The sequence below is a fragment of the Phalacrocorax carbo genome, chromosome 1 (assembly GCF_963921805.1).
Source record: "Phalacrocorax carbo chromosome 1, bPhaCar2.1, whole genome shotgun sequence".
Taxonomy (NCBI): Eukaryota; Metazoa; Chordata; class Aves; order Suliformes; family Phalacrocoracidae; genus Phalacrocorax; species Phalacrocorax carbo.
In genome coordinates this window covers 86,480,569-86,768,926 of record NC_087513.1, presented here as the reverse complement: position 1 = coordinate 86,768,926, position 288,358 = coordinate 86,480,569, and the positions used below count along the sequence as shown (strand labels likewise).

The following is a 288,358-nucleotide window of genomic DNA, read 5'->3' as shown; positions in this document are numbered from 1 at the left end:
AGATGGACAACACTTAACAGTCGCATATCAATCAGTGTTTGAAAGGCTCATGTTATTCTTAAAATTCCAGCCGAGGTCTGGTAACCACTACAGGGGAGCATGAAAATCAGCTTCATATTTCATAGCGAAGTGTTCTTCCATTCCGGAGAGGGAAGATTAAAATTTGGCTAGAAAAGAGATTCACTTCCTTACAGCTATGTTTTGGAATATCTGCATGTCTCTCTTCCTCTACACAGATCTTCATGCCTGTCTCAATGAGCTTCCCTGCAGGAATATGGGCCCAACTGCACTGATTACTTTGCAGAACTGGGGGTTAGAAATTACAAAGCCACATGCTTTATAATTGCAAACTCACTAACTTATCCCAGTCTCGTTCAATGATCTTCTCCTTCCCAGCAGGGCCCATCTGTCACAATTTCACTAACTCCATGTTTTAATGAGATCCAATTTCACTCTTTGCTTTCAAGTGATTTTATTCTATATCTGTACATTGAAAGAAAAAAAAATGTTTTCTATTAAAAGAAAGTCAGTCATAAATATGTAGAAAACTGAAGGGCCCCTGCATATATCGCCATTTGACATTTTATCATTGCATTGTTGATAGTTCTACAGTATCTTCATTCCATGCTAAAAAAACATTAAAATACATTTGTTTTTAGAAAGAGAAAAAAACATTAAAGAAAGATGGCCATTCAAGTCTAAACTGCCTTAGAACTACAACAAGCTGGTAAGCCAGTCCTCTGGAAGCCTAATCTTCAGGTAAAATGTACTCATTTAGCTCATGCTACTGAATTAGACTCAGTCCATGGACAGTCAGTGAAGAATTCTGCTGTTAAAGTAGAATATACCACTTGATGTAAAAATAACGGCCAGCTCTCCCATTAGCAGCTCCCTTCATTAGCCCAGCCACAGGTCCAGAGAGAAGAACGGCTCTAAACAAACAGAAGCTCTCCCACACTATAGCTATATTACCTTTATACATGGGATCTCCTAGGCTAGCTCAAGCCTGAGTTGAAGGCATCAAGGCAAATTGACCAGACACAGTAGCTGTCATTTCGCATGGTACGCTGTAGACTATATGAGGTTCACGTACCAATACTCCCTTGTTCCAAATGAATCAAAAAAGCCAGATCATGGGCACCATCATCAGCTGCAGTGGGCAAATGCATGACTTTGTTGCATGGATACTATGCTCAGCCAATAAATTCCTGGCATACTGTTGTCTAGCCTGCATTTACCTAGCTAACTGCAAACTGACATGCAGCAGGGAAAGCTGCATTGCTGTGTCCCAAGCATTGTACTCATCCTTGCTACCTTGTGAAGCCATCAGGGTGTCTATCAGGACTGGCAACAGTAAGACAGAGATTTCCCATCCACCTCTGTGTAGGTGGAAAGTCAAGCCAGTGGAACTGCTTTCCATGAAAGATTATATTCATCACCCAAACACAAGGCCTTCTCTTGATTTGTCAGTCTGCCTATTGCACTTTTCAATAATGCCCCCCTTCAGTTATCTAATACTTTCTCCCTCTCCCCCATCATTCCCTCTAAGTTGTCTAAAGCCACCCAGCCCTCAGGTGGCCACCATTCTTCCTTCCCACAGTCTCTGAACTGAGTCTGTAATTACACATACCCAAACATGCAGGCCTTCCCTGCAGAAGCTGCAATGGAAATTTATACAGCAAAGGCCCTACACGGTGTCTCTAAAGTGCCTCTAGTTAGCATCTAGGATATGGTTTATGCACCTTCTAATACCCTCCCCACTCCCACTATATGAGGCTTTCTAGCCAGAAATCCCAGCAGATCCTTGCCTGTATTCCAGCTGTGCTGTGTGAGGCTGAGTGGCCTCCTACTGCTGGTCTGCAATTTCCCAGATGTTTGTAGGTGTGTGTGAGTAGTAGGCCTGAGCTTTTGGATCATACTGCATTTATTAAGGTGTGGATCAACATCATACATACACAATGAATCCAGCATTTCCTGGAAATGCTGGTCAGACTGAATAGCAGACAGATAGTAACTGAGTCCAGTGCATCCTCATGGCATTAGCTCTACTTGACAGGTATCCAGCAACTGTGTGAGGTGTGTGTTTAAAACTATTGTAACTTCCAGACATACACATGCCCAGCTACAACTATGTGGGAGACTTGCAGCCACTTGGACATACTAGATACACTTAAAAATCCTCCAGTTCCAGCAAGTTTGAAATTCTGGATACCGAAACAGAGCTTCTCTGGGGAAATCTCAGCATGTGTCAACAGGTGAGGAAAAAAGGTGTTGCTACTGCTGCCAGTGACCAGTGTTGCCACTGTTGATGGAAATGCCCACAGAGATTAGACTGGGAACTTCCGCTCTACTGTATCTATTATTAAATACCTTCACCATCATTATACATTTTCTTTCTTTTCCCTTCCAGAAACACACAAACACACACATGCATGCACTCTGACAAGTAAGAACACTGAGCCATCTCCCCTCAGGAGGAATGAAGCCAGCTTCATCCCTTCTCTCTCAAGTATGAATAAAAATCTGCTGATCTTACCTGAACGTCTTCAGAGTTCTACAGCTAGTCCCTTCATGCCTCAGAGAGCCTATCCAGCCTCCCTATAAATGCTGTGACAGAAGTTTATGTTCCATCCAATAGTTAAATAACCGCTGGCAGGTTATTGTGTTGTACCCTCACTAGATTTTCACATGCTCCTTCATAGATAGAGGCAGAGACTAAAGCCAGGCTGAAAGATAGCAGCATGAATGCTGTGCTTACTGTTTATGTTTTTCTTTTCACTACCTAAAATTTGCATTTAATAGGACAGGAATGCAATGGAGTCCTTAAAGTGGAAAGCACAAGTCCCAATAAATATGGAAAAAAGAGCTGCAGTTGGGTCACAACAGTCCCATGCAATGCTACAGGCTTGGGGAAGAGTGTCTGGAAAGCTGCCCAGTGGAAAAGGTCCTGGGTGTGTTGGTTAACGGCCAGCTGAACACGAGCCAGCAGTGTGCCCAGGTGGCCAAGAAGCCATCAGCATCCTGACTTGTATCAGGAATAGCGAGGCCAGCAGGACTAAGGAAGAAATCATGCCCCTGTACTCAGCACTGGTGAGGCCACACCTTGAATATGGTGTTCAGTTTTGGGCCCCACAGTACAAAAAGGACATTGAGGTGCTGGAGCACATCCAGAGAAGGGCAATAAAGCTGGTGAAGGGTCTGGAGAACAATCTTATGAGGAGCAGCTGAGGGAACTGGGGCTGTTTATCCTGGAGAAGAGGAGGCTGAGGGGAGACATTATTGCTCTCTACAACTACCTGAAAGGAGGTTGTAGCGAGGTGGGTGTTGGTCTCTTCTCCCAAGTAACAAGCAATAGGATGACAGAAAATGGCCTCAAGTTGCATCAGGGAAGGTTTAGATTGGATACTAGGAAAATTTTCTTCACTGAAAGGGTTGTCAGGCATTGGAACAGGCTTCCTAGGGAAGTGGTTGAGTTTCCATCCCAGGAGCTGTTCAAAAGACATGTAGATGTAGTGCTTAGGGACATGGTTTAGTAGCGGACTTGGCAGTGCTTAAGGGTCTTTTCCAACCTAAATGATTCTATGATTCTAAGATGTTGGATGAAAATTACTAACTTCAGTACAGAAAAAATCAAAATAAAAACAAAGTTGCAAAGTCTCTGGGGTGGCATTGTGTAAATGGTCTGGCAGCTTTAAAAATTATGAGAGATGCTGATGAAACCTTGAAAAAGTTCAGATTCAACCAGCACTTTCTATTGTACATGCAAATCACTAGGGCTAGTAAAACAGATGACAACTGAAAGAATGGCACTGGTTTGGGGAGTATTGGTTGCGTTTTGTGTAGGGAGATAAAGGGGAATATTTTCTTGAAATGCTAATGCAAAGGTAGGAAGAACATTGTTTCCACAGGAAGAAATGATACCCATTTTCTCAGTAAGAGTTCAGAAAAAAAATGAGGAAGCAGGATTTTTTTCCCCACCCACCCTCTTCAGAGTTTTGCTGTTTGTTGTGGTTTCGATTGGGGTATTTTTTTGTTTGTTTTTAAATCAGGACTATTCATTAGTCAGAAAATTTGTGATTCATTAAAGAAGGGAATATCTGAAAGGCCACAAATCAAAATCCCAAAGGCCTTTAAAAGGCACAGATTATGTGATACCAAGCAACCCATTTTAAACTGTTACAGTAAAGACTAGAGAAAATGAAATTGCAAAGGAAATAAACATGCCAAACAATGTCAGCAAGTCAGCAGCTGGCAGGTGTAATAGAAAATGTTCAAATGCCAAGCAAAATCCCAGCAGCTGTAGTGGTGAGTCCAACTAGTTCACAAAGATATACACACAAGGCAGGAAAATAATAGGGTTAAAGACGGAATGACTAGGAATAAGCTTCTCCTGAGCAGGATAGAGGAAGAATGTGCAATTTCTGAGAATACCTGATAGAAACAGGCACAAATGGTTCATACTCTAATGTATAAAACAGACAGAACATCATCAGGGAAAGTGAAAGCAGAAATTGTAATATCTGAAATAAAATTATTTACACACAGAACAAGTTTGAAATGTCAAAGAGTAAAATGCCATGCTGCGGGAGAAATTCCAGGCCTGAGTAACTGGGCAGCATCAATTTGAAGAAAAAGCAAAATGGTGGAATAAGGGTGCAGCAATATACCCAGACAAAATCCCAGGAGGAACACATGTATTTGGCCTAAACTAGGTATATGCAACTACAGAAAATCAACTTCCTTAACAAACCTTATCCAGATCTGAGGCAGCCAGTTGCATCACACAAAGTTGTACTCGCAGGAAAGAGATGCCTCTCAGAGACAAAAGAATAACGTGCAGATTTTTTACAATACTAAAGACTTGTTCTTCTGATGTGTTTGATAGATGTTGCCTCATGAAACTCTTTCATAGTGTGCTCTGTGGCAGTGACATTTCTGTGCAGACACAAAGACTTGTCTGGCTATTTCCAGGCCTGGTTTCTACTTAACACTTGCTCCGACTCTGCCTGCTTTTGCATAGAGGAGCAATTCTGGCAGAAAGCCTGTGGCTAAACTGACACTTTCTCCAACCCATCATTCTCCTATCATTAGGTTTATCAGCTTCTTAATTTATCAGCAACATTTTTATGAGTTTATGACATCCCATGCCCACATCTTCTGCCTCCTTTGTGCTATATTTGACTCAACCTGGGTTGCACCTACATTTCAATGTGCAAGGATGTCTCAGAAATTCATTCTTCAGTGATTAAAATCTTGTAGCATCTCTTTTAAAATTGTTTGGACTAATTTATAGCCATTCATTTTTGCTCAACGGCTATTGTTAAAGTACCAGCATTCACATTCAGGTTTTATTATTTCTTTTTAGGAAGACTTTGAAATTTAGTTTTGGCTGAATTTTTCTCAAAGGCAGAGATACAGAGCTTGCTCATGGATATCCCATAATAAATAATGCAAATATCTGTAATGTGGTGTAGATCTGTGCCTGGTATAGTTCTGCTTATGCTACTTCATGTTTTTTTAATGTATATTTACCTAATTACCAGGAGGTAGAAGAAACGTACTGTTTACATTAGATAGAAGGCTTTTAAGTACAGCTTATAGCACTAAACTTCATCTACATGAAGTGCTGACAGCACATAAATCTTAGATGTTCTCTGACATCAGCTACATTTCATATCCCTCACAGACATTGTTTAACAAATGAAATGTATTAGGAAACTAATTTGACACACTTTAAAAATAATTCTATGGTACACAGGTACATAATAGTCTTGGCATGGACCCTTGGAAGCAAAGGAATGAAAAGTTAGGGGAAGCAACCTACTTCACCTTCCACACCTCTCCCAAAGGCATGTGCATTGTGAAAGTTACCCTCCGAATTAGCAGCTCAGATTCTCACCTCCATTACCTATCTCACCAGTCCACTCTGCCTCCAGGACACGGCACCAAATAGCCACACAGCCCGTCACAGACAATCCTTTAGTCCCACTTCCCTTTTCGTCAGCTCCTTCTTTTCTTAGAAATGTGCTGGCACTGCTGCACTCTTCACTCCCTGACAAGAGGTATGATTAATGACAGTTCTTAAAAACTACAAATGCTTTTTTTGTCAGCATGGCCAACAACTAGCATTTCATATGCTAGCAGCTTCATCAGTCTTCAGGCAGGAAACAAATCATGACACATTCCCCACAGGACAGAATAAATGTTCCACTGTGGGACTTCTTTATCATTACTAAAAGAGAAATGCACCTAAGAAGAAAGCACCCAAGATTCATTTTGAAAAATCCTTCAAAAATTCCCTTTAGTTGGCCTTTGCTCAGTGTTCCAGGACAGAGGTTGTGGGAAGCAGAGAAATATGTGCCTACACTGAGCCCTGTTTTGGAAAAAAAGGAAAAAGGTTGAAAAGTTGACATTAATCAGAAGATATATCATCTACAATATAGTTTCATTGAATCAGTAATGCTTATGTTGGTTAGGCTGCATAAGTGTTTAAATTCTAATCCCTTGTTTGCAATTACCCATAATTGTCTTCTGACAAAAATTTCCCATGCCTGGTTTATTCAGTTGCTGAATTTTCTACTGTTAAGTTTAAGCAAAAACAGTCTCAGCCTTTTTCATCAGGAAAGTGGGGGGAATTCCTGTTTTGTTACAATCTTATCTCCAAAGCGTCTCAAACCTGAACAATGTGTTGAAAAAGAAAAGTTCTGACTTAATTAAGTGACAACACTTTGAAAATATCTTGCTAGACACGTGTAGTCAGGGCATTTTTGCCACAGCCAGGATTTATTCAAGATGGCTTTCCCACCCAAGAAAAGCCAGCTCATGGTTATCAGACCTTCTGTCCTGATTTGCACCAGGTTCCCCTGAGCTACTTGTCTGTGAGCACAGACTATCAGCCAAAGTCTTCCACTCTTTTGCTAAGGAAGTGGGTGTTTTCTTTCAAAAGCACCTGGGGGAAGCTGTGGTCCATTTTACCTATGGTTTTGAGCTAAAGTTATCACAGTGAGAGTCGTCAGGCTCTTCACAATTGCTTACATCATGCATGGAGCTGTAGCACAACACAATCCTGTTGAGCACAAAACCACCTACCAGCATGTTCTTAATCACAGCGCAGCTGCCCAAAAGCAGATTTGAAGGAACCGGCACCATACACCACCTGAGAAGCCCACTGCCAGCTGATGCTCTCACTTCTGAGTAATGAAATGCTCAGTGACAGCTTCTGCTTTGCAAATAGATGCTGGGAGCTGTCATTTAGCCAGTTATTAATCCAGTTAATGTGGGCTCTCTTCTCATTGCACTGTGCAAACTCTTTGATCAGTGTAATGAGGTACTAAATCAACTGCCTTATAAACATCCATATATACTATATCAACATTGTTGTCTTTATCAGTGTAACTTGCTGTCTTCCCAGCACAACTGTTTGAGCTGACTAATTTCCCTAAAAATACGCTGACATTAATTATAATCTTACCCTTCAGGTCTTTCTCAGATAATCCCTTAACCACTTTTCCCTTATTTTACCATGACTGAATCAGGCTAACTAACTTATAATTAGGAGTATCATTCTCATTCTCTTTGAATATTGACAATATATTATAACAGAGAATTGTTTTTCTGGTGTTTTTCCATCATTCCAAGATTTGTTAAAAATTATCAGAGGTGCAGAAATCAATTCAGACTATTATTTTATGACTCTTAGGAGCAAATAATTTGGGCCTGAAGATTTAACAATGTTAGCAGCTGTTACTTAACATGTCAATAATTAGGGATCAGAAATTAGTTCATCAGTCTAATTTGACATACATATATCACACTGCTTTCTTCCAAACATAGTAAAGAAATTATTATTCTGACTTTTCTGCACCATTAGAAGGAGTTTTATCAGCTGCATCTAGCTATGGCCAAACATTTCTGGGTTTGGGGTTTTTTATAATACTACTGCTTTGAAATAACTTGATATTGTCCTTTGACCTTCTAGCCAGAGACCTCCTTTGGCAGTCTTATCAATTTTCCAGGATTTGTGGCTCTTCATTCATCATTCGTCATTCTTATGACCTCTTTCCAATTTTTCCATTTGTTATAAGTTATTTATTTATTTCTAATTGAGGCTTTCCCTTAGCAACTGAAAACGGTATGGCCAACATTCTTTTCTTTGATAGTGACTTTTGGACAGCAAATAAACCCTTCTCAAGAGTTACCATCTTCCATTTACATTGTTCTGCCTGGATATATTTCCACAATGGATTCTGCTTAAAACTTTTTTGAGATTTGATAAATTCAAGCTTTTGAAGCTGTCTGTGTTTGGGACTCTCCTGTGGTTTGCTACACTAAACACAATCAGGCCATGAACACTGGTCTCTTGGTAACCACCAGCTTCCAATTCAGCAAATTTAATCTTTATTTCTTGTAGTGAAGTCCAAAATATTTACCTTATGCTGGTAAGGCTTTTAAGTTATGTAATTGACATTTTACCAACTTTTTTGAAAAAGTGGTTAGGTCACCATCCCTTTGAATGCAGAAGATAGGATTAGATCTCTTTTTAAAATACATTCTTTGATCTAGTTCTGAAAAAACATTATCCAGCCTCTGCACAGGGAGGGTCAGCCTAGGTAGGTAGGGAGGTCCCTTCTGGCCAGAGAGTCTGAAGGTCTCTGAACAAAAAAGGAAACTCTATTGATGTTTAATTGGTAACTGCAAATCTTCTATTTTTTAATATCCCTGTAACAGTGCAGGTTTAAACTCTTCCCATGTGGAAACCTGCTCAGGTGTAACTCATCAATGTAATTACTAGTTTTTTAACCCTTCTAAGATAAAAGGTTTCCCCTTTTCATATTCCTCTTACTCTCTCCTTCCACCCTGCTACCTTAGTTGTATTTTCCTAGACAGTATTAGTTGGCACACTGGTCAATAGGCATTTAGGAACCTTCAATTCTGATTTATCTCTTCTTGCAGGTACAAAGCTATAATACAAGAATGAAAACACACAAGTTAGAACATGAGAAATTCCAATTATACATCAGGTTTTTTGTTTTGGTTTGTTTTGGGCTGCTTTTGCCTTGAGGGTGTTCAGATACTGGAAGAGGTTGCCCAGAGAGGTTAGAGGGCCTCCTTCCCAGGAAGTGAGCAAGACACAGCTGGACATGGCCTTGAGCAATCTGATCTAATTAGACCTACTCTGAGCAGGTAGGTTCCACTAGATGATCCCCAGAGGTCCCTTCCAGCCTAAATTATTCATAGAATCATAGAATCATTAAGGTTGGAAAAGACCCTTAAGATCATCGAGTCCAACTGCTAACCTATCACTGCCAAGTCCACCACTAAACCATATCCTCAAGCACCACGTCTACCCTTCTTTTAAATACCTCCAGGGATGGAGACACAACCACCACCCTGGGCAGCCTGTTCCAATGCTTGACAACCCTTTCAGTAAAGATGTTATTCCTAATATCCAACCTAAACTTCCCCTGGTGCAGCTTGAGGCCATTTCCTCTCGTCCTATCGCTTGTTACTAGGGAGAAGAGACTAACCCCTGCCTCGCTACAACCTCCTTTCAGGTAGCTGTAGAGAGCAATAATGTCTCCCCTCAGCCTCCTCTTCTCCAGGCTAAACAACCCCAATTCCCTCAGCCGCTCCTCATAAGACTTGTGCTCTACACCCTTCACCAACTTCATTGTCCTTCTCTGGACACGCTCCAGCACCTCAATGTCCTTTTTGTAGTGAGGGGCCCAAAACTGAACACAGTACTCGAGGTGCGGCCTCAGCAGTGCCGAGTACAGGAGCACTATCACCTCCCTGGTCCTGCCGGCCACACTATTCCTGATACAAGCCAGGATGCTGTTGGCCTTATTAGCCACCTGGGCACGCTGCTGGCTCATGTTCAGGTGGCTGTCAACCAACACCCCCAGGTCCTTTTCCTCCAGACAGCTCTCCTGCCACTCCTGCCCAAGCCTGTAGCATTGTATGGGGTTGTTGTGACCCAAGTGCAGGACCTGGCACTTAGTCTTGTTGAATCTCATACCATTGGCTCTGGCCCAATGTTCCATCCTGTCCAGGTCCCTCTGTAGGGCCTTCCTGCCCTCCAGCAGATCGACACTTCCACCCAGTTTGGTGTCATCTGCAAACTTACTGAGGGTGTACTCAATCCCCTCATCCAGATCATCAATGAAGATATTTAACAGGACTGGCCCCAACACTGAGCCCTGGGGAACACCATTCGTGACCAGCTGCCAGCTGGATTTGACTCCATTCACTACTACTCTCTGGGCTCAGCCATCCAGCCAGTTTTTAACCCAGTGCAGAGTGCACTTGTCCAAGCCGTGAGCAGCCAGCTTCTCCAGGAGAATGCTGTGGGAGACAGTGTCAAAGGCCTAACTAAAGTCCAAGTAGACAATGTCCACAGCCTTTCCCTCATCCACTAAGCGGGTCACCCTATCATAGAAGGAGACCAGGTTAGTGAGGCAGGACCTCCCTTTCATAAACCCATGCTGGCTGAGCCCAATCCCCTGGGTGTCCCGCATGTGCTGCGTAATGGCATTCAAGATGATCTGCTCCATGACCTTTCCTGGTGCTGAGGTCAGGCTGACAGGCCTGTAGTTCCCCAGATCCTCCTTTCAACCCTTCTTGTAGAGGGGCATCACATTCGCTAGTTTCCAGTTACCTAGGTCCTCCCCGGTTGACCAGGACTGCTGATAAAGGATGGAGAGTGGCTTGGTGAGCTCCTCTGCCAGCTCCCTCGGTATCCTCGGGTGGATCCCATCTGGCCCCATGGACTTGTGAACATCCAGGTGAAGGAGCAGGTCAGTGACTGCCACCTCTTCAACAACTGGGACCTCATTCCGCATAGTATCTCCATCTCCCAGCACAGAGGGGCCTGACAACCCCAAGGATAACCAGTGTGATTATTAAAGACTTAGGCAAAGAAAGCATTAAGTACCTCAGCCTTCTCCTCATCTTTCGTGGCAAAGTTACCTTCCGCATCTAACGAAGGAGGGAGATTCTCCCTGGCCCTCCTTTTGTCACTGATATATTTATAAAACCAGTTTTTGTTATCTTTAATGGCAGCGGCCAGTTTAAGTTCCAGCTGGGCCTTCACCTTCCTAATCTTTTCCCTGCATAACCTCACAACATCCTTGTAGTCCTCCTGAGTCACCTGCCCCCTCTTCCAAAGGCAGTAAGCTCTCCTTTTTGTCTTGAGTTCCAGCCAAAGCTCACTATTCAGCCAATCTGGTCTTCTCCCCCACCTGCTCAACTTACGGCACATGGGGACGGCCTGCTTCTGCACTTTTGAGGCTTCCTTCTTTAATAACATCCAGCCTTCCTGGACTCCTTTGCCCTTCAGGACTGCTTCCCAAGGGACTCTGTTAACCAGACTCCTTAACAATCCAAAGTCTGCCCTTCTAAAGTTCAGGGTAGCGGTTTTGCTGACCCCCTTCCTTACTTCTCCAAGAATCGAAAACCTTATCATGTCATGGTCTCTGAGCCCAAGACAGCCTCTGACCACCACGTCACCCACCAGGCCTTCTCTGTTTGTAAACAGCAGGTCCAGCGGGGCACCTCCCCTGGTTGGCTTGCTTACCGGCTGCGTCAGGAAGTTATCTCCCACACACTCCAGGAACCTCCGAGACTGCTTTCTCTCTGCCGTGTTGTATTTCCAGCAGATATCTCATAAGTTGAAATCTCCCATGAGAACAAGGGCTAGAGATTGTGAGACTTCAGCCAACCGCTTGTAGAGTGCTACTTCTGTCTCCTCATCTTGGTTGGGTGGTCTATAACAGACTCCCACCAGGATATCTGCCTTACTGGCCTTCCCCCTGACCCTTACACATAAGCACTCAACCTTATCATTACCATCGTTGAGTTCTAGTCAGTAAAAACACTCTCTAACATACAAGGCTACCCCTCCACCTCTCCTTCCTTGCCTGTCTCTTCTAAAGAGCTTGTAGCCATCCATTGCAGTGCTCCAGTTGTGTGAGGCATCCCACCATGTTTCCATGATGGCACCCACATCATAGTTTCCCTGGCGCACAGTGGCTTCCAGCTCCTCCTGTTTATTGCCCATGCTGTGTGCATTGATGTAAATGCACTTCAGTTGATCTATTGATCTCTTCTCCAACACAGGCATGCCACCCCTAGGCTCATTCCTAGCAAGCCTGGTTTTATCCCCTCCCCCTTCATATCTAGTTTAAAGCTCTCTCAATGAGGCCTGCTAACTCCTGAGCCAGAATCCTTTTCCCCCTGTGCGACAGGTGAACCCCATCTGTCTCCAGCAGGCCTGGTGCCATGTAAACTGCCCTACGATCAAAAAACCCAAAATTCTATCACTGGCACCAGCCTCTGAGCCACGTGTTAATGAGATGGGACTTCCTATTCCTTTCCGTATGTCTCCCAGCTACCGATGGGATGGAGGAAAACACTACCTGCGCTCCTGATCCTTCAAGTAATCGCCCCAGTTCTCTAAAGTCCCTTTTAATTGTCTTTGCACTTCTCTCAGCTACCTCGTCACTGCTGACCTGAACAACCACTAGTGGATAATAATCAGATGCTTTTACCAGCCTAGGGAGCTTCCTAGTAATGTCTCTTATCCTTGCCCCAGGGAGGCAGCAGACTTCCCTATGGGGTGGGTCCAGTCAGCATATCTGGCCGACTGGACCATATCGTGGTTCTATGATCTACAGGCCTAAACTAAGGTAGTTGTATCTTCCCTGTATAGTCCTACCTCTGAAACTCTGTTTTTCCTCTCTATCCTTCTTAACCACATTGTAAACAGAGGTGTTTACATACATGTCATCAACATCTGTGCAGGTCAATGTCATTGATAAAGTCAGTGAAATTAAAATGTCTTTTTATTAAGGGTGTTCCATTTCTTCAGGTCTTTTCCTCACCAGACTGAAACCCAATGCTTCATAAAAACAAAGTCTTTCAAAACATGTCTTATTTCAAATGTTAGTATGCCATAGTACTGAAGTACTATAATGCAGCTAATTACTTTTTGTAGGATAAAAATAGTACGTAACAGAAATATTCCATTGAAGGAGGTGTTTGAATGGTACTACACATAGGCAGATATATCTGTCTCAGTTAAAGACGTTTTAAGGTTTTCTCTCTAAATTGGGGAGATACAGATTTGATAGGTGGACTGTTTGGTGGATGAGAAATTGGTTGGATGGTTGCACCCAGAGGCTAGTGGTCAGTGGCTCAATGTCCAGATGGAGACCAGTGATGACTGGTGTCCCTCAGGGGTCCATACTGGGACCAGTACTGTTTAACATCTTCATCAATGACTTAGACAACAGGATCGTGTCCACCCTCAGCAAGTTTGCAGATGACACCAAGCGGAGTGGTGCAGCTGACACACCTGAAGGATGGGATATCATCCAGAGAGACCTGGACAAGCTGGAGAGGTGGGCCTGTGAGAACCTCATGAGGTTCAACAAGGCAAAGTGCAAGGTCCTGCACCTGGTTTGGGGCAACCACCAATATCAATACAGGCTGGGGGATGAAGGGATTAAGAGCAGCCCAGCAGAGAAGGACTTGGGGGTACTAGTGGATGAAAAGCTGGACATGAGCCAACAATGTCTGCTTGCAGCCCAGAAGGCCAACCGTATCCTGGGGTGCATCAAAGGAAGCATGGCCAGCAGGTTGAGGGAGGTGATTCTGCCCCTCTGCTCTGCTCTGGTGAGACCCCACCTGGAGTGCTGCATCCAGCTCTGGAGCCCTCAACACAAGGACATGGAACTTTCGGAGAAGGTCCAGAGAAGGGTCACAAAAATGACCCAAGGGCTGGAGCACCTCTCCTATGAGGACAGGCTGAGAGAGTTTGGGTTGTTCAGCCTGGAGAAGAGAAGGCAGCAGGGAGACCTTATTGTAGCCTTTCAGTAATTAAAGGGGGACTATAGGAAGGATGACAGTCTCTTTAGCAAGGCCTCTTGTGACAGGACAAGGGGTAATGGTTTTAAACTAAAGGAGGGTAGATTTAGACTGAATTTAAGGAAAAAAGTTTTTACAATGAGGCTGGTAAAGCGCTGGAACGGGTTGCCCAGAGAGGTTGTAGAGGCCCCATCCCTAGGGACATTCAATGTCAGGTTGGATGGGGCTCTGAGCAACCTGATCTAGTTAAAGACACCCCTGCTCACTGCAGGGGGGTTGGACTAGATGACCTCTAAAGGTCACTTCCAACCTAAACCATTCTATGATTCTATGATTTTATGACCATACCAGTCTTGAACAATACTAGTTTTGGTACATTGCTCCTTCAGGCACACATAAATGAATGCACTGGGCAAGGCAGGTGGAGCCCTATAATGTGTGCAGGGGTTTCTGAGCTTTGAAGAGCTTGCCTTTGCAATATAAATGTAAATCTAGAATGTATAAAAAAATATGTTTGTGGATTATATAATCCTTTTTTGGTACATTCTGGTGGACTAAATATTTCAGAGCATTGCTAATAAAGTCCACAGCTTTTCGCCTGAGTTTGCCAGAATTGTAACGAGATAACAGAAGTACATTAAATAACCTTGAAGAATATTTCAAGATCCATTGGCTCGTATACGTAATGCAATTTCAGGGTGAAGTACTTTGAGTTCTAGGAGTTACAGTAGTGGAGCCTAATGATGAGGGATGACAAAATACACCGGGAACTGCAGTGTGGACCAAATAGATTTTTAGGAGACCATAACTACACAAACAGTCCATCAAACCTCCTGAAGTTATATACAATTAGAAATAACTAGATTTTTTTCATGGTTCATACACTGTTAATATAGTACGCACTCACACACAGATAAATATAAGCATCTAATGTAATGGTCTTAAAAGATAAGGTAAGCAAATGTCTTACATGGAAGTGTATAATGTACTGTGAAGAACGTGGGTACACATCAAGAGGTAGAGACAAATATTTACCAGCAGAGTGACTGTTTTATAACCTTACTGCATTTCTATGTCTGAGAGCATTTTACAAGGATTATTACCTATTAATAAACAAACAAGCTTAGAATTCTTTCATATCCTAATAAAACAGTATTTCCAACTAAGCTAACTAAAATCAAGCAAGATAATGCTCAAAATTAACATTACAACTGGAATAAAGTGAATTAATATATTTTTAAGATATTGTATGAAGTCAACAACTGCACTTCGGATGAACACAAGTGGGTTTCAGATTGAGAAATTACCTATCTGAGCCGTAAAAATGCATAATAACGGTAATATAAAAAACATAGCCTTCTTTCAGTCTCTTTGAGGCAGCTGCTAGACTTATCAAAATTGCTGTTTATTGAGCAACTTATGCAATTTTCCATTATTCAACCTAATTTCTCTCGTTTTGCTCAAAATGGCATAAAACCCTCTGTTTCCCGTTTTGGCAAACTAACACCCTACAAACAGAATTTCCAACCCTCACAATGCAAGATGATTTAAGACAGCAATTTCTACATATGGATGTGTACAAGCTACCATGCACACACTTAATCACAGTTTGTAAAGGCTACAAAAATTACTCACCAGTAGGCAAGCAATTTGTAGGCTTGTTTGCAGAGTCTTGAGCTGTCGCCTGCTTTGGATGAGGCTCGAGACAGCAGTAGTCTGCATCCTGTTGGTCCAAGAGGAAACTACGCGTGCTGCTTACCTTTGTGGATGGGATCCTTATTTCTCCGTAACTCCCCAATGCATTCAGGGATGTCACATCTCACATCTCTGAAATATGCTGTTTCCTCCCATTTTGCCGTCCCTTTTGACTTCTGGGGATTATCTTCAATTTAGCCCCATGTCAAACCCTGAAAATTGAACTCTTGTGCTGGAAGTTTGCATATTGGCATCCTCTTTTAAAGCAATGATAAAAGGGTCTCAAAATATGAAGCTTTCCAGATAAGGAAGACATTATCACACAGCTCTTTTATCAAATCCCATATAGGACAAGAGATGAGTTGATGATCATGCCAGTTTCTCTCATTTCCTCTGGCTGCTTAGTTTCATTGGTGACATAATTCACCAATATTTTCTCTGACTTCTTTGATACTCCCAGTGCACCTGTTGATATGTTGTACTCTCTCCACAATTCTTCAATAATTCTTGGTCCTATTAGCAGCTAAGGGTCAGGGAAATAAAGTAATTTTGTTCACCCTAGCTAGAGGAAGGTTTCCCCTGGGGGATTGTCTGTAGTTCCATTAGTAAGAAATTTAGTTAAGCAAAGAAAAACAGCATTAGCAGGGTATGGCATAGGAGATTATGGAAAGAGAGGTTTAAACACCCAAGCCTTGTTCAAAGGGGCTTATTTATTTCACATTTTTGCTGCTGCCTGCAAACGATGGCTTCAAAGATCAACTAGTTATTCTCAATACTTATTAAAAAAAACAGACAAAAGTGATTGTAACTTGTCAGCTTAACCTTTTATATAATTATTTCTATTTTTCAGCAATTAGTTTGTTTTGTTACATATAAAAAGCAAATAATTTAAGAGCAAAGTCTTCTGTTTCACATCAGTTCTCTTTTGATAACTTTTCGACACAGAGGACTTGCACTGCAGAACAGACTACAATCATATTCTTCCATTTTCAGCCAGTTTTTATCTTTTATTAGGAGGATGCCAGAATCTCTTATGCTCTGGGAGGACTTGAGTTTAAAAGGACATGCTCTCTGCTCCAGTCTCAAATGTCATAATTCTTTCAGTTAGCACAATATAGAAAGAGTGAGTGCGTCTATAGGATGCATGGGCAGGAGCACTTCAGTACATCAGCATGTATACAGGGTTAAGTGTTTGTAAGCTCATTACCTGAATTTAAATTTGATATATTTAATTCCCTTGTATGTTACCACCACTTCCACATCAAAGACTCACATTTTGTTTAAACAAGTTGCTAAACCAGAAGCCATGAGAAAGAAATCCTCTCCAAATGCACTGGATACTTTAATCTTCATCTCACGAACTCAGGCATTGTATAGTAAATAAACCTTGCTCCCAGTTTAACTGGAACATCCTGTAGGACACAGCCAATTAAATAGTGTTAAAGGCTGAAGTTTAAATGTAGTTTCCCCTGCCCCATAATAGCAACTGCTTCTTTCTCTGAATCAAAACTAAAACAGGGTGTGCCTGAGAGTTCTAATGCAGGTCTCATTCTTGGGCAACTGTTAGGACTTTCCGAAATGGGCCCTGGGACCAGCAGAATTTTAAATCTCAGTCTTTTCTGAGGGCTACAGCATTTTGCCAGGCCCCACTGGCCATTGCTCCTAAAAACTGCAGTAAGTGCCTTCTATAAGATTTCCTTTAATCACCAGAAGTTCTTGCCATACTATGAGATGAGAAGGTGTAGGATGTATTTTCGGTAGGCATTGGTAATCCCCAGCGACCGAAGACCTAACCAAAAGCAATGCAGGAGCTGCCCCTGGCAGAGGAGGGAGAAAATCTGTCCAGTTAGGGCCAAATCCTCCAAAGTTTCTCAGTACTTAAGATGGCTCCTGAGCTGAATTTAATGCATCCAAACACAGAATGACAAACATGAAAGCCCCTTCTCAGCCATTACTTAAGCTAAATTCTATAGGCCTTCAGGGTTTCAGGTTTCCAGGTGACAAAACTTGAGATGCTTTGAGAGGGTTTACTAATTCAGGTCCTAGGCAAGACCCAGTCCCAGCCAAGACCCAGGTGAAAGCCTTTCCTCTCTTTGTCTTGTTTGATGGACTTTGACATAGTTGTTTGTCTCAGAACATATTTATTGAGTCAGCCTCTGCAGAGAATTGGATTGCACGCTCTTATTCCTTTTGAAATATGGTTCGGATGATGTCTCTCTCTGCCTATTAGATTGGGCTATTTTTACAGCTGCTTACTGGTTAGAGCCCTCATGCAGAGGTAGAGAGAGTGCAGGCCAATTCCCAGTCTTGCCTGTGGGATGTCTGTATGCTTCCACCTCTCACATTATGGAATAGCACTGTAGACAGCTATTCCCTGGTAGATGGCAATTCTCAACTTCTCCTGAACCTGTGAAGTAGGAAGAGGGAATATTGCTTTAGCTGTAGATGAGAGCACTCTCACAGCAGGCGTCATCCTTGGTCTTCTCAGCCCCAAGCCACCACAGAATTTGGCATAATAATATTAATGCGATACTCTTAATACAGTCCTGGGAGAAGCAATATGAATCTAGAGCTCCCATGTGTCCAATGAAGCACTAGAAAATGGAGGGCATTCTGCTCCTTCTCCTTCTCTGACCCAGAGACTTTGTAATTCTTCTGTGCAAAGTGGAACCGGTTCAGAAGTGATTCAGCCCTACTCGAGGACTGCCTTTAGCTTGGTACATAGAGAAGTCCTGCAGTGTGAAAAAGTAAGTCAGAATTTTCTCATGAGGACCATGAACCTGGGCCTCCTGTGTCCTGAGTGAGTGGCCTGGCTCCTAAAGAAGAGAAACAGGATTTGCCTGCACTCTTCTGATAGAGTGATGCATCCTTCTTTTTAAAAGGAGGTGATGAAGGTGCCTATTAGCAGAAGGAGCTTCTAGACAGTGAAGCCTGAGGGAAAGCAGGTACCTATTAGCACAGAATAAGAAAGCCACATCCTAGAGAGTGGTCAGACTGAAGATGTATTTGTGCTGTTTTTTCCCATAAGGTGGCTCCCTCCTCACTATGCTAATTGTCAAAATTTCCGTTCTGAGGCACTGCATTCTCCCCACGAGCTGTGCAAACTCTGCTGTTTAGCATCTCTTGTTTTCTGTATGCGGGCATGCAAAGCCTTCATTACAATAGCAGTCTTGCTGTAGCCAGGATAGTCTAAGTGAAGCAAGATCTGTAGAGAGATTATGTTTTCCATTGGAGCAACTCAAATAACAGGAAAAAGAAAGCAGGCTGCCAGGCCTTTTTCAAGCATTTTCAAGCTCTTCCTGTTTTTTCTATCAATATTTGGATCTAATAAAAGATATTTCTCTGTCTACAAAACTTGTCTTATCCATTTATGGCAAAGTATGTATTACCACCTTTTCTAGATTTTAAGATTTGTCCCATATGAGCCATTTGGGGAATACTCTATGCCTGGGTTCTTTTCATTTGTCTGAATGAGCTGTGACTGAGGCAGTATAAGCAATAGAGTTTAGTTTCTCAATCTTTTTGTACTTTGTACCCTCAGGCCACTTAGCAGAGGTTTTGGTCTTAGTGGTACCCAGAGACTCTAAAGGGACTGTGCTGAAAATATTTCATAAGCATACTACAGAGTCTCCAGATACCTCCTAACAATACCTTGGGTAATTCCCTGTTTTTTACTGTAACATACCTCTGTCAGGAGTTCATCTTACTTTTAAATCAGTCAAGCATCATTTCTGCATCAACATTTAATATTCTGTGGCTAATGAAGAATGTCTTTAAGCCTTTAACAGAAAACTGAGATACTGCACAGGGCAGAGGGGTTTCTTTCACCATAAACTGGGTTGTTCTCTTTGCCACAGTTGCCATCACCCTGGATTTGGGCTGCTCGCGATTTCTCACCTGCCTCCCTGGCGGCTACTTCAGCCTTAGGCAATGGATCACACAGTTCCCCTGGAAGCTTTCTGGGTTCCCAAGGAAGGCAGCACTTACTTGCAGGCCACATAATTTCCTAGGGCACTAAGATCCCTGCCTTCCACACGTCCTTTACCTCCCTCCCAGTAAAACCCAAGACTAGCTTCCTGAGAAAACCTCTCAACAGCCTCACATGATTCAGTACACCAGATTTGCTTACCTTTGACCGTTTTATCTGATACTTTTCCCACTCTGGCAAGTATCTACAAAAATCTGCCTACCATAAGTAAAATCTGCTTATAACACTAAGCTGGTAAGTAGTACCTATGTGTACGATAATCAAGATTTCAGCCATCCGCACTTTGGCCCTCTGGGGATGCAGTCTGAGCTGCTCACAGCATTCGCACCTATGTTGTGGGTGGCAGGCATATGTCCACATATGCTTCAGTTAATCTCTTGCACATCATCTTGTCATAATGTAAGTGTCTTGCAGCATCACAAGCAGCTCCATGTTGGCAAATGCACCCCTGCTGCACAGGTGTGAATTTCAGCAAGGCTCTGTGCAGTCTATAGCATCCTGTCCTTGCTGTTACATGTCTCCAGGGGAAGCCTCTACAGAGCTGGAATCTAGGCTGCAAGGAAGCATCCTTCCAGATACTTGTCAGCTTTTAGGTTTGTGCTGTATTAGAAATATATACAATGTTTACTGTGACCTATTTCAACAAAGAATGTGTTTGCTCTTTTTATGTATGCTAACTTGGAGATCTATTTTCAATCCTTACTTTGTATTTTCATATTGTTTCTCCAATTTCAAGGTTTTTCTTTCAGCAACAGACATAAAAGTGGCTGAACAGTTGCTGAAAATTCACTTTTAAACCTGGGCTTTCAAGTTCAGATGGTCTTTCTGAATAATTGCTTACCTTTGGTTCATTATTTACTATCAAGTATTTTTTTTTCCCCCTAGAACTCTTAGAGGATGGTCTCACTAACCTCATCTTAAAAACCTTCTTATCTGCTGCTAACTCCTAATTCTATTCTACAAAATCCCTGCCTCTTTGTGGTCTTCTTATGTAATTTTTACGTGATTCAATTAAACCCTGATCTAGTTTCTCTTTCCTTGCCTACACACTGTCTCTGTCTTGCTCCAAACCTTTTAGATTCTCTTCTGATTTAGCCACATTGGTTTCCTATTTCAGATGCCGCTCAACAAGTTTATAAGAGAGAATCACAGGCAATACCTTGCAAACTAAGATATCAGCATCAAATATCTGTTATTATCAGTAATAGTATAGGCAAATCTAACATATAAATGCACAGCAAAACTTTCACCATGAGCAAGGAACCAAATCCCACCACATCAAAAGTTACTCAGGCTCATACAAAAGGCACTACCTCCTCATCCAATGGCAACCAGCCCGGCTGACTGGTGATTTGACTTAGATGAAAACTGAACTCAATAAAATTGTGTGACATTCAGTATAAATGTGAGACACTGTAGGCAGAAAAACAAAGAATATTCAGCATTTCCAATTTGATTACTTCCAGTACAATGTTTAGGTCTTATCCATCAATACTTTTGGTAACATCTTAGAGTGGGGGGAAGATACTCCATCATCTGTGAAAAGTCTATGCATCTCTCCTGTTTTTATTGTTAACAACAAGACTAAGTTGCAGGCAAGTAAAAAAACTGAAGCCTGTAAAAGCTCCTAAGTTTTCTATTTTGCAGAACATGTTTCGAAAACACTTAAATTAGATCCAATTAGTTTTTAATCAATCTAGTTGAAGAAATTATTCTTTTGGCTGCTTTCACAGGAAACTTGAGTTAAAAGCAAATTATAGCTTTCTGATTACTACAGACTGGAGAAAAAACTTCCCCTTTTTCACTCATAGCAGCTTACTTCTCCATTTTTAATCAGAGCTGTGGAGTAGTTTGTCCTGGGCAAAGACAGACATGTGTAGAGAAACCAATTTGGAATTAATTTCTAGTAATGTTTAATAGTTAATAGATACAGGATGGATTTTTCTCCACAGACAGCTCCTTTTTGAATGCCTTGTACAGAGTGTGGTTCAGACAAAGACAACTCAGGTGTGAATAGTGTTTGATCTATGGCTGGCAAGCACAACTGCAGTCATTAAGCTGGGCTTTTATGAGGCTCACTGCATGCTCGTAAGCCAACTTAAAACAAATCTTAATGGATGATAAAGTTGCAGGTTTTACTAAGCTGGTGGAATCAAAATGAGGTTACAGGAGAAATCAGATTCCATGTAAACAAATTGACAGTACAGGAAAACGAAGTTATCAGTTTATCAAAGAATATCAAACACATAAGCACAACTTCTTTACTCAGTCATATAGAAAAATCAATTAGAACACAACAAGCGTGGCAGCTGTGGTAAAGGTATAGACTTACATTTCTCTAATTTCCCATAAATGTTATGGAATCAGTCCTGATATCACCATTGTTATATAACAATCCATTCAGCTGTATTTTTATTGTGTCATCAGATCTTAAATTAACTTGGTGACTTTCAGCAGCAGAGTATTGGGGAAGGACAGACAGTTTTGTCTAGTCTCATTGGAGAAAATTCAGCCCTTGCCCACAAATCTATTTCCCATTCTATTAATATAAGGCCTATTTAAGCAGACAAAAGTAAATGGAATTTGCCAGCCATGAAAACTAAGCCTATTCAAAGAGGGTTATTTCCTTCAGGCAAAATCCAAGCAAAGGTTTTCTTGAAGACCAGGGTACACAGCAGTTCAGGGACACTGTGAATAACACTGACTTGTGAGAGAGTTAAATGTGCTTTGAAAGAAGGGGAATTTCAACTTAAAATGAGGAAGTTTATTTTGGACAGAGAGTGCTTGCTGTAAGAAGCACATAAGGATTTGTGATAGGAAAGAGGTTATTTTCTGTGATCTGAGCTTTCTGCATATGGTGGAGGACAGGCACTGAGGACAGAGGAAAGAATGAACATTTCTGTTGTCAAGATCCAGACTGGAGTATTTTGCTGCCTCTGAGACAGGAAGCCTGGAGAAAAAAATAAGGTACTCCCTAGTATTGTAATAATGCTTTCAATTGAATGGTTTTGCTTTTTTTATTTGTCTGATAATGATCTGAGCAGTTACTGAGCCACGCCTTTACAATGCTCCTATAAACAACTAGGAGCATACATTTTTAAAAATGCAATTGCTATTAGTAAAGTGACTCCACAGCTGCTAATTGTACCAGCTTCACACACATCCCTTATTCCCTGGAGCAAGTTGACCAATCTATAGCAGAATGAGCCAGGACCCATTCTATAGTGGCATCAGCACAATTATTTCCTGAATTCCTGGAGCAGGACATTTATACTCAGGAACTGGGTAAAAGAACCAAAGTGGATCTGCAGGGCATTTTCTGATTATGCATGTTATAAAGATGGTGGTCTTAATTTACACCAGTAGGTAGAAGAATCAGGTCCCTTCTTCTAAACTGCTGTAATTCTGGTGGTTGAAGAGAGGGAGCCAAAACCAAAAGGCAAAACCTCTTCCTTTAGCTTTGTAAATCAGTTAATGTGCCATGAGAAACACTGAGAAAATCAGTATGTGTCCCCAGAGTGATTTCTGCACTAGAACTGAGAGCAGGAGGGCTTGGCTCATTTAACTGCACTTCTGAATATCATATCTTAATTTAATAATTGAGATCAATTTTTCACAAGAAAAAGTAGCTCCTGATAAGTGACCCTCCTCTTTAAGAAGCAGTATGAGGTTTGTGTCACATGCCCAGCTGGTTTTGAAAGACACTTATTGAAAATAAAGAATGTGGACTAAACATATATAGTATGGCTGCTAATCCTTGTTAGGTGTGTTTGGGTATAGATTTGGAATCAACCACAGATTCACCCTTTTGTGGACAGTACATATCTTGCCATCAGACGTGCCCTGTAAACTGCTATTTGAGGTTAAGCCTGTACTGCATTGTGTAGCCATGCTGCCATTTCCAGGCAGTGTCCTGTGCAGAAGTGGGAGGCTCAGAAGAGGGACAACCTGGGAGTGGGCATTTGAATTCCCTCTTTTGTACAATGACTCTTGAGGAAACTCCAGCAGATGACTGATCTGTTAATCAGCTGGCATCCCTAAATTGCCACCTGTGTGGGAACAGGGGTACGCTGCTTCTCTGTTTCATTGCAAAGTCAAACAGGTTAGAGTGATCTGCTGAGAAGTGAATCTGGCAATCGCTACTTCCCAGCTGACAAGTTTGCTTGACTAACCTTGAGGCAAGCATGAGGGCTGGGGAAGGAGGACAGACATCACCTGATGTGGTACCTGTGATGCAGATGTGGTTCAACCAGCTTGCCAATTCCGTGGCCAGGTGTAGTTTAGAGTGTGGAAAATATGTCAACATGACCTGTCCTTTAGGTGGAACTCAGAATAAACACCACAGCTAATCCCCACAAATGTCTCATTCTGGTTAATGACATTCTTCCCCTCTGAATTTCCCCCGCAGTTTCACTTGCGTGGAGTACATGTTCCTGTCCTATCATTTGTGCTGCAGGACTGTGCATCGTTAGGCAGTCGCTGTGCTCTCTTTCAGAGATACCTGCCTTTTAGCTGTGGATGAAGAATCCTGCTTGCAGAGGCAGTGGAATGCTCCATGATCTTTGGACCAAAGGTATTATTTAAATAATTGGTGATGTATAATTGTTATTAAAAGAGGATTTTCTGAATTTTAGAGCAAAGCGATCCCAGAATGACAGTCCTAGTTCTCCTGAAGATGTTAGATATAATAAAAAGACGTTACTGAAAGAGGGGATGGTGGGAAGGAATACAAAATGCATTCAGAAATCAAAAATTAAGGAGACAGAGGGGGTTTCTTCATGTAATAACAACGTAATTAAACAACAAGCCCAGAATTTTTAAATGTAACTTGGAGTAAAATATTGTTCTAAAAAAATGAGCAATAGAAAAAGTTTAGCAATTGATTAAATCAGTTCCCCTTCCTAACTGGAGAAGCACATAGAAAACACAAGTGGCCTGGGTAGTGGTATGTTTTTAAAATGTGTCCCTTGTTGCATATTTGTGTGGTTGTATGGCTTAGTATTTGGGTGGAGGGCATCCTAGAATTCTCTGACCTTGCCACGTTAAGGGAATTTTCTTAAGTTGTGATTTCCTTTGATAACACTTGTTCAAATCAACCTGTGTTTACAACATGGGAAAAGGCTGGTAAATGTATTTTTAGCAGAATTTCATTTAAAACTCTCTAGGATAGCTTTCAGGTCAGGAGTGGAAAGTCTTAGTCACAGATGTCCTGTCTCCAGGAGGCTGACAGCACTGCTCAGGGAGCTATTCAGTGTTGCACAGGGTGGAAATTTTAGCAAAATTCCCTACACCAGAAAAGTCAAAAGAGTAGGTTATTAGTTCAGTGGCCAGTTTTGTTTTTAGTTCATTGTGAAACATGGGGGAGGAGAGTCTTCCCATAGAAGATATGTACCCGATGTAAGAAAATAAACTAATTACATGTAAGAATGTGTAAGAAAGGAACATTTTGAAAGGAACTGAAGGGCAGTGAAGGAACTTAGGAGACAAAGAGCACAGATTTGACAGTGTCTTTCAAAAGGTGATGACTACATCCAAAAATGAAAACAGGAAAAAAGAGAGCAAATGAAAACCCAGGCAAGCATACCAGATAAAAAGCTCTTGTTTACTCCAAGACCTTCACACTTCACTGTGCGTATTGGGTTTTCACATGCTGGATTCACATGCTGGATTGGGAGGAATGAGACACAGAAAGCACAAGCCAATCTCAAAATAAGTTGCACAGGGCTTCCTGGCAATTGCCCTCAAAAGTAAAGGAAGTGATGTTGCCTTTTTTTTCCTGAATACCGATCTTAGAGTTCTTCAGGGAAGGAATCGCCCTGTATTCAGCCAAGGGGGAACTGTCTCATGACTCTTCTCAGACTGGTTTGGGCCAAACCAAAGCAGGCATGAATAGGGCCAGTAAAGTGCATTTACTCATATGGTTTCTTCTCCTTTCAGTGATTGGACTGCAGAGATAGTAAATAAAGGGTTGAGTGTGACTACTGACTGGATACTGACATCCTTTCAATTAATATACTTCTCCATTTTTCATCTCTGTCATCCACACATGATTTGTAATTGTGAGTCATGGGGACATCTCCAGAAATGGATGACAAAGCCCCAAAAGGCGAGAAAGACACCTCACATAGTCCTAGCCTTATTTAGCAAGGGAAAACGGTTACCTCCCCATGGACTGACCTCCCATAATTCTGGATGTCAGAGATAATTTTTAAGCCCTGGGTCTTCAAACCACTCCAATATCATCAGTTATCACTGTCATAATGAAAAAGTGCCATTTCCACAGCTGGATGCTGCCAGCATGTGAACAGAAAAACTGCACAAACACACACAGACCCACAATGCTCCGAAGTGGGGCAGAGTGCTCATGAACTGGGTCATGGCCACGAAGAGGGCAGTTTGGTCTGCACGATTTGCCAGCAGTGGGCTGTACACTGAAGCAAAGTCTATCTTTCCTCTCTTACCTGTTCCCCTTTGACTGCTAAACAATTCTGGGACATAACCAGAATTTCAGTGGCCTGCAGATAAAAAAAAGAACTGAGCACAGAATTTGTATTGAATATGCCAAAGAAATGGTGTAAATAGCCAACACAGAGACTGTGTAATTCTCCTTCCTCCCCTCAGACTTCTGGACATGGCCTCCAAGGATTTGCATTTGCTGGTTAAAGGCATCTTGTAAAAAAGGGAAAGAGAAGCTGCTTGCAGCACTGAAGTTTTAGTGGCCCGATTAATGATTCAGCAACTCTCTATAAAACATCTCACGTAAGAGAAGCAGCTTGCCATACTCAATTACCTCCCCCAGTAGGGAATGTGGGTGTACACCCCTCTGCAGACTCACAGGATGCTTCTTCATGCAGCCATCCCCAGCAACATGCCTTCTCCTGGAAGACTGCAGCCAGGAAACCATGTAGGATCTTTGAGACTTCTGTCCTCACAGATCCAAATCCAACCCATAAAGAAAGGCAAGCAGTGTTATCTGGTATTTTTGCCTCGGTTTTATTTCTCTCTCTCACTCTTACTTTCAGTTCCGGTTTTGGTCTTTGCTGCTGAGGCAGTCAATGCAAAACATGCCTAGCTATTGCAGTACAATCTCACTATTTCACTTATGTTTCCAGTTGCTAAATGGTTTTAATTTCTCCTCTTACAAACCCGCACTGGATCAAAAAAATAAGGCTATCTTTTGGTTTTTTTACTTGACTGGAAGAAAAAATTCTTATTCACAGGAGGGATATATGACTGCTGAGAAGGGGTTTCTGTAGTTTTTGGTGGCTTGGCACGGGCAATTTTATTTAGGCAATCAGTTGTGTGGTTTAATTCAGTGGGGCCCAGCCTAGGAGGAAAACCCCTTGTTCACCATGTAGTAGGGTGGGAGAAGCAGAAAGCGAATGACCTCTACAACTATGGAGTCTCCACAAGCCCTCCCTCCTCTTCTGCTACAACAGGTGGATCACAAAGAAAATTATCTATATCCTCTAAGACATTTGGACTTCTTTCTTCCCTTTCCTAAGAAAAGGCAGGATGAATCTGATCTGGAAAAAACATCTATCACAGTTCTGTGTGTTACAATACACACACAAAAAACACATCAGTGGACTGAGGGGAATTCTGTATCAAACAGAAGAGACTTTTGCTCCCAAAGACCTGGAGTAAAGGCAAAGACCCAAGTGTACCAGCTTAAAATAAAACATGACAAAAAATGGGAAACCATCAGAAAGCTGTACTAGTAGTCAGGACAGCAGACAGCAATCTTACTGGTTTAAAAATAGTATGAGAGCTGAAGAGCTCTGAAGAGCTTTTACATCTGCTCCAATAAAATTTGGAGCTGTTTAAAAGAGGAGAGTGAAGGACCTTGGCAGGGGTGGTGTGGAGGCTTCTCAAAATATATGGAAAAGGCACAGGAAAAACACAAAGGTGCTGCTAAAATGCAAAACAGCAACCTCAGGCCAGTCAGATGCAGGTGTTATTCTCTCACCAGTGGGAAATGGGAATGTCATGGGAATTACATTTGGGTGTTCACCAGGATTATAAACCCTTGTACCACATGAACCCAAGCAGCCATAGAAGTGTTTTGCTTATGAGATGAGTCATACAGTTTCTTCTCTTTTTTTCTGAACAGATACCAGTTTTTCTTGAACATAAATTATGTGCTGTTTAGCCTCAACTCTTTAAACCATATAGGATTTCTCTCAGTTATCTTTTACTGTTTTGAAGGATAGGTTCCTGTTACAAAACTGAAGGTCACACACTTCATCACACACTTCTGGTAGCTGACGACATCATGCCATCTCCCCCACCTCCTCCTTCTGTGTCACCCTCTCCTCCCCCTCTACTTTCAATTCCCCCATCTTCTTCCCCACAGTGCTGGGCCAAGCATGCTCCCCATTCCTCTTTCCTCCGCACTAGACTTTTTGGGTATTCATCCTGTCCTGTGCACCCCGGGGGCTCTGTGTTCTTCCCATGGCATACCCTGTCTGCAGTACTCTTGTGCCACATTACCTCCTCTGTAAACCAGACATCTGTCATGGCTTGCTTCTTGTTGCTAAAGGCTGTGAAGCACACAGAAGTCCTTGCACCAGTCCATGGGAAAAGGTGAGATTAACTTTCTCAATCATCTCTCTTGCACTCAAACTACTTCTTGTTTTACCACTTCTTTGGGAGTACTGGAGAAGGTACTGGAGAAGTTACTGGAGCGTTTTCAACCTCTAACATATTTCTTTCACTCTTCCTTCTCACAGCGTCATGGAGGTCTGCATATTCTTCCTTTATGCTATGATACTTCTCCCAGGTAAACGGCTCATTTTTTAATTGTAAAAACTGTTTTGATTATTTGTGTCCTGCTGTGTGATACTTTCTCATCCACTAAGAATCTCATTCCTGAGCAGTAATTAATAATTTCTGTTGAGCAATCAAGGTCATATAGCCTATGTGACATGTATTTAAATTGTGTGTAGGGACTCTATAAAATATGTAGTAAGTACTTTCTCTCTTCAACTTTATATCTTTACATTACACTTATTTTATGTTGCTCTTAAATTTTCGATTTAAATCTATCTTTAAAATGTGTGTATATCACCTCTGTATATTACAGAGAAGAGCAGTATTAAATTGCAAACTGACAGTTTGATATGGGACAACTGGAGTTTTAGGCAGCTGCAAAGATCATTTTGCAGTCTGGTGCTCTGGAAGAGCAGTCAAATCTTTGCGCCAGGAGAGACTGTAAATCTCCTCCTCCTTTTGAACACAGCAGAGGTGTTTGTATCTTCTGGGACAGAGGACTGCATTTCTCATTCCAATAAAAGACAGTCCTCCCGGCCCATCGCCACCCATAATAATGGATACATGCACTGATGAAAGCAGGAGAAAAATCATCCCTTGTGTAATACAGTTCATGCTTTCTTTGCATGAAGGCGTAATTGTGTTTATTGACACAGATCAGCAACAGAACAGTTAAACCTGACATTTAATCTGTCATTAAACTCTAGATTAATTACAGAACAGTTAAATCTGACATTTAATTTGTCATTAAATTTTAGATTAATTCTTCAGTGAGACTGAAAGTGTTCACCTATTTCTGACTGTCTGGTCACCAACATTTACCACACAGCATGCACTGCACATTTTCTTCAAAACTGCAATGCCGTGTTATTTTATTAGGAGAATGAACTCAACTTTTTAAAAAGAAATTGTGCAACTATCTCCTTTGTGGAAGACTCTTGTTAAACTCAGGATACTACCTACAAGAATGGTTTGGACCTTTTCCCTGCAGATAAGTCTTCTAAAATACAGACACCTGCAACCTCTGTGTCGTAGGCCTTCCTTGGAAAGTAAAATATAGGAAGAAAAATAAGAAACAGTTTTATGACTGAACTCCACAAGACTAAGTGAGTCAGTTTGAAGAACTATGTGTCCTGGCATACCTAGTGGGAGAATTTGTGTCTAAAGGCTGATGTTCTTATTGCTATTGTTGTTAAGTATTGCCTCTGTGAGCGCAAATACTTGGTATTCTTTTGTAGCTGATGGAAACCTTAATTTCTTCTCTCTCTTTGTTTAAGGTATTGCTGCCAGTGTGCATCAAGTGAAGTCATTTCTCAATCACACTGCATACCTATCCTGCTATTTTCCAAACTCTCAGGAAATTGAAATAAAGGATTTAAGAGTTTTTTGGCAAAAAGACTCTGTGGAAGTGGTGCATGAAGTATACCATGGCCAAGAAAAACATGATAACCTTAGTCCTAAATACATAAATCGCACCAAGATGGATATAGACAAATGGACCTTGCAATTGTTAAATGCAGGAATTGTGGACGAGGGACATTATACATGTATTATACAGCAGAAAGATAAAGGATCATCAAAGGTCATACACACATCTGAGTGCTTACTGCACATCATTGGTAAGTAATCTCCTCTAACTGTCATCTGGTTGGAGAGTTCTGGGGGGTTTTCTGCCACTTTGTTTAGTCCAGAAATGTGTGGTGCTGTCCCCAAGCCACTGAAGATGTACCTGCACTGGAGCAGAATTTCTAAAGATGGATAAGAGCATTCTCCATAGAAAATCCTCAGCTCTGAATGGAAAGTGCTCATATGGAAGCAATCAGAAGTAGAAGAAAATAAGGCAATAATTTGCTCAATATTGCATCATTCCTATTCCCACCCTGTCATACTTTATAGTGAAAACCGTTTTGCCTTCTTCCTCTTGTCTCCTGCAAGTTTTATGGCTTTTAGGACTCTGGAAAATATACTTCTTTATTTGCATCTGATGCACTACCTTCTATTAAAACTAGCAGTAGTTATCATCATTGGTGGTAAATTACAATTGAAACAACAAGATTTCTGCAAACACCCAGCTACTTTATGATCATATAAATCACAAGGAAAATAAAGAAAAGAGCAACTCACAAGTCAAAGATTAGAAGTTCATATGTTCAGCTAAAGAAAGACTGAAAATACCTCTGAAGGAAAAAACACATGTGTTGATGATATTCAATCTGGTTTCTTGCAGGTTATCAGAGGAAAAGGCAGCAAATCTTTTAACAGGGAAAGGGAAGTGAGGAAACAATCTTTTCCTAATATTTTCTAATATTTTTATTAATTCCCAGTATATTTTCCTAATGTTTTTCTATTTTAAACTGTTCTGTTAGTAATGCTTTGTCCATATGCCTGTGTTCTCTCTTCCATTATGATAATGCTAGTCATTAATAATAACAGCTTCTAACTTCCACTGGTGTTTTCAGGCTTCAGCATACTGCTTCAAAAGAGAACAGGCCATGTGTAACAGCAGCCAAAAATGAAGTACCAGGATGTCTGAGCCTATTTAGCTTTGTGCTACCAGCAAGTGTTCCCTGGATCCACAGAAAGAAAACCTAGATTGATAATCTTGATACTCCCAAAATCTACTTGATAAGTATTTTCAGAGAAGTTTTAGAACTCAGATACTCATAATGTGCACTCAGTATCAAGGCCTCCAATTTAAGAGATGTTTAGCATCAACTGTTCAGTTGTTTTAAGCAGTTAAATCAGTTATCAGCTTAGCCAACATCTGAGCAACATGCTATTGAAGTCTCATACTTAGGCAATAAAACTCTCCTAGATCTTTTAAGGTTTAACTTAGGAAGACTGTTTTAAACTATGTGCTGCTGTGTTCCAAATGGCTCTCTGTTCCATAAGCTCCCAAAGGAAGGAGCAGTATAAAATCATATTTTTAAAAAAATCATAATATAATCAGAAGAAAAATACAAATGCTGACATGTACCTGTGCTTACCTACTGTTTCTTAATTAGAATCTCATATCATACATAGAGGGTTTTTTGTAGTATGGTGTGTCACACTTAAAATGTACATAGGAAAGATTGAGTGCTGTACAAGAATGATAGGGCATTTACACAAAGCTATCTAGATCACTTGGTGACTAAGCCCATTCAGAAATACTGAAGTACCTTCTAATACAGTTTATATGTGTTATTTATATGTATTACAATAGGACAATATATAAATAGATATACTTGTATTATATGTATTGTGTACAGACAGGATGATTTATATAAGAATGATGAACACAGATCCTTCTCCAGAAAGAACAGAGGGCTTCACAACAGAAAGCTTTGGCTCTTAAAACAGCAAGGTAGGGACCATGGGGCCAAACAGCTTAACTTGAAATTCTGCTGCTATAACATCTCTAGTGCTTCCTTTGGATGGATCAATAAGGGAAGTAGGTGAGACTAGGGAAGCTATTTCAAAATATGTGCTGTTCAAACTCTTGTGAATGAAACTGATGTCAGAATAGAGACTTAACAGTTTGAGTCCTCATTCTAAAGGGGATGTTGAAAAAGTTAAAAGCATGAAGAAAAGCTCTACTAGAGTTATCCAAAGGCTGGAAAAAAATACAGTCCAACTAGAGCCATTAAAACATCAGTCTGATTACTTTATAATACAGAAGACTCAGAAGAGTCTTGTTTTCAGATTGTGGGAACCTGAAATACACATAGAACTTTAGATATTTTAAAAAATGGCTAATTAATTCAGTGAAGATATAAAAACAATCAGTGGCTGGAAGCAAGTGAGAAGTAAGGCACATTGTCAGTTTAGAATATAGAACAAAACCAGATAGAGTGATTAAGCCAATGAGAAAAATATTAAGGGCTTGATGGATTACTGTCTCTTGAGGTATTTAAATCTAAGCCCGTAGCCTTTTTGGAAGTAATGTTATCTTTAAATACAAAAGACTTCCTGAAACATGTTTTTCTGTTGACAGTCCAAAGCTCACATATACGTAGCCCACATTCTGCATGCAACCAACATCACTTTTCAGTAAATTGAGGTTCCAGAAGCCATAAAACAGAAGTGCTTTGATCAGGGTATATTCCACTATTTCCACTTGTTTACTGTCAGTAAGATTGAAACTCTTAAATCACTTGGAAGATGTGGCAAGTTTCACAGCCATAGATTTCATTTCTGCCCTCCCTATAAAATGCCAAGGAGAGAATAAATACTGCAGACCAAAAGCTGGAGTGAGCAGTCAGCTAAGCAAGTCATATCTTGAGGACAAAGTGGAAGCTTGAGCTCTCCTGAGGCACAACTTAACTAAATTTTGGGGTATAAAAAAGGTGGGGCTTTTTTCCATTTTGAATTCACAGCCAGGGACTCTCTTGGGGATTTAAGTGACTAAGCAAATCCTACTCTCTGTGTGTTGGGATAGAGCAAATAAAAGCAACATCATATTTCTTCATCCATCCATATTAAGAATTCACTAGGGCAAGGATTAGAGCCTGGATCCAACACATGGAGTGTGTGTGCAAAAGAGCTAGACCCTCTTAGGCTTGTATTTTTCTAAGAATCCTTTCCCCCTTCTCCAATACTTCTCCATATTGTTTTTACTCTTATTGGCACTAAAATAATGAAGCATTTTCGGTGAAGTCTTGAGTCTGTTTCTTGGGGTTTTTTTGTTTGTTTTTTACCTTGATGTATGCCAGTGTGCAGTCAGTATTATGCCTACATTCTCCCCTTCTCCTTTTCCATTATAGTCTACTATTTCTACTATAATCTTTTAACCAAACAAATCCTGGTTGAGAATATTTGGGAGACTATTTAACAGAGAGTATTTGTTAAAAGCTTGCATTTATCATTCATATTTTATGTTTAAATAATTCTTTCCAATCCTGTTTCACTAACTATTTCTTGACGGGGAAACTTGACTTCTTAAAGCAACAGGTCTGGTTTTCATTGACTGAGATGAGTATCCAATGACACAAAGTAAAAAACTTGTACTGTAGTCACTTCCACATAAAAAGCCGAGCTAAGGGAGGCCTACCATAAAGTTGAGTGAATTACTGCAAAATGTTTACTCATAATACTGATAGACACCAAGGATATTTCTACTTATGACAGCACTGGACCTCCAACCTACCCCATGTGAAGTCCCTCAGATTATGTCTTTCTCTACATTTCACAGTTATAAGTTTGTGGTGTTCCCCTTACCTAATCAAGAGGTCAAGAGTAGGCAGCACTGTGTCCCATTCCCATTTTGTGCTTAAGCACTGACCTGCAAGCAGGCCAGGTTTGATTATTTTGAGGTGTCAATGGATCAAAAGGAGGTGGGAGAGACAGAGGTCCATTGTCTAGCTGATCAAACTTATGCTTTTGAAATACCTTGAGGACAAGGAGCAGCAGGTCTATATGTACACCAAAACCATAACAAACCCTTCTTGGGACTCCCATTGTTTTCCTAAGAAAATTGTTTAGACTTGCTTCTGCCTCAAAATCTTAAATAATTGGCAGGAACTGTCATGAGATGTGGTATGTCTGACTCATAATGCTTTCTCTTTGGTCTATTTCAGCCAACTATAGTCAACCTGAGATAGCAAGGCTGCACACTGGGGAACTAAAGCCCAACGAATACTTGAATCTTTCCTGTTCTTCCAGCGGAGGTTATCCAGAGCCCAAGCAGATGATTTGGCTAATTTCACAGGAAAACACAACAACGAGGCTTATGTCTCAAATGAATGTTTCACAGGATGCTGTAACAAAGCTGTACAATGTTACTAGCAAGCTGAATATCCCAGTTACTACGAACACTCTCACTAATATTAGCTGCTTGCTTCACCTTGGAGAGCATCTGGGGAGCCTTGTCTCAGTGCCGCTAGCCATAGGTGAGTCTCCATTTGCCCGTTCCAATTTTCGCATGGGTAGGAGCAAAGCACGTTGCAGTAGAGCTGATCACAGATAGCAGCATAGTCAAGGCAGGGAATAAAACTGAAGTAGCAGTAGGGGCTGGTTACAAGGGCTGTATGTTCTCCATCCTGTTCACCAACAGCCACGGCCACCAAATTCCCACTCCTTTCATATGGGAAGTCTTATTAGAGCCAGGAGAGGGCACAGAGAAGGAAGGTTACTGCTACACAATCCAGAACACAGCCCTGTTCATCCCCTCCCTAGATGCTGCTGCAGTAGCAACAAAGCAACCTGGATGCCTGGATTAGGCAGCAACCAGTATCTGGAGGTGACAGCTGTTAAAAGAGCTTGCCACTTCACAGAATCAGAGAACTGTTGAGGTTGGAACAGGCATCTGGAGATCATATAGTTCAACTGCTCTGCGCAAAGCAGGGTCAATAGGTAGTGCAAGACCTTACCCAGTTGACTTCTAAATATCTCCCACAACCTCTCAGCAAACTGTTCCAGTGTGTGACCACCCTGACAGTAAAAATTTTTTTTTCTGATGTCTAAGTGCTGAGCTGCTATTCTTAATGACTCCTTACAGAAATGTAGAAGGCTAAAAAGAATAGTCCCTTGGACCAGATTTGGCTCACAAACTGCCAAATAGACTGTGCTGAGTTTAAGTGTAAAGGCCATGAAACTTTGACTAGTCTTAGAGGCACTCCTGGTGGTTTTCATATCATTTGGCAGAATGAAGTGTGCATCCCAAAATGACTATTTGGGGATTTTTTTTCTTCTGAGATTGCGTCTTTTTTTTAGATACCTCTTGCAAGAAGCAGCTGGGGACCTGAGTTCCAATTAGACTTTAAAGACTTTACTGCTGGATTATGTCAGGGTTCCACATGACTGATCCTTTCTTTAAACTGAAGCTGTACTTTATTTACCTCCTGGGACAGGAAAACCTTTGATATACTTTTATTCATAAGCTATGGCACAAGCACATCAAAATAAAGACAATTCCCATTTTGGTCACAAGTTTGTTTGGCTTGCCCATGTCTCCATTAGACAACATTGAAGATGGAGAGCTGTGCTTCAACTGACAGAACAGGGAGCCAAGAGGGAACGGTAACATTGCAGGAAAGCCTACTAGGGTAGTACAGGCATGCACCTTACTACTGCAGATGTAAAAGAAGCTTGCCACTCATTCTGAAAAAAGTTCCACAGTGCAGTTTTCTTCATATAAATTTAGCTAAAGGGTTAAGTCATCAATGTTAGATATGGCAAACTGCCTCTGATGTCCTTACATTCTGGGATTTTTAAATGATACTAAAATGCAATACAGAAGTCTTCTGAGGTTTGCACAGCTCTACACGTTGCTCGTGAATGTTAACATGGATATATTAGCTATAGTGCTGCATCCTCCTCTTCCCTATTCAATGCTTCTTCTTTCCTCCCTGGCTTTATGAAAGTAGCCACCTGATAAGCAGTGATGGTGGGTAAGAAGCTAAGAACTCCACATAAACAAAAATTTTGTTTGGCAGTAACTGACGCTCTATCAGTTGCTAACCCTAGCACCCAGAATCTCAAAAACACAATAACCAGAAATAAGGGGAAACTCCTTTGCATTCCCTACTATTTTCACATCCCTTACAGCATTTCATTAGGCTTTGAACATCATTTCCAACAGACACCAAGTAGTAACATATCTCAGGCTCTTCAAACTTGCACAGTAGCACAGAGTAGCATTAGCACAATAGCTGCCTCATAGGCTCTTGTATTAATTAAGTTGCTGATCTCTCACATGTTACCCAAACTTCAGAAAGAGTACTTTGCCCTGCTGTTGCTGAAGTGGCCATTAAGACCTGGGAGTTTTGCTAGTTATTGGAAATAGAAATAAAGCAATTTCTGCACCCCTTCTTAGAGTTCCCCACCCTCAGAGAAAAAGGACTTAAACCTCCACCTCCAACTCCCAAAGCTGGCATTCTATATTAAACTATTCTCTGATACCCCCCCTAAACTGCTCAAATCGCCCCCCGCGACAGCCCTCGCACAAGCTCTAACACAACAAACAAAGTAAGCAACAGGCCCCATCCAGCAACCACAAACATTCCTGCCCCACAAGAATAAAACATTGCCACCCCACCAAAATCCAACTGAACCAAAATCAGCCCCCCACCGTCCACAGTAATTACTCCCAACTTCCAACCCTCAGCAAGACCACCAATAACAGCTCCAACTACAACCACCAAAATAAATCCACTACCATACCCCAAAACCTGCCAATCCCCTCAAGCCTCAGGAAACGGATCAGCAGCCAAAGATACAGAATATACAAAAACCACCAACATCCCACCAACAGCAATGTGGATAGTGACTTACTGACACTATTAAAGCACCGTAAAAGCAAAGGATGCTGAGGGCCTTTCCCTAAACTTCTAATTCACATAACTTTGGGATAGATTATTTAAGCTAATTGTCACCAAATTAAATATTTGCTGTGTGTATCTATCTCCTCTGTTTTCTTATTTAGAGATACAGAGGGAAGAAATGGAGCAAGCGAAGATAAATTTCTTTGGCCCACTTATAGCTGTGATTGTACTGATCACATTTCTTCTGGGTTTGGTGATATTGAAGAAGAACAGAAATATCTCATCTACCAACCAGAGTAAGTTATTACTTCCAATTAAGCTATACCACCCCTCAAGTCACAGGCTTTGCTCTTTGTAATCATCCCTTTACCTACATTCAGGCCACTGTCAGAAAGTTAGGTTTCACGCTGGACTTAAGCTAAACTTCCTTGGACAATCTAGTTCCTGCAAAAACTTTGTCCATCCAGCAGCAAGTCAAAACATTTATCCTCTGTCTTGTCCTAGGATCCACTTCTCCCTCTTCTTTGTGCTCTGTGAGACTGCCATGGCACCAGCTTACCTCTTTTTCCTGCAGTTTAATCCTTTTTTTTTCTGGGTTTGAGTGGGGTTTTTTTGGTAGATTTAGCTCCTAAAGTCATTGAACTCTATAAGTCCTCCTTGTCCATCACCATTTATAAGAAAGGTGGAGCTGGGGGTGGGATGAGATGTCAGGTGCAAGTATCTCCGTCATCAGAGAGCTGAAGGATCAAGGCATTGTTCCACCACATGGCACAACACTGGACTAGAAGAATCATCTTGTATTAGGAACAGAATTCAATCTTTGCATTGCATTTCTCTAGTTTGTTCCAAGACTGGGTCTCAGCGGTCCAAGGTGTATTCTGCACTGAAAGGATCCTGATGCTGACATCAGAATCTATCATTCCTTGTAGCAACAGGGAAACACATTCCTCGCAGTCAGTCCTGTTTCCTTAGACAGCCAAGGGTCTTGAGCCCCACCTCATTCTTTCTCTGAATCCTAAGATAACTGGACATTTACTATCAACTCTTTTTCAACTCTTATTTCTCATGTTCCTGTAAATCACATATTCATCTATTTTAGGTGTCAGTCTAGCAGTCTAGAAGCTTTCCAGCTTGAAACTGAGGCCATCAGCCAGACTGCTGACTGGGAACCACCTCTGCACATAGCAAGGCCTGAGGTCCCATACTCTTAGATGCTCTGCCAGCACAAGAATCCTCCCCAGATATCCTGCAGAACAACATGCAACATTTTTGTCTGATGGCTGAAATCCACTGTCCAGTGTTCTCTGCTTTTATTTTTGCTCCAGAATGGTAGTAAATGTGATACTTTGCCTGTCTACATGGCTGTCTTTTTGCTGTACCTTGCAGTACACACTGTGACATTGTAAAATCCTGAGTCAATGAAGAAAGCAGAGCTACAAGGGTTATAGAAGGGAATGTCTCAGAAATTGAAAGAGTTAGTCCACAATCTGTGAATCATAACCATCCCTGGAAACGTGACCAGAGACAGGCTATTAATCGTGAGCCACAAATGCTTTCAGCAGAGCCAGTGTGGCTTTGTACCTGTAACTTTCTTGTAAAGGTCCACAGCAGAAAGAGGAACTTCAGGGCACTTGCCCACCTTCTGAGAAAAGCTGTGCAATCCCTATCAGGTATCTGAAACTAGAAATCACCTGGAGGAAAGACTTGCTTTAAACATAATTTCTGGTTGACTTAACGTGGTTTTTTTTACTACCATCTGAGCTTAATATGACTAGACAATTATTACCTCCCATTTTGTTCCTCTGTATTCTGACTGGATGCTATACTAGTTGTTCAGGTGGATGCAGGGACAGAAAATGAAAGCATGATGTATCACTTGTGTGTATAAATCGAAATATACAGAATTAAGCTAAGCAGATAATGAAAAAATATTGTATAAGTAGGTCACATTCCAGTTTGGTTGACTGCCTTCTCCCTTTCTTAATTTTGCTTCAAACCTTGAAAATAGAGCAATCCGTATGCTATGGTATGCTCAGCTGTAGAATTAGTTTTACCTTTCAGAAAATTTTCTCCATTTCACTCAAAATGTGCCAGTTCTTCAATATTGAACACTCTCTGCACTTTATATTCTTCAACAGCATTGACATCTTTCAGGAGGAAGAATGCAGCAGAATTAAGACAAAGTTCTTCTGAGGTCTTGATTGTGTTTGTAGGTCTGACATTTTTAGCAAGAGCAGGGACATTAGCATCACAAACTCAAGACAAATTTCAGCTCAGAGTTGCAGTCTGGGGACATAAATTCTCTATGATTTCTGCTGGGTACAAATATTCTTTTCTGTTAAATGATGTTGTGAGTCACTAGATTCCACCTCCATTTTTTCTCCATTTTCAAGTACATGAGAGAATGTGTGTGTCCTTTTGAGTTAGCTAAACCATTTCGGAGTCAGTTTATTAAGCTATTACACTAACATTCCAAATATTTTCAGTCAGATTAATATCATTCAAATGTTATTAAAAGTTAAAGGTTTTATTTTTAATGTAAAAGTTTATATTTGCTAGCAAACTTATTTAATGACTTATTAAAATACATGTCTTTTTCTGTGTTGGTGTTTTATTCTCTTGCCATTAAAGCAGTATATTGGGGAATACCAACATTTGGTGTTCTTAGGGAAGAAACACTCCCAGAATTATTTCTTGGAAGCAAATTAATAAAAACAATATTGCTGCAGTGACCAAGAATGGCACAACTGAAGGTTTCATGTGTTCATTCATGGAGCTGGATTTATGTGCACAACTCTGTGTATGCATACCTCCTTGGTTTATTGACCTATACACCTCAAAGTGTACATACAAAATTCCAGTCTGAAAATTTGGCCTTCTGATTCTATGCTGCAGGTTGTCAAATACATCACAGGTGGGTCACAATCTTCTCTAAATCTTGATTAACATTTGGTTCCTTAAATAAAGCATGGGTTAAACTATCAGGTATACTAAATCAGGTAGACATCAGCTAGATTTATGTGGTCTCTTGCTTTTCTTAAACACATGCTGTAATTCAGTTAATTTTTTCAACATTTTTCCTTTCCACTCAAGTCATCCACCTCAAATACTCACCCACATTGAGGTAATCAGAACAATAGCTAAACCCTACTTTGCTCCTACCCAAACAACAAGCCTTGTGGGTCTTTTGTCTTCCACATAACTAGATTCTCACATGTACACACACACTCTTGAACTCTCAGTCTCAGAACTCTCTTACTAGTCCCTAAATCCCTATGTGCTGTTTATCTGGTCAGCTTTATGCACTGAGGAAAAAAAAACATTACTACTTTTCATGTTTGTCTCTAGAAAAAAAATAACAACTAGTTTGTCCACAATGGGTAAGGTATCTGGAAATCCTATGCTAGAACTCCAGAGTTCTTCTCTAGCACATTCACTTAGCACAAAAAAAAAAAAAATTCCTAGCCCTTGGAAATTAATCAGTTTTTGCAACAAGTCTTAGTACCTCTGAGGGGGCTTTTCACCCCAATCCACTGTCTACTATCACTATCAGCAGCTGTAGCTAGTAGAAGTAGTCACATGGTGGGTTAGATTTATCTTTCCACAGCTCCCTTCCATCCTTAATTTGTTCCTAATCAGTGAATTCTTTGTTTTCCTGCCTTGCCATCCCTCTACTTTAGGCTGCCAACCTCCTTCTATTACCTCATCAAGTTCTCTACTTTTTCTTTTCTTGCTCTTAAAATCAACTCTAATTCCCTCCTGCAATTAAAGACAGGTAAGGTGACAAAAAGCAGATGGGCTCCAGGGAAAAATCTTAGTTTGTATCTGTCTGTGCAAATGCATTAATCCTCTCCGCTAGCAAATGTAATGAGCACAGTAGCAAGGCACACGAAAAGCATAGCTGATGTGCCAGCACTTTTGTCCTCCATATGAATACATTCAGATTTCCAGGCTATCTTCTCACCCACTTTGTAGTTTTTTCTTTGACAGCATGCTTTCAGTCATTTAGTGACTCTATAAACATAGCAAGCAAACAAATGAGCATACATCCGCTACATACCATGGCATATAACAGCTTAACTTAAAAACACCATTCCTTTATTTTTAGACGTAACATTACAAATTTCAGAAAATGCTAACAAAGAAATGGAAACGGTGTGTTAACATAGTATCCAATGCCCTAAGGTAAAATCCTGTCATCAGACTTGAAAGATTGTTGTGACAGATTGTTTCAGGTTCACTGATTAACCAGCACTGAATCACAAAATGGTTGAGGTTGGAATGGACCTAGGGAGATTGGCTAGTTCAACACCCCTGCTCAAGCAGGGTCACCTGGAGCAAGGTGCCCAGGTCCATGTCCAGACAGCCTGTGAATACCTCCAAGGAGGGAAACTCCATGATGTCTCTGGGCAACCTGCTCCAGGGCTCAGTCACCCTTCACAGTAAAATAAAGTTTCCTTATGTTCAGAGGGAACCTCCTGGGTGTCAGTTTGTGCCCATTGCCTCTGGGCCTGTCATTGTGCTACACTGAAAAGAGCCTGACTCGGTCTTTCTTGCATCCTCCCCAGGCATTTATTCACATTGATGAGATCTCCCTGAGGCTTCTATTCTCCAGGCTGAACAGTGCCAGCTCACTCAGCCTTTCCTCAGAACGTGGGATGCTCCGGTCCCATAATCATCTTTGTGGTGCTTCACTGGACTCTCTCCAGTATGTTGATATCTCTCTTGTACTGGGGAGCCCAGAACTGGACACAGGACTCCAGGTGGGGCCTCACCAGTGCTAAGTAGAGGGGAAGGATCACCTCTCAGCCTGCTGGCAATGCTTTCCCTGATGCAGCCCAGATATTGTTGGCTGCCTTTGCCACGAGGGCGCACTGCTGCCTCATCTTCAAGTTGTCCACCAGGCCATTCACGTCCCTTTCTGCAAAGCTGTTTTCCTGATGGTTTGCCCCAGCCTCTACTGGTGCACGGGATTATTCCTCCCAAGGTGCAGGACTTTGAATTTCCCTGTGCTGAGGTTCCTCTCTACCCATTTCTCCAGCCTCTTGAGATCCCTCTGGATGGCAGCACAACCCTCTGGTGTGCCACCCTTCCCAGTTTTTTATCATCTTTAAACTTGCTAAGGGTACACTTGCTCCCATCATCCAGGACACTAGTGAAGAGGAAAGTCAGTTAGTTTTATTGCAGATTTCTTAATGTCAGCCAGCACTACTGCAACAAGCAATACTCTCCTGTGGTTAACAGGCAAGGGGACAGTGAAGTGTTGCATTTCCAGAATATTCCACGGTCACTTCTGAGGGGATTGCCATTAACAAACCATCTCATGGCAAACGTCCCTTAGTGGGCTTTTTCCTCTTCAGGTGAATTATTTGCTACTGGAGGTTACATTTGACAACAGAAATATGGCAATTCTATTAAAGAAATCTAGTTCTTGTGTGTACTACCTCTAAGTTTTGGTTTCAAATTATCTTTCTCCCTCCTTTCCAAACTCAGAAGGAAAAAAGAAAAAAAAAATGGCTATTAAATACTTATCTACACTGGATGAAATGCTGGGCCGTCAAAATTAATAACTGGTCTCTCTTCACTTTCCCATCTTCAGCACTGGAAGGGCCATAATAGTGGGGCAGGGAAGGGTCTATAGAAGATGTTTTCTGATCTCAGGCTGGCTACCAGAAGGTTCTCAATAGAAAAAATAAAATTAGGCAGGAAAGCTGGTGAAAGAAAAGAAAGGGGGGAGAAGAAATGAAGGAGGGCTGAGGAAGTGTAAGGAAGAGTGACATGCCAGGCTGGATTGCAACAGGAAATGCACATGCATCAAGTAGAGAGCCTAGGCACAACCCCCTGCTTCACAGATCCCACAAAATAATAGGTTCTGGCAGCTGTCTGCCATTGCCAATAGCGAGGACAGCTTCTGCACAGAAGTCCTGAAATCCCGAATATTCTCACAGTTCTTGACTTGCCACGCCCCCTTACATACTTGTGAATTTTACGGCAGATATGCAAGATCAAGTTTTCCTGCACTTGTGTGGTGTGGGCTTGATGCTGAGACCTGCATACACAAACTCATTAAAATTATGCCTAGCCACCCATTCCTAATAAGCAGCGCTTATTATTTCAGAAGGGCATAGAAATGGGAAAAAAATGGAAAGATGATGTGAGAACAGCTCAAATTGCAGTTACATACATGCATGGACAGCTGTGAACTATGTATATTGCCCACCCTCTTCTGAAACACAGAAGTTAAATCAAAAGCATAACTAGTTTGTTTCGGAATAATATCCTAAAGCTTTCCTTAGCCTAATTCTATTGCTGTTAGCAAGAGAAACTTCTCCGTTTTCAGAATGTTCAAAACTCAGAACCTCTCTACCACCTCAATAACTTCTTCTTACACCCTTTTTCATCTTTTCCCTCCCTCTGTCCTACAAGTATTACAGAATCCACAGTCTGAGAGAGACTTTTCTCACGGGTCTTAGGACGCACAATACAGCTTTCACTTGCCTTTCAGTTTGCCAGAACTGCAGTCTGTTTCACAGCTGAGAGGGCTAATGCAGTCACTGCGGGTATGAGAATGGGACTATGACAGAAAAGCAGAGGAGAGATTACTTCTTTACCTTGCACTATTAGATGCATTACTGTATCCAGATCCATAAGTCATATTTCAAAAAAGATGTTAAAATATCAGAAATAGAAAAGAAGCGATAAAAAGTGACTAAGGCTCTAGAATGCAAGTTTACAATGTGAAGTTTATGGAGTTCAACCTATGCAGACGATTAAAAAAATGGATGGATAAAGGACCTGATGCATCTGTCTGGCATTCCAACACTTAGAATGACCAGTTAGACAAGGAAGATGTGAGAGAACCTTCCTGCTGAGTGACTCTTGTACCGGGGAGCCCAGAACTGGAGACAGTACTACAGGTGTGGCCTCACCAGTGCTGAGTAGAGAGGAAGAACCACATCCCATAACCTGCTAGCAACACTCCTAATGCAGCCCAGGATACCATTAGCCTCTTTGCCACAAGGACATGTTGCTAGCTAATGTTCAGCTTGGTGTCCACCAGGACCCCCAGATCTTTTTCTGCAAAGCTGCTTTCCAGCTTGTCAGCTCCCAGCACATGCTGCTGCATGGAAAGGAGACAAGGAAGTTGAGTTAAAAGAGGCAGAGCAAGCAGGTTTCTGGAATATATCTGAAAGAGCCAGCATATAATAAGGGTTTGTACTGTGGAAAAAAAAGGGACCAATTTAAAAAAAATATATATTAGAGGAAGAAAAATTATGACACCTAGCAAGAGACTCGATGTGGGAAGAAAAGCCAAGACAAACCCAAGGAAAGAAAAGATGCTCAGTAGCATATTCCCTCATCACTAGATAGCTTCTTGACAGAATTATCAGTGGTCACAGCTTCCACTACTCAAGTTGCCTATGGCAACAAAGCATGTGAATGAAGTAGAAATCAAGCTTTTCCTATCAGATCAGACATCCAGGAGAGAAGGACTCTGAACCTCTGAGATCTTCCTTCTTCAGATATTTTCTTTCTATGTCTGGGATACAAGATCCACTCTGTAACTACTGTGTGGAGAGTGTCTCAGATAGCGTTTGGTGAGATTGGATTTGCTGAAACTGGCAGAATTATGCTGTGATGGATAACTACAGATCATATGGCTAGTCATCTTTGTCCAGATATATTGGAAAAGATGATTTTAAATAATGAACATCTCAGTAACAACCAATTCCTTCTTCTGCTTTAAGTCAACCACATTTAAAACTAATCAATATACTTAAAGGCAAAGGTATTGCTTAACATCTTTTAAATCATAGAGGAGTGGGTTAGAAGTGCTCAGGAGTGAAAACTAGATTGCAGACCTATGCCTTTATAGAAATTCAGTTAGACTGTAAGCACTAGGAAGGCTTTTTTAAATTGGGTCAGTGGCTAAGTTCTTCAATATTATGCACACACCCAGAGCAGAAAATGTATAAAAACAACTGCAGTACAGGAACAGAGTAGGCTTTATCCAGCAAAATACCTAAATGCTCTATCAGCATAACACACTGATACATCGAAATCCAGCTTCCCCTAAAGTAATGCAAAACAGCTGTTTGATTCCCAGAAACCAGAGTTAGGAACCATAGCACATACTTATCTTCTCATGTCAGTTTTTACAACTCCTTCGCTTCTTCTCATTGGCAAAAACTGAGCAGAAAACCGGATTCAGGGTTATCACATCCTGGACATTCATCTGCAGGGGAGTTTCGGGAGGCTGACTGTGACTAGCCCCTCTAAAACCCAACACGAACACCCGCAGGAAAAACGTAGTCATGTCTTACAATGACGGTCCCTAGTCAGGCCACCGGACTTGGCTCTTTATTTCCTCTTTCTTCTTTGCTTTCCCGAAAAGCTTCCTCCCGCCCATCAAGCCTCCCTGAAGCAGGGAGCGCCTAGAGGTGACCCGAGCTACGACCTACGGCCTTTGTTCACGGAAAGGCCGCCGGTGCTCACCGGCTGCACTGACACCCCGCTACCCTTTCGATGCCACAACGTTCTTCCGCCCTCGCCGCTCGCGCCCCGGCGGCCGTTGGGCGGCGGTGCCATGCGCGCGCCTCGCCTGCCCCCTGGCGGCTCCCCTCGCCTCACGACGAAGCGATGTCGGGAGGTCCTCGGTGCCCCCCCCCCCGCTCCAAAAGGGGTCGGCTCTGAGGCAGGACTGAGGTGCTCGGGGCTTCCTACAGTCAGGTCTTGAAAACCTCCAAGGATGGAAACTGCACAGCTTCGCTCGGGGGGGGAGACTTGGTCTACTGCTTGACTGTCCTCACAGAGAAGAAGTTTTTCCTTACGCCCAGCCTGAAGCGCTCTTCTTTCAGTTTCTGGCTGTCATCTCTCATCCTCCCACCACGCACTGCTGTGAACAGCTTGGCTCCAACTTCTCAACAGCCTCCTCATAGGTGTTGGAAAGATGCAATTCGGTATCACTTCTCTGGGCCAAACAAAGCGAGCCCCCCACAGCCTCACAGTGCAAGTGCTCCAGGCCCATCACCACCTGGGGGTCTCCCACCGAACTTGCCCCAATTTATTCACATCTTTCTTGCGCTGGGGAGCCCAGAATTGGACACGCTATTTAGACGTGGTTTAAGAGTGCTGAGTAAAAAGGGGTAGCGTTGCTCCCCTCACCTGATCACGCTGCTGTCTGTGCAGCCCCGGATACCATCAGCCTTGTTTGCTGCCAGGGTGCTCTCCTATCACGAGTTACATGGATAGAAACCATCTTGCCAGGCCTTTCTCTGTACTGATGGCATAGATTTGTCTTTTCCCCAGTGGCAGCTAGCACTTTTGGAGATGCGGTATTGAGAATACATGCATTCACTCTGCCACTCTTTAATGTTGCATTGTGGTTTTCTTGTGGTTTTTTCTCCTCTTCTCAGGCCTGGCTCATGACCAATCCCACAAGTCTAGCCCACTCTCAACAAATTCTTTGCAATTTGTTCTGCTCATGTTTTGGGAACTTTTCATGTGAAACTAGAAGGTACTCAGAAGACAAAGAAAAAAAGGAAAATTATTCACATGAACAGATCTGTAAGGCAGTCTGGGAAAAAAAGAAGCCATGTTACAACACAATTGAGGTTTATAAAAGAGGGGGAATGAATTATAAGGTGTGTTTGAAAGTGAAAAGGTTTTCAGACAACTGAATGCAACAGGGAGAATGGAATTCATACAGACAGATGAGAATCTGGATGATAACACATCAGAGACAGGGACAGAGACTCTCTAAGGGGAGAAGTTCTTTTTTCATGAAACTTTTAAACCCTGCAGGTGAGAACTGCAGTTGACAGCAAGCAGTTTTCCTCTCAGGGAAAATGTTAATAATTTAAAGTATACATTTACTCTTAAAAGGGAAATTATGAAAAAAAGTGTTTGTAAAAACAGGAAAAAAATTTGGTCAAAGCAATTATTTTCAACAGTGTCAGTACTATAAAATCCAAACAAAATAAGGATCAGAATGAGAACATATGAAATATTAAAATAATCCTTTTGAGTTTTAATTATTTGCCCAGCCAGCCCAACTTCTAAAGACAATTTTTGCAAAATGTTTTTAGCATTTTCAAGAGGAATGAAAAAACTCTTAAAATTTTCTTTTTAGTACCTAAAGGCTTCTCTGCACTGAATTTTCTTTATGGGCTGATTTCAACTGATGTAAAGAAAAACACTGGGAAATTGACAGTTTTGGTTAGATAGATTCCACTATTTAACATGTGTCATTAGACACATATCAATATATGTACAGTGTTTTTTAAGCTACATAGTACAGTACAACTCCATTGTGTATACTCTTCTTCGTCAGCTGTATTCCCTGAATTTTTAATTGGTGTGAATAAGTACAATTTCAAAAATAAATAACAATATTAAAAGAATGTAATTAAGTAATACTGCTAAGAGCAAGAAGAAAAGGCCCTCTGAAGAGTCTTCATGTGGTAGAACTGTGAAAAAACAGGAAGTGTAGTACTAAATCCTTTCAGTTCGCAGTAGCAGTCCATACAGTAGAGTATCAGCCATCTGAAACATGAAAATCCATTCTCCTATGTGCCTCTATGACAATTTCCAAGCATTTAGGTAGGTTGACTAGGCACCCATAGGGGAAGGCTCCAGCATCACTTTTATTATATATGCATAATGACTTCCACTGTGCAATGTGGAGTAGTACTGATAAAAGTGTGAAGCTGGGTAGGGGTGTCAAAGTGACATTTTGTGAAGCACTCCTTTGCCACATTCCCTGGTGACCCCAACATCTTAAGGAAAGATAGTGTTATCATGTCCTTATGGCACTATCCAAGGCAGCAAGCAAAGGAGACGTAAGGCTCTGTCAGAATGAAGCAAGTATTCCTGTAATTATGGATTTTTAGTAGCCAACTTTTGCTTTCCCTGCGCATTTTAGAAGGTAAACTGGAGAGCAAGTGGGACTTAAAGTCTTGGATAGATTATCATAATTATTTATTGGCTTCATATAAAAATGTTACTTACCTGTTACTGATCTTCTCTGAGACACTTTGTGTACATTCCTACTCTGGCTCTACAAGCAATACTAACTGAAGTTTTTGCCTTGGCAATATTTGAAAAGTACTTTAAAATGCCACTCCTTTTGCTTCCCTTTCTCCCTCTTACATGTGCAGGGGGAAAAAAAAAGAATAGGGAATGCCCCACCCTTCCAGTCCTGGCAGCATCTCTGCATGTTCCAAGAATACAAAATATTCTGGAAGAAAGCCATCAATATCACTTGAGCTGTTGCAGCTGATACCTTGATTGTAGAAGGAGCATCTCTTTTCTACCTTTCACTGTACGTGTCTGAACAATTTGAAGTAAAAGAATAGTCTCTGTGCTGATCTTGCTAGCCCTTAGGTCTCTCTGGCTCAGAAACAAAAGTCATTTGACCCTCCATGGACTTAGCCCTGCTATTATGAGAAGAAAATGTTGCCTGAAAGCCAAATTGCACAAGAAGCTTCAAAAACATATGCAGGAAAAACATTCAGAAAAGTAAATTTCCTGATTCAAGTGCACTCCTTAAATAACATCTAATAAGTATGTCAACAAATACGGTATATTGGATGGCAGGCAACTGAAATGGGTCTTTGCCTTCCTAGCTCTTCCAGGTGATGTAAATACAACCAAAACAGTGTTTATGCGAAATGATGAAGAAGACAGCAGATCACCACAGGCTTACGTCATTTCTCCACAAAGATTCTGAGAGGGAAAAAACCCTGAGATCCTCTATAGCTCCTGATGAAAAAATTTCTAAGCATTAGTTAGGTAAATCTAGATCTTGGTCCGTTAGGACCTTCACAGTAGCTCAGTGAGAGAAAATCAGGGAAAAAACCCATTCCTTAGTATATTACAACAATACTGCTACTGAATGCATACTCAGCATTCAGTAAGAAGATCCATTGCTTTTATTTTAAGCCAGTAGTCCAGTATAGCTGGTAGAAATGTAGTGTCAGGGAAAAGCAAGTTAGATTTTACACACAGTAGAGAATGCAGATTGTTCTGACATGTTTGTCCAGTGGTATTCTCCCAATGATTAACAAAATGTCTATTACTAAAGAGGAACAAGCTTACTCTATTCCTCATTCTGAGAGCTGGAAGCGGCTGATGTGAGTAAGCAGCTGAGTGATAAAGCCTCTCTTAACTGATCTTAAGATCTGTAAGAAGAGGTAAAATTCTGAAACTTTGTACCAGAAAATATAACAGTCCCTGGAACCAATCCTGCATGAACAATGCTGAGAACTAGTAGAAACGTCACAGCTTCATCCCTTATCTTTCTGAGAAGTACACATAGACCAGCATCAGGAGGAGAACTTACCTGTGTGAATTTGCATATTTGGAGATGTGGACATTTCATGCTTCTTTGCACGGGAAAGAGTAAAGATGTTTGCCTGAAGTTCCATTCTGTTCAGAAACTTCTGCAGCAGAGTGCTAGGTAGAACTTACTTTCAATGAAAGAGAAATCTGGTTTCCCTGTTAGTTGTCCAGCCTACTGTATAATTAAACACCTTGTGCAACGTATGATAAGGCAAAAAGTATTAAGATGCATTGGGGGGGGGATTTTTTCTAAACTAAATAAAATTTCTTGATCCACAGACCAAAGGAGGAATCTGCCACCTTTAAATCCTAGAAAAAAAGAATTACAGGGTCCTCTACAATATCCCTGGCAAGAGTAAAAACCAAGTCACTGGTGTGGTGGACCCTTAACAACTCCTCTCCTGTAGCCTAACCCCAACATGAGAGAACTGAGATCTGGCCCAGAGTTATCTCCTACTGCTTTTCCAGGAGACTCTGCTATGGAAACACATCCCAAGAATGACCCTGCAATGGTGTCTCAGCCGTAAGAAAACACACCTGAGAGATTAAGTTACTTTCAGTGAGGGAGCCACATGAATGCCTAATTCTGTATGTGTCATATTCATGCTATATAAGAACAGCTCACTACTGAAATATCTGAGATGGACCATGGCAATTGTTTAACAATGCCTACAGACAAATAGTTTGAAGGAAATTAGAAGGATGTCTGACTAGCTTAAAATTTCAAGGAGCTTATTTCCTGCATTTGAAAGTAGATAGGAAAAAATTTAAATGGTTGTTGCCTTTAGCTGCAATCTGATTCATAATCTGGCAGAAATTAAACCTTTCAGCAACAGGCAAAGCCTGAAACTGAAACAATGGAGCTAAACAACTCCAAAGAAGAGGAAACACTTAGGAAATTAACTTTAAGGGAAGGCATCTGTGAAGGTCCTGGTGTCTTTGTAGCACTGAGGTTTATGTCAGGGCAGATACAGAAAATGGCATGGGACCTATCTAGTCATTTGGGTGCTTGATTTGTCAGCATCACTATAATATGCAAGCAACTCCCAAGGGAAGTAGACAAGTACTGTCATGCTGTGCTAGCTATAGGAGAACTAAAGCATGGAGTTAAGCAATTTTGCTAAAGCCATACAGGAAGGCTTTGAAAGAGCAAGGTACAGAACCTGATCTCCTGAGAATCACTCCACTGTCTGATCCACAAGGACATTCTTCCTTGTTGTGCCAACTGATCAACAACTGGTATCAGTCACTGCAGACCACTTTTCCAACAGGAAACCCACATTCTGGGCTTTGCTTGAACCAGGTTAAAAAAGGATGTAGATGTTTCTGAATGGCAAATGAATAACAAGCAGGTTTAGAATCTGGGCAGACTTTGATCTGCAAGGGAGAAAGAGCACAACGGAGGAAACAAGTCAAGTCAAAGGCTTGAAAGCAGCACTTTGGCAAATGTGGATTAAAGAAAGTATTGGTTTATTGGATTAAGTATCCTATATTATTGTCAGAATATGCTTGTGTACTATCTAGAGCAAATATCCCTGCTTGTCATCCATCCAAACAAGTATACTTAATCCTTTATTAATAACTGCATCTCTTAATCCAGCCGTTGCCATTTCCATGGCTCCTGGATCCTAGACCATTGTATGTGTGCAGTCAGTACACAGCAGTGTTAATAGAGTTTCCATAGTAATCCTTCTGTAGTTGCTCACTTCTGAGACACCTAAGGAAATGCATTGCATCATCAGTACGGCGCAGATATGGCTAGTGGGAAGTGCCAGGAAACTGTCAGTAGGCAGTAGGGACCAGCTTACTAACCTGATCAGGAACTTTTGAACTTTACCATGCTGGGGACAATATAGAAATAGACAGATTGCCTTGTAAATAATTTCTTGTCTCATTTGCAGCCACCGGGAACATGCTTCCCTGCGTGCGTATCTGTGCAGCTAATTGATACCTCCAGTAATTCCAGACCCTGTCAAAAAAAACCCTTCATGTTATCATCTCCTCATCTTACATTGTCAGGCCTCCTACTCAGGATGCCTGCATCAGCACCTTTTTCCTGTGCTGGTCTTGCTGACCTGTACCTTTTGAGAGCTCTTGATAAAAAGCTAGTTACCACCAGGTGATGATATGTTTGTTACTGACAAGCAGCATGTGCTCCCAAGCCCCCATGTGAGGAATTTTGCATTGCTCTTAAACACAGTCCTTCTTAAAACCTGTAATGGATTTTCTGAAGTAACATTGTCCATTAGGAAAAGCTAATTCTTTGAAACCAGCCCTGCTAGGGAGAAAGAGCAGCTTTGTATAAATTGACTCAGTAGACATCTGCAAAAAAAATTATGTGGTTATGATATCTGAATTTAATGTTTTCAAAATGAAGCCTTCTTTTTCAACTGGAAAAACTTTTTGTTTCCAATATTTATGTTTTAAAAGATTTAAAATATTCAGAAGCTCAAATGGAAAAAGTGGGTTTCAAAACCAGCGTAACAATATTTTAAATCTCCCTATCATTTTTTTCCTCACAGATTATTTCCCACAGAATTTCCATTCACTGTGTTTTACAAGCTTAGAGTCTTTCTTCCACTTCAAAATCAGACCTTCACAGAAACAAAAGACTGCTTGAGACTCCTCTGTAAAATTTCTGTATTTTTTTCACATCACTGATGCCTATCCAGATATTGCAAATCAGACAGTCTTCTAAAGTGGTTCTTATTAGGGCCTTTGCCAACAACTTTGCCTATTTTCCAAACATCTGTTTGTGTTTAGTGTGGTTCATTTAAAATCACAGACATTGGCAAAATGAATACATTCCATCATGCCCTTTCCTGTAGATCACTGTGGTACTCTAGGTGTTATTCAGACTTTCTAGATCAAAGAATCAACCACTTCATATTTCAGTTCCAGGGGCTGAAATACTGCAAGAACAACCTGATCTATCTGTACAGACTGTGCTATTTCTAGTTTCACTCCTGGCTAATGAGGGCAAGTGAAGAGCATAAAATTGAAGCATAAATTGAATTTTAACTTTGAGCATGGATGTTTAATAGATTGGACAAAACATGCCTGGCATTGCTGTTGTCAAGCTCTGTATCCAGTAAATAACTTCTTTTATACTGACTGCATCAGTACTGCGATGTACAGGGTCCCAGGTGGAGATCTGATACTTCGGGCTCCAGGAGTCAGTCACAGCCTGCAGTAAAGCTAAGATTTAAACAGCGTTGCTGCGTTGACTAACTGCATGTGCTTCCATATGTGCCCTCTTACAAAGGGGGACAGAGTAGAGGTATACATGCATAAAACTTGTTGCAAATGTCGTTCATTCATTAGAATACAAGACTGAGTGTTGACTATCTCACCTCTAAAATGGGAATAATAATATTTCCTTGCCTGGGTAGGCATCAGTCTCCCCTTTGGTAAATCACAGGTATTTCATTACAAAGTCACATTTTGGTGGTCTTTTTGGCTATAGGAAGGGTTAGTCAGTTAATAATTGCTCTACTAACAAAGTATTTGGCCCTTTTAAAAAGTAAATCCTTGATGCTGTAAGAACAAAGTCCACAGAGAAAGGAACAGTCTCTACTGTTGCCAGCCCTTACTTTCTGATTGTGTGACTTGACTTTGCACCTCAACTCTCCGCACATTAGTGTCCCTGATTGTTAGATAAGCTAATGGTCCCCCAAGCTACAAAAACACTTTAGCATCCCTAGACAAAAGGCACTGTGGAAGCACAAAAGAACTGTTTACATGAGTTAAAAAATAACTTTTAACCTTTGATCTTGAAGATCTATTTCACCTGTGCACCATATGCTCAAAGGCCTGACAGCTTCAGCTTCACCTTTTTCCTGTAGATGCACTCTTTGACTTCACAGCCCTTATGCTTTTAGCTTGATGGCATCCAAGATGTTTCTTAGCAATCATATTCTGCCAGCAACACACACTGTTTGCTCCTTGAGATCTGGGAAATTTGCTGCATTCCTCTCTTTTCCACACTGTTCTTTGGAGAAGTTAACCTCTGAAGAAACCCAAGCAAACAAACAAGAAATCCCACAAGCATAAGGGATTTGCAGCATGTTGAAAATGCATAGGGGTGGAAAAACAACTCTGTAGTTGTCAGCTGAACCTGATCCAAACAATCTGATCAAAGATGATAACTTGACTTTGTTTTCTGCAAAAAGACCTTTGTTTATACATTGGGTACACAATAAGGGGAAGCCATTAGCAAAATTAAAGTAGCTGGCCTGGAATAAGAAATATGATGTCTAGAAGAGAAGAACAGCAGCCTGCAGAAGAAATTCAATGTTCATAGGGTGACAAAGGAGATGGTATGGAATGTGGAAGGTTTACTTCTGGGCAGATATTTTTGAACTGATATCTTGCCTCTAATATTTGATTTAGGGAATGTTGTGGGGCAATGAAAGGGGCAGGGGTAGGAACAGAGATGGCCACAAACATCTTATATGTGCATCTGTATGGTGATCGTGTTGAAAGATCTAAAAAAAAAAAAAGGAGACTGGTCACAAAGAGAATGAAAACGTGAGAAAGATAGGAGACCAAGCAGCAACCTCACACTGAAAACTGTGAATTGAGTCACTTGAAAGTACAGGACAAGGAGAGGAAACGGCAGATTTTTTTGCCTGCTCTCCTCATATCTGCCTTTCCTGTCTAGCAATCAACTCACAATCACATACCCCAGCACTTCCTCACTCATGACTTGATCTCATATCCCAATGCATTCAACACTCCTCTCCATCTCTTTCTCCCTCCCTGGTCCCAACCTTACATAAGGCACATAAGAACAGCCATCCTCAGCTGTAGTAAAGGTCCACTTAAGAAGGTAGCATAGCCCCTCTGTAGGCCAGTACCAAATGCTGAGGGAAGGAGTATAACAACGGCCCAAATGTGGTTCAGTTCTCTCCCAGGTTCTAGAAATCCACCAGTTCAAGTCCTCCCCACAAGCCAGAACAGTCCTGGTGGAACTTTCTTTCAGGAGACTGTCAAATCCCATTTTGAACCCATTCATACTTTTGGCCCTTGTCACTGAACTCCACAATCTATGTGGAAAATATAGTCCATCCTTTTGTTTGTTCAACACTTCTCAATACCACTTCACTTGCCTCCCAATCCACTTTCTGTATTATGAGAAATGGCAAATTCCTTTTTTTGCCTTTTCCAGATCACTCATGATTTTGCAGACCTCTGTCATAACAAACCTCAGCTGACTCATCTCCAGACTGAACAGCCTACGTAGTGTCTCCCTGTACATAAGCCATTCCTATCCACTGATTATTCTTACTCCTTTAACTTGTGACTCTTCTGGTTCTAGTATATCCTGTTTTCAGTGGGAAAGACCAGAGCTGAGGACAGTGTTCCAGTTATGGACATGTCAGGGTTTTAGTCTTCCCATGGCATCTCCAAGTCTACTGAATTTACCAAGAAGCAGAAAGGCAAACAGCTGGTAACTGAATTGCAACCATTTGTAATCAGTCTAAGTCCTCTTGTACTACACAAGTACTTCTAAAAAACAAAGAACAAAATAAACAACATTAGCAACCACCAAAAAAAATTATAAAAGTCCAATCACTGCAAAACAACAACACTTTTGCCACGACCCAAAACAAACCGGCAGCAGAAAAATAAGTTTGAAAAATGTTACTAACACCAAGCTACAGTGGCAAATGTTGCCTTCTGCCTTACAAGATGATGGATGATTATTTTATTTCAAACTCCAAGCAAAATAAATTGGATTCTGGGAAAGTTAAAAAATTAATAGCTACAATACTTTCTGGGGGTGGCAAGTGCTACATAGAAAAGCAAACAATACAAAGCAAGTGTAATGACTAAAAGAGAAGGCAAATGGTGAAAGCAGTAAGTATGACGACTACTGGTGGAGGACTCTGGAATTATAAACATGAAAAAGGTAGAAAACTAATATTAAGACTCTGGAATACTATGTGAGATATCATCTCTGAGTACTGTCATTCTGTCATCCTAGATTAGAAAACTGTGAAGTGATGATACTGATTGTTGAACCTTTGTTATAACAAATAAGTTATGTTTAAAGTGCTTCCTGTAGTTTCAGAGTTGAAAATGTGCAATGAGTTGAGTAACTAGATTCTAATTGCACTTATATCAATCCTTCCGCAAATTCCTAGGAATCTGAGGTGAGCATTGAAAGGCAAAAACTTGAATTAATGTCTGACTGAAACTTGATTATACCAAGAGTAGGGGCCTTTCAACCTGAGGAGTGACTTCAGTTTACAAAAGCATTTTGAGAACCCCTAAGCAAGGGCTAGCCGTTTGGAAGAATCATCCTCAGACTAATTAACGTTTTCTGAGTTATTTCTCAGAATAGTTTCAGGAACCTTCAAGGAATGGAGGCATTCTTTTGGGCCACTTTTTATAGCTATTTCTCCTACTTCAGGCAGGTCCCCTTTCCGTTCCCATCTAGCCTCCTTAGTTGTGATGATACCAATGATTGTGGGGCTGTACAGGGAACAGGACAAAATGAAAAACACGTATTTTTAATTTTGATTCTTTAATCAGATCGATTCCCCAATTTCCTGCCCATCTCCACAGTCAACCACACACAACAAAGAGGGGCAAATGATTGTTTGGGGCCAAGGGAGGCAAGTAGGAATTTCTTAACCTTGTGGCACTGCTAGGAGGATTTTCTTCGAGCCATAACTTCAGACACAGACAAGTGCTATACAATATTCACCTGTGTATCTTGTTAGGCCCTTCCTTTCTGCTAAAAATCTAGAACTATCAGTGTCATGGTAACAGGTCCATTAGTTTTATTTCAGTAGTGACCTACTTGTTGAATCAGCTACCAGGCAGAAGAGTGGATGTAGCCATGGAATTATCTGGTTAGTTAAACTGGCCATTCACTGCCAGATAATGAGGTAAACAAGATCGTACCAAGATTTGTTATAGACAATTAGACCAAGTCACAGCTGGTAAGGTGGAGAAATTATTTTCAAATACTCAGTACTAAAGGCCTATGTAATAAATCACTCCCTGTTTGTTTGCAAAGTTACTCATTCTTGTAACTATCTGAAACTAATTTCTGCAATACTGAATATGGATATTAATTCAAGTAAGCTGATTCCTATTTGCATAGGAGAGGCATTACTTAACGAAGTGTCTTCGGAGCAAAGAACTTTCCAAGAAGCAAAATACTTCCTTAATTGAAACATTTTGTCATAGAAACTATTAAGACTGATATAGAAAAAGAACGTAGTAGGATATACAGCTAAACATAACATCTCGTCTTCCCTTGCCCTTCAAACATGATGTCAATATTGACTGATAACTGAGCATTTAAAAGCCACCAGAAAATTCTCATTGTCTGTTAAAGCCTGAAGACTCACTCTGCACAAGAAGTATGTTCTAAGGCATATATGTGAAAAAAGTATAAGACAAAAAGTAGGTGCAATACGATAGCAACATTTAGAATTACTTTTTATGTTTTTAAAAGGAAACAGAATGTACTTTCTGATGTACATTGTAGATATATCATCTCATTAGCAGTTGTGACACAGAAGACAAGAGGAGATTAATTTCCTTTCTTTAATGACTAGATTTATTCAGTAATGGCTGAACAGTATGTGTGACCATTTCACAGGAAAGCAGAGGTGGTTAATGAGAGCTTCATTAAGACTGATGATCAAACAATACTGTAATAAAGGCATAAATTCAGAGGCTGGGATGTTATAAAGACAGGAGAAAGCATTGTGAACATGTAGTCTGACCTCTTCTGTAACAGAGACTGTTGGATTTGGAATTAATGTCCTGACTATTAAAAAAGACAGTTTTGAATGGAAAAGATTTCCATTGCAGTAGATTGTACCAGAAATTGTTGGTAACTGATGACAGCTATTTGTCAGCAATATTACAAAATCTACTTGATTTCAAGTTTGAATTTGCTTAAATTCAAATTCAAATAAATGCCTCTTGCCCTGCTAGGTGTCTGGGTGTAAACACAAGCAAATGGTTGTTTGTCCATTTCTGAGGAGCTAAGGGCTTACTCATCTCTTTTTGTCTAGCTTGGAACACGAAACAGGTAGAGTTATCTACTTTTTGCTTTACTGCCGTATAACTATCTTTGGCTTTGAAACTGAAGAGCTCCTATTACCACTTCGCCCTGCCTGCCACGTTGATACTTGATGGCTGTGATAAACTCACACCTTCACCTTCCTTTTCATAAACTAAACACATCTGTGTCTTTCAAATTTTCACTGAGTTATTTTTTCCAAATCTTTAATAATTCTAACATCCTTTTTCTTGCTCATCTTCAGTTTTAAGACCATCTGTCTTAAAGTGAGAACACTTGCACTTGATACGCCATTCCATCTGTTGCCACAGCAGTGCAAATCAGAGGCAGAAGATCTCCAGTTTATAAATCAACACTTTTCTGTGCAGCATTGTTCAGGTGAACCTGGTGCTCATCTACACGTCCATTGAGATGTCCAACTGCTTTCATAGATGTTGAGGACTAAGCCATAGTGAATACATGCACAAGTGTCAATATGTGTGGATTTCTCATCACAAATAACCCAACAGCAGCTGAAGAGATTAGATTGTTATGAATCATAGAATCATTAAGGTTGGAAAAGACCTCTAAGATCATCAAGTCCAACCGTCAACCCAACACCACCATGCCTCCTACACCATGTGCCAAAGTGCCACGTCTACACATTTTTTGAACACCTCCAGGGATGGTGACTCCACCACCTCTCTGAGCAGCCTGTTCCAATGCCAGACCACTCTTGCAGTAAAGACATTTTTCCTAATATCCAATCTAAACCTCCCCTGATGCAACCTGGGAGGAGAGACCTCACTACAACCTCCTTTCAGGTAGTTGTAGAGAGCAATAAGGTCTCCCTTCAGCCTCCTCTTCTCCAGACTAAACAACCCCAGTTCCCTCAGCTGCTCCTCATAAGACTTGTTCTCCAGACCCTTCATCAGCTTTGTTGCCCTTCTCTGGACGCAGCAACTCAATGTCCTTCTTGTACTGAGGGGCCCAAGAATGAGTAGAAGTGCTGAGGTAAGACTGATGGCATTTTGTGTGAATCTAAAAAGATTCTAAAAAGAAACTACACTCATCCTGTTTTTAAGATTTTTTTTTCATCCAAATTTTAAGGACCTGACTGAAATATCTTGGTTAAGAGCAAAATTGCCCCATGCTGCCTTTATACTCTGCAGAGACAGACACCTCCAGGGGGCTGTTCAGATCTTTTGATGGGGCCTTATATTTTCACTCACTTTCTGTTAAGTGTTATAATAGTAAGTATCCCAAAGGATCTGCATTGCAGATCACTGCTTGGCACTGGCAATTCTTCATCTATTGTTATTAAAGAACAACAGGAGACAGCAAGTAATTTGTAGAAAGGCAGATCCCTGTGATTTAAATGGAAGAGTGCATTAGCATTTAGCCTTTACTACAGTAAAAGCTTTCACTTACAAAGGCTGTAGGGAAAAGTAGCTATTAACCTTCATCATCATGAATAATTAACCGTGACAGCATCTGAATCTAAGATTCATCTCTCACTTAATGTTTGTCCAGACAGATAATACCTGAACTGACCAAAACCAAACACAAAACCCACACCACACCCAGTAAATCTGTCAATATCTGCTCATGCCTGCAACTGCATGAAACAGAATTGACTCTTTAAATAAATCACATTTTAAAATTATTTTTAGTGTGTGAGCTAATTAAGATCACTCTGTTCCTAGAAGGCTGCTTATCATTCGAAGTGTAAATTCTCTAGATGTGCTACAACTTTGGGACAGATCATATGTGCAACTCAGAAGTGGAATAGATATGACAAGAGAAAGGAGCTGAGAGAAGAACCCGGAAAAGCAAGCATATGTGCATATGACAAGAAATCTGGCTAAAATGCAGCACTTCTGTGACATGATCTCTTAATAGAATTGCAGCAGGAGATCAGAAAGGACAGGAGCTAAGGGGCTGTGGGAAACATGAGGGAAGATCAAGAGGCTTCCCAAGAGTAAATGAACACTTAAGGTTCAGTTTTGACCTTGAAATTTTTGAATACATACATACAGGTCATCCAAAAGCGCTTCTAAATGGGTGTGTGTGGGTGTGTGTGTGTAATGTGAGGAAATATTCTTAAGCTATCCAGTTGTAACTTCAAAGTCTTCCGATTTCAATGTAGTTCTGTGTTTCTTTTTAATCCTATGGTAAAACTTTTGCTTAGGTTGTCAGTGCTGAAGGGACATTTGGAAGCCTCCTTTTTGGTCAGATTTGATGGTCCTTCATCCCAACACTTCGCTTACACTAACTGCAGACTAACACAAAGAGAGTAACATTTATGGACCTGCAGACTTAATAATCACTACTGCCTCAGGCAGATGCGCTGCTTCTGTGCTTCAGTCTGAGGGAAAACGACAGGGCAGTGTGCACAAGGTTTTTCTGTAGCTCTCCTGAACCAAACTTCTGAACCAAACTTCAGAAATACAGAGAAGAAATAAAGGTGTGAAAATATGGGAAGACAGTGAGAGAACTAAGATAACTGATATCAGAAGGGGGGAGCGGGGGGGAACACAACAATGATCCTGACTGTGGAAAGAAGATCAGAGAATATAGGAGGAGCCTGACTAGAAAAAGCAGACAGCCAGACCCTAGTAAATTTTGCCTTCAGTTCAGTTATTGTGCTAACACTGAAAAGCTGCATCCTCAGTGGCCTGTTTTTTCACACTAATTGTCTCTTTTCATCTGTGAGCAAAGGGAGATACTGTTCACCACAGCTTTTTTAATAGTTGTTAACAGGCTCTGGAGCTGAAATGTGGAAAGCAAATCCAGTCTCTCAGAATTATTGTTTGAAGCTGGCAGCCTTCTGGTGCAGATATCACTACATCCATTTTGACTGGCTCACAACTGGAAAGTTTTCTTTGCAATCATAAAATGTGGACACGAACTGTTGTTTTATCCATGGCTAGCTCCTGAAGCACAAGATGACTCTGTCATGAGGGAAAATAGCCAGCTCACTAAGCTGCCTCAAGTAGGCCAAATGTGACCTATAGATCAAACAAATGCAAGGACTAAATACTACGCAAAGGAGCTACAATAGCTATAAATAACATTTTAAACTGAAAATTCATTGCTGAAAAGTTATAGAAAAATAGGATTTTAAGAAGAGTGTGCTTGGCTGTGATTAATAGAAGGGCAATGTTCTCTGTGTGCTTCTGCTTTGATACTCAGCAAATACCTTGGAACTTTTGTTTTGGTTTTTCATACTCCCCAGGGCAGGATATTCCAGGGTTGCTCAACAAATAACTGCTCAAATGATATTGCTTAGGCTGCTTGTATCTGCCAGAGTAGCCCTGCCCAGCTGCACAGATCCTTTTAAAAAAGCTAAGGAGGGAAAAGAAACTCTAAAGGATAACCAAATTAGTGCCTATGCCTGAAAAAGGAATACGAGAACAAAGAAGATTAAGAGGGAAAGGAGTAAAGAAAAGGTGAGAATGGACATGACCAGCTATTTACAGACCTGTACACAAGGAACACAGACCCTCACCAAGAAAGTAGAATATTTCAAAATTAGTTTGGAGGTGGTCCTGGAAAATGTACATGCAGAACAATTCTGCAACGGCAGCAGGGGGGATGGACTGGATGTGAACTTACCGGGTCTCTTCCATCTCCAGTTTCTATGAAAACAGTCACCATTCTTTAGCAATATGATAAATATTTAAAAAAATCATAGATACAAACTAAATAAAACATATTAAATAACAAGTTCAGCCAATTTAATCATGACTTTTCAACTTTTTAATCCAAGACAGCAGGGAGGAAGAAGGAACAGGCTTGAGATTTTTAGTCCTCTTTGTTTAAGGCTAATTCACATAGGACACACCTTCATGAGACTTGTTCAATAACATTTGTGGAGCTGGGCTGGAGTTGTTGTTGGATTGTCCTCAGTCCACAGGGCTGCTGGTTATATCCAATGCACACTGAGTGCTGTCTCTCTCTAGCAGCCTTTAATTCAGGTTTTGCCTGGTTTATGTTTCACTCCTAGCTGGACCAGTAGATTTCATTTTGGGTAGTGTAATACCAGTCTAGTCCTTTCAGCATTTAGTCACTGAAAGCTGATTCCTTTCTTCATTCCTGCACTGACCAAAACAACATCAACTGCCCTCCAAGAGCAAATCTGCTCCCCTGTAAGGGATCCATGTGTTGCAGATACACAGACTTCATGGTCCCCAGCAGGAGAAGAATTTTTGGCTTGAAAAATGTAGAACTCATTATTTGAGCACGTGGTGTATCCATAAAGTCTAGCTGCAGCAAAGGGACTTGTGTTCCATGGGACAGCCACTAGACAGTGATAGAGCCACATCTACACGGCCAAAGTATGTCAGCTTCACGCCCCTGTAATAGCCCCAGCCCCTCTCTAGCATTTCGTTCACAGCCTAACAGCTCAAATTTTCTCTGAATACCAGTCAAAACTCAGCTTACATATGTTTCTTCTGAGTACTCATCATTCAGTCTCAGCAGAGAGGAAGGCTTGAATAAAGCCTTTTCTCCTATACAAGCCAAAGATGAGGAACATTCTGGGGTAGATGGAGCCAGGGATATGCCTTCCTGTGGTGCTCAGCTTGTCCAATGAAAAGAAGTCCTCAGCCTTCTGGGTTGTCAGTCTTCAAACTACCAGTCTAATTTCTTTTATTAGCAATAAAAGTAGTTTAAGAAGTTGAGGCAGACATAGTCATTCTCCCGGTCACTTCCCTGAACTTATGTAACAGTACAAAAAAAACGGAGAGCCTGATTTAGGCTTTATCAGTATAATTCTCTTCAGCACATCAGGCCTTGGAAACAAGAGTCAGCCGTCAGTAACCTGGTGCAAATCTGGGCTTCAGCTTCCCAGGCAACTGGCCCAAGCCACTTGCATCCACACCCCTTGTATTAAGCGTACCTGTGGCAAGCACCAGCTCCATCCTCAGAAAGCTTTGTCAGAATTAACAGAAGACTTTCCAGTTATCCCATCTCACTTTGCATCTTGCCATCTAAACTTTACACCTTCTTCCTGACCCCAACCACATGCACACCCTGGACAAGGGACACAGATAGGCTGGAAGAGGCTAACTTGCAGGAGCAGCAAGCCTGTCCTAGCACCAATCCATCCTCCTGACTAGGGCCAAGTGAATCAGGCAGCTTTCCAAGCCCTTTTGGAGAGCTGCCTGACTGCTGCACTTCAGAGCTGGAAGAGTTCTCTTTGGGAGGTCACCTACATCTTTGTCCAGATGATGGACAAAGTTGTCCCTCTGCAGAGTTTCTGCAGGAAAATGCTTCTGTGGGGTTGTTTTGTCCTTCATACCTAGAGGGGACCGGGAGTGGGTGAAGAAAATGCCTCCATACAAGGAGGAACCTTCAGTACTCTGCCTTATAACTGACACCTGCCCTGTTCACATCAACAGATGACCTCACCCCTCCCCATGCCTTTGTGAGACTCCATCACCTCAAAGCATCTGCACTTTCCCTACTCTGGCTACTCACTAGGAAATTAACTTGGAGTGGAGAAAGTCATCCACACAGACAGCATAAGGTGGGTGCGCAACGCCATCCAACAGAGCTGTTATTCCTGACTAGGAATCATCAGAAGCATCATCAAAAGAATCCACAGCCTAACATAACTTGTCCAACTGTGCCTTTAAGAACAGTCCATGAGACCCTGTTTGCATGCATTGTGCACAATAAGATGCGTTACATGTATAAAACCTCAGTAGGTCCAGCTGACTACAGATGCCACTCCAAACAATGGTCTTCTCCAGGAGTCCTTCCTAGCAGTTGCTCACCTCTCTCCCAACCTGCTTTTGTCTCTGAGTTACTAAGATGCCTGGGCATCTGATGATATACAGTTGGAAACCTACCAACCCTGCAATCAAACAAAACCCTTGCAAGAGGAAAGTAGCTGGTTCTGAGGGTCCTTCTGTCCTTCTGAACTCTCTCCTTGTTCTGTGAGACACCCCTTGTTGCTCCCTGAAGAATCTCCCCACTGACACCGTAGGTGTCTCTCCATCACAAGGGACCTGTTGCAACACCCTTGCTTGGCAATACTGCCTTTGATCCTTTGAGCTCAAACCCTGAAGGCCTCAGCGCAGTAGGGGTGACTACACTACCCTGGAAACTAGAGGAGTCTCTTGTGCTTCAGCACTTCTTTACCCTTAGGTCTGCTGTTCCAGCTCTGCCCTTCCTGGCTTCTCCTTGTTTAACTGCTTGTTGTATTTCCAGGAAATAATCAAAGGTGATTTTGACTTGTAGTTTTAAAGGAACAAACAGCTGCATGTTCTCTGCAGTTCTGTGTATTCCTTTCCTTTTTACTCTTACATGTGCCTCTGAAGTAGAAGAGATCCTCAGTATTTGTTGGTTTGCTTCTTTCACAGGCACTGGATCACTGAGCCATTAATGCTGTCCAGTATTAAAATAAATAGGGAATTAAATAATAAAAGTAATATATTTGGCTTTTACTTGTTATTTTTATGCCATATTTTAAGCATATGTTGCATATGCTTTTACTTGTTATTTTTATGCTGTATTTTAAGCATATGTTGCATATGGCAGAGGGGAGCTGGGATATAAGGACTAGCTCCCAAATCAAGTCACTACTGAAGCTGGGTTGGACCCAAAGTCTCTACTAAAAATGGTAGCTTCATCTGCAAAGAGGGTGACAGAGTGAAAAACGCAATCAACTGTCATTAGCACAGGACTCAGAACGTTAGTGTTTCCCTGGTGTAAGGAACTCACTCTTTCTTCCCACCTAATTCAAAATAAAATGAGGCCATGTGAAACAAAATGAAGGATAGCACGGGTTTCAAAAGGACAGCATGGCTAATTCTTCCTCTGGATTGCTCTGTGGCTACTTGCTAAGTGAGACATGGGTTCAAATCTGAATAGACACAGGAGGAGCTGAGCCTCCTATATCCTGGCTGAGCTCTCCAGACATTGGGATTTGAGGGTGCCCTGACAAAGTGCATTCTGGTATGGTCTGCTTGAACTCCAGAGCTGAGAGACAGGAAGAATGTCTGCCGCATTGCTCAGGCTTATGTACAAGGGCCCTGAAGGGATAAAACTTTCTCCCATTTCTATCCATGGAAAGGATTTTGCTCTCCTGCTACTATCATGATGAAAGAAGCAATCACTAAGTGATGAAATGGTATGTAACGGGGAACTACAATACTAAGAGAAACCAAAAAATAAAATGTTCTGTTACATTGTTTCCTATTTGATACGACCATGCCTCAAATACTGGACCACACCAAACCTACGGCATAAATTCCACTGTTGGCTAAGGGGGGTAGAGCTGCAATGAATACAGCAACATCTGACTTGCAGATTTTGTGCAAGAAGTTTGGAAAGGTACCACAATCTGACATCTGACCCGGATCATTTCCCATTTTAAAGGTTTTGTTTTCTTCCATCTTTTCTGTCTCTGCCTCGTAACTATAGCTAGGTGATTACTTAAAATAACTGACTTCCTCTTCTCCAATTTCTTGACAACCAGAGAATAGCCTTTTAAAAGTTTTTCGTTTTGTTGCCATGCTACAGCGTAGTCCTGAAAAACCTGACTCCAAATACTTGGTGTACAAAGAAATCTCTACTGTTTCTTCAAACAAGAGTTTATTTTGGTTTGGGTTTCAAAACATGAACACTTCTGACTGCTGCAGGGAAGTGTTAGGTTTGCTTGGGTCCCTAAATGTGCATTTAGTTTAACCTTAATGGAGGATTCTCTGAATTTCTGGTTCTTTTATCTGGAACCATCTCCCATTAAGCGCAATTGAGAATTAAGGAAGCTATCCATTCACCTTTGCACTGAGTAGTTTGGGTTTTTGGTTTTGGGTTTTGGTTTTGTTTTGGTTTTGTTTTGTTTTGTTTTAATCTGGAAAGTATTTGCAGTCATTTCAGTATGATTATGCAATTATTCTGTAAAAACTATCATAAGGATGACGATCTATTTCTTAAAAAGTTAGTATCCTGCAGTAGAAGTGGGCAAATCAATATAATTATTTCTCAAAATGAACTTCATCCTAATACATGAAACACTATTTGAGGACCTCGGTGACTTTAAATTGGTCAGTAATTCTGCTAGCACACGAACTAGTCATTTCCTGAAGTTAGGCCTGATGGATCTCCTTCAGAAGTAAAGGTCTTTCTCATGTCTTCAGGGTGAAAAATACAATACACTTTTAATATATTCTAAGTGCCACTTTCACCAGTATGCTGCAACTCTAACAGTATTTTTGCTGTTAGTATTTGGGAAAATGAAAACTGGACTCTGAGGACAGGTCCAGACCACTAGTGTTGGGCTGCAGAATGGCACCAGAATCTGGGTACAGGGCTACATGCTACTTTTCCTTAAAAAAGCATTTTATGAGGTTAAAAGATTTCCAATATAAACTGTGTAATGATCCCAAAAGACAGTGTTGCTCTCAACCAATGCTGACAGGTCTTCTGTTGTGAAAAGCGGCATAATAATGTACGCGCTAGCAATTAATGATGAAAACATTTAGTTCTCTGCATTTCAATTCTTAAGATCCAAATAAACCGGTGAGTGTAGCAAACCCGGAGCTGTGTGTATCCGCACAACCACAAAATGGTTTAACTGTACAGAGGGAGCTGAGGGTTTCCTGCTTCAGCAGATACAGGTCTGGTATCTTTAGTGCACGGGGTTCGGGTACCAGGGGACAGCGTAAAACAGGCGGCCACAATTTTTCGCTGCACACTGGAAGAAGACCCCAGCCTTGAAAAGAAAAGTGAGCAGAGCAAAGCTTTTTTGTTGTTGTTTTTTTGGTTCTCCCCCGACAGCAGTGTCCCGCTGCAGGGTTAAGACCTCGGGTGCCAAGCTGCCGAGTGCCGCTGCCCAGGGGAACCGCAAGCGCCAGGCAGCAGCGCTCGCAGCGCGGCCGTACCCCCGTGCCGCGCCGCCGCGCAGCGCACCGCAGCCTGGCCCGGCGGCTGCACACAGGTTCACGAAGAGGCATCCGTTTTTTTCCCCGCACCTCCCGGGCGCTATGGGTGACGCCCTGCCCGGGGAGTCCGTGCCCGGCAGCAGAGGGCCCGGGCCGCTACCTGCGGGGGCGGCGCGGAGCGGAGCGGGGCGCGCCCGGGCGGGTCCCCGCGGTCGTCGCCGCCGCCGCCGCCCGCCCCGCCTTGCGCGGCCCCTGGGAGCGGGCCCGGGTGCCGGAGGCGGCGGGGAGGGCTGGGACGGGGCCCTGGCCAGGGGTTTCTCTCTCTCTCCCCCCCACCCCCTCCTCCTCTCGCCGCCGGTTCCCGTGAGGCTGCAAGTGCCGCCGCGGCAGCTGGGGGGCCGGCGGGGGATGCTGCCGCCGCCCTGCCCAGTGCTGGACTAAGGGCAGGAGCTGGTGGCGGCAGGAGCAGCCCCGGCGGCGGGACGAGGTGAGCGGGGCGCGAGCCCGCGGGGCAGGTGGGTGCGCGCCCGGGAGCGGGAGCGGGGCCGGGGCGGGCAGTGCTCCCGCCGGGGCCAGCCCGCCCGCGCTGGGGGCTGGGGGCGCACGGGGAAGGGACGGGGCGCAGCCTGCGGGGTGTGCACGGGCGGCGAAGCGGGAGGGCAGAGAGGCCGCAGCGCAGCGGACTTTGGGGGCGCAGAAACCCAGAGGAGGAGAGCCCCCGGCTAGGCGGGGTGGGGGGGGCCAAGCCGAAGGTGATGGAGAGCGAGGGGCACTTCAGGCTGAGCCCGGCCGGCCATGCCGGATGCAGACGTAATTCCACGGAGGGACCCCTTCGCCTCCCCTCCCCAAATCTTGGGCAGGTGGCTTCTAATCTATGCAGGATGAGGGAAAATGAGAAGTTCGTAGAGCTCTGAGGTGTTTTCTCTCGCCGAAGTTATCTAGAAATAATATTGAAGGGAAGAACAGTAATTCGTAACAAAACTTTAAAGAGCAACAGGTTGTTTTACTGAGACCCGACGCGCTGGGAAAAAAATCACCTCAAGCGGTCCTGGTAGAAAATGGCTAATAGCAGTATTGTGCGATCCTATTTCTAACACAACTAGAAGTTTTAGGAGCTCCTAACACTACTCAAAACAAATATCACCGTATATCTGAAGAGAGATTTTGAACTAATGAATCTGTCCTTAAAATCTTGATTTTGACTTCTGTGGATACATGATAGAACCCTTAGAATTTCTTTGATATGTTTAATTGTGTTTCCCTTTTTACTGGTGTTTTTCCTACTTGACGCGGGTGGTCTATTATGCACAGCCCTCCTGTCTCTGTCAGGCTCTGCTTCCCCAACCCATCTCTGCGTGCCCTCCTGCGCAGTCTGGTGCAAACTACAATTAACCCCGCTGGACACCCCAGGCTGGACTCCGAGGAGTCGGGTCGGGGAGGTAATGGGCCAGTAGTCCTACATGTCCCAGCCATGCCCGGGGCCGTGGTCATGTGGGGCGGGGCGGGTGGGGGGGAAGCAGCTTTGCAGGCTTTTCCTGATTTCCCCTTGCAGATAGCATCTCTATCAAAGTCGGGAGTTTTTTGCGTCCTACTCGAGTTTCACCAGCTGGTGTAAATGCAAACAGGATGTGCTGGGAGGGGCAAGGTCAGGGGAGTATTAGTGAGGCGTTGCTAAGGCTATTTCCCAGGCAATGTAACATCCCTGGTAGTGCTTATGCTAATTGTAGAAATTAGACCCCTTAACTCATGTTCTTGATTTAGGCTGGGGCTGGGCAACTGTGGACTCTTTTCTCTTTCTGTCCTACCCTTCTTGCCTCACCAAGCTGCAGGACTAAGCTTTCCTTTCAATGAGAAATACAAGTGCCAGCCCCAGGGACAGGGTGCAGTTCTGTCCCCTGTGCCTTCCCTGGGGTCTGCTCATTGATCCCAGTGTTGTGAAGTCTGGCTCCATACATCTCTTCTGGTTGTAAGAGTGGAAAAAAAATTGTAGGGTGATTATTAGGAATATTTTTGCTGAGGTTTAGTGCACGGTGGTATGCCATTCAGATAAAACACTGTTTCAGTAACTAGCTTACATTTAATTATTTTAATTGAAGTTGATGAAAAGTAGATAGTTTTAAAGCAGATTGATTATGGCAGGTTGGTGATGAGCAGGCAGACAGAGCATCCAAAAGTAATTTCTTTTATTCTAGAACATGACATGGCTGATGTTTGGTGTCATCTCTAAAATTATTAGGGTGATCCCAATTCTGTGCCCAAGTATGTGTCAAATCTCACCACAGTATTTGACATCAAATTATCCTACCTGCAACCTCTCAAAGAGACTAGTGATGGAGTGGGTGGCATGCAGAATTTTGACATTATTCTCAAAGAAGCAATAGAGTGATATTGACAGAGAAGGTTGTACAGTTACCTCCTGTGCTAAACTTTATGGCTCATTGAAAGAATTCAGATCCCAGGTCTATCAGTCTAACACCCTTTGTGCCATTCTCAGACCTCAGTACTTGATATTTGATGAGCTTGTTAGAATGATCTTTCAAAATATAAGCAAAAATGCCAAATGAGACAGTAGCTTTTCAGTCAGCTCCTATTTCATCTGCATGTTGGTTGCAAACTGTTGCAAGTACTGTTGGTTGCAAACAACCTCTTCTGCATAAGTTGATAGGCTTTCTCAGTCACTTATTAACTGTAAGAGTGAGGAATGCTTTACCTGCACTAATTTGTGCCAATGATTGTAAGAACATTATTGACACTCAGGTAGACTGAGGGGGGCATTGACAGAGTTGTAGCTTTAGTACCAAAATCTTCTCTTCTGATGTATCAGGGCTAATTCTGTATGACCACATTTTTTCTTCAGCTGAGAAAGTTAGGATAGCTGAACTGCTCTGCTCACAAAATATGAGAGATTGTAATCTCTTCATGTGGACATGAAACACTGCTGAATGCAACATGATCTAGTGACTTAATTGTAAAGACAATTCCAGAACCTGTTCTGGGCTTGGACACTGACCTCAGGCAAAACATTTTCTTTCAGTTACCCTGTTTCAAAAGTGGGGATAAGAACTATGCCTCACAAGGTCTTGTTAGAAAGGTCTTGTTTAGAAACAGGCTTTTCTAAAGCACACTGGAATTTCCATGCAAAAAGCTCTGTATTGTTGTAAGGTATGGTTACCATATGGGAACAGACAGAGCAGAGGGCTTCACAAGTTTCTGATCCTTTTTGCCGCCATTTTCAGGGGGTTCAGCTGACTATTGTGGTGCATAAGGTCAGACAACTGCTTCTCTCTTCTGCAGTCTTCAGGTGGACCTTATAAATAGATTGCCTGTGCCTGAAACTAGCTTTACTGATCTAAATCCATTTCGGAGTTGGAGGGAAAACTTCATGATACTGAACTTGATAATTTCTGTTTATTAATAGGTAGATTGGGGCCCTTGGGGCTGGCATATTAACCTGTCTCTGCCTACAGTGCCTGGCAGTGGGACAGAGACTACTCGGCACTGAATACTTTGGTGGACAAGACGCTGAACACCTGGGTGAGTGTCTGATACGGGTATGGCTGTTAGTAAGTGCCTGGAGTCTCATTTTTGTCCCTTGAAAAACATGTGTGTGGTGGGTGGGGGTTTAAACACAGCTGTGACATTGCAGATATAGATATGCAATATTCTGTTGTGCAGAAAGTGAGGGCCATTGTGCTCTGTCCTAAGTCTGGAGATAGATTTGAACCATTGCTCCTCGGGATTTGTCAGAGTGCAAGTACTCATGGTAAATGGTGGCACTTTGTGTGCTAACAGTGGCCATTCCAACACATTGCAGAGGGAATGGGAATTTGTGATGACACATACAAAGAGAAGAAAAAGAAGACAGAGGAAAAAAAGAAGGATGGGGAAGGAAAAAGAGACAGGAGCAAGGGTGGCAATAATCCTAGCAAAGGGAACATTTTCCAGTAAGCAGTTCTGAATGTGATGTAAAAAATAACAACTGAAAGTTTTATTTTACTACACAGAGCCCAAATTCTTCCTTTGATCTCTGTACAAGCTTCCTTTTGGCATCTGTGGGAGATCAGTGGAGAGAGGGGAGTGCGTAGTCTTGAATTTATGATGCAGCCTGTGGACAGTCATGAAATGGAATTCAGACCTCTCCAAACACATATCCATGAGTCAGGCAGAAAGGTACACTCATGGTCCTGAAATAAATGATAAAAATTGGTCTGTTAACTTACCTATTATTTTGGTTGTGAGATATCTGAATACTCTGTTCATTCTAGCTAAACTGTTGGCATCTATTTAAAAAAAATTAACTCAGTGTCCATGCTACTGTCTACAGCAATTCCTTGATACACTTGATTTGCGTAATAGTTTACACAAATACACTATTTTTGAGATTTTTACCAGTATTCAGCATCTAAAAACAGTTATTTCAGCTTAATAAGTTAGGAACACATTAAGTGACCTCTACTGAGTAACAATAAATTCTCTACAACACTGTCTTAAATTATGGAATCAGTTTAGTAAAGTTTGCTAATTATACTTACTATTTGAAAATAGCAATATTTGAGCTTCAAAAGATAGATAACAGATGCACCAACCTCTCTGAGCAAACCAAATACACAAGAATTCATAGAACTTAGGATGGCTGATTTCAAGATTTTTTTCAGGTGTTCATCATGAATAATCAACATATAGGCCTATTCATTTACAGAAAGCTTGCTTTATCTTGAAAGACTTCAACATCTGATGCTTCTGTTCACCTATTGCGCTGCTGCTATACTTGGACACTTGGTATCTGGAATTCAAACACCGGGAAAACAGGGACTTTGGGTTCCTTTACATACATCTTATGAGAAACAAGATTTAGGAGCAACCCAAAGCAAAGTCTAACATTAAAACGTCACTGTAAATCATCTCTGCTGTAAGAAGCTCTGCCCGCTTTCTGCCTTCAGTCAGCAAGACTGCTCAGAGCTGTCTGCTGGGTTTTGCAATCAGTAAGGCTGCTGACCTGTTCCTGTTACCATCACTTGTCTCCACTTAGGAGGGCATCTCATAAACTGAAATAGTGGTCTACTGCAAACGTAAAAGAGAGCTGGTCCCTGCCATAAAGTGCTGAAGTTGTTCTCAGGCAGAGAGAACAACTATTTCCTGTCATTATCTCCTCAAGGCGGAACTTAACAGATGGAGTCCTTTTCTCCAAGAAGTACCATCTAACCTGTATTTTCTGCTGTCTGTTCTCTGTGCTTTCTTTTTACCTTGTAACCTTAATCTTCTTGAAATGGGGACATTAATTCCCCATTCCTGTTTTTCCACCCTCTGGCTCACCAATTGCCTGGGACCATTAATTAAGCATTTGAGAGTTTCTTTGAGAACTGTTTAGCACCATTGAAGACGAGCTGTGAGAGAAATGTAATATTATGGGGAGATTTCCTCCAGCCCCATTACTCCTGGCTCCTCTAGTACCAATTGGAAACATCAGGAGGGGATGAGGATGGGAGCATACTGACTGTTTCAGTGAGTGTGTAACAGATCTGTGTCTCTCATACTGGCTGTTAGTGTCAAAGTGTTCAGCAAACTCAGGAGCTCTACAGGACCATCCCCTCATGGCTGTGTTCACACAGTTCATTGCACAAAACTCTCTGCAGATGCAAGGCAGAAAGGGAAGCTGAGGTCTGGTGGTGACGGGGTTCCTCAGTGAAGTCACAGATTAGGGACTGAGGTAGTGGATGGGTTGTTCATCCAGTCCTCTACTTAAATTCTTCTTTGAGAAGCCTGAGCTGATCTAGAGCTTGCAGACAGTGTTGTTGGCACCCTTTCCTCTTCCCAGAATGGTTCAGGTACTTTTGAAATACACAGTGAGTGCCATTTCAGGTGCTCTGCTGCCTGGCTCCCAGCCGCAGTGCCCCAGAAGGGCAAGGATCTTTTGTAGGTCCAACATCAGGTCTGCCAGATCAGTGCAGTTATTTCTGATATTCTAGCAAGGCACAGCATAGGCAGATTTAAAAGTCTACACTAGCACCTCAATAGTTGCTGCTTGTGGCAGGGTTTGCTTCCTGATTCTCCTCTCCGTCCACCTTTCACCTCATTGCTGTCTTTGGCACACACAGTGCACGTTTCTACTCAGTTCTCTGGCACTACTTGAAACCCTGTTGTGGGAAGCCATGGCTGAATGGGTCCACATGTACCACACTCAGTCTGCTATGGTGGCTGCTTTCAAGATTACCTATCTGTATCTGTTTTTAAATATTTTGAACATATCGTAATTGGTACCCATTAGGAACTCTGACTAACCCTGAGCAAGCCAGCTCTCCAAGCCAGATTGCAACAGCAATCCTGTTTTCAGATCTTTCTCTTTGTTTACATTTTTGAACATGTTTTACATTTAGCCTCTGAGGAGGAATTTAACAAAGCTGTACCTCTTCTACACAAAATAGTACAGTCTACACCATGCAGTGTTGCAGCTGTTCAGATGCCATTCTTTCTACACAAGTGTTTTGGAAGTATTTTGAATTGTGGAGGTAGTTCCTTCCAGGAGGCTTTGTACTAGAAAGACAACAGTCTACTCAAAGGAAAACTAATCTACACCACATTTAAGTCCCACAGGTATTTTATGTCTTCTGCATAGCCATATATTTTGCAAGACTGTCATATTCTTGCATGGATGATAAAATGTAAAATCTTGCTGGTGAGTTTCCTCCATTCAGTGGCCTTCAGACTAGGGAGAATGCACAGATTTATAAACGGAGCTGTAATCCTAAATCTTCTGCTGCCTGTATTTATTATTTCAGGGAACCTGCCTACAGTTCTTATTTTACCTTAGGGATGCAATTGTCATTCTACTGGTTTTTGTATTAGAGATTGAATCCAGTTAGCAAATAACAAACTAAGTATAAAAGTTTGGTTTCTAAACAACAGAAATAGGTTACACCTGTTGCACCACAATCCCCTTTAAATATATTACTCCATATGATACCCTTGTCTAATGCATTGTAATGAGGATACATCAACAGTGGTGTGTGACTGTATATATGAATGTATAAGCATGAATTCTTGACATGATTTAGACTTCTGTCTTTAACAAACATACTGATAGCAGATTATGCTTCTTTTACTTCCCAGGAGAGTCTTAGGTTGAGTAACTGTAGCAGCTAGCTAAGGTAAAACTACTGCTGCTTCCATTTCTTGGGAAGTGGTGTTTGCACAGTTAATGCTCTCTGATGTCTCATGTCCATTTTCACTGGTGTTTGCATACCTAAGCCTTTGAAAGCAGCAGTCAAACACAAAGCTCTTCTTAATCCTAAGGAGAAGCCTTTACCCTCCCTCCTCCTCAATTAGACCACGTACTTTGAACATGCTGCCTGAGAGCTTTCAGTTGAGAGCTTTGAGCAGTGTCTATGAAGTGGTGCAGGAAGCAGAGTGTCAGCATGCTGGCTTGCAGGGATGCGATCTCAACCCTCCAGGCTTAGGCAGCAGCTGGATGACACTTTTGAGGGTGGAAAAATCTCTGTGCCTAAAGTGGGTGATGAATATCTCAAGAACCTTCAAGGACCTGAGCTTTAGTTCCTCAGTGTCAATAACTGCAACCCCTTCCTCCTCTGGAGTGTCTGCAACATTTACTGTATTTGTTTCACTCTACTTAAGCATTGAAGTTTTGGTTCAGAGCCATGAGAACTAGAAGTGTTTAGTTTTAACTGAAAACTGAGGTTCAAATGAAACCATGTGGTCCCTGATCACCAAAGTCATAGGCACATTCTTCCTGAGTTTGTGCTCTAACCATGGATGCACCAGTAACTCTGTGGCTGGAATCTCACATAGGCAGGATCTGTCACCATGTATTGGAAATAGCCAGAATGGAGCAGAATAAATTTTTGGGAGTTGTTTTGCTGTAGTTATTTTCATTGCTTTCATAGGGTTTATTTCAGTTTTCAGTTGGGGCAATGAAGTGTTCTATGAAGGAAGAGCAACAAAAATTGGACACAAGGCACTCTTAATGGGAAGGAGTTCACTACAACCAGAAATATCCATATGTACTGGTCAGTGTCACAGGTGAACAATGCAGAGAGAAGTGCGGTGGTTCCCCTTGTTGTTGGACTTCTTGTGTGCAGTGATAGGGCTGAAGGTACTCGGGTGGGGGCCTGGATCTAGCCATTTTTCAGTACTTGTCAAACTAGAATTTCTGTAGCTGAAGTAGGACGTGTCTGACATTGTATCACCAGCACCGGACAAGGTAGTTGGCAGCAGACTGTGATGAGAGATGCTGCAGCGGTAGCACTGAAACCAGCAGTAGTGAGAGGGTCTGGAGCAGCTGTGGGGACCTGACAGAGGCAGTAGAGGGGTGGGAGTTGAAGTAGGCACAGCACTGGCACTGTCCACGCTCTTACAGACCTGCCTAAGTGAAGTGTGGAAAGAACATTATCCTTTGCGTGGCTGTTGGAGTCAACAGGGTCAACAAGGTGAAACAAGGGACTGCAAGGCTGAGTGCTTCCTATTTGTTATTTGTAGGAGGATGACGTGCTTTTCATAGATAATTCTTGGTTCCTTTCTCCCCTAATAAACTATTCCTTGCTTTGTACATCAACATATTATTTGTAGAAATAGACTTACTGCCTGTTAGTGACACTGAGGCATAGTAATTTCCATGATTCTAGGTGGGGACTATTACCGGTGATAGCTGCATTTGATGGTATTTTCTAAGAGCTTTTAGGCTGGTGACAGTGCCTGGCAAACAACACCAGAGATCCCAAGACAGCATATACACAGCCATAGTTTGGGTGTTGACATACTGTCCTCCTGTGAGAAGAGCCTATCGACAAAGATTATTATTAGAGGAACAGATTATTTTAATGCCACTATATCAAAATACTAGAAATAATTTATTCTGAAATGACTGCTTTTTCCTGAAAGTTTTATAGTTTTGCCAAACTATCTTTCCTGTAAGTAATGCCATGATATTGTTAGAGTTTGCAGTTTTTAAAGTGAATTCTTATTCCAGGAGGTGATTTGTAGTAGTCCCATTTTCTTATTCCACATGTCTGTCACCATATTTATCAAGGTGATAGCTGCAGTTGCTAAAGACTAAAACAAATCTTGGGCATTATGGTTTCTATTAACATTGCAAAACCAGCAAAGCTGACACTACGATTTGTATTGTCTCTCTCCGTGTGCATTGCATAGAGAATTACTGACTTGTAACTGAGAATTGTTGACGGTTGTGCCAAAAACCGGAGGATACGGAAGAGTGTAGGTGACACTGAGGGCGCAGTTTGTTCTGGTGACTTTTTGTTGCTGTTAGCGATTTGCGAACTGGCAGGTAAGTTTGGAGGGATAGCCGTTAAAAACAATAAGATATTGTAAATTATAAAGAATATACTTGCATGCAACACATGGAGTATTAAGATTTTGGTTTTATAGGCACTTTTAATAGCCCTACATATATATGGCCTTGTTTGAAAGCTCTGCTTGTGGTAAATCATGGCACATTGAAGTAGCTGTCTCAGAAATAAGAAAGGTTGACTTGATTGGGCCAGGATTTGAACATACAATTCCAGACAGTAAAAACAGCTTGGCATCCAGATACTGTCTTTCATCCAAAGATCTAAAAGAGCTTTTAAAAATGTCTAATTACAGCATAATGAGTTCCCGTTTTGTATCAATGATTATCAAAGTAGAAAAAATACAGAACTACCATTTTCAGGTTCAGGTTTCTATTGTTGGGTACTTACATTCATATTATACCTCATGTTATTGACCTAAATATGTTTTAGATGGCAACTTGCATTCAAGTTTGAAAATGATCTGATTTCCAGGCCCAAGGATGAAAAGGGGGAATTTTTGATGAGCATATAAAACATTTAAAAGCCTAAATTATTTTGTTTCCCACTGGGATTTCTGCTCTTAAATTTCTTTTTGGCTTTTGCTAATTTGTCTCTGACTTCAGCCTGCAGTTGCCAGCTAACATACCTCTATGATGCTTACACTAATATTATGCAACCTTCTTCAGAAGCAAAGCAACTACAAAAATTATTCAGGGAACATTACAGGACAATAACTAGGAAGGAAAAAGAAGTCATAATTCTTAGCTAAGCATGTAATGCAGCACTGCTGGTGTGTACCTAACAATGCACATTTCCTCCTAAATGAAGTATTTTTAGGTGACCAAGAGTCCACATCCTCTTGGGGAACAGGATTATGAGATATATATGTCTTAATTAAGGGAACACAGTTTCACTAATACAGCTGGCAGTGGGGTTAGATAATTAATGGCCCTAATTTTTTCCTTTTGATAATGTGGACTGACAGAAATTGAACATGAACACAGTGACCTACAGGATCTCTCTTGTTTTGTCTATATACTTTCTTCAGTTTAAATTTTAAGTGTTCTTATGTTAATTTTATGTCAAGTTTCATCCAAAAAGGTCATGCAGTATGGTTTTTAAATTCAGATGCTCCTAAAATCCAGAGACCTATTTCCTTGGTACCAGCTAACTCCCTTAACGTTTACTGTAGCTGGGGAAAATACCTGTGGATATTAAAGTTCACTTTTTCCCCAATGGTCCTCAGTTATCAAAACCCCTGTTAGAGCCACAGGCAAGTGGGTGATACATAGAGTGGTCCTGTAGCTACCCAGTGGTACGTGGGGCTGGGGCTGGCTTCCCTGTTTGTTACTGGATTTGGGCAACTGCAAAGATGGCATAAAGCTGTTTTTGTTTCACCTTCTCTGGTCTTATGCCAAGAAGAGCTTGGAGAATCTTGTACAGCAACATTTACTTACGGGTAATTGTTCATAGCAGCACATAGTCCCTTCTCAGTTAAATGCTTAAACTATGGGTTGTAAGAGATGCCTAGATTCATTGCTTTCTGCTATCTTTATTTTTTTATTAGTAAAGTAATAAAATCCTTATCACCATGATTGTGTAAATCTTAAAGAAGCAAAACATAAATCCCTCTTCCACCGCTTATTTAGTTTGTAAAGCTCACTGCAGTCCTGACATCTTTTTAACACAGTACATGCATTACTGTATTATAACCATGTAAACACGATAACACGTTTACAGTGCAACTTAAATGGTTTAGAGCAATAATTACACATAAAAAAATATATATTTCCTCACTCTGCACAAAATCCATAACTATATCAAATGGCAAACCTTATCCCAACTCTTACTCACTATACCTCTATTTTTCCTAAATGCCTGAAGATACAGAAAGATCTTGAGGTTCCTCTGCTGATTGTTAAATGAGCTGTCCTACATACATGATCTTCTTGGACCATTTCTTCAGAAATATTGTGCATGCTCCAAGACTCTACATTGATATATATAAAATTACAATAACAGCTGCCTGACACAATATTATTCTAGGAATACTGCATGACTGTGTAAATAAAGATTGCATGATAATGCAAATCTCAGCTAGTTGAAAAATCAAAAGGTCATTCTCATTCATTCTATACTGAGATGAAAAATTAAAGAATGGGTGAATAGAGCAGTACAAATTTGAGCTCCTGATGTGGAGCTGAGCTAGTTAATTCTTCAGTTCAGTTCTAGTTAATGTGCTGTCATGGCTGAAGTTATTTCAGCTCATTTAAACAAAATAGCAAAATAATCATGCAGGTTCAGCTGTGATTTGAGGAGAAGCTCCTGCTCCCTGGTTACAGGATGATTTGATCATGCATAAGTAATCAGATAATTACCAATTGAATATAGGTAAAATTGACAGCAGGTTCTGAAATTTTAATTAACTTTACATATATTTTAATATTTGTTCAGAAATTTGTGTCAGGAATTAATTTCCTTTGCAGTTCTTCACTACTCCGGAGTCTTAAATTATTACTAGTTTAGAAATTAGAAAATGCGTATACAACTATTGGATCCTTTTAAGGTCAGACGATACCAAGAGAAAGAAACTTTGTTAAAAGTTATTTGTCTGAAGAACTATTCTGCACTCACAAACTAGAACAGACTTTGGTTCAAACTTTGTCCCTACCTGCCTTTTGAGAATTTCAGGTACTATGAATGTTGTAGCTACCTGATATTAAGAAGAAAAAAAAAAGTGCACTTAAAATATTTGTACATATAATAATCAAATGAACGCATTAATATGAGTTTATCTCACAATTTAGAGATTATGCTAATTGGCACAGCAAAAGTTAATCCCATAACAGGGTTTGAATCCTGTTTTCAAAAGTGACTTCAGGTCAGGCTTTTCAAGTCATTGGTGAATTTATGCTCTTCAATGAGAAAAGCAACATTTAATTTTTCTTATTCTAACTCATCTATCTGACTCTCAGTCTAACTGCCTGTCTGATTCTCAATCCTGAAGTATAGATTTCCTACTGAGTATATTAAAGTCCTGGCAAAAGATTTGCAGAAAACAGAAAAATGGGGAGCCACATAGATTACCATGGAGTAAGATGGTAAGAAAAGGGACTGGGACACTCCTCTCACATGAAATTCATGCTGTATCCTCTTTTAATCCACCTCCTGGCTTCTGATAGTGTGCATTTTTCTCACACTGCCCCTAAATTTCCTATTGTCACACCTTTCCCACTTGGGTTAGTTTGATTCAGTCCTCCTGCTGCGTAGTCCGACCAGTGGCAGCGCATGTTTGAGCTCTGCAGGTGAGAGAGGTGTTCTTCAGCCTAAATTAAAAGACCTGCTTCTGAGGCCTAAGCCAGGGGTCTCAAGCAGTCTGCCAGCTCGTGTGGGTGTGTTCACAAACAAAACGGCAGGTTCCTGTGGTTCTGTGTGAATAGAGAGGACAGAGACTGGGGATGTTTTGGGTGATTGTGCTCTGAAGGAGAAAGGAGGGTGGGATTTGCAGAGAAAGTGATTTATTTAAATCAAATCATGGAAGCACATAAAAGTTGTACTGGGAAAGGTTGTTTTTCAAATATACAGTACAATTTTGGGTCAAAAAGAGGAAGACCCATTTCATAACTAAATGACCGTAACCTAATGTGTAGGTGTATCACCTGGTGCATAGGATGGCCAAGTTCTAGCCTTTCAGCCAGATCGGGACCAAGTAGACCTGGCTGGACCCCAGAAATTGTGTCGAAGCACCCACCTCACCAATGGCACAGGCAGCCCTGAGCAACATTTCTGACATTTCTTGCTTAAAACTGGGAAAGGTCTTGTAGTTCTTCTGATGTGGAATGGAAAATATATCTTAAGTTCTGACAGCATTCACTACATGAGGAAGATTTTTTTGACATAGCTTCATTATAGTGGTGGCTGATATGTGCCTGTGAACCTCTGAATCACACCTACGTGGTAAAGAAATACCTCTTGGACAGATGTAAGCCGAATTTCAGCAAGACTTAGGTTCTCAAGAGTCAGATTTTTAAACTTAAACAATACTTAAACACTTGATTAGGAGCGTACTGGGCCTTTCTAATGTGCCTAATCACCTAGCTCTTACTGGCTTCAGTTCCCAAGCCTAAGGACCCACGTCTGAATGTCCACTGAGATGGCAAGTGACTGTGGTGTGTAATAAAGTATTAGTATTTCTTTGATTAAACTCTAGTCCAATACGTTCTCTCTCACTGAATCTCCAATTCTTAGTTTTAGTTGTTAATTTCTTCATTTCCTATTGTTACCAATTGTGTAGACATGGCACTTCAGGGCATGGTTTAGGAGGAATGGTGGTGTTGGGTTGACGGTTGGACTTGATGATCCTAGAGGTCTTTTCCAATCTTAATGATTGTATTATTCTATTATTTTAGCTGTCTATTCATAATTGTGTTTTGCTGGAGGTATATTAGAAATAGGTCTATGTAGAAGACATTTTGGCTCAGGGAGAGCCGTACTAATTACAATGATTGATCCATTTCAATATGTGACAAATGCACAATAAGTGGTGCTTAAAGAAATGCCTGTCTCAAGGCCTGAACTTCTTAAGGTGATGGACCTGTTCAACCATACTGATTTGGAACCCATGTCCTTGCAAATATGAGTCATGAATTTTTTCCCTAAACACTGTGTTGTTTTAAAGCTGCAGGTAAAGACTACTTTGCTTATTTTTACTGAGCTGACATGATGCAAACTGCATTCAACATGTCTTGATCCCAGAAGACACAGCATAGGTGATAGTTTTACTAGCGAGGCCAAAGCCAGAACTGCAGATTGCCAGACAGACAAAGACATGGTGCTGGTTTTACGTGATTCTAAATACATAAATACATGAAATACCTGAATATAAATATACATTTATAAACTATAAATTCAGAAATATTAATCATACAAATATATAAATAAGAACACTGATGGTATGTGATTCATATTTCATGATAGAAGATATGATGACAAACACATGTGGTAAGGCCAACGGAATTAAAAATAGCTCATCTTTGAAATAGGAAGAACAGCTGAACTCAGGTTTCTGGATTTCAGCAGAGCATTCCTTATTTTTTGTCTCCTAAGTACAGTTTGAACATTGTCTCTTCCTGATAGTCTTAACATGTGCACAGTAATATGTTTGGGGACACTTACCGAACTCTATCCTTCAGTTGGGATAGACAGAAAATCAGTATGAGTTTTTAAAAACACCCTGGATATGTATGTCAATTGGTGGAAAAATTAAGCAGCAGAGAAAATTTACCCGCACAAGAGCGTAGCAGGCTTGCAAAAATTATTTTTTTAAAAAGTGATGATGAATAGTCATAACAGTAAGAATATTCATTGCTAACGATGACATGTATTGCTAGAAATATGAGGTCCTTTTGCCTCAGTGCTTAAACAACTTATAACTGTTGGAGATGAAGGTGAGACCTGAGGTGGGAGGTTAATTATCTCGACTCAGTGTATCTTGTACTGAAATGACCAGAGATTATTTCTGCTGGAGAGAGAATCCCAGCAAGTTATGTAGAGGTGTGGATCCTTTTTTTTTTTTCCTTTGTATCTGCACATAAATTTTGGTACTCTTACCAGGATGCTGATAATCAAAATAACATGCTCTTATAATATTCCCCTCTTACTAACCTCTCTCTAAAAGAAGTAATAGAAATCTTTTCTGTCTCTCCCAAAAGACCTTTGCTGGCTTCCTCTAAACTCTGAAGACACTTTCTCTCCCTTGATACTGGTGTTCCAGACAGAGCTATTAGTGCTGAGCCTCCAGACACAGAAATTGAATTTACAGGCTCAATGTTTTAAGGCTTCGAAGAGCTGAAGGGATTGAGAGAGACTGGCATGAAATAATACTCTTTTCCCAATTTCACTTTTGGGAAATGAAATAAACATTTACAAATAAAATAATGAAAGCATTTTTTAAAATTAGGTGTATAAGCATTAGCTGTTCATTATATTCTCCCACTTGCAAATTGTAGTGAAGAGCCATTTGTCTTCCAAGAGTGTGGTGGCAAATCTTAATTTAATGTTTGTTAGGAAGTCTTGGATCCTTGGAGAGAAGTTATGAGAGGAATATACAGTATCGTTATCATAATTTTATATATAATAATATTTGGTTCTTTTATTTTACTGAGGAACAATGATTCAGTCTCAACATCCTCTATCCTCCACAGAAAAGGTCAAAGCTAATTGTAATCTATTTACTGGCTAGGGAAGCAGAGATTTCTTTTGCTGCATTGAACATCACACAAGACTTAAATGACAGCAAGAAATGAAGCTGGCAAGAAATAAGGTGAGCACTCGAAATCTTACCAACGTAGTTGTATTTGTTTACTGGAGTGCTTCCTACTACTGTTTTCTTAGCAATGTTTTTGTTGCTAATGGGTTGATCTCAGAAAGAGGTTACAAATGCTAATGTCAGTTTTGTGCTCTCCTTGATTCCTTGCAGAAGGACTAATGGGGGGGTGCGTTGTTTTGTTTGAAATTGTCTCCTTCAACTTTGCAAATAGCAAGAGAGACGAATATGCTCTCTTCTGAAATTTTAGGAGCAGTCTGCCTTGATATTTTATAATTTGAAAAGGTGACTGCTTTAGCAAGGCTGTTTAACAATGTTATCAGACATAATTGAGTGAAACAAAAAAAAAACCCAGGTTGAACAACTTGATTAAAATTTGCTGCTCCCAGTCACTTTCTAACTGTTTGTTGCCCTGACCGTTGTGGTGGTACTTTTTGACTGCCTGTCTGGGATTTTCATAGAGTTTTCTATTTACAAAAACCCAGATTTGCTTAAGTGCATTTCTGTGGTACCCCTTAAGTCTGTCTTTTCAGTAGTGGGAAGGGAGACAATATGACCATTTGTTCCACTGATAGATTAATTTTAAGAGTATTCCCTTTCACTTTGTATCGTATTAGCTCCTTTAGCTGGCTACAGATCTGGTCGACATGGGCTTAGCAAGGGTGCATTTTGAGTATTGAATCTGTACAGTCAAAAAGAGGAGAAAATAGGCTACTGCTTTAGTGAGAAACCTCAGGAGGGTTTGAGAATGAGTTTTCAGGTGCAGCATTTGCATTACCTGTTGTAAATGTGGGTAGCTCTCATAGAAGTGAGCTATCAGTGAAATGACCTCTTGCTCATCTGTATTTAATCTCCTTTTGAGGCTTTGTCTTTGCTCTATTCAGTTTGTAAATCAAAACAAAGTATCACACCATTGCTAACACTGCAGGTTTAGCCTGCTATCTGAACATCAAGCCAGGCTTGTTCTGCTTCACTACAGTAGCACCCACAGGAAAAGGACTCTGGATCTGGAACTTATCAGGGTTTTTTGTTTATGTTTGAGACAAGTATACATATGACCTAGACTTCAACTTTTACTGTGCTGACGCTATAGGAAACACTTCCCTTGTCAATAAGTTGATATGCCAATACCAGAAATAGTTACACCAGTTATAACCAGTGGCAATGTTTTTAGCTGTTTTTCTGGTAATTTTTTTAGATGCTCTAAAAGGACAGCATAAAAAGCTGAAACATGACAGCTCTGCTGAGAAGTGAGTTAATTCCTCAACAAAGTTGTGGAATTTTTTTGTTCTGCAAAAATCTGCAGCAGAATTCAGTGTCACATTGTTCTTATTTTGTGACAGTGACACATGTGTAGCACACTCTATACACGTTGGCTTTCAAAAATGAAGCATGAAACTTGTGTTATGCCCCACGGAGCTTGCAGTAGAACTGCCGTGAGACATGCAACATCACATATGCTTTTCCTTTACCCAAATACTATGCATGTCTTTTGCCCCACATTTACTCAGAAGAAACAAGCCTCTTCAAGTCATGCAGTGATTGCATCCCCTGAAGAAATATTTCTTATTTTTTAAAGATCTTGTAAATCTATCAGATCTCTGGGTTTAAGTTTGTTATTTGCATCTCCCTGTGCAAGTCTAGGGAGCTAAGAAGAGAAAACAGTGAGCTAGCTGCACTTGGGATTCTCGCCAGTGTTTGTGGGATGGAAAATTCCTTCCTAATTCCATATCTGACTTTAAATTTGACCCTCAGCGTGTGAGCAAGATAGACCAACACACGCACTTCAGAAAAAAAAAGAGCCTTTGTGTCCTAACAGGACACTGGTGCAACTTTGCCAGCGTCCCAGTCTAGCTGCTGCCAATCAGTGAAGCTTTGTCTTCCTTCAAGCATCCTAGAGTGTGCGGGTAAATTGGGCATCAGAAAAAAGAACAGTCCTCTCCCTCCTGCAGGCTATCAACACAAGCCTTGAAACATGAGATTTGCTTATAGAGTTCATCTCAATGCAGAGCTACCAGAAAGATGAGTATGTTGAATACAATACAGAAAACCACTGGTCCACGGGAGAGTTGCAGTTTTGTATATTCCAACATTAGAGATCATTTATACATTAAAAACTGTCTTCTCCACTGCTAGCTTTTGTGTTCTTCACAGTTTTTAACAAACACAATTTCATTATACTATCTGCAGTTTCAAAAATATTGAACAGGTTCAGAATGAGATTGATCTCTGAGTCATGTCTTTAGAAATTACTCCACTCATTGATATCATCCCTTTAACAAAATCTTTGAGATCTCTCCATAAACTAGTTTTGCATATCTCTATTAATTGCAGTTTTTAAATTTGTATGGTCATATGCCTTGGAGAAGTCCACATTGTACTCTGTACAGTTGCCTTTATCAGGTCAGCATATCATAAAAAGAATAGTGGGGTTTTTTGACGAGATGGTTCACATTAATTGCATTTTTTGCCTGTTGATCATTAGAAAGAATGCTGACTTTACTGATTTCATTACTTTATGCAAACTGATATTGGGGTACGGTGCCTATAATTTACTGAGCCTTCCTTCTTTAGTAGTTATTTAATACCTAGATACAGTTGCGGTTCTCTGACCCTTTGGAATTTTCCCAGTTTCCATGAGTTGTTCAGTATCAACACCAGTGGTTCGGAGAACTCCTCATTGAGTTTATGTAAGACTCCAGGCCTGTTGATTTGAAAACATTTAATTTTAGCAGATCTCGTCTCACATCTCCTTTTATTACCTACAGTGAATTTTGTTGTGCTGACGTAATATGGGATGATACATTCTCCAGCCTCATTCCAAGGACAAAACAATGTGCGAAGGGCAAAATGTTTATTGGGTATTTCCGCCTCTTTTTGATTGTCATTTACAGTTTTATCACCCGCATCTAGCAATGGGCTCGTGGCCAGTATCAAGCTTTTACTAACATTTATAAAAATATCTTTTTTGCCTTTCTACCTCTGTTAACTATTAATTTCCCTCATAAGTTCCCTGCATATTGTATCTTAGAAATTGTTATTAATGTTTACTTTCCCCTCTCTTTTATGCTGTGAATAGGTGATTTTTAGTATGTTTTACTGCCATCTTTTATCCCAGACAGTTTCTGTTTAGTATAAATATTTTTGTGCTTAGAAGTGCATTTTTTGCTTATGATTAGATAGGCTTAACACTTTATTTTACATTTCCCATTTGATTTTACACTACCAGTCAATTGGAGTGACAGTTGTTCTTAACTTTCAAAGTTTTTCCAGTTTAAAGCTCCAAGCCTGCATTTTAGAACCAGTCTTGTCTCACTGATCAATGCCACATTCTGCTTGCATATTGTAATTGTAACCACATCACCAGTATTGGTACTTTGGCAATTGCCAGTTCAAGGCGAGCACTTAAAACTTCTAGTCCATCAGAAATAAGACTGTGGCTGAGCTGTTCGAGCTTCCACAGGGAAACTTATATGTTACCACTAGAGCCCCAGGAAATGTAACCATCCTTTTGTTACTGGCCACTTGACAGGTACAGCATATACTCATCACAAGAGCATATTGCCCGTGACACAGTTTATTTCAAGTTAGGAAGGAAATTGGAAAAAGAAGCAGGCGGGAAATGTGAGGAAAAGCTCACTAGGAACAATTCCAGTGAGATTCCCAAAGGAAGCATGAGGGGTTGCCTGAAAATCCCTGGGTTTTTTTCCTTCCCACTGGCTGCTCGTTCTTGCTCCATGCTGTTTGCCACCTGTTCTGTTGTGCTAGTGGAAATATTTATAGGGCTGTGCTGTAAATAAAAGCACCAAAAATCCATCAAATTTTTAAAATGTGACCAGTGAAGATGTGTTCTGATTTACAGCAGGGCTCCCTGGAAGTTGTAAACTTGGAATTCTTGGAAGTTGTAATACTAGACAGAACAAAGCACAGGACAGTATATTTTGTACCGGTCCCTAGGGCAGAGAGGTAAAATGGATATAGGCTGTCCTTACACAGTGGCAAGTATAGCTTTCATGCTCACTTTTGTTACTTCAATACTGTATGAGCAGTCATGGCTCCTGCTTAAGAAGGCTCCACTCTGAGACATTATAGGGCTCCCCAGGAGAAAAGTAAATCAGTTATACACCTAGGGTCTTTTTGGGGATGATGAAAGCCCATGAAAAAGAACCATTAGAAGGGAAGGCTGTCCTTTCCACTCTAAAGTACACTTTGTGTTTATCTTTTGGTGAAGGGGAATCTGGTTCATCCCCTGGTCTTGCAGTCATGTTGTTGATGGAGAACAGATCCCTAAATCAAGAGGTTCCTCACCTTTTGAAACTTAAAAATGGTCTCTCTTGCCTCTCTCCAGTTTATTTTTTCTGAGATTTCTCAGGTGCAGAGGTAGCATTTCCTTCTTTGGGGGCTTTATAGGCTGCCAGGAAAAGTTACAGGAGTGGCTCAAGAGAAAGCAGGATGGTTTTCTTTTCATAGGGTGCAAAATTCCTCCCAGGAGAGGGGAAAGTATGGCTAAGAAATGTTGAACGAACATTTGGTTGATGTCACAAGCTGGGGAAAGGCTCCTTCCATTCCTGTGCCTGGAATAGTGGCTCTTGTCACTCACATTTTCTTGTTTCCCCTCCCACATAGCTAACAAAAACACCCATTAACTCTGACCCTACTGAGAACCATGTGAGGATGGAGTAAAGCCCTGTCGACAGGGGGCTGAGTCCTGTGGAAGACGTTACTGGAGGTGAAACATGCATCCAAGTCTAGCCATCTCCTGACATTTGCTCATTTGTGACATTAATCCTGACAGCAGTGCAACCAGACAGCATAATACCCTGTCATAAACACATACACACGTAAATATCTAGTCAAGATAGAAAATGTGGTGGGTTTTTTTCTTTTCTATACTTTTCTTTTCTTTTTCCACTTGCTTAAATAAGCACAGCAGAGCTGGTTTTTATCACGCTCCTGCTCCTGCATTTTTCCAACCCAATTAGGCCATTACCAGGGCTAAATGAGGCATGGAGCCTCCAAAAGTCACACCGTCGTCCCGGAGATGAAGTGCATATAGCTGCAGAGTTGGCAGGCAGGCAAGGTGGCTGGGGCTCACCGGAGTGTGACCCCATGTGTTTTTCTGTTCCAGAAAGATCACCTTCAGAAAGGAGTGGGGGGAAAGTAAATAAAAAAAAATTATTTTTAAAAGCACCGTGTTAACGACGGGTTGCAATGTTGTGGTCAAATAATGCAGCTGTGTGTCTTAGGGATGCATGGAGGAAGTGGGTGGCTGCAGTCTCTTCTGATTTCTGGCCAGCATGGCAAAAAGGGCTGTGAAGACCATGAAAGCCTTCATGTATCTTCCATTGGTTCTGATTTTAGTTTTTTGCTCACTGGTCAAGAGCTCCCTGCCTGCTGCAGCCTGCCCCCAGGTCTGTAGTGCTCCTGGGTGATCCCACTCTGCTGTGGGACAACTGGTACTCCAGCAGCCAGGCTCCCTTTCCAGCTGAGGGCCTTCAAGTAATTCGTACCATGCCAGCTTTTGCAATAAGGCAGGGTGCTCTTCAACTCTTTCCATGACACAACACCCGTATTTGCCTCTGTTCCCAAGCTGCTGGGATCTCTGTGCTGGATATAGAAACGATGCAGAAGAAGTGGTCATCTGTCGTGCCCTGAAGCTCTGGCAGCTCTCGCTGATGGTTCTGAAATTATGAACTGGGAAAAAATATGTCGCAAGTGTCTTAAACAAGGGGAGAAAAAAGGCTCTATGTAGAAAGGAAAAGAATACTAAGCCTAGCAACTAGGCTCATCAAAGACAAGCGTGGGATCTCCTGCTTTATTTCAGAGAGGAGCTCTGCCAGAAAGGATGTTAATTTTCTGTCATATACTGTTTTAAGCACATAAGTTTTTGTGTCCTGAAATAAAATCGACATGTGCACTTTTAATTTTGTACAATGAAATGAATGGATGAAGTCCTTTGCTCTAAATACAGATTATTTTAGAAGCTGAATGGCTTTCCTTGTCCCTACCTTCACCTCAGTTCTGCCGCCTTTACTCACACCGAGCAATACGTTAGATACGAGCTAAATTGTATGAAACTCCTCGCAGAATATGGTAGTAGAATCAGATACAATACTGAACTCACCAGATAAAACTGGAAGTGAGAAATACAATTCCTAGGCTTCTTCTCATTTTAAAAAGTGATAATAGATCTGTTGAAACAAATGTAGTCAAAAGAAGCCCGCACTTGAGCATTATTGGGCATCATCTTCTGGATCTAGTTGCAGCAGTCTGAGGTGTGATTCTTATATCAGCATGCTCTTCACCTGGGCATTCTCCCCAGCAAGAACCATGCTCCTGATTCGCTTCAGTGCCAAATCTAGCCAATTTGGTTAATCTCATCTTCACAGCAGTTTGAGCTAAACTGCCAGAATTTGCAGGAAACAGCTAAGATGAATGCTCAAGATCTATTTTGATGACCCTCTGGAGCTCCTGATGACCTCCAATAGTGGTGCAACAAAGTCACAGGTGAGTTTGGGGTATCTTAGGTGGTTGTATCAACTGGGGAGAGTGACAGGGAATTTCCAATAGGGGAATATCACTCAGGGATATATATTTTGTTCACAGGAATGCATGTGTCTCAGATGTGGAAAGAAATGATCTTGAAAAAAGATTAAGGTGTTCTTTTATTCTAGGGCCGACTTTTAGGAAATGAGGGCTGTTTTTCACAAAACTATTTGCTTAGGACATTAACCAACTGCTAACTAGTGGAGTTAGAAATGTTCCTTGTAAGACACTAATGCTATAATTGTCTAACAACATTTTTGACATAGGTATCACTGGCTAGAGGCAGGTTCTTATACCAAATGGACTGCTGATTTGAATCTGGATGGCAATTTCCACCATCCTCATACATTACAGGACAGAAAACACACGTCTGTAGGGTTCAAAATGGATCCTGTAAAGAATCTAAGTGGGATTATTGAAAAAAATTCTACATTTGTCCTCCCTACCTTTTACAAATAATCATGGAAAGTTTGCTTCCTACAAACTTGTAAATTACATGGTGCATCCCTGAATAGGGCAGGTGGAGCAATAGGAGAGCTACGCTGGGTGCTTGCACATTGCTGCTTTGATATTGCTACTTGCCAGTACTGGCTGTGTGTCATGGGTCTGTGGTATCATCTTACTGATATCTTTAGCAGGGAAATGCAGCCCCACAAGCCCAGCCAGCATTTCTTAGGTGAATAATATAAATAATCATAACTGATAAACAAGTCCTTGCATATCGCATTAATCTTCCTGTACATTGCAGAGGCAGATAAGGGTCACTGTTCCTATTCAGGGGTCAGTGTATAGCAGCATACAGTATTATATTGCACCTGCTGCTCCCTTCCCCGAAAGACATGCTGGCACAAGCCAGTTCTGCAAGGAAGAATCAGCAAAACCTGCTTTCTTTCCCCATAATGCTAGAGTGGGACATGTGCCTGTCTGTGCTAGTTACCGCCTGCATTTCTACTCTTGATTTTCTTCTCTGCCTTCCACTCACCTATGTTTAGTGATGTTATGGGTTCAGTAGAACAGCTGACCTTTCTAGAGTCCAACATTTCTGATAAGCTTACTGAGACTCCCTTTACATTGAACCTATTTTCCTTTTCTGGGGAGCCTATTCACCCCTGCCTTCTCTAACAGGAAGAAGTTACACATAGTATACAAGCAAAAGAAATACAAAAATAAGAAAGAATGTTTTGGTATTAGAATGAAAGGAGGAGCAAGAAGAAGGCTGGAAAAGATACAATAATTACTCCATTCAGAAAATCATAAAGCAGAGAAAATAAGCAATGGGAAAATAGGGGGAAAAAAAGACAGCCTGGGACAGCAGAGAGCTAGCAATGTAAGAGAAAGGGTAGAAAAAAAGACCACAAAAATCCATAAGGATTTATTAATAAATCGTGCTGGACTTAATGTAAAAATAAACCGTCCAACACAAAGAAAGTGTTTATTTGTTTTTAATAATAGTATAAATGAGAATGGAACAGCCAGACAGGGGCTACTTCAGTCTCTGATTCAGCAAACTGCTAAAGTACATGCTAAGCTTTTAGAATCTACTAAATTTCGTTAAAGTCAAGTCTCACTGAAGTTGAGCACATACTTAAGTGTTTTTTCTGAATTGGATTTGTGTTGAAATTGGCTCAGAATTACAGTTGTCCTTATTGTTTGGTTCACTGAGGATTCTGCAGGGAAAAAATGGGATCAAATAAAGTGTTTTGCTTCAGATGCAAGGGTTTTAAAAATCAAATAAAATTAAAGGAAATTTCTAAGCAAAATATGATTTTCCCTTGTAAGCAATTTGACAAAGTTGAATTGGAAAAGTTCAGCTGTCAAATCTGTATTTTATTTTACTTTTTTACTACAGAAAAGCCTGAATCAGCCTTGATTCAGCTGATATTCAGTTTGACATCTATTGACATGGATGAAGCATAATATCAATACATTTCTGAAATTGTTTCTAGCCACTATTACAAGTTGGAAAGCCAAATCCCAGATAAAGAAAAAGTGATTGGCATAAGGCTGCCCAGCCAGGCATGAGAAAGAAGCAGGTATCCTGTCAAGGATCCTTCCCCATGCCAGCTCTAGGAGAATATCACTTTCAACAAAACCATACCAAGTTGTTACCAGAAATCTGTTATCCTAGTTTATTTAAAAGCTGTACTTCACAGACAGATTGACTTTTCTAGTGGCTTGCACCTTATACCAATGCATCACAGAAGGTTTTGCAAAGAATTTTGCTGATACAACCCAGATTCTTCTTCTCATGTTTATTTAAATGATCTGAGCTTATTTGCTCCTGCTATTTTGTAAAGGAATGATCAAAAGCTGGTTGATTAACTCAGAGGAATACAGAAAGATAATTATACTTTTCCTTATTCTAGTGTTCTTATTCTGTTACTTCATGTTCCCTGACCTTTGGGCTTGCTAGCCAGCGAATCTTATACTGGCCGGTCAGAAAGTGTGACATCTCTTTTGAATAACACTGCACTAAATTGTATGATTTTAACTACTTACAAATGACATTACTTTGGCATCTCCCCCCCACTCCCCCATTCTTCCCTGCCTCAGGATGTAGCACAGAAAGAAAACAGTTTAAAATGGCCTGATCCTGGTGACCAGTCTTTCTACCTATTATTTTCTAAACAGAGGAGAGACAAAAATTAAAGACAAATGTAGGGTATAGAGCATCCAGGAGTTGATAACAAGCATAGTTCCTTCTTATTCTTTCCTAGACAGACTAGAGCAGCACAGTTTCATAAATTATGTTCTTGCATTGGCATTTATCGGTATGCTAAAATTGAGCTGAAGCCCCTTTCCATTTGCTTGTAGACAAGTGCATCTTAAAAAAATGCCCTGATGCAAAGAGCATAACATAACCATATTGTTTTACGGGCATGCCTAGCAAGGAAGAAGGACTGTTCTAGGAGGATTGAGCCCTCTTGTCAACCCCAGAGATGTCTCTTGTGGGAGAGGAAGAAGACTGACTAGGAGCTGGGAAGGATGGAGAAACTTCCTAGTTACCTAGGGTTGTTCTGCAGAGCAGTGGTGGACTTTATTTCTGTGGCCTGTGAACACCGCAGCCATTAACACTCTGTATCTTGTAAGGCCAGCCCCAGAAAAACTATTAATCCTGCAAATTAGGAATTAAGAGCAATTAAGTTGGGTGACACTTGCTGTCAAAGCTTCTGCATTGGAAAGGCTTGTTTGATATGCAAGAATGTATATATAATATGCAGGAATGTAAGGTACCCTGAAAGGCACACAGGTTGAATGCCTGGCTGTTTCACTTGCAGGCAAAAGTCCGAACTAAACAAATTTTGCAAACAACATCCCAGTGCCATATGCACCATCCTACAAGGATGTAGTGTCTTCATTCTGCAGAGCATCCCACAGGCTTTCTTTCTCCATCTGTCCAGGAGCGTCTAGACACTTCCCAGAAATATAGGCTGGGGTAAAATGGCTGTCACTGGAATGCACGCTCATTAACATGGTTGGTGGGACTTTCCTTAGAAATAAGGAAAGTTAGGGAAATGAATTCCATATAAATCACCTCCTATTTTATTGCAACTCTTAAGGGTCCTAATCTCCCCTGGACATGAAGACAAAAATCATTGAAACTATCAAGGAGCCTTAGGCTGGTATTATATCTAAGGCACCTTTTCACCCATTTTAAACAACTGATAAGATGGTAGGCTTTTAACAGGAGGGGTAGGAAACAACCAAGTTAGTAAACCATGACACAGCAAGAGAAGGTCAGTGTAGAGAGGCAAAACAGGACAGCTTTAAAATGTAGACCAGATGGATTCCTTGGTACCTATATTCTCTAAATCTGAGATTGCTCAAGCGTCTGATGCAGCTCCCAACATACATGAGGGTAGTTAATAACTGGTTGGTTTATGGTGACTTCCTAAAAGGCTGCAGATGGACTGCTGTGCCTCTGGAACTCCCTGGGACTTGGAAATCGCTCCAAGCCCTGCTGTTCTGCCATGGCTCCTGTGCAGGTGCTGTAGCTCCTTAGCATTTCTTAGAAGTTCATTAAGCAATCTAATGAATTTGTCACATGTTGTTTCTTGTCTAGTCATTTCGCAGTGAGTGCTGGGGGTGCAGCAGAATGCTTTGCTTGGTAGGATGCCTTGATAACCTCATGCATTTCAGTACTCCCTTTTATGTATACACATATGCACTTTTGCTGTACGTGTACTGAACAAGGCACAGGAGTGGAAAGCTGAGAAGTTGAGGAATTGTCTTATTCCCGTCTGGTATTTGTTTCAGAGCTTTGTGATAAGTCTTGCAGGAGTGAGCTTTAGCTTTTATTGCAGAAAACTCTTACCCTTCAGAGCAATAAACACAGTCATGCCTATAAGGCCCCTAGAGCTGCTTCTCAGGCTAGTTTACAGCCACGCCTGTGTAGAAATGGCTCCAAAGACATAGGTCACCCTCCATACAGATTTCCACCAAGCACTTGCTACTCAGAAACCACTTACAGCCCTGTGTCTGCTGACACGTCCCTGTGTCTGCTAATGGTGTTTGCTGAGTGCATTCAATGAGTCTCTAAGGTATTTTCTATTACCACTTCTATTTCTGTTTTTTGCTTCTCATCGTCAGCAAACAGAATTATCTCCACAAAGGGATATCAGTTCGCATGGTCCAAATCAAACTGATCAGGGATTTTGAACATTATACTGATGCAAGTTGCTTGAAAAGTGTTATGTGAATCCCAAAGTCAGGTACAGTCCTGATGGGAAGGTGGTTGCTATAAAGTCATGCAATCCCAGCTACATTGCTTGGTATGTGATCACGTGCACTTTATGAGCCAGTGCTGAAGTGGGAGAGAGATCAGAGGCGTCATAATCCCACATTAAATCCACACATGGTAAATGCTGCCTGTGGGCAGGTTTGGCGTTTTACTGCGTTGTGCAAGAGCCAGGAGCTGATGCTCTTTTGACTGCTGTTGCTGCCATCAAATCTGAGATTCCTTGAAACAAAGTGTTCTGGTTACTCCTGGCTCCTTTTTCCATATCTGCAGCTCACCAGAGGCTTGGACATCAGCCTCAAACCGTTTAGGCTTCCTTGTTCTCAAGTTGCTGTGTTGAGCAGAGTTATCAGCAGTGATACCCTAGGCATATTTCTGCCACTCAGGTATTTCGTAGTGCTAAACATGGATCAGGGTGTGACTCCACACTCTTTTGAGGTAGGTTCTTTATTATTTGGACACCAGAACATGATCATAGGAGTAAAGAAAAACTAATGATATGACTGCTACATGAAAATAATGTTATAGGGTTGTAAATTCTAGAAACTTAAATGGTAACTCACTGATGAACTTAACAATGTTGGCCATATCAGCTGTAGCAGAATTAAATGTGATACAATTGCCTGGTTTACTTTTTTTTTTTTTATGTTTAGTTTCTCTTGGAGAATTGAGACTGTTACTCTAGAACAAGTGCTTAGGTTTTCATGGCCAACTTAAACATGTTCTTAGGCCTACTTTTACTTCTGCAGGATATTCCTCCCAGTGCTAAGAATACGGCTTTCTTCATTTAAACTGGCCAGGTCTTGTTATTTATGAACTTCAGCAGCTTCTTCAGTACCATGGCTGATTCGAATGCAGTATTTTTGGCGTCCTCCTAGCTTTTCCAATACCAAGTGTGACTGTAATGTATCTTTTTTTTAACATATATTTTCTGTAGTGTAATAGGATATTAGCATCCTGATTCCTGCCAGCAAAATTTCATCTATAACAGATAACACCCCATTAAGCGAATAGCAGGTCATGGAAATAATATCCTGGAGATCCTGTGCTGATGGTCTTGATGATTTTGTAAAGTCTCATTCTCAGTAAAACCTCTAGCATTCACGTTTTGTATTTAATTCAAAACCAAGTGTTTGGGTAGTGTTTTTAAAACAGGGTCATTATTCTAGATCTGAATTTTGCTCTGTGCTCCTCTTGTCTCTGAACTTTTCAAACTTTTCCAAGGATGAGGTTCCATTTCCCTATCATGCTATTTGTTCAGACAAAAATCTCTCTATTTGGGGGAATGTGGTGTGTAAGAATTGTCTATTTCGGCATTGGCAGTAAGTGCTTTATAGTAACTTTCAATAAACGTTTGCCTTCTTTAAAGACAGAACAGTTTAATTCCACAGACAAAGTTCAAACACAGCTCCTCCACCTGAGCATGCCAGCAGTCTGTTTTTGATTGCTGCTTTGATGCACTCATCCCTCATTTTGACCACAGAGGTGCAAGAAGGCTGAGCTAAGGCCTGCTCTGGTGACATATGTGAACAATTTACTTTTTCACGTATTGTCATGGTACCTCAGCACTAGAAGTCTTGTCTGGTCTCCGAACTATGAAGACTTGTGTCCTGTGTCCGTTGACCACTTCACAGAAGTGCCCTCCTTTAGCTGTTTTGAACAATGAGATTGCACACAAAGTTGACCACATATATTCTCTCTGATTTCTCTTCTACCTGAACCTCTTCCTTATCTGTTGAGGGCCAGTGTGTTGCCCATGGCTTCAACCTTACCATGAGCTAACCATATATGCCTTGCATTAATAAGATAATTTCAAGGTACAGCAGGATATCTGCTGAGGAGTTTCTGTCACTTTAGCAAATTACAGCTATCTGTTAAAGTGAGGCTTAATGAATCTCAGAGTTAAAAGCCACAAAAAACCTAAAAAATGTTCTGGCACCTGCATTATACAAGGTATAGCTCTCCAGCCAGTAATTATTTTATCAGATGCACAGCTCCAGACTGAACTATGCTGGACCTTCTAGAAAGGTATAGAGACCTTAAAACTTCAACAAGCAAAAGCTGAAAAGAGGGAGTGCTCGAGCATTTTCTGACAAAGCAGAATTTAATCAGAAAACAGTGATCTGTCAAAAGCAAGAAGCTCTGTGGAAGCCTCCCGGTGGGGCAGCGCTTTGCTGAAATGCATCTAGAGTTCCCACAAGCTTTTGCTTCATGCCCAACAGGTTCCAAGAGGTGGATGAGCAGCTTGGCTCTTCCAAACCACCCAGCATCGCAGCTTTGGTTTTAAAGAAAATATGCCAGGAACAGCACTACTTTTGCTGAGCTGTTCTTGGGCCTTAGCTCAAGGGTCCCTTGAGACCCTTTCCAACCCAGCTATTATATGAACAGCTGCTGTATGAAGTTGCGGTTAGTTACTATTTGATTAAGAAGTGCTTCATAAGTAATATATGCCTTGAGTGTGCAGTTCAGATTCTTTTCACCCAAAGATTTATGGAACATTTCTGGCTTTTCTGCATGATATAGTCTGACAACATTTGACTAGCAAAATGGTACTGATTGTTGCAAGCCCTTCAAATACCCATGACTGTACCCTAGGTACCTTCTGTCCCCCCTCAGGTACTGTTTCTGCCATGACAATAGTGGCATGATATCTCCCCCTCTTCCTGGAACTTTAAGTTTCTCCGCTGAAGTTTAGGTGAGATAGCTGCTACTTTGGTTCTCACTTCCAAGATAATTAAAATCAAAATATCTGATAGCTACAAAACAGAGCGGAAAGAAAAATTAAATAATATTTTAAAAAAGGGGGGGGATTAAAAATAGGGCCGTGTCAAAAAAATTGAAATGACAATACTTTTTAAATATATTTTTCTTGCAAAAGAATCCTTATGGAATTGTATTTGCTGACTATATTTACAGGGAATAGGTGTTCTGCATTGAAGAGCTTATAATCAAAGAATTTATACACTAATACTAAATAACATTTTAAATGTAAAAATACTTGCAAAGGAAAAAAAATAGCAATGGATTCCAAGCTTCCTTCTTAATTCAGTTCTTGTTAATTTAATCTTTTTAATTTATTAGCTGAAATCTGCAGGACCACAGTAATTTGTTCTATTAGTGGTACAATTTCCACCGATATTTTGCTAAGTTTTATGTCTTCAGGCATGCGTTAGCAAGTAATTCAATAAGGAAGAGGCTCATAATCTTAATCCAATTAAAGAAAAAAGAACTGAAGGAAGATTTGCCACAACAAAAGATGAGACTAGAGGATATTGGCTTGGGGTACTAGCAGTAAGCTAATTACTGTTCATCAGGAAATCAGTATCCTCAAATGTTTTCAACCTCAGGTGTAGAGAGCACTTGAAAGCAATTGGGAGACCTGTGTCTCCTGTTATATGAGCTTGAGATACTTGGTTTCCCAGCTATAGTTGGTAAAGTATCGATCGTTGTAAATTTTGACACCAAGATTGACAAGGAGTTGGACATACACTTAGTTTTGCTTTTTCTGGATATCATTTTGTGCCAGTGCTTCTTTGGGTGTTTATCCCTCAATTTGATGCCTCAGGGATGTGTTTTATATATACACAGCCCATCATGTTCATAGGCAGCACCTCTGATACTAGTTTAATTCTGTGCCCTGTCCCTGAGAATAGCTAGTTCCAAATTATTCAGGGGGTTACCAAGTATTACCCTATACCATGAATGAATAACTTGGTTTTCATTGTCTAATCCCTTGTCCTGCTCTTGAATGACATCTTGGAGTACTGAGTGCTGTAAATGCTGTTCTAAAATGAACCCTATTTACTAGTTTAGATCTTTCAACTTTGCCTACTGTGAGAAAAAAAAGAAATAAGAATGTGAATTTACTCTTTCTACACTTAATACTTCAGCCACGTACTGTCTGGTGGCAAAGAGTCATTCCTAAATATTCAATAGCATTAGCTAAACCCCTCCATAGCATCCCAGCAAACTAAATTACATTGTCTATCTGTTCATGATGAAAGGGGTTTCATAAACCAAGAACCCAGAAGGTAAAAGAAAGCCTTATTAAAGGAAAAGCAGAAAAATAGAGTAATAAGTCAGTAGGCTCTGGTCTCGAGCTCACCCTCTTCCCACAGCAGATGGGGAAGTCACTGATCCTGTCCCGCCTCAGCTAAGTCCTATGCACAGCTCCCTGCCCAGGCACAGGGGACCCCATTGGCCACCCTGGCCACTTGGGGGTTGGACTGCTGGCCACCTCCACCTCTGCCCTGAAGGATCACGCAGTCCCCCAGGTCTCTTTGCCAGCAGGGGAAGAGGCAGGGAGTATGCCCTAGGCTAAATAGCAGTAGTCAGACCATCCTACCTCTTTGCAGCCGCTCTTCAGAAATTACTGCTCCCTTCTTCAAATGTCTTGCCTCTAAGTACTCAGTCTGCAAGGCCCCACCTGTGCTGGCCCTCATCTCAGTACACTGTACCAGCTTTCTTTCCATCTGTTTTTTTTTTCCACTACTGAAGAAATGAAAATTCATACCCCTCTTCCTCTTGTTTCCCTTATCCTAGGACTCTTCCCTGTTCTCCTGGAAGGCTACATTGCTGGTTGTGGTGACTCCCCAGCCCAGGAGTGACCCCAGGCGTACTCTTGGTCTGGGCCCAGCATGTTTTGTCCATGTCTTACCAGATGTGATTAGCAGCATTTTATTCACGCTATCCTCAGACCTGGTGGTATGTGAACGAGAATGTTCTGCCCTAGCACAACAGCTATGCCAGTGATGCCAGCTCCCCTGTACCCCCTCGCTCTCTAGCAGATGCAGACAGGGGCTCCCCACAGAAAGTGGCCTCTGGCCAAAGCTCCAGGTTGCTCTTCTTTCCCTTTGCCCACAGGTGTCAGCCATTACTTCTTTCCTGTCACATCAGGCTCTATGTACTCTTTATAACTTCAGATTTTTTATTCTCTTCCCTTTCTTTCGTATCATTTCCTAAATTAAACAGTGCCAACCTTTCTAACCCTGAAATCTCTCCTGGACGCACAACTTCTTTGCTGGCTTTCTGAGCTATATGCTACACTGGGACAGGGGTATCTGAGCCAACACTATCTGCAGGCATATTTAAATTGACTTTAATAATACTGCTGCATTACTTCCCTGTTTCTAATCTCAGTTTGCAACCCAGGAGAGCATTTTACTTATTTTTGGCTGCTATTTCTTACAGAGTAAGGGTCCCTATTGAACTGTCTAGAAGAGGGCCCAAATTTGGCCTGTTGTTATTGGTTTTCTTGTGACTGCTTATTCTGGAACATGCACAGAAGCTAATCAAAATGAGTATAAAAAAATTTTGTTCAACTCATAGTTGCTTCTAAGAACAGAAGCTCCCAGCATAGCTTTTGGTGCCTATGCCAGACAGAAATCGAGGTTAAGTGGGAGATACATCTACCCAGATAGATAAATGAAGCAGGCAAGGAGGGAAGTGCAGGCAGCTGCACCAAAGGCACCCTGTTCTGCTCGGATGTGTCACTCACACTGGGACTGGCTGGAGCAGACCTCATGTGGTGGACCTCACTTGTCAGCCTCAGTCTCTCACAGATCATTTGCAGGCTCCAGAGCAAATCATGAGGGCCCTACCCACTCTTGGATGTGGTCAAAGAGCAGACTGCTAAACAGATGAAGTGGTTCAGCTGGGGACCAGACCACTCTTTTTTTCTCAGGGACCCTATTCTATTAATTCACCCAGTGTTGGGATGTTGCCCTTGAAAAGATGGCAGCAAGGAACAGACTGACAATAGCAGAACAGTTTGACTACATATCTCTTTGCTGCCTGATCTGAGCAGTGCTTGGAAAAAAGGGCAGGCAGAGTAGCAGCAAGGATGCTCTGGCCACAGTTATCCATGTAGGTGGAAACTTTCCTAAGGGCTCCTCTCACGTGGGCAGGGAGTGGGCTGCAAGCAGATGCATGCTATACTTGACTTCCCCATCTGCAATAAACTTGATGTGCTTCTGAAGCACTGAGCTTGCTGCACATTTACCAGCTGTCTGGCTGTATGCACAGGAAGGCTAGCTATGTGTCAAGGCAGTGGGTCATGGTGTAAAGCCCTCTTCTGCAGCAGGCAGACCACATGTCTTTCTTCCTGCCACAAGACCAGAAACCCATTCTGTAGATGATTGTAGATATTTCCTCGGGGCATCAGATAGCAGGAGGGCTTTATGAACCAGGATGGAGTGGAAAGAATCTGCAGCTGACTGCAATGATTGCTTGCCTTTCAATAGTTCATCCATAGGACCTGGCAGGCTTAGCCTCAGCCAGGAGGAGAGAGAGAACATCAGCCTAGAAAATGTCTGATATGCTTTTTCATATCTTTTTTGAATCCATAAGTGGTGGGAGGAATATGACCTTTCCCTACCTGAAACATGGCAAAGCGTTTCCTTCCTTTTTCTATTGGGTACCAAAGAAGCAACAGCCACCGTCCATCTGCCAGGGGAAATTCAAACCCAAAACCTCAAGGACAGTTTTCCACATGCTCACTTGTTGCACTGCTCTGTCACCTCCTAGTCCTGGCTCTGGTTAAAGTTCTGTCATCCTGCTGTCAAAGGGCCACATGCCAATACCAGAGGTTTGTCAGTAAAAGGTACCAGTCAGATGTTAAGAGAACACACTCACAAGCGATAGACAATATTGCAACCTGGCTAGAGCAGTGTGACATAACTCCAGTTGCTTGCCAGAGGAATGTCCCAAAGTGTTTTCTGACTGCCAGTGCCAGCAGTAGCTGGACGTTTCATGTCCATGTTTCAGATTTTGAGCATAGTGTTGAAATCCCTACTTAGCAGTAGCAATCTAGCAGTCAAATTTGTCAAAATGGGAGTTTCTGACTTTCGATTGAGTCATTTGGATGCTGTGAACATGAAATACCTATTTTTTCATATGAAAACCAGTATGTTCCTACAAAATCTTTCAGTGTGACTCCACATTTCCTGGTACAAAATTGTTTGCCTAGACATATTTTGTTCTCTAAGCAAAGATTTGACTGCCCTTGCCAATAAAAGTGTGCTTGTTCAAGTTGGGACCAAAGAACAGTTTAGAGCTGTCTAAGTGTGTTGGCTGCAGAGGCACAAGAATGATGTGAGCTTTGTCTCTCTCCTCCCATTGCCTGCTGCATCTGGACCTTCATTTTAACAAAAAAGTGTGAAATATTTCCAAGTGATTGCTGGTCACACAGCATGCATAATCATTAGGGCTGGCTACTAGAAGAACCCCCATGATCACAGAGTTTCCCTGCAATAGCTCTTTTTTTGACCTAGGCGGAGGTCAAATCTGTCTAAGTACATTTAGTGCATAATAAGTAATCCTCATAAAATGGTTCTCATCACTTGAAAGCTCTTGATGACTTACTTCAGAAAATAACTGTGTTCAGGATTAGCAACGTATGCCTAGCTTCTATTCTGAATTTGCCTAACTTCAGATTTTTACTACTAGCTTTTAGACCTATTCCAGATAGGCTGAAGAGCTGTTTGATATGATTTTTTTGTGCTACCTCCTTCCTCATAGCCATTTTCATATGCCATAATTGAGTTAGTTCTTCATTTGGAAGGCCTGTAGATGTGCTGCAGAGAAAATGTATTGACCAAAGAGAAGCTGCAATATTTCTCAGCCCCAGGATGCAGGCTTCAAAGCTTGACAGCTAAGCTTGCAATGATCACCGAACCTTTCAAGCCTTCATGATTCAAGAAGTACCATGATTTCAAATGCTTCCCTGGAAGTCATCCTCACTTTGAATGTGAAAGAAGCCTTTCTTGTGGCCTTGCTTCATTTTTAGCAAGAATAAGGTCAAACCAGTGAGTTAAGAATGATCAAGGCAAAGGAGGGAATAGACTGACACCAAAAGATTACCATAGTTCTTTTCTTAAGAGGAAGGTTTGGTTTGTACTCCATTTGATGCTTCCTTATTCCCCACTTGCCCATCCAAGTCCCTCAGTGTGCTCTGTTCATGGAGGTCTGATCACAAGTTTTAGAGGGTCCTCTGTGACCAGAGCCATGCAGAACCATAGGAAGATGGTGGGAAGACACCTGCCTCACACGTGTGATAGAGAATTAGTCATCCAAGAGAATCCATGGCACTTGTTTGAGGAGGTGTGGCACTGGGTTCTCTGACTACTGCGTCAAAAGTTGGTATGTGCCCTGCACACGTTGTTAAGTGGGGGTGACCACAGGGGCATACTAAGAAGTTGGTGGGACAATGCAGAACCACCATGCTAGTGTGGGGTCCTGATGTGTAGCTGGGATCACTTGTCATGTCTTTCTTTTGCAGTTCTCAGAGATGGGCTCTCCATAATGCTTTGGTTATGAAGAAAGAAGGACTCCTGAATTGTTTTGCAATGGAGAAGACAGAGGGAGAAACACCAGCACTGTGGCTGCTGCCCTGTTGCTTACCTCCCTGCAGACATGTGTCCCAAATCCTCTCTTTGCTGTAGCAAGGAAAGGAAAAGCTTTGACATTACGACATCTGCTTTCTTACATCACCTTTTCCAATTTTGCATCCCCTAACCCCCTGGAGAAAAGAGGAACAATGACTTTATATAGTTGCTGCTTGATTCTTTTGCTATTTACCTGGAACACAGCTGCCTATGGGCCAAACCAACGGGCACAGAAGAAGGGAGACATTATTCTCGGAGGATTGTTCCCCATTCACTTTGGAGTGGCTGCTAAAGACCAGGATCTAAAATCAAGACCAGAATCAGTGGAGTGTATAAGGTAAGCCACGAAAAGAAAAAAAAATTATTTGGTGGGAGAGTCTTGCCCTTTTTTGGCTACAAGTGATATGCCGTACGCTGCGTAAATACAGTCTGCAATCTGATGCTTGTAGCGGCAATGGGAAAGTATGGTGTAAATAATAGACTAAAACAGGCATGTAAAGACTGGAAGTGCATATGTTAACCAGTAACATAAATAATATTTAGACAGTGAAAGAGGACAATCCTTTTATTTCCCAAAGCTGCCAAAACATTAATCTATCTGGCCATTCACAGTGGATATTTGAATAGTATCTGAAAATTAGCTTTCCTAGCAGAAGGATGGAAAATAATCCATAGTGCCCCTAAGTTCATTTAATTACAGTCATGCATAGCAAAACGGCTTAGAAATAAAATTTGGGGTTTTTTTCCAGTCCTGCCTCTCATCTTCTAAGACTTTACAAAAAGTTTAATTGCCTGAACAAGTGAATAGGTGAAAGTGAGATAGGTCACTGCTTTTGAAAAATCCCACCGAACACACAGATGTCTCTTCAGAACCTTTACAAAGTCCCAGACATGAACTCCCTACCTAGGCTTTCCTCACCCCAATAGTCATTTTCTTCTGTGTAAGCAGTGCATATAGGTTTTGTCTTAAGTCTTTGGCATGTAACCCCGTAGGGAGAAAGCCACGTGAAAACAAAGTATCTTATTAGTAAAGTGTAGCCATTTTTATGATGAAATGTGAGGAATTTTTAACCTTACAACCTTGCACATAATACATATAAAGTGTGCAGAAACTGATTGCAAGTGAAATGTCATATAAACAAAATATAAGAAATTGATGTGGAATTTTGTCACGACCATGCATGGGAAAACACTTCAGTGTTACAGGAGCTCTTCTGTAATCATATGTGAAAAACTGTATATCTGGAATTATTTGGACCTCTGATCCTAGACTGAGGATCTAGTACAGTTTTGTTGCAGATGGTAATGAAAAATGGCTGACAGCATTCCTGCTATGCTTACAGATTCCAGGTGTGGCTTCCTGCTGAGACACTGAGCAGGACACATCCATCTAGGTTATGAGATCATCCCCAGATGGTCTTATAGCGAGCACACAGAAAGAAGTGTAATTAAGCAGGATTTCTTTTCGCTTCTTCCGTGCGTGCATAAGAAAGTCATGAACTAAATGTATGTAAATGTCCACCTCATGGAGCAAGAAGCTCTGCCAGATTTTCAGCATTTTTTTCTCTCCCAGATGCAGCATTTTAAAAGTGGAACACTGAAAAGTGATGGATGTTTTCAGCTCTGTGGTCTTTGTCACCTGCCCTAGGTGCCAGGCAGGACAGTGCAGATATTTGCAGCTGAACATAGCTTTCATTTCTGTCAGCACTGTGTCAGCCTCAGTGACTCCCTTGACATGGTCACATTATTAAAACAGATCACAGGAGAATGTTCCCCCTCAAGTACTACAAGCATGTGGTTGCCAAAAGATTTGTTAATGAGGTAGCACTGCCAACAACAGGCAAATCCTGAAAAGCCAGACCAGTTGTTTTAAGGACACTACGTGAGATCCTTCTGGGTAGCATTTGATGTGCTAAAAGGCATCCTCCGCCTGAAATTTGCCTGGATAAAATCTCTGTTCCTCTTATCCCTGCATCAAGAAGTTGCAGGTGAAAAAGAGAGGACTTGACTGAAGAGGTGTTTGTGCCGCTTTGCTGCACTCCCTTAAGGAGCTGGATAAATTGTGAGTTGATAGCATAATGCATGGAGAAAACATATTCAACGAAAGGCACAGATCTAGCTGCAGAGGTAGTAGCAACTACAATAGAAACAAGAGGATGATTGGACCAGAGGTGACTGGAAGCTCCTTCATTGCACATGTCTTTACCAGAAAATGTCCATTTCCAGGAAAGGTTTAATTCAAAAAGATTGGGTTGGGAAGACTTTTTGAGACTGGTCATTAGATTTTCTTAATGAATATAATTAATCCATGGGACAGTTTATGTGCTATGGTGTTTTCCTTATTACTGGTACATGTTAAATTGAGAGCAGATACTTTTCCTGAAACTATTTTTCTATTTTAAGCAGAATTTAAGTCAGAAAATTCCTCTGACTGGACTTATACAGAGATCTCATAACACAGCCATAGTGGGCCTTGTCGGTTTTGGGCTCTGTGATTAGGTCGTAGCTTGGGGCAGGGCTGTGCATGCTGATTCTAAGAGCCCAATACATTCTTCAAGTCATGAGCTAGAGTCTTTCATATCACATTTGTGTTTCCTCAGTTCTGGGCAGGTGGCTAGTCTGGAATGAGTGAACTCATATTTTCTTGGAAGAAGGGAAAAAAAAGATAGGGTCTAGTTTTTTTCCAAAGTAAAATCTCCCCAGTATTGTAGTGTCAAAAACTTTTATAGGGTGGGAAATCTACTAGAAGACCATAAGCATGGCTGTACCTGGTTAAACCAAAGGTGCTAAATCAGTTCCACACCTTTGACTGCCCTTTTTGCCTTTCTCTGAGCCTTCTTCAGTGCTGCTGTGTCTTTTTAAAGCTGAGGCAAATCAGTTTTATATCTTTTTTAGATGGCTGTGTACAGCTTTTAATCTCTTTATTAGGTAGGAAAATGTGTCTCTTACCACCTAAGAAAATTAGACCCAGGTCAGTCTAGGAGTATGTGGGCATCCTCTCTCTCTTTCCTCATAGTCCTGCATTTGGTGGCAACAGCAACAAGTCAAAGCTCCTTGCTTTGAGACCTAAGGGTCCCACTGAAACCCTGTGGGTGGTTTGCCCCTGTTTCTTCTGGAGTTCTGTATCAAACAATTTAAGATAATGTGGCTTTCCTTCCTTTTGAGGACTGTTCAACCTGGTCTCTGCTGTTTGGACATTTAGGTTGGATATTAGGAAAAACTTCTTCACTGAAAGGGTTGTCAGGCATTGGAAGAGGCTGCCCAGAGAGGTGGTGGAGTCTCCATCCCTGGAGGTATTTAAAAGAAGGGTAGATGTGGTGCTTGAGGATATGGTTTAGTGGTGGACTTGGCAGTGATAGGTTAGCGGTTGGACTCGATGATCTTAAGGGTCTTTTCCAACCTTGATGATTCTATAGTTCTATGATTCTATGACATCTTCCCACACATTGAGCTGTGTTCAATGCCTATGCTCCCAAACAGGGCTTCTCAAAATGGGTGGGACAGTTTTCTCTCCACTTTTTCAGTTTTCATGCTCTTCATACTCTTGTGGCACGGCAGCAGCTCAGCATACGTACTGGCCTGAACCTACTGTGCATACCTTGCACATGATTATTTGGAAAACTACATACATCACTCAGCAGCAAAAGGAAAAGAGAAAAGTAACAATCTGTTCTCTGGGGGTTTTTTGTGCTGATTCTACTGAAAATTCATCTTCATGCATTAAGCGCTGAGTTGTAGAGTCCAAAGTGAAAACTTACGCGTGATTTTGCCACACCACATTCAGATAGGAGTATGGAAAATGAGAGCCATTTTGTTTCCTGTGTTTTGGAAATACTTACATGGCTTATTGTCTAAGCAATCAAGGTTCCCACATTTGATATAAATGCACCTTCTATCTTAGTATGCCTCAAGTGCTGTTGCAGCAACTTTCCTTACAACATTTGCTGATGCATATCTGATGTGTGCAGTGGAGGCAGAGGCTGAGCACAACACAAGCAGTCCCTGACCCCCATTCCCTGTCAGCATCCACACAGGCCTATTCATAGCCTGATTTCTCTGACCTGTCTTGATTTCAGGTAGATTAGCAGTAGTGATGGTGGTGGCATCGTTAGTATTATTGCTAGCATTATTGCACAGATAGGTGGTACCCATGGATTCCTCTTACTGTAATGAACTGTTTGCAGTGAGGACATATCTTTACTGAGCTGAGATACAGTGTTGCCAATATGGTGTCACTAGGTCATCATTTTTAATGCATATTCCCTGTATCCTGATCAGCAATCTACCCAAGGTCCCACACTGTGACACAAAGCTGTCAGTCTGTGAAACCGTGGTGAGACATCGTCCCCATGTCATAGTGCAGGACTTCGTAGAGCATGGCTCTGGGATACTTTAGCTCACTGAGTCTGTGTGTCTGTCTGAGAGAACAGGGAATTTTAATTCTGCCCCTTGGGGATGCATTTGCTAATCCTGCTGCAGAACTGAATGCATAACATGGTATTTAGAACTTCCTCCCAAATTATTTTCTTTTCCTCTTTCTTTTCCACCCATCTTCTGAATTTTAACTTTTTAAAATTTTATTTTATTTGGTCTGCATAATTCCCCTTACCCTTAGCCCTAACTTCTGAGGGTAGTAAGCAACTCATTTTACCTACTGACTACAGGAATCCAACAAATGACTGAAGGCCTCCCCTTTGCATAGCTTAGTAATAGCAGTGGTAGTAGCAGCAATAACATGTAATTAATGTACTGGAAATCTCCAGAGGACAGAGAAATTAGTATGTGCATACAGCCACTAGAGAAAGAGGAGTACTCTGGTGTGAGCCAAGAGCCATAGCAGGCTTTGCCACCATCCTTGAATAAAAGTACCTGTTGGATGTGGGGGGGGTAAATGAAAGCTGTATTTGCAGCTTTCACATTACTTTCTCCTCCTTTTCCTTCATATTATATTGCTTTAGTTTAGTGCCTTGCAAGTTTTGATAAATGAAGGTCATGAATTCACAGGCAGCTGTGAATTATTCCTTTATGGAGGCCAACAGGGGTCAGGACTAATTTCCCTACTGGATCCAGACAGTAAGCACGGTTCAAACAAAACCAGAGAAACAAACATGCAAAAAAGCGGATGGAACTATGGGGAGCTAAAACTATGCAGTGAGCTTATGTCCCTTAACTTACATACCCTTGCTTTGTAACATTGACTGAAACATTTAAGCCATCCTGAGCACCCCTTGACAGACACATTTATACCAACTAGAAAGAAACCTGAGGGAATCAGTGAGATCTTGCAAGTTTGCTCTCTAGCAAACTGGCGGCTGCAAAGATAATCTGTCCGTTGCAGATGTGACAATTAAAATGAGGATTTGTGGAGGAATTGTTTTTAATTTCTCTTTCCCCATTTGTGCTCCTGCCTAGGAACAGGAAGATCAGTGGGCTGTGTACTCTGACAGGTGGGAGAACAGGCATCAGAGGAGGAATATTTAAAGAACTGAGTGTAAATAAAAATTCCTCTCTACACCCTCAGGCACTGAATTATTTACATTAAACTCTCATTTAGAGCTTAATGACCACTTTTCATAGCACCACATCTCAGAAATGTTAAAATACAAGACCACTAATGTACCTGTGAAGTAATATGGCAGAAAATAAGTTTTGGAGGCTGCTTATTTTCTACCAAGAAAATATCGGTGGCTATTTAAAGCTTCTGGAAAACTAATGAAAAGTTTGCTTCTGTTAGCAAATCCTTTGCAGTTTCTTTATGGAGATTACCAGTCAAATTTCTGCATGGTTGACAGAACATTACAGTCACTAGTCGTATTAGTCACAGCAGCAGCATAGCACAGGAGGTCAGCTGCATCGGTGTAACCTGCTGCCAGGTTCAAAGGCTGCTCTTACCCATCACTCATGTACACACCAAGCCAAGAGGAACCTATCTGCAGCCCCTTGCTGGGTCTTACTGTACAATGGGAGAGAATTTATCCACAAAATTTTTCTTCACCAGGACAGAAGGAATCATGAAATTTTGCTTCATTTAGACCAGTTTATGGCACTGCCTTCATCTGACTATATCTGTGTTACAATACTGATACAACACAGTATCAGTTAACAAAATTAGACCTTGTCTGAAGCTCTATCAGGTATTAGAGAAGACAGAGCAAGGTGTGTTTGCCTCCGTCCCATGTGATTCTCTTCTCCTCATCTGCTGATGCTCCTATTAGGAGAGATGCAACTGAAGAGAACTGCAGGTCTCCTGCCCAGGCTAGTTTGAGGTAAATTATCAACGATGTTTTGGAGTCTAACTGCCAGAAAACAATCCCTGCCCTCCTTTCCAATACAAACTCAAGTACCTGAAGTACAGGCCTTATCCTGCAAATAAACATTCATCAGGAGCATATGTCAGAAAGGAAAATAAAAGCAATTGTGCATCATGGGCTTGAGTCTGCATCTACTGAATGAAATGGCAAATGTTCTCCGAAGTCAAGGGGAAGACAGTCCAGTTCTCACTGCTTTTGAAGATACCAGCATGCTGCATTTAAAAATAATTAAGCCAAATTGCTGTCAAGTAGGCAAAATAATTCCGTGTCATACTCCACCTGCATAATTTAATGTGATCAGCCTTAAATTTACTTTTACACATACTTGAATGTGTGAAGCTTTTCACAGTGGTATAGTGGTACCTTTGAACTTCCCAGCTTCTCAGTAGTCTTCCCTTTTAACATAGAAAATGCCTTCAGATTTTTCTCTTTTACATGAGGAGCCTGAATATAGTTCCTTGCTTCAAATCCTATTTCCATTTTAATTAAAAATATCTGTAAACACATTTAGTTTTTTAAAAAGAAGTGTCACAAAACCCCTCCTTGCTGTCACTCATCCCAGTGAGCATTACTGACCATGTGAGGTGGCGTGTTGTGCCCAGCACATCTTTTTTCTGCACACACCATTCACTGCCTATTTTACTCTGAGACTTGTCCTTTCATTTCAGAGCTCTCCCATTGCATCTCACTCCTTAATGGTTTGGAACTAGAGCAAAAAATATTCTAAATGACCAAATTACTTCTAACTGTAACACACACTCACCTGTTCTAAAGGGTGTCCATTTTCTTAAGGGTGATCTTAAAATAGCTACCTGTCCCTTTGATCATAAATTATAACTAAGGATTTTTATTAGCCTCAAACTTTTTGACCTGAAGAGATTTGTACAGAAAGCATATTGTCTGGTCTTCGAGGTACAGCCTCAGAGCAGAACCTCATTTGGAAGTTGGCCAAAGATGTCTGGAGCAGGTGGAATGAAGCTGAATAAATGAAGTTTTTAAGACTTAAAGATAAACCTTAGATGTGATATCTTTAGGACTTGTGATCCCAGATAAATCAGATAAAACTGCTAGAATGGAAGGAATGTGGTATGTTCATTCAGCTTTAAAGAAATTTGACATATCTAACATCAACTTTGGAAGCAAATAATTTAATCCAGCAAGTAAAAAATGTTCAGGCCATATATCTCATAAATTGGAAGTTCATGATTTCATGAAGCTTATCTTTAGAAACCTTAACCATGGCAGCTTCACAGGCACACAACCAGTGGCTTTCGCAGCTTTACAAGAGAAAACACAGGAGGCAAAATTTGAGAATAGCATATATCAGTACAACTTTCTTCCTGCTGCTTTCCACAAAGAAGCTTTTTTTCAATAAGTCACTTGCCCTGCATCAGCTTCTTTCTCTGCCAGCTCATGTGATGCTCTAAACAAGGACTCCCAGGTCCTGCAGCGCACTCTTGCCACCACTCCCCAGCTCTGGGTTAGCTCCATGCACAGTGAAGAGATAGCCACAAAACCCAGCTGCTCGATTTTAGAGAACAGAGGAGGCTTTGAAAAACAGTTTTGATTTCACAGGCCAGCTCTGATGGCATCTTCTGAGCTCATCTCTAAAGCAAATGTATGAGAGCATTATAATAAAGAGAAAAGTTATTCCTTTAATGGAAACACTGAAGTATCTAATTAACAAGTTAGGAAGCTAGGATTTACATTTATAGCATGTCTCTGTTCTCTGGTATAAACAGGTTGGCTGTGCCCTCTCACATTGTGAAGTGTGTGCTGTGAGGCCAAATTTCCCTGAGCAAAACTACCAGGCACCTTTGCATCCAGGGGCAAACCAGTGCAGTGTCTCAGCTCACTCTGCCGGCCTAAAGCCACAAGGAGCTGACACACTGAGCATCCCTGAGCCCAAGTCCCTGACAGCATTGCGCTAAGCACAGGCTTTGCAGACACTGCCATCTGCATTCAGAAACATGTCAGAGGAGCCTGGGAGGTAACCTGGTAGGTGTATCTTTGTGTCAGAGGATTTGCTCAGGAATCATGAGATCCAGATTTAGGGTACCGAACAGAAGGGACAGGCCAGAGCCAATACCCCAAGCATGCTCTCTTTCAACTTTCCCAGACTTTAGAGGACTTAGAAAAGTTCACCTCATCCTCACAACCTCTGAAGACAGCTCCCAAACTGAAGAGCTGAAAACCAGAACAAAACCTCATGGCATATGCACGCTTCTTCTGTAACCACAGAACACAAAAGCAAAACTTTTCTAATTTAGTAGGATGCAAGAAATCACATAAGTTGCTTTTGCCTTTTGTATCTAGAATTCTTCACTCTGTCTTTGTCGCAGTCCTGGTCTCCTCTCCTCTGTTTTCCTCCTTCTCACTCTATTTCATTTTCATTTTTTCTCCCCCAGGTATAATTTCCGAGGCTTCCGCTGGCTCCAGGCTATGATCTTTGCCATAGAAGAAATAAACAGTAGCCCAACTCTCCTTCCCAACATGACCCTAGGATACAGGATATTTGACACTTGCAATACAGTCTCTAAAGCCCTCGAAGCTACACTGAGTTTTGTGGCACAGAACAAGATAGACTCCTTGAACCTGGATGAATTCTGCAACTGCTCAGAACATATCCCTTCCACCATTGCAGTCGTCGGGGCAACCGGCTCTGGCATCTCTACCGCCGTGGCCAATCTGCTGGGACTCTTCTACATACCTCAGGTTTGCTTTCACTTCTCTTGTTTAGGTACAGCTGGGGGTATTGCTGTTTGGAGAGGATCTTTAAGTACATTTTAGAACCAGGACAGGAAACTGCACTGCTGCCTTACATGCTCCATCTCTGTTTCAAACAAAGGAAGGTTTACAAATCCAGTGGCCCTAGCTGTACAAATACATCGTTGGAGGTCTGAGGGGCAACACAATGATAAGAAGCACTGGCTTTTAAAGTGGGACAACAGTTTACATGAAAGAAAGCAGTCTACTTCTCTCCAAACTTATTATGTCAAATCAAGCCAAGTATTTTTTTTAGTCAGGGATACAAGTCTTCAGGCTCACATTTGCCAGAAATGTATTTGGGCCAGTACGGGTATGTGCAGTGGCTGCGCCAGCTTCTCCATCCCAATCTCTGCCAATGTATCCTAAGTGCATACCAGAAGGCCTCAAGGGGAATTCAGCCTCCCGGGCTTGTTTAATCTTTGTCATTTCCAAGACAACCTCAAGAAGTGAAAAAAATAAAAATGTGGTGGTTTTCTTACAGTAGAAATATGTCTTGCTAGCAATTTGCAATCCCCAAAAACAAAGGTTACCAAGCAGCCAGCAACAACATTCAGCCAACAGCAACTTAGTCTAGGATGACTAGTCTTCTAGAGTGGTTTCATAGAATCATAGAATCATTAAAGTTGGAAAAGACCTCTAATATCATCAAGTCCAACCATCAACCCAACACCACCATGCCTCCTAAACCATGTGCCAAAGTGCCACGTCTACACATTTTTTGAACACCTCCAGGGATGGTGACTCCACCACCTCTCTGAGCAGCCTGTTCCAACACCTGACCACTCTTGCAGTAAAGGCATTTTTCCTAATATCCAATCTAAACCTCCCCTGATGCAGCTTGAGGCCATTTCTTCTCGTCCTATTGCTAGTTACTTGGGAGGAGGGACAAACACCCATCTCACTACAACCTCCTTTCAGGTAGTTGTAGAGAGCATATGTCTCCCCTCAGCCTCCTCTTCTCCAGACTAAACAAGCCCAGATCCCTCAGCTGCTCTTCATGAGACTTGTTCCCCAGACCCTTCACTAGCTTTGTTGCCCTTCTCTGGATGTGCTCCAGCACCTCAATGTCCTTCTTGTACTGAGGGGCCCAAAACTGAACACCATATTCAAGGTGTGGCCTCACCAGTGCTGAGTACAGGGGGATGATCGCTTCCTTAGTCCTGCTGGCCACACTATTCCTGATACAAGCCAGGATGATATTGGCCCTTTTGGCCACCTGGGCACACTGCTGGCTTGTATTCAGCCAGCTGTCAACCAACACCCCCAGGTCCTTTTCCGCTGAGCAGCTCTCCAGGCACTCTTCCCCAAGCCTGTAGCATTACATGGCTACCCTCAAGCAGATTGACACTTCCAACCAGCTTGGTGTCATCTGCAAACTTACTGAGGGTGCACTCAGTCCCCTCATCCAGATCATTGATAAAGATAGTAAACAAGACTGGCCCCAAAACTGAGCCCTGGGGAACCCTGCTCATGACTGGCCACCAACTGGATTTCGCTTCATTCACCACAATTCTCTTGGCTTTGCCATCCAGCCAGTTTTTTTACTCAGCGAAGGCTCCACCTGTTCAAGCCAGGAGTCTCCAGCTTCTCTAGGAGGATGCTGTGGGAGACGGTGTCAAAGGCTGTATTAAATCCAGGTAGATAACATCCACAGCCTTTCCCTCATCCACTAGGTGGGTCACCTGGTCATAGATCAGGTTGGTCAGGCAGGACCTGCCTTTCACGCACCCATGCTGGCTGGGCCTGATCCCCTGGTTGTCCTGCACATGCCTGGTGGGATCATTCAAGGTGTATCGCTCTATAATCTTCCCTGGTACCAAGGTCAAGCTGACAGGCCTGTAGTTCCCTGGATCCTCCTTCTAGCCCTTCTTGTAGATGGTTGTTGCTCTTGATTTTAGACTTCCACACTGAAGACAACTTTGGAAAAAGTGCTTGGCCTTATCCATTTATGTGTTGCCTTGTATAGCCTAACATTTCCAATATCTCTTCTAAAATGAATACACGTGCCAGAGCTCACAGGAGTCCTTGTAACAAGATTGTGTCACACTGCACTCCATCTGTCCGGTAAGGATATATCTTTATTTCAGCCAGGGCTCCAATTCCCATGTGCATCACAAATGAAGAAGGAAGGATTCTTGTCTGCCTGGTGCACAGTAATATATCTTGTCTATTTAATGTTATCAGTCTGACTCTCTCACGGGAGTCTGAAAAAATGGACATTTGGTCTCTGAGCAGGGCAAAAATGATTTAAGCTAAGACCAATATATGCTATCTAGGTATTGCTCAGAGTAGTTTTGGAAGGTGACATGTAATAAACACTGTGATGGCATTTTAAGGCATACTGTTAATTTATGCATCGCATTACCAGGTGAACAAGGGCAGCTGAGAAGGGTTGGTGGGTTGGACTGAACATAAGAGATGTTTGCAGTTCTCAGACTTCCCCTTTGAACAGCGAATGGCATTTGTGCTACGAGGCAGTAGTCTTATCTAGAGGTTGCTGAAATGGGTAGATGTCAGGACATTCAGTTCTGGAAGGAAGTCTCAGCCTTGAAGTATGACAGTATGACAACTGAAAGCAGGCTTTTAAACTGGGAGTTGTTGGGCAGTATTAGAATATGCATTATTGCTGCCATTTATAGCAAGGCCATAAGCAAATCCATGCTTCATAGACCCTGCATTTCAGCACAAGCTGGAGGTATATTTTACAATTAAGGTAAGGCTTATTTCTCATTTTGTTGACATAGAAATTGAAAATGTAATGACTCCAGGTTTCTTTGTCAATATCTCACCTCAGTGTACCCTTATTGCCCATGTGGAAGTGGGGTACCTTGCCTGTTCCCCTGGCACTAGGTTTTAGGGGATGAGAGCAGTACTGGGCAGGAGCATGTCCGGGGGAGAATATAACTCTGTGAAAGGAGGATTTGCTCCTGTGGCCCTTGAAACTGCACTAGGACACCTCTTTTTCTTTCTTCTTGCAGAAACGTTAAATGCCAGAGTTTAAGGAGGAGTTAAGGTTTTCTGTAAATTTCGACTTTGTACAAAATGAGCTGTTTATAGAAAACTTTTTTAAAGTGAGAGTCAGTCCTAAAGAGTTCAGATACTAATCCCAAAATGCAAAGATAAGTGAGCTTTAAAAGTTCTCCAGATCTTTAAATTATTCTTTTCTGGGTTTTACGGTTTTCTTCCTACCTGTAGAAAATCCAAATTATATCTTAAGAGCATATGTCACCTGTTCCGATTAGAAAAAACAAGTATTTCTTGATAGCTTTAGAAAAGGGAATAAAATCCCATTTTAACTGTAAAACACGGTAGCTCATGGAGCGTGGAATGCCTACTGGCTGCTTTGCTGATTCTGGCCAGCAATCAGGAAATACTGCTAAGGTAGTATTGACCAGCATTACCTTAACACTCCACAGGGTCAAGGCGACTGATATACATCACATGCTTCTTACTTCAATGGGAAGGGATTGTATACAACATACCCATGGTGCCTGATGGAGCCTGTTTAAGGATGGGGACAGAAATGAGAGGCAAGGAGAGACAGACTGCTTTTCAGAGTAGGTCTAGGATGGCAATACCAGCCTGCTGCTCATGTCTGGTTCAGGACAGAGGAAGCCTGCATTTTGTCTGAATTATGTGTATTGCCCTTGTTTATCTGAAAGATGCATTCTTTTTATTTCTGGATTTGGCAGGAAACACAGCAAGGTGCATGTAGGCCACTGGTGGCTCACCTCTTTGCCATTCCTCCAAGCTAGTGTCAGTGTCTCTCTCCTTCAGATCCTTGACCTTACAGGTGGACACAAGCTTGCTCCAGTCTCTTGGGTCCAAGCAGCTGCTCTTGTATGTGTGCCTCTGTAAGACAGTCACAGCTACAAGAACATACAGGCTCTCAGATTGGTTCATGTACAACCACAGGCTACAAGAACGTGGCTGCCATTGTGGTGCTTAACTCTCTCTTCATCCCCTCCAAGGCTACACAGGTTGGCAGTGGTGCTAAGTAAATGTAGGTAATTCATTCCCAGGCAGTTCACTTCATGGTGTTTTGCTTGTTCACTGTTCTCTCACAGGTCAGCTATGCCTCATCCAGTCGTCTCTTGAGCAATAAGAACCAGTTCAAGTCCTTCCTTCGCACAATCCCCAATGATGAGCATCAGGCCACAGCAATGGCAGACATCATTGAGTACTTTCGCTGGAACTGGGTGGGAACAATTGCAGCCGACGATGACTATGGCCGGCCAGGGATTGAAAAGTTTCGGGAGGAGGCAGAGGAGAGAGACATCTGCATTGATTTTAGTGAGCTCATCTCCCAATACTCGGATGAAGAGGAGATCCAGCAGGTGGTGGAAGTCATCCAGAACTCCACAGCAAGGGTGATCGTTGTTTTCTCCAGTGGCCCGGACCTGGAGCCCCTCATCAAAGAAATCGTCAGGCGAAATATCACCGGCAAGATCTGGCTGGCGAGTGAGGCCTGGGCCAGCTCTTCCCTGATAGCCATGCCAGAGTTCTTCCGTGTCATCGGCAGCACCATTGGGTTTGCACTGAAGGCAGGACAGATCCCAGGCTTTCGTGAGTTCCTGCAGAAGGTGCATCCCAAGAAGTCCACCAACAACGGCTTTGCCAAGGAGTTTTGGGAGGAGACATTTAACTGCTATCTCCCTGATGGGTCCAAAAATTCTCCAGCTTCAACTTCCTTTCACAAGGGCCATGAAGAGGGGCTGGGAGCTGGAAATGGAACAGCTGCCTTCCGACCTCCATGCACAGGGGATGAGAACATCACCAGTGTGGAGACACCATATATGGACTACACTCACTTGCGGATATCCTATAATGTGTATTTGGCAGTATATTCCATTGCCCATGCCTTGCAGGATATATATACCTGTACCCCTGGGAAAGGACTCTTCACTAATGGATCTTGTGCAGACATTAAGAAAGTTGAGGCATGGCAGGTAAGTTCTTCATTTTTGTGCCTGTGCAATATACTTGCAGAAAAAAGGCAAGCTGTCCTAGAGTTTTTAGGGGGCCTTTCATAATCCTGGGTCTCAGACACAGTGTAAAACTCCTGGAGTGTAGCATATCACTGCATTCAAGTTAGGTGCATGCTCCCACCCCACAGGGAATGTAAGGTAAGTTGTGTTAGGTTTGCCTGCAGTGAAAGGGGCTTAAACTAAGTTAAATTTTCTTGCATTTGCTATGGGCCAAAAGTGCACACATAGACAATTATCACAGCCTGGCTGACGCAAGGTAACTTGATCATATATTGAGCCCTTACATAAACAAGAGGGCCTGGAGAGAGCACATGAACAAGGAAAACAGTTTTTAGACTTCATTTTCTTTGGCAAGCTCTGTGTCTTTTGCAATCCCACAGCAATTTTCCATACAGGCTCTATTTTTTTTCCATAGTTTTAAGCTTATATAGGATCAAAGTAAAGCAGGTTGAGTAATGGAGGAAAATAACATGTGGATGTTGGGCAAATAATAGATAACTGCTTTGATTTTTTGGTGATATTTGTGAACCAATAAAACAATCCTAACAACTTAGTCACATTTACCCATTCACTTGATGCATCCTGCCCACCAGCGTATGGATGGTATTCTGACATTTGTCTTCTGATCCTTTATGAATACTCTATACCTTACCATCTGTTTGATTGTGCTATCCAATATGACATTCAGTATGTGTTTTTAATATCTACTGCATTTTTAAATAACAGGATTAGCTTGTAAGGCTATCAGATGAAGATATGCCAAATATATGTCAAATTCCGTTTGCCCCGTTCTGGTCATCACAGAAAACTTGGGCTCAAACATGCCTGAAATCAGAACGACGTGGGTGAATCTAAGGAGGATCACATCCCTGTTTGCATGTGTAATTTCCTTTATTTGGGATGGTCTGACCAAAATAAAGGCTATTCATGCCACAAACTTTGCAAATGTTGGGTCAGCATTTGCATGCGGGAACTGCAGTTTGGCTCCTGTCTAGTCTCAGTCAACTGAAAAACATCAGTCAGATCAAAGTAAAAGGCTTTGTCTTGGCATTTGTGGGAAACCTGCACAGCTCTAGGTGCCTGATTTGGGTTTACCAAAGCCACTTTACTCAGAGTTGATGAGTGCAGGGTTTGACCCTGGTTTAGGGGAATCCTGTGATTGCTGGCTCTCTCTGAGGTTTCTGTCTTTCAAAGCTATTCTGTTTTTCAGGAGCGTACTGGCAGAGGTGGGCAAGTCACAGACAGATTTAGCTTTCACTGTGTCAGTAAAAATGATCCAGAATAAATACATTTTTAATTCATTCCCTTATGCCTTGTCAACTTGGAAAGTAAAGCAGGATGTTCATACCACAGCTAAATAAAATAACGTGGTGTTTTTTGAGGATTCTACAATTGGGAAGAATGTCCTTTCATTTCTGTGTTGCTTGTCTGGTGCTAAAAGATGGCTGTATCAAAATGTAAAACATCCTGCTTATCTAGGCTTTTGGGTATGCATAGTTGCCTTAAAGGAAGGAATCAGTGTCAAGAAAGAGCATGTGAGGGATAACAGGACTGGGTAGGAATATCCATGCTACAAAGAAATAGGCTATATTTGAAATGACCACCGTTACGTGGTGTTGGCTGTCAAGCATATTTGATATGTGTGCATTTTTTCACTTCATTTCAAAATCAAACACATGAATAGCAGGCAAATGCCAAGTTTGTGTGCACACCTACTTCATATCAGGCATTGCAGCTCATTACCCTTGAGAAGCTTTCCTCAGCCCCAGGGGTAATGAGTTCACCTCATAAACGTGCATCTTCCAGCATCTCCAGAAGGTGGTTTTCTGACAACCAGACAGAAGAAAACCTTTCTACTAAAATCAGTCTCATTTGCAGCAGTACTTCTGCTGGTGGTCAGGGCCTGCTCCCTCTTCTCACAATCGGCTCAAGGGTTTCTTGATAGGAAGTGACCTGAGAGAGCAAGGACAGTGCTAGGAAGCCTCCACGCCTGAGACTGGAGGCAGCAGACACTAATAGTGTCTGCAGTCAATGATCAGGTGGTGTGTGGGAGAGATAAGGCAAATGCAGCGCACTCATAGCTCCATTAGCCTGAGCTTCTGTCCAGAGCAGCCCTTGCCAGTGGGGTTGGTGGCGGGAAGGATAAATGGTGTGTTCCACAATTTAATTATGGACCATTTAATTTTGTTTCCTTTCAGTGGCATTATCCCATTAACACATATTATTTATTTGTTGCCTGCTAATTGTTAATTTTATGTACTCAGGATATAAATTTTGGGGGGAACTGGTTTATATAATTTGTGGAGGGTGCATTGTGTGTGTCCTTATGTAAAAACAGCATTTTTATCTCAGTGATCAGTTCATTTGAACTGGACAGCAGGAAGCCTAGCACAGAATTACTGTGAGTTGGTTAAACTGGGTGCAACTTTCCTATTAAGAATTTAACAGCTACTGTTTAAGACAGATCTAAGTGTGTTTCAGCATGGGGAAATTGGATTTTTCTGTCTCCCAAGCTGAAATATCAAATACTAACAACTTTCTCCTCTACTTATTTACAGCTACTTGTTTAAGAAACTGCTTACTCATTTTTTCCACCTGAGTTGGTGGTCTGTGACAGACCCTGTCCATAAACCCAGTCTTGCTTCCTTTTGTTTTACCAACGCCTCTGAAGCTGGCAGTGGGCACCTCCACTAGAGGCAGGATGGGTCAGCCCAAGCTCGCAGGCTGCCATGGCACATGTGGAGGTGTGGGCACAAGCAGAGCTGGCGAGCAGGCAGGGCAGCTTCCAGGCAGGAGCTGTGCCACTCACTCCACACACACAGCTGCCTGCAGGGTTCATAGTCCTGTGTCCGAAAATGGGAAAACTTGCCCTTCTCTACAGAAAATTACAGACTTTAATAGGATGTTTGTGCTGCCCTTTTTCTGAGAAATGTATATATATGCTGGCAGCTGCCATATTTTAAGAAGCTACCTTGCTGCAACGCAGAAGATAAGCCAAGTGCACACCTTTGCATGATGCCTGCAAAGAGCAGATAATATTCTCTGCACGTGCCATTGTCGTGTCATGGACAATATTGATCAAGATCAGATTAATTACTTCTTTTTGCAGTGTTTTGTTTAGGTAACAAGAAGGTGCAGGGCAATCCAGAACAAAATGTCTAAGAAATTCCTGTCACATTTGGAAAACGCAACATTTTACACAAAGCAGTAAGGATTAAAGTTCATGACTGCAAACAGTACAACAGAAAGAATCTTCCTAAAGGACTCTGTCACCTCTGATTATCAGATGCCCATTCTCTTTCACTGATGGGCTGTCCTTTTTTTAGGAAACTGTATTCAGTATGGCTAATTCTGTGTGTTGCTCGGGTTGATGGACTTGCCTGTCCCACTCCCCCAAATACAGGCTCTCCTATAAGCTACAGGATAGCAGTGGGAAGGTATGGCAAGAGGTGGGATATGGGCTCAGGACTCCTGTACTGATGCTGCCTCTTTGTCAAAATTGCCTGCATCTTTGGCCTGTTTCTCCACAAGAGCTCAAACAGTCCACTTTTGAAGCCCTTTTTTTCTTAGTATCTTACTTGATAAGATTTCCCAGGCCCCTCAAGTTCCTTCATTTTCTTGGTCTGTGCTCACATGGCTACTCCCATGGTCACTTCTAACAGCAAGTCCATCTGTTCTTTTTTCAGTTCCCCTCTGAGCAAAGATTTAGAACCCCTTGGGGCATTTACAGGAGCCTCTCTGGTATCTCTCTTATTTCAAACAGTGGATGGTCCTACAAAAAATAAGAGGAAAATGAGTACGGGATCCTAATCTGTCCTTCAGAGCAAATATTTATTAGTTCATATTCTTTCTGTGTGAGAAGAGGAAAACCCTGTCTTTTCCTCAGACATAGATCACTCCGTGTTTTGGCCCGTTCATTTGGCAGCTGATGGGTTTCTCTTTCTGTCTCACAGTAAAAGCACCATGGTTAAATGGGGAGGTTGGGCTCCTGTGGATTTGAGAAAGCAAAGGTTTGTAGTCACAGGGTCATGGAGCAGAGCATCCTTTGGTGGACTGCCAGACAGTTTTCAGGTTGTGGTTACACTAGAGGCCATGAACTTTGGCAGGTTCATGAGTGAAAAGTGAGATAGCTCTTCTAGGCCTCAAGGCAAAGCATGCTGCACAGGCTGAAAAATGTGCTGTCCTAAAGATTAGCAGGTTAAAGATACACTCATGTAAATTATTCTATGCCAAGAAATCTGATTGATCTCAGGCTTAGGGAAAAGCTGCCATATGCTGTTCCACAAAATAAAAGCAAATGCAAATTGGCTTCACCTAGCAACACCTGAAGTCTTTTATTACACCTGTGCACCTCCCAGCCAATAGTTCCTTCCTCTGTGCTGTTGATATGCATGATGAAGAGGTAAAAATGGATTGGTGCCTTCTCCAACTTTACATTTAGCTATGTCTGGGTGGCTGGAAATTGATTCTGCAAGGCTTTAAAGAAGTGAATGATGCCTTAGCTGACATATGTCTCTCCAGACCTCTGAGCCTAAGGCCTTATCTAATCAATTTTATGTCCATTGAACTATATAGGGCTGTGTGAATAATTAAAATGGTGTATGGAAAACAGCTGCTTTGTGGTATAAAGAATGAAACAGTATTAGAACAGGTATTAACTGAGGCTGGCGTGAAAATCAGTCATTAAGGAGAACTGCAATGAAGACAGAGGAAGGTGCTGAATATCAGGCAATTGCAAAACCTCACCTAGTCTCCATTACAAATGCACTGGAGATATATTTGTTATGAACAGAAAGCAAGTGTGCCTTTTCTTGCTGGAGATCGAATTGAGAGGCAGACAGTTTGAGCCACACACAGAAATGTGTGGGTCAATAGAGCAAACACAGCTATTTTCCCAGAAGGGCAATAACAGATGACTGCTTATTCATCAGTTTGGAGATAACAACTTGCCATCACCTGAGAACATCACTTGTGAGTTCTTAACTAAGCAGTCAGTAAATGGAGTATTATTTAGATGTCTCTGCAACTCAAAGGAGAAAGACTTAACTGGACCTTTCTAAAGCAGGGGTCAGGCCTGTAACATCACCAGTAGAAAATATACAGGGAAACTATTGCCCTGACAGGGTTGCTAAAAGAAGAGTGAATGAACCGCATGAAGCAAATGCACAACCTCTATGTTGTGAAGTAAGGAGTTGTGGTTATTAATTACTTGGCAGAGAATGGCTGAAATTCTTCTGGACTGGGGTAGTACACACTGCCTGATGACAAAAAATGCAGTATTCCTGCTCACCCCCAAACATGTTGAATTTTTCATAAAAGTCATTTTTTAATATAGCCACTTATATGCTGCATTACAACAAAAGCTGTATTTGAAAAGAAGCATTTTCTAATATTTATGAAGCTCATTTGTACCTTTGTCACTTGGGGGAAAGAAGTTGGTTTTTCAGCCTATGTTGAACCTGGGAATTTTAGGGAAGGCTCCATGAGATGCTCCTATAATGTCTCTGTAGCAACTTCCGATAATAATTATCCCTTGAATTACCAAGACATCAGTATCTTTTGCTAAGACACAGCATGTCTTTGTTACACAAAAGTATGTGAAGTTACTTCTAGGACTGACTTTTCCTCATGCTACTCACAAATGGAGCTGGTGACAAAGGGCACCTTGAGAAACCCCTAAAGGCACTCAGAAAGTGAGGTGAGGAATCAGTGCATTTATCAAAAATTCAGTTTCATGTTGTAATCATTCCTCTGACTTGGCTGATTTCTATTTATCCCAAGGTAGGGTTGAAGCTAACTTCAGAGGCATGATAATCATAGCACAGTATGTTATTTCTTGTCTTTCTGAGTGGTTAGCCATCTTCACAGATGCTTTACCTAACCAGCCCCATAGTTTTATCCCCAAAGTGAACTTTCATGCACTATGAAGGACTGGTGTTCCACAGAGTGGGTGAAGTTTGGAGGAAGAACAAATTACCTCTTATGGCATATAAAGGAACCTTTTGCCTTGTAGAATTAGAAGAGTGATCTCCCCACTGGAGCAGAAGCAATACTTTGCTCAGAAAGGACTTTTACCTCTGTCTCTGAGAGGAATTGCATGAAGGATGTATAGGAACTCTAGAAATCAAAGCGATTTCTTTGTTGACTGAGACTTATATTGATAAAGGAAATGGAAAAAACAGTTTTAAGCTAGTAGACAAGTGGAATGTGTGCCCAACCACAGCTGCAGTGAATCCACTGGGACTTTAGCTGACCATTGATGGGACCTGTAACTGCTTGCAACAGATGCCCTTTCTAAATGTCAGAAATGGTTGTGTGAATTCAGTCAACTCAGTGTGAATACCAGAAACTTTAGGATTACTTTTTTGTTTGGTTGTTGTTTTTTTTTAATGGACAGTAGTTCTTGAATAGATTATAAATAACCATAGAACTCAGGTTTGATGAATGACCATTGCTGTTAAAAGAAATGACACCAAGTATGCACTATTAGTTGTCATTCTAACAGGGAGAGGTGATTTAGTCAAGCATTGAAGTAATTAATCCTATAGTTCTAAAAAAGAAAGAACTTACAGTGGGAAGCGGTGACTTCCTCCTGGTCTAGAGACAGGCATGGTTCTTCAAATCAATATCAGCAGTGTTCTGTGCAGGATGCAATTTCAGACACTAGAAGGCTGTGCTGCCACGCAACAAGACCTGGACAGGCTGGAGAGCTGGGCCGAGGGGGAACCTCATGAAATTCAACAAGAACAAGTACAAGGTCCTGCACCTGGGGAGGAACAACCCCATGCACCAGGACAGGTTGGGGACTGAACTACTGGAAAGCAGCTCTGCTGAGAAGGACCTGGGGATTGCTGGTGGACAGCAAGATGACCCTGAGCCAGCAATGTGCTCTTGTGGTCAAGAAGGCCAACAATATCCTGGGTTTCATTAAAAGGAATGTGGCCAGCAGATCAAGAGAGGTTATCCTCCCCCTCTGCTCTGCCCTAGTGAGACCATATTTGGAGTACTGTGTCCAGTTTTGGGCCCCCGAGTTTAAGAAGGACGTGGAACTGCTTGAGCAAGTTCAGCAGAGAGCTACTAAGATGATCAGGGGACTGGAGCATCTCCCCTATGAGAAAAGGCTGAGAGGCTTGGGTTTGTTTAGCCTGGAGAAGACTGAGGGGGGATATCATCAATACCTATAAATATCTAAAGGGTGGGTGTCAGGATGATGGGACTAGGCCCTTTTCAATAGTGCCCAATGACAGGACAAGGGGCAATGGGCATAAGTTGGAACACAGGAAGTTCCACCTCAATATGAGAAAAAACTTCTTTCCTGTGAGGGTGACAGAGCAGGGAACAGGCTGCCCAGGGAGGCTGTGGAGTCTCCTTCCCTGGAGACATTCAAAACCTGTCTCGATGGGTTCCTGTGCCCCCTGCTCTAGGTGTACCTGCTCAAGCAGGGGGGTTGGACAAGATGATCTCCAGAGGTCCCTTCCAACCCCTACCATTCTGTGATTCTGTGATTCTGTTGGGACTTTGAAGAGATTGATCCATAAAGGGCTGTTACAAGAAAGCGCCAGCAAATGGATGCAGACACACACATATACAGACTCGCTCTCTGCACATCTGGGTAGAGGCAGCATTAAACACTTCCCCGAAAAGACATTTCAATCAGGTTTTGATTATGTTAGACATTAAATTTGAATTATGCTACTTGAAAACACTGAGCTTACAGGATAACCATATTATTGCTCTATTATTTACTTTAATGATTGGACAATTCCTTATATATTATTTAGTATTAAATTTAAGTTTAAATTAATAAAAAGAGCCCTATCTTAGGCTTTTAGATACTACATCATAACAATTATTGTGCAGTACAATGACATCCCAAGAGCATTAAAGCATTGTTTGCTCAGTCAGGACTTCTGCCAATAGATTCTACACTGTTAAGTGTGCACAGCACCCTGGGCCATTGTATCCAATGGATTTTTTCATCTTATATTTGTTACAAGTGAAAAACAAAGCAACTATGGCATCAAGCCTAAACTAGGTGGCCATGATGGTTCTTTCATATCATGGCTCTAGGTAAAGACAGCAGCATACAGACTACAGTACAAAATCCCATCTAACAACACTGACAATTAGCTCTCACTGTACCTGTACCGTTGCCTCTGTCTGTCCACAGACCATCTTTCTTCTCAAAATCTTAACAGGAACCTAAAAAATGTTCGAATGGAGTCACTTGCCACAGGATCATGCAGTTTGAAAGCCTTTGTATAATAAACTATGTAAATGTACGTCATGTTCAAGAAAGTAATTTTGATCCATCTAAGGAATGTAATGCCTAGGTATTTCACTTCTGATGGGCTTTGGTTGCCAGTCAAACTTGTGTTTAGCAGGATTTATTTTCCCCAAAGACATGCTGACTAGCAGACCTTTTCTTTATTAGTATAATCCATGGTAGGTTACATCTCTTGTCACAGATCGTGTCTTATTTGTAGTCGGGATTTAAATGACCTTTAGTTTCATTGGTCCTTACTTGATCTTGCTCTATTACATTTAAAAGTTCAGACGAAGTACTTGTAATTTTTCTCAATATGGTATTTATGCACATTGATCAAATTATTCCTCGGTCTTATCTTGATAATTTAAACAGAGTGGGTTTTAGTCAGAAGATTTGTTTTCTGCTTTATTTCTGTGTCTTGTCTATTTACTCATCCTTCTTTTTGGCATATATTCAGTATTGCTCTAAGTCTCGGCACAGCCAGACAGTGAAAAAAAATCCCACATTTACATACCCTTATTACCTCCCCATTTATTTGTGTACAAGTTACATTAGCTGCCCTTGCCACAGCATGCAATGGAAAGGTCACATTAAGTTGCCAGTAATACTTTGCAGGATGTGGTACCTGTTCTGCGTCTGTGGCTGGAATTTGTTGTGCCTTGATGCATAAGGCAGAATGTCACTGTATTAAACACAGATGTGAGAGCACTATCTGGGGGAGTGCTTTGTCTTTATTATTATTTACCATTATGTTAATCCATGCATTTTCTGCAAATTTTCCCAGCAGCACTGTTGTATTTGCTGCCAGAGTATTGATGAACATATTGGGTAACAGTGAGTTGTTTGCTGAGGCTGGAGGAATTCCCCATGAACTAATAACTGTCTCTGTTGATACCTGTTTTTACAAATCTGTTGGGCAATTTTTGACCCATGAATGGATGCTTTACATCAGATATTTCACTTCTAAAGGGGTATGTTTGTCAACGAAACCTGGATTTAACAAGATCTGTATTCCTCAAAGCTTTATTAGCTGGCAGCAGTTGTGTTTCTGTCGTATAATTTTGTATTAATTTATCCTCAACCCAGTTTTTCCTGGGATTGATGTCAGGCTAACCAGCCATTCATTACAGAGGACATCCCTCTGCCTTTTATGATATTGTCATTTCTTTGCCCATCAGAGGCTGACTCTGGAGTGGCCCACTGAGCAGAAATATAAGACTTTAAGAGGGGTTAGCTCTGATTCATGCCCTGAGCAGACTGACATGTAAGGAAACTTAAGGCACACTGTTGGGAGTGCATTACACTTACATGCGTGCCAAAACATGGATTGGGACTGCTGTGAAATATTATATAGCATATTGACTTTGTCATTCAAAGCCACTGGCATTTTTATGCGTATATCATAAACCTATTGTATTAGCGCTCTTTTTATTGCTTGTGGAGTGCTGTGATGAACTGTCAGGTTCTGTCAGCCTTTTAGATCCAATTTAAATTGCTCAGGCTGTTCTCTAATTTCTTTTTAAGGACCTTCTACCTCTGTTAATGCAACATTATGGCTCCAAAACAAGTGCCCCTGGGATAAGAATGTCCAGGGTTTTTTTCTGATAGCAAGGGTAATAACATATCATTCATTTAGCTTTCCTGCTCCTCGTTAGCTGTCTCTTTAGCTTTCCATCCTTTTTAGCTGTCCCTTACAACCTTATGTCATGAGGGTCTGGCATACATGACACCTTTCCATTTTAATATGTTCAAGAAATATCTTAGTATGTTGCCTGGTGTTTTTTTTCCTTTTTGTTCTCCAGGTTTTTTAATGTTCTACTTTCCGTTAATATAATACTTATGTTTCACAGCCTTGTTTGAATGGTCTGTGTTGGTTTAGTGCTTTTAGAGCACACCATAATAAATACTTCTGTTTGAGCTTTATTTGTATGATGAGGATAGCAACATACCATTACCCCTTAATTAATGAGCTTTTATTTTAATGAACACAGCCAAAAATTCTGAACTGATAATAGGTTTATCAGATATGCAGATGAGGTACTGCTATCCAGTCCTTTGCTCTAGCTTAACATGGATTTTCTCCATTCTGTTGGGTACAGAGACCTCTGACATCACTGACATATGTTTGTACATCACTGGGGCAGAGACTAGTCAGAAGCCTGCCTGATTTTCTATAGCATTATATTCCACGTCTAGGGATTCTCCACAGACATTGTTTTTCATTTTGCTACCATGATTTTTGTCCTGTTTACTAGGAACTGCATTAACGTACACGGTGTTTGTAAGGAAGGGAGACATGCTGTCATTCCAGCCATTTTTCTCCAGAAGAAATCTACTGCAGTCAGTAGATCAGATTAAGTCTGTTTGGGATGGCACTGGACTGGGACTGAGGCCACTCCAGATGCCTTAACTCTGGAAGTTACTTGTAAGAAGGATTCTTTTGGAGTCTAGGGAGCTAATAGTACAGTATCATACTTTGGGCCATACAAATGCATTGGGGTACCATCATACAGTTGGATCTCATTTTAAAACGGAGAAAGGAGAAAATGTTAGAGGAAAAAACCCTTTTGTCATCTCTCTTCATCCCTGGAGTTAGTCAGACTCACTAACTGGTGTTAATTGAAACAGCACTGTCCAAACAAGAATTTTTACAGACTCAAAATAGTTTCCCCTTTTTCCCATAAAAAAAAAGTAATCACAATTAAAAATGGAACTGTGACTTGAAGGTCACATTTTTAAGTTTGACTTCCAAAAACATATTTGCACTGAATTTCAGTTGACTGGATTTCACTTGATGTTTTCCTATGTAAATCTTTGGTTTCAGAAAATCCTATAGTTGAGATGTATGCAGAGGATGTTCCCACTCTATTTCCTCATGTATCATGTGGATCCAGTCAAGGCCAAGCACATGAAAACTTGCTTGCTATATTTCCCAGTCATGTCACACTTAGCAAAATCATTATCCTTTACCATAGCACACATAAGTGATGCGTTTGTTAGCTATCAGCTTTGCATTAAGGAGTACTAGCTCAGGACTTGCATTCAATAGACAAGTGCACTTAGAACATCAGGTGTGCACATGGCCAGCAGGAGTTTTGGAGAACCTTCAGGAAACAAAATATCCTGGTCCCATCCATACTGTATCCCGTGACCTCCTAACCAATAGTTAAATCAGTTGGGAAACCAGCCATGCGATGCCAAAATACCATAAGATCATTTCTTGATTCCTTTGGGAACCTTTGTGACTCAGCAGACAGATCTTTCTGAAGCATTTTAGACCCAGTTTTGTAATGGCATTCAGACATCCACAAATACCAGTAAATACCTAATGGGATTTTCTAAAGTAGCTCAGTTTGGCCTGACTTGTGCAGCCTCTGTTGCAAAATCCACTAGGCTTGTGTTTTTGCGTTCCTTCTGGACATCCTGGTAAACACAGGACTGTAGTAAATCTGACACTAAATCGGGTTAGTTCCATTTTATATCAAGTCCCATTTTGAAATGTGTGCCTTTGACATTTTTTGTTTAAGTGACTTGCTCCTACTGTTGTAGCAGCTATTAATTTGTCACTTCTGTCACCTTTCACTCAAGAAAGCATCAAAGCTGCTGCAGTTTTGAATCAGCAAAGCAGTGTCCTTTGGTTGCTGGCTAGAAAACCACATAAGCTAACCCGTCAAGCCCAGTTACAGGCAGTCCAACCAGTCCTTGTCGTAAGAAACTCTAGGCTTCATCGTTTTCCAGGCAGACTGAGCGCTCACAGCAGATCATGAGACAAAGGAAGCACCAAGCATCTTCCACTGAACAGCAAGTGAGGTGTTTCCAACACAGTCTGAGTTTCTCCCTCTCCCAGTTTCTGCAAATTCCTGTTAAAGGGCCTGCTTCTCTCTCACAAAGGAAAAACATAATGTATGCCTGGGTGCCCACGACAGCACCACTGCTGCCCCTCCTCAAGCAGAGGGCACTGGTCAGTGGAAGAGGGGGAGAGATCAATCTCTCAGCTGCCTCATATCCATGATGGAAGCAGAACCAAACCAAACAAATTATCAGTTAAAATATACCAATCAGCACATACTGTCATGGCAGCTTGATGTCCTGTACTTCTCTGGAGACCTGAATTGCAGGGGTCTCTGCTTCTGTGAGAATACGTCACCTCTTTCCCCCAAATCACTACATATGTCATAAACAGTTAAATAATCCTGCACTTTCATATTTCTGCAAATGGAAGTCAGACTGGCTGTTTAAGAGCTATTATCACTACCTTTGGACCTCTCTAATCTTCCTTTAATTTTATTCTTCTTTTCTGATCAAGTGACTAGAACTAACTGCATTTTCCAGGGGAAACTGTGCTATCAATGTACGTATTGACACCATGTTTTCAGTGTCATTTTCTTTCTTACTTTCATATCCTAATATTTTGTTTGCTCTTTCAACTGCATAATGCACAGAGTGTTTTTACTGAGCTGCCTACAATAATGAATGAGTCTCTGTCTTGAGTGGTTACTTAATTTAGTTTCCAATAAATACTATGAATAGCTTAAATTATTACTTCTACATATGGCACACTGTATTTGTCACACACATTTAGCCTTCACTCATGCTGTCCGTTGACCTATCTAGCTTTACGAGGATGTCATTCAGTGCCTATCAAAGCAAAAGAACTTTGAAAACTCTTGAGTTATTCTCAGCCTTTGTACAGCTATTTCTGAGTCTTGAACTGAACTCTTTCTTTCACCCTGTTTTTGAAGTCCCTGGTGGATCTAGCATTTCACCAGCATTTCGCCAGAGATGGGATGTCCACCCATCTGGGTGCAATTCATGTTCTCCTGCCTCAGGTTTCTGGAAGCAGGTATTACTGAGTCAAGGGACTAGGGCCAGCACCTTCCTGCCTGCTAGGTCCTTTGTGTCAGAACTGGTCAATACTGAGATGACAGCACTGCCTTTAGGGGAGCGTAAGAGTTGGCCCTTATAAAAAAAAACAGGCAGAACAAGATAATCCAAAGTAGAGAATGCAGTAGGAATTAAACATTGATATAGACAGTAAAAATTAAGAGCTTTGCTAGCATGTAAATAAAGATTGACACATAGATAGATGGAAACAAAAGGAAGAAAGAAAACCCCTATTGCTTCAGGGAACATTTAAAGTATTTTACAAGTGGCTCTTTCAGAGCTGGCATGGGCGTATGTCCTCCTGATACTTGAACACTGACAGAGCCAAATCCTGTACGCCATGACCACTGGGCTAATGTGATAGCTGAGCTCTCAAGTCCTTACGCCTATTACAGCATTATGAAAGTATCTTCTCTGGGTGCTTGATTAGGAATCTGAAACAAGAGGGGAGAACGAGCTCTCTGCAATTCAGAATGAAAGGGAGGACTTGCCATCTTCAGTAGTCACCAGCTTTTCATCTTCACATTGAGCAGTAAAGTGGAATTGTTTGCTGCTCTCAGGATGGGCACCCTACCAAAGCAAAGAGAAAAACATTTGGTACCCATCAGTCCAGAACTGTTTTACAGGCCTGGATATAGCTAGGTACACAGAAATTAAAACTCAGTGTGGGAAAATATGTTTTAACTGTCAAGACAGGATTCCTTGCAACCGCATGTTAGGAGGGGGAATCATTTGTCTTTTATGGGGACAGACGCCTCTAATGTGACCAGGTTCGTGTGCAGGACCATTTGACCTAGTGAGGAAACGTGTTAGAAAGACACTGCAGAAGGAAGTCAAGGATATTAAACACTGGCTGGTACATGGATTCTAGTTAAGGACCTGTCACTGTTGAGACAGAGTAAACAACAACCCATAGTAGATCTGGATACTGACATTTATTTAAGAACTAACAAGACTAGAGCTTTTAACCTGCTTTTTATCTTGTTCACTTTTCCCGCTTTTGTTTAGCCCAGCTGCTATCAAAATGTGCAACCAGTACATACTGCTTGCAGCTAGCAAGTAGCAAGCCTGTGCTCCAGAGTACAGAAGTTCAGTTTTGGACATTCATGCACGCACAGAATTACCTGCAGCCTAACGGCTTTTACAATGTAGGTGGGGTTTTTCACCTACCACCGACCCTAATACTATTGACACAAAGTAAGCATCTATTCTAGATCAAGAAAAGGTGAAGGAAGGCAAAGGAAGTTGGCAAGGCAAAACAAACATTGAGTGGTGTTTATTAAAAGCGAGACAGCATCCTTCAAATAGCTGACTTATGTCCAGTGAGTAAAATTGAAAGGATCATAAGCTCTGGCAGGTTAAATGTAAAAATAAAATAAGGCAGGCCAAAAACCTGAACAGGGAACAGGCTGCAAGTGGGTAAAAGCTCATAAATCCTGAAACTTTTCAGCAGTGGGTATGTCTGCTGAGCCACAGATTATCACTGCCAAAGACAAGGTAAGGCCATGGCAGAAAAGTGTGTTCTTTATGGACAAACTTGAGAAGGTTTCTGGGTTTATTTATTTATAGGGGACTGGTAGAGGATCTGTCTGATGTTGAAGTGACTGTAGAAGAAGCTATGGGACACAAGAGCAAAACAATCCTTAATACTTTGGTGCGAGTGAATGATGCTCACCCAGGAGCTCTGCCAGAGCTCACAGATGAGGTAGCTGAAGTGCTGGTTATGGTGGCCAATGCTTTGCTTAAAACAGTCTTGGGCCCTGAGGCCTAGAAAGTTGACAGATGTGACATCAATTCTTTAAAAGGTTTCTGGAGGAGGTCCAAGGAACTAGCAAAGCCTGACTAAGCCCATTATTGGAAACTGTAGTTTAAAAAAAAAAAAGGAAAGATATAATATAGTAAGGAGGAGTCATCACGGCTTTTGTAAAGAGAAGCTCTACCTCACAAACCTCCTGAAGTTCTTTGAAGACATCAGCATGTGTCAGATAAGGGAGATCCTCTTCATAGGGTATGCTCAGGCTTCTAAAAGTCTTCCAGTAGTCTGTCACCAGTCTCAGTTCTTGCATGGATAAACAGTTGGTTGAAAGATGATATAAATATCAGAGGATATAAATAAATGGTCAGTTCTGACTAATCACAAATGAGATCTTCAAGCTTGAACAGGTCCTTGGGTGGCTCTGAGTAGCAGTCAAAGAAGCAAATACACTGTTAGGAACAGTCACCCTGGAAAAGGGACAGAGAGGAACACAGAGTGCCCTCAGGCCAATTTATTAACCCCTGGTGCATCTCACTTCAATGTCATGTGCCGGTGTCAGAATGGATGAAGCAGACTGGGAAAGTTTGGAGACAGGTCAATGGAACAGCTTCTGTACAAGAAGCAGCAAAGTCAGATAGGGCTCATCGGCCTGGGAAAGAGGTAGCTGAACAGAGATCTGACACAGGTTTGTAAAATCCTGCGGGGCATGGAAAAGGTGACTAGTAAATGACAGTTCTTTGCCTCTTCCAACATAAGCACAAAGGGCATCAAAAGAGATTAGTAGCTGCTCTGTTCCGAGAGGCTAGAAGAGGTGCTTTTCTCATAAAGTATAGATCTCCTTGCTGTAGGAGACTGTGGATGTGAAAAGTCTGCACAGGGGCAGAACACAAATGTGCAACATCATGGAAGAAGTATCCACTGTGGGTTATCAAATACAAAGACCTTTGGCCCAGGAAGCCACTGAGCTGCAAAATGTGTGAGAGTATTCTGGGGAAGTATCACATCCCCTTCTACTCTTGTGTAGGCATTTGCTGTTGGCCACAGTCAGAAACAGGTCCTGGGGAGATGGGCTGCTGTTCTGACCTAATACAACTGTATTTATGTTATGGTTTTATGATCCTTCCATAAGAGTGGAAACCACATGACCCAGAACATCTAAGCTGGATAAAGCATAGGATGCTATGTGGCTGGGAATGGCCTTACCAGGAATAATGGGAGGGTAAAATAGAGAGCAGCTTCCAAGCCCTTTCTGATAATAGGTATTTTAATTAAAAGGCATTGCAATTCAACGTGGAGCCTGTGACAGAGGAGAACAAAGAAGGAGGAATTACAGAAAGAAGTATCTGAAGACAGCAGCTTGCAAAATTCTCTCCCCACAGGCTTCCACCAGCTGCCAACAGTGTATTAAAGCCGTGAGGTCAACCACGCACCCCTGACACATGCTCTTGCCCTCGCTGAAGCAGGGTCTTTTAAGTCTTTGTGGCTTGGGTCCTGGGTATTTATGTTTCTATCTTTAGTTACAAAACACAGTGACACATTTTTAACTGTAAAGCCTTTAGCTAATCATTGATAGACCGGTGCCTATAAAAGACTGATGCAGTTATTCAGAGTCTACAACTTCCTCTTCTAAAGTTTAGTGCTTCTATATTTCTTGGCTCTTTAAACTGTATTTTCATCCTGTAGAGAGCAGAACTTGTATGATATACAGATAACATCCTGTTATTTTCTTACCATCTAAAACGGGAACACATCCTAGCAGTCATTCAGTTACCATTTCACAAGCTGCCCCTCAGAAATTTAGACTTGAAGGCAAACTTTGATATTTTCTGGAAAGAGAAAACGGGGTTTGTTACCCCTGCTGCCCCTCCATTTGGGATTTTAAATAAGGAATGTGTCTTTCCTGCATGAACTGTATATTCAAGGACTGTATTGCAGCCAGTCGGAGGAGATGATTGTCCTGCACTACTCTGTGCTGGTGCGGCCTCACCTCAAGAACTGTGTGCAGTTTTGGGCGCCACAGTACATTATGGATATAAAACTACTGGAGAGTGTCCAGAGGAGGGCCATGAAGTTGGTGAAGGGCTTAGAGGAGAAACCGTACTGGGAGCAGCTAAAGTCACTTGGTTTGTTCAGCCTGGAGAAGAGGAGACTGAGGGGAGACCTCATTGCGGTCCACAGCTTCCTCACAAGGGGAGGAGGAGGGGCATGTGCTGATCTCTTCTCTCTGGTGACTAACAATAGGTCCTGAGGGAATGGCAGGAAGATGTGTCAGGGGAGGTTTAGGTTGAATATTAGGAAAAGGTTCTTCACGCAGAGGGTGGTGGAGCACAGGAACAGGCTTCCCAGGGAGGTAGTCACAGCACCAAGCCTGACGATATTCAAGAAGCAGTTGGACAACGCCCTCAGATATGGTGTAAATTTGGGGTTGTCCTGTACAGGGACAGGAATTGGACTTGATGATCCTTGTGGGTCCCTTCCAACTCAGGACATGCTATGATTCTATGATTCTATGAACTGATACATCTGGGCTCTCCTGCTCCCCAGCTATGGCTGCATAGCTGAAGCTGCTATTCTGTGCCTGGGGAAAGACAATATTAGGTGCAGATCAGTGCTTTTATATGAATATTTACCTGCCAGATAGAGATATCAGCTCATAGATGAAATGGTTTATTAACTGAATCCTCAGGTGTAGTGCATGCGTGAGACCAAGGAAAACATGCTGCTAAACTAACCCTACAACCAGTAGCCAGGGGTATGTATTACTTCCTAAGAAGCCTAAAGTCAGAAAATAAGGCAAAGGAATAGACTAATTGAGATGAATGTTATGAAATTAAATTTTAAAAAATTGCATCCAGGGAATCCAGAAGTTTCTCCACCGTTCATCTCGCTGACCGTAAGACCAGCCAGCCTCCTGCTGCTGCTGCAGGCCAGGAGAGGCAGAACTTGAACTGAAGAATCTTCAGTATGGCTCTTGCAAGATTGTCTCCTAATGCAGGTAGTAACTAATCAAGAAGTGCAAGGTCTGCACCTCCTGCCTATACAGATAAAAGTCAACCCAGCAGTGACACCCAGTCAGGATATCCTAGTGTCTGTCATTCAGCAGAGTGCTGCAGTGCTGCACGAGAGTGCGATATTGAGTTAGAGTGAGGGCAAACAAGGCATTCATCTCAACATAATGACACGAATCTGATCTGGATGTCAAAGCTGCAGGTGTCACCCTGTGGTAGGTGCTAGAGCCTGCAGAGGAACATGGGTTCCCTCTTGGGACCTACACTGCTGATGGACAAGGTTCCTGCTAACATGTCCAAGATTGCAATCCCACAGCAGATGAGGCCAAATTGAGTTGATGCAGTACAGACATCACTGTGGATCTGCAGACCCTGTCACCCGTGCTGACCTCAGAGCTGCTTCTGCTCTGTTCTCGCTGTTCCCTGATGGAGCTGGGCAAGTAGCATCTTCCTGGGTTGCCCTCAGAGCTGAGGGGGAGGAGAGGAGAGCAGTCTCCTCTTTTCTTCCCTACAGCAGGCAATGCCCTGGCTCTCCACAGCAAAGTGCCAGAGCACAGCACCTTCTTTTGCCATGTCCATCAGTGGGTGAGGTCTTCCAAGGACAGGTTCTGGGTTTTCAGTGAGATCGTTTCAGCTGCACACCTTATGGGGAACCTGTTCTACAGAGGAGAGCCAGCAGAGGTGAGAAAGATAGAAAAAACTCCCACCTCTGCCATCTCACCCATTACTCAAAGGCTGAATACTGTGGCAGTATTTTTTATGTACTTCCATCAACATCACACAAAGCTGAAAAGGTATTGCCAGCCATGTCCTGCGTAGTGCTACTATGATTTTTCCAGACTCTCTCAGGCTGGCATTGATATAGGCAGTGAGAGGAGGATGTCTCTGTAGCTCTGGGGATTTTTAACTTGAGATAGGAGGATCCCAAAGGGAAACAGAAAAATGAGACAATTTAGCAAAACTGACAGGAATTAATGAAGTGATTCTGTTGCCCTGTCCCTGTGTTTCCAGGTGAAAAGGATTCAAAAGTATATTGTCTGTTTTATGTCTGTGGGGTGAGTAGGGCTCTGCCTGTCCAGACAAACTGATTTCATTTTGGTTTTTCTTACATTTTGCCATCCAGGATTGCATGTTTGGGCACTCGCAGGTGAAAGAGAGAGGACTGGGCTTACAAGCTATCACAGGTGCTAGAACCACAGCAGCAATGATGCTGCAGTGGTCTAGGGACAGCTGACAGCCAGGTGCCCTCAGAGTCACCTCAGTTTTCTGTAGATGAGCTCTACAGAGAGACTAACTAAGAACATCCATTAAATGAGGAGAAAAAAAAACTTGATAAGTGCACAAACCAGCAACTAACTTTTGAAGAAAAATATAATGTGGTGTTGCCAGTATCATCTTTATTTCATGCTGCAGTTTCTTTGGTCTACCTGTCAGGCCATCTAAACTGTGAATTTTTCAACTGCAGTTGTCTCTGGTATTAACTGCTCTTGTCCACAGCATATGACAGTTTAAGGCATGAGGTGAAAATGACAGGGCTCAACACATGAGGACAGACAGAATGTGATTACTTGAAACTATGCAGCCAGGAGACAGGAAGCAAAAAAAAAAAAGCGGTATGAATTCTACAGGCCTGCCATATGGTGAACAAGCTTGATTTGCTGCTTTTTACTGAAGTGCATTGGCCTTGGGGTTTTTCAATCAAAAGCCAAGTTTGAACTGTTTTTCAAGCATTCCTGTTTCTGAATGATTGATCATTCAGAGATGAGCAATACCAAGTGAGAGCATTTTTGCAGAGTGCTTGCAAGAGCAAGGTGAGAGTGATGCGTGGGTGACTGAAACACTTCAGTGGCTGCTGCCACTTCTGTACCCCTGAAGAAGAGCTGTGGGCTTGCAGACGTGGCTGGAAGGGACCAAAGAGGAATGCTAAAAGGCTGATGGGGTAGTAGCTGATAAGCAGTGTGTTACAGATGACTGCCATCCACCCTGAGGGCCATGTTACCTTGTGCTGTCTACAAGGTTTGTACAGGCTTTGTGTGTGTGCGTGTGAGGTCTATGACAGAAAGCCTGCTACTACTGCAGTTAAGTGATTTCTAGGAGATTAAGGACTGTAGTAAAGTGATTATTTCCAGTTTTGTCCCCGTAACAGATGTGTGCTCCATTAGGGTTGCGACACGCAGACATTCACAGTCTCTCTCTCTCTCTCTCTAGGTTCTCAAGCATCTGCGCCACTTAAACTTCACCAATAACATGGGGGAACAAGTGGATTTTGATGAGTTTGGGGACCTGGTAGGGAATTACTCAATAATCAATTGGCATCTCTCTCCGGAGGATGGCTCAGTTGTCTTTGAGGAGGTTGGACACTACAATGTTTATGCCAAGAAAGGGGAGAGACTCTTTATCAATGAAAACAAGATCCTGTGGAGTGGATTCTCTAAGGAGGTAAGAGCTTAAATTCTCACAGTAATGTTACCCAAGTTTCTGCAAGCTGAAATTTGAACTAACCCTGCACAATCCTGTATTATTGCTTCATGTCTCACTAAAAGATGTATACATGGTGTCTGCTGTAGTCTTTTACACCCATGCTACAGAATTCTGGAAATAACAAGGCAGCTGCTTCTTCCCTCCTATACATTTGATAAGCCTGGGTATTAATGGTTTAAATAATGCCTTTTTTTCTGGCCCAAGTAGATAGCTTGGAATTTTGCAATGCTGTTTCCACAGGATTAGAAATTCATTACCCAAATCTGGTTGTTGACTAAGTCAAGCTTTCTGAGCTCAGTAGTTTCATTGCTGAAAATAGCCACCTCTTCTGCTCTCAGTATCTCTATCAAGAAGGATCTCTTCTGCTTCTAGTTAAATTCGCAGCTATTTCTGCTGGTTTTACGCTCCAAGTCCCAGAGCCTTCCACACACCCTTGCCTTGCAAACCAAACAGAACAACCCCTGTCACTTACCAGGTTAACCTGGACATGGTGCTAAAATAGTGGGAGATGCCAGTGCCTGCTACCTTTTTTTAATCTACCAGAAGGTTCTTGTGCGGTCTCAGAAGTATGTGATGTAGCCACTGACTTTAGTCAGGCCTAAGTCCTGCTCCATTTTCTTGCATATGTTAGATCTTCTCCGCATAACTGTATCATCACTAGCAGCCAGGGCTATGTCTCCCCCACATGATGGGAACACGGGACAGGGATCTCTGGACAAGAGCCCCGTGAGCTGCTGTCATAGCTGGCAGCATCCCCCTCCAGCCTAGACAGAAAACCTGGCTCCCAGAGGGGGTACTGAGCGGGTGTCTGGCTTGTGGCCTGGGAGGTGATACAGGAAGAGTTAGCTTGGAAATGTTGCTGCTGCAGGCTGTGCTGCAATGTTTAGACATGTTAAATGAGCACCTGATTAATGAACAAGACAATTCACTTCCAAGTGATTATTCACATTGGCCAACAGACCAGGTAACTGCTTCTGCAGTAGCTACACTTGCCTAATATACTTATACCATCAGTTAAGCCTTATCTTTACTCCATATACCCCAGTTTCACTTATGGTTTAGATCCAGAGCTCTCTGAAGGAGGCATGGGCCAGGCAGAGCATGCTGCAGCAGAAATACTGAGCTCAGGCTTTTCTAAGCCCAGCTGGAAACTCTGAGCCCAACTACAAGGCGAATTAAAAACCCCTGGTATTCTAACACCTTCTTCTGTTCATTCCAAATGCCACTGACACCTCTTCCAACAGGCAGGGTTTTTATTTTATCTTAAACTGAGTAATTATGTTCTCTTGGTCTGAAATCCTCCAACAGTGCAATATTTATCTTCATTCTCTGTCCTAAACTGTTAAAAATGTAACTGGATGTTGCAAAGTGTCATGCCAGGGCATGTAAATTGTGTGCCAGTGGAGGGGTGTGTAACGTCTGTCTGTTGCAGCTTTTTTTCCAGTTTATAGAGTTTGAATTTCTTCCAGATAAAAGGCACTGCTCAAAAAGAGTAGCCAGTACTTCACTCATTGAAGTCTTCTATCACCCTGTCACCCTCAAAAAGATTAAATTTAATTAATTTTAACACAGGAACTTCAGCATTGGCCAGACTTGCAAAAGAACAAGTTAAAGAGTAGGTAAGACAGATAGATTCATTTTGGCAGAACTTGATGAAATTCCCCACAGAATACTTAAGAAGGCAGCCAAAGCAATCTCAAAAGTACTAGCAATTCATCTTTGAGAAATGTGGAGGATTGGTGATGTCTCAAAGGGCTAGAGGAGGGTAATCATAATACCTGTTTTTAAAAGCAGATATAGGAGAGCCAAGGGAATTACACACAATTGAGCTGAGCTTCAGTAACCTAAAAGACTTGATAAAAAAATATTAAACAGTTTATAAACACTTAGAGGATAATAAACTGATAAGAAAAGACAATGTGGATTTGTCAAGGTGAAATAATGCCAAACCAGTTTCATTTTCTTCCTTGGAAGCTCAATCAGTTTAGTAGATAATGGGGAAGCAGTGCATGACGTCAGCTGAGCCCTTGATTCAGCCCTGTTCAAAATCCTCAGGGACAGCCTAGGGAGAGTTGGTCTAGACTGATGAAGTCCTCTCGGTGGGTGCACAACCTGCGGAAAGACTGTCCCAAGAAATAGGTATTAACAGCACACTGTTATGAACAGCAATAGGTATTAACAGCAAAGAGCGCCTCAAGTGGGGAGCTGCAGGGATTTGCCCTGGATATGTGTCTGTCCAATGAATTATGCAGTCCTGATTAACAGCTTAGAAACAGGGTTCCCAAACTGTGCTGCAGCTGTCCTTCAGAGTGGTAGGCAACCGCAACTGCTCTGAGCTGCAGGTGAATCCCAGAATTACAAAATGGGCATCTCCACACAGGAGTTGCCACTACAGAGGGCTTGCATAGTCCGTGACTGAGATCAATGCCTGCGCACAGGCAATTGCCAAACCACATCCCGGACTCGCTGCCTAACACAGCTCCTCACACAGGAGTTTCCTGGAGATCAGCACTCAGACTTGGCAACAGGGAAGGGTTCAGACAGGATTTAGATCCTACAGTGAGGGACGGGGAAGAAGGGGATGGAGGTTCATTCCTTTCCACATAGCAGCAAACCTCCAAAAAGGTGAATGGAGGCTTCCAATTAGAGCAGCCCTTAGGTATGTACAGATCACGGCACTTTGGTGGCAGTGGAAAGCGTAGGCTTAACTCCTCTGAGCTGAGAAAGCCATGTTCTGTGTCAGCTCTCTGTCCTTAATTTAGCTGGGAAAAGGTGAGCTCAACCTCAGGCTGTGCTTCTGTGTAAAAATGGCCCAGATTCCACTTATTGTGCTGAACGCCCTGTTATCAGTGTGCATTAAGCATGTGGTGAGCATGCTTGTGCAACCACTTGCTGCTGGTATATGACCATGCCCAGGTGGACTCACATCCAGCATAAATACACAGCCAGCAGGTGCCATAGCTCGTCATTTGCAGCAGCAGAAGTCTGGAAGCCTAAGTAACCTTTCTGATGGAAGTTCAGGAACATCAGGAATGATCTGTGGGCTTTACAGGTCCCTTCCATGGATTTAGACATGGAGGACCTAAGGTGTACTTCATGTGGAGGTGTCCTTTTTTGGATCTTCATATAGCTGCTGATTTGCATCTTTAGATGCTCAGTGTTCTAAAAAGAGGACCTTCCTCTCCTTCATATGAACACTCCTCTTGTTTAGTTAATTTACATTTTATGTTTCTGGGTTGGAGAGGCTCTTCAGAAGGACAGGAGGAAGTGGGCTTCAAGGAACTCTTATAATTCCTATAAATCATTAGAAGTCAATATGCAACATATGGGATTGGGGATCAGCAGTCATAGCCCATCATCTCCAAGACTGACTCAAATTCCTGCCAGTAGAGATTGATTGTCTTTTCTTTCAACCATCTAATGATTCTTTTCTGGTACATGTATCATGGGTCACATACAAATTCACAGTGCCGACACACAGTAGAGATTGCAGAGATCTGCTGATCCTCTCTACCATCCCCTGAAGTGATCCTTCAAACAAATATCACTGTAGTAGGTTGGAAAGAATGATTGTACAAGATGTGTCTGTTCTGTGGAAAGAATAAGTGAGCCTCTGAGGCTCTCCAACCAGCATGCTAATCAAGGAACAAAACCCTTGGGGACTAAGCCCAAGGTCCTGCTGTAGGAGGGCTGTACATGGGGCGCTGTCACCATGAACCCTCCTTGGGCTCTTTTCTTGCAGGTGCCTTTCTCTAACTGCAGCAGGGACTGCCTCCCGGGCACCAGGAAGGGCATTATTGAGGGAGAGCCCACCTGTTGCTTCGAGTGCGTGGACTGCCCCGACGGAGAGTACAGTGATGAAACAGGTAATACCCACAGAGCTGCTTTGGGGTTTGCAGAGGACCATGCAAGCCCTCTGGGCACCATCTGCAGCCATGCTGAAGTCGCTTCCCTGCAGTGCTGAGCTGGAGGCTTCTCTGCCATGAGGCTTCACAGAAAGTCTGGAGGGACTTCTGAAAAGCTTACAGAAGTTGAGTACTGTGGTTCTCAGGTCTTGACTTCTGCTAAGTCTGCTTGTCCCTTCTGCTCTGAGTTAGGAAAATTAAGCCAGAGAGCTTGAAAAAGGACTTGCATATAAGAAGCCTCTCAGGCAGCCACATGCAAACTCCCTTGCACTGTAGCAATAGCTTTTGTTCCTCTAAAAGCCTGGAGGAAGGAGACACTCCCTTCCCTAATCCTAAATTCTGTAGTTACCTGTCTGCTTTTCCTCCTGTTGTCAGGGTTTTACTTCATGCTTTACAAAGAAATAAAGTCCATTCCATCCCTGACTTCACAAGCAGAGAGGAATATTTCCCTTTATGGGGTCACCAACCACAGCTTCTGTTGATGACTGGCACTGCAAGAGACCAGAATCTCTGGGTCCTGTCAAACACCCAGTGACATCTTTTTTGTTGGTTTCAGTGGGAGCTTGGATAAAGCGGCCCAGGTTCTGCAGTGAAGGGGAAAAGATAACCTCAGTTTTAGAGTTGGTTGAAAAATTATGGATTTCCAACACCGTTAGTGCTTCCTCAGTGTTGGGCATCCCCAGGATAATGAAGGCAAGTAAACACTTTCAGAACAGCAGTATCCAGAACACTGCAGAGCGCACAGGATCTCCTCACACCCCCTCTGGCAGCACTGGTCCCAGCACATGCTGCAGACCTTGCCTGAGATGAAAACATCAGTAAGCTGCTTGCAAGACTGAACAAGTGTACTCCTTTGGGAGATTCTAATTTGCATCCTATCAGACAGGAATGATGATTTTTTTAGCATGAACATATAGTACTACAGGATGTTTGGGAGCAGCGCTGTTGAATTAAACAGAAGCCATTCTGGTCATATGGGTCTTTTGGTGTTTTTTCACAGGATTTTGGGAGCTGGCACTGGTGTGCTGGTGAAATTTGTGGGGCTGAGGGAGCAACTGCCTTCTTACTCCACCGTTTAGTTTCCTGCTGCAATTCTAGCTGACAGTAATGGTCTTTATTTACTGTGCTTGCCAGTTTTATAGGTGCAGAGCGCGGTTTTACAACCAGTCTTACCCAGCTGAGACAGCAATGCTACTAAAGGAGACAATCTGTCATGTCCTCTCCCAGCTGTTTGCTCCCACCCTGTGTCTGGGAGCAGTGCCTGTACCCGTGCAACCAGGAAGCGAGTTGGATCAGGCTCTTGCAAGGTTGAGTGTCCAGCTACAATGAGAACCTGCATGACCTATAGTGCTAACACAAAGGAGGGGGCAGGAATAATCAGCCTTGGGGAAGGAGGGAGATCTGGTTTACTCCCTTCAGTGGCAACACATTCTCTAAGTCAGCTCAAGATAACCGTGAAGGCACTTTGTTAGGATGCAGTCCTAAATAGCTACTCCGTCTCTTGTAAGGGTGGTTGAATTCCCTGCTACGTGAAGTTCATTCTGCCTTGCCTGCAGTTTGCAATAGGCTTCCAGGTAAAAGGCAGAAGCTGAATGGATGTCAATGACATGACATGTGGCGATGGGAGCTTCTGACCAAGCTTTGCATCTAGTGCAAGTTTTTCACATGAACAGCTTAGGTGAGGCAACCAGTCATTAGGAGAGCAGTTATCATATCAGGCTCCTCCCTCCCTCCCTCCCATATCAGGAAGGAACAGACACTCCCTCTAACCACTCCCGCAGAATGAGAGAGCTTGAAATCCTCTGCCCTTGTTAGCTGGACATTCCTGCCTTTCTCATTGGCATCAGCCTGTGCTCTGGGAGCTATGATCTGAGACTCTGCCCATGCTCAGGTGCAAAGCTCAGAGGGAGGTTGCTGCTAAAGGGGTTTTCTGAGTGTTTGTTCCCAGAACTCACTGCAGCCCATTGCTATCCCACTGGAATTCCAAAAGCTGAGGTAGTTTATGACTGGCAACTCACTGCTCTCAACCCCCTTCCACTGCCATCAAGGGAATCATGACCCTCCCCACTGAAGCACAAGACCCATTTGGGTTGAAGAAGAAGAGCAGAAGCAGCAGGCCCTTGCCTTTTGATCATGGCAGCTATTAGAGACATATGTTGCCATTCCAATAGGTACAACTAGTTTTATGTAGAGGGAAGAGATGGAGGCATCAGTTTTCCCTTTGCAGGTATCAGTGGGATGCTTGGCTGGGTGTGGGGAGAGGGATATCGTTAAGACACATCTTCCCCTGATGTTCCAACATGAAATGAGAGTGTGCTGGGAGTCAAGGGCATTGCCTGCCTTCAGGGAAGAGCAATTTAAACACTTCTAAGACTCACCTCTGTGGAATATGAAATAGGCTTTCTAAGCACTTAAGGAGGCTAGCATGTTTCTAATTGTCTGTGTTACAGAGACAGGCAGGATGTTTCAAATTACGATAAAAGTGAGAGGTACGAAGACAGACAGTAGACGATAAAAATGAAGGAACAAGAAAGAGAGAGGGACAGAGCCTACATAACAGCTGACAGCATTCAAAGTTTGCAAAGTTTTGCCAGGAAATGGATTCCAAAAACATAAGTGCAGGGGCAGGAGTATTTTTAAGCTGGAAATAAGCACGCTTTGTGTTTTGCTATATATCCCGTGGGAGGTTGGTTGTTTTAGTGTAAAACACTCTTAGACACCAACATATGATTCTGGTAATCTGCAGGCACCTGAAGGGAATACCCCATGTATTTAAGGTGAAGGCTGTTGCGTAGCTGCCATGTATGTCATTCCACATTTCAGCCTCTCCCTCCCCCTGTCACTTCTTTTTCAGATGCAAGTGCCTGTGACAAGTGCCCTGAGGATTACTGGTCCAATGAGAACCACACATCGTGCATTCCCAAGCAGATCGAGTTTCTGTCCTGGACAGAACCCTTTGGGATTGCTCTGACTCTCTTTGCTGTGCTGGGAATTTTCCTGACTTCTTTTGTCCTGGGAGTTTTCACCAAATTTCGCAACACACCCATCGTCAAGGCCACAAACCGGGAACTGTCCTACCTCCTCCTCTTCTCCTTGCTTTGCTGCTTCTCCAGCTCATTGTTCTTCATTGGTGAGCCTCAGAACTGGACTTGCCGTCTGCGGCAGCCAGCTTTTGGCATCAGCTTTGTCCTATGCATCTCTTGCATCCTGGTGAAAACGAACCGTGTCCTTCTCGTCTTTGAGGCAAAGATCCCCACGAGTCTCCACCGAAAGTGGTGGGGCCTCAACCTCCAGTTCCTCTTGGTCTTCTTGTGCACATTTGTGCAGATTGTCATCTGTGTGATTTGGCTCTACACAGCCCCTCCATCCAGTTACCGAAACCATGAACTGGAGGATGAGATTATTTTCATCACCTGCCACGAAGGCTCCCTGATGGCCCTTGGCTTCCTCATTGGCTACACCTGCCTCCTGGCAGCCATCTGCTTCTTCTTTGCCTTCAAGTCTCGAAAGCTACCTGAGAACTTTAACGAGGCCAAGTTCATCACCTTCAGCATGCTGATCTTCTTCATCGTCTGGATCTCCTTTATCCCTGCTTACGCTAGCACATATGGCAAGTTTGTCTCTGCCGTGGAGGTGATTGCAATACTGGCTGCGAGCTTTGGGCTCCTGGCCTGCATCTTCTTCAACAAAGTCTACATCATCCTCTTCAAGCCCTCCCGCAACACAATCGAGGAGGTGCGCTGTAGTACAGCTGCCCACGCTTTCAAGGTGGCTGCCAGGGCCACGCTGAGACGGAGCAATGTGTCGCGCAAGCGCTCCAACAGCCTGGGGGGCTCCACCGGCTCCACGCCTTCCTCCTCCATCAGCAGCAAGAGCAACCATGAAGACCCTTTTCCCCTACCTGCCTCTGCCGAGCGGCAGCGCCAGCAGCAGCGTGGCTGCAAGCAAAAAGTCAGCTTTGGGAGCGGCACAGTCACCCTGTCGCTGAGCTTTGAGGAGCCTCAGAAGAACGCCATGGCTAACAGGAATGCCAAGCGCAGGAACTCCCTGGAGGCCCAGAACAGTGACGACAGCCTGATGCGGCACCGGGCCCTGCTTCCCCTGCAGAACAGCGAGTCCCTCAGTGCTGAGCCTGGCTTTCAGGCAGCTTCCAGCCCGGAGACCAGCTCACAGGAGTCAGTGGTGGGAGACACCAAAGAAGAGGTACCAAGCCCTGAGGCAGAGCCTTCCCTGCCATCAGCTAACTCCCGAAATTTTATAGGCACTGGAGGTGGCTCTGTCACAGAGAACACAGTACATTCCTAACAAAAGAAGATCGTGAAAAGCACACCAGCCCCCAAGAGGAACTTGCTCACCTCTTGCTTCTGAATGGGAAAGACAACAAAGATGCACTCCTGTGACACAGTCCCACCACACCTTACTCTTAGCGCCAGCAGGGTAACAGATGTGCCTCCAGAGGAAGGACTGTGTCTGGGGAGCCTTGGACTGAATTTGTGTTTGCTTTATCAAAACCAGGACATCTCAGAAGGACAAGTGAAGATTGCCTCTGGTGGGGCTTAAGCAGAAGTCTGCATGCTGCCTTGCCTCCGTAAGCTTTTCCTGCCAGACTGCAACTCAGCTGACTGTGGGAGGCACTAGGCAATTCCACTATACTCTGCTTTTACATCTATGTATAATATTCCTCTTTCCCACTATGTATAATACTCCCTCTTTATCCAGTATATGTGATTTGTAACCATGTGCATCAGGACTCTCAGCTCTACAAAAGCAAGGTACACGGTTTCACTTGGGTAAAGCATGGTTGTGGGGAAAATAAAAAAGCCCCCAACATCCTGCATGCTATGTACAGCCAAGGGTGTGAACATGTAAAGTATTTAATGAGACAGAGCGCCCTGCTATTTATATTTAGTAATGTCCCAATCTCTCCTTTCTGCCCAGCAGGAAATATTGGACAATACTCTTCATAGACTCCGTTGCACTAGACCAAGCTACTAGGTTCCTACTGGTTTCTTCCAGCTGAGGTAGCTTTACCTCCAGCCTGCCTGCTTTGGTGGAGGGGCAGAACAGCTTGTAAATCCCCCCCGGAGAACGTTGCGAGAGCACAAAGAGATGTATCCATGATTGATTATGTCGCTAGTAGTTGTATGCTTAACGAAGTGTTGCTGCTGTAATATTCCACATGGCATACATGGCTAACCCTTTCACACCATAGTCAGTGTTGTGCTTTGCCATATTAATCTGCCTCACACCTACACAGAGCATTGCGCTAGTCGTGACGATAGTGGTGGGCCTGATACAAAGCAAGTGAAACAAGGTGAAATGGAGGAGTTAGGGATGGAGAAATAGCCCCTAAATGTGTTAATATGATTGCAGGAGTGGGTGAATATCGGAAGTGTGTGTGCTGGTAGCTGACTGGATGAGGAAAACACACAGGCCCGGGCTCTGAGACATGCACCCAGACAAAGGGATAAATTAGCTATGTTTTGGCTCCTACAGGCCACCTACTAGGTTATCTCCCTCCAGGCCCATCTTGAAGAGACGGCACCTAACACAGGAAGGGCACAGTGCACCTTAAGAGAAACAGTAAGGACTTCGGCAAAGAGCGTAGCACAACTTCATTACTCTTGACACTTGTCCCACTCCCCCAGAAGCAGACATAAGTGCTCCTGGTTTTGCAAGGTATGCCTGGTTCCTCTCTATTCACGCTGGCAAGGTTGGAAATAAGAGAGTTGCCAGAAGAGACATTTATTGCAGCCTGATAAGAGAAAAAGCACCCCTCGACAGCCAGGCAGGATGGGGTAGGGTTAGGTTGCAGAACTTATTTCCCTCTTCCCAGATCCCGTGTGCAGGAACAAGCGTCTGACGTGAAGACGTTGGTACCCTCCCTCATCAGATAAGAAGGTAGTCTAGGCCACTGTGGAAAGGCAGACAGGCCTGCAGCTTAGTGCGAGCAGAGACGAAAGGGCCATGTGAATGCACTGGGGAAAATAGCACAATTCTGTTTTTACTGTTTTTGCTTGTTTGTTCTTTTGCCAGGGCAGGCAAATAAAATTTACAGGTGACATTACTGCATAAAAACTTTGTTTTGCCACCTCCACTTGTTGCTGACAAGGAAGAGGAGTTTTGGCTTAGAAGAGCACAGTGGAAGTCCAGACATCAAGGAGCATGCTACTAAGACAATTTATTTTAACCCTTTTGTTGATCTGTTACATTCACCTCAGAGTGGGCTCAAATTTTAATTACAACATATAAGAACCAATCCAACTTTAACCATAAGGCCTCCAAATCACAATATTAGACTAAAGCTATTGCACAGCTGGTTAAAAGGGAAAAAAAGTTTGAAAACACAAATCCCTGTGGCCATAGTTTTGGAAACCACATTGCACCCCTGCTCACTGCTTCCGAAAAAATAAGTGCCTTCCCCAGCCTGCTGACGGTGGCGTCTAGGCTTAATTTAGGGTACAAAATTGAGACCTGTGGTCTCCTGAGTCTAAATGCACAAACGGAGATGGGCACTAGGTGGCGGAAGAGACTTTAAAAAAGTACTTCGGTATGGCCCGCACTCCTAAAAATTTCAGTAGCCAAATAATTTTAGTGCTAGTAAGTCATTCCTACGGGCCAAAACCAGTACAGTAGTCCCTGAATAGAAGCTGACAGCATTGAAAGCATAGAAGTGCTTAATGAATGACATTAAAATGACACAGGATACAAACCAAAGGCACTGCACAAATACAGGCAACATGAGAAACAGAAAGTCACTACTGGCTGCCTTGTTTGGAGAACAATGTTCACTGGCTATGCACACAGTGCATAATGTTGACATTTGGGTGTTTTTCATTCTTTGGGTGGTTTTCATTCTTTAGGTGTTTTTCGTTCTTTACATCTGCTTGAAAGGAATTTGTACCCTGGCACACAATGAGGCTCCAACAGCTGCCACAATTTTGTAGCAACAGACCAACAGTGCTCGACTTGCTAGGGAACCCCCATCCACCCTCACTGCACACATACCCTGAGCTCCAAGCCTCGAGCTCCACACGCTGTGTGAGAGCTGCTGTTGCAGCCTATTCTAGTGACACACGCACGCTAGAAACAAGGAAGTTCAGCAAAAAAAGGACCCCTTTTATGAAGGTGATTTGCAACCAAACCTTTTATCCCATGCACAGAGGAGGGTATATATTCTCATCCTGCCAAGTCCAGGAGAAGAGACAGTTTGCTCAGGCACCTGTCCGAAAGCCTATCTGTGTGTCACACAAGACGATACTGATGAAGGCAAGTTGGGTAACATCCTTCTGTTGAAAGCTCAAGCCTGAGAATCTGCACCAGCATGTCCCACCAGAGGCTGCCCACATGAATGGCTGCCCCACACCCCTCAAAAACCTACTGGACACTCTTTGCCAATGGGATGTTTCCTGAACCATCTGGTGGAGAAGCAACAGCAGTGGGGACAGAAGCAAAGAGCATATGAACTGTGTGGTGGGATTTCCCTTGGCAAACTTGGCTGATGGGCAGGGAACTGTACCAGTGACGAGCCTGATCCTTCACCCCCGCTCTGCTCACAAACCCAGCAGAGCATTTATTTGCATTTATTTGCTCCCCACAGAGGACAGAGATGATAACCAGGGGAAAGAAATCCTTCTTCCCCATTCTGTTTCATGCTTCTCACCACAGCCTCCCTACCAGTGGAGGAAGTCTATTCAGTATGCAATACCAAGTGCTGTTAAATTTAGGATTATATTTACCAAATTTACCAAGGGATGCTGGAAAGCACGGGGACGAAGGTGGGTTTTTGTTGTTGTTTTTCCAAGGAATCTGGATGTTTAAACTGGGGGGGAAATTTAGCTAAAGACCTGAACATTCAAACTTGAGCCTCACCAGGGGCTTTTCTCAAAGGCTGGATGATTCACCACAGCCTTTGGTTTGCTGGCTGAGGAAGAACAAAACCAGCCTGGGGGAGGGAACAATGAACACAGTGACCGAGTGATGGGAATAGCGATGGGGACGGAAACTTTCCACACTGCTCAAGTGAACATGTCATGTAAGTGATGGCTGCTGGAAAACATGACGCTCTGGAAAAGAAAAAAGCTGCCACTCAGGGCAGCCCTGTCCTCATGCAGGCCTCTCACAGAGGCGGCACCTGCCGAGGACAGGCTGCAGATCTTCTGTGGGTCATCCTGCAGGCAGCTTTTATTGCAACCCTTGCTTTTAGCTTTTTAGGCGGCGAGCAGACTACGGGACAGGCAGGTTTCTGCCACGCCCGGAGACAGCTGGTCCCACTGTCCTGTACTAAAATTTCCCCGTCCGAGACCCGTCCCTGGGCCGGTTGCTGCCTTTGCGCCGGGAGCGGAGCACCCCCGCCTCACAGCTCGTAAAACCCAAACGCAGATTTGAGGCCCTGGGCTGGGCCCGGGCCCGGGCCCAGCACCGCCCCCGCCCCGCCCCGCCGGCAGGCCCGGCCCTGCGTGAGGGGGAGGACGGGAGCGGTGGGGAGGGGAGGGCAACGGAGTAGAACGGAGAGCAACGGGTGCCACCATGTTGTGCGGGGGTACCTCGGAGGCCCGCCCCGCCACCGAGGAGACGCAGAAGATCGCGGATGAGGTGAGGGCGCGGCGCTGCGCCGGGGCGAGCCCCGGGAGGGACTCCCTGAGCCCGGGAGGGGCCTGGCGGCGGGCGCTACCGCGCCCGGGGCGGGGCGGCCCGGCGGGTCTTCCCGGTACCCGACGCTTCTCCCGCTGGGCCCGGCGGTGCTCTGGGCCTGCTGGTGGTGCTGGCGGCCCCCGGCCCTCCCTGTGGGCCGGCCTGTGCGGGGACGCACCGCAGGCTCGGGGCTGGGGGCCCGGAAGCGTTTGGCCGTTGTTCCGCACAGCTGAGCGCCGAGACGCCCTTTCCTCTGCCCTCAGTCTAAAAGCAGGAGGGCTGGCAAACTGTGGGGGCGTAGCGAGCGGTCGCTGGCCCTCTGCAGCCCTCCCTGTGTCTTCTTGGCCTTGTGAAGTTTTATTGACTTACAGGCAGAGCAGGTTCGGTGTTTTAAGAGGGCGTTTTAGAGGGATTTAGAGAGGAACACAACGTCGAGTACTCAGGGAGAGCCACAGCTCTGTGTGTGGTGTGCTACCTACCATCCCTGCTCTAAAAGGTCAGTTTTCTTGAGCCTGAGGAAGGAGCTCAAGAGGTTCTTGCAAAGTCTCAAGAGGTTCTTACAAAGTCTGAATCTCGTAGCTGCTTCTGTTTCTGTTTGTTGAAGGAATAAGTAAGAAAACTTCTCTGCTGCTTCTGCAACTCTAACCACTGCCAGCTCGAAATCCTGATGCTACTTCAAGTAATTTATATTGTGCCAAGTGACAGGCCAAGGGGCAATGGGCACAAGTTGGAACACAGGAAGTTCCGCCTTAACATGAGGAAAAATTTCTTTACTGTGAGGGTGACAGAGCAGTGGAACAGGCTGCCTGGGGAGGTTGTGGTGTCTACTTATGTGGAAATATTCAAAACCTGCCTGGATGTGTTCCTGTGCCCCCTGCTCTAGGTGTGCCTGCTCAAGCAGAGGGGTTGGACAAGATGATCTCCAGGGATCCCTTCCAACCCCTACCATTCTGTGATTCTGAAATTACTTCCCATGTTAATGGAGCATATGCTTTTGTTGTAAAAATACCCATGTACAACTAAGTCCTTTCAAAGCATGCGGTCTTGTTTCAGTCATGGAGACTCAAGTTCCTCTTGCTTTTTGGCTTTATCAGCTAGGGTGTGTCAAACCAGTGAAGAGAGAGGAGGGACAAGCTCCAGCTTCTTATGCTCTTTGTCATTATCCGGATTTGTGCCCCAGGCTGCAGCAGTTTCTAAACGCACACAGGGCACCCAAAGGCACAACAGTCATTGAAATTAAAGTTTAGCTTGTAGAATCTGATGATTTTGCATTTTAAAAAAAAAAAGTGCATCTCCTGAGCACTAACCTGAGTCTGCAGTAATGAGTACATTATTGAGATTTGCTGAGGGAGTCACAATTATTGTTTTGACCTAAAAAGGCTTATATGTCGCGTTAAAGATGGGTATGCCATTAATGTTGCACATGAACTGAAAACTGGATTTGTTTAAAATCCTGAATTTCCATTCTGTGGCAGGCTGCAGTGGTTTGGTAGTCCAAATATAAGATGAAGAATAAAACCAAAACCCATTTGGATTCAGACAGGAATGGAATTAACCAAAAATCTGGCATTTTCATTTAAATCACCTAAGTATTTCAAAATTTGTCCAGCTTCTTCTGACTGCCAGCTTAAATTACTTTATTTAATGAAATATGCATGGTAAAACCCCAAACTGAAATTTGCTCACACAGTCATGTCCATATCTGGGCTACAGATTGTGAAGGAAACATTAGTTTTCTTAAATCAAGGTAGACTTCTGAAATTAGTTCGCTGAAAATCAAATTTTTGTGGAGATTTGTTAGAGCCTGCCAGTTTGCTTGCCATAAATGCATTTCCTGTTCCTGCTTTTCCAGTTCTTGCCTCTATTGTATTGTTTCGCAAGAATCCCGTTGATGGCCAAACATCGCTTAGATTCGTGGGCCCTGGCAAGTACTGCTGCTCGCAGAGAGCAGGTACAATGTGAGACAGAGCAGGACAGCTTCACTCCGACAGTATACCTGGCTTAAGAGTCCCATAGGAACTGCCTCTCCATGGCAAGGATTTCCATATAGGCCTGTTCAACCCTTGGCTCCTCATGGGCAACTGTGCAGAGGTTAGTCAGGGTGATTTTGAACCATCTGTTTTTTAGTAACTGCTCTGGGAGTAAGCAAACAGGCCATGCAGAACAGTAAAGAGCATGACAATTTTCAACCCTGTGATTGAATCACAGGTTGTTTTGGTGTGAACAGACTGCACCTCCTGTGAGCACGGGGTCAGCAGCCCCTCGCTGCTCGCGGCTTCGTCCAGTCAGGTCTTGAAAACCTCTGAGGATGGAAACACCACAGTTTCTCTGGGCAGCCTGCTGTACTGCGGGAGTGTCATCAGGGGAAATGTTTTTCCTGATATCCAGTCTGAACTGCCAATTTCAGTTCATGACCATTGGGTCTCATTCTTCTGCCCCTAAGTAAAGGGCCCGGCTTCTTGTAAGTACCGGAAAGCTTTCCTCAAAATCTTCTCTTCTGCCAGCTGAGCAAGTTCATTTTCTTCCTCTCCTCTCCTCACAGCACAAGTGCTCCAGCCATCTGTCCTCATGGTGGCCCTCTGCTGAGCTCCCAACAGTTTACTGACATCTTTCCGGTACTGGGGGCCCAAAACTGGACACAATGTTCCTACTGTGCTCTAACAAGTGCCAAGTAAAGGGCCGTAATCGCTTGCCTCTGTCTTCTGGCCAGGCTCCTGCTGATGCAGCCCAGGATGCTGTTACCTTCGTTACCACCAGGGCACGGTGCTGGCTTTTGTTTAGTGCACCACCCACCAGGACCCCCAGAACTAGACCACGATCATGAACTAGCAGGGTGGGCTGATAGCAGGTCTTTCAGAGAGTATTTCTCTCTCTGGGCTCTCCCTCCCCATACTGAATCAGGATGCCCAGTTGTCACATGCTCTGGTGAGTCACTGCCATGATAACACCCTGACAAGCTTGCAGCCGCATGTGAACCTGAGCTGTCAGCAGTCACAGAGCTGAGTGTTCAGCTTTCTGCTAGTAATACAAAATATGCTGAGCCGGGGTGATTTTGAGACCTAAGAAACCAACCTGGCACAGGTTTGCTAAAGGAGCACGTGACAGGATGGGGTCAGTGGGATGCTTGTGTCCACCCTCTCCCCTGCTTCTTAAAATCTGTAATAGTAGCTCTAGTGATGAAAACTGACACCACTTGCTCCATCCTCTTGACTCGGGGGAAGGGGAGGAGGGAGGACTGAATCACTGTGCTTTCTGGGGCTGTGCCCTTCCTCGCATCCTGGAATGCAAAGTTGTTGGCTGCGCTTTGATTTCCATATGGGAGAAAATACGCGTAGAAAAGCATCCAAACATCATTATCTTCTGACGTACCGTTCATAGCCCGAGGAATTGTAGAGGTGTTACCTCTGAAAGATGATGTGCAGTATGGTCAGGGCTCCCAGGGACAAGACGGTCACTGATGAGCTGTCTTGGAAAGGCGCCAGAGTTTGGTCCTGTACCTTCTCAGTGCTGGACAGGTGGGAGAACATGCCCTGTTGCAGGAATTGTTTCTGTTCCTGCTTCACTCTAGAACACCTGAGCAAGGGCAAACTGGCACTTGTTTTCCCCCAAGGAAGCACGTGGAACTCAGGCAGGAGAGCAAATATATTTATTCCCCTTGAATTTAGGAAGAAGGGGAAGCACACCATATAGCTGGGAAGAGAAAATCTACTCATTGCTGGTACTGTTGCACTGGGAGTGGAGGGAGGGTGACATAATGAGCTGAGCGGGGGTGATTTTGAGACCTAAGAACCACCTTGTACAGTGCCTAGGAATGCTAAAGGAGCACGGGACAGGTCAGGGTAAGGCCAGCAGGAGGTAAGGCCTGGGTAGAACTGCGCTTGCAGCAAGGACTCCCAAGGCTAATTCATATTACTCTTGTGAACAAAGCCTGCTTTTTACGATATAGCCATGACGTTCTAGAGAGCCAAAGCATGGGAAAGAAGAGCTGCAACTCATCTGAGCTCATGCCTCCCCACAGGGTATTGGGCAAGTTATTCTGACTCCCTTGAGCACTGGTTTTGCACGCTGGAAACTGGGATGATATCTCAAAGGGCTTTTTGGTTCTGTCTTAGCTACACAGGACAGGAAGGGAAGCTGAGACATCAACAGGGCAAATCATTTGTCAGAATAAATCTTCTAGAATACCCATGCAGTTCTCTGTTGGAGGCTCCAGACTTGGTGTCAGTCTGTGACAACTGAATCACACCTCTGACTTGGCTTTGCTGCCTGTCTAGATTTCTGGTCTTGCTTTAACACAAAACATTATTCATTTTAATCTTTTAAAAACTTGGAAAAGCAGGAACTTTGTGTCTGGGAATTGAGCAGCAGTGACCTGGCGGGTACAGAGGCACGCTCATAGTGTGGGCCTGAAGTCCTAAGTACTTGAATCTTGCATCAGTCTTAAATAACCTATTGTTTGCTTAAGGTGAAGCCTCAGCTAGAAGAAAAAGAAGGGAAAACATTTGATGTCTTCACTGCAGTGGAGTTTAAAACTCAGGTGGTTGCTGGAACAAACTACTTCATCAAGGTAGAGGACACTGGGCAATGGGATTTTTTTTTCTTTTTAATTAATATATAATATTTGGAAGGGTGTTTTTTTTCTTTACTTACCCACAGAGAGATGCTTATGATTACAACCTAAGAAAAAAATACCTGGGCATTAAAAAAAAAAATCCACCCCCACCTCCCAGCTCACCTCTGTGACTGTCTTAAATGGAGATAAGAGTACTTCCCCATTTTCATTACTTCTACTTTTCAGTTATTTTGTGAAACTTGGTTTTGGGGATAACCACACATCTGTGATGCTGAGCACTAACATTGCATTAGGTGAAGTCCAGCTGCGTAATGACGCAGTGCAGCATCAAACCTGCACTGACTCATCCTGTAGCGATGCCACGCACAAAACCAAGCAACTGTGATCAAAGCACGGAAGCGCTGCTTGTGCCAGATAAGATTTTTAGAGCGTTTTGCGTGTAGTCGCTTCTATGCAACTCCGATTCCGTACCCGTCTATTTGCTATCTCAGGCACAGGGAGGATTAACAAGCATGGTAGGACGAGGTGGTATTTCCACAAAGTCGGGACTCACGGTCTGGTTTAAAACAAGACCACACACCTGAGGTGATGGTTTTTCTTACCACCTCTCTGCTTCTCCGTCCTCCAAACACACCAATCTACACCATCCCTCCTGCTGAAGGCTGCTGTTACTCTGTGGAACTCACTGGTTTTCATGCTTTGCAGGTCCATGTTGGCAATGATGAGTTCATTCACCTGCGGGTGTTCAGAAGTCTTCCTCATGAGAATAAGCCGCTGAGTCTCCACAGTTACCAGAGCAGCAAGACTAAGCACGATGAACTGGCTTATTTCTAGCAAGCTTATGTTGTGCATTTCCTTAAGGCTTCTTATGTGCATTTTCTGTAGGCTGCAAAACGTTGATTCCTGTGCCAACAGCGGAGAAAAGGAAGTGTCTGTTGTTAACCTTAATGCTGGAGAAAAACAGTTGCTTTTATGCCACTCCCTTCCTGTGCAATATCTAAATTTTAGAGTCACGTGGCTCTGCTTTCACCTACGCTAATGCAAACCCAAGTAGCTGCGCTGGCTTCAGTGCAACTTGACCAGAACACTGTGGCTGAGTCCTGTTTGTGGACTGCCCTGGCCTGGAAACTGAAAGGAGATTGGCACTCATGTATTTGCAGGAAGGACCAAGAGGAAAACCTGAATCTTTGCTGTGCTGTTTTGCAGCTGTGAGTATATCTGTAGATTTAAATTGTACTATGTATTTTATTGGCAACGACCTGAGGAGAGACTTGAGCTGAAGCGATTCTGAAAGCGAGAGAAAGAGGGGAGTGATGGTCTTTTGAAACATTCCCATGTTTATCCTTTTGCAGCAGTAGGCTATAACGTCCAGTAGAGGGTGTATGAGTTTAAAAAAAAATCAACAGAAAAAACAAAACCAACCAACCAACCAACCAAACAAAAAAAAAGATAAAAGAACAACTTGCTTATTTTCTCAGTCCTAGGGAAAAGTCCTGGAAAGGAACTTGAGCCGGACAAGCATTTCTGCATTGTTAACAATAAATATTTCTCTTGAGTGGAGGTGGCGTGTTTGACTGGTGTTTCACTGTTCTCTTTACTGGTTTTCAATATTGGTTATGTTGCTCAGAGTTTTATTCCATGAGTGTTCTTCATTATCCAGATAACCTTATGTTTATTTTGTATTTTAATTAGAAATACTTTACATTAATCTGGTGAGGGACAAGAAGAGCTTCTGCAGGTATGTCAGCAGCAAAAGGAACGCTTAGGAAGGCGTGGGCCCTCTGTGCTCAGTGGAGCAGGGGACCTGCTGACAGAGGACACAGAAATAGCTGAGGCACTCAATGCTGCCTCTGTCTGGGCCATTAGTGGCAGGACTTGCCTTCAGGAATTCCAGGTCCCAAAGAGGAGTGGGAAAGGCTGGAGAAAGGAAGACTTCCTTCAGCAGAGCTGGACCAGGTTAGGGGAAGACTAACTCAAACTGGATTTAGACAATGCCTTGTTTCATTAATTTGGGAGTGGGGCAGGGGTTGCTGCACTCTGAACTGAGAGGAAACGGCCCGCTTCTGCCTGACGCTGCTGCATGTCCTTGGCCACAGACCCAAGAAACAGCAAGCAGCTTTGAGAGCAGAGGGGATGGCAAACTTACACACGTTATTGGGCTTTTTTGTTGCAGGTGTGCTCTGTGTGAACGTGTAACCAGCATTGCTTAGAAGGAATCTGTTCTGTTTCCTGATTATTGGGGTGGGGGAGTATAAACTCTGCAAAACCCTGCTTTTGCTTTTATCAACCCAAAGAGTGCCCCCCACACACACGCACCCCCCAATATGAAATAAAGGCAGGACGTACCGCTGGCTTATTATGGCCCGTCCTCCCGCTCCTTCAAGGAGCTCATTCCTGCCTCCCCACCCTGGTCCCATACGGTGAAGCTGCACTTAAAAGGGGGGCGGACACAGCTTGGCTTCTCCATTGCCCTGTGCCAGAAACCAGCTGTCTGACTTTCTGAGGAGTGGGCAAGACCCCGTATCTAACGCGCTTAAAGCAAACCCAAGAAGCCACATGCTGAAGTACGTAGCCTCTTATGCCTGAAGCATACTCAGGAGGCCCACGTTTTGTCTTCAGAGGATGCCTGACTCTTTTGGAAAGAGGAGCTGAAAAGGGTGTGCTCCGTCTTGCACCTATAGTACCTCAGGTGGGAGGAACAGCCTTGAATAGTATTTCAGACCTACATGAGCTTTAGCCATGCAGCAGACCTAGAGATGACACACAGTAGATTAACAAATAGCTTTCAAAACTTATTTTATTTTCATGCATTTCCTGATGACACAGGCAGAACCCACATGCGACTTGGCAGAAGTGAGGCACCATTCCTCATTGTGTCTAGAAGTAGACCAGAGGATCGTCTTTGGTTTTGCCGGTTTGATAACCATCAAGCCTGGGACTTTCATGCTTATAAGGAAGGCTCTGAAACACCCTTAGGTGGACGTAGTCGGCATCGGCAACTTGGACCTGGAAACCAAAACAGCGGGAAAGTGAGGATCCTGGGTTCAGAGCAGGTTCAAACAAAAGGATGCTCTTTACGTACTTGGATGAATCTCTTTGCTCAGGACCTTAATTTTAGGTCTATTGCCATTTTTACTACAACAGCTCTTAACCCAAGTCTGGATAGTAACTGGTGGCAGAAGCTGTCTACACCGTAATATAAACCTTCAGACTCACATAAACGGAAAATGAGTAGGACTGCTTGGGTGTGGAAGCACCAGAAGGTACAAGAGGAGAAAGGATGCCATCAAAACTTATGTAGGTCATCAAGAGTCATGATTTTCTGAGGCTTGCATTTTATCTCTGATAATAAGAGGAGATCCTGTGACACGGGTAAACTTTTTTTTTCATATTGAAATGTCAAAACTTGAAATATGTTTGGAAGTCCAAATCTGCATGCTGCGGTTTTTATGAAGAGAGCACTTCTGAATGGTGGGCTGGTGTTACAATGGATTAAAAGAAAATTAGGATTTTGCGCAGCATATAGAGTATAACAAAACAATCTTGAAGTTGGAGAGTTGAAATGTTTGCTTTGTAAAAAGATGCTGCAAGTAAATGAATGATTCTTACATTTTCTCCATAAAAACACCTGCCTTCTGTCAATCTGATATCAACATTTCCTAAGGGAGCAGTTGGGCAATGTTAGAAACTCATACATTGTACAAGAATCACCTGTGTACCAATGAATAATCAGGAATATTCATGTATCGTGAATAATAATTCAAAAAAATGATGCTTTAATTGAGGAAATAGGTAGCCTGTCAGTACCTGGCGCCCACAGAGCAGAAATAACTGTTAAGAGTGTATTTTAAGGAAGATCCTGGGAAAGAAGGTGGTTTGGCAGCACCTGTCCTCCCTGGGATTAACTAAATACGAGAAGCGTGGAGCAAATGCTCATAATGTCCCTCTGCAGAATAACTATCCCCCAAACCCTACCTGCCCATTTCTTTAATAAAAAGACTCTGACCCTTGTCAAGGGAGCGTATCCTACCAGGCATACGTCTGCACACACACGGCGTTAAGATAGAGCAGTCACATGCAATGTTGGCTCTACTTCCAGAAAGCCAGCCTGCCGTTAAGCAATGCTTTCCGGCCTTCACTTGCAAAATACGCTCAGCAATTTCTTATGCGTTACTTCACAGAAAGCTGCTCAATCCATGGGTAAGATTTTCTAGTAGAGGATGAACGGTGCTATCAGAGGGCTCCAAGTTAAGCATTACTAATCCTTCCTCCACAAAAGAAAGGGGTTTTTGAAAATATAGAAAGAACTAGCAGGCGAGCTGTACCTTTGCAGCACGTGACACGGGACCAAAACATCAACACGCACGCTTGCATGCAAAACTAGTCAGCTGGTGTATGAGGTGCTTCCATTACTTTTTTTTTTTTTTTTAAATTAAATTAAATTCACTCTAACTCTCCATCAGATCCTCAGGCTGACTTCAAATTCATCATAACAAACACAGTTGGAGGACACAGAGGCAATAGGAAAGCTGCTTTGCCTTGAAAGGAAACAGGAGAGAGCAGAGTTATGACTAGTTTAAATAATTTGAGCTGATAAGGCAGTCTATAGTCTTGAAGTGAGATGATCCCAAGAAACTTACCATTCACATCTGAAGAAGCACAGTGCATGTTTTGTAAGTTTTTTTATTCCTGTAGTGCCAAACAGAGGAATTTTAGAAGCCTCTGGAGATAGCCCCTAACTCTGTCAGTCACGTCAGATGGTTTTCTACTACATTTGCTTCTCTGTCTTGCTATAAGCCACTATGCAAGTCACCTATACTGTTTAACGGCAAAGCATCCCCTCCTATAATACATACAAACCTTAATAAAGTAGTTTATCCCAGCAACCACCTGCGTCTTAAATATTATGGCTTTAAAGATCCCATATGTCCTGTTCACCTTATTTTCCAATTCCGCCTTCACCTGGAAAAAGAAAGGGAAAAATGGTTGGCAGGTTCATACTTAGGCTTTTCTTGCACAACTACCACTCCAGTTTTCATCCTTTCAAACAATCGCCCTCAATGAAATGAACCCAGAACCCCCAAAATAATTCTGTTTACACCAGGACCTCCAGCCCTCTTTCCTAGCATTGCCTCCTCCAGCATTCTTCAAAATCCTGTCAGAATTAGACTTCCTAGCTGATTTCCCCCTGCCCCAAAAGCTGTCCAGCTAACTGCCTCCCGCTCGGTACAGGGAAACTGCTACCTGCTGCCCTTTAAGTTCTTTGTCAACGTAGCTAGGTACCAAGCCATGCTCCCTAGCAGGGTACACCCTGTGTGAACTGCACCGTTACACAGCGGTGCAAGTCAGCCCCCCTCGCCAGGAACACCTGCGCCCACGCCAGTCAGCCTGGGAGGCTGCGGACCCCTGCTGTGTTTCACAGCCTCAGACGTGCACTCCATCTGTTTAATGTTCTTCTTTAGGGGCTTGCAATAAACAGGGTTATCTGAGAGTACCAAGACAACCACCTGATCAAGTAGTTCCTGAAAGTTATTCTAGTGCTTGTGGAAGCCCTGCAGATCAAGCTGTGATTTACATCAGATATGTCCTTAAACATCTAGGAGTGGGCAAAATACAAACAGCTGTAATAGTTACAGTGGTCCAGGACTAAACTATGTTTGTCCATCTCCCAAACTGGAAGTACGACCTTTGGACTGTCAGCCAGAAATCAATCCCAGACCTGCATAAACATCATTAGTCCTTTACTACGTAGCAGCTGCAGATATTGTCGTTCCAGAAGAAACAATGCTCTGTGCTGACAGCATTTATGCTCACACCTCAGACAGATGTGTTTATACACAGTACCCAGTTTAAGCCCTGTAGATTTCAAATACGCACAGTTCAGACATCTACAGCCTTTTTACATACATATTAAGCAAAAAAAAAAAAAAGAAAAGGGGGCAACAGTTTCTCCAGAAACACACAAAGTGTAGGGCAAGTTTTAAGTTCACCAGCAATCGCAGTGGTACTGTCAGAGGTCAAATATTTGTATAATTACTAGGCTGAAAGAGGAGTGGGGTAGCAGGGGAGGCAGCTGTGAGCAGCAGTGAAAGGCCGGCCCGGTGTCTGAGGCATCATGAGCTATGTACCAGGGTAACAGTGTTTTACTACAGTCCTTTGCACCTGATGATACAAACTCCCTCGAGAACGGCAGCTGCACCGACTGTCACCTGAAAACTGACTTCTGTTACCTAGGAAGCACAAACAGTATTTTGCACGCTGGGTAACAGCCCCTCCTCTGCACGTGGCACCCATGCCGATGGCCACGCAGGGCAGAGGCATTCCCAAAGTCGGGCAGGGGAGCGCAGTGTGACTCGGCAGCCTGCTCGGGCAGCCCCTGAGAGGAGCCAGCAGCACGTCAGCACTCCTCACCACCCACCTGCTGCTTCTATCCCAGGGAACCAGCAGCTATACTTTCAACTCAGGAGCTGCTAATTCTAGCAAACCAGGGAAACTTCAATTACCAAACCCTTTCAGCTGTCTGGGGGCTCCTAGCATGCTCCTAAGCAGCATCTTTTGGTAGATATTATTCAGAACAAAACAAAGCCCGTTCTCTCCCATTTTACCATCTGCCACAACATTCCCCATTTGTTATTTACGGACAGAGCCTTCAGTAAAATCAGGCAGGCGGACAGCTCCTTAATCCTCAGATGGAGAAAGATATCGTTCCTAAGCTCTTATCTATCAGCTCCTTAAACCCAAAACATTCCTCCGTTTTAGGCAACAGCCGTAAAACAAGGAGACCGAATATATAACATTCCCCAGCTCACTAAGGATTAGACTAGACACCAGGCACAGGTGTAGGTAAGTAATCATGTAATCCCAAGAGCAGATAGACCATGGCCATCCCAAAGTCCGCAGATGCTCTTCACAACTTCACTCAAACCAGATGACTTGCTTCTCTGCTTAGCAGAGTGTAAAATCCCACAGAATTGCATCATTAAAGGGCGACACCGTTACATGGCTGGAAGCAGGGCAGGATTGCCCCAGTGTAAGGTTTGTATCCACAAGAATTTTTCCCTTAGCGAACTATACCAAAGCCTCTACAGCGGAGTGTGTTCTTTTTCCAAGGAAAAGGACCAGGGAGAGCTCTCTCTCCTGTGCTCAGCACAAGGCAAAAATTTCACCTTGCAGAAAACAAAGAGCAAAGAGTAAATTGTTTTCGTTTTCCAGAAGTTACTGAGAATGGAAGAATACTAAACATGAAGAATGTGAACGCCTCCCTGAGTTAGCCAGGCCAGCATGGGGGAAGTGAACGCGTGGCTCTGCCCAACACAGAGTGTAAAAACTAAACAACGAGCAAAAGAATTTTGAAGAGAATAGTGGGCTTCAGCTAGCTTCAATCCCTCCTGGCGACTCCGGATGCCCAGTGTCGTGACGTGAGCATATTACAGAGAGCAGTAGTGGAGATCACACCGGTATTGTGATTGAACTGTGTATTGGATTGCTGTATTTTGCTAAGAGTAACTTACTTCTGTAGTGTGTCACCAGTACATTTGTATCACTCTGCTAAATCAGAAACCTCGTGCAACATCACATATCTTCAAGTAAGTAAAGCTGGTATTAAATATTATACCCTCCACACGTGGAGAATCTAAAAGAACCTGGTCAGAGTACTGGACTCTTGACACCAGCCTACACAACCTATTTACAGAGCTCTCCTGGTAGCCTGCCCCTCCACATGCACAGCCCAGGTCACCTTAGTCTGATTTCATCACTGCATGGTCTTAGCCTGCAAGGTTGCGGGAGATGTGGAATGGTGCTGACGCAAACTCTGTCCTCTGCGGCACAGCAAAGGAGGGAGGTGGGAGCCCCGCACGCACAGGCATCTGCAGCAGTATTGGCCAACATGTCCAGCCCCACTACTTCCTGGTTTTGTTTCCTCAAGGAGGAAGTAAGTTATGCTTTGTGCAGTTGCCAAAGGGGGAAGAGTTCATCTTTCAGGACTGGGAGGGTGAAGGACCTTTCCCATGCTGTGGTGTTTCTGTCCCGCTCCTCAGGGTGCACTTCATACTCTCTTTTAAGAGTTCGGCACTGCAGGGCATTAGAGGATCTGCAGAGGTGGTGTTCATACAGCTGCTTCTAGGACAGGCCCGCTGCCTGCAACCAACCACCACGGCAACTGGGCTCATCCTGCCTGCCTTGCGCCAAGCCCACCTTGCCCCACTGGCTCACCAGCAGCCCCTGCATCACACCTGTGACTCCAGAAAACACTAGACACCAGCAGACAACATGCCATTTATCCATAGCCTTGTCCTGTATCTCTCTTTTCTTCAGTGGATACCACCACATGGTTTGTCCTACCCAAGTCCTTCAGTGAGGAATTAATTCTACCAGGTACAGTCTTCTCCCTTCAAATATACCACCTTTAATTTCAAACAAGCAACCTCAGCTCTGGCACAGTAGAGCTTGCCTTTGAACCACACGCAAACGTTAACTGAAGGTAGCCAGTACTATGCCTGGCTGTGGACAAGGATGAGGCAGAGAAAAGGAGGTTTGTCTCGATCTTACCGGTACGCTGCCTGTGCAGAATGCTGAGAAAATACTTACTGGCAATCAAGAGGATTCCCATTTTCAGCACTAGCTTCTTCAGTTGAAACACTGGTTCAGTATCACCACCTGGTTTCCCAGCCTTTGCACAGGCTTCAGGGCTCAGACCTTTGCACACAGAGACTTTGGCTTTCAATAGGTTGCAACTCACCTCATCAGCAATACCCTGGACTTCTGGAGTAGCAGGCTGGGCCTCAGTTAAGCCCCCAGGCACCATAGTGGCAACTAACTTCTCTAAAATGATGTGTGGTTCTGAAGAAGGAACTTCAGCGCAGTCTGAGCAGCGTCACCAGGTATCGCATATATATACACACATATACATGTGTCATGGAATCACATGACTTGTAACATACAGAGCCTACCTTTATTGAGCTGGAGAAAGATAAATGGGGGGAAAAGGGGAAAGCAATGTAAAGCACCGATAGTGTTAAGAGTAAATGTGAAAAGCACTTATCTGCTTTAACTTATCTGTTAGGTTATCTTAACTGTATATAGCTCCACATCAATAAGAAAAGCAAACAACACCCTCCAGCCACCCACATCTTAAGACAGTTGGTTTGGCCTGGAACTAGAACCTCTCGCCTCTCCACTCATGTGCAGATGACTAGTCTGTGCACATAGGCAACTAAAGTCACACCCACTGTTTCCCAACACCATTCAAGATAAAAAGAAAAGCAAGCATTAATTTCCCGGGTGCAATCCCATTCAACCTGTATTGACTCAGTATCCTTCCAAGCGGTAAACAGAAGCAGACTGCATTTTACTTTCGGTGACTTTACTTCCCTCTGCCTGGCTAAAAAGGTGCCATGGAAAACACCAGAACCAGAAGGGGAAAAAATTAAATCCTAGGTTCAGGTAAGTACTCTAAATAAATTATTTCTGCTTATCTCCTACCAAACCTATAGCTGCATTCACGCAATCACGATAGCAACCGAATATGCAGTACCATTTACATTTTTATCAAAACTCTAGTGCCAATTTCCTGGAAGACAAAGCACAATCTCTCTCACTGCAGCAGTCGTGTGTGGACAATAGCTGTTCTCATTTCAGGATACTTATACTTCATACACCGCTGAAATATGTAACATACAGACTATATAGTCAGAAGCATTCATTTGGTAGTTACAGTCACAGACACATGACACAGTCACATTCGTTACTATATACGAATGTACAAAGTTCAAAACACATGCAACCTACTGAGGAAAGGCTAGCAACTGTTAGCAGGCCTACCTGGTAAGGGAGAGCTAACGCTTCAAGATCACAGAAAAACTACTTCCCTTTGGTATTCCTGCCACCCCCCTTCTCCAGCAAATGGGAAGAATGTTGTTCTAGAGCTAGGACCAGAGGAGTTAGCAACAGACCAGACAATTTTTAGTCCCTAAGGGTGGGTACACGGGAGGGGGTGAAATGAGAATATGTGCTGCACGCAGGCAACGTTCTCTTATGAGGACAGGCTGAGAGAGTTGGGGTTGTTCAGCCTGGAGAAGAGAAGGCGGCAGGGAGACCTTACTGTGGCCTTTCAGTACTTAATGGGGGACTAGAGGAAGGATGGGGACAGTCTCTTTAGCAAGGCCTCTTGTGACAGGACAAGGGGTAATGGTTTGAAGCTAAAGGTGGGTAGGTTTAGACTGGATATAAGGAAAAAAATTTTTACTATGAGGGTGGTGAAACACTGGAACAGGTTGCCCAGAGAGGTTGTGGAGGCCCCATCCCTGGAAACATTCACGGTCAGGCTAAACAGGGCTCTGAGCAATCGGAGCTAGTTGAAGGTGTCCCTGCTCACTGCAGGGGGGGTTGGACTAGATGACCTCTAAAGGTCCCTTCCAACCCAACCCATTCTACGATTCTATGAATCGGCATTTATGCTGGAATCTGCTAGAAACAAGCTCGTTCAAGGCCGCGGCAATAGTGACTCTATAGCACAGACTTGCCAGTTTCCTAATCAGCCTACTGAGTCTTCACAGATAAGTGATGCAACAGACTGTAAACCAGTACTTCATATCTAACTTCAAGGCCTGTTCTTGGAAAAAAGGACCCGAGACTGAGAAACTGGGGCTGTTAATGGCCCTAAACTCAACAGTCTCTAGGTCACGGTAAGAGCATGTTACCCCTAAGGATGTTACAGAATTTCCCGACCTTGAGCAGCAATGTTATAGGAGTAGATGAAAGGCATTTGAGGAGAAGCACGTTGTCCTGAGACAACATCTTTCTGAACAAAGAGAAAAATGTTCCTAGTTCTTAGGAATAAAGGGGACTGGAGGAGCTAAAGCTGGAAGTCTGCCTTTTTCTCCAAATTCACCACTCCAGATGAAGGGTTTCTCACAGCCCAATTTATGGAGTTAATGACAATTCAAGCTGATGAGCTAAAATTCCTTCTTTTGCACAAGACCCTGCTGATTCACGCAAATGCTGATCATCTTCCACTGTGTTGCCACCATGCATCTTATTCACACAGCCCAGCAGATGAGCTAATAACTGGAAGAGCCAGCTTCCCTTACTGGGGCCAGAAGCCACAGAATGCGTCCAACAATCATGCAGCACCAGTGCTAAACCAGGACGTTTTATAAACTTCTCCACTCACCAGGATGCAGATCTCACTAACTCCCTTGGGAAGGGATGTTGATAAGATCCCCACGGCAACACTACACGTCTGGAGAACCCTTGATTCCGATTAGTAAGAAATATACTAAGCACAAAGACTTGGAAGGTCAATTTACAATCTTGGGAAACCTCTAGGTGTGAAACTAAAGACATTAATGTTGTGTGGAAATCATTCATTGGGCCCCCTATTTCTGGCTTTGCTCATTTTTGTCTTCAGAGCGTAAGAACTTGCCCCCTCGCCCCAGAATGCACAGAGTTGTGCAGAAGGGAAGGAAAGTCAAGCCGAAGCAAGGAAGCAAGCTGACACTAAAGTTTACACAGGCAAATCAGCCTGTTTTCTTTCCATGGGAGTGCTAATGGCCTTCCCAAAAGCCAGTGGTACTTCTACCATTGGGATGCAGTACTTATCCTGCCCACATAGTTCATTCAATCACTTTGGAATGCTGACGTTTCACAGACCTGCTATCAAAGATGATCAGTGGCAATGGACTATCCTAGGCAACCCTCATCTACACCTCTCTCTGTTAAGCTTTGAATGTAATGGATCAGCATTTAGAACACTGCCTTGAAAAGAACAGCCGTCCCCACTGCATCTCTTGCGCAACATCAACAAGCTAGGGAGTGTCTCCATTTTAGCACTGGAGACACGTTTGATATTGCATACCATTCCGGCCTACAGTCACCGTTTGCACAGGTGGCAATTTCTCTTCACGTAACTGTTAACTTGGAGAATCTGTGCTGGGGGAACAGCACTAGCATTCTTTATAGTTTTAAAGCTGAGTGTAACATCTTGCACTAGGTACTACTCCAATAATGAAGAAACAAATCTTTACAGCTTGTAGGCTACTACTTTCTGGTCCTGTATAAGCAGTTTTAAGAAGCAGAAGCTACAGTCAGTAAAAACACCAGTACAGTAACAAAACAAAGCAAATAAACAAAAACCCCAAACCCCAGGGTTATGTATTTGTGAGTTATTTTTAAACCAGAAATTAAGCCACCTCTGCAGAAATGATTGTGAAAGTTAAGTCACCAGGTCGGGCTTCTGGTTTTGCAGTGACAAGGCATGTAATTGTGACAGGATGAAACGACAGATGGTCTGCACCAAATTTTAAGAGCTGCCAAATGAAAGCAGCCCTCCATCTACCAATTGAAGACCTACTCGTCATCGTGACAGTAACAACAGCCTTGACTTTTAATGTGCTGGTCTGCAAAGGTTTCCCCTACTGCTACCCACCCTGATTTCAAAAGATTTGACACTGTACATCAACTAGGATTAATAGAAGCCTGAACTTCAGCAGCACAAAGCGAGCATATCCCTGCGTATGCTGAGCCTATGGTACCAGTAAAGAGCCTCTTCCCCTCAGTCTGCTTCACGACAACCAAACTCTATCCTTAAAACTTCTGTAAAGAAGTTACCTGTTTCGTCAGTCTTGAGTGCCTACAGGCTGCACTAGGCAACAGCGACGAGCATCGGAAAAAAAACACCTCCTTCTGTTTCACAGAAGGAAATAAGAAGCACACGCTTGAGAGGACTTTCCAAGGAGCCGGGATCTGCCCACCTATATTCACCATCTCCAAGCAATGGGAAAGCCCCACTGGAGGGGAAGCTGCCTGCAGGAGATCTAGACTCTGGGCAGGGGCATCAGTCACGCTTTTTGCTTGAGTGCCTTTACCTGCAGAAATAAAGTTGGGACCAGGAAAAGAATGAAATCCTGGTATTTGTGGGATCCATTATTTGATTCACATATGACATCAAGCAGCCCAGTAACTCTGCGACTACCTTGATGGTGAAGTTGAAGCAGGATTCAGTCGCAGACCAGGCATGATCCTGGAATGGACAGGGGTCACTAGACACAGAGATTTTACCTGCCTTTGCTTAGTATGGCCCACAGCTCATACCAACGCCATTTGCATACCACCACAAAACATCCCACTTCACAGGCAGACCTTAAGTACTCAAAAAACAGCAAAGCCTTTTTCTCCTTCCACGTGCACCAAAGCGTGGCATGCAATTCCAGTTACTCACCTTCATGGTCCACTAAATTCAACAGCGAGATTCAAACAGCCTCTGATGCATGTGATTTGCCATGTTCTGTAAGAGATATCCCTCTGTCCCCAGAGCAAACTGAATAGAGTAATTCAACTTCTTGGTGCAACCCTCTGTATACAAGCTGAAAACACCTGAAGAAGGGATGTTTGGGACTCAGAAGTCCTCTTATGGTATCAGTTTTCCATTACAGGTTGGTATAGATCTACTTGTTTGGCCTTATAGTCAAATGAAAAAAATAGTGCTACGTTGGTGTTGGGTTTGTTTTGTTGGGGTTTTTCGTTTGTTTGTTTGTTTGTTTTTATATCTACACAGTTTCCTCATACCAAATGCTAAGCTGGGCTACCACAAAAACAAAACAAAAAAAATCTGCTTTTGTATCACAGCCATTTCACAGATCATTTTTCACAGCATCGGCTTAAGTGAAGTTTTCCTGCAACAGCTGAGCAAACATCTGGATGGATAGAAGGGGACAGTGATTAATTCTCATTAGTTTCTACAGAAATACAAGACAAGCTTACATTTCAAGAGTATTGGTGCCAACTCTCTACATGCTGGCAGAAGTTTCTAGCCTACAACTGGCTTAAAAGGAGAATTTGTCCCCGCCGCTGTAGATCCAAGCCCTGGAGAGAACAAATATTTTAGACACCTATATTAGAGGTCAGCATTAGAGCACCAACTTTGAAATCAAAACTAACCGTTCTCAACATCTCATTAGCGGACCATCTCCTGTGGAAATTACGTTACTGGCGATTCAGCCCACAGTACTGAGCAGTACTTGATTGCCACATTGAGGACAAACAATTATAAGAATCTAACAGTTGAAGAACAAACACGTTTTCTGCTTTCAGAGTTGCAGGAAAACAATGAGGATACTTCAAGAGTGAGACAAGCATTCCAACTGGAGTAAAGTTCTGCTTAGAGCAGTTGCAGTACCTCGGGGAATAAAAGGGGGAAAATGAAGTTTGAACATTAGGATTTACACCCTCAGAGACTTAAAATATATTTCTGCCTCATTCTCACAGAAAAGTGAGGCTAAACGTCTCTGCTGCCTAAAAATAAAGGCCACCAAGTAGTTTGAGTCTCTACTGGACAAACAACTATAAAACAGATGATGCTGCACAGATTTTTGACAGCTTTCAGCAACACAGGCACATTCCTCCATTTACTTCCCACCTCCCATACATGCACAGCTTTTAAGGATGTGAGACTATATAGTAATTTCATTGCTGTAACTGAAAGTGTTTGCAAGATGGGGCCTGTATTTTTAAGGCTCTGTTCAAGTTCAATGATTCTCAAAGACATATTACTAAGTAATAAAAACAGCTGGCAACAAAGCAGACCTCGTCAGCCACTTAGAGTTACCAAAAAATAAAGGTAGAATTGCAGCAATATTTCCTCATACTTATCTGCTTTAAAGGCTGTGTTACTGCAGGGGCGTTGCATTTAAAGCTTTCTAAATACAACACTAAGGCCAGACTCAACAGGATCAGGTGCGCACAGCTATTTCCCGGTTCAAATGCAATACACCTATAGGATTAGTTTTAAAGGTTCAGAAAGCGGGACAAGATAGGGTCACTGGGTAGTTAACTGTCTCAGTCCCAAATGAGATATATCTTCATCTCCAACCCAAAGTGGTTTTCATCGTCACCACGTTCCCCATTTAAAGGAAAAATCCAGCACTTGGTAACAGAGACCAAAGGACAGTATGCCACAGATGCTGCCTGTCAGCACTGCGGGAACAATGGCAAACCTGTATCCATGTGCAACTCTGAACCAGTGCTGCTAGTGTTGAGTAGTTCCGAACAATGCTGGTAGCTTCTTACTTTCAGGGACGCTCAACCTACGCTTGCTGATCATTCTGCAGTCTTTATTTCCTTTCAGACTTTAGTAGATTATTTGCACTAACACAGCACGTTCCTTCATAGTTTGGCAAGCGCCAGTTCAGGGGGAGCCCCGTCCTCCCTGCTCAGAGGTGTTCTTCCCCCCCCCCCCCCCAGGACTGCTGAAGCTGTAGAAGTTCAAGAAAGATGCCAGTTTCGCATTCCATTTGAAAATTATTTTAATACTATAAAACTCATTTGTTCACATATTTTGTACAAAAGACGAGTGGTTTTCTCTCAATTACAGGAGAATCATTTCAACCTTGAGATTTCAGCTAAGTAGGTCCAAAACAAAACAAGACTGGGTTCTATTGGTTCTGGAGGGTCCCAATACAGCTCACCCAAGGTCTCTTTCCAGTTTGGCTCTCATGGTTATGGACCACCTTGATGGAAAATACCCCACATTATTGACTCTTCGGAGGCTTGTAGTGAATTCGGCAACGCTCGTTAAATACCTGAGACACCAAAACAGAAGAGCAAAAGCGAATCAGCCCTCATCCGGGAGAGGACAAGAATGTCAGAGCTAGTTCAGACAACTATCTCTTCACGTAGCACCCACCTCAAGCTGCCCAGCCCTGCTGTACCAATAAATGGTACTTACCAAGGCATCTGTCTCCATTCACCTTCTCTCCTGGCTTTAGTGAATCCAAAGTTTGCTGCCTGATCCTGAAGGACTACACAGCACTAAAAGTGTTCTCCCTCAGGTAAGGCAGGTTTATAATCCTGGCAGTCTGTTATCCTCAAAGATGACGATGCCTGCCTTTTTTTTCCCCCTTTTTATTAAAGGAAGAGGGAAATTACCAGTGAAAGGCTCCTGACCAGCTGTGTTCTGTTAAGTTCAATCTGGCATTCAAATTTGGATGCTGTACTCTTCTCTTCCCTGAGCAAATGCATTTGTGACGGGTAAAAAGACGTGCAAGGGCTCTTGGAAGCCACGCTCACACGGTTAGTTATCTGACTGCAGGTGCTGACGCTGCCAGCCCTCCTACTGCAAAGGGCACATGCCTCTTGCCTCGTTCACCTCTGGCACCTTCACCGGGTAAAATTTAGCACAGAGAGCTAGAGACTGAAGATCGTGTTCATTTAGCTTGAACTGCAGGCCTTGTCAAGCAGACTGCTTACCCTACGGAGGGCCAATAAACGTGACTATTTAAAGTAAGGCAGTCTGAATCAGAAGCACAGCACACAGGCTCACACCAAAGTTACAGGGGCTCTTTGCAAGCGATTTAGTTATTTATCATTTTGGCTCCAAGCTTTGCCCAGCGCGTGTCCTGAACAGTGACACGAGCACCACCTAGCACCAAGCTGAGGCACTGGCGGTTATTAGTTCCCCCACCAGCACTCCTGCGAGAGCACGTTTTGCCAAGCTGTCCAGAGACTTTTCAGATCCAACTGCTTGTGATCTTCGGGATGTCGAGTTTTGTGAACTCTCCCATTGGCTTCACATGCAGAGTGAGTGGTCTTGAAATTTTAGGGAAGGTATGCGTCATATTTATATAACTACATTCTTTTAAACTGTATCTTCCTAGAATCATCCACTTCTACAGCTGGTCTCCTTATTCAGAGTTCAGAACCTACGGCAACTTCAGCAAAAGTGAAGTTTGCAGCATGCGTTAGTTTTAGCATTGATTCTTAACAATTTTTGAGTCATTTTCAACTTATTTTCAGATATAATTTACTTTAAGAAACAGACACGTATTAGAAGCTGCTCCATACTGCAGAAAACAAAAGTTGTGGGACAGATTCTTTCACACACAGACAACCTGCTGCCCCACTACAATACCACAGGCAATGGGCACCTCTGGAAGAGTTAAGAGTATGTAAATGTCTGAGATCAGATAAGTGATAGAAGGAAACCGTTAAGAGCCCCAAATGGTTCCCGTTCAGAAACATTTTAACACTAAGCAAACTGCACCATTTTTGTCCACTGCCTGTCAAAAACATTTTAAGGACGTATTTGTCTTAAAGGGTACGGGAAATGCACTCTAAAATACTGTAAGGGTCTCTCGCATCAAGCAACACATCAGAAAAATAGCATCTTCCAACTTGCTATCACGGAAACTTTTGAAACAGCCTTTAACAGTAACTCTGCAGCCTATGGGAGGAGGATGAATCCTGCAGTCTTACTAATACCACCTCCTACCTTTAGGATCGTTGACCCACAGATCTCAGTGCGTTGCTCAGGCCAACTAACTCCATTGGTCTACCTGTGAAGTTCTCGACTCATTTTTCAGACAAGAACAACAGTGCCTGAGAAGCCTTAACATCCATGTTATGATGCAGAAGTTTGAGTTTGCTGTCTTTTACATTTTAACACAAAGCACTCCCAACGATAAACTCCAGGTAAACTGGAGGTGCTGTACAGAGACTAATGCAAGTGTCTCGTTTTAGAAGTCAATCCCTTGTTTGGTATCAGCCAAACAAAATTCCACCGCATGCGTTTCTATAAAGCATCCTCTTTCTGTATGCCACTATTGCTATAGCTACCCAGAGTAAGTGTTTGAAAACAACTTTCTGTCTCCTAATCAGATTTTTCCTAATCAGCTTTCAGTTGGTTAGGGTTAATGTAAACACGCAAGCGTACTTTCCAACTAAAAGTCTGCAACAGTAGCAGAGAGTGGAGGCTCTCACCTGCCAAACGAGAACCACTTCCATGTAACAAATTGCATTCAGTCCACAGCTATGACTGGGTCTATCAAATTCCTTCAGTGAAATATTTTTACGGGCAGCTAAATGAGACATTTACGCCTATATTGAGATGGAAGCAGCAGCAGAGCTGCAGATAAAACCCAGAAATACTTTTATCTTCAAGCCCTACTTTAAACACTAGCAGGCTAAGAAACCTCACTATTTATAAAAGAAATGTTCTCCATCTTCTGGAAAAATTGGACATTTCTATCACTAGCAGAAGCTTAGTGCAGATACAGGAAATCACAGAATCATTAAGGTTGGAAAAGACCTCTAGGATCCTCACGTCCAACCGTCAACCCAACACTAACTACCAAGTCTCCTAAACCATGCCCTGAAGTGCACCAGGGTTAATTTCAGTGCTAGCTCTGGGCTTCAGAATGGAGATAGTGTGGGGTGGGTCTTCCCCCCACCCCTTTTAAATTAAACTGACAGAAGACTTGCCATAAAATGTTTGCCACTGGTAGGCTGCAGCATGTTGTTAAGGCTGTGGCCTTGCTTAGTCATATCTGAGCCAGCTTTAAATTAGTTCAGCTCAAGGGCATGATCGGCTTTTTCAGCCAGTACTGACAGCAAAGCATACCTGGAAAAACATGGAGATGCCCATCTAATCAGCCTGCACTGAGCTGTACTGTGGTGACTAGACCTCCAAGAATACAAAAGCTGTATTGCATTTATGCTGGTGCAATCTAGAGGACTAAAATCCTGAAGCAGAGATTAAAAAGGGAGCTGTAGCTAGTACTGGCTATTTGCAAAAAAAATCCTTTTTGCATTTAGAGAGGGTAAGAGGTTCTCCATACAGTGTTGAAAGCTCTGAAAAACGACAGCAAATGAGAAGAGGATGCTAGACGTGAAATGCTGCAGTGACAGAATACAGCCACCTCAGAATTCAAGCTCAGTGTTAAGATCACTTTATAACAAGCGTCTGCGCCATCAATCCGGAGGGTGAGCTGCCCCCTCTATTGACGCAGGAGAGCAACGGCAGGCCTGCCCTTTGCAGCAGGGAGCATCAGTCCAGGCCTACAGAAGCTCCATCAGCAAAAGGTTCGGTTTCTACGGCCCCATCCTCCCCGGCCTCTGCTTGCTCAGAAGCGAGATCAGTACCAAACACAGCCAAATTTGAGAGACTCAGCCCTCCAACACCGTTAGAGGCCCAGCAAAGGTTTTCAGACAAGCCACCACAGAAAAGTCTACAAAGTCCTTAGCCACTGGGCAAGGTGGAGAAAGGGAACTACTCAGGGAGTCCTCCACAAGCCCTTTCTCCCCGCTAAATCAGACACCTTTCTTTTCTTTGCAGTGCAACTGAAAAACTTTGATCTCTGCACCCAGAGCTGGGAAAATGACTGATCTGAAATGACCTGAAACATTTCCCCCAGCACTGCCCTCCCCTCACCTATTTCTGGTTAACCTGCCTCATAAGGCACCAGTCCCACACCTCCATGCCAGGACTGTCTGTTGGGACAGAACATCATTTTAAATGACTGAGTACCTTCCAGCTTCTGTCGTTTACCACTTCTTCAACATTCAGCTCCGACTGCATCAATTTCAACTGCAGAAAGTAACAGATAAAGAGGTTATTGTCAATCAGGCCTCCCTGCAGCCTTTGATATTTACTACCACTACAACTTTCTAGATCACAAACCCCGTATCAGGTGCGCATCCCCTCTGATGGTGCAAACTGAAGGGCACGATGTGAAATCATCCTAGAAGTCTGGCCCTTCCAATACTCGGGGCAGACTGAAGCCTGCAGGGTACAGTGACAGCAGACTTGCAGTGCAAGACTGGCGGAAGTAGCTCCTGATATCCAGTCTGAACTGCCAATTTCAGTTCATGACCATTGGGTCTCATTCTTCTGCCCCTCAGTAAAGGGCCCGGCTTCTTGTAAGTACCGGAAAGCTTTCCTCAAAATCTTCTCTTCTGCCAGCTGAGCAAGTTCATTTTCTTCCTCTCCTCTCCTCACAGCACAAGTGCTCCAGCCATCTGTCCTCATGGTGGCCCTCTGCTGAGCTCCCAACAGTTTACTGACATCTTTCCGGTACTGGGGGCCCAAAACTGGACACAATGTTCCTACTGTGCTCTAACAAGTGCCAAGTAAAGGGCCGTAATCGCTTGCCTCTGTCTTCTGGCCAGGCTCCTGCTGATGCAGCCCAGGATGCTGTTACCTTCGTTACCACCAGGGCACGGTGCTGGCTTTTGTTTAGTGCACCACCCACCAGGACCCCCAGAACTAGACCACGATCATGAACTAGCAGGGTGGGCTGATAGCAGGTCTTTCAGAGAGTATTTCTCTCTCTGGGCTCTCCCTCCCCATACTGAATCAGGATGCCCAGTTGTCACATGCTCTGGTGAGTCACTGCCATGATAACACCCTGACAAGCTTGCAGCCGCATGTGAACCTGAGCTGTCAGCAGTCACAGAGCTGAGTGTTCAGCTTTCTGCTAGTAATACAAAATATGCTGAGCCGGGGTGATTTTGAGACCTAAGAAACCAACCTGGCACAGGTTTGCTAAAGGAGCACGTGACAGGATGGGGTCAGTGGGATGCTTGTGTCCACCCTCTCCCCTGCTTCTTAAAATCTGTAATAGTAGCTCTAGTGATGAAAACTGACACCACTTGCTCCATCCTCTTGACTCGGGGGAAGGGGAGGAGGGAGGACTGAATCACTGTGCTTTCTGGGGCTGTGCCCTTCCTCGCATCCTGGAATGCAAAGTTGTTGGCTGCGCTTTGATTTCCATATGGGAGAAAATACGCGTAGAAAAGCATCCAAACATCATTATCTTCTGACGTACCGTTCATAGCCTGAGGAATTGTAGAGGTGTTACCTCTGAAAGATGATGTGCAGTATGGTCAGGGCTCCCAGGGACAAGACGGTCACTGATGAGCTGTCTTGGAAAGGCGCCAGAGTTTGGTCCTGTACCTTCTCAGTGCTGGACAGGTGGGAGAACATGCCCTGTTGCAGGAATTGTTTCTGTTCCTGCTTCACTCTAGAACACCTGAGCAAGGGCAAACTGGCACTTGTTTTCCCCCAAGGAAGCACGTGGAACTCAGGCAGGAGAGCAAATATATTTATTCCCCTTGAATTTAGGAAGAAGGGGAAGCACACCATATAGCTGGGAAGAGAAAATCTACTCATTGCTGGTACTGTTGCACTGGGAGTGGAGGGAGGGTGACATAATGAGCTGAGCGGGGGTGATTTTGAGACCTAAGAACCACCTTGTACAGTGCCTAGGAATGCTAAAGGAGCACGGGACAGGTCAGGGTAAGGCCAGCAGGAGGTAAGGCCTGGGTAGAACTGCGCTTGCAGCAAGGACTCCCAAGGCTAATTCATATTACTCTTGTGAACAAAGCCTGCTTTTTACCATATAGCCATGACGTTCTAGAGAGCCAAAGCATGGGAAAGAAGAGCTGCAACTCATCTGAGCTCATGCCTCCCCACAGGGTATTGGGCAAGTTATTCTGACTCCCTTGAGCACTGGTTTTGCACGCTGGAAACTGGGATGATATCTCAAAGGGCTTTTTGGTTCTGTCTTAGCTACACAGGACAGGAAGGGAAGCTGAGACATCAACAGGGCAAATCATTTGTCAGAATAAATCTTCTAGAATACCCATGCAGTTCTCTGTTGGAGGCTCCAGACTTGGTGTCAGTCTGTGACAACTGAATCACACCTCTGACTTGGCTTTGCTGCCTGTCTAGATTTCTGGTCTTGCTTTAACACAAAACATTATTCATTTTAATCTTTTAAAAACTTGGAAAAGCAGGAACTCTGTGTCTGGGAATTGAGCAGCAGTGACCTGGCGGGTACAGAGGCACGCTCATAGTGTGGGCCTGAAGTCCTAAGTACTTGAATCTTGCATCAGTCTTAAATAACCTATTGTTTGCTTAAGGTGAAGCCTCAGCTAGAAGAAAAAGAAGGGAAAACATTTGATGTCTTCACTGCAGTGGAGTTTAAAACTCAGGTGGTTGCTGGAACAAACTACTTCATCAAGGTAGAGGACACTGGGCAATGGGATTTTTTTTTCTTTTTAATTAATATATAATATTTGGAAGGGTGTTTTTTTTCTTTACTTACCCACAGAGAGATGCTTATGATTACAACCTAAGAAAAAAAAACCTGGACATTAAAAAAAAAATCCACCCCCACCTCCCAGCTCATCTCTGTGACTGTCTTAAATGGAGATAAGAGTACTTCCCCATTTTCATTACTTCTACTTTTCAGTTATTTTGTGAAACTTGGTTTTGGGGATAACCACACATCTGTGATGCTGAGCACTAACATTGCATTAGGTGAAGTCCAGCTGCGTAATGACGCAGTGCAGCATCAAACCTGCACTGACTCATCCTGTAGCGATGCCACGCACAAAACCAAGCAACTGTGATCAAAGCACGGAAGCGCTGCTTGTGCCAGATAAGATTTTTAGAGCGTTTTGCGTGTAGTCGCTTCTATGCAACTCCGATTCCGTACCCGTCTATTCGCTATCTCAGGCACAAGGAGGATTAACAAGCATGGTAGGACGAGGTGGTATTTCCACAAAGTTGGGACTCACGGTCTGGTTTAAAACAAGACCACACACCTGAGGTGATGGTTTTTCTTACCACCTCTCTGCTTCTCCGTCCTCCAAACACACCAATCTACACCATCCCTCCTGCTGAAGGCTGCTGTTACTCTGTGGAACTCACTGGTTTTCATGCTTTGCAGGTCCATGTTGGCAATGATGAGTTCATTCACCTGCGGGTGTTCAGAAGTCTTCCTCATGAGAATAAGCCGCTGAGTCTCCACAGTTACCAGAGCAGCAAGACTAAGCACGATGAACTGGCTTATTTCTAGCAAGCTTATGTTGTGCATTTCCTTAAGGCTTCTTATGTGCATTTTCTGTAGGCTGCAAAACGTTGATTCCTGTGCCAACAGCGGAGAAAAGGAAGTGTCTGTTGTTAACCTTAATGCTGGAGAAAAACAGTTGCTTTTATGCCACTCCCTTCCTGTGCAATATCTAAATTTTAGAGTCACGTGGCTCTGCTTTCACCTACGCTAATGCAAACCCAAGTAGCTGCGCTGGCTTCAGTGCAACTTGACCAGAACACTGTGGCTGAGTCCTGTTTGTGGACTGCCCTGGCCTGGAAACTGAAAGGAGATTGGCACTCATGTATTTGCAGGAAGGACCAAGAGGAAAACCTGAATCTTTGCTGTGCTGTTTTGCAGCTGTGAGTATATCTGTAGATTTAAATTGTACTATGTATTTTATTGGCAACGACCTGAGGAGAGACTTGAGCTGAAGCGATTCTGAAAGCAAGAGAAAGAGGGGAGTGATGGTCTTTTGAAACATTCCCATGTTTATCCTTTTGCAGCAGTAGGCTATAACGTCCAGTAGAGGGTGTATGAGTTTAAAAAAAAAATCAACAGAAAAAACAAAACCAACCAACCAACCAAACAAACAAAAAAAAGATAAAAGAACAACTTGCTTATTTTCTCAGTCCTAGGGAAAAGTCCTGGAAAGGAACTTGAGCCGGACAAGCATTTCTGCATTGTTAACAATAAATATTTCTCTTGAGTGGAGGTGGCGTGTTTGACTGGTGTTTCACTGTTCTCTTTACTGGTTTTCAATATTGGTTATGTTGCTCAGAGTTTTATTCCATGAGTGTTCTTCATTATCCAGATAACCTTATGTTTATTTTGTATTTTAATTAGAAATACTTTACATTAATCTGGTGAGGGACAAGAAGAGCTTCTGCAGGTATGTCAGCAGCAAAAGGAACGCTTAGGAAGGCGTGGGCCCTCTGTGCTCAGTGGAGCAGGGGACCTGCTGACAGAGGACACAGAAATAGCTGAGGCACTCAATGCTGCCTCTGTCTGGGCCATTAGTGGCAGGACTTGCCTTCAGGAATTCCAGGTCCCAAAGAGGAGTGGGAAAGGCTGGAGAAAGGAAGACTTCCTTCAGCAGAGCTGGACCAGGTTAGGGGAAGACTAACTCAAACTGGATTTAGACAATGCCTTGTTTCATTAATTTGGGAGTGGGGCAGGGGTTGCTGCACTCTGAACTGAGAGGAAACGGCCCGCTTCTGCCTGACGCTGCTGCATGTCCTTGGCCACAGACCCAAGAAACAGCAAGCAGCTTTGAGAGCAGAGGGGATGGCAAACTTACACACGTTATTGGGCTTTTTTGTTGCAGGTGTGCTCTGTGTGAACGTGTAACCAGCATTGCTTAGAAGGAATCTGTTCTGTTTCCTGATTATTGGGGTGGGGGAGTATAAACTCTGCAAAACCCTGCTTTTGCTTTTATCAACCCAAAGAGTGCCCCCCACACACACGCACCCCCCAATATGAAATAGAGGCAGGACGTACCTCTGGCTTATTATGGCCCGTCCTCCCGCTCCTTCAAGGAGCTCATTCCTGCCTCCCCACCCTGGTCCCATACGGTGAAGCTGCACTTAAAAGGGGGGCGGACACAGCTTGGCTTCTCCATTGCCCTGTGCCAGAAACCAGCTGTCTGACTTTCTGAGGAGTGGGCAAGACCCTGTATCTAACGCGCTTAAAGCAAACCCAAGAAGCCACATGCTGAAGTACGTAGCCTGTTATGCCTGAAGCATACTCAGGAGGCCCACGTTTTGTCTTCAGAGGATGCCTGACTCTTTTGGAAAGAGGAGCTGAAAAGGGTGTGCTCCGTCTTGCACCTATAGTACCTCAGGTGGGAGAAACAGCCTTGAATAGTATTTCAGACCTACATGAGCTTTAGCCATGCAGCAGACCTAGAGATGACACACAGTAGATTAACAAATAGCTTTCAAAACTTATTTTATTTTCATGCATTTCCTGATGACACAGGCAGAACCCACATGCGACTTGGCAGAAGTGAGGCACCATTCCTCATTGTGTCTAGAAGTAGACCAGAGGATCGTCTTTGGTTTTGCCGGTTTGATAACCATCAAGCCTGGGACTTTCATGCTTATAAGGAAGGCTCTGAAACACCCTTAGGTGGACATAGTCGGCATCGGCAACTTGGACCTGGAAACCAAAACAGCGGGAAAGTGAGGATCCTGGGTTCAGAGCAGGTTCAAACAAAAGGATGCTCTTTACGTACTTGGATGAATCTCTTTGCTCAGGACCTTAATTTTAGGTCTATTGCCATTTTTACTACAACAGCTCTTAACCCAAGTCTGGATAGTAACTGGTGGCAGAAGCTGTCTACACCGTAATATAAACCTTCAGACTCACATAAACAGAAAATGAGTAGGACTGCTTGGGTGTGGAAGCACCAGAAGGTACAAGAGGAGAAAGGATGCCATCAAAACTTATGTAGGTCATCAAGAGTCATGATTTTCTGAGGCTTGCATTTTATCTCTGATAATAAGAGGAGATCCTGTGACACGGGTAAACTTTTTTTTTCATATTGAAATGTCAAAACTTGAAATATGTTTGGAAGTCCAAATCTGCATGCTGCGGTTTTTATGAAGAGAGCACTTCTAAATGGTGGGCTGGTGTTACGATGGATTAAAAGAAAATTAGGATTTTGCGCAGCATATAGAGTATAACAAAACAATCTTGAAGTTGGAGAGTTGAAATGTTTGCTTTGTAAAAAGATGCTGCAAGTAAATGAATGATTCTTACGTTTTCTCCATAAAAACACCTGCCTTCTGTCAATCTGATATCAACATTTGCTAAGGGAGCAGTTGGGCAATGTTAGAAACTCATACATTGTACAAGAATCACCTGTGTACCAATGAATAATCAGGAATATTCATGTATCGTGAATAATAATTCAAAAAAATGATGCTTTAATTGAGGAAATAGGTAGCCTGTCAGTACCTGGCGCCCACAGAGCAGAAATAACTGTTAAGAGTGTATTTTAAGGAAGATCCTGGGAAAGAAGGTGGTTTGGCAGCACCTGTCCTCCCTGGGATTAACTAAATACGAGAAGCGTGGAGCAAATGCTCATAATGTCCCTCTGCAGAATAACTATCCCCCAAACCCTACCTGCCCATTTCTTTAATAAAAAGATTCTGACCCTTGTCAAGGGAGCGTATCCTACCAGGCATACGTCTGCACACACACGGCGTTAAGATAGAGCAGTCACATGCAATGTTGGCTCTACTTCCAGAAAGCCAGCCTGCCGTTAAGCAATGCTTTCCGGCCTTCACTTGCAAAATACGCTCAGCAATTTCTTATGCGTTACTTCACAGAAAGCTGCTCAATCCATGGGTAAGATTTTCTAGTAGAGGATGAACGGTGCTATCAGAGGGCTCCAAGTTAAGCATTACTAATCCTTCCTCCACAAAAGAAAGGGGTTTTTGAAAACATAGAAAGAACTAGCAGGCGAGCTGTACCTTTGCAGCACGTGACACGGGACCAAAACATCAACACGCACGCTTGCATGCAAAACTAGTCAGCTGGTGTATGAGGTGCTTCCATTACTTTTTTTTTTTTTTTTTTAATTAAATTAAATTCACTCTAACTCTCCATCAGATCCTCAGGCTGACTTCAAATTCATCATAACAAACACAGTTGGAGGACACAGAGGCAATAGGAAAGCTGCTTTGCCTTGAAAGGAAACAGGAGAGAGCAGAGTTATGACTAGTTTAAATAATTTGAGCTGATAAGGCAGTCTATAGTCTTGAAGTGAGATGATCCCAAGAAACTTACCATTCACATCTGAAGAAGCACAGTGCATGTTTTGTAAGTTTTTTTATTCCTGTAGTGCCAAACAGAGGAATTTTAGAAGCCTCTGGAGATAGCCCCTAACTCTGTCAGTCACGTCAGATGGTTTTCTACTACATTTGCTTCTCTGTCTTGCTATAAGCCACTATGCAAGTCACCTATACTGTTTAACGGCAAAGCATCCCCTCCTATAATACATACAAACCTTAATAAAGTAGTTTATCCCAGCAACCACCTGCGTCTTAAATATTATGGCTTTAAAGATCCCATATGTCCTGTTCACCTTATTTTCCAATTCCGCCTTCACCTGGAAAAAGAAAGGGAAAAATGGTTGGCAGGTTCATACTTAGGCTTTTCTTGCACAACTACCACTCCAGTTTTCATCCTTTCAAACAATCGCCCTCAATGAAATGAACCCAGAACCCCCAAAATAATTCTGTTTACACCAGGACCTCCAGCCCTCTTTCCTAGCATTGCCTCCTCCAGCATTCTTCAAAATCCTGTCAGAATTAGACTTCCTAGCTGATTTCCCCCTGCCCCAAAAGCTGTCCAGCTAACTGCCTCCCGCTCGGTACAGGGAAACTGCTACCTGCTGCCCTTTAAGTTCTTTGTCAACGTAGCTAGGTACCAAGCCATGCTCCCTAGCAGGGTACACCCTGTGTCAACTGCACCGTTACACAGCGGTGCAAGTCAGCCCCCCTCGCCAGGAACACCTGCGCCCACGCCAGTCAGCCTGGGAGGCTGCGGACCCCTGCTGTGTTTCACAGCCTCAGACGTGCACTCCATCTGTTTAATGTTCTTCTTTAGGGGCTTGCAATAAACAGGGTTATCTGAGAGTACCAAGACAACCACCTGATCAAGTAGTTCCTGAAAGTTATTCTAGTGCTTGTGGAAGCCCTGCAGATCAAGCTGTGATTTACATCAGATATGTCCTTAAACATCTAGGAGTGGGCAAAATACAAACAGCTGTAATAGTTACAGTGGTCCAGGACTAAACTATGTTTGTCCATCTCCCAAACTGGAAGTACGACCTTTGGACTGTCAGCCAGAAATCAATCCCAGACCTGCATAAACATCATTAGTCCTTTACTACGTAGCAGCTGCAGATATTGTCGTTCCAGAAGAAACAATGCTCTGTGCTGACAGCATTTATGCTCACACCTCAGACAGATGTGTTTATACACAGTACCCAGTTTAAGCCCTGTAGATTTCAAATACGCACAGTTCAGACATCTACAGCCTTTTTACATACATATTAAGCAAAAAAAAAAAAAAAAAAAAAGGGGGCAACAGTTTCTCCAGAAACACACAAAGCGTAGGGCAAGTTTTAAGTTCACCAGCAATCGCAGTGGTACTGTCAGAGGTCAAATATTTGTATAATTACTAGGCTGAAAGAGGAGTGGGGTAGCAGGGGAGGCAGCTGTGAGCAGCAGTGAAAGGCCGGCCCGGTGTCTGAGGCATCATGAGCTATGTACCAGGGTAACAGTGTTTTACTACAGTCCTTTGCACCTGATGATACAAACTCCCTCGAGAACGGCAGCTGCACCGACTGTCACCTGAAAACTGACTTCTGTTACCTAGGAAGCACAAACAGTATTTTGCACGCTGGGTAACAGCCCCTCCTCTGCACGTGGCACCCATGCCGATGGCCACGCAGGGCAGAGGCATTCCCAAAGTCGGGCAGGGGAGCGCAGTGTCACTCGGCAGCCTGCTCGGGCAGCCCCTGAGAGGAGCCAGCAGCACGTCAGCACTCCTCACCACCCACCTGCTGCTTCTATCCCAGGGAACCAGCAGCTATACTTTCAACTCAGGAGCTGCTAATTCTAGCAAACCAGGGAAACTTCAATTACCAAACCCTTTCAGCTGTCTGGGGGCTCCTAGCATGCTCCTAAGCAGCATCTTTTGGTAGATATTATTCAGAACAAAACAAAGCCCGTTCTCTCCCATTTTACCATCTGCCACAACATTCCCCATTTGTTATTTACGGACAGAGCCTTCAGTAAAATCAGGCAGGCGGACCGCTCCTTAATCCTCAGATGGAGAAAGATATCGTTCCTAAGCTCTTATCTAACAGCTCCTTAAACCCAAAACATTCCTCCGTTTTAGGCAACAGCCGTAAAACAAGGAGACCGAATATATAACATTCCCCAGCTCACTAAGGATTAGACTAGACACCAGGCACAGGTGTAGGTAAGTAATCATGTAATCCCAAGAGCAGATAGACCATGGCCATCCCAAAGTCCGCAGATGCTCTTCACAACTTCACTCAAACCAGATGACTTGCTTCTCTGCTTAGCAGAGTGTAAAATCCCACAGAATTGCATCATTAAAGGGCGACACCGTTACATGGCTGGAAGCAGGGCAGGATTGCCCCAGTGTAAGGTTTGTATCCACAAGAATTTTTCCCTTAGCGAACTATACCAAAGCCTCTACAGCGGAGTGTGTTCTTTTTCCAAGGAAAAGGACCAGGGAGAGCTCTCTCTCCTGTGCTCAGCACAAGGCAAAAATTTCACCTTGCAGAAAACAAAGAGCAAAGAGTAAATTGTTTTCGTTTTCCAGAAGTTACTGAGAATGGAAGAATACTAAACATGAAGAATGTGAACGCCTCCCTGAGTTAGCCAGGCCAGCACGGGGGAAGTGAACGCGTGGCTCTGCCCAACACAGAGTGTAAAAACTAAACAACGAGCAAAAGAATTTTGAAGAGAATAGTGGGCTTCAGCTAGCTTCAATCCCTCCTGGCGACTCCGGATGCCCAGTGTCGTGACGTGAGCATATTACAGAGAGCAGTAGTGGAGATCACACCGGTATTGTGATTGAACTGTGTATTGGATTGCTGTATTTTGCTAAGAGTAACTTACTTCTGTAGTGTGTCACCAGTACATTTGTATCACTCTGCTAAATCAGAAACCTCGTGCAACATCACATATCTTCAAGTAAGTAAAGCTGGTATTAAATATTATACCCTCCACACGTGGAGAATCTAAAAGAACCTGGTCAGAGTACTGGACTCTTGACACCAGCCTACACAACCTATTTACAGAGCTCTCCTGGTAGCCTGCCCCTCCACATGCACAGCCCAGGTCACCTTAGTCTGATTTCATCACTGCATGGTCTTAGCCTGCAAGGTTGCGGGAGATGTGGAATGGTGCTGACGCAAACTCTGTCCTCTGCGGCACAGCAAAGGAGGGAGGTGGGAGCCCCGCACGCACAGGCATCTGCAGCAGTATTGGCCAACATGTCCAGCCCCACTACTTCCTGGTTTTGTTTCCTCAAGGAGGAAGTAAGTTATGCTTTGTGCAGTTGCCAAAGGGGGAAGAGTTCATCTTTCAGGACTGGGAGGGTGAAGGACCTTTCCCATGCTGTGGTGTTTCTGTCCCGCTCCTCAGGGTGCACTTCATACTCTCTTTTAAGAGTTCGGCACTGCAGGGCATTAGAGGATCTGCAGAGGCGGTGTTCATACAGCTGCTTCTAGGACAGGCCCGCTGCCTGCAACCAACCACCACGGCAACTGGGCTCATCCTGCCTGCCTTGCGCCAAGCCCACCTTGCCCCACTGGCTCACCAGCAGCCCCTGCATCACACCTGTGACTCCAGAAAACACTAGACACCAGCAGACAACATGCCATTTATCCATAGCCTTGTCCTGTATCTCTCTTTTCTTCAGTGGATACCACCACATGGTTTGTCCTACCCAAGTCCTTCAGTGAGGAATTAATTCTACCAGGTACAGTCTTCTCCCTTCAAATATACCACCTTTAATTTCAAACAAGCAACCTCAGCTCTGGCACAGTAGAGCTTGCCTTTGAACCACACGCAAACGTTAACTGAAGGTAGCCAGTACTATGCCTGGCTGTGGACAAGGATGAGGCAGAGAAAAGGAGGTTTGTCTCGATCTTACCGGTACGCTGCCTGTGCAGAATGCTGAGAAAATACTTACTGGCAATCAAGAGGATTCCCATTTTCAGCACTAGCTTCTTCAGTTGAAACACTGGTTCAGTATCACCACCTGGTTTCCCAGCCTTTGCACAGGCTTCAGGGCTCAGACCTTTGCACACAGAGACTTTGGCTTTCAATAGATTGCAACTCACCTCATCAGCAATACCCTGGACTTCTGGAGTAGCAGGCTGGGCCTCAGTTAAGCCCCCAGGCACCATAGTGGCAACTAACTTCTCTAAAATGATGTGTGGTTCTGAAGAAGGAACTTCAGCGCAGTCTGAGCAGCGTCACCAGGTATCGCATATATATACACACATATACATGTGTCATGGAATCACATGACTTGTAACATACAGAGCCTACCTTTATTGAGCTGGAGAAAGATAAATGGGGGGAAAAGGGGAAAGCAATGTAAAGCACCGATAGTGTTAAGAGTAAATGTGAAAAGCACTTATCTGCTTTAACTTATCTGTTAGGTTATCTTAACTGTATATAGCTCCACATCAATAAGAAAAGCAAACAACACCCTCCAGCCACCCACATCTTAAGACAGTTGGTTTGGCCTGGAACTAGAACCTCTCGCCTCTCCACTCATGTGCAGATGACTAGTCTGTGCACATAGGCAACTAAAGTCACACCCACTGTTTCCCAACACCATTCAAGATAAAAAGAAAAGCAAGCATTAATTTCCCGGGTGCAATCCCATTCAACCTGTATTGACTCAGTATCCTTCCAAGCGGTAAACAGAAGCAGACTGCATTTTACTTTCGGTGACTTTACTTCCCTCTGCCTGGCTAAAAAGGTGCCATGGAAAACACCAGAACCAGAAGGGGAAAAAATTAAATCCTAGGTTCAGGTAAGTACTCTAAATAAGTTATTTCTGCTTATTTCCTACCAAACCTATAGCTGCATTCACGCAATCACGATAGCAACCGAATATGCAGTACCATTTACATTTTTATCAAAACTCTAGTGCCAATTTCCTGGAAGACAAAGCACAATCTCTCTCACTGCAGCAGTCGTGTGTGGACAATAGCTGTTCTCATTTCAGGATACTTATACTTCATACACCGCTGAAATATGTAACATACAGACTATATAGTCAGAAGCATTCATTTGGTAGTTACAGTCACAGACACATGACACAGTCACATTCGTTACTATATACGAATGTACAAAGTTCAAAACACATGCAACCTACTGAGGAAAGGCTAGCAACTGTTAGCAGGCCTACCTGGTAAGGGAGAGCTAACGCTTCAAGATCACAGAAAAACTACTTCCCTTTGGTATTCCTGCCACCCCCCTTCTCCAGCAAATGGGAAGAATGTTGTTCTAGAGCTAGGACCAGAGGAGTTAGCAACAGACCAGACAATTTTTAGTCCCTAAGGGTGGGTACACGGGAGGGGGTGAAATGAGAATATGTGCTGCACGCAGGCAACGTTCTCTTATGAGGACAGGCTGAGAGAGTTGGGGTTGTTCAGCCTGGAGAAGAGAAGGCGGCAGGGAGACCTTACTGCGGCCTTTCAGTACTTAATGGGGGACTAGAGGAAGGATGGGGACAGTCTCTTTAGCAAGGCCTCTTGTGACAGGACAAGGGGTAATGGTTTGAAGCTAAAGGTGGGTAGGTTTAGACTGGATATAAGGAAAAAAATTTTTACTATGAGGGTGGTGAAACACTGGAACAGGTTGCCCAGAGAGGTTGTGGAGGCCCCATCCCTGGAAACATTCACGGTCAGGCTAAACAGGGCTCTGAGCAATCGGAGCTAGTTGAAGGTGTCCCTGCTCACTGCAGGGGGGGTTGGACTAGATGACCTCTAAAGGTCCCTTCCAACCCAACCCATTCTACGATTCTATGAATCGGCATTTATGCTGGAATCTGCTAGAAACAAGCTCGTTCAAGGCCGCGGCAATAGTGACTCTATAGCACAGACTTGCCAGTTTCCTAATCAGCCTACTGAGTCTTCACAGATAAGTGATGCAACAGACTGTAAACCAGTACTTCATATCTAACTTCAAGGCCTGTTCTTGGAAAAAAGGACCCGAGACTGAGAAACTGGGGCTGTTAATGGCCCTAAACTCAACAGTCTCTAGGTCACGGTAAGAGCATGTTACCCCTAAGGATGTTACAGAATTTCCCGACCTTGAGCAGCAATGTTATAGGAGTAGATGAAAGGCATTTGAGGAGAAGCACGTTGTCCTGAGACAACATCTTTCTGAACAAAGAGAAAAATGTTCCTAGTTCTTAGGAATAAAGGGGACTGGAGGAGCTAAAGCTGGAAGTCTGCCTTTTTCTCCAAATTCACCACTCCAGATGAAGGGTTTCTCACAGCCCAATTTATGGAGTTAATGACAATTCAAGCTGATGAGCTAAAATTCCTTCTTTTGCACAAGACCCTGCTGATTCACGCAAATGCTGATCATCTTCCACTGTGTTGCCACCATGCATCTTATTCACACAGCCCAGCAGATGAGCTAATAACTGGAAGAGCCAGCTTCCCTTACTGGGGCCAGAAGCCACAGAATGCGTCCAACAATCATGCAGCACCAGTGCTAAACCAGGACGTTTTATAAACTTCTCCACTCACCAGGATGCAGATCTCACTAACTCCCTTGGGAAGGGATGTTGATAAGATCCCCACGGCAACACTACACGTCTGGAGAACCCTTGATTCCGATTAGTAAGAAATATACTAAGCACAAAGACTTGGAAGGTCAATTTACTATCTTGGGAAACCTCTAGGTGTGAAACTAAAGACATTAATGTTGTGTGGAAATCATTCATTGGGCCCCCTATTTCTGGCTTTGCTCATTTTTGTCTTCAGAGCGTAAGAACTTGCCCCCTCGCCCCAGAATGCACAGAGTTGTGCAGAAGGGAAGGAAAGTCAAGCCGAAGCAAGGAAGCAAGCTGACACTAAAGTTTACACAGGCAAATCAGCCTGTTTTCTTTCCATGGGAGTGCTAATGGCCTTCCCAAAAGCCAGTGGTACTTCTACCATTGGGATGCAGTACTCATCCTGCCCACATAGTTCATTCAATCACTTTGGAATGCTGACGTTTCACAGACCTGCTATCAAAGATGATCAGTGGCAATGGACTATCCTAGGCAACCCTCATCTACACCTCTCTCTGTTAAGCTTTGAATGTAATGGATCAGCATTTAGAACACTGCCTTGAAAAGAACAGCCGTCCCCACTGCATCTCTTGCGCAACATCAACAAGCTAGGGAGTGTCTCCATTTTAGCACTGGAGACACGTTTGATATTGCATACCATTCCGGCCTACAGTCACCGTTTGCACAGGTGGCAATTTCTCTTCACGTAACTGTTAACTTGGAGAATCTGTGCTGGGGGAACAGCACTAGCATTCTTTATAGTTTTAAAGCTGAGTGTAACATCTTGCACTAGGTACTACTCCAATAATGAAGAAACAAATCTTTACAGCTTGTAGGCTACTACTTTCTGGTCCTGTATAAGCAGTTTTAAGAAGCAGAAGCTACAGTCAGTAAAAACACCAGTACAGTAACAAAACAAAGCAAATAAACAAAAACCCCAAACCCCAGGGTTATGTATTTGTGAGTTATTTTTAAACCAGAAATTAAGCCACCTCTGCAGAAATGATTGTGAAAGTTAAGTCACCAGGTCGGGCTTCTGGTTTTGCAGTGACAAGGCATGTAATTGTGACAGGATGAAACGACAGATGGTCTGCACCAAATTTTAAGAGCTGCCAAATGAAAGCAGCCCTCCATCTACCAATTGAAGACCTACTCGTCATCGTGACAGTAACAACAGCCTTGACTTTTAATGTGCTGGTCTGCAAAGGTTTCCCCTACTGCTACCCACCCTGATTTCAAAAGATTTGACACTGTACATCAACTAGGATTAATAGAAGCCTGAACTTCAGCAGCACAAAGCGAGCATATCCCTGCGTATGCTGAGCCTATGGTACCAGTAAAGAGCCTCTTCCCCTCAGTCTGCTTCACGACAACCAAACTCTATCCTTAAAACTTCTGTAAAGAAGTTACCTGTTTCGTCAGTCTTGAGTGCCTACAGGCTGCACTAGGCAACAGCGACGAGCATCGGAAAAAAAACACCTCCTTCTGTTTCACAGAAGGAAATAAGAAGCACACGCTTGAGAGGACTTTCCAAGGAGCCGGGATCTGCCCACCTATATTCACCATCTCCAAGCAATGGGAAAGCCCCACTGGAGGGGAAGCTACCTGCAGGAGATCTAGACTCTGGGCAGGGGCATCAGTCACGCTTTTTGCTTGAGTGCCTTTACCTGCAGAAATAAAGTTGGGACCAGGAAAAGAATGAAATCCTGGTATTTGTGGGATCCATTATTTGATTCACATATGACATCAAGCAGCCCAGTAACTCTGCGACTACCTTGATGGTGAAGTTGAAGCAGGATTCAGTCACAGACCAGGCATGATCCTGGAATGGACAGGGGTCACTAGACACAGAGATTTTACCTGCCTTTGCTTAGTATGGCCCACAGCTCATACCAACGCCATTTGCATACCACCACAAAACATCCCACTTCACAGGCAGACCTTAAGTACTCAAAAAACAGCAAAGCCTTTTTCTCCTTCCACGTGCCCCAAAGCGTGGCATGCAATTCCAGTTACTCACCTTCATGGTCCACTAAATTCAACAGCGAGATTCAAACAGCCTCTGATGCATGTGATTTGCCATGTTCTGTAAGAGATATCCCTCTGTCCCCAGAGCAAACTGAATAGAGTAATTCAACTTCTTGGTGCAACCCTCTGTATACAAGCTGAAAACACCTGAAGAAGGGATGTTTGGGACTCAGAAGTCCTCTTATGGTATCAGTTTTCCATTACAGGTTGGTATAGATCTACTTGTTTGGCCTTATAGTCAAATGAAAAAAATAGTGCTATGTTGGTGTTGGGTTTGTTTTGTTGGGGTTTTTCGTTTGTTTGTTTGTTTGTTTTTATATATACACAGTTTCCTCATACCAAATGCTAAGCTGGGCTACCACAAAAACAAAACAAAAAAAATCTGCTTTTGTATCACAGCCATTTCACAGATCATTTTTCACAGCATCGGCTTAAGTGAAGTTTTCCTGCAACAGCTGAGCAAACATCTGGATGGATAGAAGGGGACAGTGATTAATTCTCATTAGTTTCTACAGAAATACAAGACAAGCTTACATTTCAAGAGTATTGGTGCCACCTCTCTACATGCTGGCAGAAGTTTCTAGCCTACAACTGGCTTAAAAGGAGAATTTGTCCCCGCCGCTGTAGATCCAAGCCCTGGAGAGAACAAATATTTTAGACACCTATATTAGAGGTCAGCATTAGAGCACCAACTTTGAAATCAAAACTAACCGTTCTCAACATCTCATTAGCGGACCATCTCCTGTGGAAATTACGTTACTGGCGATTCAGCCCACAGTACTGAGCAGTACTTGATTGCCACGTTGAGGACAAACAATTATAAGAATCTAACAGTTGAAGAACAAACACGTTTTCTGCTTTCAGAGTTGCAGGAAAACAATGAGGATACTTCAAGAGTGAGACAAGCATTCCAACTGGAGTAAAGTTCTGCTTAGAGCAGTTGCAGTACCTCGGGGAATAAAAGGGGGAAAATGAAGTTTGAACATTAGGATTTACACCCTCAGAGACTTAAAATATATTTCTGCCTCATTCTCACAGAAAAGTGAGGCTAAACGTCTCTGCTGCCTAAAAATAAAGGCCACCAAGTAGTTTGAGTCTCTACTGGACAAACAACTATAAAACAGATGATGCTGCACAGATTTTTGACAGCTTTCAGCAACACAGGCACATTCCTCCATTTACTTCCCACCTCCCATACATGCACAGCTTTTAAGGATGTGAGACTATATAGTAATTTCATTGCTGTAACTGAAAGTGTTTGCAAGATGGGGCCTGTATTTTTAAGGCTCTGTTCAAGTTCAATGATTCTCAAAGACATATTACTAAGTAATAAAAACAGCTGGCAACAAAGCAGACCTCGTCAGCCACTTAGAGTTACCAAAAAATAAAGGTAGAATTGCAGCAATATTTCCTCATACTTATCTGCTTTAAAGGCTGTGTTACTGCAGGGGCGTTGCATTTAAAGCTTTCTAAATACAACACTAAGGCCAGACTCAACAGGATCAGGTGCGCACAGCTATTTCCCGGTTCAAATGCAATACACCTATAGGATTAGTTTTAAAGGTTCAGAAAGCGGGACAAGATAGGGTCACTGGGTAGTTAACTGTCTCAGTCCCAAATGAGATATATCTTCATCTCCAACCCAAAGTGGTTTTCATCGTCACCACGTTCCCCATTTAAAGGAAAAATCCAGCACTTGGTAACAGAGACCAAAGGACAGTATGCCACAGATGCTGCCTGTCAGCACTGCGGGAACAATGGCAAACCTGTATCCATGTGCAACTCTGAACCAGTGCTGCTAGTGTTGAGTAGTTCCGAACAATGCTGGTAGCTTCTTACTTTCAGGGACGCTCAACCTACGCTTGCTGATCATTCTGCAGTCTTTATTTCCTTTCAGACTTTAGTAGATTATTTGCACTAACACAGCACGTTCCTTCATAGTTTGGCAAGCGCCAGTTCAGGGGGAGCCCCGTCCTCCCTGCTCAGAGGTGTTCTTCCCCCCCCCCCCCCCAGGACTGCTGAAGCTGTAGAAGTTCAAGAAAGATGCCAGTTTCGCATTCCATTTGAAAATTATTTTAATACTATAAAACTCATTTGTTCACATATTTTGTACAAAAGACGAGTGGTTTTCTCTCAATTACAGGAGAATCATTTCAACCTTGAGATTTCAGCTAAGTAGGTCCAAAACAAAACAAGACTGGGTTCTATTGGTTCTGGAGGGTCCCAATACAGCTCACCCAAGGTCTCTTTCCAGTTTGGCTCTCATGGTTATGGACCACCTTGATGGAAAATACCCCACATTATTGACTCTTCGGAGGCTTGTAGTGAATTCGGCAACGCTCGTTAAATACCTGAGACACCAAAACAGAAGAGCAAAAGCGAATCAGCCCTCATCCGGGAGAGGACAAGAATGTCAGAGCTAGTTCAGACAACTATCTCTTCACGTAGCACCCACCTCAAGCTGCCCAGCCCTGCTGTACCAATAAATGGTACTTACCAAGGCATCTGTCTCCATTCACCTTCTCTCCTGGCTTTAGTGAATCCAAAGTTTGCTGCCTGATCCTGAAGGACTACACAGCACTAAAAGTGTTCTCCCTCAGGTAAGGCAGGTTTATAATCCTGGCAGTCTGTTATCCTCAAAGATGACGATGCCTGCCTTTTTTTTCCCCCTTTTTATTAAAGGAAGAGGGAAATTACCAGTGAAAGGCTCCTGACCAGCTGTGTTCTGTTAAGTTCAATCTGGCATTCAAATTTGGATGCTGTACTCTTCTCTTCCCTGAGCAAATGCATTTGTGACGGGTAAAAAGACGTGCAAGGGCTCTTGGAAGCCACGCTCACACGGTTAGTTGTCTGACTGCAGGTGCTGACGCTGCCAGCCCTCCTACTGCAAAGGGCACATGCCTCTTGCCTCGTTCACCTCTGGCACCTTCACCGGGTAAAATTTAGCACAGAGAGCTAGAGACTGAAGATCGTGTTCATTTAGCTTGAACTGCAGGCCTTGTCAAGCAGACTGCTTACCCTACGGAGGGCCAATAAACGTGACTATTTAAAGTAAGGCAGTCTGAATCAGAAGCACAGCACACAGGCTCACACCAAAGTTACAGGGGCTCTTTGCAAGCGATTTAGTTATTTATCATTTTGGCTCCAAGCTTTGCCCAGCGCGTGTCCTGAACAGTGACACGAGCACCACCTAGCACCAAGCTGAGGCACTGGCGGTTATTAGTTCCCCCACCAGCACTCCTGCGAGAGCACGTTTTGCCAAGCTGTCCAGAGACTTTTCAGATCCAACTGCTTGTGATCTTCGGGATGTCGAGTTTTGTGAACTCTCCCATTGGCTTCACATGCAGAGTGAGTGGTCTTGAAATTTTAGGGAAGGTATGCGTCATATTTATATAACTACATTCTTTTAAACGGTATCTTCCTAGAATCATCCACTTCTACAGCTGGTCTCCTTATTCAGAGTTCAGAACCTACGGCAACTTCAGCAAAAGTGAAGTTTGCAGCATGCGTTAGTTTTAGCATTGATTCTTAACAATTTTTGAGTCATTTTCAACTTATTTTCAGATATAATTTACTTTAAGAAACAGACACGTATTAGAAGCTGCTCCATACTGCAGAAAACAAAAGTTGTGGGACAGATTCTTTCACACACAGACAACCTGCTGCCCCACTACAATACCACAGGCAATGGGCACCTCTGGAAGAGTTAAGAGTATGTAAATGTCTGAGATCAGATAAGTGATAGAAGGAAACCGTTAAGAGCCCCAAATGGTTCCCGTTCAGAAACATTTTAACACTAAGCAAACTGCACCATTTTTGTCCACTGCCTGTCAAAAACATTTTAAGGACGTATTTGTCTTAAAGGGTACGGGAAATGCACTCTAAAATACTGTAAGGGTCTCTCGCATCAAGCAACACATCAGAAAAATAGCATCTTCCAACTTGCTATCACGGAAACTTTTGAAACAGCCTTTAACAGTAACTCTGCAGCCTATGGGAGGAGGATGAATCCTGCAGTCTTACTAATACCACCTCCTACCTTTAGGATCGTTGACCCACAGATCTCAGTGCGTTGCTCAGGCCAACTAACTCCATTGGTCTACCTGTGAAGTTCTCGACTCATTTTTCAGACAAGAACAACAGTGCCTGAGAAGCCTTAACATCCATGTTATGATGCAGAAGTTTGAGTTTGCTGTCTTTTACATTTTAACACAAAGCACTCCCAACGATAAACTCCAGGTAAACTGGAGGTGCTGTACAGAGACTAATGCAAGTGTCTCGTTTTAGAAGTCAATCCCTTGTTTGGTATCAGCCAAACAAAATTCCACCGCATGCGTTTCTATAAAGCATCCTCTTTCTGTATGCCACTATTGCTATAGCTACCCAGAGTAAGTGTTTGAAAACAACTTTCTGTCTCCTAATCAGATTTTTCCTAATCAGCTTTCAGTTGGTTAGGGTTAATGTAAACACGCAAGCGTACTTTCCAACTAAAAGTCTGCAACAGTAGCAGAGAGTGGAGGCTCTCACCTGCCAAACGAGAACCACTTCCATGTAACAAATTGCATTCAGTCCACAGCTATGACTGGGTCTATCAAATTCCTTCAGTGAAATATTTTTACGGGCAGCTAAATGAGACATTTACGCCTATATTGAGATGGAAGCAGCAGCAGAGCTGCAGATAAAACCCAGAAATACTTTTATCTTCAAGCCCTACTTTAAACACTAGCAGGCTAAGAAACCTCACTATTTATAAAAGAAATGTTCTCCATCTTCTGGAAAAATTGGACATTTCTATCACTAGCAGAAGCTTAGTGCAGATACAGGAAATCACAGAATCATTAAGGTTGGAAAAGACCTCTAGGATCCTCACGTCCAACCGTCAACCCAACACTAACTACCAAGTCTCCTAAACCATGCCCTGAAGTGCACCAGGGTTAATTTCAGTGCTAGCTCTGGGCTTCAGAATGGAGATAGTGTGGGGTGGGTCTTCCCCCCACCCCTTTTAAATTAAACTGACAGAAGACTTGCCATAAAATGTTTGCCACTGGTAGGCTGCAGCATGTTGTTAAGGCTGTGGCCTTGCTTAGTCATATCTGAGCCAGCTTTAAATTAGTTCAGCTCAAGGGCATGATCGGCTTTTTCAGCCAGTACTGACAGCAAAGCATACCTGGAAAAACATGGAGATGCCCATCTAATCAGCCTGCACTGAGCTGTACTGTGGTGACTAGACCTCCAAGAATACAAAAGCTGTATTGCATTTATGCTGGTGCAATCTAGAGGACTAAAATCCTGAAGCAGAGATTAAAAAGGGAGCTGTAGCTAGTACTGGCTATTTGCAAAAAAAATCCTTTTTGCATTTAGAGAGGGTAAGAGGTTCTCCATACAGTGTTGAAAGCTCTGAAAAACGACAGCAAATGAGAAGAGGATGCTAGACGTGAAATGCTGCAGTGACAGAATACAGCCACCTCAGAATTCAAGCTCAGTGTTAAGATCACTTTATAACAAGCGTCTGCGCCATCAATCCGGAGGGTGAGCTGCCCCCTCTATTGACGCAGGAGAGCAACGGCAGGCCTGCCCTTTGCAGCAGGGAGCATCAGTCCAGGCCTACAGAAGCTCCATCAGCAAAAGGTTCGGTTTCTACGGCCCCATCCTCCCCGGCCTCTGCTTGCTCAGAAGCGAGATCAGTACCAAACACAGCCAAATTTGAGAGACTCAGCCCTCCAACACCGTTAGAGGCCCAGCAAAGGTTTTCAGACAAGCCACCACAGAAAAGTCTACAAAGTCCTTAGCCACTGGGCAAGGTGGAGAAAGGGAACTACTCAGGGAGTCCTCCACAAGCCCTTTCTCCCCGCTAAATCAGACACCTTTCTTTTCTTTGCAGTGCAACTGAAAAACTTTGATCTCTGCACCCAGAGCTGGGAAAATGACTGATCTGAAATGACCTGAAACATTTCCCCCAGCACTGCCCTCCCCTCACCTATTTCTGGTTAACCTGCCTCATAAGGCACCAGTCCCACACCTCCATGCCAGGACTGTCTGTTGGGACAGAACATCATTTTAAATGACTGAGTACCTTCCAGCTTCTGTCGTTTACCACTTCTTCAACATTCAGCTCCGACTGCATCAATTTCAACTGCAGAAAGTAACAGATAAAGAGGTTATTGTCAATCAGGCCTCCCTGCAGCCTTTGATATTTACTACCACTACAACCTTCTAGATCACAAACCCCGTATCAGGTGAGCATCCCCTCTGATGGTGCAAACTGAAGGGCACGATGTGAAATCATCCTAGAAGTCTGGCCCTTCCAATACTCGGGGCAGACTGAAGTCTGCAGGGTACAGTGACAGCAGACTTGCAGTGCAAGACTGGCAGAAGTAGCTCCTAATTACTAATGCTCTATTGATAAATATTGCCCATCAAGATTTGTTAGCAATTAACTGATTAATGTTAAGCACATCACAGACAAAAATAACTATGCCTAATTCAAGCATTCGGGAGGGGAATGCCAGTGCCGGGGTTAGCTCTGTAGCCTTACTTGTCATTCTTCCACACATACATTATTTGAGTCATACAGAGAGCTGGCAGCAAAGATAGGACTGAACACGCAGATCTTAGATTCTGGATTTAGAATTAATATCATAAAGGAATCCCCTCCGCTTCCTTTGCCATCTAGTCTGTGCACTGACCAAAAAAAGGGTCTACAAGAGCAGATCACGTATGTTCATGCTATCTGAACCAGTTAATATGTTATGTGATCACAGTAGGACAGATCACATTTACACAGATGCAAAAGCTCTAGCAAGAAGTACCACAATACGCAGTTCTTGAACCCTCACTCAACCCATGAGAAATCTAAGAATCTCTTTGGTTTTAACCTATTAGAATCTCCCAAGAGGCACATGTGACAGTTGCATTCAGGTGGCCTGTGGTAATTTGACTCTGCCACAAGGCCCTGAAGCAACAGTAGGAGATACAAGAACCATCCTAAATGTAGGCAAAAATGGCAGATGCATTTTTGTTGGAGTCTTTAACACAACAGACTAAGGATCAGAGTTTATCCATTTTAAATACATGGTTCCAACTGGAGAGCTGGTGAACAAGTGCAAGCTAAGCAAGCAATCCCATCAAAAACCTTCCAAGTAAGATGTCCAGACACACTCAGCTAATACAGTTGTTGGATAAACTTTTACCTACTCAATAGGAGCCCAAACTGTTTGAAGTAACTATCTAGCATCAACAGGGTGACTAGATGACCAGGATCAGTCTCTGTAAAATAACAGCTCAGATGATCTTTAGCAGTTCAAAGAAACATTTTTCCTGCTGGAGGATGTGAATAGGTTTACAATCATTTGGACTGTCACATTAATTGCCCTTGACACCAAGCCTAAGCAAAAGTACTATTTTAGACTTTTCCTTAGAGTTGCAGACCTCAACAGCAATACCGTGTTAATCAACACAGCTATGCAGAGAGTTTTGTTGTTGTTGTTTTTAAAATGTACTCTGACATTAATAAGCCTTACTAATTTGATTGATAATGCTAATATTCATTAGGCTTTATGTTTAGGATTTCCAGAATTTATTTAGTTGGATATTTTACAACACTTCATTCAAGTAAACCAAGATGGTAACAAATTAATACAATAATCAAATGATGTTTTAATATAAGTGGACTAAAAGAACTGGCTGACACTACTCCAAGTTTTCTTACTCAATGATCCAGAAGTAATAATTTTGGATAAAGTCATCCAATTTGTACCATTAGCAGGATGGAAGAAACACAAATAACAAGAGAAAACAGACCTGTACTGCAACCAACTGAATATATATTTGAAATGCATAATCTTGAATGTAGAATGTGTTCTCTCAAGATATCTTATCTGAGTTCTCGAAAAAAACACAACTCTCACAGAGAACAAAAAAAATGAGGCAGGGGGTGACACCTCATAAAGTACAAGTGCAAATTTGAGGTCATCTCATCAAAAGATTTCTGGGCTGTTCCCAAATAATGGATTGGTATTAACATTTGAAATCACTTCCAATTATTAAACATTATCATTGTGATCCTCCTAGTGAGTGATACGCTTTGGGCTCAGTAAGTAAACAATTTGAAGAGTTGGCTCTGCAAACAAGATTTGTAGAAAACACTAAGCAACCATTCAGGTTTTCCAAATTAATATGGATGCTTCTTAGTGGTTCTGTAAGTGAGGCTTTAAGAACGAAACCACTTGCCTGCCACCTGGTTCTTTAAATCTGAGCTCATGACAGAGCACTTCCCTGAAGAGCACACGAACAAACAGTTCGCTCAGTGCCTCGGAAAAAATCAGATGCTTGGGTTCAAATCATTTCCTCAGGAGGCCTTTTAACTACAACTGCATCAGCATTCAACTGCCCTTTGAAACAGGTGCTACAACAGGCTGCTCCTCTTGGAAGTACAGGGGCAAGTGGATTTTGAGGAAGTTTAGCACTGCAAAAGCAAAATTCAGGACCGATCCCTTCAAGCCTTATGGGACTGCAGCAGGGAAAGCTGTACCCATGACGCAGGATCCTATACAGGACACTGTATATATATATGATGGTGGGATGTCTGGCTGTTACGAGAAGAACTCGCTGTTACACTGGGAACTCAAAAGCACCGGTTAAGACAGTCCTCAACAGAGGAAGGCTCATTAAACTGATGAACACAACAGACATGCCTAGCCAGTGTATGCAAAAAAGGCAATAAGCAAGCAGTCTTATTTGGTATCTGCTGCAAGCTTGTGATGTGGAAAATAATGTAAAGTGAACACAAGCCACACAGAGCAGGTCCAGAAGAGGAATCAATGGAACAGTTCACATCCCTGCTAATCTCCACTCCTAGAGCTACACATGCAGTATCATTTCCCTACAAAGGAGGCCCTGGAACGGGGGCAAAAACTTCAGTGGGGTTCCCTTCCCCACTTCCAATGCTCAGTCTAGATCACCTCTGTTCACCTCTGGTGAAGTACACTTTCCATCCAGAGTCCAGAAGGTTGAGAGGGTGTTTGCTCGTTTAAATTCCTTATGCAAACCCAGAAGTTGCTCTCACACCATCACAAGGTATCCAAAAAATTAATCCAAGAAATATTAAACAACAAAAAAGTTTGTTAAGTGGAATTCAGGGTTGCCTGGCAGCTCCTTGTAGAGGACAGAAGCTCCAATCAACACACCAAGTAAGAAAGATTCTTCTCAGTGTGATGATGAAAAGGGACAGCTTTAAGGCTGCATAGCTCTGTGGTGTTACAAAAGCCATATTTCATTATCTTCTGGTGTTTGCATCTTGGCAGCCATACTTGCTGTTTGCAGATATACTAGTTTTACAAGATCTCGAAATGGCAAAATAAACCTTCAAGGCATTTTGAAAGGACCAAGCAAGCCACAAGTACGTTGTACACTAAGTGGTGCTAGCCAGTGAAGGTTAGAGTCCACCGTGGGGAAGCACACATTTTTCTACAGCATTTGTGCAATGGGATCCCAGAAAATGCTCCACTTGTAGGATAAAAGCAGCTCTGTCTTGTGGGCTAAAGGAAAATGGTTCTCACAAACCCAGCCAAGGAGAACATTCGAAAAGACTGCCTGAGCCAGGATCCACTTCAGGTTCTCTCCATCACACTGGTCCTTCCATTTGGGAAAGATACCCTCTTCTCCCTCCCTAAGCGATGTCTGAAAATTCCACCACTCACCTTTGTCTGCTCTTTTCTGAGTTGCTTTAATAATGCTATGTCATCCTGGGCCTTTTCCCTCTCTTCTCTGAGAGTTTTCACTACACTGGAAGTCTGAGCAATGCAGTTTTTGATGATTCTCTCTCTGCTGGTGTGAGCATCCATCAACTACGTGGGGAGAGAAAGAAAGTCACAACAACTAGTTCAGCAGAGATCAAAAGCCTCCGAATTACAAGTTTAAGAGAGACTTTCCAAGGTCAAGGCTTTGCTGTGCCTATAGAGATCCCTTTGACTCCATAATCCACATGTTGGAAGCAACTCTGCTTTGAGCACCAGCTACCAACTTGATCAAAAGCCAAAGATACACACGAGCAGGAGTCCTGCAAAGTAGTGCAAAAGCACGCTAGCACCCACTTTTAAAAGAAGCGGACAGGGCTAATGCCATCCTCTGAATCCGAATGTACACCCTGACAGGTCGGTACTGCAGAACAAGTAAGTTCCCCGGGTGGTTTGAAACTGAAGTAGCGTTACATGCGCGCGGCCTTTGCTGCGCGGAACATGCCGGTTACGTATGCGTAAGGTATATATACCAAGGCACAGTTCCTTAGGAACTGAGGATGATCTACTGGCCACTGCACGCAATAAAACATCAGGAAGTGAGCTGAAAGTCGAAGGAGTGCACACTCACAGACTGGTACAGCTCTTTACATGTCTGGCCGGCATCAATTTTCCCCACAAAGGAAGCTGTTGGAATCGTAGTGTTTAATTCGTGGACGATCCTGTCATCGATCGTCCTCATCACCCTCAGCAACTCCTGTGTTAAAAGTAAAATAAAATAAAAACCTTTGCTTATGTCTCTGAGAAAAGTGTACCGAAAAAAAAACTGTAAATATTTTAATAGAAAATTAAATATATTGGTTACAAGCAGCAAAGAAAAAAAAAAAAATAGAAACTCCACCAAATGAACCATTTCCACAGGTTGGCTTGCTGCAAACCAAGCAGCCTCCTTAGCAGCAAAGGCCGGGGACGGAACAGGTCAGAGCTGAGCTGCGACCAGCCCCCGCAGCCCCTCCTCAAGACACCCCCCGGGAGAGCCGCTGCCCGAAGCCCCGGCCCCGTCCGTTAACGCTTCCAGGCGGGAAACCGGGCGCGACCTGCAGCAAAAGCAAAAACCGCCGATAAAAGCCACCTTTTTTTGGGAGGACAAGGTGTTTCAGAAGCGCCAGGCAGCGCCATCTCAGCCAAGCTGGACTCTGCTCACGCCGCGGGGGATACGCGGGGTATTCCTCGCTTCGTTAAACAACGTGAAGGCTCCCACGGAGCTCCCTCCGCCCACGGAGGCTCCCACGCCGCGGGCTCCCCCTCCTGGGAAGGGACCCCGGCAGGGGGATCCCACCCCGCCCGGCTCCCCGCCGGAGGGCGCCGCGTTCCCGCCGCGGGGGGCGAAAGGAAGGCCGGACCCCGCCGCCGCCGCATCCCGACCGTTGCGGGGAGGGGTGACCTCGCCGCCCCCCCCCCGCCCCAGGGCACGCGCTCCCTCGGGGCCGCGCGGCGTTGCTACGAGACGGCGGGAGCGCGCCGGGCGGCGGCGCGGGGAGGCGGTAGGAGCGGGCCCCCATCACCACCACTTTCGGGCTTCCCCCCTGTCCTCGCCACCCCACGCCAGTTACCTGGAACTCGGCGAAGTCCTCGCAGCTGGCCGCTCCGCTGGGCGCCGCCATACTGGAAAGGCAGAGGGCGGCGGCGGCGGCCAATCCAGCGGGGAGGCGGGATGACGCGCGGGGCGGGGCGGGGGGGGGAGGCGCGCGGCCGCGGGCGGCGCCTGGCGGTGGGGTGTCCGTCCGTCATTCCCCACCCCCCACCCCGGGCATCCCACCGGCGGCTCTGGGGCGTCCTCCGGGGAGGGCTCCGGCGGCCCCCTCCCCACCCTCCCAGAGGCCGTCCCGGGAGGCAGCGCGGCGGTCCCGGCCCCGGCGCGGTTCCGCCGCGCCCCTCCAACCCCGGGGCGGGGCGGGGCGGGGCGGGGCGGGGCGGGGCGCCGGCCCAGCGGTGACATTGAGGGGCCCGCGCCAGGCAGGGCGGAGGCTGCGCCATGTGGGCCCGCGCCGGTGAGTGACTGCCCTGGGCCGGGGCGCGGGGCCGCCGGCCGACCTCTGCCGGGGCCGCCGGTGGCGGTTCGCCCCCTCCCCTGTGAGGCAGCGGCGGGGGAAGCGGTGCGGCCAGCCCCGGGGCGGCCTCCCGGGAGGTGCGGGGGGTGCGGAGCGGGGCTGAGGTGAAGCGTTACCGTCCGTGCCTGATGGGCCGCGGCGCTTGGAGCTTGGCGGCCTCCACGCGGACTTGAGAAAAAAACCCAAAGGAATGGATTTGTGCCTTTTGGGGTTGGGGGGGGGGGGGGAAGCTGTCGCCTCTAAATAAATATAAATTCGGGGTTTTCTTTGGAGCTGGAATGTATTATGCTTAGAAAATAAAGGGCTACTGTTTCTCATGGGAGAGACCCGTTCAGCCAGCATAAAGAAAAAACCTCAATTTCTGTTTTTAAAAGTGCTCTTTTGCCTTTCAAAGGTTTCCCACCCCCCGAATTTTCTCATTGTATTAATTAGAAGCTCATTCTTGAGAGTATGTACATATATAAAAGTATATATACGAGTATATACATATGTAAGTATATATATAAGTATATATACTTATATAAGTATATATGAGGTGCCCTCAGTACTGCAAGATTCTGCTCTTTTCTTGACTCTGTCAAGTCTGTGACTTAATTTTTTTGTGACTAACTTTTGGGATGTGACAAGATTGGTAGGATGCTGGTGTGCTTTCCTTGAAAAAGCAGTGTCTGAAGTATATCTGAAGCATGCGAATAGATAAATTCCTTGAAATTGTGATGTGCGTTTTGTGTTAAAAATTGCTGTAGGCTGTAGGTAGTTGTGTGTTCCTATTTTTCTGCATAAGGTTAATGGGCAAGCTCCAGTCACAGCTTATAGAGTCAAGCTTTAATTTCTTTGGTAGACCTTGCTACAATCTAAATCCCATGTTCCTTGCATAGTATTAGATTTGTACCTATTGTTTTTCTTTCTTTTTTTCTTTTGTGTTTTAAAAAATAAATTCCATTTAAAAGCTAGAAATTTCCAATTCTCGTTTTAAAAAAAATCTATTTAAAAGCTAGTATTCTCACTTTCTGCTATGCTGAATTAGGTTTGGGCCCTTTGCTTCATCTGTTTTCTCTTCCAGATGGGGCAGTTAAACTGCTGGGAAGAAATATTCCCTCAGTTCTGAGGATGACTAAAGGAACGGATCTGAAGACAAGCAGAAGGCTTTGCATTAAACCCCAGGAAGAAAGTCAACTTCAGCCAAGAAGTAAGAGTTTCTGATAATGATCATGCTGTGTTTCATGCCACAAAATATTTAGATATCCAGGCTGTAATCTTCTGCACAGGAATTTAGTTGACAGAGATGCTAATATCCCTGGTTTTGTGACGGGGAATTCTAAGCATTAAATTTAGTAATAAAATCTCATTTTTTAACAAAGCCAGGGGTTGATATTTCTTCTTGTGACAATTAGTACAGCTTTCACTTTGTAGCAGGTCACTAGCATCTTATCTGACGTGCAGTCCTACATTGAGGCTCTTCAGGGGTGCTCTAGAACTGACTGTTCAACACCAATGTAAACTATCAACGTTTCGGAACATCATACAAGCTAAAATACTTTTGCAGTTTTTTGTAGTACAGCCAGCTCCAGATGCTCATAAAATTGAAGGTGCCCTGCAGGAGAGAGTCAGTCTGCGTCGTTGGCTTATTTCATGTTTAAGGATGGAGGTGTTCAGGTACAGCTCAGGCCATGAAACGTTTTTTCACTGTGTATGGGATAGTTATGATGCCCTCATCAGGCTCCCTGTATCATCAGGTTCCCTTCACGGCCGACTGATACTGGATAAAAGGAGCATACAGATGTGAAGCATTTTGCACGCTTCTGTGTTAAAAACATAACACAGCTGTCCTGGGTAGGACCAAAGGTCTCCTTAATGGTGTCCTCGTTCCTGTAGTGGTTGGTAAAGGAGGTCCCTTACATTTTTGTGAAGACTAATAGGAATGATGACCAATACCAAGGATATAAGGAAGAGTGTAGAAACAGGACAAACATAGTGTTTCTCCCTAGACTGCTGACCCAGAGGTGGCATCTTTGTGTTTAATGGTCCTCACTGGATTTTCATAAATTTGCACAGTCTCTTGAAGCTGCATGTATTTTTAGCATCTGCATCCTCTGTGAAGGAATTCTGTACCTGAAACATGCTGTGAGAAAACAAGTACAGTCTTATATTTGTTTTTGAACCTGGTGCGTGCTATTTGCAATTTGATGTTCCTTTATTCAATACCCCTTCCAAAACATTAGATTCATTAGAATCCACACTCCCGATGAACGTCACCTATGATTCTGGTGCCCTCTGTTGTGCTGAAGAGAGCTTCAGTTGCTGCTTTTCCAAACTAAAGGTCTCAGGCTATGATATTGTTTCTTACATGGTGGCCATTCCATACCTGTGGTTGTCCTTACCAATTTTCTCTGTACCCGTTCTATTTCAGCTGTTTCAGAGATGAGGGATCAGTATTTCACATGCTTTTAAAAAATGCTGGAGTCGTGGTTTTACACAAAGGCATAACGCTTTTGAGCTGGTCTGTGTTCCTATTCGTTGCTAGCAATGCTGTTTCCGACTATTACTGAACACTTTGCCAAAAACTCTGTGAAACCTCAAGGACTTACACCTCAGCAGGAATGGTTAGGTTAGAGTCTGTCTTCTGCATGTGAACTGGAATTGCTTCCTGTTTGTATACATGGGGTTTCACTGGCCATCTCATAGACTCAGGATTCTGAAGCCCTGCGGCTCTTTGCGCTTAGCCCTCTTCTTCATTGTTTCTGAATAACGTAGTGTTGTCAGCGAACTGTCTATCCACCCTACTTCCTAGATAATTCATGAATCCATGAGGCAGCAGAGCCATACAGGATACTTCCCATTGTTGGGTTCGTGGTTTTTGTTTTGCTTTTTTCCTTTAAAAAGGAGATGGGAGGTGGGAAAGCTGTTTATCTTTGCAGTTTATTTACTAGATCATAATGGTATGTTATGAATGGAAACCTTCCCATATGGCATTCTGAATGCTTTTTTATAAGGAGTTTGAAGGACTGAGCTGAAAATTAAGGGTGTGATCTTTGCCTGTGGTCATCCATTTGATTATACCTCCAGAGAAGATCAAATCTTACACTCCCTGGAAAAGTTAACATTCTGTCATGCAATGGTGTGGCATATGGGCTTTTCTGTAGCAGTTCCATTTGATTTATTTTACTTTTTTAAACTAGTTTAAATGTAATAGGAAAATTATAATATCACAGCAAGCTTAATATCACAGGAAGCTGAAATGCTGGAGAAGGTTCCGCAAATCCAGAGGTACAAATATAGAGGTCTTGGGCAAGATTCGGCTTTCCTTACATGGCCTCAGTTTAATCCATATTTACAGGTTTGTTAATCTGACTGCAATATACCTTTTGTTCCCTAACCAGCTCTAGCGATGACACTTCTACATACTTCAAGCAATTCTGCATTGCTCGCCCTAACTGGTTTCATTACAGATGTGCAATTTGTATTCTTTGACAGTTTGGTTGGATTGTTTCTTGTTTTGGGCTGGTTTTGGGGTTGTTTTTTTTTGGGGGGGGGGGGGGGGGGGGGATTGGTTTTGTTTGTTTGTGTGCTTGCTTGTTTGGGGGTTTTGGTTTGTTTTTTTTTTCTAGGTCGGTCTCATTTGAGGGTGCCTGGACACAAGCCTACAGACTGGGAGAAAAGATTTTTGTTGTGGGCAGGCCATTTCAAAAAAGCAGAGGATATACCAGAGACTGTCTCGTAAGTGCCAGTTTGGAAGCTGTAAAAGAGACATTGTCTATGCAGGAATAAGTTACTTGAATGTAACTCTAGAGTAACTTTTCTTAAATGGAATGGGTTTTCACAGCTAAAAAATCTTACGCTGCTGTGTTTGGTGGTGTTTGTAGACAAGCTGACCTGAGCAATTCTGTATTGCTGAGATAATATATTCCTTTTGATTTTTTTTGAAGGGATAACCAGCATCTATCAGTTGTTTCATTAGAAAAACATCAAGAATCGGTTAATTTTGACTCTTTCTCCGAATCAAAAGCTTTTTGCAAATATTAGTGTGAGTTTTTTTCTTGTGTTCTTTCTTTATATGTCAGTCTTACATTGTGTGAAACACTGATATAGCTATAAATCAGAAACTCATTTAAAGTATTTATTAAGAAATATCTGGAGGGCATGGGCCAACTTTCTCTACTCATGGAATTTAAACTAACAAAGAGTGGAAAGGCTCGCTAACAAAAAAAATATATAGGCAAAATTTCCCTGTTCCTGCTGGATTCCAAATGTTAATGCTTCGCCCTTTGTGAAGAGCAGAAAATAAAACTGGACATTCTAGTTTGCCTATCTAAAGGCAAACAAAAGGCAATTATTAGTTTAAAAAACATTCCTGGTAGTAGTTTGGTTATCTTTTCAAATATGCTTGTAATGCTTTTAAATTTAAATAAATACATATATTTAAAAGATACAGGAAATCTTGTACTACTTGGGCAAGCAAACTATGTAGCTGCCCTCTAAAGATAGTCTATTTGTTATGTATCACAATGGATATATAGTTAAAAATTAGTTCTTCGATTTTGTATGGAATAATTTTTCTTAAAATCACATTTGAAATACGTAAAGGTGTAAATTATGAAAACTTAGAAAATTGTCAGTTCATGTATTTTTGCATACCAAACACTTGTTATGAGTGTTTTTAAGAAAACAGAGTTAGCAGAGGGATTGAAGCCATTTTTAATGGTTTATTGAAACCAACTTCTGATAAATGGTGACCATTTTTGCAAGTTGCGTAAGGAAATCTTGTTTTTATTTAGGCAAATAGTTCAGCCAAAGCTGAGAAGACTATTTAGAGCTATGAAAGCACAAAAGCTTGCTTTCCTGTTCTAAGCTGAATTAAGAGTGGGTTGTAAGGGCCTGTGATGTAACTCAGTAATCTTAGAAGATGTGGTGATCAGAAGTAACTTACTTATTAAACAGATGTTCATCGTAGCCACTGAATTGATTTAAAATGCAAATTGGTTCCTCTTGCATAATTCTAACACGTCCAAGGTACTTAAAAAATTAACTAATAAAGTCTTTTAAATCCTGCTCCTGTGCATTTCAGCTTAATTACAGCCTGCGCCCAAGTTGTTCATCGCAGATCATTAGCAAAAACAAATAACCTGGAAGCAAAATTTAACTATTAGTTTCATGGTAGGTGAACATGTTCCCTCTGATCAGAAATCCTATGCTCAGATCAATACTCTGAAACAGTGATCAAATCACTCTTGCACTCCTCTTCAAAATCAAGAACAAAACTCTCTTCAGTTCTCTGGTCCTATGCAATTTACCACATTGAACTACTGTGGATCCTTCAGTATCTTTTTTCCTCCAAGTATAAGGGTCAAAATGTGGTTAAAAAGATTCCATAGTCACTCATGTTTGCATGCAGTGATAATTTCCCAGTTCCATTAAATCCACCATCCATGTTAGTTTTGGGGTATAATTACTTAGTTTGATGCATTTCTTCTTTCATCACATGATGTTGATGCTTTTCTAGTCATCTGTAATTTTATAATATGCCAAATTCAATCAGTGAGACTATTATATCTCCTTGAGAAGGGACTCAACTGCTCTGAATTCTGCAGAGAGTTAAATATATAGGGTATAGGTCTTTGGTTATTGTGGAAAGCACATCTAAAAGCGTTGTTTCATTGGCCCCTCTTGCATCAGTATCTCTAATACAAACTTTAAATTTGCTCTGAGATATCACTTCAGAGTTTAACCCCAACTTAAAATAAATGGCTTTTTGTTTTAACTCATCGCATGTACAGCTGGAAGGACACAGTGATGCTCGTGTGGAAGATTTCTGGTTTTTAAAAGATAACTATGTTAAGTAACAGGTTTCCCAAAGGAGTCGTATAGTTACTGGTGTGGCTAGATAAGCCTCCTAAAATAAAAAATTAAACTGAAAAAAAAAAAAAAAGATTTAAAGTTCTCTGTCCAAAGCTGATATTGGAAAGCTTACACGCATCGATACCTCCTTAGTTTCTTAGGAAAATAGATTTCCCTCCTGCTAGAGTAAATAGTCTTAAGGTAGTGGTAACCACTGGACTTTTACCAAGTCCTATTCAGATCTTCTGGGGACTACTACATTCAGGAGCCAGTGTGTAAGCTACAGCACTATCAAATCCTGTAGTAGAGGATTATCAGTAAAGGCATCCCTCTGCTTCTCCTGTTCTTCCCATAGCGAATGTACATATTTACATACTGCAGCCTTCCTCCTCTACATTCCAGGCAAGTGGTCTAGAAAGACAGCATTCTCCCTTAACAATTAAATAACCAAGAGCTAAAAATGTTGGGTTTGTTTCCAACTTTGGGAGGAACTCCTTTGTGACCAAGTACATCCCAAGGTAGCTCTGGATCAGCCTTTCCCATTCTTGTAAAACCTTTTTGTGAAAAGAGCCGAGTACTGTTAGCATTATAACAGATGACATAGATTGCATGCCTGGAGAAATCAAACAATTAGCCAAATGGTTTATCTGGGTCTCTGATAGAGTCTGTTCTTTTATTATTCTTGAGGATTGAAACAATAAGAGCAGCAAAGACCACACTGCGTGTGAAGTTCAGCTATGTAATGATTGTTTTGACAATATTGGGATGCATAGTCATGGTGATTAGAGGGAAGCAGGTAAGCACAGGTTTTTGGCTGGTAAGTGCAAATCAGTCTTCTAACTCCTCGGTTCCTCCTACAGATTGTTAGTACTGGTTTGGTTTGGTTGGTTTGGTGAGGTTGGTTTGGTTTTTTTTTTTTTCATTTTATCACTGAGCAAAAATTTGGGTCCTCCTAGTTCCCTGGAAGTGACTGTCATTGATAAATTTCCAAGTCAGAAAAGGGTGGTGGCACTGTTAGACTGTATATGCTTCCTTTAAACGGACAAAAAATAGTCTTTTTTTCTCAGTGCAATAATTAATTTTAGTTTGTGCTGTTTTAACTCTAATTTTGCTGAAGGGCTGCAAAAGTTTGAAAGGAATGAGCACCTTCTGTTGTGAGGATCGGGTAGGCAGGTAAATGCTTCCTGGGCCAATGTGGTCCCTTCAGTTCACTGTATGGACCTACTACAAGCGCCTCCACATGCTGCAACACTCATAGAATCAATATAATGGCAAGAACAAGTGATTGTTTCTTCAAAAACAGATGAGAATTATCAAAGTCTTTTTAAACAGTGGGGAGATAGATGGTCAGTAATAATTGTGCCCTTTAATTGCATTAGAAAATAGTCTTCCTTTAGTGTGGATGGAACAACTTTCCTCAAATTACTATTGTTTGTTGAATTGAAAAACTACTTCATAGAAGAGCTCCCACATCCTGTAGATGCTGACTATCCTTCATTTGCACAGAATTTGACATGGTATCAAAGGAGACCAGCGTATGGCAGCACTAGGTCTGACTTCATTTGCATCATACGGAGTGAGGAAGTGTAGAGTTTCAGATTCCAAATGCATCAAAGGCTAGTCATACCTTAATTTTACTTGTTTTTTAACACAGTTGGTGAACTATTAACTTTGTGGTATTTCTGTAAAGAAGCAAGGAACATTCGTTGTGAAGCCAAGCTAAAGCCTCTCAGCAGCATTAGTCTCAAAGTCAAGGAATATGAATATCATCTGTGCAGCTTACTGTCATGTTGCTTTTGATAAAAAGCATGGTGGTAACAGAAACGCAGTCCACTCCATTCTTTTAAGGATGACTAGAAGCAGAAAACTTGAGCTTAAAGCTCTGACATGGGTAGAACCTTGTTTGCATGCTGCCTTTCTCTGAGCAGTTTGTCCGATGACAATGTTCAGATCTGTCTACAGACTACTAAGTGCTGTAGAGAAACCTTAAAACTAGTAACAGTCTCAACCCCAGCATAGTGAACTACTGATGGGTCAAGTGATGTTTCTACTTGTCAGCATTCCCCTATCAAAATGAAAAGGATGCAGCACTCAGACAAAACAGTGGAAAGGTTTTTCCCTGGCTTTAGCAGAAGAGATCAATCACTGACAATTCCCAGAGCATTTTCCTCTTATGAATGCAAACACCAGAAAGAGAGGACAGCTGCTTTGGGACCCTTGTCTTCACAACAGTGGGAATCTATTAAGTTTAACTTCGATTTGTTTCCAGTACTGACTTTTGAAAACCAGATATTATTATTAAATACTGACCAGAAGCACAGAATACAGCTGCTAGTACCTTAACAAAAAGGTTACATGTATTCCCAGAGAAGTAATGAGTTTAAGCCAAGGTAGTCTAAAGGCTTTAATGCCAGGAAGAGAGAAGGTTAAAATAAAACATCTGTAGATTTTATTCTCTGGGAATAAATTGAACATTTTTCTTACATGGAAATTAAACCATGCCTTGAGTAAGGATAGGCCAGCTATTTTGTAAATTATTGATTCAGGTTTAATCTCTGTGGTACCTTAGGTAATACTTTCTGCTCTTGCTTTGTCATCATACTGTAGGCTGTAAAAAGGCATGAATCTCTTACAAGCATGAACTTGGAGAAGAAAGCTCAATGGAGAGAGGAAGCTACTCAGAGTACATCTGCTAAACCTTAGAGGAGGAGACAGAGAGACCAAGGACTGGGGAAGAAAAGCTGATGTCCTTTCCAGCACTGGAAGGAGAATGTAATCACATCTGTCCTGTATGTGTGTTCTGTACTCTTATGTTCAAGGAAGAATGAATACATTATCCTGTAATCATTAAAAACCTGTTTTCTTTTCCTAACAACCTCTCCTTTCCTCCAAACTGTCGTCTTCACAGTTAGTGAAACAGGACAAGTGAGCAAACTATGGACAGAAGAGTTGTCTCCCACATGTGCTATGCACAAGACCATCGTTTATAAGACTGCAGGAGCTGTACCTGCATTTGTGGTACCAGTCTCCTTTATGGAGCCTTATGCTTGCTCTTACCACTTCCAAGAAGGTAACTGGAACACAAAAGGACAGCCCATTTGGTTTCCACTTGTACAAACAAAATACCTTTGGGCAGTAATCCGCTACAACTATTTCATGTCCCTTCAGGAAGAATGGTGCTGTGCTATATGTATTCTAGGCAGCCTGTAATAATATAGAATATTCCATATACTCCTCTTTTGTAAGAGAGAACAGTTATTAGGGGAGTCCTTGCGTCAGGAATAATTGTGTGACCTGCATTAACATCATGAAAATAATCTTAAGTTATTGGAAAGTTTGCTTACCTGTTTGAGGTCCAATATATTCTCGCTGCATTTAAGTAAGTGAAGGGTTACTTTTTGTGAAGTACTGCTGCCTTTTGATAAAAACAGAAGGGGGAGTGATAGTGAAGTGGCATTCCAGAGAGCCAGTGTTGCAAATGACAACCTAATGGTTTTTACACCAGAGCTGGTAGTGAGATGAGAGAATGTCCAAGCCAAGGGCATAGAGATGAGTATTTTGAGGAGTACTGAGCAACAGCTTCAACCTATACTATCAGATTTACTGTTTAGAGGTACGTGAGTATGAGAAAGTCAGTCAGGCATTCCTGTTCTCTGCTGCTGAGCTCTTTTTTCCAAACCTCATTGGGATTTGCATTTTTCCCCCCTTTAAGCTGGCATCTGTGCTTTCCTGATCCTGGCTCACTTAAAGATCATCTGTCTCAAGTTTTAGAAGCAGCAGACCCAGTAATACCTGCAAAGAGCAACTCCCAAAAGTTCTATTTCTGGCATTCATCCCAGAAGAGCCACATACTGTTCATGCTGAACAGCCTGCCGCAACTGGAAACCAAACCAGTATTTTCCCTCCTCCTTTCAGTTCTTTTGGAAGGAAATGTAGACTGGGACCATCAGGACCATCTGAAACTGTTGCTTCCCAGGACTGCCTGCTAACTGGCCACCGGGGACACCACAAAGGCAGATGCGTTTGACAGATTTAGTTTATGAACTTCCTGATAATGGGAGGCAGACTTTTTTTTTTAAAATCTTTTCCTGATTATCTTTCTTGTACTACTAAAAACTAGCGCTACTGCTGGAAAAAATTAAAAGCCCTACCAAAAAATTCAGGGTAAATCTTGTCTTTATACCTGGAAAAGAGGAGCAATAAGATATCTAGTGCAGTCTTCTCTAGTACTTTGTCCTTTCCTCTAGAGCTAGAAAATAACTGCTGTGGTCCACCTTTTTAGAAACTGCATTTCTGGGGACCACTTGTAATGACAAGGTGTATCCAATTAAACAAGCTGTGCAGTCATTCCACCAGAGAAGCTATGAACTTCAGATGATGCCATGACCTGTTATCACATTCGTTGAAAGGCAATTATCACAAGTATGATGTCAATCAAACAGAGCAGGCTTCCACAGATTTAAGCACTGAACGGAAGTCATGCTTAATTCCACTGCAGGTATGTCAACAGACCTTTCATGACAGCTCCGGTTCTTTGCCACACTAGTAAGCACGCAGGTGGAAACCAAAAAAACTTCCCAGATTGTGTGCCTGTGTGCATTTATGTATTAAATGAGACCAAAAAGGAGAACATGCGCTTCAGACAGTATTTCAGGTTACCATGAAGAGAAACTTGTGATTTATGCTTTTTGATGGCAGAGCTTAAAAACCATGTATCTCTCAAAAATATCCCCCTTTCAGTAAGCACCAAGTGCACTCTATGAACAGAACTGGCAGATACCTCATCTAGGTTTGGAAATAAAACTACTTGGGCTCATCTAGCTGGTAAAGCATTTCAAATAAAAGTATGTAAAATAACTATTAGAAAGCAACACTCCAGAGCGGCAATGGTCACCAGTTTTTCATTTTACTTAACCTTCCATAATTTGAGTTTACTCAAAAATTGAACAGTGGTCCAGTGGTTTGACAGAAGCTCCATGTAGAAGTTCTTCCTTCTACCACTCTGGTACCTCTACCATTTCAGGATCTACCATAAAACCTGTGCATTACTGTGCACATTTGTGTTCTTTTTCAGCTTCCATATCCGTTCCAGAGTCTCAGACAACAGCCTGAGCCACTGGGCTTTGTGCTGTCTCCAGCTTGCTCGTAAACACTCTTAAGTAGCTGAATACTAGAAAAATTATATAAATCTTTCTCAGGCAGGCAATGAAAGAAACCACCTCTTTCCTAGTGTGATGGCTTCCAAGAAAGCACTTCTAAACACTGCCAATAGTTTAAAAAACCAGCACGTTTCTGGCCTAAGCAGCCAGTCTAGCCAACTGGAGAACTTAATACACCTGTTATCACCCAATTAGCTTGTAGCTTTAGCCCACACCCTTTTAACAGTGCCTGATGGAGAAGAACACACTAAGTCCTTAAATCAGGTTTTAATTTTCTTTCTCCCCTTTGGCTTGGTCTACAACACCATTCATGTTTATTCAAAAAAGTCAAATTATCAATCCTTTAACACATGCCATATTGCTGTACCTGTTCCAGAGGCAACATTGCTCCCAGTGCAATCATCAATCTGACAACTCGAACGCTGCCTCAGAAAAGCATGCAAGAGTCCCATGGACATGGCCATCGCAGTACATTAAGAGGTCCTGTTTATCTTCCTACTAAGACTCAGGCATCTGAAGAAAGACCTTCATGTCTACTGCCTAAGATTGGCACGGGAAAGTACTAATGATGTGTTGTGCCAATCCCAGAAGCAAAGAAATCACATAGACAGATATGGGTCATTACTTAAAGCTGGCACAGAGAGAAAATAGCTGTTCTGGAAATCCTCAGGGAAGAAGAGAGGTGCATCACCAGGAGCACTGTCACATTTAGGACTGGGTGGTGGGATTTGGTTCTTAACAGTCTCAGTGCTGATAGTTACAGAAATGCAGGTTCAAGAACATTTCTGTAATGCCCAGTTTAGACATTGTTAAAACCTTAGCCTAGTAGTTTCAACTTATTACTGATGCTGCAAGAAGAACTCTGAGATTGCTAGTTCTCATTGATCTTTTCACCTTACCAGCTCACGGGGCTTTTGGAAGGTGCTTAGACTGCATCTCACAAGCAGACAGTTACAAATGCATTCATTTCAATTTTCAGGATAAGGTAAGAAGAAAATACTTTGCTGGCACAGCACGCTGCATAGCAGAGCTAACAGAAGAACCCAAGAACCCCAACAGCTCCCTGGCCTATCCTCTGCACAAGAGACCACACTGCTTCCTACTTGCACAAAGAACAAGAACAGATCACTCAAAACACAGTGTGACCTTCACAAAAGTGGAAGCTAGAGACATTCTCTGAGATAGTTCCTGTCTGAGCAGCAGCACATCCTTCAGGAAAGCAGGCAACACTGGTTTCAATGTTTCTAGCAGGTGACATAACCCTTGTTACTCTCATGCCAGTCTAAAAAAGTACTTCGTTTCCTATCTGAATCAAACTTACAACCTTTTCACAGTCATCATTGCTCCCAATTTTTAGTATCCTTTTTAAAATGCCAACAGCAACACCGAGAGTGCTCCTGTAAGAGTTTCACCAATGCCAAATATAAAGTTAATATAAATTTCCCATTTCTACTCAAGATTCTTCTTGTACCTGCGAGCAGCACACTAGCCACACAGAATTGTGTTAGGAAGTAGTGTTCAAGCGATAACGTACAATAAAGCCTCATACTCTTTCAGCGGCACTTTTCCTCCAAAACAGAGTCCTTCACCTATGGCCTGAATGTTATTTATTAGGTGGGTAATGTTACACTACATGTTTGGCTCTATTAAAATGCAAATAGTTTACTTGCCCTTGGCCTACCAAGTAATTCTCATCAGTCTGTATCAGTGAGCTGTTCCTATCATAATTCACAAGTCTGGTCTCTCTTCCATACTCATATAATTTACAGCCTCTGTTAGAAGTAGATTTTGTTTCTTTTCAACCTATTAATAAGGCTAAGTAAAGCAAGGCCAAGAACTGGTTGCTGGAAGATCCTGATGGAAATGCACTCAGTTAAGCACCATTTAAAATTAAATTGAGACCTATGAGTTAGCCACATTTTAATCCATTTAATGTGTGCCATGTTGATTTTTGTATTGTTTAGGTTTTCAGTCAAAATATGATGCAGTACCAGTCAAATGCCTTACACAGTCTAAGTATATATGACAACAATATTACCTGTGTCAACCAGGCCTGTCACTTCAAACAAACATACCAAGTTTAAAGATGTATACTTATCTGCTCTGAATTCACGTATCCACAGCAAAAGTAACAAACACTGGCCAGGCTCCTTACACAGGAAGGCACACCATTCAGCTTAAATGGACTCTTTTTTAATTCACTCATTTAGAGGCAATTGTCATTATTTTCTTGGGGGGCAGGGGAGGGAAACGCCAATGCACCACATTGTTTTCACTAGCCTGGAAGAGAAAACACTTATATATATATAGATATATAGATATATAGATAGGTGTGTATATATATACACACATACGTGTGTGTATATATATACACGTGTGTGTGTATATATGTATATATACACAATAGTGTATATATACACAGAATATACATATATGAATATACAGAATATATGCACACACACTTTGCTCAGATTTGTTTACAAAATATGTAGCATTTTTATACCATCCAATAAGAGGTACATGATTTTAAACAAATCTTATAGAAATGACATGTTATTGGAAATTTACACGTAAAAAAATCCAGCACAAAAAAATCCAAAAGCTAAAACAAGATTTTGCTACTAATCAGTGCTTCTATCACCCTTCAAGAAAAGAGAAACACAGTTATTTATATGTGATGTAAAGGCAACATTGAGGGGTTTTTTGCTTTTTTTAAATTAACCACCAAATTTAACCCCCTAAAATTACAAAGAATAGAAGTCCATTTACAGATCAAGTGCAGTAAACTAAATGTTCCTTCAGCACAAAGCAGCACTAGAGAAAATAACTGGGAGAGGGAAGGTGGAGGCCAACTGGCTTAGCTAGGGAGGCAGCAGGTGGCTTCTGCAGTGGCCACACAGGTCAGAGTCTCCATCCTGAAAGCACAGACAGAACTGAAGACTGTATTTAAATAACGGTTGCACAGAGCTGATGTTCAGGCCTTTGCCTAGCTTCTTTCAGCAGTTTGACAAGTGATTTATGGTTATTTTTTTAATTTATTATTTGTATCCAGTGGGCTGGTTTTGCTTCTGCAGTGGCTTGTCACTGAGTCATAAGGAGGATCTTGCAGACAGTTCTGCCACTAACATTTACCAGAGGTACTTGACACTGCAGTTGTCAGTGGTGATTTTGAAATGTTTACACTGGGCAAATGTGTGTTCCGAGCGTCCAAAATGGCTTGAAAGAACATACGATGTGGGGGCACCGGACGGCCCGGAAATCCATTGCATTTACAGAAATGGAACTGCCATTTCCAATCACGTGGCATCTCCGCAGTTGTGTGAAGCATTTGGTGTCAATGTCAGCTGAACTCAGAGAGGAGTGGCTGGCCTTTGCATCAGGCGTCTGTGATCCAAGCAGGTTGCGGAGCCAAGAACATGCTGCTAGCAGAAGGGCAGTCTACAGCTGTGGATGACAGCTGTCATGCAGTCAGCAATGCCTCACAGATGTCACCTGTAGGAACCATGCGTTCCATGCTAATTCACCTGAAGTCCCATGAACAGCAAAAGATAAAAATGAAATGAAAGGGCCAGGTGGATCCGGGTGTAATATTACTATCCTTTGAATGTAGTGTCATTTTAGTTGTTAAATAAGGGGCTTGACCAGGAGGACTCTATTTTATCAGATGAGCTGGACAGGAAGCTCTTGTCTTGTGAAAATGAAAAGGAGATCTAACACTCCTTGTGCTAAGTTTTACAAATTAAGATTTCTGTATTCAGAAGGTAATTTTTCAGAAGATAAATCTATTCAAGTCACACTGTGTAAAAACGTAGAGACAGACAGGAATTGTTCAGCTCTAACTATCATACCAAGGACCGGACTCGGGAGCATGAAGTCAGGAAGGGCTTGATTTTTTAAGGAAGGCCCAGCTGGATCATACTGTGCTGGCAAGCAGAAGTGGGGGTAGTTTCTCCATTTTAGAAGCTGGTTTGGAAAGTCGTTTCTGGGGAGGTGGTAAGAGTGACCTATTCACAGGCTCTTTTTTTGTGTGGATGGAAAGACTGGGAAGGTATACAAATCTCCACAGTGGTCTGCAATCCAGCTTGGGAGCTTGGTGTTGAGAAGGGATGGGGCCAGATGCGTTCAGTATTCTTAAGAACCAGAAAACATGTCCATTGCAGCCTGTTGTTGCAGGGGACAGAGAACTTATTCCATTGTTTGTAACATGTTCTATATGCCAATACCCCCAGCTGGCACATACAGCAAAGTAGATACATTGCATGTACAGATTTAACACATCTCACAGCCATCCAAAGAGGCATCTAGGGAAGAATATGGGGAATGAATTCAGCTACGTTCTCAGAAAGTCTGAAAGTCTCCCTGGACTGCAGGCACACACTGCAGCAAATACATAAGAAAGGCAGCCTTATCTTGGATGCCAGGAGTGTGAGGACTAGTGGAGGAGGGATTATTTTCCTGTAATAGGAGCAGGGAATATCTCAAAGTATAGAAAGGTGCCTCAACTCCACGAAGATGACAGTGGAGAGGTTCAGAATCTAGAGGAGAAGGGTGATTCTGGTGACCCCTTGCCAAGGAGGGGGCATCCTGCCATGAAGAGCCGAAAGTTTTCCAGACGTATGTAAGAGCATGTGCACAAGGCTAGCGAATGAGCGCAAACAGGGTTATGGAAAACATTGAGAGAATCACTCCACGGGTGGCTTGTGGCTCGATAACAGGATTGTTTGGGTAGAGGAGCACACAGCACAGGGGCACCTCAGAGCTGGAAGCCTTCCATGGGAGCCTCACACTGCTGGAAGATGTACTGTTGCTGGTTGAGATCCACCTGTGGGGCAATGCTGCTGTCTTCATCCTCTGTTCCAAAGTAGTGCTCAATCAGATCAAAGGCCTTCTGATAAATCTCTTGATTCTCATGGCTCTGCAGGAATTCAATCTTGTCCAGGCCTGCAGAGAAAAAGAAGTATGTAAAAGTTACAGCTTGGTGAATGCATGATCATTTTCAGTCTGTTGTGAACACCAAGTTGCATGACAATTCTCTCCCACCTTCAGAAAGAACAGGTCCCTCTCTGGAGGCCCTTACCCAGCTTGTACTCTCCACACCCAAGGAAAAACAGGTTGACCTACATAGTTTCCTGTAACTGTGTGATACGTTTCATACTCTCTGTCTGCCTCTACTCTCTCACTAAAACAATGAATTCAACAAGCTCTAATGTGTAAAGAACAAGGCCCCAAAGACTTTTTCTAAAGAGACTTTCAAGACCATGTTTTCTGAAAGTGTGTTCACAGTGCTTTGTTTCCAAGGACCATGACTACAGAATCATATAACTGCAAGCTGGAAGAGACTTCTGGTAATCATCTGTTCCAACCTGCAGCCCAGCCCAGCCCTACCACACCACCAACACCAGATCAAGCCAGCTGTGTTTAGCCAACTCTTGAGAACTTCCAAGGATGGCGCCTCTATCATCTGATGTGTATTGTGTATATACAATGCAGTTAAATTATTGCAACCAGTTTTTGGGCAGAGAAGCACGTGGGCAAACTCAGGCCTTGGTAGTCAGAAACAAATGAAAGTAATACAGCAAGCTAAACTAGTTTTGATGCTTCAGGATGGTGCTGTAATGAAATACAAGTCTTAGCCGCTCTAGTAAATCTCTAACATTGGGAACTGTAGTGGCTTTCTTGCCTGCTCCTTTTACTATGTATGAAGGCTAGAGTAAACAATTCTCTGATACTCTATAGACATTTCTGCAACACTGACATGAAAAGGGAAGTTAAAACCTAGAACCAGGGAAGAAAAAAAATAATCCTATTCTGGTATAACTCTTCCCTGGAAGTCAAGGTAACCATGAAGGGAACCATGGTTCAAGAAACCATGTTCAGTGATCCTCTTCTGTACTGCACTCAATAACCCATTTTTCTTTTTGGTAATAAGTACTTGCCAATCAACAAGGAAACTAACCTTAAGAGCAGCAGTAGCTCAGAACAGGGATGAAATGATGCTGGTACATGCCAGAACCTCAGCACAGCAAAGGCAAACAAGGAAGTTGGTGCTGCTGCCATAATTCTACAGGGCAGCAGAGAGGGAAAGGAAAGGTTTGAAACCTGAGTGACAGAGCAGTGCACCTGAACTTTTATCGGCTGTAGAGGGAAGATACTGAGGCTGAATGGCACCCAGAAGGCTCCCTCAGCATCAGAAGAAATCAAGAAAAGGAGATCTGCACACACTGTCTACAATCTCCATACAGAGATAATGTAAAAGATGGAGAGCATTGGTAAATGGAGACTTGTCAAAGAACAGTTAATTTTCAGATAATAGTGATAAGGCAATTAGTAGAATTTGGTCTACTGAAACTCTAATGGGTTCGTGATCATTGCTTTAAGCCCTGACTTCCACAGATGTTCTGCTCATACCATATGCTTCCTCAATAAGAGCGCAGTACGGATTAATGCCAGTTCCACTGCGTTTGGATTCCTGCTCTCCAAGCCTCAGGATGTTCTCCAGGCCATTCAGCGCTACTTGTACAATCTTTGAGTCCATTACTGTAAGGAGGTCGCAGAGTGGTTTAATGCATCCAAGTTCTACTAAATACCTGAAAAACACAACACAGAACTCAGTAAATTGTCTGCAAAATTACAACTGGTGTAGCCATTTAAGCACTTAGCATGAAGGTCTGAAGAACCAAAACAATCAGATAAAATTAAACTGGAACACTTATGTGATTTCTCCCTAAATGAATGAATGGCTCATTCGTAACTCAATACAAAGACACGGTCTCTCTGGATACAAACACTAGAAGCATACAGAAAGGTTTTCCAGTTTCTAGGTTATTAGTTTGATTTCTTGCACAAACACTAGTTCACTCAATTGCATTGAAAGATTTGAACTATTTCATACTTGATCTGTTCAGCAGAGCCTCCAGATGTTGCATTTGTGATTGCCCAAGCAGCTTCCTTCCTTGTCCGAAACTCAGCCGTTTGCAAAATATTTATAAGAGCTGGAAAGATATGGGCATCTATGACTGTCTGCAAAAAGAAATAACATATCAGGGTTATGATAAAAATTAAAAATAAATTCCTTGTCCTGAGCTAGTTAATGTCTATGCTCAGCATAGCACGTTAAACAATGAAACATTAACTTATCAAGGGGCAAAAATCAGTTTTCAGCTTTACAGTCAGATGAAAGTCACTGCCATATCTAATGTGTTACTTAATCATAACCTTTACAGCAGAAGAATGCCATAATTCCCTTATTTTTCCAGTTAGTGAACCACTCAGCTATTAAGTCAGTAAACCACTAAGTCATTAAGATCCCCTAAAGAGAGAAAAAAAACTTCATAAGCCTGTGTGTCATAAAACATTTCCACTGGGTGAGACAACAGAGCAAAGAGAGATTGTATTGTAGGAGCTTCTCAAAACAAGCAAGTACAATATATTCTTTCCTGGTAAAAAGACAAAGCAATGAATAGTTCAGTAGTATGGGTAACTGCTTAGCTCACCAAACTGATGTAAGTCTAATGAGTATTTAGTCAGCAGCTCAAAGTTTCTAGTAACTTCCTCTGAAAAGAGCCTTTTGCAACATACACAAATGAAACCAGTTCAGTTACGTATGACAAGGACCTAAAACACTTTCATAAGGATCATTTGAAGAAGCAAGAACTTAGGATTACGTTTTTAAACTACCATTTACAAATACAAGTCATCACAGATATGGTAAAGGCAAATTAAAAAACAAAAAAGCCAAAAATATCGTTCTGAAGGAGCTCCGCAGAAGAAAGCTAACAGATTTCATACAGCAAAAAGCTACAGTCAGTATGCAGTGTGGATGGTGACCCAATGGAGAAAAAAAAAAACAAAAAAAAAAAACCAAAAAAAAAAACAAAAACAAACAAAAAAACCCAAACAAAAAAACAAACAAAAAAACCCACCCCAACTGTGTGATATTTATTTTACCCTTCCTGTTTGTCTGGGCATCCACACTGCATCTACTTTGTAAATCCGCACCACGTATCAGTTGTATCACAAGTCCCACAAGCACTGTCTCCTTTACCACAGAATCTGCACTTCTAGCCCTCAAGAAAAACCACTTACGCTTCCACCATGCCATGTTATATTAGACTTGTACTTTGCGAAGAATATTGGCAAAAAGCCCTTAACTGAAATTTTTGAATGTGAATGCTGCGAGTCATAGGTCATAAACAGGTGCCAGCTATTTAAAAAGACAAAAGAAAGTATCTTAAAAAGACAGGATGTGTTTTTCCCCCAACATATTTCTTACTGGTGAAAAGCACTTTAAAAATATACAAAAGCAACATACTGTAAGGGTACGTGGAACGTGAGAGCATCTGCCTCATTAAGGTTATCAGATCAAGGACCTTTTCAGCTCAAAGGGAGATATAAATAACAGGAAAGTAATAAATAAAACACACAGTGACACAAACCTGATAGACAAGGGATAATAGAGACAATCACAAAGAGAGAAAGTGTCCAGTCACTAATTAACAGGCTATTAAGAAACTACAGGCATGGCTTTGCAGAGAGCCGGCCTAGACTTTGTAACTGATAAGACAGGGACAAATAGGACTATGCAAAACTTTATAACAAATCTTTTCTTAACTGTCTTACCACATAATCTCCCTCTCTAGCCCACATCAGTGCTGTAAAGATTAGGTGCTAGCAACTGAGACCAGCGTAAGTGAATTTGGACCAGGAACTAAAACAAGACCTCGGGAGAAACCCTCGTGTCTGTGGGGCCAGCAACTGCAGTGGGTTGGGGTATCAGCATCAGTAGCTGGAGAGGCCATGGACTAGGGAACATGTTTCTGGGGTGACCAGAAAGGGTGAATTCAGGGCCAGCAACTGGTGTCAGACCTTGGGTGAAGGAGCCCCTGCAGCAGGAGCAGGTGAGGGTCCCAGCACGAGCCACTGGGGAGCTTCATGGTCCATAAGGCCCGTGTGCCTGGATGCCAGCTACTCAGGGGACTGGGGTGAGGGTCTCTGCATCCCAGCTGGAGTGGGACTGCACGTCACAGGACCCACGTGCCTGGGCACCAGCTCCATGGGGTGGGGGATTTACATTTTCCCCTAATGTGATGGTGGGAGTGGAGGAGCACAGTATGCATAATTTGCTGGCAAACTTGAAGCTGCACTAGGTGGCAAGTAGGAGACCAGGATCCAGGCACGGCCAGAAGGCCTGTGCTGATAATTGAGGGATCTGCAGTTGTGAGGATGCTTGAGACAAATCCATGCACCTGTTTGCTATCGAGAATCAAATTGGAGTAGCCCATGAATAGAAGACAAGTACAGTAAGAGTTCACGATCCAGGCATAGACAGCAGACTGGCAGAGAACCCACACTGATATTCAAAAGATCTGTGAATGTGCATGGCGCTTCTGGATCTAGAGTGAGGGCATGCATGTTTTCACTAGTTCACTTCAGTCCTGAGCAGCTGGAGAGCAGAAAACGGACCTGGCAGTCTACACTTACATTTTGTGTGAGTCCAGGTGGTGCTACACAAGGGTGTTGTCAAGGTGGAAGCCCTTACAAGAACAGTGCGTGTTAAGGGATGTTAAGTATTCCCTAGCAAAAAAGCTCAATATAGATCTAGACTAGGATACCTGATGGCCTAGTATTCTAGTACTATTCTAGCAAAAGAACAAGTAAAAAAATCTCATTATCGCTTCTTGAGTCCTCTCCCCAAAAGAAAACTTTTACATGAGATTCTTTTCCTTAGAAAGTGTCGTCTTAAAACCAACTTCTTCAGTTGGTACTAAAACCAGAGCATGCAACTAAGTCACCACATCTTAGCTGACAGGCAGTAATATACTTTGAGCCTTCTTAATAATAATTAAAAAAAAAAGTTACCTTAAAATGTTTCAATTTAAACTTGTAAAACAGTAGGAGAATTCCAGAACAAAGAGAACTAGCAACAGGAGGGCAGCAAGTGGGAGAATCACAAAAGATTGTTATTGTTTTCCTTCTGGCTCAATCAATTTTGAACTCTTTGCTTCAATGCAAAGACTGGTGGGTAAAATTACTCTTCTCAGAGTGGAGAAATGTGCATTTGAACCTTTTCAGAAGGAACTGAATCCAGACCTTGCATCTCTTGGGTGAGTGCTCTTATTTCAAATGCTACTTGTGTCTATTTCTATTTATTTCTATTTTTATTCTATTGTATAAAAGGCTATGACCACCTTGCTTACTTTCTGCTCTACACTGAAGTTGGCTATCTTTACCCAAACAGATCAGGTTAAAACACCACAATGAATTCCAGCCTCTCATAAGGCGCTTCACTGAAATAGACTGGCTCAAGAGAGAAGCAGATTATCAGTCTCTATGTTTTTGTGTTTCCTACTGCTTGACATGCAATGCAAGTGTTGTCACCATCTCACCCTAGCATAAGTCCCAGTTAAAGGTACTTAACTGTCCCTCTGTAGTACAGCAAAGTTTTTCAACTAGCATCTGTCGACAGTCAAAACTCTCAGAACTTAGATTTTCTTTTCAAAAAAATACATTAACTAGGTCAGAAAATAGTTTGCTTTAGCCTTAATATCTTCACTAGATTTCCAAAGCCCAGTTAAGCTCAACAAGGGTGGAAACAATAAAACATTATTACAGAGAAAGTGCTAGCAGAATCTATTACATGTCTTGCAGCCTTGCCCACAGCAATTAGTCTTGAAAGCAAATTAGAATTCCTAAGGATTCCTAGCTCTACGACATTTTATATGGGAACAACAGTTATTGTGGAAACAGACCACGTTTCCCTTTCAATTAAATTCCTTCTAAGTGATAAAATATTAGACTACTAAAATAGAATATTTTTTTTCTTGAAGAGGAGGAAACCTCAGGCAGAGCAAAACCTTAAAGGACTGTGGCAGGATGAGGTACCTAAAACTTCTGAGAATTTAGAAAGTGTTAACTCAAATTACTCTTTTAGCACTACTATACTCTGCGTGCCTGACATGTAGAAGTAGGTTGAAGACTAAAGTAATATAGTGTATATAAAAATGCTCAAGATAAGCACAGCATTCAAACAAAATGCACACAGTTAAGGGGTTTCAGTTCAACAAGAACTTTAAAAACGTGAAAAAAAGAAATTTTAAAATTGAGTTGTAAACTCAATGTACAAACTACTGCAGATCTCACTCTTCTTCACCTGTTCAAACGTTCCACTAGTCCTTGAAAAACAAAGTGCCTTGGCCATTCACAAAAATAGCAGGCAACTGCCTCATACCTACCATAAAGGATATTTAAACATTCCTTCTGAGCTGCTGATATATTGTAACACTTGCATTTATCTATGTCCTCTAAAGGTGACCAAAATTATTCAAGCACGATAACAGCAGGCCAACATCGTAACCAAAACTTAAACATTCCAAAACCTGTATCATTTTATACAGGTTTTTCCAATCCAAATTACTCTTGTGCTTGCATGTAAGAACAATACATACCAACGTCCTGCTTCCAACAGCAATCAACATCAGATGCACAAGAAAGTGTAAACTCTAGTCATGTTTATTTTTCTATTTCTCCTTTTTAAGTATTCACAGTTGCAGCAATGAGTTCCAGTCTGACTACACCCTGTCCTGGTTTCAGCTGGGATAGAGTTGAATTTCTTCATAGTAGCTAGTAAGGGGCTTTGTTTTGGAGTTTTGCTGGAAACAGCGGTGATAATGTGGAGATGTTTTAGTTGTTGCTAAGTAGCACTTACACTGGTCAAGGACTTTTTCAGCTCCCCGTGCTCTGCCGGGTGCACAAGGAGCTGGGAGGGGACACAGCTGGGACAGCTGACCCCAACTAACCAATGGGATATTCCATACCATATGACATCATGCTCAGTATATAAAGCTGGGGAAGAAGGGGGAAGGGGGGACATTGGGAGTAATGGCGGTTGTCTTCCCAAGTAACCGTTAAGCGTGATGGAGCCCTGCTTTCCTGGAGATGGCTGAGCACCTGCCTGCCCATGGGAAGTAGCGAATTAATTCCTTGTTTTGCTTTGCTTCTGCATGCAGTTTTTGCTTTACCTATTAAACTGTCTTCATCTCAAACCATGAGTTACTTCACTTTTACTCTTCCAGTTCTCTCCCCCATCCCACCAGGGGGGAGTGAGCAAGCGGCTGTGTGGTGCTTGGTTGCTGACTGAGGCTAAAACACGACACACCTGTATGAGAAGGTATGTTCTCATTTGTCCTAAATGCAGCACCTAGTAATTTCTGATGCCTCTTCCTTCAAGGATCTTGCTCAAAAGCAAAGAACAATACTCCTCATTCACCTTCTCAGATGCCACTCATGTTTCTACAGTATTCTGCCACATCTCCTCTCACTTGTCTCATAGTCTACAAAGTTGTTCCTCATATGGAATCCAGCTGACATTTTATGGTTCCTGTTTACCACCCACTGCTACCATACCCTCTGAAGAGGGATCTGCATACAGGGCAACACTGAAGATTTATACTAGAACAAGAATAAGGATTCCCTTTTTTACTTTTTTTTTTTTTATCCCCTTCCTGATGATATTCACATTGGTTTTAGGCTGCTACTACTAGGCACTGAGGGTGGTATTTCCAAAATACATTAGAAATCTCTTATCTACATAATAGGTAATCCAGAGCCCATCCTTTAATACATTAAACTAATACTGAAATTTTTGCCCAACTGCATCTGTCTGCAGCTGTTGGAACTGAACTCTATCTTGACTTGTAACTGCAAGTCTTTCAGAAAACTGAAATATAATTTTAATTGAAATCTGAATCTTCAAATTTAATTTGAAATTGAACTGGATTGTAATGCTCAGTCCTTTAGCAAATCTGGCCCTTATTTTTGAAGCGTCAACTTTATTGCAGTGTATTGTTTTGGATTTGGTGTTCTTTGGTTTGGGGTTTTTTGTTTGTTTGGGGTTTTGTTTGTTTGTTTTAAAATGGTATCCAGGTGCAATGGCCATCCAAGAGAGTTGCCGGTCTCTCAGGAACATTCTAGCCTTCTTATTTATTTTAATCAAGCTTCGTCACTTTATAGTATTTCATTTTTAAAGAGTGAAGCGAGATAAAAGTGTATTTTCAGAGTTTTATTACATCTGCCTGAATGTTGAATCTGAATAATTGTAGTCGTTAGGGAGCAGGTCTTCACCGGTACTATATTAAATTAGTGTTTTGAGCTGGTCAACACCAAGTGAATTTGCTTCTCCTTTGACTTCTCACAAATAAATCACAGTATGCAAAAATACACATGTACATTTAGTATGCAAGTGCTGGCATCATGTGTCTACATAAGATTCATTACATAAAGCAACCAAGACTTAAAGCATGACTGTTTTCCCCCTCCTGCAAGCTGTCTCATTACCTTTAACTTATCAAGATTACAGTCACCACCCTAGCTGGCAGCTGTGAATATAGCCCTACTGCTATGATCTCCTCCTCCTTGCTGCAAACTTCAGTTTGTAGAGGCTTCTCAGTTACTTGTGTTCCAGTTACCTTGTTTATTGATTCAATTTACAACTGCTTTTTAAGTAGCATAGAAAATATTTGTAAGCTAAAGCTAACATGATGGCATGAGTACAAAACGACTGCCATCCAAGAGTCACCAAGGAAGCACTTCAGATCTTCAGTTCTATTGGACTTTTATGTTACTGACAAAGACACCTAAGCCTATATAGAGCAAACTTCTAGCCAGTTTACACAAGGTTGCTGCTGATGTCAGGAAGAACCTGCACTACAATGAACAGCACTTTGTTGGGGTGTCTCCAGCTTTTAGGGTCTGTCATACAAAAAAAAAAAAAAGACAGCATTATACACTGCTGAGTTTTTCAGGCAGAATAAAGGGATTAAAAGTATTATTGGTCTGCTGCTCTCAGTGTGGTATGATGTATGGGATTCACCGCATGTAGAAGCCTGAAAACAGATTTTGTACTTAAACACAACCTTGAACCTGAAAATTATTAATCTCTGACTTTTGCTGGTTCTCAAACAAATATGACCATGTCGGCAATGCCATATTTTGCTCCTAGTTGAGACACTTTTTGAAGTCCTGCCACCACAAGCATGTGAAGATTTTAGACCACTTGTGCAAACTATGGTGTAAACCAAACATACTTTATACTCAAGTAAGTTGATACACAGTTTGCCTGTGTAAACCACAATACTGTGTGAATCATCTCATTCCTTTTCCACGTCCCTGGTGTTACTGTGGTCTTTTTGGAGAAGTGCCTCTGACAATTCTTAGCTTGTATCTTTATCCCAATTTCTAAAAATATATTTCATTCCAGAGTTTTTAAAACCGACAGGCAATGTATCATTTGCTACACTTGTCCATGTCACATTTCAGTAAGGACAGGAAACCTTAAAGGAGGAAAATATACGGCACAAATCCCGCTGCTACCATGCCTAGCCATACTCAGATTTCCAGATGTTCTTGTGAGAAGTTAAGGTATATTAGAAAAGAATTTATAAGTTTCTTAACCTGTCAACAGGAGAGAACTCTTATGATGTCTTCACTGTCAGATATGGAAGATTGTGTCTGATGTATTGCCTTTCATAGCTTTTCAACGGGTTGCGAAGTTAAACACAGAACATTTTCTGAGGTATGTGGTAGCCTTTCATACCCTTCAGAAGGGCCGACAGTCAGGATTTAGCTTCAGTTGTGCAGTTCTCCTTCTGACTCCCAGGAAGATGTAGTTCCCCTTCTCCCTGACTGGGGAAGCTATCCACTGAAGTACAGCAAAGCTGTATACAAACTAGGAAATTAACAAACAAAAACTATACTTAGTGACAATCATGACTGCATCAGGATATACACATCCAACCCAAACCTTAAAAGCACAGAAATAAAGAGGGGAAAGACTGCGGTATTCCACTACACTTTTCCATTGCCTACGCACTGCCAATAACACACTCTGAAAGGCTTTCACTTCCACCTTTGGTGGCAAAAAAACCCCAAACCTCCTGTGCTTTAATAGTGGCTACAAAAGAAAGTTCAGTGCTTACTTTCACACATTTCATGCATGCTGACTATAATACTGCCTTAACACTAGAAAGGGTTTACTTGACTGTGTTTGAGTGCAATTCTGATGGTGATAGGCTGCTGTCTTATCTTTTAGAAATGGCAGTGAAAGCCTTTGGAGCGTGCTACCAAACAGCATTGTAGGCAGTATGAAAGTGGAAATGAATAGATAAGTCCTTCCCTCTAACTTTATATTTCTATACTTTAGAGTGGGTGGATGGAGTGTAACCCAATGCAATCTTAACACTAAATATAGCTCTGTCTGTTAATATTGGTTAGGTAAAATACCTATGAGATTTACCAAAATATTTAATTTCCTTCTTGGTGCAGAAGGGATGGCTAGATTATGACTTGAGCACTACGTGAAGTTTCCATAGTATTCTAACATCCCAACTGCTGCGCAGCAACAACCCACTTGTTAGATCAGCTGGTAACTTGCAATAATGTGGTTTACTACGCCAGGCAGACATTTAACTTTCAAGAAAAAATTACCATGTATTGAAATTATTCTTGCCTGATTTCTGGCGAAGTTTGTGCATGTTCAATATCCAATTAGTATCACAGAGACTGGAATAGATCTGGCTACAGTCTATGACTTCTACTAGGAACTATCAAGCAATTTGGAGGGACAGGGGAGAAAGGAAAATAAATTATTTAGTTTAGAGCTGCATCTATATTTTAGAATTCCTTCTGTCAGGAAGATCAATTCTGAAGAAGTAATGTTTTAATTGAAATGTGAAATTAATTTAGACAGAAAAAAATACTTCAACTCACAAATAAGTTCATCCATGAACTTAATTAAATCAGATATTCTTCACAGATAGGAATTTTCCTTTCTCCTCACTACTAAAAACAGACTCTCCATTTTAGCATATGACCATCTTCAAGAAACACTTTACCAAATGTCATTTGCCAATTTTGGAAATTATTTTCAAGTGTTTTTCAGCTCAAATGTTTGCAATGATTTTGACATTAAGTAGAGTTTGTCTGAAGTAATACCTCAGAGAGGGAGTTTTCTGAGAAAAGCAGATGTATCAGCTCTGGAGCTGAAACAAGGTTTCATCACACCTTGTATCTCACATGACATTCTCTAGGTTGAGACTAGAAACTAAAGAATTCAAATTTTTCTGGAATTTGTTACATATCTGTAATGCGGTTTTCCCTTCAACATGAGATAATCATTGCAATTACCAGTTTTACTTCCAAGAAACAGTGGCCTTGATATCTCTCATCAAGTACGCTGTAAATGTTCTCCAATGTCCTTTACTTCACAGCTTTCCTCTAACAGGCCTCCTTCTGCAGTTCCAAAAATCTAAGCCTCATAATGGACATGGCTTGCAATGTGTCAGTTAGCAGGGTAGTTACCTCCTGCTCAGAATCATAAATGTTTTTTTTAATCATAACTGCCAGTATAGATTAAATTGGGCATGCGCTTAGGGCAGTCCGTGTTTCACTATATAGCGTGTGTGCGCTCAGAGTTTGAAGGCAGCTCAATTACTCTGAATGGGGCCTGAGGGATTCTTATATGAACTACAGCTTTCACTTTTGAGAAGCTGCTTCGCACATTTTTTCCTCCTGGACTTGAGTCATCAACTTCCTTCCAACTTTGTCTGTGACACATCCTAAGGCAGCTGCTTTAAGCTGGATTCATTTAAATCTACATGTATTTTGGTGATTTGGTTGACACCATGTTTTCTTCCTGATGCAAGAGTCCTGAGAAAGCAAGCTTGTACCCACACAACCACAACAACTATTTTTTCCATACAGTTAAGGGCATTTTTGTACTTCTAAAGAATCACCTGCTAGACATAAAGGTGCAATACTAATGGCTCATAGCATTAATTTTCCTCTTCCTGCCTCGCTACCTCAACTATCCAAGTCATAAAGCAAATCTCATCTGTTCTCAGTAGAAAGGGGGGGATCTAAATTGGTGATAAGCCACTCCAAAACATTTTAAAACTACTGAACACATGCATGCATAGATGTATCTAATGATTTTGTTTAGCTAGATAAGGCAAATTTTGTTTTAACAAAGGAGATATTATTTTATCCTTACTTGTTTTCAAATAAAGATGTGACAACAGTTTAAGAGAGGATTACCAAGGGTGTAGTTAAGACTCTCCACCTAAAGCCTTCCTTTTATATGTCTGAGTAATGAATACCAGGAGTAAGATTACTGTGCAAACAAGGACAGGCACTTACTCCTTCACTTGAACAGGATGACGTGGTACAGTGAATACATCTACAGAAGTCACAGAAGCAAATACACTATTGAAATACCTTTGATGTACTAGAATTTAAGTTACCTCTAGGATTCTTCACAACTGTACCTTCAGCAGATCAAGACTATGTAAATAGAAATCATTAAGTTTTGAAAAAATGCTCTAATAACAAACTTCACTTTCTATTGCCATTTCCAATACTTATTTCTTTATGGAATGACTTGTACAGGTATCAGATTTTCTCAAGCTCATTCCTATATGATTGTGCATCCTGAAGCAACACTCTGCTAGACTTGGGAAAAAATACAAAGTTAAGAAAATTTATTGGGCTGGATTTTTCCCCAGAAAATACTCTTAGACTTCCTAGAAAATGCAGTAATGGCCTTCTAGAGAGAAAATACTGCTCCTCCCTGCCTCTAAGGTGGTAGCAGCATGGATAAAGCTGCCAGAAGATTCTTCACTGCAAGAAAAGCAAAGGCAAAAACATTTTTTACCTTAGTATGAGCAGTAGTAACTACATTCTCTGCACTGCTAATTGCACAGCAATTACCATTGCTAATGCAGGAAAAAACAGTACAGCTGCTGATTTTACACAGCACTTTTTCTTAGAAATTCAGCTAATCCACAGATAAACACACAAGCCACAATAAAGGCAGAAACAAAATTATTGGAGCTCTACCAAGGTTAGATTAAGTAACCATATCATACTCTATATCTTACAAAAAACCATGATCTTCAGTGGTACAAGTAACATCTTGACTGAGAAAGCCAGAGCAAATACAACTGTAGGAGGTTTCTTTGCTCACAGTTCCACTTCCATCTTAGTCAAATCTTTACCTCAGACAAGAAGGACCTACACAGCTTTCTACTTTTGTAAGTTTTATTTTCTTGCCTACTCGTTTCCTAACATAAGCATCTCTGAAGTTAGATAAGCATTCACTCTTAATTCCAGGAACTCAGCAGAGACTGAGTTACCTTCCTCAAAAATATTAACTTTATTTCCTATGCTTTCTGAGATGAAGACCTCATTCAAGGTATTAAGGCTTTACACTGACCCTTCAGCACCTGAATGTTCTTTGTAAGAGAGAATGTATAACCAAAAGATTGCAAGTACCACCTGCAAAGGATATAATACAGCTTTTCCTCAAGAAAAACATGCAGCCTTTTTACAATCTCTTGCAACTTTCCTGCAAAAAGAGAAGTGATTCCATCCCTTGGGTGAAAAGGGTTAACCACTTTATGCCAATTCTGATCCTACAGAATGAATAATCCAGAGCCATCAGATAAAAGACTAGCAGGTGTCAGACTGCCTTCCAAGGAAAAGCATATGGAGGAAAGTACTCCTTGGCCACTTTTGCCAATGTATGATGGGACTTGGTTTACTTCCTGTGTGAACATGCATTGTTTCTACCTGGTTACTAATGACTGAGACAAATAATTCTAATGTCTAATATTTCTGCTATTTATTTCTATTCCTCAGAAAACAGGTATGTGCAACCGGATTTCCACACATCCTCTGCAATCTCTGAAAATACTTTCTGTATCCAGTAAGGGAGAAGAGCATTGAGAAATGTAACTTCAGAAGAATTAAATTTGGTTTACATGAGGAGACTTTTCATTCAACTGCTTTTATAGGAACCTTGTACACTTATCAAAAAAAGCCTGGTTCCACTACAATACGTTTTCCCATCACCTCTGGAAAAGGAGAAGGAATGAGGCATCGTCCTTGAAAGCCGAGCAAAAAAACCTCCCCTAGTGCAGCTGTTCTGAAAAAACTCCATACCCAGGGAAAACAAAATATATTTAGCAGTTCCTTCTTTATCTAGTCAAAGAAAATATTTTCTCTGGGGAAGTGATGGTCAATCCCTCATTTCTACCATTTGGAGACAAGTCCTGGGAATTCTTCCTGATGGCTGACACTAAGTCCAGACTCAGCAAAAAGATGTGATCTTTTGGAGGCCTAATTGTAAAGACTGACACAAGGGAGTGAGACTTTCATTTGCTTCTGTGTGCTATCACTTAACATGAAGGGATTACAAAATTTGGTATAATCAGAAAGGACATATCCCAATGCAATGTGTTAGATATCCCCCATTATTGTTCAGTTTAATAAATAGTAATTTTAGATTTGGCTAAGCACAACTGCCTGTATCAGGAATTATAAGAAAATATAAACAGGAATAAAGGAAGTATTTTACAATGTAGGCGTCCATATCCGGTGGTGAAATCAAGAAACGTAAAGTTATTTGATTCTTAAAGTTTGTGGCTTACTCTTTTCGTACTTGAGAATTTCTGTGTCTTAATGATTGTTGAAGACATGAAGCAAATTATTTAAGACAATGCTTTCTTGAGCTTAGCCTCATTTTGTCCTTCTTTACCATAACCACCTCCCCGCCTTATAATCTGTAGGTGATTATAAGATTAAATAATTTGAGAGGTGACTGGGCAATTGAAATATTCTAATTATGCTCAGAGGCTATAATTTACTTCTGCTTATATGTAGTTATATATCTGTGACTGTGTATACATACAGATATGCACTTTATACACAAAAAAGTGTACTGCCTGACATGTTTCTTCTAGTCTGCAAGACAAATATCATAGCTGAAAAGGTTACCTGGATTTGGGCTCTGTTTCCAGCTGTTATATTGGATATTGTCCAGCATGCTTCCTTTTTGATAGATTCTTTTGGGCTGCTTAGCAAGTGCAGTAAACTCTGCAGGGCTGAACAATTCAGAATTACCTGAATATAAAAGAAAAAAAAAAAGGAAGAAAAAACAAGAAAAAAGCAACAAACACAACAAACGACACCTTAGAGGAAGATAAAGAATCACAGGAACAAGGAATACAATGCCTTCAAAATCTAAAAAGCACATCCCATCTGATGATTCCAAACAGTTCAAAAAACAAACAAACAAAACAAAAAACCATGAAGAAGTGAGAAATAAATGAGTAAATGCTTGCAGGAAAGCTAATGAGCAAAACAACTGAGTAATTCAGGTAAGAGATCATGCCTTCATAATGATTTCAGTGTGACCCGAACACAAGAAGATACTAAGCCCATTATGACCAAACCAAAAATAAGATGACAGTATTTTCCTGTTGTCTTGTTTTCTGTATTTTTGTGTACTTCAAAGCTCCAACTACTTCTGTTTTCTGCATCAGCTGGCACAGCAGGGCAGAATGTTGCCAGTGTTGTGTTCAGCGACATTATGAATGGGCAATTCTTATTTAAAAAAAAATAGTGAAAATTTGCAATTACAGAGCAGAAAAGTTGCAGGGAAATTTGCATTTCCAAAATAAAAATTTTAAGTGCCCAAAGTACAAGAGGAAATGACCCACAACAGGGATGCTACAAGACAGAATACTTGATTATGTCATGTGTGACAGTAAAGGGCTTTTTGACCCTCTAAAAGGGCATAACAAGATCTAATGACCGAGAAATCAAAGAATTTTTTTTTTTTAAATTACATTCTAACTTCTTACAAGTCAGTCAAAAACTGGAAGAGCCTACCAAGAAGCACGATGGTTTTGCCTTGTATGGTAAAAGCAGGCAGCTTAGGCAGACAGTGTGTAACAGAATTTTAGAAGAAATTCTTCAGTCTGTTTGTGGGGGTCAAAAGAATGAGAGAACCAAGCTGAATCACGGTGATGACTTCTGATCTTGGAATCTGTGGACTGAATTCCCTTGCTTATATTCCCCCCAACCTTTCTACCCCAAATTAAGATTTAAAAAAGCAGAGATTATTGTTCAGGACTGTATCAGGTATCTGCTGGGACAAGAAACATTTATTTTTTCTTCATGCACAGTATCTATGTTTTTAGCCATCTCCAACCACTGGCAATTGTTAATAGTCAGAAATGAGATTAAAGTAAAAAGCAGGTTTGTGCTCTGAGGTTGTACAGAGAAGTTTTCAGGCAACTGTCTTGTATGTCGCTCATATTCAGAAATTTATCAACAGTCAAAGCTGGGCTCTTCCTTCTGATGTAGAATTTTTATACGCATTCTGTACCCCCTCTTTAGCATACTGCACAAGCTACAGGCAGGGCTATCAAGCTATCCTACTTAAACAGTTCTCTAGATTTTTAGGAAAGTTTATGGTACACCCCTCAAAAAATTGTGTGGAACGAAAGAGTTTAAACATTTTATTAAATTAAAATCTAAGATTTATGCCATATTTAATAACCTGCATTACATGCAATTTAGTGATTCCTTGTGGGTTTATTTTTAATGAAACTATGAAATCACAAAATGCACCTCATTCTTATGACTGATCTGCAAAACAAATGCCATTAAAAAATACAAGAATGCCTATGCAATTCAGCTACAGAAAAAAATACTGCAACAATCAAAAAAATGATGTTAAACTTCTTTAGCACTAGTGATAAGATATTCAGTGTCCTGCCTCTGCTAATCTATCTTTATCTCTGATCTCATTGACACAGAACTACATAATTCCAATATATTCATACAAAACAAAAAACAAGCATTGAAAGTAGCCTCAAGATTAGGAACTTAGATTTTAGCTTTGGTATAATTTACATTGAAGGAGTAATTTAACACTTTGCAACAGGGAATCATAAACTCTATGCATCTACACCTCACTGAAAGCATCTTTCTTCAAACTCTTCATATCATCTCACAGCTCTAACTGCTACCACTACTTCCTGGATGTCCGTTTCACTGCCCCCACTGCGCACACCTTCCCGTTTGCAGCTACCACCACTCGTTGATGCCATTCCTGCCATCAGTTTTAGCAGAGTCAACAACACACCACAGCAAGCCTCTTTGAGCCTGTCACTTCAATCCAATTGGTTGTGCATTGGTCAGACAGCTCAGCAACACACAGGCATGCTTTTTAATTTGCCCGCTAGAGATGGAGGCCAAGAGCCTGTAGAGTTTCATGAACAGTAGTCTATTCTGTACTCTTCTTCATATTACCAACTGAGTCTCACAGAAGGGTGTCAGAATGCAAAGTCGGAAGAAACTTCAGCATAAGGCACAGCAGCAGAAGCCCGTAACTGGAGCTTCTGCTCTACATGTAAAAAGAGATTGCCACCAGACAGTGGATCACAGGTAACACACATATGCAAGGCACAGGCTTTAGAAATTGGTGGGAGCTGCTGTCTCTTGCAAAACCTACCAAGCAGCAGGATGTCAACTTAGTGCCTCTGAAGCATCTGGTTTCCTGACCCGCAGTTTAATTCCAATACAGTGGTGGGAGTCACTGCCTCCTACTGATGCTTCTCCGAATATCTGCCCAGACACAGCTATATACCATCCAAAATCTGACCAGACACTCATTTTTCTTATATTCATCGTAGACTACCAACAGCATCAGATATGACAGACCTTCAATGGCCCTACCATGGCACATCATTCTCCATGAAATTCAGCCTTTAAACAAACCACGAAAAAAAATCCTCAAAGGACATTGCACAGCAATATACAAATCCCACACACAACTATGTATGAACCACCAGCAGTTCAGCACTAACAAACTATGAAAACCAGCATGTTTTGAGGCAGCTAGTGTCATCAGTCCTTCACTTTCAAACTTCAAAACGAACAAGAGGAGGTGCTTGTGAATAGGTTACCAAAACTAACAAAAAGATGCACTGCAGTACAACACAAGAGAAAGTTAATCCATACCTGGGTCTGGATATCATCTCCTGTGACAATGTTCCCAACAGCTCGTAAGGCAGGAGATACAACTTTGTAGTCGTTGTGCCTAAAATTACCAAGGAAATGTCTAAGTGTTAACCATCCTAAAGCATCTCCATCTTTACATCCTCAAGGAAGGAACATCCATCAGCCAGGGGAAAACTTCCCTGCTAAACCTGACTTAACTCTCACTACCTGAATCAAGACACTCATTCATTTTAAACTAATGGTAAGTCCGTCTAGGGTTTCTAAATACTTAGGCATTTAGGTACCATTTGGCAGCATTAAAAGAAATTAGATTAAAAGAATACAAGTACTTTGGAGTATAGGCATCCTTGGGAGGGTAAAAGTAATCAGCTTTAACTATGAAACACAATGTAGCACGCACAAAGGCAGAGAATGAGACAGAGGAACACAGACAGAAGCTGTGTGTTTAACCCATACTTCAGGTTTGATCATCTTCTGTCATATGCAGCCCCCCATCATAATTTTTAAATCAGGATTGGGATAGGAAGGGTGAAGTAAGGAATTTTCTTCTCAAATGAAAACACTTTTTATAAATGGTACCTCAAGTAAGACATTCTATTCATTAACCCAGCATCATATTTGTGTTACTCTTAAAAGCCTTAATAGTCTTTATTTATATCACTGAAAACCATTATTTCTTGTTCTTAGGTAACTGAATGCTCCATGTCCTTCCCTTAGACCTGAAGAAATGATTCTAAACAAGGCCAGTCTCCCTGACCCCAACTCCCACATTGGTAAGTAATTATAAGATGGACTTCAATGGTGCAGGGAAATTTCCAGTATATATTATGGATTTTACAAAAATGCAGGTTAGCTGAAGGAAAAAACACCTCTTAAGAAATAGCAAAACTAGTACAAGAAGAGTTGCCTTGTTTCTGTTACTCATGATGAATAGAGAAGACTGAACACAGAGAGGTAAAATTAAAACTCAAACCTTGCTTTTTGGAAATTACTACATTTCAAGACATTATCTAATTAAACTTCCTATTGCTGGAACCTTAATTTTAGGGAAAAGAGTGGATAGTACATTTGCTCAGAATAAATTTCTTACATCAGCAATTCCACAAGTCTTCTGCAGACTCCTGCATCAATCACAGCCTGGATTTTATCATTGGGGCCATCAGACAAATAGGACAAAGCCCAGCAGGCATCAGCTAATACGTCAGTATCATTGACAAAGAGCAGCCAGGAAAGCACACTAAGACAAGGTGAAACCTGTAAGACATTAAGAGGAGATACATACATTGTGCAAATAAAAGAGCCAGAAGATCTATTAACATGTCAGCTAATTTTGTATGTGACATTATAGGATTAGGCATTGGCATCTCAACGTTCAATACTCAGAAAATTTCAGACCTAGGCAGCACTTCTGTGCAGGGCTGTAGCTGAGTACAGCAGGGCTGCAGCGTACAGAAGCACAGAGGAGCATGCCAGCAGAAAAGCACTATGAGAATTCTGCAGCCACTACAGTACGATGTCTGGCAACTTAAACTCATACTTGTCTGCTAAGATGTGCCATACTTTGCACTACAGCAGCCAAGAGGTACAGAGTTTTGTTCTGCCGTGGGATGGTCATCTCCAGTACAGGAACAGTAGCAAAAAGCTAGGAGGCAGCTATATTAAAACAATGGCTGTGAATGTCTGCCCAAAGGACTAAATATATTCAAAAACTTAATCTGTAAGAAATCTACACATTGTTTCAGAGGAATTCTGAAATATTTCTGCTATTTAGTTTAAAGTTCACCATGTTCGCACCTACTTGTCTACCACCACCTCACAACCCATTTCCTTTCAAACACCTCTTACCTTGGCAAAATCTGGAGGAGGATTTTTCCCTCTGCAGAGGTTGGATAGAGCCCACACAGCATTTCGGGTCATAGTGAGACGGTTCTGTTTTGAAAGCAATCTAAAACAAACAACAAAAAAATGCCAACCTTTGCTTTTTAAAAATCAGAGCCAGGCAACCCTGTAGGGTCAATTGCATGAGTCATTAAAATAAACTCAGGGCTACATTTTAACATACACCAGGGCAAAATATGCTAGATTTTTTTCCTATAAAAACACATCCTGAGGAAAATCATCCTTGATGGCTGGATACTAACACACATGCTAGATATATCAATCCTAGTATCCCAACAAGAATAACAACCATTACACTAAAATTGTATTCATTTAATTGCTTAGATATGGATGTGGCAGATTAACAGATTAACGCACAGAACTGTGACAAAATTGCACTAAGTAAAACGGTGTGTAGATAAGTTTTGGAGAGCACTCTCTTCTCTGAACTGCATTTTTATGTCAGTCTTGTACTGTCAGCCCCACTTTTACACTTTTGTACGTTGACTAGTGAAAGAGAACAAAACTTATTCTCAGAAAATGCATATAGTCAGGTTTAGGGTTTCCCAAACACTCAAGACAGTCATGTATCTCACAGCAAGCACTGTTTACAGACTTTCTGTGCACACTGGCTCCAGTCCCAGCATGACAGCCTTGCCCACTGGGTTTTGTTAGAACACGACTCTACAGAGCACCCCAAACCAGTCTCTTCCTGCAGTTGTTTTGGGGTGGCATCCCCACACCAGCTGCAGGGTTCAACTTCTGCTCCATAAGACACAGGAAGCCCAGTGATGTGGTGAACTCTGACACCTTTATGAGATCTACATACCAAAACTGCCCTCTCACATTAGGGCTATCACACTGACCAAAGCTGCATCAGTCACTGCTACACTGTGAGTCCCTTTATGTGAGATCAATCCTAGCACTGACAAAGATGTCTGTGGAATTGAGTCAAACACAGTGTGAAGTCTCTAAACAAGGCATTTTTTGTGACAACTTAGAAATAACTAGCCATAGGGTTCTTTGGCCTAGGAAGAATGCAGTAAGGCAAAACCCAGTTTTTCCACAACTATAACAATTCAAGTTTTCTCATAGCCATCCCACCTGTACCAAAGTCTTTACGGGAGCACTAGAAAAACTCCACTGCTGCAAACAGAGTTTGAAAAGGACAGAGACTAAGTAATCCTAATTTGGACATGACAACACAAGATGGTGTCACCGTTTCAGCAATATTATTGTCCTTCAGCAGAGGACCATCAAGATGATTATGATAACAGGAGGGTTAGAGGCCTGGATTTCTCCAGCCTTAGAAGGAGACTGTGTAAGGGGAGATATAACTGCTGCCTCCAACAGTTTAACAGGTATATAAAGAAAAGAAGAAGCCAGATCCTTTTCAAAAGGTGTATAGTGACAAGACAAGAGGGAACTGTCACAAGGTAAAATACAGAAAATTCTCATTAAGTATCAGAACACTGTTTTTCACCATACCATGGTCAAATACTGCAAAAGGTTGCCCCAGGTGGTTACAGAATCTACCTTTGATGTTACAAATTTGACTGGTTAAGTAGCTGAGCAATCTAATCTGATCTCACCTGCTGTAAAGAAAGGCTTTGACTGGATGACCTCCAGAAGTGCCTTTCAACTTAAATTATTCTATGACTCTATAATAAGCCCAGGCATGCACCCACTCTGTAGAATAAAATAGTTCCAGTTTAGCTGCTCCTAAAACATGTTTCCATTTTAGCTCCATTACAAAAGTAGTTCAGGAGCCCCTGTTAGAAGTCTGATTAGTTCACAATAATTAAAAATCATTATTATTCTCCAAGGCAAAAAAGAAACTTCAGTCTTAGGAGACACTCACGCAAAATTCTAGAAAACATATTAAACCAGACTTACTGCAATAAAGGGGGCAGGATATTACAGTCCAATACATAGTCTCTGCACATAGTGCTGTCTCCGGCAATGTTGCCAAGAGCCCATACTGCCTGCAATGAAAAACAGAATAGCAATTACTTTTGTTTTCACAATTCAACCAATTAAGTGTATGTATTAGAGTGGGAGATACTCTGTTCTCACTGTTAGATCCTGGACAATGTACAGAAGGGGAATGCATTCTGGTTGAGCATTACATACACTCAAGCTCACTATATGATTCAGGAATATTTATACATACCTAAGAGGAATACCAAAACAGCCAGCTTTGCAGGCAGACATAACCTTGTTCTGTCCACAGTATAAGAGATGAGCTGATCTCCTCAAGCTTAGTAAGATACTAATTCTGCACTCCTTCTGGTTCAGAGCTGGCTCAAGCCCAAATGTTCATTGCACAGGTCAAGCAAGTTTGCACCTACCCAAAAATGTTTGTGTGGAACAGCCCACATTAGTATCTCCTAAGAAGCCATAAAAGCACGCATTATTTGCACAGCCATATTAAGAATGCTGACACCAACTAAGATGAAAAAGAATCTATATGCAAGATAAACCAATATTCAGAGTTCAGATGAGCACTGGCACATATTCTTTAAGACAAAACTATACAAGACAGAACCAGTGTTGCCTATTAAGATGTAAGCATGGCAAAACACAAGGACGGCTATTTTCTCCCTTGGACATCAGTACTAATGGAAGCCTTCATTTTGAGAAGAAAATATCTAAAAAGTAAGATGATCATTAAAGAACATGAAATCCATCATCTGTAATATGATGAAAATAAAATATTTAATTGTTTTTTGATTTATACATTAAGGTCAAGTGGTGGTTTAGATATCACTGTCCACTAATTCGAGAGTTAACTGAAAAAAAATTTAAAGTAGTCTGTATGGAGTATAAAAGCCATTTGATGAACTCCATTAAATTTACAGACAATATTTTGTCACACAAAGTGTATGAAACTCCATTTGTTATTTATTTCAAGTTAGCAGAGGGCTAAGTGTCATATCAAATACATACATGTATCTGCTTATTTGGTAAGACCCATACATCTGCACAACCACTGGAAATACTTCCAATACTGCATATAGAGGACAAAAACGATCCTATATATTATGGACAGCTGCTGAATGTCCTCCGCAAGTTTATCTTCAGTTGAAGGCCATGTATATATTTGCAGTAAAATGTGTTAACAGTGCAGAACTATTTCTCCAACTGAATGTACATAACCTCCCCACACAAAATAAACATGTTTTTCTCCCTGTATCTCCACCTGAAATAAATTACTCCTCAAAAAAAATTGGCAGGATAAGCCAAATTTGTTACCTAAAGGAAGTTCTCAGATAATCCAAAATAAACTTATTTATTCTTTATGGGTATGATGTCAATTGATTTGTTGCATTAGATTTCTACTGTAACATGTTTTTAAACAGTGGCAAAAAGATGCTACTTTAAAAAACAGACTCCAAGCACTCTACAGGCCCAAACCCCCTAGCAAATCCTGCAAAATTAATACAGCTAAAACCAGGTGTATATACAAAATGTAGATACAGATGTCAGTTTACTAGATACAAAAAAGACAGACTCCTCCTTTGTACCAGTATTACTAATAACACCATAGATAGATCAACTGGAAGTCCCTAAACTGCAAGTTGTTAAGAGACTAGGACACTATTCTGGAGAAGGATTAGTTTGGTTTGTTCTCCTACTGTTTTCCAGGCTTCTGCTGTCTGCCACAGTCAGAGACAGGGCACCAGGCTATACTGACCTTTCCTGTGAAACAGAACAGCCATTACTACACAGTGTCCCCCCAAAACTGATCTTCATCATGAAAACTTAATTTTTCATTCCAATTCTCATTATTCTACAACTGTTGTGACAAAAGTTTTTCTGAAATAGAAGTATAACCTTGGGTCTGGCAGCCTCATGGACTAAAGACAGAGAAGGCAGCTACTAAAAAAATTTAGCTTAAGAGACAGAACATATGCCACCTTCTGCAAAATGTCTTTTGTATTAAAACTGTAAGAAGCTATGCTTGTTCCTCACTGCAGTGCTTGTATTTCTGCAGCAATGAGAAGTCCAAGGAATGAATCAAAGATTTCAGCTGCTTCTAAACAAACTTGTGGATCTTCTAAAAATGTTTAGGGGTGAAAAAAGTTAGAATTTGCAATAATTTCCTTTTATTGAACATGTGGGTATCTTTGTATGAAGATACAATCTGCTTGCCTGGACACCCTTACACATGTTAAAACACCCTGGAAGCCGTATTTCACTTGTCTCTGGACTTCGTTTCTGCCATTATAGCAGTACCTATTTTTAGGTTGGACAACAGTGATAATCACTTAATCCAAGAATCCATTCTGACCCTGAATGACAGACTGGTTTTGCAACAGCAAATCTCACATCAAAAAGACTGACCAGAGAAGTCAAATAGCATCTCTATTGCTTTCCCACTCTTGATTTTTTTTAATGGCAAGAGAAGTCTGGCTGAGTAGTCTGATATCACAGGACCTGGTAAGAGAAGACACTGCAAGAAATCCTTGTAATGCTAGTGACTGATAGCACACAAGATGCAAAGAAATTGAAATATCTTTAGAAAAATATGCAAGGTTTCATTCAAAAAGGAAGATGTCTTTCCTTAAGGAATTACTTCAGCTCTTCAGATAAGTGAGGAACATAAGTCAAGCTCATTTAAACTCTTCTCGTTGGACACTGATATAAATACAAAGCCCTATCATAGTACCCAGACGACATGTGAACAATTACTAGTGTCTTCAGGGTCTGTTTGCCTGAGTGATTTTCAGTGATTTCCATTACTTCTTTTATGCACTCCTCAAGCTGCAAATGGCTTGCTTGCCATAACATTTTGGCTTCATTCTACACATCTCAAATGCTTTTATCTTCTTTTCTGGATAGTTGCAGAGGTAAAAGGATATTTAATTTCATTAAATTTCAGAGTTTATTAAATTTAAAAAAATTGACTCTTAAAAAAATTCCATTTCATTACTTTCCAATACCTACATCCAGACCTGAAGATTAGAAGAACCTGTAATTTTAAGATTTGTAGCCTGACTTCTTAACCAACATCTTAGGCAGCAAAGTTGCGTGTAAACTGAAAACACAAATGCTGCCTTGTCAAATGACAGCATCTATTTTTTATACACCTACATAAATTTCCATTTATTGCTAATAGTGGAGTATTGATTGTTGCAGGTCTCTAGTTTATCTTACTCATTATTAAACTCCAGTGTTTCTTCCTGCAGTGCTGGACAACTTCAGTGTCAGTAACAGTGCAAGTTTTGTAGAGTACTGTTGAGCCATATGGTGCCTTCTCTGTGAATAATCAATGTGCTTTCTGACAACCTTCCCAGGATTCTGAAGGCTCTGAGCCATTATTTCATTAGGCCTTTGGATATTTAAACCAATCACCAGCAGTGTGTAGCATCTGTGCCTCTTGGTAAAGAAGAAATATTATGAAGTGAGAATCAAGACTTTCTCTGCTTTTGGCCACTGACTTGGGAAATTGATCTAACACTGGGATGAAGATGGTGAAGATTAGCTTGCATACAAGTGTGAATGGATAAGCAGACACAAGGAAGGATACAAGAAGGCCAGATTCCTAGGAGAGGACTTCTGCTATGCCCCAACACAGCAAACACCTTTTAGTGGCCAGGGTGCTCATAGTTCCTTATTTCTCACATCTCATCCACCCAAACAGAGAAAATAGCTCACACTCATGCCTCAACTGTTTTTCCTGATTTTGATTATTAAGACCTAGTTAGTAGGACTGCTGACGTAAAAACCAAACAGAACTTGGACACCAGACTCGGAGGTCACCTCTATCAAACAACTGATGGTTATCAAAAGGAACAGCAATACAACTAGAACTGGCAAAATACTGAGGGAAAAAACAAATGGATTGCTTTAGCTGAACACACAAACATTCCCAAAGGAGAACAGGGCAGCTGTGGATGCTCCTGCCACTGTCTGTCCAGCAGAGCTCAATGACACACATCTGTCACTGTGAGACGATCTCAGGGAGCATAATGCCTTACGTGGTTTTCGAAGGAAATTCAATGTTCATGAAGGAACCCAAGTTGACATCTGGGTTTTAAATACCTCAGCAAAGGCATGAAGGAGAGAACTGCGGCTAAGACATTGCTGCAGCTAGATCAACCCTAAGCATGTCCAAAGAGCTTTGATGGAGTCCTTTGCTATAAATTATTTCAGGCTGTGCTGCCATCCAACGAGACCTGGACAGGCTGGAGAGCTGGGCTGAGGGGGAACCTAATGAAATTCAACAAAAGCAAGTGTAGGGTCCTGCACCTGGGGAGGAACAACCCCATGCACCAGTACAGGCTGCGGGGAAACTCCATTTCTTTGGTGGGAAAATGGATGTCGAATGGTTTGACCGCTGATCACAGGGAATACCTGAGTAAGACTGATACGCAACGTAAACAATGAAAGTGTTAAAGGATGGTAGGGTAATTAAACGTCAGCCTGCATAGCTTAATGCAAAACAGATCTTACAAAAAGACACAAGATATAATTTAATTAAAATATATCTTGCTTAACAAACATAGCTATAATGATTCCCTCATGCTGACTTCTATAAAACCACTGCTTTAGAAGTGCACCAGGCTCAGCAGCTAGCATATGCAAAAGAAAGTATAATACATTAGTTAAAATTGGCTTATAAATATTAAAAATAACCACTGGAAAAATCATGATCAGATAGGGTAAACTGGTATCTGTTCCCAAGCCACTTCTGAGGGAAGTTTGAAATAAAAAAATAAGTTCAGTGGTGTAAATCTGTAAGGCTTACTGTAAGACAAAAAAAAACAGTGGATAATGGTTAACCAGTAAGCCAAATTAAAATAATCACCGAATCACAGGTTGGAAGGGATCTCAGGGATCATCAAGTCCAACCTTTCTAGGAAGAGCACAGTCTAGACAAGATGGCCCAGCACCCTGTCCAGCCGAATCTTAAAAGCATCCAATGTGGCAGAATCAACCACTTCCCTGGGGAGACTATTCCAATGGTTGACTGTTCTCACTGTGAGAAATTTCCCTTGTGTCCAATCGGAATCTCCGAGAGCAACTTGTGTCCATTCCCCCTTGTCCTCTCCATGTGAATATTAGTTGTTCTTTAGTTTATGCTGTGATACATATTAAAAATTATTACCACTTATATTTCGTTCTACAGAATTGCTATCCTATTTAGCACAATGAATGGCTTACTAACAATGTTTTCCTTTTTCTCTTCATCCTTTACTATATATGGCTGTAGGACTAGCTTTCAGCCTATGTGCCCTGAACATGTACTTATATTTTCTGTATTTTCCTGTATTTTTGTAATTTGTTGCAAAGGTAGCAAGAGTTGCTTGCAAATAATAATCTTCACAGTACTACTGTGAGAAAAGATAAGAATCATCATTTCACAGGGGAGAAAATTATGGTCAAATATCTTCCAGTTTCAAAAATCCAGCCTGAGAAACCCAGATCTGCTCAAAACACAGACCTAATGCAAAAGTGCTAAGCTGTCCTCAACTACAAAATGAAATACAAATATTTCACATTAAGCATTCAAAAAACACAGAACTATAGTATCTACTTACTGAAAGCTGATATAAGCAAACTGCCCAGCATCAAACACTAAGCAGCAGGTACATTTATCTCAGAAAGCTGCAGTTGCCTTAATTGTAAGAATATCTTCCCTTTTCTCCTTCGTTCACTACAATGTGTTCCAACTTTAACAGACATGGTGTGACAAAAAAGCCTCCTTTACTACCCGCTGATTTGTTACCAGGGCAACAATCTGTACATATAGTAAATGAGACAAGAGTCATCTGGAAAAATACTATGCAACTGTGTACTAATGCTATCCTGTTAGGCAGAAGTACAATAGCTAACATTTAAGTGCTTAATGCCTTTATTTTTTTGTTTTAGTAGATATTATGGTGAAGTGTTTGGGTTTTTTAAAAGCTGTCAGAAAAAATATCATTTCTCTCATGTTGGCCTGCCTTTAAACCAAAGTCAATTGCAAGCAGGGCTGCAACCTCTAGACCTGCAGCACAGAAACCCATCACGAAAAGGCATAGGTAACATTTCCCAGTGGCACATTTTCCTTCTTTAGCACAGCTTACTACAGAGCAATTTGTAACTGGTATTCAAAGACTTACGGGTAACAGAGATCACAGATTCAGCACCTGAATTACACAGAAAATTATTTTCTGGTAATTATAATCCACTCCACCTGCCTGCAATCTGAACTTCAACACATCAGTAGTTTATTAGGAGGCAGAGGGGGAAAGAGACAGATAAACTACTTAACTGTGGCCCCTAAGCGTCTCTGTTAATTCACATATCTTAAGGTTGAAGGCTGCATAACTCATTCTAACAGGTTCACTCTTCCCACCTGCTCTCTGAACATCAGTAGGGATGATAGCATAATAAAAAAACCCAAATTAGCTGTTGTGCAGAAGATCATTAGGAGGAAAAAAAATGGAGTAGCCCTTACTACACTCAAAGCAGCAATCAAACTGCAGGAACAGTACCGTATAAGTGATGGTTGAATTTGGAAAGTAATGCCACCAATTTCAACTCCAAAAAAATCAAACTCTAAAAAGCATCAAACAGCCACATCTGGATGGATTTTCACATGGGCAGAACACAGCATTTATCCACCTTTTTGGCAAGCTCCCCATCACTTTTCTACTTTCTATGACGACAAAGACTCATCTCCTGAAAGAAAGCTAAAAAATAAAAAGACAAAAAAACCCACTCTTATTTCCTTTAATATAACTTTCTCAAGCACCTGAATTCAATTTCTCTTAAAAAAATGTTTTCCAAAATAATTCAGCCTGAGACAGACCATTGAAAATGGAAAGTTACAGAGTAGAAGAACTAGAAAGCTGTAAGCAACTGGGGCGGCAGGGGGAATCTATCCGTCTTGTGGAAAATGTGAGGCACCTTTAAGTACAGGTGGTACATTCTGAACTAGCTATAAGAAAGACAAGTTACACAAAGCAATCCAATGCTTATGAGTCAGGACTCTTCTGACCATGCATCTCAGTACAGCCAAATGCAAGGTCAGACATCTAGGAACAGAGAGTAGAGGTCACACTTCCAGGATGGAGAACTGAACCCTGGTAAGTCAGTGGTTCTGAAAAGAACAATGGATCATACTGGATAATCAGCTTAACCTAAGCTTGTAGCCAGCTTCTGTGGCAAAGAGTCTGCAAAGTAGAAATGAATATGAGGTACTATCTCTGCAAAAAGCATTGCTGGAAAAGTGCTACTGGAATATCCAGTGCTGTCAATTCCACCACCACAAAAAGATATTGAAACAAAGAAATGTTCGGAAAAGAATTGAAAAAAACCCAAACCAACCACTGCAGAAATACCCTCATAATGAGAATTCAGAGCTTAATTTCATTTGCTCAAGAAAAACTTAAGCTACAGTCTGTAAGTAGCTACAGGAAAAAAAACAGACAGCTTACTAATTGAGTAAACAATGAAACAAAAGCAAATACCTGGACCCAAAGCTAGCCAAATTTGAATAGTAAAGGTACATACTTTGAAGTTAGGATTAAGATTAACTGAAACTATTTGTTAACATGATTAATATTTCATCACCCTAAATCTTCAAAGCAAGAATATATGAACAAGGATGTATTTCAGACAAACACAAGTCTGGATCTCACGTGGAAATTACTGAGTCAAATGTTTGGTCTGTGCTTTACATTGATCCCTTTAGGCCTTAAAGAATATTAATCTACTCTGTAAGAAACAGAGAATGTAGGAACTATAATCTCCATTCATGCTTTATCTTCAGGAGAAACAAGCATGAACTTTCCATCTCTAAAGCAATTTTTAAACAAGGCTTCTTGAATTCCTCAATACACACAAAAATAATAACCCATTAGAGATCAAAATATATTACCCCATTGGCTGTGGTTAAATATATTTCCAGAAAAAGAAAAATACAGTGCTGGCTTAGATATCTTGACACATACTAGGTAGAAAGGAACTGTTGTGCAAAACTGCCAAACACTGCATTTCCTCTAAAGGCTTTCAGAACAGCACAACACACACACACACACCCCAAACCAACACAAACAAAACAAAAACCCAAAACCAACCAAACAAAAAACCAACCCCACAAACCACCACACAGACACACAAAGAACCCAACAGCATTCTTAATCTTTACCTGTTCCTGTACATCTTCAAACTCTGAACTAAGCAGCTCTATGAAGATGGGGACAGCTCCTGCTTGGATCACTATTCGAGTCTGAAGAGAATTTCCCGAGGCAATATTTGTAAGCACCCACGCAGCTTCAAACTAGAAAACAAAATAGAAAAGAAAGTTTACTAAAAGTCTTCTGTGCCACACCAAAAATGAAGACTAAATGTCTTTTAAAGGCAGAAAGAATTGGCGTAGGGAAAGCATGAGATATTACTAATTAACCCAGGCAGCAAGAACTTTGATTTAGGATTTAATCATAAAAGCAACTCCTGCTAAGAAGACGCACAGAATCCTGAAATGGGCCTGAAATAAGAACTCACCAATTAAGCCTAGGCTTGTAAGGCTTTTAATTTTGAGTGTTATTAATTATCAAATACTTCATTTGTAAAAGTACAATTAATCCTGCCCTCCTGACCAACTAAAGGAGAAATTCTCTTCCAGTAAGATGTGATCAGAATAAACAATTCCAAAGTACATTGTTGTAATACACAAAGAGTATGGGCTGCAACGAAGCAGAAACACACCATGTCAAAACTGCAAGACTCGTCATTAATGAACTAGAAGCAAAACGTTCAAGCTAGAGTTCAAAGCCAACATAAAATATACTTGCTCTCCTGTAATTTTACTGTCAGGAACGCCTAGAATGGGAAGCCCAAAAGCTACACTTGTGCCAAGGAACAATTTTGGGAACACTGACAAAGTAAAACGAAATACTAAAGTGAGGTCAAGAGGAACTTCCTAACTGATCACACCAAAAAGTTCTGCCTGCAGAACCTGAACTGCCAAGCACCCAGACTGATTTGGCAAGGTGAAGGAAAATTAACCAGTTGTAATGCAATATCAAGAGCTATGTACTTGGGTTTATATCGTCAGTGCTTTGTAACTAACTCTTTAGAACAAGCTTGGAATTTTCAACTTTGACTGATTTTTGCCCCTTTCATGTATAAATCAATACATGTTATACCAGTAAGGCCATGAGAATTTGACTCGGTCTATGATTGCTTTTTAAACTAGAGCTGTATCTGCATTTGATGAGGTACCCTCTACCCTTACATTCCCTTCCTATTAAAATATACCCTTCAAATATTAGGAACTTGTTTCCCTTTATCTGCCTGTCTTAGGCTTCCATGTTAGAGGCCCTACAAGTAATAAAAGGCATTAATTTTTTTTTTTAAATCAGATTGCTTATAAACTTTCCACTGGAGTTGCAAGCCAATAAACTCGCTCAAATCTGATATATACTCTTAGGTATTGCCCCCAGATTCCTCAAAAGTAGCTAACTGACCTTTCGAATTCTGTGTATATCAACTAGAAAAGTAATTCCTATAAACAATACCTTTTCTCTAATGGGTAAGGAAAAAAAGGTATTAAATTTTTTCAGATCTCCACTCACCAAAATTTGGATTTCAAATGGCATTAACAAACTTGTTGCCTTATGCATTTTGAAAGAACATTGATTCTAACCTGTATATTTTATCTAATGATAACCTGTTAACATTTTTTTTCTTTTACTAGAGGATTTGTTTTCTTTCACCTTCTACTCGCACAGAAGAACTCTGACCATAAAAAAGGACAGCTGGAAATGAGACAAAGCTCCAAGAAGCAAGTCCAAGACAAATTAACCACCATTGTAACAGACACAATTTAGTTTTTCAAACTAAAGCAAGTAAGTTTCAAGGTTTCTATTTTTATCATTATGGATTGTAATTCTAATTCTAGCTTTTTTTAGTTCAATCAAAAATTTAAGTCATAATTCTAAAGATTTAAAACTGTCTTCAATTAGTACAAAAAAAACACTGAAGTTTAGTTTAATAGCTTTTCATCTGGTGAGGTCCATATTTCATTCTGGTTTTGTTACAAGAGAAAGTGTAAATATCCCATACTAGCCATTACACAACTCAGACATGAGTGTATGTGTGTGTCTGTCTCCTGTTCCCATCAGAAGTCTTGCTAGAAACCCTGAAGATAAAATAGCTTTTTTATCTTAGTGAAGAGAAAGAGAGGAAGTACAGCCAATTAAGCAAATCACTGATTATTTTCTACCTAATTTGCATCACCAAATGCCTTCATAATATAGGAAGATAAATATATATTTATATTTGCATACCTGTAATGTGCAGTTTTCTTTTCGTTTGAGGAACTCCACAAACCTGGCCACCACTCCTGGTGTGCTTATGACTTCATCTATTGGGGGATTTGGTTCTATTTAAAACAAAAAGCGAAGTTAGATACATTAATTTCTTTGTAGGGAAATTTTCAAGTTACAGCATCAGAATAATATCCAATGACATACCAACTCCTCTTTTCTGAAAATGTATTCTTTTTCTGCAATACTGCTTTATCTACAATAAGCAGCAATGGATTTATATAAGTCACCAAAAGTTAACTTTCAGGTAATATAATTCAAATCACTAAGGCACTCAGTAATTTAGGCAGCCCAACTTCACAGCAGTGGTTCTGCAGTCACTCAGGCACAAGCAAAGCTCAGCTTCTGTAAAGAAGCATATCTGAGCCATAGAGACACTGTCTACAACAATTATATTACAGAGCAGAGATCACAACTGCATCATTTAGTAGTTTTACACTGAAGTGACTATTATATACACCTAGCTGACATTTTCCAAAACAGAGCTTCACTCAGAAATTTCTGTATGAAATTCAATCTTTATTGCTGTCAAAGTAAAAACACATGCCAGTGATGCTTCTAAATTTTTTTCCAAGTAATTTCAGCCTTTACCTTTAGAAAGAAGCTTTCGGAATTTCTGGGTGGCTGAAAGCTGTTGTTCTGGACTATTGGAGAAAATCATCTCAATCATATCAGAGGTGATGACTGCACTCTAGGATTCAGGTAGGGGAGACAGAACAAGAGCGATAGAAAGCAAGAGGGAAAAGAAAATCTGGGATTAGTGGTAAAAAGGATACAATATTTGCTAAACTGGTACAAATTTTATCTCTTATTGAGTAAAAACCTAGATAGGACCAGTATGGACAACAAATGAGTCATCATATATGTAAATCTACATAAGCAGCATCATTCTTTAGTGTAGTCTTTCTTCTCTAGAAACCAAAATTCAAATTTTACTTAAGCTATGGCAAGAAAATTACTCTTCAGAACCTCTCACCAGTATTCTCTCCCCTTTCTTCTATCTCCCCTCCTCTAAAATAGATGTAAAATTGTCAGCTTCAACAAAAGGTAGTTTAAATTGGAACAGCAATTACTATTATGCAAGAACACCACTTTGATTATGCTATTGTTTAGATTTCTGCAACATGTATGTTTTGAGTCACACTCTTACACCAAAATGTACAGGACCTGTCATTTTTAGAGGAGTTGACAAATCTAATGCTTGTCATTATAATCAGAGAGTTAAATTTTCCATAATACTGACAGTTTCCACAATAGGGCTAAATTAAATCAGCAACCTTTCTTATGCCAGGTAAAATCTGACATTCCATTCATCACACATGCACACCCATGTAAAGAAGCATAAGGAAAGTCAGATTTTCTTTCTTCCACTTCTTTTGATCTAAACCCTTAGATCTGAGCCAAACCCTTAAGACAGGGAGACAGATGACAGTGCTGAAAATACTTAAGCTTTTTCTGTAAAGGCTATCAGCTCCAATAGCTCCAACTATTAAGACCCTGAAATAAATTATATTTAAAATAGTAAACTGTATAATGGTAGTATCTATCTCAATTAGACAGGCTCCTTTCCTTACTTTTTATTATCTATTAATTTCACAATAGCTTCCAGACAAACAATGAAATGGTATTTAGGGCTTGTTGACATTTAAAGACTATCCTGAACCATATACTCTATTAGTGATCTACTGCATTGTTTACAGGGATTTCTCAGTTTCTCAGTAATTTTCAAGGCTGGTATAACCATCAACAGAAACCAAACCCAGCCTGATTTGTATGAAAACATCATTTGCATAATCTGAATGCAGACACAAGCGTGAAGATCAGTGGTCAGACTTTTATGTGAGGATGGCACTTTCCTTAAATCTCTCTGTTACAGCCCTAACACCTTACCATTTTTCTTTCCAAGGAGAAGACTATGGTAAAGAAACAGGGAGAAAGCAGAACAGTCTAATTTCCACTAAAAGTTTTTTCTGTAGGGTGAAATTCCAGCTTGGAAAGGAGTTTAAGGACACAGACATAGAGATAAGCTAGGTCTAGCTGTGTTTCCAACACACTAGCTAAAATTGGTACCACTTAAAAGTCTGCTAACAAAGACTTCCACTGAGCCCCTTTTTACTTTGAAAATTGCAGTAACACATTGCCTGGTTTGTATTTTCATGTTTCAAGCGTTATGAATTTCAGATTAAAAAAACCCAACAACTCCAGGCAACGGTTGATAAAATCACCCATAATGGTGAACATCAAGAGCAGGAAGTAACCAGCCTGTTTGGAGCAATGACATTTTATTTAATTTTCTTGAAAGCATATCTACTGAGCAACCACTCACTCTATCCATGGCATTTTTGTCTCATGTAATCTGCTTCAGGACAGTTCACTGAAACAGGTGTTTAAGAGCTGTCCATAGCTCTTTGAATGCCATTTTCAACATTTTTCTGGAATTCCATTCCCCTCAAGCCACTGCACAACAGGCCAGCTTAGTTTCAACAAACACTGTATTCCTTTCTCATCACTTACAGAAGTCATCTCCATGTTGTTCATCTGAGCCTCATGGAAGCCACCATCTGACATCACTTCCTCCTCTGCTTCTTCCTCAGCTGTTGCAACATTTCGGCGTTTAAACAACTAAAGAGAGAAAAAGTATTTAATATATATCATATAGCAAATATATACACAGTGTGTCATGTTAGGCTGCAATAAAAATTACATATAACCTAACAGAAGCTAGTATACTGGCTACAGGACTCCTCCAGACAGTAAATGGAGAAAGTTTAGTCATGGAGTAGGTTAAACCAGCAAGGTGCTAGAATACTGGTCCCCCAAATTTCTGGAAAATCCTCACTGATATTCCCTTCTCTTCACCATCCACCTCCATCTGTGAACTATCGCTGGCTTCCAGACAATTGCTTTCTTACAGCTGAGCGGCAGAGGATGCTGGGGCTCAAAGACCTAAAAAACTACTGTGTGTAACAGCTCTTTGTAGAACACCAGCAGAGGCTGGGGTAATTGAGTTACTGTGGCAGAAAGGGCTTTAGATGATGATCACATGGGATTGGTCTAAAGAAATTATGCCAGGATAAACAGAATTTGGTTGCTACCACTTAGAGAAGGTACCCACTTTGAGATGTCATGAAGAGAGCTAGAGGCTACAGCTTCTCCCCTTGATCCAGCTGTCTCTTTAGGAGAAACATTAGCAATGACAAGATGGGTTTGGGGGTGCTGACTGGCCTGCTGAGTTCAGGAAACAAAACGCCAGCATCAAGCTGTGTCAGATTTGCACCACTGCAGACAGGCTAGACAGAGTCCTGACACAGACCTGCTGTTACTCTTCCCTCCAGAGAAAATGGGGAGGAAACAATATGCAAAACTGCTAAGTCTGTAACAACCCTAGGTCAGTGATAGTCATCCTTGTGGAACACTATTCCTTCTAAGCTACTGTATGATGTGCCCACTTAAGCTCAAACGTGCTCAAATAAAATATTAATTTTCACATAACTTGCCAACATAAAAATTTTCATTTCAGAGGCCTGAAGTTGTTTTTGTGGAGCTGTTTGGTTAAAAAAAAGTAGGGAATTTAAACTTCAATGACCTATTTGCATGGAAGTACATAAAAGATGAGAACCTGCACAAGGTCTGAAATTGCAGAGCTGCAGATCCTGCTTGCAGCTCCACTTCTGTTCCCCTCTTAAGACTAAGAATTTTCCTTAACAGAAGGAAACACTGCCACACACTTTATTTAGCCAACCTGTGGTAATCAGGTCCAACAGAGGTAGAGGCAAAGGTAAGACAGACAATTACTCATCATTTTACTAATTTAGTAATGGCTTTACGAAGACCGACAACATTCTGTGCTACCAGTAGTCTGCAAATGCTGCCTACAGTTACTGAACAAAATCAACAAGTATTGCAATTCCAGCTCAGAAGGCTCCGCTGACCTTCTTTGAAAGCATCTGGTATAGATAAAACAGGTTACAGACTTGACCTACTATTCCAAACACAAGCATATTACTATCTTCATTCTAACTCCACAAACCTCAACACTGACAAAAAAGGCTTCATTGTAACTTTTTTGAAACTGAAACAATCCCTTAAAGCTTCCAATGATCACAAGTATGAACGAAAGGAAGAACAATTCAGTGCTACTTCTTTTTATCAGAAGATGGTTTTTATCATACTTTGTCACTGCTGCTGTTTCCTGATTAAACCTGCAGAGCACCTGCAACTTTGCAATGTGAATAAAGTAGTAAGAGCTAGAAAGACATGAGCAGGTAGAGAAGCTTCATTTCCAAGCACTCTTTTTGGTCATTTTGCTTACAACACATAATAAATCCACTACTCAAGGTAGCAGCCTTATGGACATAAACATAGCATGACCGTTTGTAAATTCATAAATTAACTGAAACTTAATGACAGAAAACCAAGAAGAATCAGGTCAACAAATTATTTCTGCCCTCAAGAAAATCATTACTGCAACTTATAAGGACTTTGTCAGACCTTCTCCTCCTCCTAGCTGCAATGTTTCCTTGCATTTCACCCCAGCTTGCCACTCTTTGAACAGAGATTAAAGTCACCACAGCTCAGGCAGGAAAAAAACCACACCACCATAAATAAATAAAACAAATAACAAAACAGGAATTCCTCAATCATGTTCAGTGCAAGGTTTGTACAGCTTTGTACAAACCACCTTTATTACCAAGCTCCTCTGGCCAATCTTAGAGTTGAGTGAATGAGGAACACTCACTCTAAGTTTTGTAGAGCCTGCAGAAGAGGCAATAAAGTCTGCAGGTGACACTGATTTCAGACTGTGTATGAATCTGGCAGGGCAGGAACAACTAAGAAGGGGCTTGGGAGAAGCAAAGAGCTAGGGACAGTGCAAGACAAGACTGTTTAAGGCCTGGTTACAGATATCACAACTGTAGTACAGTACCTGTTCCTCTCTCTTTTGCTTCCGTAGTTGAAGACCCTCTTCCTCCCGCCTGCGACGCATCTCATCAGGGTTTAGAGATTTGTTCTTGTAGCTCTTCAGCCGGAAATTCTCTTTTCCTGAGGTCGTCATGATTACTTTAAAATGTCATTAAAAAAATAAGTCAGAAAACAATTACTCTCCAACAACACATCATTTCGTATTTTGTCTCCATCTCTCAACCTCTGTAGTCATGCACTATCAGCCACTGCCCCTCTACATCCCATCACCTAACTTTCAATAACTTAGAAAGTGTAAAGCAAAATTTCACAGAATTGTCACTTTGGTATGCCAGTTCTTCAAATCAGACCAACAAACTTTTATTTTACTCACTGAGACTGCAAGGCATGAATAAGTTAAATATCTTATTAAGAAAGAACTTGGATCTACAAGGCTGAGGATAGAGCCTGGGCTAAAAAGAAAGCTACACTAATAAATCTTAACATTTCTCCACATAGAGAATTAGCCAAACTGATTATATTCCCCTGTCTTCACTCAAAAGTGAAGGGGTCTTAGTTGCTTTTTAGCTTAATTCACTTTGCAACCCAGTACAGGTGCTTTTTTTTGCACTCCAAATACATATTTTAAGTTAATTTGACACAATTCCATGTTCCTTTTATTCAGACAAGGCCTACAAGAAAAATGAAATGGAGAGACAAATTTTAAGTGAGGATGGTTTAACCACTGAAAATGCTTGCTCCTGCAAAGAAAGCAGGACTATTCTTCCCCTCCTTCCCACCCCCAGCCTCTCATCCTGCCACTGTTTATGCAAAGGCACTTTTTTCAGTCTATGATTTCCAAGTACTGTCTTGTCTGTCTTATGTAACTCAGTGGATCACCATTTATATCTACTCATGATGATTTTCTCATTTACAGCGCTGCACTTTGGAGTTACTTTGCATAAAACAAGAGCCATAAAACTGTGTGGAAAGACCATGCCTCCCTTAGTCCAATGGGATCAGGAGCACTCTTACTGCTCCATCCTGCTGTTACTTCTCTCCTTACACCACCACCCCCCCTTAAAACCAAAAAAGGTAGGGAACCAAATTCTAAACATCTCATATTTCCATGCATCCTCATGCAAATGCAGAATCTCCAATATGCTGTAGATATCCAACTCTAATAAAAAATTTAGGAAATTACACTATATAAAGTTACTCTACAGGGCTTTTAAAGGCATCTTTCAAATGCCCTAATGTTAATATTAACAATGTTAATATTAAAATGCTATGTACTTCAAATTCTATACTCATAGAATCACCAGGTGGTAAGTTATCTCCTGCACACTTTTTAATTTAAAATGGAGCAACAACACGAGCGTATACAGACTCTCAACAGCTTAGGTTTCCTATTTAAAAAACATCAAACACAATCAAGTCTGTGCTAACTGAAAGGAGGTTAGGGTAAAGAGTTTTAAGAGACTGGAAAAAAAAAAGAGGATACCCAAATATGCTTCTTATTAGAGCTGCTACCTGACAACCATTTATAAGCGTTCTCATGATCAGAACTGTCTTCCACAGAAGACATTTCAAGCGTCATTTCAAGCATTACTGTACTCTGCCAACTGAGATTTAAAAACCTGTTAAGGGACACAAAACTACTTTCAAGATCAGTCAGTCACAGATTGCACCAAATGCAACATAAAAACCTGAGCATATAGGCAAGTAATTCAGCAGCCTGATTCTGCTGAAAAGGCTCTTCCTGAAATGGCTTTTTTTTAAATAAAGGTCCTACAAAAATATAAAACTCAGAATGCCAGAAGTTCCCTACATCATTCTTAACAGCTTAGAGATGCCTTTTGTCCCCATGCTTAGGTGTCTGAGCTTAAAGTGTTCATGCTTCCTGAAATATGCTTGGCAATAACATTTTCTTCCTATTTTTAGTTTAAGTGACTACTACCTGTACATTAAACATACAGCTATTTGGGTAAGCCCTGGATTTTAAGTGCAAAAAGATGTTCAGGCTAAGAAATACTCAAGAGTACAAAATTTCTTTTGTTTCTAGAACATTTTGAAAGAAACATTTGATATATTTTAGAGTTAGCAAAATGAACTCAAACACCAGATGAACAACCATGACCTAAAACGACACGCTTAACAGGAAAACGGCTTTGCAGCCACTCTAGTCAATCTGCCCTTGAACACGAACAAACGTGGGCATACACAACAGCCCAGATAAGATCTCAGGCCTTCCGTGACATTATTAATAAACCTCCACTTTTGCCTGAAACACATCTTCTCAAGCTCACAGGATTATATTTGCCTTTTTTGGAGATTTCAGGACTTTGATAGCTCCTGTGGTCATTTCACACCCTCACTTTCAATCCCTAAAAGTTCTTAATGTAAAGAAATCCTTGACAGGGAACATCTTCATTTCTTAATACTAAATTTCACCTCACTACTTCTATGTAGCCCTTCCACATGATGTTCCAGTGCTTCTAAATGTCAATGACATCACTCAACTTCATCACCAGCAAGTTTCCTCAGTGTATTCTTCTTTATTGTACTACTTTACCAAGTTTCCCCTTATCTCCCAACTTGTGTATTAATTCCTTTCGATGAATTTTGCTTCTGACTTTAAGGTAATAATTTTCATTTTCCTCTCAGAGCTCTATTAGCCCTCTCCTATTGTACTTTACATCATCACCTCTACCTAATGGCTTTACAAGAATTATCTTCTATTTATTACACCCTTTACAAGCTTTAGCTGCAACTTTTGGCTATGCTTATTTCTGACTTTCAAGACTGCTCACTTTGACTAACCCCTTCTTCTATTTTGAGTAATCTGTACACTTAAAATGGTTTCAAAATAGTGTATGGTGTCTTACCTGGGAGTAAAGCCTTCCTACAAATTCGTACCACCAGCTGACTGGGAAGACAGTTTCTTCTATTAAAGGTGAAAGAATTAAGCTCCTTTCACCACTGAGAAGTAATCAATTCACGTAGTAATGAGTTCAATAATTTATTTCATAGTAGTCCGTCACAGGTAGTAAATAAACAAAATCCCAACACATAGCCACATAACCCTTTAATATACCTGTCTAACCTGTATAACTCTTAAATCCAAATTTATTTTCTAAAAGAAGTTTTTGTAATATCCTCAATATCTCCAATAAATTTTTTTCTTCATCATTCTTTTACTGGTTCCCTGACTACTAGTGAAAAATTCAGTTACCATATCTGAGATTTTACCTAGCCCACCTCTACTTCTAGCAACTTTAGACCTATTCAGTGTAAGCACACAAATTATTTTTCTTTTAGGACCAAAAATATAACAATCCTATGTTAGTTGTTACAGTCATCGAAGGACTGTTTGCTATAAATCTCCTCTTCCATTTTTCAGGATGTAGCCTTTCCCCCAGACTTAATCACAGAGGAAAAAAAAAACTTTGAATTGCCTCACTCATCTTCAGCTTTTTGGAAGCAGCTTTTTTGTGGCTTAAATAAAAATCTTTCAGTGGTTAGTTTAAATTCACCCATGGTAATTTCTTCACAGAAAATAGCAAACTCTGGATCTTTTCTGCGCTATCAAAATTAATGCTACTAGTGGTGAAAATCTGCGGTCGTTGTCATGGAAATGTTCTACCCAGCCTTTCTTTCCTAAAGATAGCATAGTATTTTCCATATTTTTTTGATACTCCTGTCTACAGATAAAAACCTCTGGCAACCTGGTGAGGAGTTTTCATGGTGTATTTTTGGGGTGGTTTTTTTGTGCAGCACCACTCAAACCCCATATGACACTTTCCCCTCCTCAGTTTGGCTGCCATGAAAAAAATATTTTTTCTAAAATTAAAAACACCATCTATTCCTGAATGTCTGCATTTCCCTAAGGAAATTATGATCCCCAAATTTTGCTGATCAAGACAAGTACACTACCAAATGTGGCTGTATTCTAAGCACACATTTCTAAGGAGAAGGGAAAAGTATGCATTTTTACTTGTTCATCAAGTCAAACAAATTCAGAGGCACTAGGAAACGCAGAGTCACTTACTGCAATGACCTACCTTGTCCCAGGCAATCATCTAGATAGGAACAAAAATTAACTCCCTGCCTTCTTAAATCAGATATCACTGTCACTAGACTTAAGAGCTTTGCCAGAAGGAATGCCGTGTGACTAATACTCTTGGATATTCTACACATCAGAGGTATGCAGATGTAAAAATAAAGGCCTTACAAATCAAGACCTGCATAAGGGTATATATAACCCAGATGACCGAAGATTACCAAATACACCGCTGATATTAAAGACTGTTAGAGACAAACTTTCCTTCTTTGGAATTAGGGGTGGGAATTAAAAAAATAATATTTCAGAAGTATAGACCTGTACAAGAAATTCTACCTTCCAATGGTAATGTAATATAGTGGAAGAACTTGAAAATGGAGACCCACAAGGAGGTTGAAGAAAAATGGTCTAAGTGATAAAAAAAGTTATCTTGAAGATCCATGATCTGACACACTACCAATCTACATTTCCTAACAGAGCCAGATGTCAGAAGGAAAAGACTCACTGGAGGCATACTTGTGAGGTCTACTGTACCATCATACTGCTGTTTCCCCTTTAGACCACTGCCAGACAGACAGTGAAAAGATATGAGAGGTGCTGTCAACCTGGAAAGGACAACCCATGTTGGAAACAGTACTGTTCTGTCAAGACAGAACTCCAAGCAGTGAGAGAAGCTGGAATTATTCAAGGTAAGAAATGGTTCAGCTACTCTACAAAACCTTTACTTCCAAGGAGACTGTTTGTTTGTTGGCTCTGCCACAGGACTCTAGACCTCCTAGAGAATTAGTTTTCTCACAGTCATGCTTCTTGACAACACGCTAAATACCTACAGCACAGCCTGGATGGATGTTTGAACAATTCACTGAGCTCTGATTACAGTATGCATCATCTTCTGACACTCTTAGTGAGAGACTAGGAAACCCATCCAATTTTAAAAACTACCCTAAAAGCAGCACTTGGTTATCCATTACTGTCATCAACACACTCCCTACAAATCCAACATTTGGCTACAAATGTGGGGTTTTTTCCCCCATGAGGTACAGATTTTTGAAAAGTCATTCTAATTTGCTTTTTGGCAATTCTAAGGCAACAGGTTCAGGATGCTAACAGAATTATTTAAATCTTGTGGAAATAAACTATCAGCTTTCTTGGAGGTGACAGACAATTAAATGTATTAATAAAACCATGACTAATATACAGCTTAGAATGATAAAAGTATCACTTGGGATTAATGCTATTTCCCTGGAAAAAACTTCTAGGGCAACACCCTACATCTGCTATCATCCTAGAGAGATGAAAACACATCCACCGAGTCTCTACACTGTTGACAGTGTTCTGTAAGGGGAAAAAAGAAAATATGGAATATCAGCAGACTGACTTCTCTCTTCACTGCCACCTCCTGTTGCTTGAAAAACAGGCTCAATCAGATCAACATTTTCATGAGGCTGAATCTGCTTCTTTTGCAAAATTATTTGACAAAGCATACTGGATTATAGGGGTCTATGGGAACACCTGTCAGTAGAAACACCCATATCACCTGAGGGACAGGAGTGTTACTTTCCACTTTCCAATGTCTTCAGACTCTTGTAAAGCTCAGGACATTTAAAAGAATGGACATTTAACCATCTCAGCTACAAAAAGCTAATTGTTCGAGCAGAACACAGCCAATTTCTAAAATCTTTGCTTAACTTTCTCTAGCTGCAAAATGGGATTGGGAAACATGTCTCACAGGCACTATAAAATTAACAGTTACAGTATTTGTAAAGACCTGCAAAATAAGTTTTGCTGATGATATATCAAAACCTAGCACTAACAAGGAAACAAAATGATCAAGTGACTTCCATTTTCTGTGGCTTGGGGAAGTTGCAGCAGCAGGCATGAGTGCTATTCACTAGCAGGTATGAGAGACTTCCGTTTATGCAGAATAGCAGACACCCACACTCCTAGTGCAACCATCACACAAGAACGATAGAAAAGAAACAGAATCGCCACATTCTGCTACCCAAAAGGCCAGAAGATTAAAGGAGCCTCAAATGTAACATAGGAGTCATAGTTAAACATGGATAGAATATACATCCTCAAAGCAGGGTTCAGACTTTTACGAACTTTCTGCCAAAAACCGGAAGAAAAGGAGTTCATGGAATTGCTGCCCATCTCCATCTCTTTCAAATCTGATTTTGCAGGCTTCCTAGTCCTATTAACTTTTTTCCATGCCCATTAGTAGGCCTTAATTCACAGGTTTTTTTCTGTTCTAGCACCTTTATAAACCTGTGAAATAGCAAACCAGGCACTAATCCACCTAATCTATAGCAAATTTGGCATGTTCTAGTTCTAGGTCACTTGGCACATTGGACTGGTCTTAAGATTGTTCTTATTTTTAAGCAAGTACAATTAATGCAAGGCCTGAAAAGACATAGGATTTTGCACAATACAGAATATTATAGACAAATTTAAAACCTCAATATTGATGGTTCTCAAAAGCAAACAAGAAAAAGGAGAAAACAGACTGCATTGTCTGGACAATATTGAGGACACCTGATGTCAAGTTTGTAAAGAGGTCACATTGTTGAAACATCATCTTCCAGAAAATAAAAAGAGTGCTGAAAAGATGGTTAAAATAAAAATAAACAGCCACCACATCAAAGTTATTTCTGCAAAATGACTAATCTTGAAGGGTCAATTGAGTATACCCCCAGATAACACTAAGATCATCTGTGCTTACAAAAAGTTGGGTTTTTTAAGGAACATGCCTAAAATCAGGCCACCACCAGCTTGCTAGGCCCCTCATCATCCTTTTTTACACTAAAAAACACAAAGAAAAAAAAAAAAAACAAAGCAAAAAGCAAGGAAGCAAATTTCTTGTTGCAGCAAAAAAAAAAACCACTAACAGAATTATTTGACACTTGATGCTGTCTCAGAAACTGATCGGACACATCAACCTGTATTAGTAAAGTGCACTGACAGCCACGCAACTGGGCACTTAAGTGAATTTTTGAAAGTTTAAAAAAAGTATAATCCTTAGGAAACACCACTGAAGAGATTAAGTAGTAATACATTTAAAAGGTTTATTACAGGGGGTGGCTGAATATATATATCAATAAAAGATTATACACAGTATATCGAGCAGTTGACTATACACTTATTATCATGAAGGTATTTCCAGGGTGTTTTGCATTCCATTGTTTTTAAAGGTCCATTTTGACTTAACGAGGCAGCAGATACAGCTTTCAAAGTTCTAGAAAGCTTCAGCAAGAAGGCAAAAAAAACCTGACTCTCAAAGCCATGTCAACTTAAAAGGAAAACATCTTCAAATTTGTTAACTGAGCCTTTCTGAGCTGAGTTGCAAACACAAAATTCCTTTATTGCATTCAAGGTCATTGCAGTACAATATATCTGTTTAAATGAAAAAACTCACCCTGATTTCTAACACCCCACAGTCCACAATCAACCTGAAACCAGAAAGTTCCCACAAGTCATAAAACAAAGCAGCTAGTGATGGGGAATTAAACTTTTCACCAACACAGGATTGTACTAATATTAAAAAAAATAACCTCACATTAACATGTCCATCTACACAAAATAATAGAAGTGATTATTCCTGTGTGCCGAAATAAAATGTAATGTTTTTCTTTTAAAGCAGAGATTTATTTTTATTTTGGCTAAGATTACAGCACATCCTCCCTGTGCTTACAGAACAAGCTGACCCACAACATATTTTCTGTAAGCTCATATCTAAAAACCAGACTGTTTGATAAACAACAGTCATCTCTATCATTTGACAGTCATCATCTGTCGGGGGTGGGGGGGTGGTATCATCCTAACGTGCCCTAAACATTTTTTACAAGAGAACAAGAGTGCACCTTGCAGAATTTCATATCATGGAAGTCAGAAATCCCATACACTTTAAAACAAATTAGGTTAAAAATAAACTAATTAAGTTGACTTTGTAGTTTCAAGCAACTTTTGTTTGGGGTCATAAATATCAGAAGGCACTGAAACCAAACCTACTTCATGTTACCCCTGATGACAAATTTGCCCTCCACATATTTATTGGTTGCTGTGACTCAGCATTATGGAAAATGTGTGTGCAAGAGCACAAAATAAACAGCAAGTCAAAATTCTGATTTCATACTAGCTTTGGACATCAGCAACCAAGAGAGTCACATAATACTGAGGTATCAGCCGCATCAAGCCAAAACCCACAGGGACTTTAAAGCTGGATAACACTCTGCCTCCCTCGTCCCATTTACACCCCGTTATCCTGGTACTAAAAGCTCCCAAATCCAACACACAGCACATTCACAGAGACACCTCTTTTCCTTTCTGATCACTTCTCAATACAAAAAAAGGTAAACCAAGAACACATAGACAGTTAAAGAGGTGATTACATGGAAGCTATATGAAGGAGTTCTGCATCTTTTAAGAGGCAATCTCATCCTGCTTCAGCCAAAAAAAACCCACATGACAACAATCTAATACTAATCACAACATTATCATCTGACTTTACTTAAAGTTAAGTTGTGGTCTGTGTGCCACCAAAAGGTGGCTTGTTGTCCAAAATGACATTTTCATATATCAACATGTTAATTTGCTTTAAAGTATAGCCTCAGCACTAGATTTGGTAGACTTACAATGCCTTGTTTGGAAATAAATATATTGAGGATGTTAAGCACAGGATATTTATTTCTAAAATCAGCATCTCACATACATAATCTCAATTTTATGCCCAGATTGTAACATAAAATCAAACAAAACAAAGATCTGTGTGTGTCAAACTGGTTAGTTTCTCACAGAACATATGAATCCTCCTGCTGAGCCTGGCAAGCAGACTGAACTACCAAATAAAAATAGAAAAAGAAAATAATTACTCTAGATCATAAGGACGCTTTCAGCAGCTGGTGACTAGCTAAATCTTAAGTCTTATGGCACACTCTTAAAACTCAGAGTCTATTACTCTCTATATACATCCAGGAACACAGTAGTAGTTCTTTCAATTCTAATGCTTTTAGCTTCTGCCTCCTTATGACACTAAGCATTAATTATGTTTCAAGAAGTATTCACTTCATCCCAGTTTAAAATTTCTTCTATGGCACTGAACTCCATTTGCTCCTGTCTTACATGAATGGATCAACAGAAGTGACAATGCAAAGTCCAATCTACCATTACTTCCTACTACTTTTTCATACCATCCTCCTCCTAACATGCTTTTTAAACCAATTCTGGTAAAAAGAAATTTACTGTCTGTCACCTGCCTTAGACTACCTCTACTCTTTATCCTCAGAATGAATTATTAAGCCTGTAAAACATTTAATGTAGTTCAAGACATTCATAAGGTAGCATAATATAATTTCCAGTCCTACTGTTCTACAGATTTTATATTTAGCAGGGTTTTCACTGAGTGTTTCGCTTAAACTTACCTGTGCTGTTTTTCCAGAGCTCCTCTACCGTCTTCAAAATAATTTAAAAGTACTGGTATTTCTATGGGCCTTGCATCCTATTGCTGGCATTCTGTACCTTGAAAATCCCACATTCATTCTTAGAAATAACATAAAGCAGTTTAATCCGTTACTTGCTTGAGACTTCAAAACTGTAGTAGACTAAGGGTCGATTTTTTTTTCAGAGCAGAAAAAACCTGACTTGCTATCATATCACTGCCCCTTATCTCTGCAATTTACATCAGCATTTTTTTCATTCATATTATTATATTATTTAAACAATGACTTCTATTAGGCTTTAGCCCCTTAATTAGAAGCCAGATAATTTTCATAGTAGTTCAGCTTCCACTCTTGTTCTCTGAAAAAAAGAGGTGGTCTGGTCTTTCTAGCTTGTTGTTTGTCCATTACATCATTCCAGAACCTCCTGTTTAGGTATTTCAGCCACTCACAACATTTCATCGAGTAACTCCTTTAACATCTTTTATTTCTCTTAACTTGCTCATAGCCTACTAGGCTCCCTCACACTCGTATTCCCTTTAGCCTTCAGAAGTATTTAAACAAACCCATTAAATTTAGCTATTTGCTGATGCTCTTCTGTTTCCCCTTACGCTTCCAATTTACATTAAACCCCGTAACCCTAATTCACATAACTTTTTTTTCTTCTTTTTTATCTGCTATATTTTATGCTTTTTCACATAGACTTGATTTCCATTTTTTCTGGAGGGCACTGTTTTATGTCCATTAACCTCTCACCTCTTGCCAAAGTTGTCTCCCAACATAGCAACTTCTTAAAGGTACAGTCTCATTTTGTGTTCTTAAGGATATACATTAAGCCCCCCATTTGCTCCCTTCCAGGACTTGTAAAACAGTAGAGAAGAAAAATTCCACAATCTTGTGACGAGACAAATACAAAGATATCAAAGCAAACCTGTCTGATACAGGACAGTCTAAAGCAAAACATACCATTCTGTTCACTTCAGTTTATTCAACAGAAGGGGGGAGGGAAGGTGCACTGTATTGAAACACTGAAGTTGAAATAAGCCTATCAAACAATCTGGTTAAATAAACATTTACACTTAAGTCCCTATAAAGACCCTTTCACAAACTGCTACAATGTCTGACTGTAGCACTTTTACTTCTCATAGTGGCTTTGGTCAGTGCTGCTGACATGGGCTGTTGCTGCCTTTCCCTTTCTAAATAGGCTAAACTGCGACTTTTCCAGGATCCAGCACTCAGCTGAATATACAGGACCATGTAAGCAAGCCAGCTCTCTAGACATCAACACAGAGAATGTAACACAAAAAAAAAAAAAAACAAGGGATGGCATACTGACAGCAAAAGGTAAACATCCAGGTACAGTGTTAGAATAAGAGATGGGATGCAACAGAGACTGTTTAGAATTTTGAGGCAGCAGGGGATCCCAAGCCCCCAAAACAGCCACGTTTCTTGGAAGTGAAGCACCACTGCATCTGTCTGAAAGATTATGACAAAGGAACCCGTTCTGAGAAAAACCTCTACCTCACATGTCATCTGATGTTACCATGCCTCAAGCTACTCATTTTCCCTGTGCCTATGGGTATGTCTAAAGGGTAATTAAAAGGTGCAACCACAGTTCAAGCAGAAACAAACTTGTTTTGAACGAGCTAGTTCTCATGTCAGTGCATGTGGTAAAGTTGCAGGGAGATCAACATAATGAAGTTACAATAAAAACAAGGACAGATACACCAAAGGTTAGTTTCGAACTACTAATTTACAGTGTTCTATTAACTGTTCTACTCTAACTATTAATTGCCAAAGGTATACAAAAAATAGCTTTTAAAAAACCTAGTTTCTAGAAATAAAGTTGCAATCCCATTTCTGGATAGCCCATAGACATATCCCAACTTCATTAAGTCTTTCGTTAACATCAAGTGGTCAGAGCAGAAAATACAGCAGCAAACAAAAAAATCCAGAGAAACGGCAGCTTGAATAATGGATAAAGAGACTATTAAACACAGCCATCCAGCACCATTTGGGAATTCTGCAGAAACAGCAGCCCAGTATTTTCACAGCTCATGACCTATCTTTTCAGCCTAGAGTTTCAGTTTTCATGAAACGCCCTCAAGAGGCAAATATTGAAATCATGATTACATGTATTCCTGCACGAGTGATACAAATTTAAAGATTATGAATGGGACGAGTTGCTACTGGTTATAAGGTCTCCGGAGGCACGACAACTGGAAACGGCAACTACAGCCACAGAGAGAGCACAAACCCTTCATTCACATACAGGTAATGTAGCTAGGATAACGCGAGGCTACGAGTTCTACAGGGAGGGAGAAGGTGTAGCTTTTGTAAGATCAACTAAGATCACCAGGAGGAAAAAACAAACCGATCAGGCTTGGAAGACCCAGGAGAAAGTTCCCCTTCCCCTCCCCGGGAGACTCGGCGCCGCCGCTCCTCACGCCCCATCCCGCCGGAGAACACGGCCGGTCCCGCCCTTGCGGCACGGGCTTGCCCGACTCCCCGCAGCCACCCCGCCGGTTCCTAAACCCAGATCACGGCGCTTCAGCGGCGCGGAGTCCGCCACCGCAGGCCCCGCCGCCCCGCCACCGGCCCCACCGGGGTTCCCGGGGCAGCACCGGCCCGGCCCGGCGCCTTCCCGTTTCCCGAAAGCCCCACCCCTCCTCCCGCCGCCGGGCGCAGCCCGACAGCTCTACCCAGGCGGGCGGGAGGCGACCAGCCCTGGCCCACGCGCGCCGCTCCCGCCGCGCTGGCCCGGCCCCGCCCCACCCGCGCGGCCCCCGCCTGTTGCACGCGTATAGGCCGGGGGCTCCCGCAGCCAGCGGCACCCCCAGCCCAGGCCTCCCGCAGCCCGGGACGAGGCACCACACACACACACCGCGGGGACCCTACCCTCTTCCCGCGCCTGACCCGGCCCGGCCCCACTAGCCGCCCGGCTGCCGTTATCCCCCCACCCTCCGCCGGCTCGGCTCGGCGCGGACCCGAGACCCAGGGCTCCCCCCGCTCCCGGCGGGGCGGACGGCGGCGCTCCCTCCCTCGCCCCGTACCTGCTGCCGGAGCCGCCCGGCCCGGCCCGGCCCGGCCCGGCGCTGTCTCCTCTCGGGCCCAAGGCGCGCGAGCGCCGCTCCCTCCCTCCCTGCCTGCCCAGAGTTGGCTGGCCACGGCACTGCGCACGCGCCCACCAAGCCGCGTCGATTCCGGCCTCACCGCGGCGCCCTCTGGGAGGAAGAGCCGTTTCGGCGGGCCCAGCCGGTGGCGGCAGCAGTAACCGCCCCTCGCGCAGAATCAGCAGCGATAGCGGCGCCCTCCTCAGGCCGGCGATACCGGCGGGCCGCCGCTCTAGGGAGGACTACGGCTCCCGGCAGGCAGCGCGCGCCCCGCGCAGCCGCAGAACGGGGCGCACGTCTCCCGCCGGGGCAGCCGCGGTGCATGGCGGGAGTTGTAGTGCAGCGGGCGGTACCGCCGCCGAGAGGGTCGAGGAGTGGGGGGGAGGCACCGCCTCCCCGCCCGAGGGGCGGTGGCGGCGGCGGCTTGAGGGGCAGGCAGGCGGGTGGGTTGCAGTCGCGGAGAGGGAGGCGGTGGCGGGTGGACGCTGGCATGCGGAGCGCGGCGGCGGTGGTGCGGCAGCTGCCAATGGCGGAGTAGCAGTGGGGACCGTAACCTGCCGCCTGTCAACGCTGCCCCAAGGGAGCTTCGTGACAGACAGCGGCAAAAGGCACAAGGAAACCACCCCACCCCCCCCAGGGGCTTTTCCCCGGGGTAACCTGACGAGCTGATATTTCCGCTTTAATTAATGCGACGCAGGTCAGCTAGGGGCGGTGGCCTCGGTGTCACTGTAAACCACGTCACTGCAATGAAGCGCTTCTGTCTTCTGCACGCGCTGAGGGGCACGGGTGAAGAGCGAAGCCATTTCGCAGTTTCACGGGCAGTCGTATGGCAGTGAGACCAAACACAGCGGAGCAGCAGCAGTAGATGCAGCGGTGGTCACTGGCTGTGTAGTTAACACGAAAAGACACAATCACTGCTAGTCAGCCACCATATATGTTGAGGTAGATATATACATTAGGCTGCGTGACAAAAGCTCGTCTGCATGCCAACAAAGGAGATGATGGCAGGAGGGGGAGGCCAAACAGCACCCTGCCGGGCTGCTCCCAGGCCCACATCAGGAGCCACCAGCCCACCAGAGGCCCATCTCCACACGCCTTGAGGAGCACAGGGGCACGATGGTGGGTGGGAACCCAAATTAAGGACTCAGAGGAAGGGACACCCTATTGGGGCCCTTCCCAGGTCTGTCCAGGGGAGCCTCAGCCCCAGCGCACCTTTAGGGTTTGGGGGGTCGCTGTGTTCAGGGGTGTGGGACACACGAGGGGATGCAGGGGAGGAGCATTTGGGGATCACACAAGGCTCATTTAGGGGACGTTTAGGGAAGGAACCAAAGGCAGGAAAAGGAGGGATCTAGGTGATTTGTGGAGGAACAAGTGCGGGAAAGCAAAAGAATATGGCAATAAGAAGGGCCGGTGGCATGTAAATAGTTTGTTACGGTTTGTCTGGCTGTGCCGTGTGCCTGATCAGCGCAGCCCGTCCCGTATTCTCGTTAAACTCCGTTCACACTTTGCCCTGGGTGAGGGACTCTCATTGTCGCATGCAGGGGATGTGGTGGGGAGTCTGGCAGCCAGCAGCTGGGCTGGAACTTGGGGCCTGTGCGCCCGTGGGCATGGACAAGTGTGTGAGGGGCACCGAGGATGCAGCCGGCGAGAGGGCCTGAGGGCCGGGAGGGTTTTGCAAGGGAGGAGTTGGGGGGCTGGAGGAGTCCCAGTGGCTGCCGAAGAGGCAGTAGGTCCCTGGGGGGCCAGAGCACGATGGGGGAAGCTGGCTACTGGGGCAACACAGGGACTGGAGAGACTGGGACCGAGGAGCAGCTACTGGGCAGGCTGCCTGAGCCCAGCTGCTGAAGGGAGCCATACTGTACACACATACATATATGTGTGTGTGTGTGTGTATATATATGTATATATGCTCAGCAGCACACCTCCATAGCCAGGGAGAGGGGTGGGATGAGGCCGCTGGCACTGCGTTTGTGTGAGTTTGCTCTGTGGGGCCTGTTGTGTATATATGTATATGTGTGGTATATATCTGTGTTTGTGTGTATGTGCTTACTGGGAATACAAGCTCAGCCTGGCTACTGGTTGGGGCTGAAGACGTGGAGCTGCAGCAGCCTCGCCTCTCTCAGGCTACCATGTCTGGCCCAATTTTCCTGTATCAAGAGACATGTATATTTGTATACATATCATATGTATACATATATGATATCATATACCTATAAATAGGTATATTTCATAGGGCTTCTATCTAGCACAGTATTTCTGCTCACAGAATTGAGATGACAGATTAAAGCAGACAGGCAACAGCTTTCTCCCAAAGCATTTGCATCAAAAAATAAATAACAATTCTTTCAGAGATTTGACATTCCTCACGCCCTACCAGTAAGCACATCTATACTGCAGCAGGAGGTCTGGTTACAGTATTAGTTGGCATTCCTGAGATATCTTGAATCAAATTAGCACAGTTAAGGGTGGCAGCAGAGATCTGTAAATTCTCTTTTGCTGAGTCTAGTTTCAGGTGCAGCTGAGCTAATACAATGTTGTGCTGCAGGTACAAGGATTAATTCCTGTTTCCTGGCGCCTTTGGTCTTCTGCTCCCTTCTCTCCACCATGTACATGTCTTCAGGGATGGTGAACTTATGTTCATCCTGTATGTCTTGTGATACCCTGCCCTAAAAGGCCACCACAGGTGATCCCTTTTTGCAGTACAGTCACCACCTGCAGGCAAGGATTTGCAAAACTCAGGGGGCTTTTGTTACACAAGGCTGCCCAGGGCAGGCTGTTTGGGTCTACGTGATTGCTGAACAACACATGGAAGCAGTAAAAAGCACCACCAAAGTCCAGACTGTCTGGAAACTTGGAGATCTAAAAGCAGGCTGACTTCTGGTGCTGGTAAAATTAAGACAGAAGATAGCTTCATTTCTGACAACAGCTACTTTGGAAGCCCTAAGTATTTTGGTAATCTGGGTTAATTTAGCTGGAGAGAGTTTACTCCTAAACCAGTAAGACAGAATTTTGATAATTTTTTACTCCATATGAAAATGAGGCACGCAAACAGCATGTTTTTAAACACAGTCTAAAAAGACAATGACAACATTGAAGGCTGAAGAATTACCTGAACGGGGGGGGGGGGGGGGGGGGGGGGGGAGAGGGGGGTGAGCGGTGGAAGTGGACAGGGTAAACAGATCAGCAGTCATGTTGTGACTGGGTGAAATTCGGGTGTAGCCATATTACCACTGGCCCCTGTTTTCCCCAGTGCAATGGGATGACAGAAAATGGTATCACGATAATACAGCCCTTTCTAAAAAAGGCCATGGAGCCAGACTACTAACCATATTTAGTACTACTAAATTACAATTGGCACCAGCAAGCCCTGGTTGTCACCTACTGACATTTTGTTCAGCCCTAAAAATGAAAACACAGTTGTCTGCACTGTTTCAAACGATGAGAGTCACTGGGGACTCACAGGCAGGGAAAGAGAAAGACAAGGCAAAACAGCAAGTTCATCGTGACTTATGATCTCAGAGCCACCACTGCTACAGCCAAAAGATGTTGTTCTGTGTTTCTGAGGTGGTGAAAAGTGGTCGCATAGGGCAGCAGGATCACAAGAGGTGTCTTTGCAGCCAGATGGAGTGAGCACCCACCAGGGAGAAGCAGCACCTGCACCCCAAACTTCACTGACATGTAGTAGGACCCATGTATCTGTACTCACTATGAGTATGAAATGCTCACCCTGAAACTCATAAAACTCACCATGCAATTCTTTTAATGGGTCCCCGCTGACGGTAAAACTTAACTGCTCTCCTTTGCTTCCTCAGGTCTGGCTGAGGAAGGGTGACACTGGGAGCCGCACACTTCAGGCATCCTCCCAGCGGCTGGTGGGACCCTTTTGCTGTGCAGTGGAGGGGCTGGGGCTGGGCAGTCTCCTGAGGCGTCCCTGCGAGGCAGGCAGGGAGATCTGCCCAGCTGCTTAGCTCTGGGCCATTCCTGCTCTCTTTCTGCCCACCCCTGCTCAGACAGATTGGAAAGCTGCCATCGCTGTCTGCACCAGCTGCTAGAGTTGGTGACGATGGGAGCCAGGGGCACGGCAACAATTCCAACAGCAGAAACCACAAACTGGTGTGGGCACCAAGAGGAGTTAAGTTGTAAAGGGCAAACCTGCATCAGAGAGCGACAACGAGCTAACAGAGGGCTCTGGGAAGGGTTTTCAGCTTTCTTCTCATGCAGTGGGCACAGAGTATTAGTAGTTCTGCCTCTCACATCCTCTCTGAAGTATCACTCCAGAAGTGACAGTGTTAACAAATACAGTGGAAGAGACTGCTCTGTAAACTGAGCCACACAGTCACATGCATGGGTTTTATTTTTATCATCCCAAAACTACTTGATGTTTCTGCCTGGGCTTGCTCAGTGTCCTCCCATTCTCTCCTCTTTCTTTGCTTGCAGCTCTCCCTTACCCACCTCACTTCAACCCAGCTGAGCACAACCAGGAGAGCAAGTGTTTGGTACACACGCAGGGACTCTATGATTAAGGTAAGGCTTTGTAAATAGAGTCGGAGTCTTTATTGGTCAAACCTTATGCAATGCAGTGGTTACTGTATCGAGCTATGAAAACCAAGATGTCTTCAAAACAGCCTTAGTAATTAAGATGAAGTAGAATAATCAGACACAAGGTGTCTTAAATGATAGCCTAAAACAGAGGCAGCTGGTAACTGTGAACACTTCAGTGACATGCTACTCTGAAAAAAAAAACCCTACATAATATATGCAGGGGGTTAGCCACAGTTTTGCAGCACTGTATCTGGGGTTTTAAAAAACTAAGAAGCTGATTTTAAGATGGGAGCTTCAGTAGCAGGACAGATGATAAATCAGAAATTCAATTTCTGTAATTGTCAACAAACTCTGAGAGAAATAAGACAAGGAGATACAGTAAGGGTCAGAGGAGAGGCAAAAGCAATCTTCTGGCAAAAATGTTAAGACTTAAAATCTGGTGAGTTTTGCAGATTCAGACTGCAAACTCTATGTTTGTAGGCCAGACTGAATGATAAGATGAAGTAAGAAACACAAGTGTTGTATGTTATAAGTACTACTGTACCATTTAGAGTTGTGGCTGCTTAGTAATTTTTATCCAGGAATGTTTTTATGACTTAGACCTTGACCAGTAGCTCTGAAATTCTCTACGTGGGGCATCTGCCTTGGGCTATGTTTCTTTTATTTTGCTTAAAACACTTCACTTGATTATCTCAAGAAGTCTTCAGAAAAGTATGTTAATGAGGTTGTTACCGGGGCATAAAATAGAACCTGAACCCAAAGGAAAAAAACCTCACAGTTTGGACAATTCTTTTTTTTCTTCAAATTGCAGCTAAACTAGAATCTGTTATTTTAAAGCACTTGCTGAACTCAAACCAAACCCAAGCCCATTTCCCAGTTACCAGTGCAAAGTGAGCCTGACTGTGTCCCTACTAAGGACAACACAGGCACCCCTCTCATGCATGAGGAACAGCAGAGCAGCTCCATGCCACAGCCTCCTCCTTCTGCCTGTCTCCCACCCAACTCCCCACCATGCCCAGCACAAGACCCTGCTGCTGGGCAGCCCTGCACCATACTGCCAGCCCAGGGGACCACTTCAGCACCTGGAATTTTGGGGTGGGTATGTGTCAGGTGAGCTATGGCTACATTGTGCCAGGTAGGGAGGAGCAAGAAATATTGCTGATCTGGGTCTCACAGGGAGTAGTGCAGTATGGGGTTCTACCAGCAGTGCCCGGTGTTACCTGTGCCTCGCTGCTCTGAACTGTCCCCTACTCTGCCCATAACAGCACCAGCTGGGCAGAAAGTGCACTAGCAAGTTTCAGTGCCTCTTTTCTGTGTGCATGCAGCACAGATTGACCAGGCAAGGGGGAGGCCTAATGGTGCAACAGCTTCTCTTGAGCTCCACGGTCCTGCATGCCAGGTTTAGGAGCTCAAGAGAAGCTGATGTGCTGCTGTGGGAAGCTGAGCAGCATATGTGCTCTGAAAGGAAAGCAAGGAATGTGCCTGACTGATGCACTGTACTGTGGACCTACTCTGTCCCCGTCATTTTAAAGCTTTTTTTTTTTTTCAGTATAAAGGAATTCCAACCTGTTCACTAACTCTGAACCAGTGGTTATTGCCATAAAACACCACAGGTTCAAACAGCTGATCCCCAGCTAGAAAATACAGGGAGTAGCTCCCTAATTGTCACAGCCTCCACCTTCCATCTTTGGGCTTATCTAACAGGTCAGTTGTCTCACAGAAAATCTGCATGTCTTATACTTGGGGATTTGAGGTTCACCAGAAGGATTGTCCTGGAATCTAAGTATCCCTATAAAACCCCTGTGGATTTGTTCAAGATCTGAGCCTCAAATAAACTGTGTCTTGTCCATGCTTGCTAGAAATTTATTAGTGCTATTGATGAAGATTTCATCTATACCTTTCATTCTCCCTTTCCACCTAACCTGGGCTGTACCATATTAACTGCCTGGCTCATTTAAAGCTTGGCTGGCAACACGTATATCCAAGATCAGTCTGAACAGCAATTGCAGAGCAGGTGTGCCACGAAGGAGAGTGACCAGCTATGCCTAACACCAAGGCGGTCACTCCAGCTGTAGCTGTCCCTGCTGTGGGTGTGGAGATGTGGGGCTTGACTTAGTTAGGGGTCACTGTGATACCAGGTGGTAGCATTTTGGGGTTTGCTTTTTTGTAGTGAAGGACAGGACGTTAGGCTCCCAAGATTCATCTACAATGCAGTACAGTACAGTTTCCAATGGCATAGTGTTTTCTTCCTCAGCTCCAAGAAATAAATATATCTCTCTATATTAAATACAGCAAAAGGACACCCAAGCCTGATTTCTTGCTGACTTTGTTACGTATGTAGTGATTGAGGAAGAGCGCTGCATGAAAAGAGAAGAAAATCTCTAGTTTAAGGAGACTTAGATGGTCTCCTAGAAAATGTACAGCTGGCTCTGCCAGGGTGTTTGTGCAGGAGCCATGCAAGCAAAACATTAGAACCTGACATCTCCATTCTTGGTGTGTTTTTTATTTGTTTGTTTGTTTACATAAAATATTATATTTAATTCTATTTATTTTCATCTTTCTATACTTTAATTCTACATCTGCCAAATAGAAGTAATAGTATCTTTTAACCTCAAGTGCACCTCTAGTACTGCAAAGATAAATTCATTATTAGTTGTGAACCCCCTCAGATACTAAAATAGTGAATATATTGAAAAACCCTGTAAGGAAATTAATAATTCTGTATTCACCTCAGGATTTAAGTATTATGACAAAAATGAGATAAACATCATATATTAGGTAACAAGGATTAAGAGAAATAGAGAATATCTCCTATCTGCCCTATACATATCACCAAAACCATTCACATTCCTTGAAAATATTTTTCTGTTGTAATATTATATACAACTTCAACATTCTTGGCTCCAGCATTTGCATGCAAACTTTCCTGAGATTTTTTTAAGAGCTCCTTATCATGTTGTAAATCGTAGAAAGAGTGTTTTGTGTTTGCAATCTCATCTCAGAGGCACTCTTTAAGGTAATTATCTGGGGGTTCTGGTGGCCCTTTTTGATGGTTCTTTGAAATGGGAGGCAACCCTTGATTCTGTTGAAGAGCTCAGATATGATGTATAACCTTAGTTTGTCATATGATCAGTCACATATAGCTAATACCAAATAAGAAAATAGTTTTATTGTTTTGGCTCATTGACTTCAACTGAGTTAAGTATATGTTTACTGAAAATAATTTGTAATTGGTTTATAAACTGTAAATTATTGTCACTGAACAGATCTGCTCCAGACACAGACATATCTGCAGTTAAAATAGCAGCTGTGTATTTTTAAACCTGACTTGATTTGCTGTCATGATGGTCTAAAAATAAAGATTTACCAAACTGGACAGACTGTAATTTGCATCCTTTCTTTCCACAGTAGCTTGAACATGATTCAAGTAAGCATGTTTGATTTTTTTTCTAACCCAGCTCGTAGGAAATTTTGCAAGTTGCAGGGAAACAGGAAGTGTACAGATTTAGAGAAATGTTTTATCACCTGACATATCTGTGTGTCACCTGCCTCTGGATGTCGTGTATCAAAGTTACTGAGGCAAGAATTTGTAACTTTCTGCTCAGGGTTTTGAAAGTTGCAGTTTGTGGACTGACAATCATACCATCAACTAAACCACAGAGCTAACTAGATCATCAGTTAAAATACAGAGCTCCTGATTACCAGCATGTCAGAATAGAAGAAGCATTCAAACCCTAGTAAATATCAGAAAAAATCTCATTCTCTTCTTCCTGTCCTCTAGCTTCACAGACTTGACAATGAGAAGAGAGGCAGAGGCACAGAAATAATTTGTCTGTAAAGAACAGCATATACAAGTTAGAGGTGAGGTAAACTCAACTGAAAATACCTGAATAATGATGAAGACTCATTCTGGATCTGAATGCTCTGATATGGTCACTTTTCATAATCAAAGCATGTATTTTCTTTTTCTACACATGATTTTGATGGGGTTCATTTCACATGGCAGTATGAAAGCAAGCTCCTCTCCAGAAACTTTGCAATCAGCCCTTTCTGTGTTTGGAGAACCATAAGGCCTGTTCTTCTGATGTATTTTTATTTATCAATTATTTCTCTCCAAGAGTTACTTTTGCAGTGGAAAGTATTGTTCACGCGTTCATGTTTTTATTGCAGTGTAATGTACCCAGCCTTCCTCTGACCTTATGCAAGTCATAGCTGGGACTATTTTTAGAGATTATATTTGCAGCAAAATGTTACAAGAATGAGAGCAGCAAGGATGCTGCCAATATGGAATAAATCCATCTGTATCTCTTGCTTCTCTGGGCCACGTAAGAGTAGATGTAACTAAACAGCAGAAGAGATGCCACCCTAAACCATATGTATTTAAGGGCTGGATGAGGCTGGGGCCACCCTGGCCAGCTCCCTGGTGTCACCCCTGTGCAGAAGCCAATGCTTCCCGAGACAAGGCAGGGAATGTTATAATGGGTAGTCACGAAATAATATTTTTCTGCATTGTTGTCTCCAGCTCTTTCCACACAAACAAAGGTGAAGGTACCTGAGCCTTATACCTCAGAGTGTAAGTTTGTCCCTGGGTAAAGGGACCACCAAGGATGTAATCCTTTACTCTGCAGGAGCGAGGGGGAATGGGGTTGATTCATTAGGAGGTCTAAACAGGTATTGGTCAGCATTGGAAATTGCAAAGGATGGAATAAAGATGTGTCGAGCTATTAATGCACATCAAATTCAAACATGAGTGTGTGGTCTTCAGTAGCTGCAGGAACCAACAGGCATTGCCTTTCCCAGACATCTTTCCTTCTCCAGCATTGTTCATGAACTTCTGTTGCCAGGGTGTGAAAGTGCGAAAGATGAGAAATTAAGACAGTACCGTCAGGAAGGAGAGGGGAAACAGCTTCATGTAGCAACTCTTCCCCTTGAGCCTAAACCTTCTTCCTCTAGGGCACAGCTCTCCTCAAGGCTAGGTCACTTAAGCCTGGGGTTGCAAAAGCACTCATATCTAGGTACATGACACTACTGTATTTTTTTTAACCTTAGAAAAAAACTGAAGTCTAAATTATTTTACCAGCAACGTCTATTTTTACCCCAGAGCCAAATGAGAGTCTGCTGGATCTATGGTAGTTCCTACTGCATAGAAAATGTGGTGGAAAGACTTGTCAAAAATCTTTTTCTCATTTTCACAAAAAAAAAAGTGCCCTGGGTCCTGTTTGGAAAGAGAACTCCAGTTCCTTCTTATCTTTAGCTTTTTCCCTTCCACAAAGATTCTCAGTAAACTGAACCAAACTGGAATGCAGCCCCTAAACGAAGGAGCAGAAAGTCAGAAGCTGGGACTTTTCTACTTGCAGCAGCTCTTCTTTGGGCCAAGTTACTGATACCAGTTGAAGGTATCCAGGGAAGGAGCTTCAAGCAGTGACTGAGCAGCCTCTAGTTCTCTAATCCAACAACTGTGTGTGAGGGGAAAGGACCGCAGGAAATCCTACATGTTCCCCCAAACAGCATCTCTTACAGACATTACTGAAGAAGACCGCTGGGCTGGGTGGACCACTGGTCTGACCCAGAATGTAATTTCTTATGTTCTTAGGTTTTTTACAATAGAAGGCATGCCTCATGCTAATCACCATCTCCATTTACTTGCTGTCGGACTCTGGGCTTCTGTTTTCCCATTTCAGGAAGGATTAACAGCTATTTTCAGGAATTATTCAAGGGTAGAAATATTATGAGCAAGGGGAACTGAGGACTTTTGGAAGCAGGCCTCATAAATGCATTACTTTTACATTAAATGGATTTAATTGACTTACTGGGAAAGAACAAAAAACAATCATGAAACCAAAGCCAATGGTCCATTGTGACACAAAGCTAGTAATCTGGTAGTGGTACAGAGGATCTTCATACATCATGTTCTTGTTCTTCTGCTTTTTGTTGTTAGACCTCAGGAAAATTGTATGTCCTTTTTATATCAAAGGTTTTTAAGGGAAGGAGAGGAAAAAAATATATATATTTTGAAACCGCATTAATATGGAGGTGTGAGAACAGAAATGCACTCTTCCTTAAGAAAAAAATTAACCTGTTTATATAATAAAGCTGGTTGAAAATTCCGAAACATTTGGTTTGGCAACTTCAACTTGTTCTTTTAATCCAGTCTGTCAGTTGCAAAATGATAAATTCATGCTGCTGCCTGGTGGCAGCTGAATTTATGAAACAGAGAATGGTATTGTTTATTACTTGTTGCCTGGGACCTCCTTCTCTATTTTCTGGCCTCTTGTGATGTCACTAACACCCTTATAAAATGTATCTAAAATATTATAAGCTCAGGATCACCTATTCAGTTCCAGGTAGTGTTTCACACTGAGTTGTCACAAGTACGTTGGGTGAGCTGAAAAAGTAGAGCAGTGGTAACTGGTTTTTGTAGGATCATGCTCTAAAACAAATCCCAAAGGGAGAAAAATTGATTCTTTCTCTAAGAGATACCCTGTAAAAGGCATGCTCAGGCTGACTTTTCCCCTGCACTACCACAGGAAAGGAAAAGCTCTGATGAGGTTAGACCTTTGTCTTTCCCCTTCTGCCCTAACTGCACACTGTGGTGCTGAGCAGAGCATGAGATAAACCATACCTGCCCTCTTCTCCTCCTTCCTATCTACTCAGCATTCACTGGTGACAGCAAGGGGAAGAAAGGTGAAAGGCAGTTTGTAAAAAAAAGTAAAAGAAAACTTATTTAACTAGGGTGAGTATAGCCTTGCAACAAGTCTCCACTGCACTCTGGAGATTCTCTCCAAAATGCAGACCAAGGCATCCCCTTATTCCAGGTTTTGACACCTGAAAGTAGATGTAGCAAATAACCTGCCTGAAGGAAAGTCCCCCACAGTATCTGTTCCACAACATACAGGCATCATCTAGGAGTGTAAGGGTAAATCGGGAAGGCAGAGTAAAGTAGGCCAGGCAAATTTTCCTTTACCCAGGCTGGTTTCCACACTGGGAACTGGGATCATGAAGATAATTCTCACTCTCAACCTTGCTGGTGTAAAGCAAAGGGATGTTCATTTGTGCAACATTCATGTCTTTATGGGGGAGATGACAAGACACGTAGGCCAAATGACCAGCTAATTTTCCTAGAGAGGAAAAAGAAACATCATCTTTCCTACTCAAACAGCATTGAGGAAGTGGGAAGTGCCCTCAGTGTGCCTCTGGCAGTCTTGGTTTCAGCAGCTTGGTAGAGATAGACACAGTGTGAATATCAAGACAGAAAACAGCTTGCTCCCAAACCCTGGCTCCCTCTGCTGGGCTAACAAGCAAGGATCTTATCTATATCTGTGCTGCTATCAGGCCACACTGTACCACAGGGATCAGTACTGATACATGACTGTATGGAGCTGGCAGTCATTTGCCCACAGCCTTATTCCCACTAGAAGTGCATGTGAGCACCTAACGTGTAGAAACCAAGCACGGGCGCGGAGGGTCTGTGGCCATCCTTGCTCCTTCGGTCAATAACTTTTGTCTTCTTGTCTTTGCTACACACAGCACCGGGCTCAGAAAGCTCCCCCTGGGCAGCACAGGCACTGTGAGAGATGTTTCAACCGGCACTGCCGCGCACCAGTTGAGCCCTCCATCTCCTGCATGGTGATCAGCTGCCGCTTTCACTGCGGGGCCACCTTCCACATGTGCAAAGAGGAGGAACACCAATTGCTCTGTCCCTTAGAGCAGGTCTCCTGCCTCAATTCAGCCTATGGCTGCCCTTTTTCGATGGCCCGCTTTAAGCTGGCAAAGCACCTCCAGGTCTGTCCAGCCAGTGTTGTCTGCTGCTCGATGGAGTGGAATCGCTGGCCAAATGTGGATTCAGACACAACCCTCCACAAGAATATTATGAAGGAGACCTTGAATGAAGAGTGTCTGGACACAGCCTTGGCACTCAGAGACCAGAAGATACTTTTCAGGACTTTGAAAATAGCCACCTTGTTTCCAGAGTGGAGGAAAAAGGATGAAGTGGAAGAGCTAATAGATGAAGCCATGGGTGGGGAAGAAGGTGCTGTAGGAGGAGCAGCCTGTGATTCCCAAGAGGGCAATAACCAATTGTCTGAGCTCAGCCAACATGAGCGTGAAGATTTGGCAAAGGACAAAGAGGGAATGGATCTGGGGAGTTACAAAACCTGGGAGAACATTTTCAGCAAAGAGCTCCTGGCTTGCAAGGTAGCAAGCTCAGCAGCCAGCAGAGAACAAAAGACAGAGGAGGCTTCCAAGAAAACAGCATCAGCCCCTCATGCTGCCAGCTCCACAGAGAAGGCAAAGGAAGTACCTAATGGTGCAGAAGAGGCAAAGGACCAAAAGCCTGAACAAATAACACGGAATACAGAAATGACAGGACTGGCTCCCTGGCAAGAAGGGGTCCTGGAGAGGCTGAAGAAGGAAGTTGGTGTAGGTGATTACAACATGTATCTGGTACATCATGGGGGAATGCTCATCCGCTTTGGCCAGCTAGCTGCTTGCACTCCCAAAGAAAAAGACTTTGTCTATGGGAACCTGGAAGCTCAGGAGGTGAAGACTGTCTACACCTTCAAAGTGCCAGTTAGTTATTGTGGCAAAAGAGCACGACTAGGAGATGCACTGGGCCACAAGATGCCAACTTCAGACAAGTCAGTGGATACCTCAGAACTGGGAATAAGCCTAGAAGAACTACCTAAGGCAAATATAGTTAAAGCCACACTGCTGTGTGCACTGGAAAAAGAGCTGAAAGGCCATGAGATCTCTGAAGCAAGGGGTATCGATGGACTCTTTGTGGATTTTGCAACACAGACATACAGCTTTCCTCTGGAGCCCTTCTCCTCCAATGCTGTTCTAGCAGATATTCTAGATGAAGAAAGCCCACCAGAACTCCACGTGGAGCTCTATACTGAATGTGTAACCAGAAGACACAACAAAAGCAGTTCAGCTTTCACATTCACTTGCAGTCATTTCTTCAGGAGGGATGAGTTCCCATCCCACTTCAAGAATGTACATGCTGATATCCAGTCATGTCTGGACGGATGGTTCCAGCATCGCTGCCCACTGGCCTACTTGGGATGTACCTTTGTTCAAAATCATTTCCGCCCTGATGGACTTAAGGCCAAGGTTATATACAGCAAGCCTCTCAAGACATTTGCTATTAAGCCAGAGGTGGACACCCTCCTTGCTGAATCAGGGAAGTGCAATTCCACAGTGGCTAATCAAGGGAGAAATAAGGACTCACTGAGCAGCCTCCCAGTAGAAGTGCTCAAGTATATTGCAGGATTCCTGGACAGTTTCAGTTTATCTCAGCTATCACAAGTGTCAGTGCTGATGAGAGACATCTGTGCCACTCTTCTTCAAGAGAGGGGAATGGTCCTGCTGGTCTGGGAGAAAAAAAGATATTCCCATGGCAGTACTTCATGGAAAGCTCGCAAAAAGGCAAGTGACTGTGACACTGGGAAAAAGACAGCCATGGATTCTCTCCAAATAAAACGCAAGCATAACAGGGGATGCTGCATATAAGCATGCAGATGTGGGGAAGGTTCATGAGGTTGTAATTTGCACCACAATTGTCAGGGGTCAGGGCTATAAAATGAGTAAAATGAGCAAAGGTAGGAAGGTGTAAATAGGCATCATCTGACTAGCTGAAAGTCCTCACCCAGGCTTGTCTTGGGTAATCTGTTTGCATGTGCACTGTTTTTAGGCACTGGGAACTGAGAATTCCTGATATTTAAAGGTTACACAGGGATTTTTGAAGAACTTGAAGTTCATACCTTTTTTTTGTTCTTTACAAGCTGAGCGAGGGTATGTCAAAATTAAAGCATGCTTTAGAACACCAGAAAGGTAAAGAATAAGGAGATGCGGCTGTGAAAGGAGCTCAGGTGTTTGCATCAACCCCCAAGGGCTTTCCTGATTAGTAGTTCACAGGATTGCCATGAGTGTCTGACTCGCTGGTTCGTGAGCACCTGAGGGAGCAGCATGGGGATAAGAGCCCTTCTTCTGCAAAGCTGGTCTCCCACTGTTTGGGCTGGAAAATTACTACCCTATTGGCTGTTTATGTAGTCTGAAAGAAATATGTAAACATAGCTCAGTCTAAGTCCTAGTTGAACAATAGTTATTACAGGTTTTTTTCTAGTTGATAGCCTTGCAGCTTCTCTAACATAAAACTGCTTGAAAGAATAACATGAGAGACTCCAGCTTGACCAGGCAGACAAGATCTAGGAAAAAATAATTTAGAGATCCAGGGAAGACTCCCAGAAATTATCTAAGGACCTGGCTTTCAGGCACACCCCTGAAGATCTCCACCTATTGATTCTTATCAAATGGAAGCTTAACAGGTTATGACTTTTTGTTAAGAGAAAGTATTCTTTATTAAGAGAAAATGTGAAGCATAGTGAATTCAAACTCTGTGTGACAAAGTTTTGTGGCTGCAAGTTGAATTAGCCTGATCCAAAACAGGAATTAGCCACTGAAATAATTTACTGGAGGATGTGGTTTCCTTCAGTAAAAGGAAGAATTTCTGGCTCAGCAATCGTATAGCAATTAACTTCCATTATTGTAGAGCAATTTCAAGCCAACAGCATTGAATTTAAGGACTGCCTAACCCTTTTCATGGTAGCTCGCTGTATTGACTGCACCGGAGTTTTGTTTCCAATGCACTGACTCTGCTTGAAAACATTCCATTTGTAATTAGCCTGAATTTCTTGACTACTGTGTATAATAGCTATGATTACTTAGGACTAGGACAGGGTCAGATAATCTTAAGCATAGCACACCCACACACTATCCTTCTTCCACAGGAAGAAACATTTTTAGGCAGAAATCTACTAGGACTTTTAAAATTAATTTGATTTAATGGTGTACAGCAAATATTAAGGTGACTTAACCACAGTCTTATCACTACATGCCAGTCTATCACTGAATGGTACGTGGCATCACTGCAAACAGGATCAGAAAATTTTAACTGCACATTTCTATTTTGTACAAGCTTGTATCTCCTCTAGGAATAACTTTAAGCTTAGATTTCCCAGGCTTGTTCTGGGGTGTGGTAAATAACAACAGTGTTGTAATGTTCATTACTTTGATGTTGCCGATAGATGCTTTGGAAGGTCTTTATGAACTCAGGTTCCTTTGAGATACGTATCACACAAGCATGCTGTAGTCACCCTGCTTTATAAACATCTTGGATGCAGTTACAAACATCTTGGTTCACACCAGTCATGCAATGGAGTTTTCTCTAAAGGTGCGGTGGTCAGGTGTTCTGGATTTCCTCGAGTCCCGCACTGGATTGGTACAAAAGCTGTAGAAGGACACTTTCCTGTTAAAAATGGCAGGTGATGACTAAAGCAGCAAAACCAGCAAGTACAAGGTACATAACAATACAGACCCTATTTTTACTTGTTATGCCAGCCCTGCACAATCAGATGTTCACTAGCCTGTCCAGTACAAGTAATGCACACCCGCTATACATACATAGATTTTTAAAATCTTCTTCTATTTTTACTGACACTCTTGTGTTCTCTCCCCAATTTCTCTCCCTGTCCCTGTACTAGATCTGGCAGTTCAGCAGCCTGTTCTCCAGAGTTAACAAATGGCAGCGCAACGATGTCACGTGCATGTCAGAGCACCTGAAGAACTGTCCCTTCTACCAAGTGGAGCACAAGACGGACCCCGTGCTGCTGACAGGCATGTGCGAGTCTCGAGAGCAGACTCAAAAGACTTTGGTTTCTACTTTCAAGCACAGAGTCTGAACAACCTGCTTCCCCTCTGGCACACTCCTTTCAGGGCCCTTGAGAAGAAGATTTGGGAATTTGGGTGTAAAGATTGTTGCTTCCAGCTCCCCTTTGGACAGGCAAAACTGGCTTCTCCCCAGCTGCATTTGGGACATCCTGCATCTTTTTTTTTTTCCCCTGCATTAATTTAATTGTAAAACTTCATCCACTGCTCATGACATCATTTGCTTTCTGTTTAAGTTTCTGTTCCTTGCTTAATACAGCATCCTGGAGAAAGTAATAAGGATCTAGTTTGAAACAGCATCTTCGCAACCTTGAAGGTAGGCTGCTGCTCCTGTACTATGTCCCTCAGAGAAGGAAGAGCAGTTAACATTCCTAGCTCGACTAGGTCTGAAACACCTTAGTTTTGGCTGGAAAGCCAAGTTCTGGGAGCACAGTCAAATGCCCTCCTGCCTGGCAGACCTAGGGACTGCTAACCTGTCCTGAGATGTGGGCAAAAGAAAAGGAGCCCCCAAAATCAAGTGAATTAATTAGGACTCAGGAATGCACTGCACAGTCATAGACCATCATTCAGGTCCCTGATTCAGGCAAGCATGCCTAGTTAGCATTTGAGTGCAAGCCTAAGGCTGAGCTTATGGGAACATTCAAACCAAACCAAAGCAAACAAACTTGCTCTTTGTTAGAAATAATTAAATAGCAAAACATTTTAGGGGTTCAACTGACTTTTTATATTTTTTGGTTAATAACTTTCTCTGGTTTATGTACACATCCATTAAAGCCATCAAAAATATTTTAGGACATTCTTAGAATGCCTTACCTACTCAGTTTTGCGATTTTAAATTGCAAATTGTGATAGTAAGCAATTGTAAGCAATTTGTCAAAGAAATAAATTATTTTTTTCTGTAAAAGAAAAGGCATTCACCAACTGATTCAGTAACAGTACGAATAATGTTTGCTTCAGTTAAATGGGCTAGAGTATAAGAATCATCTTCTTTTTTTCCAGAGCAGAAGAGTGATTAGGGTTTAGCTGATTTTTTAATAAATACACTAATTTAAACACAGAACGTGCTTGCAGGGTCAACAGATGAAAGAAACTATGCATGTCACCAAAAGCGTCTGTCTTATGACATTATTTATACCCATTGCAGAGGCGCTAGTTAGAAATGCCATGGTTGTGGTGGTGGGTAGGATTCCTCTGAAATGGCCGTCAACGGATTCAACAGCTTACTTCCGCTGCACAGCCACAGCCACAGCGGCGCCAGCTCACACCCCTTTTCTTTTAGCCATCTCAGGACATGAGGTCTGGCTTTCGTCTCACTGCCTCAGGCAGGAGGACCTAGCTGGGAGCTGGGACATCTGCTGGCCTGGGCCACTGCTCTCCTCGCCTGGGCTGGCCAGATGAAAACTGGCCCTGCTGGATGGACACACACCGTGCTTGCCAACCCTGGTCTTGATGCAGATCTGGGGTGAGGCAGCCTATGCAAGAAGGAGCCCTCTCCTACTGGTAAAGGTCGCTGATGAACCTGAGCTGAGCGCTTGGTAATCAAAGGCATGAATTGCATGGTGATGGAAAACATGCTGAGTGCAGCTCGTCCTTGTTCTACATTTGCAACTTAAGTGGTCCCTGTGAGATTTATAGCCATATGAGGATGTTTTTCTTCTCCAGACACATATCCTCAGGAGCATATTGTCTGAGCTGTGGGGGAAGTGGACTGGTCCCAGGGGCAGGAGTAGCAGCAGTTACAGATTTATTTATTTTTTAATGCTATTCTGTTTTCTGTCCCCAGGGTTCCTTTCTGGGAAGTCTCATAATGCTTTACACATGAGAATAAACTTGTCTGTGCATGTATCCTGTGGAAAACATGACAAGTAGCATCCCAGTTTTATGCAGAAGAGACTGAACACAGGGAACCTAAGGTGGGCCAGACGCAGTTAAAGCTGGGTGCTCTGATCCTTCATCCTGTGGCTTAAGCCCCTGCGCAAAACCAAACTGTCCATCCTTTAAAGTTGCTTACAAAAACTCACCTGTCCTCAGAACATCCCACATAACATAGGTCGCCCAATATTATCACTCTGTTTTACCCAGGGAAGTTGACTGAGGTGAGAATATACAGCCAGACTTCCTAGACTGGCCTCTACATCAGGGCCTCATCCTTCGCATATCATGTACCTGATTTTGAAAGATGCCAAACATCCAACCATAGCTGCAAGACCACAGTAGCTGCAAATGCATGTCTAAAAATTGGGTGCCAGTACCTATGCTGGGTACATAAAAATGGAGCCACTTAAAATTATGGATAATTTGTCAAGGGGAAAAAAAAACCTTAAATGATAGGGTCTCAGAGTAAGTCAGTGTTCAAGGCTGGTATAAGAGACCATGAAAAAGTTAGTTCAACCTCTGAACCATCTCTCACCTGATTAGCCACTTAGCTGCTGTAAACTGGTGTAGCTGCCCTGAAATTGTGGCTTGTGTTAGGTATGAATTTGGCTCATTTTATGTTTAGTGCCAGTGTCACTGGCACCACTGCTTTTCCGCTTCTGGCCTCCTGTTGATGCCAAAGGATTTTATTCTTTTATCTCCCTGCTCCTGGAGATTGCACGACTTCAGTTCTAGCCTTACTACCACTGATCCTGCTTCTTCCCTGTGCAGGAGGTGCCAGAATCAGACTACAGGGAGGATGCAATATTTGCAAAGGTGGTGGTTCAGGGTGCAGGTCCAAGATCAGAATGTTGCAGCTTCTGCCTCTTGGGATCAGCCAGGGTGTACATACATCTAGGAGCCTGGATCACTTTCCTTCTGGTACCGCTATAGGGTATGCTGGAGAGACACAGGCTGTTAATTCATAGACAGAGAAACAGACAAATTCGCTCCTGTCAACATATATGTATACTTCTGTAAACTGCAAATTTGGAAAGCTGTACAGGGAACTGGAAATCACTCTTATGCTGGTGCGTAACCACCTGGCAAATGCCATCTGGTAGCCACTTCACTTTATCTTGCATTTAACACTTGTGGAGAGCTGTGGGCTGGTGTCAGATGCAGTTTAATTAATCACAGGATGTATGCCAAGCTAGCTCAATGTTGATGGTCCTGCTCACTAGCAGAGTCAGCAGAAGCTTTGCAGAGCTTCAGAGAACCAAATTTGCCTGCCTTATTCATCCTGGTGAGAACAACACCAGCTTAGTTAAAAGGCGAGAGGCTTCAGTTTGGGTTCAGCCAGTCCTTAGGCTCTTAGTTTAAGCTTGTAACTTGATCAATGCATAGTTAAAACTCTTCCTAAATTTCAGCTTGAGGGATTTGATTAGGAGAAACTGGGCATTCGGTGTTTTTCAAAACAGGTGTTTTGCTGTGCTGGGGTCTGAACTGGAAAAGGGGACCCAAGTCCAGCAACTGAGGTTGCTCTCGGTCCAGATCACACACTCCAGACTTTCATGGCTTTGATCCCATTTGTGCTGCCCACATGTCTTGTGTAGGGCAAGAGCAATACTCCACACACTCCAGGCTGATGTGTTTTGCAGTGTTCCCTCTTGTTGGAAGAACAGGAGCAGGAATGATGGTGTCGTGGAAATCAGAGAGGTCAGAGCAGGGCAAAAGAGCTTGGAGCAAGAGAGCAGAAAGATAGGAAACAGGAATGGTGATGGGTTTGGATAGAGAATGCCTGATTGTAGGTGTCATGGGGAGAGGCAAGTGAAGAACAGTAAAAGGGCACACCAATGAAAGGAAATGGGATGTGGAAGAGGTGATACAGCTGCAAATGTTTTAGGAGGAAACCGTTCAGATGCTAGGAGAGTAGAAGCAATGTTTAGGAGAGCAGAGACATAAGGGGAATGGAGACTTTAGTTTAGTTTATTTGATTTCTACTGACAAAGTAAGATATTTAGATGAGCCTGGTGAACTCAGTGAAATGCAGACTCTGTTTTGAATCATGATTTAAACAGTGGGCCTCACTCTGTGGCACAACCTCTTTTCTGGGTTAGAGTATTCAGCCAGCGGATTGTTGAAGCTGAGAGGCCATGGTAAAACCAGAGAGTCACAAATTTTGATGTTCCTGTATGCTCATCATTTGCTGCCAGCAACAGACTTTCTAGATAAAGGCTTCTTCTTCAGGAAGAAGCTGGAAGTTCCCCATCAGTGTTATACAGTAACATGGAGCAGATGATAATTCTTAAGGGGTGAAAGGGTACCATACCGTACCATACGGGACATGCACCATAAGTCCAGGCTGGATGGAGAAATTACTTGCCAGGTCTCTAACTCCCAAAACTGTATGAGCATAGATAAGGTGAAATTTCGCGAGAAGTGTTTGTTATTTTGCAAAACTCTGTAACTCCTTGTTGCTTTCTTAAGAATAAAAATTATTCTGGTTTAAAAAAATCCTGCAAAATCCAAGTCTTATCTTGTTTTCTTAGTTTCATCACATTAATGTTTGCTTTGCTTTCAAATCAGATGTGGTAGTTCCTGTATACTCATACTCGTTATGCTCCTTTTCCTCTGCTCCACTCTTCACTATAATTTTCCTGGTTGAAGACTATTATTTGTATTCATTATTTATATTTATTTTATATGTATCTAATGTTAACAATTATCTTTATTTTTGACCCCATCCTTTTTGCATAGCCACTTTCTCCTTCCTGGTTCAGTTATTTACTGATTTAAAAACTTTCTCTTCTTTTAAAAATCCATTTTCCAGATTGGCATTACATTATGCCTACAAACATTTGAAGAAGGCTTTTCTTTGCCAGTCTCTCTCCTTACTCTTCACCTTGTGGCTGTTCATCCAGGTAGTTACAGAGTGGTTTTTGCTTCTTTACTTAGGGTGCAGGTTCCACAGCCACTCTCAGAAATTCTGGGCATCTTTCACATCCAGTTTCCTTACCACTACAGGCCACATTAAAGAGTCTTCTTAATTCCTTGGGTTTTAATCTCTTTTTAAACAAAACCTGCATGTACAGCACAGGCCTATTCTTATTTAGCTTCCCACTTAATTTATATGTAAGGAAATTATGATCACATGCTCCAAACTTATTTTTGATGATCACCTGCTCTATGACTTAATTGCTATTTACAACTAACGACTCTTTTGTAGGTCCAGTGATGGTTTTGTGAAGGAATTTGTCATGTGTCATATCAAGAATTATAGGCCTAAGGCCTGTTATGATCATAAGAGATTGTTCTCTGGTCCATAACTCTGAAGTCAGTTTTCCCATGGCAGCATGTGATTTGTCTCTTTTAATATTAGCTTTCGCCCATATTAGTTTATGAACTTGAGCAGTTCACAGCTGACTCTGAGCTGCACCAGAGAAAAGCCTCTTTTAACTTTCTGAGTTTTATCTAAACAACCTGTTAAACCATTCATGTGATGCTAATGCACTATATTTATCTTGCTATCAGTCCTGAACAGCAGAATATTTTAATACCAGGGATGACTGTTATTCTATCATATTTCTATTACTTGCATGATAGCTAGTTTACACTCCTTATTAGTTGCTCGTATTTTTTCCCTACCAATATCCAGAAGGTAGTTACAAAGACAATGGAGCCAAAGTCTTCTCATTAATAGCAGCTGATATAACAAGGAGCAATGACAACAAGTTGAAGTTTGGTAGGTTCAGGCTGAACTTCAGGAATGACTTTTTTACCAGAAAGGTAATGCAGCACTGGAACAGATACCCAGAAAGGTGGCAGTATTTCCACCCTTGGAGGGTTTCCAGACTTGGTTGGATGAAATCATGGTGACCTGATTGAGCCAGAGGTTGGATCAGAGACCTCCAGAGGTCTCCTCCGACCACCACTTCTTTGATTCCACAGTATCACCTGAGATTCACTGCAGTACACAGGCATCAGCCCCCCCGGTCTCACCTGCTTCCCTTAGCTGGGATAGGTAGCCCTTTGGCTACTAGTATTGTCTGCTGCTGCTCCTCTCATCACAATTAGTATATTCTTTCCCCTTGTTGTCTAGGCCTCTGCCTATCGATACCTCCTTATCTGTCATCACATAGTTATTTAACTGGTTTTCATCTCCCTGCATAGGAAAACAGATACATAGCCCTCTCCCAGCAGTTGCAGCATCACTGAATATCTCTCTTGAACCTGATACCTGCACGGTAAAGTTATATTTACTAGCTAGCTTGGTAAATTGCACAACTATTTACCAGAGCTGTTCCTTTTAGCCAGGCTGATCCAGCATGCAATGGATTGCAGCTCTGCAGCATGGAAGAGAGTCTCAGCTTTAGCATGCACCTGGAGGGATTTGATTACAGAGAACGGTCAAGAGCGGCTTACTGCTCTGCAAAACAAAGTCTATCACAACTGCCGTGTTGGAGCCTCTCTGCAGGCAGTAACCCGCAACTCATTTCACAGCCACAGCACAGGCTGCAGACCTCCCCCAGCTCCTCTGCATAAACAGCTAATGGGTAAATCTGCTGAAATGCAGTTTTGGCTCCACTGGAGCAGGTATAAAAACAAACCAGAGAAAAGAGCCTTGCCTGAGTAGAGAGCTTTGTTGCATTTGCCTAAGGTGAAGGAGTTGCACAGATGCTTGTGCTCTGTTTCACTGGCTGATGGGAATATGTGGGTGCCCTCTGAGAGCACAGATAATGCCAGGTAATAACACATAGGGCCAGGGGAGCAGAGATGAGTGCATCTCAGATTGAAGTGGTATCCAGGGACTCACAGGGTGTGCTGGTAGGTGTGTGATGTTACCCTGGTGAGGCAGTGGGAGAGCTAGTCAGAGCAGCTGGCCACATCTGACAGTTCAGGGCTCATAAGCCTAACTTCAACAAGAAGAATTGATATTCCTTGTGAGGTTTTTCCAAGTAGGATTGAAGTGGTGAGTGAGGATAGGATTGGGATGCAAGGAGTAAGTCTGTATCAAGAAGCTGTATCTGGCCAGTGCAAGGTGCTTCTTGGGCTGGGTGCCTTGAAGTTGTACGGGAAGAGCTAGGGCT

The 288,358-nt window shown here is 42.4% G+C and overlaps 10 protein-coding genes across 15 annotated transcripts; 6 read left to right on the top strand and 4 right to left on the bottom strand.

The window, feature by feature from the left end:
* Positions 1-27,917: 27,917 nt before the first annotated feature.
* On the top strand, positions 27,918-39,167 carry CD86 (CD86 molecule). The gene is made up of 6 exons (XM_064465131.1): positions 27,918-28,135; positions 28,282-28,331; positions 29,599-29,940; positions 33,880-34,191; positions 36,726-36,860; positions 37,664-39,167. Exons 1-6 carry the CDS (start codon positions 28,068-28,070, stop codon positions 37,681-37,683), a joined length of 927 nt encoding a protein of 308 aa, XP_064321201.1. The 5' UTR covers positions 27,918-28,067; the 3' UTR covers positions 37,684-39,167.
* Positions 39,168-66,051: 26,884 nt separating this feature from the next.
* On the top strand, positions 66,052-146,655 carry CASR (calcium sensing receptor). 4 transcript variants are annotated; one of them, XM_064465018.1, is made up of 9 exons: positions 66,052-66,316; positions 69,297-69,363; positions 81,373-81,453; positions 101,019-101,461; positions 109,844-110,150; positions 114,272-115,153; positions 135,318-135,548; positions 139,333-139,456; positions 142,350-146,655. In XM_064465018.1, the coding sequence occupies exons 4-9, from the start codon at positions 101,277-101,279 to the stop codon at positions 143,798-143,800; spliced, it is 3,180 nt and encodes a 1,059-aa protein (XP_064321088.1). In that variant the 5' UTR covers positions 66,052-66,316; positions 69,297-69,363; positions 81,373-81,453; positions 101,019-101,276; the 3' UTR covers positions 143,801-146,655. The 4 variants fall into 4 exon arrangements, with proteins under 4 accessions (XP_064321088.1, XP_064321097.1, XP_064321105.1 ...); XM_064465027.1 differs by lacking the exon at positions 69,297-69,363; XM_064465035.1 differs by lacking the exon at positions 81,373-81,453.
* Positions 146,656-147,926: 1,271 nt separating this feature from the next.
* Positions 147,927-154,131, top strand: LOC104039579 (cystatin-B). The gene is made up of 3 exons (XM_064464915.1): positions 147,927-148,090; positions 152,595-152,696; positions 153,408-154,131. The coding sequence occupies exons 1-3, from the start codon at positions 148,025-148,027 to the stop codon at positions 153,534-153,536; spliced, it is 297 nt and encodes a 98-aa protein (XP_064320985.1). The 5' UTR covers positions 147,927-148,024; the 3' UTR covers positions 153,537-154,131.
* A 1,350-nt stretch (positions 154,132-155,481) lies between these two features.
* On the bottom strand, positions 155,482-172,788 carry LOC135315626 (cystatin-A-like). 3 transcript variants are annotated; one of them, XM_064464948.1, is made up of 3 exons: positions 172,003-172,249; positions 157,563-157,664; positions 155,482-155,708 (listed from the first exon to the last, which is right to left on the bottom strand). In XM_064464948.1, the coding sequence occupies exons 1-3, from the start codon at positions 172,051-172,053 to the stop codon at positions 155,580-155,582; spliced, it is 282 nt and encodes a 93-aa protein (XP_064321018.1). In that variant the 5' UTR covers positions 172,054-172,249; the 3' UTR covers positions 155,482-155,579. The 3 variants fall into 3 exon arrangements, 2 of the variants coding, with proteins under 2 accessions (XP_064321018.1, XP_064321011.1); XM_064464941.1 differs by lacking the exon at positions 172,003-172,249 and adding an exon at positions 161,443-162,113; XR_010375113.1 differs by lacking the exons at positions 155,482-155,708; positions 157,563-157,664 and adding an exon at positions 167,987-168,280 and having other exon boundaries at positions 172,003-172,788.
* A 1,589-nt stretch (positions 172,789-174,377) lies between these two features.
* Positions 174,378-176,065, top strand: LOC135311908 (cystatin-B-like; the record flags this gene model as incomplete). The annotated part of the gene is made up of 2 exons (XM_064442679.1): positions 174,378-174,500; positions 175,211-176,065. Coding segments are annotated over 2 exons (252 nt in total), but the record flags the coding sequence as incomplete, so codon positions are not given.
* A 1,219-nt stretch (positions 176,066-177,284) lies between these two features.
* LOC104039335 (cystatin-A) lies at positions 177,285-183,387 on the bottom strand. Its single transcript, XM_009503500.2, has 3 exons — positions 183,249-183,387; positions 179,367-179,468; positions 177,285-177,511 (listed from the first exon to the last, which is right to left on the bottom strand). The coding sequence occupies exons 1-3, from the start codon at positions 183,312-183,314 to the stop codon at positions 177,383-177,385; spliced, it is 297 nt and encodes a 98-aa protein (XP_009501795.1). The 5' UTR covers positions 183,315-183,387; the 3' UTR covers positions 177,285-177,382.
* Positions 183,388-189,792: 6,405 nt separating this feature from the next.
* On the bottom strand, positions 189,793-199,267 carry MIX23 (mitochondrial matrix import factor 23). The gene is made up of 5 exons (XM_064464903.1): positions 199,083-199,267; positions 198,101-198,226; positions 197,434-197,580; positions 193,809-193,868; positions 189,793-190,086 (listed from the first exon to the last, which is right to left on the bottom strand). Exons 1-5 carry the CDS (start codon positions 199,131-199,133, stop codon positions 190,036-190,038), a joined length of 435 nt encoding a protein of 144 aa, XP_064320973.1. The 5' UTR covers positions 199,134-199,267; the 3' UTR covers positions 189,793-190,035.
* Positions 199,268-199,359: 92 nt separating this feature from the next.
* Positions 199,360-208,290, top strand: FAM162A (family with sequence similarity 162 member A). Its single transcript, XM_064464890.1, has 5 exons — positions 199,360-199,520; positions 200,644-200,769; positions 203,189-203,297; positions 206,103-206,211; positions 208,023-208,290. Exons 1-5 carry the CDS (start codon positions 199,505-199,507, stop codon positions 208,116-208,118), a joined length of 456 nt encoding a protein of 151 aa, XP_064320960.1. The 5' UTR covers positions 199,360-199,504; the 3' UTR covers positions 208,119-208,290.
* Positions 208,291-212,481: 4,191 nt separating this feature from the next.
* Positions 212,482-265,225, bottom strand: KPNA1 (karyopherin subunit alpha 1). Its single transcript, XM_064464879.1, has 14 exons — positions 265,089-265,225; positions 252,566-252,699; positions 250,156-250,263; positions 248,233-248,332; positions 247,603-247,697; positions 245,460-245,591; positions 237,212-237,300; positions 235,283-235,382; positions 234,528-234,691; positions 233,438-233,516; positions 230,402-230,527; positions 217,467-217,594; positions 216,983-217,161; positions 212,482-215,515 (listed from the first exon to the last, which is right to left on the bottom strand). Exons 2-14 carry the CDS (start codon positions 252,692-252,694, stop codon positions 215,328-215,330), a joined length of 1,617 nt encoding a protein of 538 aa, XP_064320949.1. The 5' UTR covers positions 252,695-252,699; positions 265,089-265,225; the 3' UTR covers positions 212,482-215,327.
* Positions 265,226-276,686: 11,461 nt separating this feature from the next.
* Positions 276,687-283,000, top strand: FBXO40 (F-box protein 40). Its single transcript, XM_064442561.1, has 3 exons — positions 276,687-276,782; positions 277,218-279,116; positions 281,231-283,000. The coding sequence occupies exons 1-3, from the start codon at positions 276,687-276,689 to the stop codon at positions 281,426-281,428; spliced, it is 2,193 nt and encodes a 730-aa protein (XP_064298631.1). The 3' UTR covers positions 281,429-283,000.
* The last annotated feature ends 5,358 nt before the right edge of the window (positions 283,001-288,358 follow it).

Coding starts and splice junctions, on each gene's coding strand:
- LOC104039579 (XM_064464915.1), top strand. CDS start 148,025: ATGTTGTGCGGGGGTACCTCGGAGGCCCGCCCCGCCACCGAGGAGACG. Junction 148,091..152,594: donor CGCAGAAGATCGCGGATGAG/GTGAGGGCGCGG, acceptor TGTTTGCTTAAG/GTGAAGCCTCAGCTAGAAGA. Junction 152,697..153,407: donor GAACAAACTACTTCATCAAG/GTAGAGGACACT, acceptor CATGCTTTGCAG/GTCCATGTTGGCAATGATGA.
- FBXO40 (XM_064442561.1), top strand. CDS start 276,687: ATGAAGATAATTCTCACTCTCAACCTTGCTGGTGTAAAGCAAAGGGAT. Junction 276,783..277,217: donor TGGGGGAGATGACAAGACAC/GTAGGCCAAATG, acceptor TGCTACACACAG/CACCGGGCTCAGAAAGCTCC. Junction 279,117..281,230: donor CATGGAAAGCTCGCAAAAAG/GCAAGTGACTGT, acceptor TCCCTGTACTAG/ATCTGGCAGTTCAGCAGCCT.
- LOC104039335 (XM_009503500.2), bottom strand. CDS start 183,314: ATGGTGCCTGGGGGCTTAACTGAGGCCCAGCCTGCTACTCCAGAAGTC. Junction 179,469..183,248: donor TCCAGGGTATTGCTGATGAG/GTGAGTTGCAAT, acceptor TTCTTTTTCCAG/GTGAAGGCGGAATTGGAAAA. Junction 177,512..179,366: donor GGATAAACTACTTTATTAAG/GTTTGTATGTAT, acceptor TTTGGTTTCCAG/GTCCAAGTTGCCGATGCCGA.
- CD86 (XM_064465131.1), top strand. CDS start 28,068: ATGGCTTGCTTCTTGTTGCTAAAGGCTGTGAAGCACACAGAAGTCCTT. Junction 28,136..28,281: donor GCACCAGTCCATGGGAAAAG/GTGAGATTAACT, acceptor TCCTTCTCACAG/CGTCATGGAGGTCTGCATAT. Junction 34,192..36,725: donor CTCAGTGCCGCTAGCCATAG/GTGAGTCTCCAT, acceptor TTTCTTATTTAG/AGATACAGAGGGAAGAAATG.
- MIX23 (XM_064464903.1), bottom strand. CDS start 199,133: ATGGCGGCGCCCAGCGGAGCGGCCAGCTGCGAGGACTTCGCCGAGTTC. Junction 197,581..198,100: donor GTAAAGAGCTGTACCAGTCT/GTGAGTGTGCAC, acceptor CTCCCCACGTAG/TTGATGGATGCTCACACCAG. Junction 193,869..197,433: donor TCAGAAAAGAGCAGACAAAG/GTGAGTGGTGGA, acceptor TACTTTCTGCAG/TTGAAATTGATGCAGTCGGA.
- KPNA1 (XM_064464879.1), bottom strand. CDS start 252,694: ATGACGACCTCAGGAAAAGAGAATTTCCGGCTGAAGAGCTACAAGAAC. Junction 247,698..248,232: donor CCGAAAGCTTCTTTCTAAAG/GTAAAGGCTGAA, acceptor TGTTTTAAATAG/AACCAAATCCCCCAATAGAT. Junction 230,528..233,437: donor GAGATGATATCCAGACCCAG/GTATGGATTAAC, acceptor TTTTATATTCAG/GTAATTCTGAATTGTTCAGC.
- FAM162A (XM_064464890.1), top strand. Junction 203,298..206,102: donor GATATACCAGAGACTGTCTC/GTAAGTGCCAGT, acceptor ATTATTCTTGAG/GATTGAAACAATAAGAGCAG. Junction 206,212..208,022: donor TGGTGATTAGAGGGAAGCAG/GTAAGCACAGGT, acceptor ATCATACTGTAG/GCTGTAAAAAGGCATGAATC.
- LOC135315626 (XM_064464941.1), bottom strand. CDS start 161,508: ATGGTGCCTGGGGGCTTAACTGAGGCCCAGCCTGCTACTCCAGAAGTC. Junction 157,665..161,442: donor TCCAGGGTATTGCTGATGAG/GTGAGTTGCAAC, acceptor TTCTTTTTCCAG/GTGAAGGCGGAATTGGAAAA. Junction 155,709..157,562: donor GGATAAACTACTTTATTAAG/GTTTGTATGTAT, acceptor TTTGGTTTCCAG/GTCCAAGTTGCCGATGCCGA.
- CASR (XM_064465045.1), top strand. CDS start 101,277: ATGACTTTATATAGTTGCTGCTTGATTCTTTTGCTATTTACCTGGAAC. Junction 101,462..109,843: donor GAATCAGTGGAGTGTATAAG/GTAAGCCACGAA, acceptor TTTCTCCCCCAG/GTATAATTTCCGAGGCTTCC. Junction 135,549..139,332: donor GGAGTGGATTCTCTAAGGAG/GTAAGAGCTTAA, acceptor CTTTTCTTGCAG/GTGCCTTTCTCTAACTGCAG.